Source organism: Bactrocera oleae, chromosome 3 (assembly GCF_042242935.1).
Source record: "Bactrocera oleae isolate idBacOlea1 chromosome 3, idBacOlea1, whole genome shotgun sequence".
In the NCBI taxonomy this organism is placed as follows: domain Eukaryota; kingdom Metazoa; phylum Arthropoda; class Insecta; order Diptera; family Tephritidae; genus Bactrocera; species Bactrocera oleae.
In genome coordinates this window covers 44,233,501-44,521,858 of record NC_091537.1, presented here as the reverse complement: position 1 = coordinate 44,521,858, position 288,358 = coordinate 44,233,501, and the positions used below count along the sequence as shown (strand labels likewise).

The 288,358-nt window shown below is 37.2% G+C and overlaps 3 protein-coding genes, 3 long non-coding RNA genes and 1 pseudogene across 10 annotated transcripts; 4 read left to right on the top strand and 3 right to left on the bottom strand.

Moving 5' to 3' along the window:
- Positions 1-3,023: 3,023 nt before the first annotated feature.
- Mcm10 (minichromosome maintenance 10 homolog) lies at positions 3,024-6,449 on the top strand. The gene is made up of 3 exons (XM_014245091.3): positions 3,024-4,153; positions 5,005-5,301; positions 5,374-6,449. Exons 1-3 carry the CDS (start codon positions 3,202-3,204, stop codon positions 6,018-6,020), a joined length of 1,896 nt encoding a protein of 631 aa, XP_014100566.3. The 5' UTR covers positions 3,024-3,201; the 3' UTR covers positions 6,021-6,449.
- A 60,159-nt stretch (positions 6,450-66,608) lies between these two features.
- Positions 66,609-67,778, bottom strand: LOC138856148 (uncharacterized). Of its 2 annotated transcripts, none has more exons than XR_011395208.1 (2): positions 67,333-67,778; positions 66,609-67,275 (listed from the first exon to the last, which is right to left on the bottom strand). It is a non-coding gene; the product is annotated as an uncharacterized lncRNA (long non-coding RNA). The 2 variants fall into 2 exon arrangements; XR_011395207.1 differs by having other exon boundaries at positions 67,337-67,778.
- Positions 67,779-79,345: 11,567 nt separating this feature from the next.
- LOC138856046 (uncharacterized) lies at positions 79,346-80,251 on the bottom strand. Its single transcript, XM_070106489.1, has one exon. The coding sequence runs from the start codon at positions 80,249-80,251 to the stop codon at positions 79,346-79,348; it is 906 nt and encodes a 301-aa protein (XP_069962590.1).
- Positions 80,252-82,570: 2,319 nt separating this feature from the next.
- On the top strand, positions 82,571-87,705 carry LOC138856147 (uncharacterized; annotated as a pseudogene).
- Positions 87,706-111,324: 23,619 nt separating this feature from the next.
- On the top strand, positions 111,325-154,727 carry LOC138856146 (uncharacterized). Of its 3 annotated transcripts, none has more exons than XR_011395205.1 (6): positions 111,325-114,548; positions 115,263-115,432; positions 115,495-116,642; positions 133,212-133,387; positions 133,444-134,591; positions 152,981-154,727. It is a non-coding gene; the product is annotated as an uncharacterized lncRNA (long non-coding RNA). The 3 variants fall into 3 exon arrangements; XR_011395206.1 differs by having other exon boundaries at positions 115,263-115,438; positions 133,212-133,381; XR_011395204.1 differs by having other exon boundaries at positions 115,263-115,438.
- A 6,462-nt stretch (positions 154,728-161,189) lies between these two features.
- Positions 161,190-241,420, bottom strand: cad (caudal type homeobox). 2 transcript variants are annotated; one of them, XM_070106570.1, is made up of 3 exons: positions 241,049-241,419; positions 240,415-240,985; positions 161,190-161,805 (listed from the first exon to the last, which is right to left on the bottom strand). In XM_070106570.1, the coding sequence occupies exons 2-3, from the start codon at positions 240,887-240,889 to the stop codon at positions 161,348-161,350; spliced, it is 933 nt and encodes a 310-aa protein (XP_069962671.1). In that variant the 5' UTR covers positions 240,890-240,985; positions 241,049-241,419; the 3' UTR covers positions 161,190-161,347. The 2 variants fall into 2 exon arrangements, with proteins under 2 accessions (XP_069962671.1, XP_014096562.1); XM_014241087.3 differs by having other exon boundaries at positions 240,415-241,420.
- Positions 241,421-285,382: 43,962 nt separating this feature from the next.
- LOC118682194 (uncharacterized) lies at positions 285,383-286,437 on the top strand. The gene is made up of 2 exons (XR_004977916.1): positions 285,383-285,440; positions 285,562-286,437. It is a non-coding gene; the product is annotated as an uncharacterized lncRNA (long non-coding RNA).
- The last annotated feature ends 1,921 nt before the right edge of the window (positions 286,438-288,358 follow it).

The following is a 288,358-nucleotide window of genomic DNA, read 5'->3' as shown; positions in this document are numbered from 1 at the left end:
CCATTTAATGCTGTACACTTATCTTCATTTCTAATTCCAACAACTTAAAACTTATTGCTCGCTATTCGAGTTTACAACTTATTGTTTATAGCTTAATTGCTCTTTACACGGCAACACACTAATTAGAATTGTGTTTGCTGCACAAACCGGCAGCGCTTATATAGTATTGTAAAAAATTAACAGAAGTTCGCTACTAGAACATTCTGGTAGCTACGAGTTCGCTTTCTAGTTGCTTCTGGCAGTTTATCGTCGATTCTGATTTGTTCTGGTATTCGTGTTTGATACGCTGCCCTCCACCTAAGTCTGATCGGCCCGATTAGACATATTTGCGGTACCAAACGCTGCAAGCCGTCCCCGATGAACCACCTTCATTGTATTCCTTGGACTCTATGCGATACACTACATCGTTGAGTCATTTAACAACCTCGTATGGTCCTTCCCAATTATACTTTAATGTGGGAAACAGCCCTTTCTTTCGTTGTGGGTTATATAAAAATACTCAATCGCCTTCAATTAAACCTTCAGAGTTCATTGCCTGTCGTGTTTCACTTTCATTTTATCGCTCATAATTTTGTTGCGCTGTCTCACCATAGTATGTATATCCCTCATATCATCTTCTAGGATGCTGTTGAATTCCTTAGTATTCCTTCCTCCGTTGGCGTTAATTCCAAATTTGAAATCAATCGGTAGTCGAAGATCATTACCAAAAATTACCTTTAGTGGTGTCTGGCCCATTGTTTCATGTACAACAGACCGATAAGCCACCAGGAACAAGGATATATGGGTATCCCAATCTTTTTGATACTTGTCCACAACTTTTCTCAAATATTCTTCCAAAGTTCGATTGAATCGTTCCACCATTTCATAGGACTGCGGATGTAGTGCATTTGTACGGGTTTTCCGGATACCCAGTTTCTGGCCCATCTCCTGAATTAGAGCTGATTCAAAATATCTCCCTTGGTCAGAATGTAATTCTATTGAAACACCATATTTCGATACCCAATTGTTGATGAATACATTCGCTACTGTTCCTGCCTCTTGGTTAGGAATTGCGCATACCTCTTACCATTTGCTAAAATAGTCCATATATAACAAAACATATTTGTTTCCTAATTTACTAATAGGAAATGGACCTGCTACATCCATGGTAATTCGCTCAAATGGTACACCTGAATTGTACTGCTTCATCTGCCCATAATTCCTGCACCTCGTCCCTTTAGCAGCAATGAAATCGATACAATTGGCGATCCACTCCGTAACTGATTGATGACAGCCAACCCAATTAAATATTTTCTTTAATTTCTCCAAGGTTTTAGTGATAGCTCGTTAAGAATTTTGGGAATTCTTACTTTTGGAATCATCATCAGAGCTCGGGAACTGTGCCCATTTTCGCTTTCCCATACACAATGAAAGCAGCCAGACACTAACTTTAAACTATTCGATTCGCCCCAATAAGCCTTTGCAATTGTGCTTTCTGCAACCATTTCTTCTCTTGGTGGACGTTTATTCATCTTCCCTCCACGTATTACACTTTTTAAATCTGAAAAGAAGCCATTTTAATTGTCTATGCAACCACTTTCTCATGATTATTAAAGATTTGTGATAGAGCGCCTCCAACTGCAAATCCACCAGCTTTCGCATCCAAAATAAACAGATCAATGCAAGAAATATTAGGGAGATTCGACTGTCCTACTGCAAGCGAGGCTTGGAGACGGAACCTTAATGGTATGGGCTGCATTCTGCTCCAATGGAAAGACACCTACCTACCATATGTGCTTTAATCCACTTAAGTTAATGCTAGAATGTACATATGTTGATCTTTTGGACATTGAGTTAATGGAATGTACTGACAATATTTATGGCGATAACAGGACATATCAGCAGGATAACTCTTCAATCCACATGGAACAGGTGACGAAGAATTTCTTTGATTCCGTATAACAATGGCCAGCATTAAATCCGAACCCTAAACCGATCGAGGATCTCTGGGGGATCCTCTCTGCTTGTGTTTTCGAAAACGCAGCTTTAGACAGTTGAGACGTTAACTTATATTAGCTATGCGTCAAGAATGGGCTAATATTGATGTAACTACGAAGTTTGTTCAAAAAGTATCGTGAGTTTTGTATGTCTTAAGAAAGTGTTTATTTATTCATGAATATACATTTTGTCCCCTTCAAAGTAATCACCCCTAGATATAATGCACTTACGCTATATCGGTGATTCAAAATTCGCGTCGCTTTTTGAACAAACCTCGTATTTGGTCAAAAACAACACAAAATTGAAGATACCCATGAAAGGACGCTGTTACGCTACGATTGTGGAGATAGAAACTGCATCGAAGGAGATGCTGAACAAGATTACAAAAAAGTACCGTTTCCACGACAGTCGTATCTAAGTAACCGGAACAAACCCGGATTTTTATCCGGCCAAGGATTGTCAACTCGGCACCATTCCTGGAAATTACTACAATAATGTTTTCTGCCCTACAACAACAACATCAGAAAAATTACTTTTTTAAGAGCTTTGAGGATTGAAAAAAAACGCTGGCTTTAGTGAATTCTATCTAGGGGTGATTACTTTGAAGGGAACAAATTAAATATTCAAGAATAAATAAACACTTTCGTAAAAAATACAAAATTTGCGATTGGATTTTTGTCAAACCTCGTATTATACAGTCATTAGTTAATTCAATGCCCAAACGGCTTCGTTTAGTTCTAAAAAATAATGGCAAAACTATTGACAATTAAAATAGAGATAATTTTTTTTGTATGTAACATGTAAATATGTATGGAAATATTCAAAATACATATATTAGAAATGTTTTGGAAGAGGGTGAATAAGAATAAAAATTGGGTAATCCAAAATATTTTTGTGCACGCCGTACATGCAGCATACAAGGATTTGAGTAAATACAGTGAGCCGCACCAAAGGAGAAACTACGAGCTTTGGCAACAAGAGTTTACGTGTGTGGATGCAGTTACAATAATGTTATCGAGACAACATCTATTGATTGTTGAGGAGCCTTGTTATTTCTTTCCATGGTATAAGGTTACGATGTTTCTCTCTTTTTGAAATGAATTGTTCTGCAGACAAGATGTTAAATTGAAAGCTGTTTAAATGACGGGTTCCAATCGTTATTTTTGACTAAAGTAGAAGTAAACGGATCTGGATTTATTAATATATATTTATTAATTTGTTAGCATGGCAAACTGTCTTGATAATGAAATATTAGTCAAAAGTGATGAGCTCTTAAAATTAGATGCTCTCTTATCAGAAGTTGATACGGAATTGAAAAGTGTTGAACCCCATTTTAATGTAAATAGCTCAAAAAGAATTAATGCCCACAATGTGGAGAACTTCTTGCTATGTAAATTCAATGAGTATAGTAGTGATGTATATAAGCCGTTAGCTGTGGATAATTATAGTTTTGGAAAAGATATAAATAAAGAAAAAGTATTCAAACGTACTGCTAAAAATTTAAGTGAGAAAGAAATTGTGGAAAATAAAAAAATCACTAATGGATGCAAGTATATGGAGACGTCGTTTAATTCCAATGAACATACATATATTGACCCCATTTTTGGTCTAAGAATATTGGGTCCTCAAATATCGAGTGCATTGTTATTGGAACGAATGGAGGGTCGAAAATTTGTTACATTCGATGAATTATCAAGGCAATTTGAAGTTAAAACCGCATCTGACTGGGTTATTGCTGCTGTTTTATTATCAAAGGAATTAAAGAGTAGTTCAAAAGATTCCAGTCGTTTTACAATTTGGAGGCTATCGGATCTTGAAGGAAATATAAAAACCATTTCAGTATTTCTGTTTCAAAATGCTCACAATGAATTGTGGCATACATCTCCAGGAACTTGTGTGGCTATTCTTAATCCAACTTTAATTGAAAAAAATTCATACAGACAAGACATTGCTAAACTTTCAATTGAAAATGCAAAAAAAGTATTGATTTTAGGTAAATCTAAAGATTTTGGTGTATGCAAAGGTAAAAAACTGAATGGACAAAAATGTACCAATTTTATTAATTTGCAAGAGAGTGATTTTTGCATATTCCATATTCAAAAGGAGTTCAAAAAAGTTGCTAGACCTTTTGCTGCAAAAAAAATTAAACTTGATAAATATCAAAAAGTTCAGACGGGTAAGTAATAAGATCAACAGTATTTAATAATGTAAATGGATAGTTTAGGTCCCTCAATGAAGGAGGACGCGATAATAATAATTTTTTATTAAATATTAATTTTAAATCGTATTATTTATTCAGGGATAAGTAGAATTCAGATTATTTAGTTGTAACGACCTGTTCAACGAGTTACATTTTCCTGTGAAAAATAAATATTGAAGAAATATAACGGTCACAATTTCTTTCATTTCGCGATCTGATGGTAGGGAGGAATAGAGGAGATCGTCGAACTCCTTTTGGCACTGGCGGACTTCGGCCACTCTTCGTCGGTCCTTCACCGGAGTGTCCATAGTTATATTGCGTGCTGAAAGGAGTTCGATGAGGGTTATTTTTTTTAAGTGTGCCAGAGGGCGCCAGCGCGGAAAGGATTTCGTCGCGAAAGAATTATGAACTACCCGGTGTTGGACCGACCAGGGTAATTTTTTTTTTAAGCGCGGCCGAAGGCCCCCAGTGTGGCGCAAAAGAAATTGTGGCCGTTACATATCTTCAGTATTTTTTTCCCAAGAAAATGAACTCGTAATTATAGCTAAGTGGTCTAATTTCTGAAGAATTTTGTCGCTACAATAAGATCAACAACTAAGTGACTTGAAAAATATGTGCAAAGTGCGATAAATATATTTATAAATATGTACCTAAATTATTGAAAAAATTTACTTTCCGCTCACGGTTTTGTAATATTCGCGTCAAAATAAGACGTTTTAAAAAAAAAAATCTTTTTTGAGGCGCCCTTAGTTAGGGGACCTAAACTATACATTTGCCACATTTACCTTTAATAATATACACTTATAGTGTCAATCTATTTTTACTAGCTTGTAGTAAAAGCACATCTGCACAGCTTAGTGCTAAAACATTAATACAGAAGGATAGATTAATATTGGATACATTAAACTACAACAAAACAGCTGAAAATATAGCTACGGATGAATATAACGTAAAATCTAATATATCGTCTGTAACTCAAAAATTTAATAACTATGGAATTGCTTCTAAAGTTGAACCAGATGTAAAACAGCGAAAAAAAGATTTGGAACGCGTCAAATCACTCTATTTGACAAAGAGTTCCTGTAATACATTTACTAAAAATCGAAGCAGAATAGAATTAAAAGGTATATAATTACATCATTTATATTATTATTACAAATAATAATTTTCAAAAATAAAATCATTAAAATAAATAGGTACAGACCCGCATCAAAAGGCCAAGGATACAGCTTTTGAAGTATTAAAAAAGTGTCCCATTGAAAAAGTTAATCCTAATTCAATACGTGGAACAATTGGGGGTAAGAAACGTGCTTTAGAGGTACTTAATGCAACCGAAAATCATAAACGCCAGAAGAGTGAAGAAATCCATGATTTACATATATCAGATATTTTTGAAACTGGCACAACTCATAGAGATTTGGTAAACGTTCGCCAAAAGCAAGAAGAAGACAAATATTTTATTAGGTTAGAAAAGAAAGAAGCAATGGAGGAAAAAATGCTAAAAACATTTACAATATCTTGCAAAGCTATTTTATGCAAAGATTGTAAATATACAGCGTTTTCTGCCGCTGACCGATGTAAAACTGAGAAGCACTCTTTAAAAATAATAGACGCCGTAAAACGATTTTTCCAATGCAAGGACTGTGGAAATCGTACAATTACTCTTTTCAAGCTTCCTAAATTTAGTTGTTCTAACTGCAAAAGCTCCAGGTGGGAACGTAGTGCAATGGTACGCGAACGAAATCTGAATGATTCAACAATACCACTCTCTATAAGAGGAGACGAAGAAAAATTTTTAGGGACCACAATTTCAAAAATGAATGTTAATCTCCTTATGCCATAATATAAGCACATCACTGGTGTTATTTGCATAATTAAAAATTAATGAACATGTCTCACTGATTTATAAATATATTTTTGTATGATTTTGGAACACACATTTAGTAAAAAAAAATGTTTAATTCCGAACTGGGACCAGAACTCTTTAAATATAAAGTGCTAAAATCTAAGTTATGCATATTTACAGCTATTAAACATAGACAACTGACCCGTTCCCACGACAGTCGGGTCTACGTAACCGGAACGGACCCGGGTTTATTCCGGCCAAGGACTCAACTCGGCAGAATTCTGCCGCTACAACAACAGCAACATAGACAACTGACACCAGTGACACAGTATACCACAAAGTGCAAAGAATATCTCTGGGTTAACATATTTGAAAAAACACTCGGGGTGTTGTGGAATCTTATAGCTGTCAGAATCAGAATTAAAACCGATAAAAAATTTTAGTAGATGGCAGGAATTTTGATATTAGCTGCTTTCGAAACGTAATTTTTCTCGATATCTTTGCACGCTGTTCTCTTGTCAAACAATTATATTGTAACATATTTCTCAATAAATCGGCTGTCTTGTATCTTTTGAGTTCGAACACTGGATTGTTAAAAAAGTCTCAATTTAATGGCTATACACTTATCTTTAATTCTAATCCATACAGTTTGGAATACCGTCCCAGTATTTCGGGGATTTGCAATCCTTTTGTTATTGTGTAAATTAAGAGAATTGAACAATAAGTTAAATATTTAATTAAAGCAATTTTTGCACTATATAATGTAAAATAAATGTGTAAACACAAATTAGTGAAGTGTTAGTAGATATAAAATTGAAAAATATAAGTGCAAAATTGATTTTAAATCGATAAATACGTACTTTAAATAGTTGAAATCAATTTTAAACGAAAATGTCTCAAAAACTATAAGTTTCCCGCAGCTATATCTATATATATTCTTGATCTAGAGGATCTCCTCTATCCGCCCATACCCATTTAATTCCCGAAACCCTGGGACGGTATCCTAAAGTTATCCCATCCGAATTTACGCTAGAACTGTGTTTTCTGCACAATCCAGTATATTCGTCACAATCAGGGGTGTTGTGGAATCCAAGACAGATTTGCGTAGTTGTCAGAATTGCAAACCATCCCTGATTTTAAATGGTGTCACAGAATCTGATTGGATTTGCGTCTTTTCGAACATATGCCAACCCAAAATTCGAATCAGCTATTTACTAATGTGAGAAATTGGCAAATGCATAAATTAGGAAGCGTTTTTTAAATTTGAAATGCTAAATGAAGTCTACTAAAGTTTACAATGAGTTCCGCTATTTTAGCTTTTACTTTATTTGAAAAAAAGCAACGAAAACAAGTAAGGAAGGGCTAAGTTCGGATGTAACCAAACTTTTTATACTCTTGCAAAGTCAAATGGTAACCTCGTTTTAGATTTCTTTGTGGATAATATCGGTCAACATAGAACAAGGCGGCAATTCTATGTAGACCGATTTTATCGGTAAAAAGTCAGCTATAGGCACTGGAGTCCACATATTCAGTACCTAGGGGCTCGAACAGTTTTGATTCGATTTAGATAATTTTTGGTCACAAGGTGGCATACTTTAAACGTATTATTCACGCAAAGTTTTACGCCGATATAATCATTGTTGCTTGATTTGCATACTGGAAAGTGAAAACATCAGATGGAATTTAAAATGCTGTTATATGGGATATAGGCGTGGTTGTAATCCGATTTCGCTCATGGTGCGTATAACGTCATCTCATACCATCCCAGAGATAAAAATTTAATGTCTTGGCTTGTTTAGTGCTTGATTTATCGCGCTTTTAGTACTTTTTAGCAGTACCCTTATATGGGAAGTGGGCGGGGTTGTCACGTGATTTCACCCATTTTCACACCGTCGATAGAGATGCTGAAAACATTTGTTCCCAGTGAATTTTTTTTATTATGGCTTCAGTGGTATAAGAGATATGCACATTAAACCTATTAGGGGCCGGACCACGCCCACTTTAAAAAAAAAATTCAAACTGCAAATGACCCTCCCTAATGTGATCCTGTATACCAAACAAGAGTCTTGTATCTTGTTGTGGAGCTTAGTAATGGCAATTTATTTGTTTTTGATTATTGGCGTTTTGTGGGCGTGGCAGTGGTCCGATTACGCCCATCTGTAATTCCAACCGTCTTACGGTATCAAGAAACATATGTACCAAGTTTCATAAAGATACCTCAATTTTTACTCAAGTTACAGCTTGCACAGACGGACGGATGGACAGACAGTCACCCGGATTTCAACTCGTCTCTTCATCCTGATCATTTATATATATATAACCCTATATCTAACTCGATTAGTTTTAGATGATACAAACAACCGTTAGGTGAACAAAATTATTATACTCTGTAGCAACAGGTTGCGAGAGTATAAAAAGTAAGCAAGGGCTAAGTTCGGATGCAACCGAACATTTTATACTCTCGCATTGTCAAATGGTATACTCGTTTGAGATTTCTTTATATATTTTAATAATTAGAGCAATCGTTCTTGTGTTTTGTTGTATACGCTTATAACTTATTTTATATAGAATGAATTACAACTGTATTGAGGAGTATGAAAATAAATCGTTTTTTGACAATAAATAACATTTTTTATTTATTTTATCGATATTATTATACATGTTTAGCTTAAAAATAATAAATATTAACAACTTTAAAAATTATATCATTATATTCATTTGTATATAATATTTACAATATAAAACATAAATTTTTGTAGAGATTCTTATACATATATCCAAATTATATTTCTTTTCACCTTATACTATTTAATTTCTATCATATATTTATACAATAATGTCTTATATAATAACAAATTATACATACCTTCTGCTCAAATATAAACGAGACTGGCTCAAACAACAAAAACGGTTAATTATTCTTCAATATTTATTTTATCCCCTTCAAAATAGTCACCATTAGAGGCGATACACATATGCCACCTTGTTTTCCAATCTTCCTAACACTTCTGCTAGGCCGCTTTAGGTATGGCTTTCAGTTCCTTCTTCGAATTCTCTTTTATGACTTCAATCGACTGAAAATGCTTTCCACGAAGCGGCAATTTGTGTTTAGGGAAAAGAAAAAAGTCACACGGTGCCATGTCGGGTGAATACGGTGCTTGCGGAACAATATTTACGTTGTTTTTGGTCAAATAATCGCGTACAAGACGAGACGTATGAGCTGGATTTTGGAACAAGTCGAGCAGACACACGTCTCATGCCCAAAACATCGTGAATATTGCTATGAGCGGATCCATTTGATATGTTGAGCTCACTAGCTATCTCTCTTTCAGTCACACGACGATTTTCCAACACAATTTTCTTTACTTTTTCGACGTTTTCTTCGTTTATTGACGATCATGGGGCAAGTTCTCCAGCGATGTACGGCCGTCCTTGAACGACTTATACCAATCAAAAATGCGTGCACGTGATAGGCAAGACTCCCCATATGCCTTCTGCAACATTTTCATTGCGTCCGTCGCACTTATTCCATTGGAATAACAAAATTTTAAACAAACACTTTTTTCTCAACGTTAATTTCCCTAGTAAAATTCGAAAAACACACTCGGGGTTGACTTGTTTATAGTGCCTTAAAAAAAAAAAATATGTGACAGATCGCGCTCAAATTTGACATGTAAACATATAACAGTCCTGCCAACCTAAGCAAAAAAAGTATGGCCATATGTCATGTCCTTGTCGAGTTATGGATAAAGCAGAGTTATGGTTGAGCAGAAGGTATAATTCAAATTTTCGTAATTAGGTTATTTACATATAATATTTTTCTTAAATAAAATAAAATAAAAATATATTTGAAAAAAAAAATGACAAACTATTGCAATAAGTCTGAAATTTTAGTTGGAAATAGAGACACAAACACTGTCATGATAGCTGTGTACTGTCTCAAAAGTAAATGCATTAACATGGGAAGGATCCATGTTTGAAAATGCCCAATAAATTCTTTACCGGCAGGTGTAGTTGAATATTCTACACCAAGCAGGGAACATACGTTTTTTTCTTGGACCAGATTTCCTATTGACTTCCCTGTAGATATTAAACATATGTTGAAATCTCCAACAATTAGCACATTTTGATTGCATAACTCAGAAGTAAGGACTTCCTGAAGTTCTACAATTAAATGTCTGACAGAGAAAGCTGAATTTCTGTATAGAACCAGAATATTAATAGCAAAACATTTCAACAAAACCGCTTCTAAAACTTTGCGGCCTGAATAAATTTTCTTTACAGCCTTTGGTTCTATAGAGCTAGCAATATTATGCTTTGCATATATTATAATGCCCCGTTTATTTCTGTTGGTTGTTTCCGTGCTATCTATCCTCAACTCGTTAATTGGAGTAAATCCTGGTACCTATATCAAAACTTTCGCACGGATAACTCCAAGTTTCTACAAAACATAAAATATCTGAAGATAGCATCAAACAGTCTATTTTTATATCATTAATGTAAGCATGAAGACTCTGAACATTATGGAATAAAATTTGATGGGTTGATGTTCGTTAATTCATAAAACTGAAACTTGTTGTCAGAGCTTTATTTGTGTTCAATTCTCTCAGTGCCTTAAATACAGGATCCGATTCATAAAATTTTGTTAGGAGGAATAAAATTTCCTATGATGAATAGACCTTCTGCAGTAGTAGCTCGACTTCAAGCGACATATATTGAAGCTCTATGCATTCCGGGTCGAGTGTGAACTCCAACTTTATTATATGTGGCACCCTGACTTTTATGAATAGTTATTCCCTCAGCCGGAACAACTGGAAACTGATTTCTTTCAATTGAAATTTGTTCATTTCTTTTATATTGAAAAGATTTTAAAACTTTTTCAATTGGTGTTGGTGGAGTTGTTGGAAAGGAACATTGGAAATCAATATGCATAAGTTGTCCAGTTGCCCCATTAACCAAGCCATCACACGTGTTTATATTCACTGTAATCATATATTTGGCGGAGGTTTTTAAGGTCAATTCATAGGGCAGTCCCTGCGTTACAGAAGTTTTGAAAAGTTTAACTCTCCAAAATATTCTCATTTTCACTTATACCAATTCCTTTAACTGAGTCTTTTGCAGTTGAAAGCATAGCTTCAGTTGGGATTCGACTGAGCTTATGGGTATTGAAATTATTTGTCTCTTCATTGGACCAAAAGAAATGTATGGCATCATCGGGAACTTCTTCGAAATTAACTACTCGAGTTTCAATGAGTGATATGTCCTCATTTGTCATAGTACCAGAAGCCATATGGCTTAATGTAATTGCAAAATCCTAATCCTCCCGTTGTCTCATTATATCTGTTAATTCAAAGTATTTAAATAACTCCCACAAAGGGGAACCAACTAAAGTGCTGTATGCATCATCATCTCCAATAGGTGAGAGTTGCTTCAAATCACCAAACACGATGATCGGTATACCACCGAAGGGGCTGTCTGTTTTGAAAATTTGTTTTAATCTCGCATCGACAGAGCTGATCATACGAGCACCTACCATCGATATTTCGTCAATTATGTATAATTGCTAAGTGGCCTTAACTCTCTATTCAACTGATTAACAGGTAAAGAGAATATTGAATGAAGGGTCATTCCACCTATTCCGAATGCTGCTTTACCCGTAGGTGCGCAAAAAAGAACTTTTAAGGAACTTGGATTGGATTCAGGTGTAGAATTGTAACGATGGTTAAGTGCTTGATATATTGCAGATATCAAACGACTCTTTCCTACACCAGCACCGCCGCCAATGAACTCATAAACGGGCGATTTGTTTTTAGCTGGTGCGTCAAATGTGTCAAATACGTTCTATGCTTAGTATTTAGACTTTGAACTAAAGAAAATAATTCCTCAACAGGAATTAAAGATGGTAGTTTAATAAGTCTAATATTGCAATCAGATTCAGTGCCATTATCTGTTGAATCTTCCAGCAAATTTATATTTGGGTTTATTTCTGGAAGTGCCAACACTCTGAACTCATTTTCCAGTATAGGTATTTCATGTTGAGCACCTTCTTCTAAGTCTATTTCATTATAAAGACTTTCTAGAACATTTTCAAGTTCTCTTTGCTCAAAAACATCACATTTTCTTTGATTTTCCTCAGAATACGATGTGTTATGCAAGTCTGCTCATTATCGTTTTCAATGAGATCTTGCTGTTCATTCCGCCATGGAGAGTAAAGCATTACCATTTCGCGGAAATACTCAACTCTGGCCAAATCTGGGTTAAACCTTCTATACCGAATAATACAAGGTTTGGTAGGTTTCTTAACAAAACCGCTACCGTCTTTAAGAGGCATGACAACCCCGCTTTCTGGTAAATTATCGTTTTCCCTCTCTTCTTCATGATCACTGTCTTGTGCTCTTCTACTTGATCTAACATATTTATACATAGATGCAAAATCAGCTAAGCAAAGCGTTTTTAACTGATCAGATCTTTGAACATAACGGTCTAAAATACCGGCTACGAATATTTCAGTCGAACCTGAAGGAAGGTTCTGCAGTTCCGCTCTAGGTTTCACCATTCGAACACGTTCCTCAGGTCGAGAGGTATTTATAAATATTTCGGCATTACTTGCTTCCGAAAGATGGAGCCCAATGCAGCAATATACTGCTTCTTGTGCAGATATTTCTGTGCCTGATAGAAATTTGTGACCTATATGTTTAAGTTTTTGCTTAACAGTGTAATTTTCAGCATTTACCTCTGCTTCATTTAAAAGCCTAGAAACTCCTCTGTTAGACTTGTTAATATAATTAATTATATATGAACAGAAAGCATATGCATCCAGTATATATTGGAGATCCATATTTGCTCTATGGAGTTCCAAAATCAGAAGATTCTTCTTGCATGTTCTCTTTGCATTTGATCACGAATGCGCTCTAAATTCCTATACTCAGGATTTATTGCGCGGAATTCTCTATGATACCTAGTGTTCCTACTTTGCTCCTCATAACGTACCTCGGGATTTTCTCGACGAGACCTACGACCTCAGTAATTCTTATTTGCCCTTCAGAGCGAATTTGTGGATCTTGCCGCCTTGTTCTATGTTGAACAGTATTTACAACTTGCTCAACAGATCGAACCTCGGGGTCTTCGTGCCGAGATCTATGACCTCGAGTATTTCTTATTTGCTCTTCAGAGCGGATTTGGGAATTTAGACGTCCTGCCCTATGTTGAACAGTATTTAACCTTTGTTCAAAAGACTGTACCTCGAGATTTTCCCGCCTGGTTCTATGTTAATTTGTTTGGACCGACGTACATCGGAATCTAATCTACGATTAGCGTGACTTACAGTATCTTGTGACTGCTCACTATCTCTATATAAAGAGTTTGAACTCTCATACGTCTTCTATTTTGAAGACGTCTTAGCAGAGAACGTAAATGAATAGAGAAGGAGCAAATGTTAGCTGTACTAAAATGTTAATTAAGATGACGGAACATGGAAAACCCGCAAGTTCGAAAATAAAATTTCACCATCCTCTCAGGCGACACAACGAATTACACCACTTTATGCACAGATGTTATTTGGTATGCGCATAAACAAAAATTTAAATATCACACCATACACAGAGGCATGTCAAGTGAGGGCTCATAATATTAGGTCAAGTAAAAAGTTTGTTCGGTTTTTAACTAAGAGATGGCGTTATTGTCCATTGTAGTAGTGTTACGTGTCGCATCATGTCATATTGTACGGCGCTGAAAACAAGTTTATTCGCGCTAAAAGTTTGTCTTTGACAGTTTTTCGATTGATTTACTCAGTTCGTTGTGAGCGCTCGTCAAAGATGGACACCAACAAAGAGAAAATTCGCTACTTTTTACAATTTTTCTTCAATCAAAGCGAAAAGCGGCTGAAAACATTAATTTAGTTTATGGGCCCGATACTGTAAACGAACGTGTAGCACAAAAGTGATTTGCTAGGTTCCGTTCCGGTAATTTCGATGTCAAAGATGCACCACGCGTCGGGAGGCCTTTCGTCGAAAATTGCGATAAAATCATGGAAATAGTGGAAACAGACCGTCACGTGAGCACTTATTTAATTGCTGAGGAACTAAAGATAAGCCAGAAAACCGTTTGGAATCATTTGCATAACCTTGGATTCAAAAAGAAGCTCGATGTTTGGGTGCCACACGAACTAACGCAAAAAACATGATGGACCGAATTTCCATCTGCAAATCGCTGCAGAATCGCAACAAAATCGACCCGTTTCTGAAGCGGATTGTGACTGGTGATGAAAAATGAGTCACTTACGACAACATCGAGCGCAAACGGTCGTGGTCAAAGCTCGGGGAAGCGACCTAGACGGTGGCCAAGACCGGATTGACGGCCAGGAAGATTTTGCTGTGTGTTTGGTGGGATTGGCAAGGAACACTGCCAACAACTGAACCGCTTGAAGGCAGTACTCATCCAGAAGAAGCCATCTTTGATCAGCAGAGGCCGAATTGTGTTCCATCAGGACAACGCCATGTCACACACGTCTTTGGTGACGCGCCAGAAGCTCCGGGAGCTCGGATGGGAGGTCCTAATGCCCACACCTTGTAGCCCGGACGTGGCACAAAGTGATTACCATCTTTTCCTGTCCATGGCGAACGCGCTTAATGGGGAGAAGTTAGCTTCAAGAGAGGCCTGTGAAAATTGGCTCTCCGAGTTTTTTGGCAATAGGGACGCAGTCTTCAGAGGGGTATAGGGAAGTTGGCATCTCGTTGGCAACAAGTTTACGAACAAAACGGCGCATATTTGACTTAAATCGGACAAATGTACACAAAGTTATAATTTTTTGAAAAATCAATAAAAAACCGAACGAACTTTTTACTTTACCTAATATATTAATATGTTGCTTAATGAGTATTGAAAAATACTGATGCCTTTATGACTTTTTTTCGGAATATAATAATAATAAACGTAAACGTTTTTAAAATAAATTCGATTAATAAAAACTATTTGAAATAATTATGTGGCAGTGCGCCCCTGACCCCTTCTTGCTGGCGATCGTTCAACTTGCTTCACGGAAAAAGCAAAAAGTGTGAACAAAAGTCATTGCTTGTGCGGGGCAAGAAGAAGCAAGCATCAGCGTACGTGTATTTAAGAATGTATGTGTGATTATCACATTTATGTAAATACGCATAATAAGGAAATATTCAAAAAACCTAAACATATGAACATATATTAATGAAATATTTTAATTATCTCAGGAAGTAAAATATGCCATTAAAGTAATTGAGTTGAGATATGCTTAGATTCCAATTAATACAATAAAATATTAAATAAAATTTCAGTTTCATGAGTTTTGGGATTCGAACGTATAAGCTCGTATTAAACCGTTCCCGCTTACGACCTCAGTCACCTCAAAAGTGGCAACGCGGCCGCCATCGTTTTATTGTTATCCTTTGCACAATAAGCAATTGCTCACGCAACGCACATACATAAGTTGGAAAAATTGCCTATTAAATGTTTATTTTATTATGAATTCTGGGGTTTTTACCGGTAATACAGATTTTTAATTAAGAACGCTTTTCATAATTATAAATTTGTCATATCATAAAAATTGAAAACATAAATCTAAATAGGTATGCGCAACGAATTTTCATTTAGGAATATTCGTTGTGTCTATTTATAGCATTTTTCGAAGTTATATTTTTCGATGTTCCCTCATTTGGAATTACAAATTAGTACTCAAAAAGATTTCATTTAAAATTTGCTCCTTTTCTATTCATTTACGTTCTCTGGTCTTAGTAATATAGATTTTCTACTTAATCTATATATATTTATTATAATCTTGCAACATGTTGCTACAGAGTATAATAGTTTTATTATGGTATTGTAACGGATTTCTCGATAAATCGTCTCACTCTTGACCTCGATCACTGGTTTGTTAAATTAAAGTCCCAATTTAATGCTATACATTTATCTTTATTTCCAATTCCAACAACTTAACACTTATTGCTCGCTATTCGAACTTACTATTTATTGTTTATAGCTTAATTGCTCTTTACACGGCAACACTCTAATTAGAACTGTCCCTGCTGCACAATCCGCCAGCCCTTATATAGTAAATTTTTAACACAAGTTCGCTTCTAGAACATTCTGGCAACTACGAATTCGCTGTCTAGTTGCTTCTGGCAGTCAATCTTTCTGATACTTGCCCACAACTTTACTCAAATGTTCTTTCAAAGTTCGATTGAATCGTTCTACCATGCCATCGGACTGCGGATGTAGTGCAGTTGTACGGGTTTTCCGGATACCCAGCTTCTGGCATATCTCCTGTATTAGAGCTGATTCAAAATTTCTTCCTTGGTCAGAATGTAATTCTATTGGAACACCGTATCTCGATACTCAATTGTTGATGAATACGTCCGCTACTGTTCCTGTTTCTTGGTTAGGAATTGCGTATACCTCTGGCCATTTGCTGAAATAGTCTATGACTACCAAAACATATTTGTTTCCTAATTTACTGATAGGAAATGGACCAGCTACATCAATGGCTACTCGCTCAAACGGCGCACCTGAATTGTACTGCTTCATCTGACCATGACTCCCGGACCGCGGCCCTTTAGCAGCAATGCACTCGACACAATTGGCGATCCACTCCGTAACTGATTGACGACAACCAACCCAATCAAATCTTTGTTTTAATTTCGCCAAGGTTTTACTGATACCCATGTGTCCTCCACTTGGGCTGTTGTGCAGCACGTTGAGAACTTCAGGAATTCTTACTTTTGGAACAATCAGAGCTCGTGAACTTTGCCCATCTTCGCTTTCCCATACGCGATGCAAGCAGCCAGACACTAACTTCAAACTATTCCATTGTGCCCCATAAGCCTTTGCGAATGGGCTTTCTGCAGCTATTTCTTCTCTCTTTGGACGTTTGTTCATTTCCAATCCAAGTATTACACTTTTCAAATCTGGATCCTCTTGCTGACATTTCCGTAGCTTCTCCGGATCCCAGTCTGATGTTATAGTCACTAATCGGACATATATAATGTCTTCTTTGGCCTCAGCTTTTCGTTTACGTCCAACTGGATTATTGGACTTGTTACAGTTGCGTGCAATATGGCCACTTTTTCCGCAGTTGAAGCTTTTAAGCACACATTTTTCTTATGCGCTTCCGTAGATTTTTCCAGTGCTTTCTGCATGTTGTCAATTTTTTCAAGTAATTGGTTCACCCAAGTGTGTTCCTCTATTTCTACTTTGTGAGCTTTAAATGTTTGATTGCAAAGTAGAGATGCAGTTTCCTGTGTCAGAGCATATGAAACTGTTTCTGCAAACGTTAATTTTGGACATGCTAATGCAGCGAAGCGTGTAGTGTTATCTCGTATTGACGAAAATCTGAATTTTCGTGTCCTCGATGTATTCCATGAATTTATTGAATTTTGCGCTACGAACTGCTCCTCCAAATGCGTTGACAATCGCATTTGAGACATACGTGTATCCTACTCTTTAAATTGTGTCAACATACTCTTCTTTCCCCATCTGCGATATTGCAGCACAAATCATGTTTATGTCCAGAATCTTTGACGAGCATTGAGCCTCTTCCTTTTCTTCTATATTTGTTGTTTCTTCCTCTAAATCCATGTGAAAGACATGTTCATGGCCTCTCTTAACCGTGATTGTAATTCAGTTTTTAATCCATTTGTCGCCAAACCTCATTGGTCCAGCTCCTTTTTCAGTTGTGGAATCTTCAGATCGTTAAACTTGGCCATTTTCAAATAATTATCTTCTTGGGAATTTATTTGACAATCCCACTTCTGACACCAATTGTAACGGATTTCTCGATAAATCGTCTAACTATAACTCACTCTTGAGCTCGATCACTGGATTGTTAAATTAAAGTCCCAATTTAATGCTATACACTTATCTTTATTTCCAATTCCAACAACTTAATACTTATTGCTCGCTATTCGAACATACAACTTATTGTTTATAGTTTAATTGCTCTTTACACGGCAACACTCTAATTAGAACTGTCTCTGCTGGACAATCCGGTAGCCCTTACATAGTAAATTTTTAACACAAGTTCGCTACTAGAACATTCTTGCAACTACGAATTCGCTGTCTAGTTGCTTCTGGCAGTTTATCGTCGACTCTGATTTGTTTTGGTATTCGTGTTCGCCACAGTATATTTTTGTATACACAGCTTACGCACTTTTATATACCTATATATTACTAAGATATTCACTAACATAATAATACAGATTATTAAGTTATATTTATATTTTAGAAACTAGAAGTTTATTTCACTGTATTGAAATTAATTGCTCGGAAAACCCCTCCGTAAATTGCTTTTGTCTAACGCATGAAGGCTAAATTAACAATAACTTACATATAATTATGGATGGTACACACATATGTAGAGCAGGTATATTTTCTTCTTTCTGTCTTAGTATCTAAACCTTTCATAAGCTGCCAACGGCGCTGGGTAAATCCCAAAAAGTACTTAAATGTAATTTTCTTGAGTTTACAGTTCACCTCATGACCTTCATTACCACATAAAAAGGATCTTTAGCCCCTTTTCATACCACACTACTAATATTTATCTCACGCGATTTTTTCTAGAAAGATATTTTTGTTCTATACAAGTCCAGCACTCTAAGAAACTTTTTTACATTGTTGTCTGGTATATTTTGTTATAGGTTTAACATGATGGCTGAGAAAATATACTTATCCACTGATTATCACCAAATATTAGAATAAATATTTGTATATAGAAATCTATATCTATCTCGATTAGTTTTAGGTGATGCAAACAACCGTTTGGTGAAGAAAACTATACTCTGTTGCAACATCTTGTGAAAGAATTCAACATTTATTATTCGATTATTTGGTATCTTATTAACTTATGTTATTGATTATATATTTACTATTTTAGATAGATACTATTTTGTCTCCGAAATGTTAACATTAACAAAAAGAAGCTATTTAACTCAAACTGTACACGAAAGCAGCGGTAAACCACATTATTTTTAAAAAAAACTGTCCATTTAATTTCATTGAATTATAAAATTAACGAAATAAATTATACCATAAGATTATACCATAAGTAGTACATGTATGCTGGGGAAATTCGTGAATCGATTTCACACATTTTCGGCATTAATCTGTTGTATATGTAATATTTTACGTTTATATAAAGCCAAACGGAAGTTTGAATTTTTTACATAAAGTATGTTGGAGCTAGGGTCAATATATACCCGATAATGGGTACTAGGGCGGAACCAAGAATGTTATACTCTTGTAATTCGCAAGAATCAAAGGCCAGGACATTCCTTCAGGTGTGGAAAAGTTGAGAAAGAATTAAACATCCACTATTAAATGAAATCGTGATTAAATTACAATCAATTTTGGTATCATCTTGACTTATATTAAAGGTCATAAACTTAGTCTCAGTTTCATTGCTATATTTAGTTTGCGTTAGCAAAAGTTATATTAGAAAAAAAACAAAAAACATCTTGAAGTGAGATATACATAGGTATGAATGTGATATTAACTCGACCAAAGTGGCTAAATATTTAAAATTATTTATTATAAGCTTGTGTGGAAAACGTCCACCAGAGAATCGGAATTCATTATATGAAGGTGTGGTTTAAAACAAGGTATATACTATTTTCGTTCTAATTCAGCGATAAACCACATAATTTTTAAGAAAACTTAACCGCTGAATTGAATTAAAATATCACATTTTGATCAACCGGAACGGTTTAAAGTCAAGAGGAAAGACGGAAATCATATATATATTGGGGGTAGAGAATGATATTAATTTTTACATTGCTCAGCTATACTCGAGCATAGAGAACATATTTTGAAGCAATTTTTTTATATAAAAAAAATTTTAATACTTACTGACCGACATACGAGAAGTATTATAAGTAGTATATGGAAGTAGAGGGTAGCATTAACCCGATTTTATCAATTTTCGCCAATAATACAAGTACATACTACTAAAATGCCTCAGACTAACAAAATGCTCCCACTGTTTCATTAAGGTACCTCACATACCATCACCAATCATATGGAGTAAAGTCAGACGAATGTTCGAAAATCCTGATATTAGTTACATGGGGGCCAATTAAAATAAAAAAATTTCACTCGATTTAATCCATTTTAGGCACTAAAATAACTTTTTATGAGTAAAACACGCTCTCTCATTTTTATTGAGATAACTCACATATTGGCTGATATATGCGGTATAAAGTCACCCGGAAGTTCAAAAATCTTTATATTAGGTATATGAGGACTATAGGAAGTATTGATTCGATTGAACCCATTTTTTGACTCAAACATACTATTATCGCGAGTTTTATTTATTTATTTTATCATATGAATTTCAATTAAATGTCTTACACATTGACCGATATTTTCGGTAAAAAGGCAACTATAGGCACTGGGGTCATTAAATTCAGTAGGGGACTTGAAAAGTTTTGATTCGATTTAGACAATTTTTGGTCACAAGGTGGCATACTTTAAACGCATTATTCACGCAAAGTTTTACCCCGATACAATCATTGTTGTTTGATTTGCATAGTGGAAAGTGAAAAAATCAGATGGAATTTAAAATGGTGTTATATGGGAAATAGGCGTGGGTGTAATCCGATTTCGCTCATTTTCGCACTATAGTATAGAAATATGAGAAGAATATTATGTACCGAATTTGGTTGAAATCGGTTAAGCAGATCCTAAGATATTGGTTTTCACCTAAATGTGGGCGGTGCCACGCACATTATCTAATTTCGAACACGGTTCTTATAAAGTCCGCTCATACGATCCCTGTGTTAAAATTTAATGACTCTGGCGTGTTTAGTGCTTGATTTATCGCGCCTTTAGTAGTTTTTAATAGTACCGTTATATGGGGAGTGGGCGGCGTTGTCACCCGATTGCAACTATTTTCACACCGTAGATAGAGTTGCTAAAAACATTTGTTTTCAGTGAATTTTGTTATTATAGCTTTAGCAATTTAGGAGATATTCACATTAAACCTATTAGGGGCCCACTTAAAAAAAAAATTTAACCGCAGATGCCCCTCCCTAATGCGATCCTGTGTGCCAAATACCAGCCTTGTATCTTATTTTGGAGCTTAGTTATGACAATTTATTTGTTTTTGATTATTGGCGTTTTGTGGGCGTGGCAGTGGTCCGAATACGTATCAAGAAACATGTGTACCAAGTTTCAAAAAGATATCTCAATTTTTACTCAAATTACAGTTTGCACAGACGGACAGACGGACGGACGGACAGACAGTTACCCGGATTTCAACTCGTCTCTTCATCCTGATCATTTATATATATAGGTATAACCCTATATCTAACTCAATTAGTTTTAGGTGATACAAACAACCGTTAGGTGATCAAAACTATTATACTCTGTAGCAACATGTTGCGAGAGTATAAAAATAAAAGGAATATATTAAAAGATAACAGTAATCCACTTGATGCAACAGGGGAGTCGCACGTGAAATTTGGCTTGCATTTATTTTTATGTTTGTATACATGCTTACTTTGCAGATTTATATCACAATATCGACTGAATAAAGACGCATTTGGGTGTTAAATTACGTTTGTTACTTGTTAATATATAAATATATATATTAATATATATACTATATAAATTATTTTCTTAACTTATATTTCAAATCTGTCAGCAAAAATACTCTGCTTTGTTTCTGATCAAAAAAAAACGATAAGATTGGTTTCCGTGACACCCAAAACCGATACAATTTCTGTTTCGAACGTGAAACCAATAATATCTGAGTTCGTGACACCTACTACATTTTTGTTTATCGGTTTCAATTTTGATTCCGACAACTATCAGATTCTACAACACCCCTGAATATCTAACAAACAGCAACAACAAAGTTATGAAGTAAAGAAAGTATGCGGACATCTCATATTCAAACTACCAAGTTTTGTTTTGCAGACTTTAGCCCATTGTGTTTTATCAAATGGCAAATTATTCTCAAAAATAAATATATATCTGTAAAGTTTTATGTATAGTTGTATCTATTTAAAGTTTGTTTAAATGTTTTAATTGCAAATCACACTTAAGTTTTCTTACGGTATTACTTGTTCTGTTCAAAGTCCGTTTTCCATCTGATCTCGTCGGTTGCTCGTTCGTTAGCGTCGCGTCCCTTTCATCCAGTCCGTAGCGTCCAGTCAGTGTTGTCGTATGTCAAAGATTCCAGTCCGAACGGTCGCATTCCTTCGTCCACATGGTCGTCCCACAACTCGGCCATTCCTGACTGCTTATTCGCTTGGAATAACGTTTCCACCTTTTCATAAACTCCGCAGCGGTCGATGTTACCTTAGGTCCCTCAATATTTCCCACTCTACTTCATATCGACCGTTTTTATATTTTTTTAAAACCTTGTATGATCCCAAGCATTTGGGTCGTAACTTCATCCCATTTCCCCTTCCAAATAGTTTTCGTCTAATTACAACCAAGTCATTTACGTTATATTCAATTTCCTTTTTACGTTTCTTATTGAATGACTTCCTATTTTCTTCTTGAATTTGCTGTACACATTATCACGCCTATCGTTTAACTCACTAACTACTTCATTTTCTAAAATTTCGTTTAATGCAAGGTCCTCTTTTACTCGCATGTCACAACCGATCAAAATCTTAAATGGGGCCTGTTTTGTACTTCGACTTGGAGAATTATTTATAAACTGCTGAATCTTCCCGACACACTTGTACCACTGTGAGGTATTCGGGTGAAATAACTTAGCAAGCATTGGAGTACTACCCTGTATATTCGTTCCACTTGTCCGTTTTCTCGTGGCACCCTCGTTGTAATAAGTAGATTTAGAATATTATTATCATCGCAATAACTTGTGAATGCTTTTGATCTCCTATCTGATATAATTCTACGTGGGTTGCCGAAAATATCGGCTTGCTTTGAAATTCTCTTAAAATTTTATAGCCACCTCCGCGCTTGTATCTTTTGATGGGTAAAGCCACACAAAATTTTGTAAATGCATCGATCACAACTAGGATATATTTGTACTGTTTCCCGGTCGTTGTCGATGGGCCTACATAATCTATGTGATATGTCCCTAAAGGATAATCTTCTTTCTCGATTGGCGACAAAAATCCTTCCAATTTACCACTCTTTGTGTTCATTATTAAACACTTGACCCTACTGCTTACTATATTTTTTACTTTTTCCTCGAACCCTTGAATGTAATAGTATTTTCCTACGCAATCACAAGTCTTTTTAATTGAAAAATTCCCTTGCTTATGTGCTATCAAGATGATCTCATTTTCCATCTGTTGTTGTACAAGATTAGTTCCCTTGTCGGATCATTGTACAAAATTTCACGAGCTGCCCAGGCCTTAAGACACATAGGGAGTGGACCACAAGTTACGTGACCCCATGCTGCCAACGCAATACTGCGACACCAGCCTTAACGGCTGTGCAATCTGCACCATGTTCGCGCGCTGCGCCGCCACTCCAGTCCAGTGGCCAAGAGAGGACCTCTACGGCCCTAAGGAGCTCTAGGCTGCATGACTTCCAGTCTGACCAACCCCCCCTCCAATCCGCGTGCGAGAACCACTCAGCAACTCCTGGTTGCTCTCACGGTCTGTTCCGTATGTCAGTCCGTAATACGCCGGAACGTCACATCAGTTAAGTGCAATTTGTAATATTTTACGTTTATATAAAGCCAAACGGAAGTTTGAATTTTTTACATAAAGTATGTTGGAGCTAGGGTCAATATATACCCGATAATGGGTACTAGGGCGGAACCAAGAATGTTATACTTTTGTAATTCGCAAGAATCAAAGGCCAGGAAATTCCTTCAGGTGTGGAAAAGTTGAGAAAGAATTAAACATCTATTATTAAATGAAATCGCGATTAAATTACAATCAAATTTGGTATCATCTTGACTTATATTAAAGGTCATAAACTTAGTCTCAGTTTCATTGCTATATTTAGTTTGCGTTAGCGAAAGTTATATTAGAAAAAAACAAAAACAATTTGAAGTGAGATATACATAGGTATGAATGTGATATTAACTCGACCAAAGTGGCTAAATATTTAAAATTATTTATTATAAGCTTGTGTGGAAAACGTCAACCAGAGAATCGGAATTCATTATATGAAGGTGTGGTTTAGATCAAGGTATATACTATTTTCGTTCTAATTCAGCGATAAACCACATAATTTTTAAGAAAACTTACCCGCTGAATTGAATTAAAATATCACATTTTGATCAACCGGAACGGTTTAAAGTCAAGAGGAAAGACGGAAATCATATATATATTGGGGATAGTGAATGATATTAATTTTTACATTGCTCAGCTATACTCGAGCATAGAGAACACATTTTGAAGCAATTTTTTTATATAAAAAAAATTTTAATACTCACTGACCGACATACGAGAAGTATTATAAGTAGTATATGGAAGTAGAGGGTAGCATTAACCCGATTTTATCAAATTTCGCCAATAATACAAGTACATACTACTAACATGCCTCAGACTAACAAAATGCTCCCACTGTTTCATTAAGGTACCTCACATACCATCACCAATCATATGGAGTAAAGTCTGACGAATGTTCGAAAATCCTGATATTAGTTACATGGCGGCCAGTTAAAATAAAAAAATTTCACTCGATTTAATCCATTTTAGGCACAAAAATAACTTTTTATGAGTAAACACGCTCTCTCATTTTTATTGAGATAACTCACATATTGGCCGATATATGCGGTATAAAGTCACCCGGAAGTTCAAAAATCTTTATATGAGGTATATGAGGACTATAGGAGGTATTGATTCGATTGAACCCATTTTTTGACTCAAACATACTATTATCGAGAGTTTTCTTTATTTATTTTATTATATGAATTTCAATTAAATGTCTTACACATTGACCGATATTTTCGGTAAAAAGGCAACTATAGGCGCTGGGGTCATTAAATTCAGTAGGGGACTTGAAAAGTTTTGATTCGATTTAGACAATTTTTGGTCACAAGGTGGCATACTTTAAACGCATTATTCACGCAAAGTTTTACCCCGATACAATCATTGTTGTTTGATTTGCATAGTGGAAAGTGAAAAAATCAGATGGAATTTAAAATGGTGTTATATGGGAAATAGGCGTGGGTGTAATCCGATTTCGCTCATTTTCGCACTATAGTATAGAAATATGAGAAGAATATTATGTACCGAATTTGGTTGAAATCGGTTAAGCAGATCCTAAGATATTGGTTTTCACCTAAATGTGGGCGGTGCCACGCACATTATCTAATTTCGAACACGGTTCTTATAAAGTCCGCTCATACGATCCCTGTGTTAAAATTTAATGACTCTGGCGTGTTTAGTGCTTGATTTATCGCGCCTTTAGTAGTTTTTAATAGTACCGTTATATGGGGAGTGGGCGGCGTTGTCACCCGATTTCAACTATTTTCACACCGTAGATAGAGGTGCTAAAAACATTTGTTTTCAGTGAATTTTGTTATTATAGCTTTAGCAATTTAGGAGATATTCACATTAAACCTATTAGGGGCCCACTTAAAAAAAAAATTTAACCGCAGATGCCCCTCCCTAATGCGATCCTGTGTGCCAAATACCAGCCTTGTATCTTATTTTGGAGCTTAGTTATGACAATTTATTTGTTTTTGATTATTGGCGTTTTGTGGGCGTGGCAGTGGTCCGAATACGTATCAAGAAACATGTGTACCAAGTTTCAAAAAGATATCTCAATTTTTACTCAAATTACAGTTTGCACAGACGGACAGACGGACGGACGGACAGACAGTTACCCGGATTTCAACTCGTCTCTTCATCCTGATCATTTATATATATAGGTATAACCCTATATCTAACTCAATTAGTTTTAGGTGATACAAACAACCGTTAGGTGATCAAAACTATTATACTCTGTAGCAACATGTTGCGAGAGTATAAAAATAAAAGGAATATATTAAAAGATAACAGTAATCCACTTGATGCAACAGGGGAGTCGCACGTGAAATTTGGCTTGCATTTATTTTTGTGTTTGTATACATGCTTACTTTGCAGATTTATATCACAATATCGACTGAATAAAGACGCATTTGGGTGTTAAATTACGTTTGTTACTTGTTAATATATAAATATATATATTAATATATATACTATATAAATTATTTTCTTAACTTATATTTCAAATCTGTCAGCAAAAATACTCTGCTTTGTTTCTGATCAAAAAAAAAACGATAAGATTGGTTTCCGTGACACCCAAAACCGATACAATTTCTGTTTCGAACGTGAAACCAATAATATCTGAGTTCGTGACACCTACTACATTTTTGTTTATCGGTTTCAATTTTGATTCCGACAACTATCAGATTCTACAACACCCCTGAATATCTAACAAACAGCAACAACAAAGTTATGAAGTAAAGAAAGTATGCGGACATCTCATATTCAAACTACCAAGTTTTGTTTTGCAGACTTTAGCCCATTGTGTTTTATCAAATGGCAAATTATTCTCAAAAATAAATATATATCTGTAAAGTTTTATGTATAGTTGTATCTATTTAAAGTTTGTTTAAATGTTTTAATTGCAAATCACACTTAAGTTTTCTTACGGTATTACTTGTTCTGTTCAAAGTCCGTTTTCCATCTGATCTCGTCGGTTGCTCGTTCGTTAGCGTCGCGTCCCTTTCATCCAGTCCGTAGCGTCCAGTCAGTGTTGTCGTATGTCAAAGATTCCAGTCCGCACGGTCGCATTCCTTCGTCCACATGGTCGTCCCACAACTCGGCCATTCCTGACTGCTTATTCGCTTGGAATAACGTTTCCACCTTTTCATAAACTCCGCAGCGGTCGATGTTACCTTAGGTCCTTCAATATTTCCCACTCTACTTCATATCGACCATTTTTATATTTTTTTAAAACCTTGTATGATCCCAAGCATTTGGGTCGTAACTTCATCCCATTTCCCCTTCCAAATAGTTTTCGTCTAATTACAACCAAGTCATTTACGTTATATTCAATTTCCTTTTTACGTTTCTTATTGAATGACTTCCTATTTTCTTCTTGAATTTGCTGTATGTTTTCTTTAGCTATTTCATGCACATTATCACGCCTATCGTTTAACTCACTAACTACTTCATTTTCTAAAATTTCGTTTAATGCAAGGTCCTCTTTTACTCGCATGTCACAACCGGTCAAAATCTTAAATGGGGCCTGTTTTGTACTTCGACTTGGAGAATTATTTATAAACTTCTTCCCGACACACTTGTACCACTGTGAGGTATTCGGGTGAGATAACTTAGCAAGCATTGGGGTACTACCCTGTATATCCGTTCCACTTGTCCGTTTTCTCGTGGCACCCTCGTTGTAATAAGTAGATTTAGAATATTATTATCATCGCAATAACTTGTGAATGCTTTTGATCTCCTATCTGATATAATTCTACGTGGGTTGCCGAAAATATCGGCTTGCTTTGAAATTCTCTTAAAATTTTATAGCCACCTCCGCGCTTGTATCTTTTGATGGGTAAAGCCACACAAAATTTTGTAAATGCATCGATCACAACTAGGATATATTTGTACTGTTTCCCGGTCGTTGTCGTTGGGCCTACATAATCTATGTGATATGTCCCTAAAGGATAATCTTCTTTCTCGATTGGCGACAAAAATCCTTCCAATTTACCACTCTTTGTGTTCATTATTAAACATTTGACCCTACTGCTTACTATATTTTTTACTTTTTCCTCGAACCCTTGAATGTAATAGTATTTTCCTACGCAATCACAAGTCTTTTTAATTGAAAAATTCCCTTGCTTATGTGCTATCAAGATGATCTCATTTTCCATCTGTTGTTGTACAAGATTAGTTCCCTTGTCGGATCGTTGTACAAAATTTCACGACCTGCCCAGGCCTTAAGACACATAGGGAGTGGACCACAAGTTACGTGGCCCCATGCTGCCAACGCAATACTGCGACAACAGCCTTAACGGCTGTGCAATCTGCACCATTTTCGCGCGCTGCGCCGCCACTCCAGTCCAGTGGCCAAGAGAGGACCTCTACGGCTCTAAGGAGCTCTAGGCTGCATGACTTCCAGTCTGACCAATCCCCCCTCCAATCCGCGTGCGAGAACCACTCAGCAACTCCTGGTTGCTCTTACGGTCTGTTCCGTATGTCAGTCCGTAATACGCCGGAACGTCACATCAGTTAAGTGCAATTCCTGCACTAACTGGTGTCACTTTCTATCGTGTTCCGGCCTGCGCACAACACGTTAGAGGAGTGCGTCATATGTTACCCAATGCTATAGGAGTCTGCCCACTCAATCTCATCAAGTGGCGTCGCCAAACAACACCACAGTGCGACAACCGCCTATGCGGATATTACAGCTGCAACAACCACCACCTGCACGTACCTCTCTCACCCCCAGGATCACAATCGGACACCCGCGACAAACGCGAATCCTACAATTCAACTGCAACGGACTCCAAAATAAGATCGAGGAGATAGTTGCGTATAAAAGACGGAAACGCTTATCGATAGCTGCGGTCCAAGAAACCAAGTAAAACAGCCGCTCAGATGTTAAATAAATTTATCATTGTAAGATATATCAAGGGATAGTTATAGATCCAATTTTTCCTATAATTTATCACAAATTTTTATTTATATTTTTTTTTTTAAATATATAGACTCCTTCAATAAATTATTTGTTGAATTTGCGATATGTTTATAGTATAAAATACGGTAGATACATTTTTTTCCTAAAATGTAGTTTAAAATTAGCTTACGCAACATTGTTACGCTATACTCAATACCAATAATGAAAACATATTTGAATATTTTTGAAACGAACGGACTACAAAGGTCATTTGTTTTTGATTATTGTTTTTAATATAATTATTATTCTTATATAAATGTATAACACTTATCCCCAATTTCGTTGAATAAGCACCCTGGAAGACGAAGGTAACTCATGTCACAAATCCAATTTACATTTACTGTCATTTCTAATTGAATAGGGAATCCTAAAGTTAGAAAGAGGAAAAAGCATATCGAAATAGTAACATGTTAAAATAGAAAAGGCGACTAAACCAATTTTCTAGAAGAAGAGTTAATAATAGAAGCCGGCAAAAGCGCAATTTTGTATAATTTTTTGTGTATAATTTTGGCGTTTCAACCATCGTAAATGGTTTCAACAGGCAAACCTTTTTTTTGGTAATTATTAAATAATTAATAATTCTTTTGGGGAAACTTGAGTATACCATCATACGATTTCAGGGTAAAAAGTGATATGGTTAGATAGAGGAGACTCTCCAGATAGAGAATATATAATATCTAATTATTGCCTCCGGAAACTTTAATATTTTAAGTTGAAAATTCGACTAATTTTATTTTGCCCTTGTTAATTTATAGTTAATTTTTCTTTTATTTTATGCACTTATTATACACTACATGGTTTCTACATATATATGTTATATCAATTATTTTCATATTTGCTCGGTGTTGGATCGGCCAGGGTTAATTTTTTGAATCGCGGCCGGTGGCCACTAATGCAGAAAGGAAATATAACCAAAAAAAAACCTCAAAACGAAGCGAGTAGAGTCAATAAAACAACCTTATAACCCCTAAAACCTTTATCGTTTATTAAAATGGAAAATTTAGCTGATAATAATTTGTAGAGGATACTTTTATATATTTTGACTCCTTTCATTCGTTTGGATATGGGAACACTTATCATTTGTCAACATGAAACCCATTTGTTATGCGCATTGGTGCAAAAATATATAAAAATATCTTTTATTCATATAATAACAAAAGGGTTGTATTATAACAAATATTCACTGTTACCTTATCCACATATTTTACAAAGGAACCAAAAGAAAGAAAGAGAACAGCTAATACCCCAATGGCAGGAAATCACTAACACATTATCAATTCCCAGGGTTTCGGGGATAAAGTAGGTATGGGCCGATAGAGGATCATCCAGATCAAGAATATATATAGATATAGCTGTGGGAAATTTTATGTATTGAAAGTACGTGTGAATTTACATTAAGACCAGAAAGTTTCAGGGGCCAAATCCGGTGAACACGGCGGTTGCTCGACAGTATTAAACGAGTTTTTGGTCTTAAAATCGTTCACAACTACAGCTCGGTCTTTTTGCAAAAAAGTCAGCTCTTTTAGAACAAGCCGAGCATTGACGCGTCTAATGCCCAAATAATCGGTCACAATAAAAAGAGCTGCTTCATGGCCGATGATAAGCTTATGTGCTAGCTCTTTAACACTCGCATGACGATTTTCGAGCACGATTTCCTTCACTTTTTGATGTTATCATCCTTAAAGGCTTTGTACCGGTCGTAGATTTGGAGTTTCGATAGAATAGATTTACCATAAGCCTTTTCTAACATTCACAATAATTCCGCATACAAAATTTTTTGCTCCTCATTCAATGCTTTATAAAAAGTGTTACAGTGATCGGATTTAGTTGCCATTGGGGTATTATCTGTTTTCTTTATTTCTTTTGATTCCTTTGTAAAATATGTGGATAAGGTAGCAGTGAATATTTGTTATAATACAACCCTTTTGTATATATTATATTATATTTTTATATATTTTTGCACCAATTTGCATAACAAATGGGTTTCATGTTGACAAATGATAAGTGTTCCCATATCCAAACGAATGAAAGGAGTCAAAATATATAAAAATATCCTCTACAAATTATCATCTAAATTTTCCTATGGGAAATAGACGTGGTTGTAATCCGATTTTGACCATTTTCGTAATATAACATAGAAATATGAAAAGAATATTATATACCGAATTTGGTTCAAATCGGTTAGGCAGATCCCAAGATATGGGTTTTCACCTAAAATTGGGCGATGCCACGCCCACTATCTAACTTTGAACGTGGTTCCTATAAAATCATCTAATACTATCCCAAAGATAAATATTAATGTCTCTGGCTTGTTTAGTGCTTGATTTATCGCGCTTTTAGTAGTTTTTAAAAGTAAAGTGTGGGGAGTGGGCGGGGTTGTCACCCGATTTCACCGATTTTCACACCGTCGATAGAGATGCTAAAAACATTTGTTCCCAGTGAATTTTGTTATTATAGCTTCAGTGGTATAGGAGATATACCCATTAAACTTATTAGGGGGCGGGACCACGCCCACATAAAAAAAATTTAAACTGTAGATGCCCCTCCCTTATGTGATCCTGTATACCTAATAAGAGACTTGTACCTTATTGTGGAGCTTAGTCATGGCAATTTATTTGTTTTTAAATAGTGGCGGTTTGTAGGCGTGGCAGTGATCCGATGACGTTCATCTGCACTACCAAACGTCTCACGGTACCAAGAAACATGTGTACAAAGTTTCATAAAGATATCTCAATTTTTACTGAAGTTACAGCTTGCACAGACGGACGGACGGACAGACAGTCACCCGGATTTCAACTCGTCTCTTCATCCTGGTTATTTATGTATATATAACCCTATATTTAATTCGAATAGTTTTAGGTGATACAAAGCTATTGTACTCTGTAGCCACAAGTTGCGAGAGTATAAAAATGTTGCAAAAGAATTTAGCATTCATTATTCAAAGAAGTGGTGAATAAGCTAGCTTTGACTTAATTTTATTGCCATATTTTAGTTCGCGTCAGTCAAAATTATATCAAGAACATCTTCAAATTAGATACATGCGATATCAACTCAACCGAAGAGGCTAAATTTAATATTGTATAAATATATTTAATGAGTCGATGTAGAAAACGTTAACCAGAGGACAGGAATTCATTTATTAGGGATATGCGGCTTAGACTAAAATCTAGTCTCTTCTGTCAAAGCGTCGAATTTCAGATCATACTATCATACTATATAACGGGTGTTTTTTTGAGGTATAGAACTTTAAGGTGGCATTACTGTTCAAGATGGCCGATTTAACAGCTGTCAAGTGATTTATTCTCAGGTTGGTTTGTCAATTCATCATGAATAGACTCTCGCCTGAACAATGCTTGCAATAGTGCAATTTTATTTTTTATGGTGCAATGATGGTTCTGTGCGGAATACGTTTCGCGCACTACATTCATTTTATGACTTCTGGTTGAAACAAACCAAAACTGCCGCATTTGGAGTGAAGCTAATGCTCAAGTGTATGTCGAAACACCGTTACATCCAGAAAAACTGATTGTTTGGTGCGCTTTATGAGCTGGTGGAATCAGTGGTCCGTACTTCTTCAAAAACGGCCAGAACGTTACAGTCAATGGTGAACGATATAGAGCCATAATTACTCACTTTTTCATTCCTGAATTGAACAACTATGATGTCCACGGCGCAACATGTCACACAGCTCGTGCCACAATCGATTTATTGAAAGACACGTTTGGTGACCGCCTAGTTTCACGTTTTGGACATGTGAATTGGCCTTCAAGATCTTGTGATTTAACACCGCTAGACTACTTTCTGTGGGGTTATGTAAAGTCATTGGTCTTTGCGCATAAGCCACAAACTTTTATCCATTTGGAAGACAATATTCGCTGTGTTATTGCTGATATACGGCCACAAATGTTGGAAAAAGTCATCGAAAATTGGACGTCCAGATTGGTTTGTTTGTCAGAAATGAACTAAAAGCTTTCTTTTACCTGATTTCAGCAACGAACATGTCATTCCCACTAAGCTGCAAAACTGTGCAGGAAAACTCTGGCTTGTCTCAGCCTACATGCCGCAGGACGACGAGGTGGAGCTACCTTCGGATCTCTGAGGAGGGCTCTGGTAGAGGCCAGATGAAGAAGAGACGGCGTGATAAGTGACTCGGATGTCAACTTCAGGTACTCCGTCGGGAGAAGCTCGGACACAAATGCAAGAAGAGAGCCACTTTTTGAATTTAAATGCAGTGAAAACCTTCCGTTTTGTAATAGAGGGAGCTTCCCCACTCTTTTGACTGCTACCAGAACGGAGGTCCTTCAAGTTACACTACCATCTATGGATATTATACCCTTAATTTCGGAATGGAAAGTTCTAGACGACCATTCCCTCTCTGATCACAGAGACGCTCGATTCAGTTTGGATGCTTTACGCCCAGAACGCAGAACCTATAAAACTTTCAGGAATACAAATTGGGACCTATATTGCAGGAAACTTCGATCAGCTCTTCCAACCGCACCCAACAGAGACTCGATCTTATCACCGTGTGTGGCTCGTCGAGGTCTTCGTGGCTTTGCGTGTAGGACTACTCTTGAGAGCTCCTGTTCTTCGAAAACTCAGAAAGGAAAAAGAAACATCTTTGATGGATATCGGAGCTAACAGAGATCAGATGTTCGAGCAGAAGACCTTTCAACAAACCCCGTAGAATTTACTCTGGAGACGATTGGGTGAAGAAAGCTAAGAGAGCCTGCGAAAGTGTACCTGTCATTAGTCCTCACGGCTTAGGCGTAATCTTGGGTAAAAGCTACTCCACTAGCTCATCTATGGAATGCTGATGGTAATTGGACCGTGAGCAGAGAGCAATCGTAGAAGCTACTCCTAGATGATCACTTTCCGTCGAATCACTTGGCTGAAGAAGTACCACTAGGGGAGTTTAGAGAGGACTTTTCAGCCTTCTTGGGCCTTTCGGTTGAACGTCACCTGGCTGAATTGAAACCCTTTAAGATTCCGGTCACTTATGGCATTATGCCGGCGCAACTGTAAACTGCCGGTAAACGGTTAAGCGCCCAGCATGCCTACAGCAAATTCAGATCGATCGATACCGCTACACGATGTAGTGTCATGGCAGAAGAGAGCTCTTATGCACAAGAAATTTTCTGTAGGCAGCTTTTTCGACGTCGAGGGGGCATTCAGCAATGTGCGTTCACAGGCAATGATCAAAGCCTTCGAAAAGTTTGAGGTGGAATCGAACCTCAGCGTTCTTCTCTGCGACAGAACAGTCATAGCGGTGTGTGGTAGTGCACAATGGTGGGATACTTTCCCCATTGCTCTTGGTGTAATGAACTACCTTAAGAACTCGAAAAACGAGTCTGTCGGGTGACAGCCTGCGTAACACGACGTTGCTTTTAGTTTCTTTCTTCTAAGTACCGTCTACGAGCTAACTCACGAGTACCTCAGCGTGGTATCCAAGTAGGCGATAGATGCGGCTTAGCTGTAAACCAAAATAAAAAAATAATGGTTTTATTTAGTGGAGGTACAAAATCCCAGACGTCCCTCTCCCCTATTGCCAAGGCTCGCGCCTTAACTTGTTGCTAAGGTAAAATACCTGGAGCTTATTCTTGATAGAAAGCTTCTTTCAGGGAGGTAAGCATTTAATCTAACAGCAGATATTGGCATTGAACTCGTTAACTCTGCGCTCAATGTTAGTCAAGGAACATAATGCTACTTCATCATCAGACTCGTTTGGGTGCCTTTGGCACAGTAGAATTACTGTAAACTAGCTTAGCCGACATGCTAGTCACCCGTACCCTGCTCACATGGGAATAGGTAAAAATCGGATCTCCATTGTCATCTTGCGCTCTGGCACTGGACCTATGCAACTTGCGTGCGCTTTGCAACCGTTGGTCGATGATCAGCTCCTGTGTGACTACCAGGTCCTGGCCTAGAGTAAAACGTAAGAAATCAACTAAACTGTTTGTCCTTAGCCAAGTTCATCTTGTATCAATCGTAGGAGTTCTAACTGGAGATTGTCGGCGGACGCAAATTGTCAAAGTTGTTTGGAAGAAGATGAGGTGGAAACATGCGGTCATTTTCACCTCCATTGTCCAGCTTTTACAAAACTGAGGCAGATATATCTCGGCAGTGATATCTCGGACGCTATGTTGGCTTATGAGGTCTTTATGACAAATTTTTATAGGAGTTCTAAGTGCGATAACGGACCGGAGTTAATAGCTGTCCATGTGGAATCCTCTTTTTACGATCGACCACTTAACTTAACATAACCAAACAAAAGAAATAATCCCCACCGAATTATTTCCATCAAATTTTATTATAGTTATAGTTCTTCACTTAATACCATGTTTCGATCAAAAATTTGAAGTAATTAGAATACGTAAAATATATATTCACCAATCTATACTGTCCTCACTGCTGTTGAAGATTGATGATTGTTTTTGACATTAAAATATTCACATCCTTTAATATTTATTAAAAGAAAACATTGTAAAGCCATATTGTGTTATAAAAGTGATGAATTAATGGAAATAATGAACGCATTTTTTTTACTTTAAGCGCATAGCAATCGGGCTAGTCAATATGGAGCAAATTCAACAAGATCTAAGGTTTGATAAAAGTATGTACATAAATATTGGTATTATATGCGTTACTAGCGACCCGGCCCATCTTCGTTCGGGTGCAATGCTGATTCTCAATACACTACTGAAAAACTGTGAACGTTATATATAAAAATATAGCAGCCCACTCCGGCTTCGCACGGGTATAAAATATATAGCCTATGTCACTCACTAAAAAAATTATTCAAATCGATCCAGTAAATTTGATTTATTCATTATTACCCGTAGCCCGCATGTGTTATATTTGGAGTAAAATAATTCCCCTTTCCCTATACCATAAAGATTTCATGCTTTTTTGTTTTTATTTGCTTTTTACATACTTGTATTATGTATACAACGCTCAAATCTAAGCCTGCAACGTTGAAGGTATGTCCCTGCGACTTATTAATAGTCATTGTAAAAGATGTCTTTGTGAGTATTGTGCACTCTATTAAAAAAGTTTTCAGTGATTTTACCAGCATACGAGTGCCATTGCAAAGTTTAGGTGGATTCATGTTTCTTAATAATTTAAAAGGACAACCTACTTTCAACACCATTTTGTGAAGAGGTATTCTAAGAGTTTAGAAATTCTGTAGGAAAATGAACTTCTTCTTCCAAATCGAGAACAGTATCGACTGAGTAGTATATTTTTGTCGGCGCATCAATCTTTGAAAGAATCAAGTTATTTACCTTATCTAATTGTTCGTTAGTTGGTGACAGAATTGCTCTATCTTTAAACTAAGATATTGTCCTATAACTTGTGTTATCAATGCCAGGATAGACATTGTTGACTAACTCTTGGATGTTGTCTATCAAAACACAAAGCTTTTCTAGGTTAATTCTTCCCTCACTTTGTGTTAACTCTCCATTGCCGACTTTTAGCACCATCTCTGTAAATAGCCTGTTCCCACGTGAAGATGATGAAACCCTCATATTAGTTTTAAGCTCTAATTTATTGACATGTCACCAAAGGTTTAGGGAAGCATTTATTTCGTCAGCACGTGTTCCTCGAGTCACAACTGGTAGGATTTGCAAAAATATATTGAGAACAGAATTGTACATCCACTCAAGGTGATTTTGTTGCGCAAATCGCGCATTGTCCTATCCGGTGCTTCCACAGACATCTTGTTTGACATGGTAGCTTCGTCCCAGACTATTAATGAGCAGTCGAGCATAAATTTTCCTGTATTGCTCTGTCTAGAAACACTACACATAACGTTATTGTCATCGGTGGCGATTTTCAGCGGGAGACGCAACAGCTAATGCAAGTTTTAAAGTAGGTCTTACTTTTTTTAAAGCAGATTGATTGTAAATGTTTTTCCTGTACCTCCTAGAGCATGAGGGAAAACCATTTCCCTTCACTTATATCAATTGTTGATATGATGCAGTAAATACTTTTTTCTGATTTTTTTTGATGATTTTGTATGATGTTTCTCTTGTGTATTCGACGCTGTTAGTTAAATCTGAGTTAGTAGTATAAGCTGGCATCGGTAGACCAAAATCCTTGATAGATTTACCCGAAAGTAATTGCACTACTTTGTTCAATTCAAATAATGCTTCGTCCAATATGTGTTGATCATATTGTACATCATCTAAGTTTAAATCTCGCCGTTGCCGATCAGAATATCACTGGCCATATTTTTTTGAAATTTAATTCATAGATTAGCAGAATCAGTTACTTGACAAAACGATACTATGGCGACAAATAAATATCTTAATGATGTAGCTGAACTACAAACAGCTGCTTCTGATAATGTGTTTCAACAGTCATAATCGTCTTCCAAGAGCCCCAGAGCTTTGCATCCTACTTGATAAGTACTGTAAAAAACACTTTTTACAGTTCTAAGGTGTGTGAAGGATATCGGTCCTTTCACAATATGCAGTAATATTCTCAGATAAAAGCATGCGCTGTTATTGGGATGAATCTCGTAGACTCTGCCAAGAGCAGCCGTTTTTTTTACTCCGGGGAAACCATCAATCGCAGTACCTTGTTTGTATAATGCTGTATTTGTTAAAAACGTTTCGAAAATTAGCCATTATTTGCCGTAAAAAGTAAATGTCAAAAAAAAATTATACTGTAAAATGTATACATATGTACATATTTATATCATTGCGGAGTTTCCTGTAGACCTTTTCAATGTGTACAACACTTATTATATTATTTACTGCTAAAAAGCTAGTCAAGAGTGTCTGTCCCCACTAGAAATAGCATCTGGCTACTTCAATATTAGGCTCGTTTGGGTGCCTGGTCACAGCGGAATCGCTGGAAACTGCAAGACCGGTGAGTTAGCCAGGGGGCACCCTTACCCCGCTCTTATCGGAATGGGATCGAGTTGGATCTCCAATAACCAGTTCCAGTTGCCAAAGTTGAATGAAGGGGGGTGAGGTGGAAACATCCGGACCCATTCTCCTCCATTGCCCGGCTTGCGCTAGGCTGAGACTGAAACATCTTGGCAATCACACTTTCGGTGGACCTGAATACTTAGCCGAAATGGACATTGGCCGTCGTAACAAGTTTGTTATAGGCACATAGCGTTTTGTCGAGTTGTAAGGGTCTTTTGATTCAGCTTATAGGGGTTTTTTAGATACCACAACGGACCGGCGTTTAAGCTGTCCAAGTTGGGATCATTCTTAAGATCGACCTCCTAACCTAACCTAGTACATTATTTTGATATATATCGTAGAGTACAGCTTGCGTTTGCAATGTAAGCGGAAAAAAATTATTTAAGACATCACATTGGAAACCGAAAAAATAACAGTATTTCTCGGCAATTTATTGGATGTTATTATACATATAAACCTTCCACTTCAATCACTCTATCTATTAAAAAATTCGTTGCGTAGTTTTAAATATAATATTTATTTAAGCATACATAGGAATATAGAGACAGAGAAAGCTACTTTGTTTTATACTATGTACTAGCGACTCGCCTCGGCTTTACACGTGTGCAATGCTGATACTAAATACACTACAGAAAAACTGTGAACGTTGTATATAAAACATAGCGGTTCGCTCTGGCTTCGCAGGGGTATAAAATATAAAGCCTATGTCACTCACTGAAAAAATGATTAAAATCGATCCCGTAGTTTTGATTTATTCATTACTGCCCGTGGCCCCCACGCGTTAAATTTTGAGTAAAACAATTCTACTTTCCCTATACCATAAAGATTTCCTGCTATCTTTGGAATATCTAAATTCATAAACTACATTTTTACTTATTTACTTTTTACATTTTTACCAATTTATTTTATTTTTTACAACAATTAATATATTACTGAATGTTGTTATATACAACGTTCCCAGCTTTCTTGTCATTTGACAATACAAAGAAGAGGTGGACATATGGAAAAATTCTTCCAAATTGAGAACAGTATCGACCGAGTAGTACATTTTCGTCAACGCATCAATCTTGGAAGGAATCAAGTTATTAACTTTATCTACTTCTTCGTTAGTTGGTTGACAGAATCGCTCTTTCTTTAGACCAAGATATTGTCTTATAACTTATGTTATCAATGTCAATATAGACATTGTTGACTAACTCTTAGATGTTGTCTATCAAAACATAAAGGTTTTGTATGTAATTACTTCGCTCTTTTTGTGTTAACTCGTCATTGCCAACTTTGAGCAGCATCCCTGAAAATAGCCTGTTCCCACGTGAAGATGATGAAACCCTCATATTAGTTTTAAGCTCTAATTTATTGACAATTAGCCAAAAGTTGGATCTTTTTAGGGAAGCATTTATTTCGTCAGCACGTGTTCCTCGAGTCACAACTGGTAGGATTTGATGGAAATATCCTGAAAAGAGAATTGTACATCCACACACAAGTGAATTTTTTGTTGCGTAAATCGCGCATTGTCCTATTCAGTGCTTCCGCAGATGTCCTGTTTGACATGGTAGCTTCATCCCAGACTATTAGTGAGCAGTCACGCATCAATTTTCCTGTATTGCTCTGTTTAGAAACACTACAGACGTTGTTATTATCATTGGTTGCGATTTTCAGCGGGAGCATGAATGTAGAGTGTACGGTTCGGCCTCCTTCCGAAAGCGTAGCGGTAATGCCGGATGACGCAACAGCTAACGCAATTTTTCCGGTAGATTTCACTTTAAAGCAGTTTGATTAAAAATGTTTTTCCTGTACCTCCTGGGGCATCAAGGTAAAGCAATTTCCCTTAATTGCATTGAATACCTTTTTCTGATCGATGTTTAATCGCGGCTCATCTTGAGCTATATTTTTAAAAGTCTCGGTTGATCGTTTCATGTTTCTCTTGTGTATTCGGCACTGTTAGTTAAATCTGAGTTAGTGGTATTAGCTGACATGGGCCCCATAGTCATGGCATCTTATGATTTTATGTGTAACTATCAAGGTCCACCTGTCAATGATGAAGGTGGTATAACCAACTGCCCATTGCCGTTGCGGTGTTCATTCGCCTGTAAAGGATCCTGAAGATGAAATTAATTTTCGGCTCTCAATTTAGTTTGATTATTGCAGATGTAGACCAATCTCTCAGATTAATTTTTCGCAAATTGATCTCCCAAGTATTCGTTTGTTAACATTCCATATCTAAACAAAGTGTTGAAATTGTGACGTCTTCTCATTATACTGTAGCAATAGTGGTTTATACATGACACTGTTATGCGCAGAGGTGTACCACCGATTTGGTCAACATGAGTAATATTAATGGCATAACCATTTTCTCCACGACATAGCACTAAAGGATATTGTAAGCTGTTATAAGATCTGTGTAACTCTAAAATGTTTTGCAAATTATCATCACGACTATGCAATACAATATCTCTTTTGTCAAATTGCTGTCAGCTATCACCACTACTACTAAAGTCAGGAGTATCTGCTGGAACACTCTCAATCGCAGTGTATCTGGATCTGCAATAAAATATATTTACTGAAATCCGTGATCATCGGGTCGAAGTGGTAGCAAGCTTCCAGCTAAGTGGTACACTTGCCCTTGAATTTTAAATGTAGGCATGAACCCACGCTCAACGACTTGCTTACTATTAAAAGAGGTCACTTGAAATCCGATATTGCGCATGAATTGTTTAGGTTTCTGATCATCACCCGTAAGAAGAGAAGGAAGTGGTTTATATGGAGGGAGAATTTCTTCTAATATAATTTTCCTTGTAAGCACCCCATGCCATTCGATTCGTCCTTAAATTTCAATGCCAAGCATTGTTCACACACTACTGACATAGTACCTATTGATACTATACGATCGTCCTTGTAAGAAATCGAAGGATCGTAGTTCATGGCAGAATTTTCTATATTTACCCATAAATTGGTAACTCGTGCTGCTCTCTGTATTTGATGTCTATCCCTATCACGAATGCGGCGAATCCCACGCTCTACTAAAGATTTCCTATTTCTCTCTCTTAACTCTCTTTCTTATCTATCCCGAAGCTGATTGAGTCGAGCCTCACGCTCTACTGACGATTCTCTGTCCCTCTGAATCGAATGCCTATCTCGATCCCGGCTGTGGCGAACCTCACGCTCTACTGAAGATTATCTCTCTCTCTCTCTCAGCTCTATCTCTATCCCGAACGTACTCTTCTGGCATTCACTGTACTACGACTAGTATTCGAAGGACGACGTCTTTCAGGCATTACTTTATAATTTCTGTACAAAATTTACTCAGTTCTATATGATTACCTATGCACAAATTGCCATATTATTGGTATGTGCCGCAGTAAAAAATATCTAAATACTTACCATTTAAAGAAAAAGATAAGTAATTTGTAATACTTCAAGTTACACTACGATTTTATTTTAATTAAAAATGCCTCAAAAATAATTTGCTATTCGTGCGACTAAAAACAAAAGATAATCAACAATCATCAATAATAAAGAGACCTATTATATTAAGTTCTTTTTCTGGGCTTACATACCTCATCTTAAATTAAGATTTTTGGAAATAATTTTCTCCATATTAAATTGATCTAACTCTTAATTTTAACCAATATCTTAATTAGGGTTTTATTTAATCTAATCTTATCTAAACTTATGTGCTTATAATTAATATAAGTGCGATTTAAAAATTAACCTTAGAATAGAATTTCATTTATATTTTAAACTACTATCATACAAATATTTATCGTTACGTACTTATAATTACCGATACGTTGTCGCACTAAAAAGTACGTTTTCATTAAGTACTGTTATTTTCCTCGCTAGAGCTGTGCGAACCGCGGCCTCCGACGCGTTATTTAAAGGCTCCCGCCAGCCGGGCCGGCCGATACCACCGCAAACGCTACGTCCCGCAATTTTTTAGTCTGTAATATCTTCGAAAATATTTATTTAAATCATATTTTGTAAGGGGCCGTATATATCTTTATAAAATCAACAACGTATTTAAGGTATTTCATTTGATAAGGATTAATGCTGTATTGATTAAAATCGCTTCGAAAATTGGCCGTTATTTGTCGTAAACAGTAAGTGACAAAAAAATATTATTGTGGGATATCCTGGAGAGATAGATATATACTATCGCGGAGTTTTCTCTAGACCTTTTCAATGTGTACAATACCTAGTACATTATTTTCATAAATCTCGTAGGGTTCAGCCTGCGTTTGCAATGTAAGCGGGAAAAAATGTTATTATTTATGACATCACATTAGAAACCTTTAACATAACAGTATTTGATGGACGTTATTATACATATAAACCTTCCTCTTCAATCACTCTATTAAAAAAAACCGCATCAAAATCCGTTACGTAGTTTTAAAGATTTAAGCATACATAGGGATATAGGGACAAAGAAAGCGAATTTATTTTATATTATGCATTGATTGATAATGTGGATTGTTTAATTAAAATACGTACATAATTCAAACTCGTGGGCAAATGTTTCGGAAAGTCGATTGCCAAGTGAATTCAGATACATTGCTTTTAATTTATTCGTTCGTTTAAATTTTTTTGCCTTTGTATGTAGTGTCTTAATTAACCCTGATAAATTTCCCGGGGATTTCGTGTAGATGAGATTCAAATCACCTCGCTGACGAGATTAACAATTTTCGTTTTTGTTTGGCAAAATCTTACCCAATCCTTGTGATTATTGGATGTGCCGGATAAAACATTATATTACTATGCCAATACCCACAAGGTTGCCAATGAACACAGGTGCCAAGTCTTATCGTGATAGCTTAATTTTAATAATAATAATAACCCAACGATTACCCGCCCAACCGACGCGGGGACGCAATTCGCATACTTGCGGAATTAGCCGAGTCAGAAAAGGCAAGTGAGTTTTTTAAGTGTTAAGATCTAAAACTGCTCAGCTACAGAAACAAAAATTTTCAACAGCTACGATTTATAGTTACGATATAATAAATTGTTACATTTTCATTTATTAAGAGAAAACAATAAAGTCTTTTTAATTTTGAAAAGTGAGTCAGATAAGTGAAATGCGCTGGAATGAGAATTAATATCATGACATATACGGCGGAATAGCTCGTTTAGTTCGAAATTTGATCTTCAGGATTTTAATCCTAAAGCTCTAAGCTGCCTCGACAAGCGAACCGTGATATTAAATCTAATTTCAGATTTATTCTAGAATCCTATCGGAAATGCCTTAAGGCGAAAAGTAAAAATTTATTATTCAACAGACTATATCTTGTCAGAATGGATTTGGTGGCTAGGCCATACAACAGAGCCATATTCCAATATAGCTCTAACCAAAGTTGTATAAAATGTTTTAGTAATATATGGATCCCTAAATTCTTTAGACCGACGTTTAATGAAACTGAAAACAGTTTTTGCTTTCAAGACCATGGTATCATCAACATAGTTAAAAACTTGCTCTAGACTACGGTGCTGCATTGCATAAGGAGAGGGGTGCAGAGATCTACGGGAAAAGCACATAGTCTTACATTTATTGAGATTTAATGGCAAATCATTTCTATCACATAATGCAATTAAATTGTTTAAGTCTGCTTGCAGCAGACACCTTTCCTAAGTTAAAGTGTATGATTTAAAAAGCTTTACGTCGTCCGTTTTTGAGAATAAATATATTTGGTACTATTTTTTAGGAAGCATGCGGCCATCATGTCTGCGCCGTAACTAAACGTCTAAAACTAAGCATTTACCAAATTTATTCGGAATCAAATTGGTTCAGACCCAACTCGGACATTTTTTAAAAACTCATTAAAACATGACCAATTGCAAATCGGTACAATATAGTCATCAAAAGCTTTCCACGGTAACAAAGCACACGGTAAATTAAAATCTCCTAAAATTAAATATTGAATCTGCATTATTTGCTATCGAAGTAGCGCTATTTATTAAAAAAGCATGCTGCATGTGTGTATACAGATAAGTCCGAATGAGGTGGTATATAAGATAGGGTTAAATAAATGAAGCAAACACTAACATAGACTCTAATACATTTAAATTCAACTGAGTCGGTTCCTGGAACAAGATCATCTTCTGATGGGATTAAAGAATGCGCGGCAAATAGAACACCTCCACCTATTCTGTTTAGTCGATCACATCTAAATATTTGAAATTCGCTGTATAAAATCTCATTATCAAAAATGTGAGGTTTTAACCATGTTTCTGTAAATCCAATTATAGATAGACGTAGTCTTCTGTACAGAAGAACTGAGTGTTACCTAATCGGAAAGACGTTTACGCGTAGGAGCAGGTTTGTAGGATTCGTGAGAATCATTCAGGCACTTAAAAGATTTGAAAAATTTTTCGTAGTGCCTGACTCTTCCGGTGAGGGTTTCAAGATCTCGACCGATTTCGTTAAAGTCATTGCGTATCTGCCTATAAACTTTAATTAGATCGATTTCAATAGATTTACAATTTAAACAAAACCAACGCAATCCATTACAGTCGAGAATAGAATCTAAGATTCTACCTGTCAGTCCAGCACATTTATTAGCCCCTCACAAAGCCAGCTTGAAACGTAGCGATCTGACTCGCAACACAGGTGTGAATAAAGAAGTAGATCTATTAGTAGTAGTATTTATCTTAATAAAGAGGGAAAATAAAATAAAATAAAACAAAATGCACCAAAAGTTGACTCGGCACCAAAAATTCGAAAATTTAAACTTTATGATAATGCACAAAACTTAAGAACAGTTATACTTATTCAATTAAATTACTAATAAAAATCAATTAGAATTAAGGACTTTGTAAAATAAAAGGCACAAAAGTTCACAGCCAAAAAATTACAGCTTGAAGTGTTGCCACCTATGATCCAAGTTAAAGCTTACATGGACGGACGGGTAAACAGACAGAACTGTGTAAAGTCAGTTCGAAAATGCTATATTGAGTATATTGGGACTCGTAGAAAATCCAGATTCCATCATCCTTTAAGTGTCGTATATCAAATATTTCACATTCACGTAATGATCTTAAGATATCTTACACATTGATGTATTTAGTACAAAATCAACTGGAAGTTTGAAATACTAATTGTAATACCCATATACCTAATCGGGGCTAGAGATAGTATTGACTACATATTGTCACCAGAAAAAGATAGCCAATTATTGGGAAAAAATTCCTTCTGAACTTCATTAAAAAAATATATATAAATAAAAAATATCGTCTCGGATAGCTTATTGGCCCTACACAATAGTTGTTAGACCAATCATGACATACAGCGTTTAGGTATGGTGACCAGTAATACAAAAGTGGCGGCGAAGTCAATATTGGCTTCCTCACGAAAGAGTGAGAAAGTGGACAGGAATGCAGGGATTAGCATCTACACGGATGGATCCAAACTAGATAATCGAGTGGGAGGTGGTTTCTTTTCCGCAACATTAGACACCAAAATCGCCTTCCGGTTACCAGACCATTACAGTGTTTGCCAGGCGGAGATCACAGCAATCAAAGAGAGCATTGTAATATTAACAAAAAGTGTGCTCACAACAAGGAGCATATATATATATATTATTATATAGCCAAGCAGCCTTGAAATCACTCAAGTCAAAGAATGTCTTGAGCTATTAGAAGATTTAACATCCTACTTCATGATAAATCTGCAGTGGGTTCCAGGGTATACTGATATTCCTGGTAACTGCAAAGCAGGTGAACTAGCCAGAACAGACACCACACTACTTGTACAATTAGCCTCTGAAAAAGAAGGAATTTGTATGCCTATGGCAAGTTGTAAACATTTAATTAGCAAACATGTTATAAATCTAGCTGAGTCTCGGTGGAGACAATCACTAACTTTCTCAACTAGTAGACAAACGTGGCAGGAATGGAGCATGAGCCGCACAAACCGTCGATTCAAATTCAAAGGGAATGACATAAGAACACGAATAGGAGTACTAACAGGTCACTGTCTAATTGGTAGACATCCCAGCAGGCTAGGCGTACCTTACAGTGACTATTTTAGAAGCAGTCAGGAGGTAGAAGAAGAGGAGACTGTAAAACTGTCGAGGGTTCCTTGACAACGTATCTCATATACATTTATTTATACTGATGAACTTCATCAGAAGCACAGGTTGGTTCAAAGAGGAGACAATAGAGTAAGGGAACATTAGTCCCGGTGGTATCACAATGGGCCTCCTATAAGCCTATAGGTGCGTCGTCAGACAGCCAAACCTTGCAAAGTTATCATTCGATCTTTAGAATTTTTTGGCCTGAAATGTCATATCTTAAATGCACTAAGTGTACAAATTTATATTCCGATATCTTTATTGCTACTTGATTTGTATGAATTTAAAATTTCGGATTTTCCACTACGCCCTGGGGCTCGCGTTCCCGAGCATTTCTGCCTGTGGAACGATCGACACGACACTCTGCACACTGAACTTTTTTATATTATATTACAAACATTTTTGAAACGATAACAATGTTGATAGCACTATAACTAGTTTTATAAACTAACGAGGAGTTTGATTTTAATATTATAACTTACAAAGATAACAAATAAATTTTTAATTCTTTGGTATTGGCTAGGGAGACATGAGTCTAAGAGGAACTTTCTCGCTTTCTCATTCACATGTTCATTAAGTCTTTGTAGTAAGCGACTGTAGTGTCTTATAAGTGATGTGTTGAGTGTGAGTAGTGTGTTGTGCGGTGTTGTTGACATTAGGGCGGAAAGCTGAATTCATTTAGCCAGTTCGTTAACTTTTAAGTTTTTAAACTTCTCGCAAGATTGTAATTTATGCCCTCTTGTTGCATGACGTATGTTTATTTTGTTCGGATTTGAACGATTGCGTTTTGTAAAAGCTTTATTTACTTTTAGGTCATGATGAATATCAGCAGTTCTGATGTCCCAACGAACCTTAACAATACCTCTTAACCCCATAGTTGCGCACAATATGATCATATCGGCTTAATAATTTGTTTGTATAAGAGTAATTGGCTATGTATGGCCAGGTTTGAGCTTCGCCCAATCGGCCCAATTCAACATCGAGCATAATGCCAAGATATTTGGCTGTATTGACATATGGTATACATACATCAACAAGCATTGATACGTTTATACGTAAAATCTTTATGAATCGAATTTCCACCGTTTAGTTATATTCTCCATTTCTTCGTCCAAGGGATTTCGATGCATAGTATTGAGTCTGAGCTGAGCACAATTTTACCTCCTCCAACGATTTCTATGAATTCTATGAATTTGTTCTATTGTTGAATGCTTGTTTCTGAAACAGAACTGGAATAGGTTTAAGCTTTTTCAGAATTAATTTTCCAAAAAATTTTGAGATTTGTGGAAGTAACGAAAGTAGTCTGAATGACGAGACTATAAAAAGTTCCTTTCCCGGTTTAGGAATCATGAAAACATCAATAACTTTCCAAACATTTAAAAAATGTGTCGGACGAATTTATGAATTTAAAAGATAGTTGAGCTTTAGTAAAATTATTATGTATGGTAACTGCTTTAATACTTCTGCCGTTACAAGTTCAAATCCTAGTACTTTCTCAACTTTAAGCCTTTTAATTTCATTTCACAAAAATTGAGATTGCGGGGATTATTGCATGATCTGGTTGACCATTACTGAGGAATTCCATTTCACTACTCTCATTTGGCCGAAATGTTTCAGCTGGGTGTGTAGCAAATGCATTTGCTTTATCATAATCACTTCTAGCCCATGTATCGCTGTTAATTTTTAATGGCGCAAAGTAGCATGTTTGATCCTTAAGATATTTCGTATTTTTCTAGAGCGAGTAATCATCTTTTTTGTCAGCTGATAGTTGAGATAAGGATTTGTGTATTGACTCATCCTCAATATGAGCGATTTCTCCACTTAATTCAGCTGTTGCTCTATTAGGGTTGATTTTGTGAAGTGCTGAGCGTGTTTTTTTGCCATTTCCGTCATAAATTTCTTTTTCTGGTTAGGAGGCTTTTTATTTCTTTAGGATAATTTGAACCAATAATTTTTCGCATTTTTTCGGAATATTACTCCAAGCAGCTTGTTGAATTTTTTTTTGTAAATTTGTCAACTTCTAGCTCTAGTTGCTCGAATGTTGTGATTTATGAAGAGTTTAGTTTAGTCTAAAGTACTTGTTTGAACGAAGTACAGTCCGTATTTATTTTATTGTACAGCTTAAAATTTTGTTAATGACTTAATGACTTAACACTAAGTGTTAAATGTATTGGGGAGTAATCAAATCTTAGATCTAGCCCCCTTTCTATTTCTATGAAATTTCAGAATACTTTCCTAGTAATGAAGATGTCTATTACAACGCGTATTTTGTTGCTTTTCTTTGACCGGTAGGTTGTATTTCCAGTCGATACAAACTCACATCCTGGAATAAATCTCGGCCTTTTGAAGTCGTTAGGCGCGATACCCTGCAGATTCGAATTTGTGGGTGTGCATGTTGAAAAGTTCTATATACTCATCAACGAGAATTTTGTGCCTCGGTGGACAGTATATTGCGAGAGCTGAGAGGCGTTGGTTCATTGACACTAAAATATGAATGACGAAGCCCCCACCAAAGTTATGTAATATCGTCTGATATTACCATCCCTAGCTGTGGTCTGATAAATAGCGTAACCTGGCTACCTTTGCTAACTCTGACTATCTGCTCTAGTCTCGATCGAGAAACCTTTCGACTTTAGTTTTGTCGACAACCGCAAAGCTAAATTGGTCAGCTTTACAGAACTTACCGATAACATCTTTACCGGACTACCCATTCCAACAGACGTAATCGTTTGCGAACTGCAATTCTGCAAGGTAATTGCAGCTACTACCACTCCCTTCGCTCTGGCCGAAAGAATCACGCATCTCCTCTCCAAATTCTCAGAAGGAGCAGCTGTCGAATCAAATGAACACAACACTTTAAGCCACGCCGATCTCTGTGATCCTGGTATAAGGGATTTCATTTAAGAGTACTTGAAGTCCTGTAACCACTAAATCGGTGTAAGTAATCTCTGGAGTACTGTCAAGGCTTTGTCCAATCTAAAGAGACATGACGATCGGGTTAAAATTCAATTCAATGGCCATGACTCTCTCTTAGATAAGGATAGAGGTATGCACCGCGACCTATGGTCTATTGTGCCCTCCCCTAGGTCACAACGACTCATAGTCCCAGCATATTGATGGAATCCAATATACTGCTAGGTGCTAATGAAGCGATGTGATCCTTGTTTGGAAACATGGATCTCAGGGCCTTAACTCTGCGCCTGCAGACTGCACAGCAGTCCATGTCTAGCAGATGTTCTGGGGTTTCCGACTCCATGTCACAGAACCGGCAGTTTGCAGAAGAGACTAAGCCCATGTTAAATAAATGCTTGTGGAGCCTGCAATGTCCGGTGTAGAACGCGACAAGTAGCCGGAATTTATTTCTCGGGAGATTGATTACGGTTTGAAACTCCTTCAGCAACCTGGCATGGCGCATACCCTAGAGATGTTGCCAATGTCTATCCCTGCCTGCTCCTTCCTCTTTACGGAGCAACACTTTAGTGGTGTGTGGACTAACCGCTATGCACGGTTCTGGTCCTACCACTTTTGGAGGCTGCAGAGCGGGCCAACTCGTCAGCCAGTTCATTTCCTGCTATACGCCTGTGAGCAGGCACCCAGATGAGGTGCATTCTATTGTGGCTTGATAGGCTGTTCAGCTCTTCTATGCTGAGGGTGCAAGCACCTTACATTACTTGTAAGTAGGAAATGAGGTAGTCTTATTGGCCTAAAGGATTTTGTCAACGAATAGTCTTTCCTTTATACCATGGGTATGAAGATCAGTTTTTCAGTGCGCCAAGGTTCTGGGATATATGCCAGCGCTAGGCTTTCCCCCATCAGCCGAACAAGGTGGGGCAGTAGCACTTGCTCCCCCTGTTGCAGAAACGCTGGAAGGATGCCATTCGCACCCGGGGACTTATATTTTTCAAAGCCGGCCAAAGCCCACTTGATGGAGTCTGTAGTGAAGAGCTGTTTTGCGACTGTCCAATCTAATCGAGATGGCTTTCGTTCGACCATAGGTCAAATCTGGTCTTCTTGAATTGCCTCCGGGAAGGGCGCAATTAGAAGAGCCATGGCTCTTTCCTCTGTGCTACACGTATAGGTCCCACCTTTGCCGTCTTGCCAACTGCCAGGTCCATGAGTTCCTCGCGAAGCTCTTTCGTGGAGGGTAGCTCCCCTCTTTGTTCGCCAGCCTTCTTCGTAGGGACTTTCACCGTGGTCTCCGTAGTTGCTGCCTGCTCCGACGTACTAGTGCCGGGTTGAATCGCAACCTCATCTACCAGCATCTTCTCTCCAGTTTCGCTTTCGGTGGCCGTCTTAGGTCTATATGGCCTCAGGACCACCGAGCTGAACCTGTAGTTTAGGCGGATGCTCGCCCTCCTGACGAATTTATAAGATTCGTCATCGATGCAGAGATTGAGCCTCCACCCTGCATCCTCGACCTTTCTGGTGACTACGCCAGGCCGATATACTAAGGAACTCGTTCTGGTATTTAATGAGCCCGAGAGCAAACTCATACGGCTTACCTACGCACATGCGGAGGAACACCGTCATGCTATGCATGGGCGATATGTCGTCTCACTTTTTTGAGGACGGGGCCTTTCCAGCCTGCCAGGTTGGGAGCGATTTCCCTCATCCAGCTAGCAGACCTCTCGTCCTTGCAGTTCACCTGCAGCATGGCTCCTTTGATGTAAACTCCATGGAAGGAGGCTGCATATCCAGACCCTCTGAATATGTCTTCCATGAGTAGGTCGTGAAGCACAGTAAGCTTCTCCGACCCCAGTTTCTCCGCCGGGTAGTTTAACAGCAGCACAGCCATACAAATGTCTTTAAGGGCATCCGCATATCTGCGCTGTCCTCCCTCCACTCGGGGAGGGTTCGGGGCGGAGTCGTTTCCTCCGGTCCCCTGTGCATTGCTGCCTTTCTGCCCCTTGGTGTTAGGCGGTTCTTGTACTCCGTTTACTACTGGTCGCAGTATTACCACCCTTCCGCATCTCTGAGGGGCTCTTCCCTCCTGGATGTGCCTCAGGTACCATTCAAGGCTGGCACCACTCATGCCTTTCCTCCTGGGATCATCCTGTCCGCCTGAACTGCCAGCTGGTGGTAGAGGGGGTAGTCTGCCTCCCCTCTTCCGTTTCCGTTTGCGAGCCCCCTCGTTAGATGCCCGTTGCGAGTCACCCAAGTCCGAGCAGGTGATCCTCGATGAGGTTCATCGTCCTCTGCGACAGGGTGTCCAAGAAGTTGAACTTCTGTTTAGCCCCTGAACCTCCCTTACCTGCACCGGGACTTGTTTTATTGGCCTTGTCCTTGCCCGTTCGCTGTTGTTGTTGCATTGTTGTGTTGTTGGTTGTGGTTGTTATTCATCTTGTTCTTACGACCGTGGGCTCGACGTGGCAAGCCGTCCGGTCAACGTTTAGTAGTAGTAGTTACCCATGACGCGATAAGGCCACCGTTACTTCCCAATGCGGTCCGGTGTTGGGACAACGCCACCCATAGCAGCCGAAGAGATCGAGTTACTCTGAGACACGCAAAGTCGGCCTTCGCCAATTTGCTACTTCCGTGATGCTTTCGGTCTGAGTACTATATCCCCTGAAGAGATATCTCTTGAAGTGCTGCAAGAGATTGCGCAGCCTAGTCTAACACATGGCGTTCAAACTATTCAAGTTCGCAGGACCGGATTGCAGCGCAGATAGGGTGCCTGTGTATTTTAGAGGACGAGGCCACGTCCACTTTTCTAGTCAACAGGTGATCCTCACGAATACGATGACAGGTTTGTATCTGAATTTGTTGGTTAGTTATGATACTTAATAAGTTTAAGTTTAATAACATTTTGTAGGCGTAGCATTGGTTCGTTTACGCCCATCTCCCATACCGCCCACTCCATTTCACCAAGGTATACGTGTACATTTATTTCATCACGATATCCCAATTTTTACTGAAGTTATCGCTTGCGCAAACAGACAGACAGTCACCCGAATTTTAACTCCTAATCATTTATACATATTATATATACCATACAGGTATATATACAATATAACTCTATATTAGGGTGGGTCAAAAAATCGAATATTTTTTTTCATTCGATACTCTGCAAAATAGGTTCCTAGACACCTCTAGTGGTTTCCGTTTTACAGTTTCCTATTTTTTTTCTTATTATCAGATAGAAAAATTTTAACCTCCCTTCCAAGTACTTGAAAAAATAATAAGTAAAGTAAAAAGCTCGTTCGGTTTTTTATTGATTTTTCAAAAGATGATAACTTTGTGTGCATTTGTCCGATTTAAGTCAAATATGTGCCGTTTTGTTGATAAACTTGTTGCCAAAGAGATGCCAACTTCATTATACCCCTCTCGTAGAAGGCTGCGTCCCTATTGGCAAACTCGGAGAGCCAATTTTCACAGGCCTCTTTTGAGGCTAACTTCTCACCATTAAGCGCGTTCGCCATGGACAGGAAAAGATGGTTATCACTTGGTGCCAGGTCCGGACTATAAGGTGGGCGCATTAGGACCTCCCATCCGAGCTCCCGGTGCTTCTGGCGCGTCACCAAAGACCTGTGTGACCTGGCGTTGTCCTGATGGAATACGATTGGGCCTCTGTTGATCAAAGATGGATGGCCCGTCTTGGCCACCGTCTGGGCCGCTTCCCCGAGCTTTGACCACGACCGTTTGCGCTCGATGTTGTTGTAAGTGACCCATTTTTCATCGCCAGTCACAATTCGCTTCAGAAACGGGTCGATTTTGTTGCGATTCAGCAGCGATTCGCAGATGGAAATTCGGTCCATCATGTTTTTTTGCGTTAGTTCGTGTGGCACCCATACACCGAGCTTCTTTTTGAATCCAAGGTTATGCAAATGGTTCCAACGGTTTTCTGGCTTATCGTTAGTTCCTCAGCAATTAAATAAGAGCTCACGTGACGGCCTGTTTCCACTATTTCCATGATTTTATCGCAATTTTCGACGACAGGCCTCCCGACGCGTGGTGCATCTTTGACATCGAAATTACCGGAACGGAACCTAGCAAATCACTTTTGTGTTACACGTTCGTTTACAGTATCGGGCCCATAAACTAAATTAATGTTTTCAGCCGCTTTGGCTGCTTTTTCGCTTTGATCGAAGAAAAATTGTAAAATATAGCGAATTTTCTCTTTGTTGGTGTCCATCTTTGACGAGCGCTCACAACGTACTGAGCGCGAATAAACACGTTTTCAGCGCCGTAAAGTATGACATGATGCGACACGTAACACTAATACTATGGACAATAACGCCATCTCTTAGATAAAAACCAAACGAACTTTTTACTTTACCTAATATCTCGTTTCATAGATTTTGCAGGAAATTGAATGCTCTATAAAAATGTGTCGTACGATTTTTTCGTAAACCTTAAAAGTAAAAGGTATTAGCAGTTAAAGTTTGATTATTTTAAGGCAAATATTTTTTCTAATTAGCTTTGTAACTCAATGAAACATAATGAAACACTCTGCAAAGTATTTGGAAACATAACGGTTTAAAAACAATGTCGTTCAACAGAATTTAAAGTAGCCATGCTTAGTGAAATTGAATTATTTTTATACGTTTGTCGTAGAATTACTCAACTTTTGTGCATTTACTCAACCTTTGAAGTTGGTTAATGTTGACAATACTATCATAAGAGTTGATAGTATTCGATAAATGAGAGCAGAAAACTCAATTGTCTGCGGAAGATGATAATCTCTCGTAAAGTATTGGCTCGATTTTACTAATTTTTGACACAAGCGCACATTATTATCGAGAAAAGGTTCTCTCAAGAATTCAATAGCATGTTTCGCCGATATTTTCATTTAAAGGTCACCCAGAGTTACTGGGGTCTATTGTACATATTCTATATTTGGAGGCTTGAACAATTGTGATCTGATTTTGACAATTTTTGGACGTGACATACCTTAAAGGTACTATTTGTGGAAGTTTTACTTCGATATCTTCAGTGGTGCTTGAAATTAATGTATGCTGTAAAGTAAAACAATCAGATGGAAGTTAAAGTTTTTATTTATGGGAAGTAGGCGTGGTTGCAGTCCGATTTCGTCCATTTTCTCACTGTAAAATAAGAATAACAGCTTAACGTTATGCACCATCAAATTTAATTGGTATGGAAGGTCGGCGATGCCACAAACAGAAACCCTTAAACACCATCAGGGCTTTGGAATTTAAGGTTTTTGACTTATTTATTTTTAACATATTCGTTATATAAGAATATACATACAAGTATATTTCAGCAAGTTTGCTTGATTCAGATTTAGGGCAGGACACGCTCACTTTTTTAAATGTTTAAACTACAGATGTCCCTTCATACTTTGATGGTTTATACTGACTTACAGTATGTCTGATGAGCGTTGCATTGGTGCATAGTCCAGAACTTCTTAAGATCCATTTGAGACTTAAACCCACATTTTTTAAAGTTAATTTTACATAATTCTCTCCATACACAATCTATAACTTGAATCTTAAAGACTATCACTTGAATATATGTATGTTTCGCATTCAAAGAAATCAAGGGTTTGCCGACATCTAGCTATTCTGGTTTCGCATGTGCAAAATCAAATAGCTGACAAATGTGGTGAATTTGTATATCAACTACACAGAAAAACTTAGAGTATTGCCAAATATCTTAATAGTGAAAATTTTTTGTATGAATTTTTGATTTCGTTTTAAGATCTTCACTTTAAGATTTTGATGATATTTTTATTAAAAAAATCTTAATTTTGAAGATAAATCTTCACTTCTGGCAATACTGATTATTGCTTGCACGGACGGACGGACAATCAGTCATCCGGAAAATTCTAATTGTCATTGTTGTCTAAGCATCTGATTAGATGTTCTACTTTTAGAAAAACCTATGTTCTATATTCGAATCAGCTATGCCATAGTTATTAAAATGGATATTAATTTCGATTTTTATTACGATGACAAAAATGTTGGGGCCAAAAATGATACGAAAAAGGCTTCATAATCACTCAAATCCATTGGAACTTCCTAATACCAAGTAAACCGAAGTTTTATTGACAATTAAATGGATTTTAAATAACAATTTTCGCTTAAATGAGGAATCTTTTTGTTTTTTACTAAATGAGATGAAGGAACATTACCACAAGCTCTCTAATTCCTTGCTGTCGGTAGTTATCATTTATATATACATATGTCAGTATAGATTAAATACAGTTTTTGAATGGTTTTATATGACATATCACCGCATTTGCAGTTCTCAACAATACTTCATCCTATACAACTAGCAGCAAGACAACGATATTTTTATCTGGAACATTAGCGAAGCAAAACAATCCCTACAAGACAGAGGTAACCTGCCAGCCAAAAGTGTTTAAAAACTAGAGAAATACTAGGTTTTCAAACGCCGTAGGCGGCATGACAACTCTCACCACTTTCTCCTTACACGTATCATACAAAACAAGAAAAAACGTTATCTTCGGTTGCTATAATACCCTTCACAAATGCAAAGGCTCCTTACAAGAACTTCATTCGATCATTCAATTTGTATGGCAGCTATATGATAAAGTGCTCTGCGGATTTCTGCGGAGAAAACATTGTTGCCTTTAACAACAACTCGTGCCTGATTTCGTGAAGATACCTCGTCAAATAAAAAAGTTTTCCATGCAAGCACTTTACTCCGATCGTCCAGTTAGTTGGCTGCCATCCATAAGCTATAGCCATTTGATCTATACAATTTCTTCGGAGATTGCATTTTTGCATTAAATAATAACCCATGCGAAATTTCGTGAAGATACCTCGCAAGCACTTGATTCTGATCGTTTAGTTTGTCTGGCAGTTATATGCTATAGTGATCCAATCTAAACAAATTCTTCGAAAATTACATTGTTGGCTTAAAAAAAAACTTATGCCAAATTTCGTGAAGATATATCTCCAATAAAAGAGTTTTTATACAAGCACTTGATTCCGATTGTTCAGTTTGTATGCCAGCTATGCTATAGTGGTCCGATATCGGCCGTTCCGACAAATGAATATCTTCTTAGTTAGAATAGGACAGGTGCAAAATTTTAGATCGATAGCTTAGACTAGTTTGTATGCGCTTGCTGATCATTTATGTATATATTTTATAGGCTCGCCGACGTTTCCTTCTGGGTGTGACAAACTTCTTGGCAAACTTAATATACCCAGTTGAGGGTATAAAAAAACACGAAAAGACTGTTCAATGTATGGATCAAAAGAAAATTTCAAAATATAAGGTTACAGAGTTCTCACTGGATATTTTTACTGTGAGGCTTACATCCATACAAAATCTTTTTGCCCTTATAGCGAAATGACGTATACCGAGCGGCCATATAGCGAGGTACGAGTATAATATCATAAATAACAAGCATTCATAGAATATCTCACTAAGCTACGGGATTTGGTAAGATTTTGCCAAACAAAAACGAAAATTGTTAATCTCGTCACCGAGGTGATTTGAATCTAATCTATACGAAATCCCCGGGAAATTTATCAGAGTTAATTAAAACACTACATACAAAGAGAAAAAAATGTAAACGAACGAATAAATTAAAAGCAACGTATCTGAATTCACTTGGCAATCGACTTTTCAAAACATTTGGCCACGAGTTTGAATTATGTACGTATTTTAATTAAACAAACCACATTATCAATCAATGCATAGTATAAAACAAATTCGCTTTCTTTGTCCCTGTATCCCTATGTAGCTTAAATCTTTAAAACTACGTAACGGATTTTGATACGGTTTTTGTTAATAGAGTGATTGAAGAGGAAGGTTTATATGTATAATAACGTCCATCAAATAGTGGGAAAATACTGTTATATTAAAGGTTTCTAATGTGATGTAAATAATAACATTTTTTCCCGCTTACTAAGTATTGTACACATTGAAAAGGTCTAGATAAAACTCTGCGATAGTATATATATATCTCTTCAGGATATCCCACAATAATATTTTTTTGTCACTTACTGTTTACGACAAATAATGGTTAATTTTCGAAGCGATTTTAATCAATACAGCATTAATTCTTATCAAATTAAATACCTTAAATACGTTGTTGATTTTATAAATATATATATGGCCCCTTACAAAATATGATTTAAATGAATATTTTCGAAGATATTACAGACTAAAAAATTGCGGGACGTAGCGTTTGCGGTGGTACCGGTAGGCCCGGCTGGCGGGAGCGTTCCTTTAAACAGCGCGTCGGTTTCCGCGGTTCTCGCAGCTCTCTAGCGAGGAAACTAACAGTACTTAATGAAAACGTGCTTTTTAGTGCGACAACGTATCAGTAATTATAAGTACGTAACAATAAATATTTGTATAATAGTAGTTTTAAAATATAAATGAAATTATATTCTAAGGTTAATTTTTAAATCGCACTTATATTAATTATAAGCACATAAGTTTAGATAAGATTAGGTTAAATAAAACCATAATTAAGATCTTGGTTAAAATTAAGAGTTAAATCAATTTAATATAGGGAAAATTATTTCCAAAAACCGTAATTTAAGGTGAGGTATGTAAGCCCAGAAAAAGAACTTAATATAATAGGTCTCTTTTGTTGTTGATGATTGTTGATTATCTTTTGTTTTTAGTCGCACGAATAGTAAATTATTTTTTAAGTATGTTTAATTAAAATGAAATCGTAGTTTAACTTGAAGTATTACAAATTACTTATCTTTTTCTCTAGATGGTAAGTATTTAGATATTTTTTATACCGCGCCACATATGTACAAAAAATATGGCAATTTGTGCTTAGGTAATCATATAGAGCTGAGTAAATTTTGTACATAAATTATAAAGTCATATCTGAAGACATCGTCGTTCGAACATAGGTTGTAGTACGGTGAATGCCAGAAGAGTACGTTCAGCAAGAGATGAAGAATCGTCAACTGAACGTGAGGCTCGTCTCAGTCAGGCACGGAATAGGGTGTGAGGTTCGCTGCAGCCGGTACTGAGATAAAGCGTGAGGCTCGACTCAGTCAGCTTCAAACGCGATCGTATAGTATCAATAGGTACTATGTCAGTAGTGTATGAACATTGCTTGGCATGGAAATTTAAGGATGAGTCGAATGGCATGGGGGGCTTACAAGGAGAAGTAAAATTAAAAGAAATTCTCCCTCCACCAGAAGCACTTCACTCTCTTCTTACGGGTGATAATCAGAAATCCAAACAATTCATGCGCAATATACGCCGTTATAATAACGCATTTAAGAGTAAGCAAGTCATTGAGCGTGGGTTCATGCTTACATTTAAAATTCAAGGGGAAGTGTACAACCTCGTGGGGAGCTTACTACCACTTCGACCCGATCATCACAAATTTCTGCAAATATACGAATCTTGTATTATATTGTAGATCCAGATACGCAAGCATCTACGCGGTGTTTTGATAGACAACATCCAAGAGTTAGTCAACAATGTCTGTCCTGACATTGATAACACAAGTTATAAGACAATATCTTGGTTTAAAGAAAGAGCGATTCTATCACCGACTAACGAACAAGTAGATAAGGTAAATAACTTGATTCTTTCAAAGATTGATGCGCCGACGGAAATATACTACTTGGTCGGTCCTGTTCTCGATTTGGAAGAAGCTGTTTATTTTGCTACAGAATTTCTAAACTCTTAGAATACCTCTTCACAAAATGGTGTTAAAAGTAGGTTGTCCTTTTAAATTTTTAAGAAACATGAATCCACCTAGACTTTGCAATGGCACTCGTTGGCTGGTAAAATCACTGAAAACTTTTTTAATAGAGTGCATAATACTCACAGGATGATCGGATTTACCCTTCCAATTTAAACGTTTACAGTTTCCGGTAAAGACATCTTTTACAATGACCATTAATAAGTCGCAGGGACAAACCTTCAACGTTGCAGGCTTAGATTTGAGCGTTGTATACATAATACAAGTATGTAAAAAGCAAATAAAAACAAAAAAGCATGAAATCTTCATGGTATAGGGAAAGGGGAATTATTTTACTCCAAATATAACACATGCGGGCTACGGGTAATAATGAATAAATCAAATTTACTGGATCGATTTGAATAATTTTTTTAGTGAGTGACATAGGCTATATATTTTATACCCGTGCGAAGCCGGAGTGGGCTGCTATATTTTTATATATAACGTTCACAGTTTTTCAGTAGTGTATTGAGAATCAGCAGTGCACCCGTACGAAAATGGCTCGGGCCGCTAGTAATGCATATAATACCAATATTTATGTACATACTTTTGTCAAACCTTAGACCTTGTTGAATTTGCTCCATATTGACTGGTCCGATTGCTTTGCGCTTAAAGTAAAAAAAATGCGTTCATTATTTCCATTAAATCATCACTTTTATAACACAATATGGCTTTACAATGTTTTCTTTTAATAAATATTAAAGGATGTGAATATTTTAATATCAAAAGCAGTTGTTTTAAAAATCTTCAACGGCAGTGAGGACAGTATAGATTGGTGAATATATTTTACGTATTCTAATCACTTAAAATTTTTGATCGAAACATGGTATTAAGTGAAGAACTATATCTATAATAAAATTTTATGGAAATAATTCGCTGGGGATGATTTCTTTTTTTGGTTATGTTAAGCGAATTCGATTCTCTTTCCTAGGTCGATTGTGAAAAGAGGATTTCACTTGGACAGCTATTAACTCCGGTCCGTTATGGCACTTAGAACTCCTATAAAAATTTGTCATAAAGACCTCATAAACCAACATAGCGTCCGAGATATCACTGCCGAGATATATCTGCCTCAGTCTTGTGAAAGCTGGACAATGGAGGGGAAAATGACCGCATGTTTCCACCTCATCTTCTTCCATACAGCTTTTAAAATTTGTGTCCGCCGACAATCTGCAGTTAGAACTCCTACGATTGATACAAGATGTACTTGGCTAAGGACAAACAGTTTAGTTGATTTCTTACGTTTTACGCTAGGCCAGAAGGATCTGGTAGTCGCACAGGCGCTGAAAATCGACCAACGCCTGCAAAGCGCACGCGAGGTGCATAGGTCCAGTGCAAGAGCGCACGATGACAATGGAGATCCGATTCGTACCTACTCCGATGTGAGCAGGGTACGGGTGACTAGCTTGTCGGCTAAGCTAGTGTACAGCAATTCTACTGTGCCAAAGGCACCCAAACGAGTCTGATGATGAAGTAGCATTATGTTAATCTAAGTGAGGACAGACCCTCCTTGACTAACATTGAGCGCAGAGTTAACGAGTTCAATGCCAATATCTGCTGTTAGATTAAATGCTTACCTCCCTAAAAGAAGCTTTCTATCAAGAATAAGCTCCAGGTATTTTACCTTAGCAACAGGTTAAGGCGCGAGCCTTGGAAATAGGGGAGAGGGACGTCTGGGATTTTGTACCTCAAAGTAAATAAAACCATTATATTTTTTACTTTGGTTTACAGCTAAGCCGCTTCTATCGCCTACTTGGATACCACGCTGAGGTACTCGTGAGTTAGCTCGTAGACGGTACTTAGAAGAAAGAAACTAAAAGCAACGTCGTGTTACGCAGGCTGTCACCCGACAGGCTCGTTCTTCGAGTTCCTTAAGTAGTTCATTATCACCAAGAGCAATGGGAAAAGTATCCCACCATTGTGCACTACCCCACACCGCTATGACCGTTCTGTCACAGAAAAGAACGCTGAGGTTCGATTCCACCTCAAACTTTTCGAAGGCTTTGATCATTGCCTGTGAACGCACATTGCTGAATGCCCCCTCGACGTCGAAAAAGCTGCCTACAGAAAATTTCTTGTGCATATGAGCTCTCTTCTGCCATGACACTACATCGAGTAGAGGTATTTATCGATTTGAATTTGCTGTAGGCATGCTGGGCGCTTAAACGTTTACCGGTAGTTTACAATTGCGCCGGAATAATGCCATAAGGGACAGGAATCTTGAAGGGTTTCAGTTCACCCGGGTGACGTTCAACCGAAAGGCCCAAGAAGGCTGAACAGTCCTCTCTAAACTCCCCCAGTGGTACTTCTTCAGCCGAGTGGTTCGACGTAAAGTGATCATCTAGGAGTAGCTTCAACGATTGCTCACTGCTCACGGTCCACTTACCATCAGCATTCCATAGATGAGCTAGTGGAGTTGCTTTTACCCAAGAATGCGCCTAAGCCGTGAGGACTAATGACAGGTACACTTTCGCAGGCTCTCTTAGCTTTCTTCACCCAATCGTCTCCAGAGTAAATTCTACGGGGTTTGTTGAAAGGTCTGCTGCTCGAACATCTGATCTCTGTTAGCTCCGATATCCATCAAAGATGTTTCTTTTTTCCTTTCTGAGTTTTCGAAGAACAGGAGCTCTCAAGAGTAGTCCTACACGCAAAGCCACGACGGTGGTAAGATCGAGTCTCTGTTGGGTGCGGTTGGAAGAGCTGATCGAAGTTTCTTGCAATATAGGTCCCAATTTGTATTCCTGAAAGTTTTATAGGTTCTGCGTTCTGGGCGTAAAGCATCCAAACTGAATAGAGCGTCTCTGTGATCAGAGGGGGAATGATCGTCTAGAACTTTCCATTCCGAAATTAAGGGAATAATATCCATAGAGGCTAGTGTAACTTGAAGGACCTCCGTTCTGGTAGCAGTCAAAGAAGTGGGGAAGCTCTATTACAAAAAGAAAGGTTTTCACTGTATTTAAATTCAAAAAGTGGCTCACTTCTTGCATTTGTGTCCGAGCTTCCCCCGACGGAGTACCTAAAGCTGACATCCGAGTCAATTATCACGCCGGCTCTTCTTCATCTGGCCTCTTCTAGAGCGCTCCTCAGAGATCCGAAGGTAGCTCCACCTCGTCGTCCTGCCGCATGTAGGCTGAGACAAGCCAGAGTTTTCCTGCATAGTTTTGCAGCTTAGTGGGAATGACATGTTCGTTGCTGAAATCAGGTAGAAGAAAGCTTTTAGTTCATTTCTGACCAACAAACAAGTACTGATTCTACCTGTATTACTGGCTGCACAGAGCTTGTGTCTCCTTGTCTTTAAATCAGAAATGCCGTTTTGCTCTTCTCTTTCGTCCCTACTGGAGGCAGCGTGTCATTAGATCTGGCTTTCGTGGGGAGTATTCTGAGGATCACTCTCTCGAAATCATAGCTTTTGGCCTCTTAGAGACACTGAGAGGAGCGAGAAACTCTTTGTTTAGGAGTTTCAGAGATTGCCGATGTGACTTTTCAGTCCTGTCCAGCCTTTTCACTTTCTGGTCTTGGGTGAGAACAGAAGGATTGCAATAACGCAACATCTCCTCGATTTCAACTGGGGTGGAGGGTTCGACTGGAAGCTAGACAAGAGCCCGAGACCGCATCGGGAGATCCGTTCATCGGCACATCTTCCATACTGATGTGTCAAGCGGAACTCTTGCACCTCGGCAGTGGCCAAGGATTTCCCCTGACCACCTTCATGAAAACAGCGGAAGTAGCAATCGCTACCCGCTTCTACTCCTCATCAGAAATGGTCCCATATTCCTTGCTGCGGTCGAAAACGCCAGGTTCTACTGAGCTGCAAGTTTAGCCAGTTCGTTAAACATTGGAGCCGCTCCAAACCGTGGCGTATTGCCGAAGGAGGATTCCTTTGGGCCCTGGTTGATTCCGCTTTTTCATCGTTCGAGCCACAAAACACCCTTTTGATCCATTCATGTGTGCTGGCATGCTGCTCAATTCATGTTTAGCCTGATTGCCACCGTATCACTCCAAAATCTTGGCCGCCAACCTGTTTAGCAGCAATCTATCTTCCGGTAAGGTAAGGCTATAAGATGCCAAGGTTATCTTAGTTACGAGGCCAAGGCGAGGGTGGACGCATGCAATGCATTCAGAGCCGACCACCCGAAATGAGAAGTCATCTCTATGTATACTTACCACACCAACTTAATGATATGCATAAAAGTAAATAGTAATAAGAATATAAGCATATTAATAGAAATTAGTCATTTGCTTAACTGTCTTCAAAGCATTAACTTGAAAAAACTGCTTTAAAAATTTTGGTGAATGCTTTTTAAAACAGAAGCGATAGGTAACCGTATATTCATTGACACCAAAATATCTAACTAATTATCTACTCAAACATGAGCAGACAGTTGCGGTACGTAAAAAGATTAGTTTTCGAAATCATTAAACAAGATAAATTTACAAGGGGGTGTTCTTGGTAGATACTCTAAGTACTTATAAACTAATTACTAATTTCTTATAAACATAAAATTGTGTAATATTCTGCTAATGTATCCGTAAATAAGTTACCTGAGGAGTGAAGTATTAATTTTATTGAAGAAAGCTAAATTTTTTATTTTACATAGTTTAGTCCTATTGTATTAGAACCAGACCGAGGATAAAATTTCTCTGAAAGCAGAGTAGAACTTGGGAGCATACTTTCCAAACCATGACGGCCAATCCTATAACACTGGAAATGTTGAAATAATTCATTTATCTATTTTGATAAACTGTTTTTGTTGTAAATATTTAAGTATACCTAGACTAGGAAATTATGAAGTCTGAAATTTCTTTAAGCAAACAATTTCGATAGAAACATTCAGAAAATATAAAATACAGAAAATCGCGCAAATTATAGGCTTTGTTAGTTCCGAAATATGTCAGTGCGAGCAAACGAACAATTCAATAAACTCTTCAACATAGTAGCCAACGTCAAAATCCTGAAATTCGCTCAGAAGGGCAATATAGGAATACTCAGTTACTTGGGTCCCGGCGGAAAAATATGTACCGTTACAGAGGAACACAACGTCGGCAGCTTAGTACGAGGGGCAAAAGGGAAGAAGTTTTGAAACAGAGACGTCGTCAGCAGAGTCAAATCCGCCTTCTTAGAGGCAATTTATTCAATCGACAAATTGAAAACGAAAGGCAGTTCCAACGCATGAGGTTAAGGAGAGAAAATAATGTAAAAAAAACTGATTAAACAGATCTCAGAAATGTTTATTTTCAAAATATAAAGAATGGTCCGGCCGAAATATGTACTTGCTGTGGCGGATTGAAGTTTTCATAGTACAATAAATAATAATAATTTCAAAACTATTGCTCAAGGTCATCCGAATGCTGCATCAGCCTCTTTTTTGATGCACAAGATAGATTTTTAGAAATACTATACTGGTTGGAGGATTTAAACCCAATTGAAGAACGGCTAATAATGCCTAGATTGTCCTTTAGGAAAATTCGTCCTTTGGGTGTCCTTGATATTTGTTAAAAGTTCCTGTTTTTAATATTCCCACTCCTGTTAATAATATTGGGACATCTCTACCGAGGTCCTTTGATGAGACTCATGTGATTCACTTAAGAAGGCATTTGGGCTTTAATATCGATTATGTGACTGATACAATACGTCCCGCAAAGAATATGGAAAGCTCGCATTTCTTAGTGAATATTCGTCTGTAATCTAAGCGCAAAATACAAATTAATGAGGATTTATGAATTTAATAATCAAGAAAAAGTTATTTTTGTTGCATCTGCCACGGAGGTCAGATCGGTACAATTTCGGAAAACGAAACAGATTTCCCATGATAATATCTCAGGTAATAATGTTTTCGTTCTTTCTAAAATATTCTTATTTTCACTTATACTCATTTATTTTAACTTAACTCTCTTTATACGGTACATATTTCTTATGATAATCTTTTAGGTAATAATATTTCCATGCGACCTGTACCTGCAGAGCTATTTCAAAGACAGAGAAGAGCGGACAAAAGTCTCTTTTGGACAATATTCCTGTAAAAAACTTGGAATATAACCGTTTAGTTATAGTGCCAGGTGAAGGACAAGGACTAATTAATATACCATAATTCAAAATAATAATTGAGAAGAATTGTCATTTGGAGCAATGACAGTTGTGCAGAAATAAAGGGTGTTTTTTTTTAGAGGTATAGAACTTTAAATTGCAATAAAACAACGATGACATGAATTTTATTTATCCAAAAGATAATATTGTGGCATTACATTTTAAATATGATTTCTGGCATATGACCGCCACGGCTCGCTCGGATGTAGTCCAATCTGTCTGTAGTCTTTCAATAAATCGATTATGGCACGAGCTGTGTGACATGTTGCGAGGTGGACATCATGGTGGTTCAATTCAGGAATAAAAAAGTTAGTAATCATGGCTCTATATCGATCACCACTGACTGTAACGTTGTGGCCATCAACGTTTTTGAAGATGTACGAACCACTGATTCCACCAGCTCATAAAGCGCACCAAACAATCAGTTTTTCTCGATGTGACGTTGTTTCGACATACACTTGAGGATTAGCTTCACTCCAAATGCGGCAGTTTTGTTTGTTGACGTTGCCATTCAACCAGAAGTGCACTTCATCATAAAATGAACGTAGTGCTCGATACGTATTCCGTACAGAACCATTATTTTCGAAATATAATTGCACTATTTGCAAGCATTGTTCAGGCGTGCGTCTATTCATGATGAATTGCCAAGCCATACTGAGAATAAATCACTTGACAGCTGTTAAATCGGTCGCCATCTTGAACAGTAATGCCAACTTAAAGTTCTATACCTCGAAAAAAACACCCTTTTATAGTATGATAGTACGTTCTGAAATTCGCCGCTTTGACAGGAGAGACTAGATTTTAGTCTAAACCTCATATCGCTAATAAATGAATTTCTGTCCTCTGGTTAACGTTTTCCACATCAACTCAATAAACATATTTATACAATATTAAATTTATCCTTTTCGGTTGAGTTGATATCACATGTATCTAATTTGAAGATGTTTTTGATATAATTTTGGCTGACGCGAACTAAAATATGGCAGTAAAATTAAGTCAAATGATGAAATGAATGCTAATTCTTTTGCAACATTTTTATACTCTCGCAACTTGTTGCTACAGAGTATAATAGTTTTGTTCACCTAACGGTTGTTTGTATCACCTAAAACTAATCGAGTAAGATATAGAGTTATATATATATAAATGATCAGGATGAAGAGACGAGTTGAAATCCGGGTGACTGTCTGCCCGTCCGTCTGTGCAAGCTGTAACTTGAGTAAAAATTGAGATATCTTTATGAAACTAAGGTTCAAAATTAGTTAGTGGGCCTGGCACTGCCCACTTTTAGGTGGAAACCCATATCTTGGGATCTGCTTAACCGATTTCAACCAAATTCGGTACATAATATTCTTCTCATATTTCTATGTTATAGTACGAAAGTGGGCAAAATCGGATTACAACCACGACTATTTTCCATATAACATCATTTTAAATTCCATCTGATTTTTCAAATCAAGCAACAATGATTATATCGGCGTAAAACTTTGCGTAAATAATACGTTTAAGGCATGCCACCATGCCATGTGACCAAAAATTATCTAAATTGAACCAAAACTTTTCAAGCTCCTAGGTACTGAATATGTGGACCCCAGTGCCTATAGTTGACTTATAAAATGTTCGGTTACATCCGAACTTAGCCTTTCCTTCCTTGTTTAATATAAAGTTTTGCCAGCACCTGAAGGAATTTTCCGCGCTTTAATTATTGCAAGTTGCAAGAATATAAGATTTTCAGTTACACCCTTTCTTACTTGTTTAGTAATATTTTTGTAGCTTGCAACTGGGTGTCGCATGAGTTTCAAAGCATTTTTATTAGTCGATTCCTTACCAACACGGTTATAAAAAATTGTTCTTATTTGTTAGATGTGTTTCCGATCGTAACATTATATCGAATTACATCGATATTTTTTTTCATTTAGAAATCTAATGATCTCCAATTTATGTTGGTTAACACCGTTGGCATTCCATATACAAATATTAAATTGCGCTTTGATTAAATCTTGAATCATATTTTGCATTGTATTGTGTCATATATTAGGTAAGATTTAAAATCATATTTTAAACACTTCCGCTTGGTTGATTTTGAGGCAATTGCATTTGACCGGTATTTCCTTTCACCGCCTTTGCAAAACGTCCATGGACTACATTATTCTTAACATAACCAGGCTGTGATTCCCCCGTATGTCCAAAAAATTAGGTGAATAGTTAAAAATTAGATTGCTTTTGATAGGTGATTAATTCGAACATTTATTTAAACGTTGTGATCATTTATAAAAGAATGTTTTCTCGCTTTTGTAGATTATCATGAAAAAAATGGCGTAGCTATTGCCACTTTAATTTTCAAAACATTGGAAAATCACAACATTCCTTTGGAAGATTGCTGTGAACAGGGCTACGATAATGGTAGTAATATGGGCGGTAAATATAAAAGAACGATAATTACATCCAGCTTAAAAATAAGCAAGCAGTTCTTTCCCCCTATGGTGCCCATACGCTGAATTTGACTGGAGTGACTCGGCTAAATGCTGCCCTGAAGCAATAACTTTTTTTGGTGCCGTTCAAAAATGTTTCAATATTTTCGATAGCATCACATATATTTTGAAATTCTGAAATCCAAAAGCCCCAATTCACTTCCCTCCCTTTCTAATACAAGGTGGTCTACCAGAATGGTGGCCGTCAAGTCATTTGCAAAAAATGTTCCCGAGTTGATAAACGTTTTGAACGAAGTTGAAAAACTCAACCTTACAGCAGAAACTCGTCGGGACGTTGATGGAATTTCGAAATAAATGAGCAAATTAGACTGCGTTTTGAAGGCATTCATATGGTTTAACATCCATCAGTCAGTCAATGAAAGAAACTTAGTTCTTCAAGAGATCAATGCCACCTGAAATTAGAAATAAAGAAAGCCTTCTTGTGGATTTAAAGCACGGAAATGACATACATACATGAAGAAGTGGATGGAAATTGCAGTAAAGAAGAAATTGAATTCAAAAGAAACACTCTCTATGTCATACTTGACAGCGTTGTCTCTGGAATAAAGAGAAGTTGCCCAATGAAACTATTCACCTCAGACACGTTTACGATCAAAATTTTGTAACCCGGTTTACTCCATAAAACTTATAGAATGACAACTTATTCAATGCTCGAATATTAGTAAGACTTTTCCAAAATATTTGCATCGCTTTGAGAATATTTTGCACTTCTGTGTTGTTGTTATTAAAGATATAGTATAAAAAATTTTGAGGCCTAAACTTTCCCGCGATAGTTACTTTTTACGATTTTTTTAAAATTTTAATTTTTTCATTTTGGCAAGTTTTTAAAAGTTTTTTTCAAACAAATTTTTTTCTCATACCTCTAAGTGTTCTCTGAAAACGCATCAGCTTTCTCTATTTAATATACAGTAGTTTCTGATATATTGAATAGATAAACTCATAAAATCGGAAAAACAAAGAAATTTTCAGTTTTGCATAGCACTTAGGAAAAATTTTTTCCTTTGGCGAAATTTCGTTTTATGATAAGACAAAACTTTGCACTATAATTGATTCGAATCGGTGGGGGTCCCGTCCAACTATTTTTAGCTACACTGTACTTAGATGTAGAATTAGCCAAGAAGTTGGATTTGCAAACTATTATGGACGCATTCACTGTTGCCAAAGCTCGAAAAGTTCATTTCTAAGTTTCAAATAATTGAAGATTGGAGTGTTTTAAACTGCATGTTCAAAATCTTATTCATGGTCAACATATTTCAAACGAATTATTTTTTCATTAATTAGATCGATAAATAAATGTTTGAATGAGATGTTTCTGTCATCTTTTTAAATGTCAAGTCTTGCTATCTCTAAATTCATACATTCTGGTATTATCTGAAATATTTTTTTGGACTGAAAATATAGTTGGGAACTGATTTATACATAATTGATTTTCAAAATCGTACAAAACAAATTTGTTCCACCCAACATCAACAAGAAAGCAAATTTAATACAGGTGTGATGAGAGCATAAACGTTGTATTTGACTTATTCTTCAAAAAAACTCATTGAAGTAGTAAGTGAGATGATATTAGAAACATTGCTGTAGAGGGGTGTCCCCACCTTTCCATCCCTGGTCCCGGTTTTTCTCTCGGCAGACCTGCTTGTTGGGTGGTTTTGTTTGTTGGAAAAATGTATCTGGCACAGAAACATCTGCGCAAGTGGCAGTCTATTGCTGCATTGGGCTCCATCTTTCGGAAGCAAGTAACGCCGAAATATTTATAAATACCTCTAATCCTACGGAACGTGTTCGAATGGTAAACCCTACAGCGGAACTTCGGAACCTTCTTTCAGGTTCCACTGAAATATTCGTAGCTGGTATTTCAGACCGTTATGTTCAGCGACCCAATCAGTTAGAATCTCTTTGCTTAGCTGATTTTACATCAATGTACAAATTTGTTAAATCCAGTAGAAGAGCTAAAACAGTGATTTTGAGGAAGAAGATAATTTACCAGAAAGTAGTGTTGTTATGTTTCAAACCAAACCTTACTTAAAACGATAACGAACGGACTTGCATAATACATTGTATTTTAATTGAGGAAAATCAAAATAAAAGGAATATGTCTTAGAAAGTCTTTATAATGAAACAGAATTATGACAAGGTGCGTAAGATGAACTGCCTATTGTGGAAAATGAATTCAGAATGTTAGCACTTCCGAAAAAAAACCCAAATATAAATATGCTGGACTTGCATGGTGAAAATTCAAGAAATAATGCGACTGAGTGCAATATGAGACTTATTAAACAACCCCTTTTAATTCCAGTAGGGAAATTATTTTCATTAGTTCAAAGTCTAAATATTAAATAAAGAATCCAGCTATTACATTTGATGCAACAGATAAAAGAAAGTGGCCGATTTTATGAGTTCGTTGGTGGCGGAGCATGTGTAGGACAGATTCGTTGGATCTCTACAATGTATCAAGCCCTTGACCATCGATTCAATTATACATCTGGATCCAATCCAAGCATTTTGAAAATTATATTTTGCGCATCTCCAGGTAAATCAGCATGCACATAGACTTACACTGCACTTAATATTTGCTTTACCTGTTAATCAATTGAAGCCACTTAGCAATGATATAATCAATTCAATGTTTTTTAGACATAATTGATAAAATACCGATGGTAGGTCCTCGTATGTTTAGCTTTGTTTATGCGAGATTGAAACAAGTTTTCACAATAGACAGACCTTTCGGTTGCATACCGATCATAGTGTTTGGTAATTTGAAGCAACACTCATCTGTTGGAGATAAGAGGATATTCTCTCCCAATCCCAATGTTGCATACAGCATGTTAGTTGGTTCCCCTTTGTGGGAGTTGTTAAAATACTTTGAATTAACAGAAATAATGAGACAACGGATGGATCAGGCCTTTGCAATTGCATTAAACCATATCTGGTACTATGACAAATGAGGACATATCACTCATTAAAATTCAAGGAGTTAATTTCAAGGAAGTTCCCGATGTTGTAATACATTTATTTTGGTCCAATGAAGAGACAAATAATTTCAATGCCCTTAAGCTCAATCGAACCCCAACTGTAGCTATCCTTTCAACTGTAAAAGGAATTGGTGTAATTGCAAATGAGAATATTTTGGAAAGAGTTAAACTTTTCAAAACTTCTAAAACGCAATGACTGCTCTATGAATTGACCCTAAATACAGTGAATTTAAACACGTGTGATGGCTTGGTTAATAGGGCAGCTAGACATCTTGTGTTTATTTAAATTGTTTTAAATTTATTTTTTCCAGCTACTCTGTGGGTTAAATTCTTGAAAACTTCTGTTAGTTTGTTAGCGCGATCAAAAAAGCTTCATCCTCTTACAAGTTATTTTACACCAATTACAAAAGTTCTAAGATATTTTCAATATAAAGACGACATTGATCTGTGGAACAATACCCTAATATGTGCAACTGACACCGCAGCCTGCAGTGACCTGAATAAAATCCCACAAGCTGCCTGAATATGTCTGCATCTGCTAATGGCGTAGACCTCAGTTTGAAATATGCTTGGAAAATTGAATAGTAGGCACTGACAGTTTGGTACGTGGTTCATACCAGCTCCAATCCCAACTGCCGTTTTCGAGCCGTCTGTATAGCATTGTTTTGTACTACTCCGAAGGTACTCCTTAAGAATGTTGTCTTCCCAATAACTTTTGCTGCCCAGTGAGACTTTGAATCCCTTTTCAAAGTAAATTCTCTTGGTAATGTCGTCTCTGAACTTCATCTTGCTATAAGGACAATAGCGTCCGCGTAGCCTTGGCAGTGGATACTATTTGAGGTTAGCAGATTCAGAAGCTCATCCACAACTAGGCTCCACAACAAAGATGACAGGTCTTCCCTCTGGGGGCATCGCTTTGTTGTTCCTAGTTGGATTTTGCCTGAGCCTATAATTGTTTCAACAGTTTTTGTTCTGATAGCCGCATTCACCCACCTTACGTTGGGTGGATTTACTTGTCCCCTTTACAGTGCTCGGGTTTTCCTTGTCGAGAAAGTAGTACCGCTTCCCCGTTTACAAAAGCATTCTCTACGTCAGTAACCAGACTGTACAGAGCAGTGTCCGCGGACCTACCAGCTCTGTACGCGTGCTGGTTTGGATGCAGTGGACTTCGCTCCATTCTCATTTCGTTTCTCCATTCCCTTTAGTGGGAAGGAAGTAAGACTAATCGGCCTGTATGATTTGGCCAGAGAGTAGTTCCTCCACAATTTTTTCGACAACCAAAGATTTCTGTTTTTCTGCTTGGGGGCAGTCAGAGGATACCTGCCATGGAAGGCATCCAGGATGATATCTTATAGAACCTATGTTCTTCAGAGTAATATCAAGTACTTCTTCTCTAACCACAATCAGGAAGGATTGCAGCCAACATTGCTTATTTCAAGGTTGCTCTCAAAAATGTATTCTAATAAAGACTCACCACGTGTGTTCGAGATGACAGCCGAAGCTTCCATTGCTCAATGCAGGATCACCTGGGATACAGCCATGTGGGTAGTGTTAGAGAGAGGAAGTCTCTTCCCAGCACTCTTCAGTGTGCATAGCTACCGCGGATAGTCCGTCTAAGAACTCTTGGATTGTGGGCAGGGCATCTTCGGTCCACGTCTTCTATGAGAGCAACGCTCCCTGAGCAGGCCGGCTGATCTGGCTAAGTGACCTCTTCCTCTAAGGTGATTTTGGCGCAATTTGCCCATTTAGTCTCTTTTTAGCTGGCGCGGATTTTTGTGTTGCTTAGTTCTTTTAATGGAGTCGTTATCGTCTCTGTACCTGTTCAATGTCAAAGCCCTTGCTCCTTTAGGTGATTTGCCCTCCCTCAGGTGACTGAGGTACCATTCGACACTGGCTCCGCTCATACCAGCTCTCATTGAGTGATCAAAACCTCCTTTATAATCGTCCGCCGACAACGGTCCTGGTCTTTTCCTTCTCCGGCTTAATTTTTTACCCTTAGCGACGGCTTTGGACACCAGCCGCTCCTTGTTCGGGTGGCGTCCCCATTGGCTGCGTTTGATGGTGTTAACTCGCCTGCATCCTTGATTTTGTTGTTTCCTTTTTCGTTGCCGTATCCGTTGTCAATTGTTCCTGTGATTGCTTTTTTCTTTTACTACTCATGTTACTTTTTTCTTTACGACCATGCCCCGTCAAGGTGCTTGCCAATCGCATAGGAAAGAGTGAATTACAATAAAGTGGATAAGCCTAGAATGGTACGAGTTCAAGTACGTCGATCAAAACAGCAGCAAGCACTTAAAAATGAAATTGATCCACCCCTCAGACGTAATTTTCAATGCAGTGTATCTGGAACGAGGAGTAGTCTCTTACGACCCGGAAATATATTAGAGTGCCGATAAATTTGTAATAATTGGGGAAATGTCAATCATTTGTTAAAATGGAAAAGCTTTAAAAAACTGCCGTAAATCTGCAGGATTATATATGCAGAATGCTGGGAGTATAATTGTCACAATTGGTGCCACCACCTACTCCATTACATTCATTCGTTTTTGGGATGAAAACCCTCGTCCATTTGATAGACTTCAACGACCCACTATGTTAGGTCGATTTGTCTTCGACGCTGTCAGCAGTTTCAGATAATAAAGTTGTTGTGCACTAATAATGGTATCTATAATGGTAACAGGTCGACAAATCAAGTTATATTCAGTGTATGGATTTGTATATCTAACCTTTAACAATGACTTTTACAGTTCATATTCGGAATCAGATTTTGTTAAAATAACTTTACTCGTAGTATATTTCAGAACCCACCCAACAGAACAACCAAGTGCCATTATAGTGTCATTATTTTACATGTTTTAAATCTAAATACGCGATAATCCGCCTATTACGTTTATATGTGATCAATTCCAAACTTTTATTTAATCTAGATCTATATGTAATTTTTCCAAAACTATCGAACCGATGGGACGAAATCAGTTTGTCTGGAAAAATAACAATAATAATAACATGTCCTTTTTAATATTATATATTCCTAACAACTCTCTCATATTTTATTATTTCAATACTAAAATTAATCAAAACGGCTCAGCTGCTCTGGAGTTTTAGCGAGACTAACGAACAGCAATTAATTTATATAGTTATATAAATATTTACCATAGATAACATACATATAGGTACATATATATTACGTATCATATTTTTTTTCCGCGCTAAAAGCTCTCGAACCGTTTATATTTGTGTGCTAAAAATGCTTGAAAACATAATTTCCAGATACTACAATCGTCCCCAAGCTGATGTCTCTTAAATCATTCGATACTGTTGTTGTTGACGTGTAAACTTTCCAATTGAAATATTTTTGAAAGCAACCTTTTTGAATGACAACTTTAAAGTGAAAATGGTCCTATAGCCAAGTATGCCATTTGAAAACATAATTTCCAGATACAACAATCGCTGCGAAGCATTCTCATGTCTTTTAAATCATTCGATACTATTGTAGCTGAAAAGGAACGTGTAAATTTTCCAATAGAAAAATTTTAAATCAACAATTTTGAATGAAAACTTTAAAGTGAAAGTGGTCCTGTTGCCAAGTATGCCAATGATATCATCTGAATCTGCTATTGTATTCAGAAGGCTACAGTTTCCCATTCGTTGCCATGTCTATAAATACATATGTCTCAAGACTAAACAATGTCCATTTCCTGTTTACATTTGAAAAGTTCATATTTTTCCCAGGCGTACCAGTATGAAGTGAGCGTTAAGATACAGATGTGTTGGTAAAGAATATTTGTTGCGATCAAACCTTAATATTTTTTCTGTTTGGTTGGCATGACATCTGTCAAATATATTGGTCAAGTTCGTTCAGTTTTTTATTGATTTTTCAAAAGATGATAACTTTGTGTACGTTTTGTTCGTAAACTTTTTGCCAATGAGATGCCAACTTCATTATACCCCTCTCGTAGAAGACTGCGTCCCTATTGGCAAAAAAATCGGAGGCCAATTTTCACAGGCCTCTCTTGAGGCCTACTTTTCACTATTAAGCGCGTTCGCCATGGACAGGAAAAGATGTTTATCACTTGGTGCCAGGTCCGGACTATAAGGTGGGTGCATTAGGACCTCCCATTCGAGCTCCCGGAGCTTCTGGCGCGTCACCAAAGACGTGTGTGGCCGGGCGTTGTCCTGATGGAACACAATTCAGCCTCTGTTGATCAAAGATGGAATTAATTTTTTCTGTCAATCAATCGAAAAACTGTCAAAGACAAACTTTTAGAGCGAATAAACACTTTTTCAGCGCCGTATAGTATGACAAGATGCGACACGTAATTCTAGTACTATGGACAATAACGCCCTCTCTTAGATTGTTCATGCGACTTCTAATCCCGCGACATTTTTACAGCTAAGCTCACAACCACCGTACAACATCATACCATACACAATGCAACATCATACACCACCTACAACACACCATATCACTCACCAACACAACCATATAGAATTAACCAACCACACTATACACCTACACTATACACCCACACTGCAACCACCGTTTTTTCTACCACCCGAATGATCAAAAGGGACCAGTCAGACCAGGATGGGCTCTCTTTTCGATTTCATCCGTGACCTATAAGGTTCTACATTAAAAACGTTCCCGCAGAGTGATTTTCGTCTCATAAAATAAAAGTGAAATTATAAATTGGAAGTGTATTATAAATTATCTAAAACCACAAATATAAGAAAGTGAACTTTTTATATTATAAAGTATTATCAAAAAATATATTATATAATACTAACATTTAAAAAATTATTAATAAAATTAAAGAGTTTTTCACTAAAAGTAGTGCAATAGTAAAAGTGAGTATAACACCGCACTCAAGGTGAAAAAATACGTGAAGTCAACAAATGGTCCTTCGAGCCGCATTGAAAGGCACCTAAAGAAAAAAAAAGGAAAAACGTAAAAATTAAAGTGAAAGGTATAAAACAAAGTTCAAAAACGAAAAGTACAAAAGTACTAATATATGTACATATATGCATACCTAAATACATACTAACAGTGGTTAAACAAAATTACTACAACGGGCGCGAAATCAATTGATATACAAAACTAACACAAAAAATCACCAAAAATTAAAAACGGGCGCGATTTAACCAAAACTAAGAGAAAAAATCAACAAAAAGCACGGGAATTAAATCCACCAAGAACGCAGAGAGGAGGACAGTAACGCACACGAAAAACGCCGGAGACAAGAACAAAATTAAAACAGAGAAAAACGAGAAGAAGCATACACATTCATAAGTACCTATTACTCCCAAAAACCCTTGGCGGAAAAAAAAGTGAGTCCATTCCAATTACATTTTAAAATAGAGGCATTTGATGCACATACCTATGTATGTTGATTTACAGTTTTATCGGTATTTCGTTAGAAATAAATAACCGAACAAAATAACTGAAAAAGAAAACAATATACGGTATCTCAGCTTATTTTGTGTCTCCAAACACACCGTTATATTCTTTAAAAAAAAAATTTTTTTGCAAAGTCAAGTATTCCAAGCAACAAGCAGGACCGCCTAGAGCAAAAACAAAAAATTAAACATATTACAGAAATACATACATACATATGTGCGTATACCTATAATTTAAATACAAAATTTTTTGGGCTTTAAAACTTTGCCTTTTGCTATTAATCGCAAGTAACATATTTTCTAACATGCCTACATAATCATATGGTACATACATAAATTAACTAATTCTAAAAGTTCCAAAAAAAATTACTGTTGTTCAAATACCTGCCTGCTTAATTCGTATCTCCAAACACACCACAAGACAAAATACAAAAACAATTTTATAAGTCAAGTTCATCGACTTGCAAACTTTCCAGCGATACCCCTTGGGCCCATAAAGCTACAAGCAGGATCGCTCAGAACATATAAGCAAAGGCAGAAAGAAAAAAAAAACAACAACAACATTATCGGCATTTATGTATGTACACATATTTTATTTTCTTTTGCTCTTCTCATTTCTCTTATATATTCTCTTAAAAAATATACATAAAAATTAATATATTTACAAGTATATATATATAAATATAGGCACTCAGCAAAACTTTACAAAAACGCGTTACATGTATGCATGTACATATATGTATATTTAATGGTTGCGTTGATAATGTTTGAAGCGGGTGGTCCTGCTGCTGGCACGTCTTGTCAGTTTGGCGTTCGTGAGAAGAAGGGAAGAATTGCAGGATGAAGGAGAATGGGGTTGCTTGTGACTTTAATATAAAATTGTAGTAAAGGGTTGCCGGTCGGTAGTGTTGTGCGTTTTGACGGTCGGCAACATAGTACAACATAGTTGTAGCCTGTCGGTAGTGTATGATGTTGCCACAGTATCCCCCTTCAGACTGGGCGATCGCTTATGATCATAAGTCCTGTGAAACGAAGGTTACTTTACGACGTTCTTGCCCAGTTGATATGGTTTGACGGGTCGGTGGCGGTAAATCCTCGTACGGGAGGTATGCTGGTTTTAATCGGTCTATGGAAATGTTTTCTGGTTTGCCTTTTATTGCGATTGTGTAATATTTTTCCGCGCGTGATAAAACTGTGTACGGTCCTTCGTAAGGTTTCGAAAGTGATGGACGAACTGAATCGTTTCTTACGAAGACATTTGGGCAAGTCGCAAGGTCGGGATGCACAAATACTTTCCTCTGTCCATGCCATGCTGTCTTCGATGGTCTGATTGTGTTCATTACGTCTCGGAGTTGGGTAACGAACTCTGTTTGGGTTTTGAGTCGGCTGTCGTGTGTGAAAAATTCTGAAGGAATTCGCAATGTCGTACCGTAAATTAGTTCGGCCGGTGATGCTCCTAAGTCTTGCTTGTAGACGGTTCGTAAGCCTAAGAGTATAGTAGGCAGGAAGTCGGTCCAACGTTCTGAGTTGATGCATAAAATGGATGATTTTAAGTTTCGATGCCATCTTTCTACTATTCCGTTTGCCTGTGGATGATACGATGTTGTCTTCAGATGCGTTATGCCGAGCGACCTTGCCAGCTCTGTAAATAGGGTGGATGTGAATTGACGACCGCGATCTGATGTAATGACGGCTGGAACTCCGAATCTTGCAATCCAATTAACGATTAAAGCTTTTGCGATGGTTGGCGCTGTCATGTCGGGTATGGGAATCGCCTCTGGCCATCTTGAGAAACGTTCAATGATTGTGAGACAGTAGCGGTTACCAGCGTGTAAAGGAAAGGGACCTACGACGTGTTAATATGATCGAATCGCGTGTCACCAGATTCGTAGCGTTTAAGAGGCGTAAATGTGTGTCGAGTTATTTTAGCTTTTTGGCATTGCTCGCATGCTCTTGCGAAAGCTACACTGTCTTTTTGGATTCCAGGCCAGACGAATCTGCTGGTTAGGAGTTTGGCTGTAGCACGTGTACCTGGATGGCATAGCCCATGAGTTGTTCGTAACACCTCAGAACGAAACTTCTTTGTAATGAATGGTCTAATGTTGCCAGTTGACGAGTCGCAGATTATTTGTTTGTCGCATCCGGGTATTGTGAATAATTTTAGCTGAAGAGATGAATTACTATTGTTTTGGCAAAGGAATTTGAGCTCTTGATCGACTTGCTGGTCTTCGGCAAGTTTGGAGTAGTCTATGCTGTTTGCGTGAATTTGTGCTATTCTTGAAAGCATGTCAGCTGTTACATTGGCTTTCCCCTCTACGTGGCGAATATCTGTGGTTATTTGAGAAATGTAATCAAGTTGGCGAGCTTGACGACTCGAGCATTTTTCAGGATTCTTCTGGAATGCATAGATTAGTGGTTTATGATCGCTATATATGTGAAAGGTTCGTCCTTCCAGCATGTATTTAAAATGGCGGACGGCCATAAACATCGCTGTGAGTTCTCTGTCATAAGTGCTGTAACGTTCCTGAGTTTTGTCGAATTTTTTGGAGAAGTATGCTAACGCTTCAAAGTTGCTTCCTGTTACCTGGTGCAGAACAGCTCCTGCGGCTGTATCCGAGGCGTCGACCCATAGTGACATCTCAGCGTCTTTTGAGGGATGTGCCAAAAGAGAGGCATTCGCAAGCTGGGTTTTACATTTTTCAAATGCTGCTGTCGTAATATCAGTCCATTGGAGCTGAGAGCGATCGTTCTTTTTGTTTCCAGGGCACATGGCTAACAGAGGTATTTGCGTTTCGATGGCGTGTGGAATGAATCGTCTGTAGAAGTTAATTGTGGCTAAGAATCGCTTGAGGCCATTGACGGTAGTTGGTTTTTCGAGATCTATAATAGCTTGTACGCGGTGCTTTAGTGGTCTTATTCCCTCTGCTGAGACAGTATGACCTAAAAAGATGATTTCCGTTTTTCCAAAGACAGACTAGCGTTGATCCTTAAATTGTGCTTCTGTAGACGTTCAAAAAGTCGGCGAAGGTGTAATAGATGTTCGTCTAGAGATGATGATGCTACACAGATATCGTCCATGTACGGGAATACAAAATCTAGTCCTAGGGACTAGTAGGACTGGTAGTAGGACTTCGTGTATAAGCCTTTGTAATGTCTGCGCTGCATTACGAAGACCAAAAGGCATATACAAAAATTCGAATAGGCCGAAAGGTGTGATGATGGCCGTTTTCGGTACGTCTTCTGGATTTACAGGAACTTGATGGAAGGCTTTTTGTAGATCGATCTTGGAAAAGATCGTCTTACCTCTTAGATTGCTAGTGAAATCCTGAAGATAGGGTATTGGATACCTGTCTGGGATTGTAACGGTGTTGAGTGCTCTGAAATCTCCACATGGCCGCCATGTACCGTCTGCTTTCTTTACCATGTGAAGAGGACTAGCCCAACTGCTGCTCGATGGACGGCAAATGCCCAGTTTTATTAGACTGTCAAATTCTGCCTTAGCCGCTGCCAGTTTATCTGGAGAAAGACGTCTTGGTCGTGCTGATAAGGGCGGACCGTGAGTTTCGATGTGATGGACCACCTCGGACATAGCTGTGCTTCCGAGTTGTGCCAACCGTGTTATGTTACCAAACTCTTTAAGTAAGCTCGTATATTCGCAGGACGTGTCAAATGTTTTTACTGATAAGGCTTCGCTACTGACAAGTTTTCCTATCGACGCTACTGATGTTAAGTTGTCGACTAATCGTTTCCTTTTTAAGTCGACCAGTAACCCATAGTGGCTTATAAAGTCGGCTCCTATAATTCCGCACGTAACGTCAGCGATCAAAAAATTCCAAAGGAATTCGCGTCTTAAGCCTAAATCGATTTTAAGGAGGACTTCGCCGTATACAGTGATCGGGGTACCGTTCGCTGCGTATAACTTTACCGTCGATGATTTCATGTTGTTTTGGACAATTTTAGGAATTATGGAGGCGTCTGCTCCGGTGTCTATCAAAAAATTATGTTTGGAGAGCCCGTCAAAAAGTTTCAGGCGGTGTGTGACTGCAGGACGTAAGTTACAGATGTGCGTTGCAGTCTTCGATGCAGATAGTCATTTGCTTTTCTCCAGGTTGTTGTATGAGCAGGGTTTCCTACATGTTCGAGCGTTGGCGCCGAACTTATGGTGATACCAACATAACTCATTCGTGTGCGTAGACTCCTGGTGCACATATCGTTGGTGTCTCTGCCGGCTTTGGCTGCGGCTCCTTGGTCGTCGCGATTTTATAACTTCCATCTGCTTCGTGAGCTGAGCGATCTCATTTCGGATTTCTCGTAATGTAATTGGCTCATCGCTGGCCTCCTTGGGGGCGCTTATTGCTGGTTGTTGATTACCTACTACGTTAATTTGTCGAAAATTCATAGAATCGGCGATGGCGTCTGCAATTGCGATTTTATCTGCAACGTCACCTTTTGATGCGATTACCGTAGCCTGAGCGTGGGGTGGTAGACGTGAGGCCCACAGATCGATAAGTACTGTTTCACAGAGCGCGGTGCCAGCCACTCGTCTCATGTCGTTGAAAAGTTGGCTTGGCTTTAAGTCACCCAGGGGCATATCCGAAAGAACACGTTGCACGCGACGTTGTTGGCTGTCTGCAAAATGTGCTATTAGTTTGGATTTAATGTACTCGTAGCGGTTAAGCGAAGGTGCTGAATCGATGACTGCCCTTAACTCCATTAGCTTGCTTGGAGGAACTTGTGCCATGACCAGGTTGTATTTCCTTGTGTCGTGTGTCACACCGGTAGCTGCGAACCAGAACTCCAATGACAAAAAATACGACTCGATGTTTGTTTCGTTTATATTGGGTGGGCTTATGCGTGGTACCATAGCTGCGTCCACGTGGAAATCAGGCTGATGCACCTCGATTGATGATCTAGGCAAAATGCTTTGCGGTTGCACTGCCTGTCGAACGTTCGGGGGTGACGATGTTTGCGCGTTATTTTCACCTTGTTGTGCCATTTTGATCACGTCGGGTCACCAGTTTTAATGGTCTTGTCAGTTTGGCGTTCGTGAGAAGAAGGGAAGAATTGCAGGATGAAGGAGAATGGGGTTGCTTGTGACTTTAATATAAAATTGTAGTAAAGGGTTGCCGGTCGGTAGTGTTGTGCGTTTTGACGGTCGGCAACATAGTACAACATAGTTGTAGCCTGTCGGTAGTGTATGATGTTGCCACATATATGTACACATGCCAGTATAACTAAAAAGTATACGGTCAAAACGGATTAGCATATATGTACAAACATATGAAAATTAAAATTAACATACATAGGTATGCAGATATATATACATTTGTTGTTAAGAACAATTTTATTTTCGCGTTCCTTTTAAACAAATGTATATAGATACATATAATAAAAACGAATATACATACATCCAAAATATACATATCATTCGCGAGTGAAACGAATACCCAGTAAGCAATTTCGGCAATTTTTAAGATAATAATAATACGGACATACATTTTAATAAAATCTAAATTGACTTGTCCGATATAAAACAAAAAAAAAAAATTATAACAGACTAATTTTACAATCAGTTTCAACAAAAAAAAAATTTTTTTTAACTACAGTTTTGGGCAGCAAACTAAAATTTTTTACTACAACCGTATTATAGCAAATATTTAATACAAAACTATTTTAATAGCTAGCTAATAGCTTTCAATTTAATTCAAAGAGTTATAAATGCAATCTGATAAATCAAAAGAGGTTAAACCACGAAAACCTCTATCATTAGAAATTCCAAAAATGGCTGATGATGATAAAGCACAAGGCACACCCGCAGAAGCTACACGCTCAAAGCAGGGTGCAAAACAAAAAAGAACCAAAGACAATTCACTATCAAAGTTCATAACTAAAAGTGACAGTTTTATTAGATAGTGCACACGGGTTTCGGCTTCGCCTATTAACGACAATACAGAATCAGTCCTAAATTTAAAAATTCAAAGCATAGATAATATTATATATGGGCACGCGTTCTGACAGCGTACGATACAATATTAGATACTGACGACGCTGAACTCCCAGAAAACATTAAAGCTTCGGCATCAGCCAAATATGAAAACTGCCTCGATCAGTACGAAACTACGAAGGCAATGATATTAGACCAAATAAATTTATTAAGGCCATGTAGAGCCACTACTCCTCCTCCGAGAGTAGTTACAAATCCAAAAGAAAACCTAGATACAGGTATATTTTTAAAAGTACCAGCTTGTGATACTGAAGTTTTTCATGGAGGTTATGATCAATGGCCGTCCTTCCGGGACATGTTTACTGCCGTGTATATCAACCATCCTAAACTTTCACAAGCACAAAAGCTGTACCATCTCAGGTACAAAACAAAAGGGGAAGCAGGCAGTATTGTCAAGCGTTCCGCTTTGAATGACGAAAATTTTAATCTGGCTTGGGATGCACTGGTCGAAAGATACGAAAACGAAAGAGTATTGGTAGATAACCAAATAACTCCTTTAATGAATTTACCAAAAATTCAACAAGAAACCAGCCAAGAATTTCAAAAACTATACTCGACAGTGACTAATTGCTTATCTGTGTTAGAAACACAAAATGTATCCACAGAATCGTGGGACCCTATCCTAGTAAATATTTGCGCAGCGACACTACCTGATGCTGCTTTGCTACGATGGGAGCAATCACTAGTAGCAAGAAAGAAATCGCCAAAATGGCATCAAATGAAAGAATTTTAAGCAACTCAGTACGAAATAGCTGAGCGAGTAGATAAAAAGGTAGTAAAAAATGACTCAAATAAAAACTTTTTAAACCCCAAGTCAGTAATAACACACAATATAATAGACACGTTAATAGAAGCCAAACATTCGTGTCAAATCAAACAAACCATTGGCAATCATTATGTGAAATCTGTAAAGGAGGACATAATATAAGATCTTGCGAGAAATTTAAAAAAATGTCCGTTTCAGATAGAAATAATCTTGTCCGAGAACATAAACTTTGCATCAACTGTCTGTCAAATTCTCACGGGACAAAAGACTGTGAAAGCAAATTCAGTCGTGTGTACTGTCAACGACGACATCACTCATTGCTTCACATAACCAATTTTACAAATATGAAGCAAAATCATATACATAAAACCACGGGCCTAGTCGCGACAACCAAATCAGGTAATCCCGAAATCCCGAATCCCGAAAATAAAGAGGAACACCCATGTTGCTCAAAAGCAGCAAAAGTTCAAGCGCGTCATTCAGAGAATGAAAGCAAAATTCTTTTACCCACAGCGGTCATTGCTATAGAACATAAAGGAGATTTATTCAAATTAAGAGCATTAGTAGATCAAGACTCTCAAAGATCCTTTATATCATCAAAAGCTCAGAATCGGCTAAAATTGCCAATCAAAAATTCTAGTTTTCAAATTTCGGGAATGGGCGGAAGAATTATACAAAATTCAAATAAAGTTTGCCCAATCACCATAGTCTCTCCAAACGCGGATATACGAATAGATGCACAAGCCATTGTTCTACCGCAGCTCACTAATTTGCTTCCAAGCTATGAAATAAATAAAAAACAGTGGGAAAAATGCTCACATCTCAAATTAGCAGATCCCAACTGCCATACCCCATCACAAATCGACATATTATTGGGCAGCGACTTAATACCTCAAATAATTCTTGAAGGCCAAGTCACAGAAAAAATTAACTCCTTCACAACTCAAGTTGAAAATATTTCAAACGAATATTTAAATAATCAACTCAAAAAATTCTGGGAAGTAGAAGAACTACCCCAAATCACAAAACCTTCAGAAGAAGACCTGGCAGGCGAACTTATTACCAGTCCACATAGTTTAAAAAAAACATTACATTTTCATTGTAAAAACAAAATTACTTATTTTTATAAATTACTAAAATAAATACACTATATCCAAGAATTAAACAATTACCCTAACATCTTCAGTGTTATACTCTATCTTAACGAACATGGTCGTTGTGTTGTGCGACTCCCATTCAAGCCCACCTTTCCAGAAACGATAGCTCTAGGCCACTCGAGAATATCAGCAGTCCAGCAATTCCTAAGCTTGGAAAAAAGCTTGATAAAGAAAACTGAGCTTAAATCAGCATATGATGACGTGATGGATGAATATCTTGACCTCAATCGTATGGAAGAAGCTGTACCATATGAAAAAATATCTAAAGGTAGATATTTATTTTTTTATCTTCCGCATCACGGGGTAATAAGACCAGATAAAACCACAACAAAAGTACGAGTTGTTTTTAATGCTTCAAAGTGTACGAGCTCAGGCAAATCACAATCATGTACTATACACAGGGCCAACATTACAACCTGATCTCATGCTGCTAATACTAAATTGGCGCATGTTTAAATATGTTTTCAATGGAGATGTAGAGAAATGTATAGGCAAATTTTAGTACATAACGATGACCAAGATTTCCAGCGGATAGTCTTCCGAAAATCAAGTAATAGTCCAATCAGCGACTACAAACTTAAAACAGTCACCTTTGGCATCAATTGTGCACCCTATTTAGCCATTAGGACATTACATGAAGTGGCAAAAACCTGTCAAACAAATTTGCCTTTAGCAACTTCTGCGCTACAAAAACAAACATACGTTGATGATATTCTATCAGGTAGCCACAGTCTCTCATTAGCTTGCGAATCACTATCTCAAGTGATCAAAGCACTAAATTCAGCCGGGTTCCCCCTAAAGAAAATTACTTCAAATCATCCGGAGATAATAAAAAACATAAAAGGGGAAGACTTATTAGATACTAACTTCCTTAAATTTGAAAAGGCCAGTACTACAAAAACTCTCGGGATTCAATGGAATGCGATAACAGATCAATTCTCATATACAATTGAGTCAATATCTGCAATATCCGCCATAACCAAACGTCAAATACTTTCCTCGGTGGCAAAACTTTTCGACCCCGCAGGATGGCTTTCGCCAATAATGATTCAAGCAAAAATCCTCATTCAAGAACTGTGGCAAGACGGCACTGAATGGGATGAGCAAGTAAAACCCATACGTTTAACAAAGTGGGTTCAATTTGCAAACAATCTACATACCATCTCGGAAATTCGAATTCCTCGATGGGTAAATTTCGCACCTGACTATAATGTAGAATTACATGGCTTCTGTGATGTCTCTGAAAAGGCCTATTGTGCAACAGTTTACGTACGCACTGAATATGATATCAAAATATCTTCACGTCTTTTGGTAGCCAAAGCCAAACTTACTCCCCTGAAGACACTAAGCCTGCCACGGCTCGAACTGAATGGTGCACTTCTGTTAGCAAAACTAGTCTCAATTGTCCAAACCCTCTGAAATTAACCAATCACAAAATGTACCTTTGGTCAGATTCAGAAATAGTTTTAGCATGGCTAGAAAAACCACCATATACCTGGAAGACTTATGTATCTAACCGTATATCTCAAATACTGGACTTAGTTGGCCCAGCACAATGGCAACATGTTGCAAGTGAAGATAATCCAGCGGATCTTGGGACAAGAGGCTGCAAACCACTTTATCTCACCAGCACTACACCCTGGTGGAGCGGTCCTACGTGGTTAACAGAATCACAAGAAGTCTGGCCAAAGTCTCCCGCTCGCAATATAATAGCTCCTGAAATTCGGAGAATTGAAACCTTTCATATCACTCCTGATGAAGATGATATATTATAGTACATCGATTTTCATCATTCCCAAAAGCACTAAGAGTAGTCGCTTACATGTTTAAATTTATCCAAAGACTCAAACAAAAAGTTAAAGGAATAACAAATGATCCTTCCGTACAACTAACGCATTCCGACCTGCAACATGCCAAGGTCAGCCTTATTACATATACACAAACTCGCTATTTCATTCGGGAGAAATCAAAGTTAGTCGAAAGACGACCCCTCGATAAGGGAAGTTCACTTCTCGTTTTAAATCCTTTTTTGGACACTAACGGATTAATCCGGGCACATGGAAGACTAGTGAATTCCAGCCTTAGTTATAACGAACGACATCCCATTATAATTCCCGAGAAATCCCGGTTTACTTATTTATTTTTAATATATCTTCACCAACTTACATTACATTACTTGATGCAACAAATGGTCCGACTAGAATTTTATATACCGCGCCTAAAGCCACAAATTAAAAGAACGATTTTTATGTGTAAACAATGCACATTGTACAAGCACAAAATACGCACGCAGATCATGGCAGCTTTGCCACCTGAACGCTGCAATTTTGCTCTTCCCTTTACCATTACTGGGGTCGATTTTGCTGGACCTTTCCAGATAAAGGCCTCTATGTTAAGGTCTTCCTCATTCAGAAAAGGGTATGTGGCTATCTTTGTATGTTCCACGACAAAGGCAGTACACATCGGGCTATGTTCGGATCTGTCTACTGCGGCTTTTCTCGCAGCATTTGCACGCTTTGTCGGACGACCCGGATTTCCATCAAAAATTATGAGCGACAATGGGAAAAACTTTATCGGAGCTCAAAGAGCCACAGAGAAAGAGTTTGTAAAACTTACTAAAGAAGTCTCCCCAGAAATTGTTAAAAAATATGCACCACCAGGAATCGATTGGCAGTTTATTCCCCCTTGTTCTCCCCACATGGGCGGACTCTGGGAATCAGCTGTAAAAAGCTTTAAGTCCCATTTAAAGAAAACGGCAGGTAATCATAAATTCAATTATGAGGAATTTACCACACTACTCGCTCGTATAGAAGCCGTACTAAATTCAAGACCCATCTCACCACTCTCGCAAGATCCCTCCGATATCACAGCTCTTACACCTGGACATTTCCTCAGAGGAGCTCCACTTCTCACCATACCTGAGGTAGAAGGAGACTCACTCAATTTAATAGACCGATGGGAAAAAATTAAGATACTTCATCATGAATTCAGCCATAGATGGAAGGAAGATTACCTTAAAGATCTCCATAAGAGACATCGATGGAAAACGATCCAGAAGGAACCAAATACGGGCGAATGCGTCATCATACATGATGAATGCCTTCCTCCAACAGAATGGTGACTAGGCCGCATTGAAAAGGTCCGGGGGACCTGGGACAAGTTGGTGGTCACATAAGAATAGTAGACATACGAACACAAAATACTAACTCGACCATTAGTAAAATTGTGTTTTCTTCCGAACACCGAAGAACCGATTACACAAACCCCGCCAAGACAAGCGCATAAATAAAATCAAAACCGACAATTAATTCGTTTAACTCAAAATACGACCGTTTTATAATCCGTACATGTAAATCTAACACTAACAAACGCGATTAAAAATTAACCAAAACATGTATAGTTACATATACATATGTATATATATATATATATCTATTTTTCAAACCAAGCAACAAATATCATAATTTAAAATTATGAGCCAAACCATATTTTAATATATTCCTATTCCAATAGAAATGGACGTAGAAGATATCTACAGCGCTCCCAAGACTGTGAGGTCCGTAATTGCTGCGCCTAGAGCATCTGGTCCACCCATCGCAGCACCAAGGATGCAAAGCGTCACGGCTCCACATAGCCAATCATCTGCAGCAGCAGTCAGTGATGCAAACGAGGAGCAGTTTGATGAGCATCTGCCTCCACGATGCAGTTTATGTCGTCGACCTCACGTCCTGAAGAGGTGCACTATCTTCAAGAGCATGAAGCCCGCTCAACGCAAACAGATCGCCAGAGCCCACGGACACTGTATGACTTGCTTGGCAGATAGTCACTCCACCTTTGACTGTATGACCGACGGATCGTGTCAATATTGCCAACGACCGCATCATACTTTGTTCCATCGATTCCCTCGACGAGCAAATCCGTCCACAACACAGACCAGTCACCGGCACAGACAACAAGGGAATCCCGTCCAGCGCCAAAGAGTACATCGCCCGAAGCCATCCAGAGGGGCACGCATATGCCACCTCCACCACCCTATGGTCATCGCAACCAGCGGCAAATGTCAACCGGATTGAACGCCGTAGTGAGCACTCTGCAACAGTTGCAAAGACTTCTAGGCAATTAATTCGCCTAGGGGGACCGGGATGTTCATGCGACTTCTAATCCCGCGACATTTTTACAATTAAGCTCACAACCACCGTACAACATCACACCATACAACATAACACAATGCAACATCATACACCACCTACAACACACCATATCGCTCACCAACATAACCATATACAATTAACCAACCACACTACACACCTACACTATACACCCACACTGCAACCACCGTTTTTCCAACACCCGAATGATCAAAAGGGACCAGTCAGACCGGGATGGGCTCTCTTTTCGATTTCATCCGTGACCTATAAGGTTCTACATTAACGTTCCCGCAGAGTGATTTTCGTCGCATAAAATAAAAGTGAAATTATAAATTGGAAGTGTATTATAAATTATTTAAAAAAATAAATATAAGAAAGTGAACTTTTTATATTATAAAGTATTATCAAAAAATATAGTATATAATACTAACGTTTAAAAAATTAATTAAAGAGTTTTTCACTAAAAGTAGTGCAATAGTAAAAGTGAGTATAACACCGCCCCAAGGTGAAAAAATAAGTGAAGTCAACATAGATAAAAACCTAATATAATATTTATAACCTTACAGTCATTGAACAAACAACATCATATTTTTTCTCAATGTCAAATTTTGTACCGGAAAGTGATGATTTGCGGAAAGCATTAAGTTTTTGTTTCAATTTGAAGGAAAGTGCTGCCGAGTCGCTTCGAATGCTTGTCGAGGCATATGGTGATCCTGCTCTATCAGTAGCAACATGCAAAAGATGGTTTCAACGGTCCAGATAGTATGATTTTGAAGTGAGAAATGAAGAACGCCGAAGACCACCAACAAATTGTGAAGACGTCGCACTGCAAGCAGAATTGGATGAAGATGATACTTTGCATCAAAAGCAAATGACAGCCTTGTTAAATGTTGCACAACCAACAATTTCAGACCGTTTAAAAGTTATGCGAAAAACCCAAAAGTGTGGAAAATGGGTGTCACATGAATTGAATGATTGACAAATGGAAAACCGAAAAAACACTTGTGAAATTTTGCTTTAGAGACACGAAAGAAAATCAGTTTTGTATCGAATTGTAACTGGCGATGAAAAATGGATTGATTTTAAGAATCTCAAACGGAGAAAATCATGGGTTTATCCGGACAGCCATTAACGTGGACGGCAGAAACAGATCGATTCGGTAAGAAGGCAATGCTCTGTGTTTGGTAGAATAAGAAGGGTGTAGGATATCATGAGCTTCTCAGACGTGGTGAAACTGTTAATACTAATCCCTACAGACAACAAAATACAATCAAAGGACGCATTGGATTAGCAGCACTTCGATTCCTACGCAGAAGTCGAAAATTGGGTGTATGATTGGTTTGCTTCAAAATACGAATATTTCTATTGTGATGGTATCCACGAATTGCTTGGAAGGTAGTCAAAATGTGTAAAAAGTAATGGTCAATACTTTGAATATATTTTTTTACTTCACTATTTAAAATTCTTATTTCATTTTCACATTTCATACCGGTACACCTGTTACATTGTAATCTCACGTGTAGGAAAACCATCGAATATATTTGCGCTACCTGGAGATAGATTAAGGAGTAAAGTTAACCGGATGTTTGAAAATCTTGATATCAGTTTAATGGGGGCTGGTGGAAGTTTTCACCCGATTTTATCCATTTAAGGCACAGAGATGCACCGTTAGGAAAATATACGTTCACTTATTTTAATTGAGATAACCAAAATATTGGCCGATATATAGAGTATAAAGTCAGCCGGAAGTTCGATAATATTTCTATTATTCAACCCATTTTTGACATACAGACATGTTATTACGAAGAAAGGATTCTCTCCTAATTTCACTATTATATCTCACACATTGACCGATTTTTCCGGTAGACATTAGCCATAGACACTGGAGTCCACAGTACCTGGAGGCTTCAATAGTTATGGTCCGATTTCGACAAATTTTAAACCTGTAATGGCACACCATAAAGGCAATTTTCCTGCAAAGTTTTATCTCAATATATTAACTGCTGCTTGATTTGTATACTGTAAAGTAAAATATTGGATACCATTTAAGGCTGTGTATGGGAGGTAGGCGTGGTTGTACAATAGTAATTTTCGCGAAATTGATCAAGTAGGTCTGGAGGTATGTGATTTCACTAAAAAAAGGGCGTTGCCACGTCCAGTGTCCAAATTTGATACTGGATCCTAAAAAGTCTCGGTTATACCATAAAATTTTATGCCTCTGGCCGATTTAGTTACAAATTTATTGCACTTTTAGTAGTTTTTAACAAAACCTCGGTTATACCATAAAATTTTATGCCTCTGGCCCATTTAGTTACAAATTTATTGCACTTTTAGTAGCTTTTAACAAAACCATTATATGAGGATTGGGTGGGTTATCATCCGGTTTCACCTATTTTGCACGGTGTCGATATGATTTGTCTTGTGCAAATTTGGGTTTTATAGCTTGAATGGTTTGGGAGATATATACATGAAATATTGTTTGTACCGAATTAATAATTACGATTCGTTGTACCAAATTACACCTGCAGCTTAGTTATAGTAGTTTATAGGTTTTCGGTTAATGGCGTTTCGTGGGCGTGGCATGGGTCCGATTACGCCCATCTACGAACTTTTTTTTTGCCAAGGAATACGTGTGCCAAGTTTCATTAGGATATCTTAATTTTTACCCAAGTTACAGCTTGCACAGACAGACGGACAGAATTTCAACTCGTCTCGTCATCCTGATAATTTATATATTATATATACCTATATCTCCATATCTATCTCAATTAGTTTAAGGTGATACAAACATTCGTTAGGTAAACAAAACTATTATACTCTTTAGCAACATGTTGCAAGAGTATAAAAATAGAGCATGGTCCACCTCATTCATTATATTAAATGTTATTATTCATCAACTAATAACTATGTAATTCACTTATTTGTTACAAACTTGAATATAAGACTAATAAAATATTGATTCGTGCTTAATACATATCTATAAAAACATATATCAACCATTTTAAAATTTACCGGCTATAAAGTTTTCCTCGTAAATTTGAAAATTATTGATATACTTTTTTGTAGATCTGTTTATGGCTTTCCAACGCACGGAAACGCAATGTATACGAACTTTTTTGCGCAAAACATGGAAACTCCTAGGTGCTCCCGAAAACTTTCAAGGATATCACTATGCCTTGGAACCCATTGCACGTTTATCGTGAAGTTCCACTAAGAAATCAAGACATTCTTTCATTATCTTTGACAACACCCTAGGAGACTTCAGTGATTTTAAAGCCGCTTGGCTCTCCGTATATATAAGCACACTTCTTGTCAGAACAACAAGACAACCAGTGGTGTGGTAACCGGAAGGTGATTTTTGTATCTTATTTGGCTGAAAAGATACCACCTTCAGCTCGATTTCCTAGTTTGGACCTATCCGTATAAATGCTTATCACTGCCTTCCTGTCCACCTCGCCCCTTTCCCACTCTTCTCTGGATGGGAAGGCAATATTGGGAACCGAATTTAGTTTCAATTCTATAGGATTTCGAGAATCCGTGGTCGTTGGTAGAAACGGGAACACATAAGTATCTTAGAATGCCCCTTACTACAGGCCAATTATTGAGAGGATTCCCTCAATCTAAGAGCTGACTTCTTTGCCAGTTGCTTCCAAAAAAAATCTGTTGACAGTAAATGTAAAATGACGATTAGTACCTGACTTGACGTTGTTCTAAGAGCTCCACTAGTGCATACACTGGCTGCTCTTTGTATGCTTTCCATATGCCTCACCGCGCATTTCTTTTCCATTATTGGCCACCATACCAATATAAAGTAGGGCATGATCTAACAACTACTGTGTAGAGCCAATGAGCTACCCAAGACGTTTGCCTCCATTCGGGGCCCACCATCCTGTTGCAGGTGTAAAGTGCTGTAGCCCTAGCGCGTAAGTTTGGTTTCCATGAAAGCTTCCTCTCTAAGTTTAGTCCTAAGTAGCTTGCTTTACCTTCAATTGTTAGTCTGATATCACTTTATACTGGCACCATAACTTATGGAGGATTGTGTTTCCAAGTAAACAACACTAGCTCCGTTTTACTAGCACTTAAATTTAATCCGCACGATACGGCCCAGCTACTTATATCATTTAAAATTGTTTGCATAAGGTTAGCGAGAGTGTTCGGCAATTTACCTCTAACCGACACCGCCACATCCCTAGCGTAGGCATCAACATGTACCCCTTTAACACGTCCCTTGTACATGTGTACATCTTTGGACAGATCTGTATATGGTTGAAGCTCCCAGCGTTGAAATTATTGACCTGCTCGTGAGCATCTGTTCAGTTAATTTTTTAAGAGGTTCACAGATGGCCAAACCTTTAAACGCTATTTCCATTAATTTTTCCAACGTTTTTAAGTATAATGAGACTTATTGGTCTAAAATCCTAATGAAAGAATATAGTTTAATTACAATTATTAATATGGTTTAATTGCAGTGCCCCATTAGGAAGGATTACTAACCAGCCTATTGTGTAGTTCTGCAACTGCTGTAATTGAGCCGGGACTAAACCGTCTGATCCCGGCGATTTGAAGGGGTTGAAACTTCTTTCGCCCAATACACATTATCGTCAGTATACCATACATTGCTTTCTGATACTATATCCATTGGAGTGTAATCTATCCCTATACCAATGTCTTGTGTATACTCCACGGCTTTTGAAGCTATCTGGGAAGTTGGTATCCATTAGTAGGCCTAAAGAGTCTTCACTTGATACCGTCCAACTGTTAGACGTTAGGAGATTGTAATAACTATCCCAATCTTTCTCGCCTTAAATAGTTTAGCAAACTAAACTGCTTCCTGCAGTCTTTCTGTAACTACGTGTTATTGGACAAGACACCTATAATTCTTGCCGGCAAGATTCCGTGAATAGTTCAACAATGATGTCTAGGTGCTCCTTGTTCTGGGCTAAATCATAAGGATACGTTGTTTTAGCTCTTGCCGAAAATGAGTGTTCTGCAAGAACTTTCCATTGGTCATACCAATTTAACAGTTGTTCTGACATAAGTGTGATATCAAGTATTTATTGTCAATTTCTTGTCATAAACGATGGCCTTCTGTTACACAACAGAAACTTAGTGCCTAGTAAGTAGTTAAAGAGACACTTACCTCTGTAAATGACGTCTATGCTGCCCCAGATTATATGGTGCGCGTTTTCAAGCATAGTCATGCACCTGAATGCTTCGTTGTTTCGTACCAACTCTTTTACTAGTTGAGAAGGTACTTGCTTCTCATCGTATGGCATATAGTCTGGCACCAACCGGTAACTACTTCCGCCCCTTTCCCAGCTTACTGCTGATGTGTCATGGTTGCTATAACGGTGTATCATAAAACTGTTATGGTTTTTCTTTGCCATGCTACATGCCCTGTTTTACCTTCCAAATTAGCCATACATAGCTTGTAGTTCGGTGTCCACAATACGCAAATACGCCTTCCATTAACCCATGGCTCCTGAATTAATACAAACTCAGTCTGTTCTATTGCCACGGTTAATTATAGCTACTGAAGCTCGTTTCCTGTGACGGGAATTAATTTGTAGCAGACACATTAATAAATGTATTATCTGCGCCTTCCTGAAAGTCACTTAATAGCTCTCTTTCAGTATAAAGGTTTGACAGTCTGTCTGCAAGATCAGACCCCGAAGAACACTCACCTTGATCTAAACTTTTAATATCACTCGAGGACTACATAGGATCTCCATCGATTTTGCCCATCTCGTTTTCCGATGCTAGTTGGTACGCAGCATCGGCATCCGACTTGTAAGTCGTGAGTCTTACCTTTGTAAATTCGTAGTGGAACTCCTCGCCATTTTTCGCCAGCGGTTCGATGGCATCCTTTGTTAGTAACAGCATAATCTGCATGGTTTTTTTTGGTCTCCACGTTAGATTCTTCTACGGGGTCCCCGAAGGAATTAACAAACTTCCACCCCTCCCTAGACAGACTCGGATCGCAGACTCTTATGAGCTGCATTATCTGCTCCGGCTGCGATGGTGTAGCCAGGATCCAGACCCTTGCTCTTGGTCTGGACGGGATGTATCTTATGTACCGTTACCAATTTAGCTCCGGGATATACCTTGGCTATAACAGTTTAGAGAGTACGACTGATCTCTCGTCGTCACAACGATGGTGGACCCGGATTATTTAGTAGCACATCCACGCCACGTTTGTCAGCGCAGCTTGCACCCATTTCAATTGGGCTCTGGATCTCCCTCCTCCAACACACCAACGATAATGCGATTTCGGGCCACATCAGCAAACAATTTTGCGGGTGTTACACCTTTTATTTTTAGTCTTTTGGCTGATGGCTTTGCCTCTTCAGGTGACCTCTGTGGCTTAGCTGCCATTACTGACGGTTGAAGTTTAAAGTTTGGTAAGATTGCTCTCGCTAGGTCAATATCGCCCTTTCCTCTGCTTAGCAGCCACGCTTTAGTTGCAGGGTTTGACCGGCTGCCTCCGGTACTGTTACATTCCTGGATCCAGCCTTAGCTTTTGCCCTTTAGTAGTGATTTCCTTTTCGTCAAGACCAAGCTTACCTCCTGTCTTCACGCTAGCTACTCTCGAGCTCGTAACGAACGCTGCACTCTTATGGGAACTACTAGGTTAGGTTAGGTTAGGTTAGAAGGTCGATCCCAAGAAGGATCCCACTTGGACAGCTTAAGACGCCGGTCCATTGTGATACCTACAAAACTCCTATAATCTGGATCAAAAGACCCTTATAAGTCGACGAAACGCTTTGTGCTTGCAATAAACTTTTTAAGGCGGCCAATATCCATTTCGGCTAAGTATTCAGGTCCGCCAAAAGTGTGATTGCCGAGAAATTTCAATCTCAGCCTAGTGAAAGCCGGACATTGGAGGAGAAAGTGCCGAAATGTTTTCACCTCGCCCTCCTCCATACAGCTTTGGCAACTAGCATCGGGTAGTACTCTAAGCCGTACCGCATGAGTGCCCATTGGACAGTGTCCAGTGAGAACTCCTACCATAGCGGCGAGATGCACTTTGCTCAGGGCGAGAAGTTCCCCCGACCTCCTGCGCTCCACTCTTGGCCAAAAGGATCTCGCGGTCGCACAGGAGTTGGTCATCGACCAGCGTCTGCTGAGTGCACGCGAGGTCCATTTATCCAAAGCTAGAACGCAAGACGTTAACGGAGATCCAACTCGATCCCATTCAGATGTGAGCGGGGCAAGGATGCCCCCCCTGGCTAGGTCATCGGCTTTGCAGTTACCAGCGATTCCGCTGTGACCAGGCACCCAAACGAGCCTGATGTTGAAATAGCCAGCTGCTATCTCAAGTGAGGACAGACACTCCTTGACTAGCTTTGCTTGCACGGTTCGCGCGCTCAAAGCTAGTATTGCCGCCCTACTATCGGAGTGGATGCTCACTTCTACAAACGAGGCTGCACTACGCAGCAGTACTTCTACCGCCACCTTGATAGCAGCCACTTCCACCTGAAAAATACTACAGTGGTCCGGTAGCCTGAAGCCAAGATTGACGGATAGCTCCTTGCAGAAAACCCCCCCTCCAACCCTCCCTACTAGCCTTGATCCATCCGTGAAAAAGCTCACCGCGCCTCTTCTCCAGCGGCTTCTTCCCATCCACATGTCCCTCGTTGGAATAAGAGCGGAGAAGAAGCCTCCTCGAGTGGCCTCAGTGACGCAGTGATCTAAAGTTTCAGGAATACAGCTGAAGGAGGAAAGAATGGGAAAATTTGAATTTTTATTTGGCTCATATTTGAAGGTTTGGTATGTCCGCTTGCCCATAGCCCTCGCTACGCAAGTAAGGCTATCTAATTACGGAGGGCGCCAGGTACCCCCGACCATAGTAGGACTCCCTATCTGTATGTTGTGCTATAGAGGAGCAACGGACTGTTGCCAGCCCGTCCCTGGTTACGTCGTGATACTATGGTATCTATTACCCGTCCGTAACCTTGGGGAGGGTTCAGCGGAGAATTTTTGCAAAAGCTAGACGCACGGGAAAATGTCAAATGAAATGGCAAATCTGTGGAAATCATCGGTATACGCTAGACATACGCTTCTTTGTATTTTCCCTTAATGAAATAAAAGTTTTGCTGGATTATTGACTACGTCATCCTGGTTTGTAGCTGTGTCAACAGACTTAATAATAAACAGCTCTTCACAATGAGATCATTGACATCTTTGTTTTTTGACGCCAATACTGCTCGTTCGCTCAGCTTAGTATAGTTATTATAACGGGTTTTCCAATAGGGATGATATGATTTCTAAGTATCGTTTCAGCCATTTTTAATATGGCATGAACTGTAATTTTTTTTCATTGTAATAAGTAATGTTTACAATTTCATCATGGAAAGATATACGAAAGAACAGCGTTTACAAGTCATTCAATTTTATTATCAAAATAATCGTTCTACAATTGCAACTTCGTGCGCTTGTGCCATTTTATGGTCGTTATAGTTCTGGTTAGTGGTCAATGGAGACGTTATAGATCGATGATAACCAAGTTTTTATGGCCGCAATTGGAAGAAGTGGATCTTGGCAACATCTGGTTCTAACAAGATGGGGCTACGTGCCACGCAATACGTGCAACAACCGAATTATTGCGAGAAAAGTTTGGACATTCGATAATTTCGATAAACCCGAGTCAAATAGGTCAACCAATTAATGATTCTCGTTATTGTAGCAGACTTTATACCGCATATGTCGGTCAGTGTGTGCTTTCTCTTCATAAAATTGCATGTAAAAATGTTTCCGAATATACTTGAGTAATGTCACAAGTTAACGCTGTCAGTCCAGACCTTCTCCTAGCACAAATTCTCCAAATGTAATGAATTCCGACTTTCGTGCTGACTTTACCTGTTTGTGTTGGTCAATTTATGTGATATTTCCTAAGTTTTACAAACATAATGTGGTTTAGTGCTGAATATGAATGAAATTGGTCTAGATCTTCGTCTAACCCATTTATCCCCATTTTAATCATTTTCGTTTCACTGCCTGATTTTTCAGTTTAGTTTTTGGGTTAATTTTCTATCACATATATAATATCTTGTAGTTGATTTTAATGAACCATATAGGAATAAGACTAAATAATATAAGTTAATACGATACCAAACATGAATCCTTTCACCCTTTCGTAGATTAATGAATGTTAAATTCTTCCGTAACATTTTCAATATAAAGTTTTGCCGATACCTGAGAGTATTTCCTCTGCTTTGATGATTGCGAGAGTATTAAACGTTCGGTTAAACCTGAACTCAGCCCTTCCTTATTTGTTTAATATAATGTAACCGATTTCTCGATAAATCGTCTACTTAGTACTCTCTCTTCGATCACTGGATTGTCAAATAAAAGTCCAAATTTAATGTCTGTACTATTTGTTTCTAATTCCAACAACTTAGTGTTTAACTACACATTACCCCAACTTACAACTGCATACTTACATCTCAGCTGCTCTTTACACGGCAGCACTCTAGCTAGAACTTTGTCTATTGCACAATCCGGCAGCTCCATATAGCAGATCGTTGCAAAAACTTTGCTACTAGAAAATTCTGGCAACTGCGATTTTTTCTGTGTTCATGTATATTTTGTTCTAGCACCTGGTTCGTCACACTGTCCACCTAAGTCTAACCATATTTGCGGTACCGAACGCATAGCAATTATTTCTCTCATCTCTTCTTCTAGGAAGCAGTTGATTTCTTTAGCCATCCTTCTCTTATTGGCGTTAATTTCATCCGGTTTTCGGATACCCAGTTTTAGACACATCTCCTGAATTACAACTGATTCAAAATTCCTATCTTAGTCAGAACGTAAATTCATTGGAACACCGACTCCCGTTACCCACTTACTGATGAATACGTCCGCTACTCATTCAGTCTGTTCATTAGGATTTGGGTATACTTCTGGAAATTCGCATATTAGGTATATGTGGACTAAGATAAGAGAAGTCTTGATAGGATCCAACCCAAGGGTATATTATTATCAAAGAAATATATTTTATATATATATAAAAAGATATTTTCGGTAAAAAGTCAGACATACGTACTGGGGTCCAAATCTTCGGTATGTGGAGGCTTGACCAGTTTTTGTCCAATTTGACAACGTTAAAACGCGAGATGGCATTGGTGCTTGATTTGTTTACTGGAAAGTGAAAGAATCATATGGAATTTAAAATTGTGCTATATCGAAAGCAGGTGTGGTTGTAGTCCGATTGCGCCCGTTTTCACAATATAACAAAGGATCGTCAGGATAAAGTAGGTACGTTTTGTTCTGAATTTGGTCGAGTAGGTCTAAATGTGATTTAACTTAAATGTGGGCGGTGCCACGCCCATTGTCCAATTTTGACACCGATTGCTTCTCTGTAGCAACATGTTGCAAGAGTATAAAAATAATTTACGATTTACGGACGATCTTATGCCGGGAAATGGAATTTTTAAGTCTAAAAACCGAAATCAAAAAGGTAGTGGCATAACAATTAGTAAGCAAAATTGTGAAACCTAAAAATGCATACATATTCATGGTTCAAACGATGATCGGATTCGAATCCTGGTCAAAGATTTGTATTGTTTTCGAATAATCGTATATTATTGCTTTTCTTTTATTTTTCTAGCATAATTGATCGCAAATATGAATATTACCTAATACTTTTGTGATTTTTGTGGAGCTGCCAGTTGATTGAATTTATTTCCTTTGATGGTGATGCTTGCGTTTACGAATTGAAACGTAATTTTTCAGAAATAAACGTGTGTTTCGTTATTTTCTTGTCTACTTGATGATAACAAAAAATTTGTAGAGTAAGTTCCAGTAATATGGAATACCTGTTTCCTTTTAAATCATAACAATAAAGTAATGTGGCCGCGACGAATGTATTTTTTTTGCAATATATGATACACTTATTTGAAAAATGTCAAAAATTGGAACTTTTAAAGTGGTGGGGGTAATGTGGTATACATGGTTCGTTACTAACACAATATCAATGTTTAAAAAAAAATACTTACAAATGTTTTAATTGAAAATAGAAACAATAAAATATGTGAACAAATTTATTAGCTTCCTTGGATTTGTCTGGATTAAAAAAAACCTTTGAGGCTCGCAAAAAACAGAATCATTTTATAAATAAATTCATATCATACATATAAATCCATACACTACATTAATATAAAAAAGCTGACGATTCTCCGCACTAAAATATTTTAGTTCAACCTAAAAAAGTAGCACTACTAAATCCACTTATGGCTATTTGGCCAGTTTGAACTCGCAAATATGGTTTTGTAAACAATCCGACTAAACCATAGAGCTTATTTGAGTGCTTGTTCTCGAGTAAAATGCCATACTTCGTTAGTATAATATACTTCAAGAGGGCCCATGAATGTTTTGTCCAATGGTTGCATTTTGGGTGAGAATGTGGTAGTAATGGCAAAACAACAACACCATTTTCACAAGCCAAATCAATTAGTTGTATATTTCGCGTTTGGCGATAATGTTCATTTAATATTAATAAAACCGGATATCTTTAGTATGCTTTGTGAATTCCAGAAAGTGTTTAAACCAGTTAGTAAAAATTGGTGTTTTTATCCATCCAAACAGATGGCACGACGATTTCGCTCCAGGTGATTAACCCTTCAGCTGTGATAAATTTGCCTTCTGACAAACAGAAGGCACTAAAAAAGAGACGCACAGGGAGAATTTGGGTAGATTAGATTCTAATCACCTCGGTAACGAGATAAACAAGTGTCAGTTTTGTATGTCGAATTCTTGCTGAATCCAGTAGATTAGTGAGATATCCTACTCAACAGCCTAAATTTTGTGATTAGGTGTAGGTCGTAACCGCATCTCAGGCAACGTACATAGCAAACCATCTGCCAAATAGATTGCCGTTGAGATTGGATAGAGGATTAATGTAATTTTGTGAAGATTAAATTTCATATATTAAGACTTAAATAATTGTTGCATACAGTTTATTTACAATTCAACAATTAAATTTGGGCAATGACATTTACATATGCTAACAATTATGATTCAAATATAACCAAACATATTTATACATATTGTAGCGAACACGAATACCAGAACAAATCAGAATCAATGATAAACTGCCAGAAGCAACCAGAATGTTGCCAGAATGTTCTAGTAGCGAACTTTTGTTAACGATTTACTATATAAGGGTTGCCGCATTGTGCAGCATACCCAGCTCTAATTAGAGTGTTGCCGTGTAAAGAGTAATTAAGATATAAGCAATAAGTTGTAAACTCGAATATCAAGTAATAAATGTTAAGTTGTTGGAATTAGAAATAAAGATAGGTGAATAGCCATTAAAGTGCGACTTTTATTTAACAATCCAGTGATCGAACTTAAGACTGAGTTACAAGGTAGACGATTTATCGAGAAATCCGTTACAATTCGTGGCAGAAGTGGGATGGTCAAATAAATTCCCAAGGAGATAATTATTTGAAAATGGCCAAGTTTAACGATCTGAAGATTCCACAACTGAAAAAGGAGCTGGAAAACCGTGGTTTAGCAACAAACGGAGTAAAGTCCCAGTATTTTCTTCCACGGCCTTAAGCTTCAATTCGGAATCTTCAAATAATTGAAACGCTGAAGATTAAGTAGTTGGATAGTTCGTTGTTTTAAAAGGATTTGCAGCGGATATATTATAGGCCATTCCAAACTGCGAAGCGAGTAGTTACAAAACGAGAACACAGGAAGCAGATCTTCCAAATCGAGTTGCGAAATCGCCGCCAGAAAGCCAATGGGTCTCTTTAAGAGTTTTCTACAGAGATTGAGAGGTTCGCTCACTCAGCTTATGCACACAAATCAATGGAATACGAGATAACACTACATGCTTCGCTGCGTTAGCATGTTCAAAACTGACGTTTGCGGAAACCGTTTCGTATGCTTTGACACAGGAAACTGCATCTCTGCTTAGCAATCAAGCATTTAAAGGTCATAAAGTAGAAATAGAAGAACACACTTGGGTGAATCAATTGGGTGAAAAAATTTACAACATGCCGAAAGCTTTAGAAAAATCTACAGTAGTGCGTAAGAAAAATAATGGTGTGATTAAACGTTCCAACTGTAGCAAAAGTGGCCACATTGCACGCAACTGGAACCAGTCCAATAATCCAGTTGGACGTAAACGCAAAGGTAGTAGTCAAGAAAATACTGATGCCATGACCCGCCGTCAATGTAATTTGGAATGCAGACATTGCTCGAAAGCTGAGGCCAAAGAAGACATTATAGATGCCCGATTAATGACTATAACATCAGACTGAGGTCCAAAAGAGCTACGGAAATGTCAGCAAGAAGATCCAGATTTGAAAAGTGTAAAACATGGATTGCAGATGAATAAACGTCCAACGAAAGAAGAAATAGCTGCAGAGAGCCCAGTCGCAAAGGCTTATTGGGCACAAGGAAATAGTTTGAAGTTAGTGTCTGGCTGTTTGCATCGCGTATGGGAAAGCGAAGATGGGCAAAGTTCCCGAGCTCTGATGATTGTTCCGAAAGTAAGAACTCCCGAAGTTCTCCATGAGCTGCACAACGGTCGAAGTGGAGGACACATGGGTATCACTAAAACCGTGGAGAAATTAAAACAAAGCTTTTATTGGGTTGGTTTTCGTCAATCAGTTACGGAGTCGATCGCCAATTGTGTCGAGTGCATTGCTGCTAAAGGGTCGAGGTCCAGGAGTCATGACCAGATGAAGCAGTACAATTTAGGTGCGGCGTTGGAGCGAGCTGCTATGGATGTAGCTGGTCCATTTTCTATCACTAAATTAGGAAAAAAATATGTTTTGGTAGTCATGAACTATTTCAGCAAATGGCCAGAGGTATACGCAATTCAAACCAAGAGGCAGGAACAGTAGCGGATGTATTCATCAACAATTGGGTATCGAGATATGGTGTTCCAATAGAATTACATTCTGACCAAGGGAGAAATTTTGAATCAGCTTTAATACAGGAGATATGTCAGAAACTGGGTATCCGGTAAACCCGTACAACTACATCCGTAGTCCGATGGCATGATGGAACGATTCAATCGAACTTTTAAAGAATATTTGAGAAAAGCTGAGGACAAGTATCAAAAAGATTGGGATACCCATATATCCTTGTTCCTGATGGCTTATCGGTCTGCTGTACTTGTAAAAACGGGACAGACTCCAGCAAGGGTAATTTTTGGTAATGATCTTCGACTACCGATATACATACTAATGTGAGACAGGGCACCAAAATTATGAGCGATAAAATGAAAATAAAATACGACAAGGCAATAAACTCTGAAGGTTTTATTGAAAGCGATCGGGTATTGTTATATAACCCACATTGAAAGAAAGGGTTATCTCCCAAATTACAGTGTAATTGGGAAGGACCATACCAGGTTATTAAACGACTCAACGATGTAGTGTATCGCATACAGACCATTGGAAGACCAATGAATAAATTGAAGGTGGTTCATCTGGAACGGCTTGCAGCGTTTGGTACCGCAAATATGTCTAATCGGGACCATCAGACTTAGGTGGAGACCAGAACAATTCAGAATCAACGTTAAACTGCCAGAAGCAACTAGACAGCGAATTCGTAGTTGCCAGAATGTTGTAGTAGCGAAATTTTGTTAAGGATTTACTATATAAGGGCTGCCACATTGTGCAGCATACACAGTTCTAATTAGAGTGTTGCCGTGTAAAGAGCAATTAAGATATAAGCAATATGTTGTAAACTTGAATATCGAGCAATAAGTGTTAACTTGGAATTAGAAATAAAGATAGGTGTATAGCCATTAAATGGCGACTTTTATTTAACAATCCAGTGATCGAACTCAAGAGTGAGTTACAAGGTAGACGATTTATCGAGAAATCCGTTACAATATGTATGTATTTAATTACTGTACTATATTTCAGTTTACGCAACAAACCATACAACATTGGCATTTCATCTTTTTTTTTCGAAGGTTCACGACTTCAATCTGGAGATAAGGTGAAATACCTAAGGCTTATCATTGATAGAAAGCTTTCTTGGAGGCCAAATATCGTGTTCGTGAGCGGCACTCATCGGAATCTCCGGGGCACTGCGGACCACACCAACGATAGCTCTTAATGCTATTTTAAACATAGCACCTGTGGACTTTGTCGGCACCCTTGCCTCGCTCACATTGGAATGGGAGTTGGAGCTCCATTAACGTTTTGCGTTCAAGCTCTATAACAATGGACCTCGCATGCACTCAGCAGACGCTGGTCGACGACCAACTCCTGTGCGACTGAAAGATCTTTCTGGCCGAGAGTGGATCGCAGGAGCTCGGGGGAACTTCTCGCCTTGAGCAAAGTTCATCTCGCCGCTATAGTAGGGGTTCTCCTTCGACACTGTCCAATGGAAAATCATGCGCTAGAACATAGAATACTACCCGATGACAATTGTCAAAGTTGTATGGAGGAGGGTGAGGTGAAAACATCCCGACACTTTTTCCTTCACTGTCCGGCTTTTGCTAGGTTGAGACTGAAACATCTTTAAGCTGTCCAAGTATGATCCTTCTAGGGATCGGCCTTAGGAGATTAGGACCTAACCACACCTAACATATATTATGAGTTCAAATAAGACATAAAGTGTAATAAGATAATCAGAAATAAACATTAAAACTGTAAATAATAACATAAATGATAAATAATAAGAAATACAGAAAATATGCATACATAGAGGTTGGTTAATTCTTTCTCAAGTTGGTACATCTGTCGTGAGAACACGTGCAAAGTTACAAGTTATTCTGTCAATTAATTCTTTGTTTACAAGCCATTTGAAGTTGACGTGTCAGAGTACTTTTTTAATATCGAAAAAATTTCATATCGCGCAGTAATTGGATTTTTTGTTTTGAAAGGTTTAAAAGCAAAGGAAATTTATGAATAATTGTTAGTAGTGTGTAAGGAGTCCTCACCTTCAAAACGCACCGTTGAATTTTGGGCTGGTGAATTTAAACGTGGTCTTACTAGGCTTGAAAATGAAGGACGTCCAATAACCGCAACGACAACAGAAATCATTGAGCAAGTTCATAATATTGTTGAAGATCCCAGTGTGACTAAACGTGAAATTACTAATGCCGAAGGCATCGCGGACGTGCGAGTACTTCATTTTGTGAATGGAGAACATGGATTACATATGAAAAAGCTGTTTCGAAAGTGAGTGCCACACTTCTAGTACTGATTAGTTTGTGAGTAAATGAGCTTACAATTTGTTTGCAATCAGTACTTAATGATTTCTCATATACAAGTACCTCATGCAAAATTTTCAAACTTCCAGTTGGCCTTATTCCATGGAAAATAGTCAATATGTAAGATATGTTAACAAAATAGTTTAATGCCGAAAATATTCTAATTTAACCCCACTGAAGGGTGCCGACTGATAATTGATACCACATATTCAGGACGTAAGCAGAGACGGGATAGCAACAGTTCGCCCCTGTTGTAGCAGTGAAGTATCTAGCTATGGCCAGACTTCCTACCTGTTTATTCGTTGCTCCTCAATAGAACAGCATTCTGATAGGGAGTCCTACTATGGTTGCGGGTAACTGAAGGCCTGGATTATGGTCTCATGCGACCCGTGCCGGATATCAAAATAGCTGGAGGCTCTTAAATAGCCCAGTCTCGAATGGAGCTTAAGGATACCTCGCGCCTTCTGTAATAAGATAGCCTGACTTGCGTCGCGGAGAATGGTCTATTTTTAAAATACATTTTTATTTAGTAGGTTATTATGCAGATTTTTTAAAAATTAATGCTTAGGACACCGAAAAGAGGGGTTGGATAGTTTAGGTACCATGCTTTGCAGTCCGCCATTTCCGTCCAAAGGGAATTCAGAAGGTATTTTGTCGGCACTCTCCCGCGTAGATGGACCATTATGAGGTTGGTAAACATGTTTGCCGAATCTGGAAGTATCGTAAGAAGACCGTACCATCGAAATCGGTATGTTGCTGTTCAATTGTCAATCGTGGCTATTGCATCGTCAATTCAGAAAATCCAAGAGTTTCGTCCGCAACTTGGAGTTAGCGGTCATTACGACGAATAATTCATTATGATTTAAAACTGTTTCCGTCTAAAGTTAAAAAACAAGCCAGCTAAACTTAGGTGGTAATATTTTTGCCGGAAAAATCCGGGAAATCCGTTTTTTTAGTCATCGATTTTTTTCATACATAATTCACTGAAAATCGCGACATATAATAGGTGAGGGTGCAACACAATTTTATTCAAGTAGATTGGAAATGATAAAAGAGAAAGCAGGTTCATTGGTATAGCAGTTAATTATGTAGTAAGTGTTTCCAGAATTGTTGAAGATGTCTTCGGTCTGACGCATTTCTCTTGTTTACTTATTTTTCGAAGAAGCTTTAGGTGCGATTTTAAGTGAGTGAAAAATTCCAAACAAGAAAATTTCAAATTATCTTTCACAAATAAACTTGATTTAACGGTGCTGACTTGTAGGCGAGTTTTGTGGCTTGTCTACATTCTGTTAATGGTGGAAAATATTCGTTCCACTGGTGCCGATGTGCCTGTACGATCTCTGAAAGCTCAACGAATGGTATGTTTTGCTTCAAAAGAAAAGTAAACATTGAACCCACTTATATACTGAGAAATATATGTGAATTGTTCGAACAGCTGATGTGAAGTAGTGTCTGTTGCTTTCAAAATAATATTTTATGTGAGGAAAATATAAGTTTTCTCAATGTTTTACAAGGCGAGCTTATTAGTGAGTAGAGGCCAACCAAATAGTTTTACATGAGCAATCTATTGAGGCCTTGCCTCAAGATATTCGTAGCAATCCCCTGATTTACATATTGAAGACAATTAAAAATTAAAAAACGAAAATTGATGTATTTACTTCGAAATTGTTTCGCATGTACTTCAAATTGCTTCAAGTCATAGTTTTCTTTCTTCAGGTTTTCCATTTCCGCTTTTTTCCGGAAAGTAATTGAGTTGTTTGGATGTTTGCAAATTGTTCATTAAATGTTGGAAGTATTTGTAAATTGCAACTGCTGGAATAGCATCGCCTTTAATTTTCTGTATTGTTTCTTCGAAAATCATGGTCTAAAATTAATGAGATAACAATTAAATAATTTCTCGATATTAAAAAAATTTCAGTTAATAAAAATAGGGTTTCAACTGTTCATGAACAAAAATGAACCAGAGCTTCGATAGTGGATTACTGAAAAAATTCCGGATACATCTGACTTTTTTGGAGGGTTAAGGAGGGTCATCAAAATACGTTTTCGAAAATAGGAACATTCGAATGATTGACCAATTGATCGTCTTCGTCTTCAGAAATCTCGCAGATTGACGTTAATGCTTCTGTGCGAATGGTGTGGATGTAAAAATCTGTGTAGATCTGAACACGAATGTTTCTATTTCAACATCAAGTGCATTACATCCGTTACGCATCGCATTATGCACGATATGAGCGCCACATATATTTTAATTTCTTAAGTTTTGCAAAAACTTTTCTTTCACTTCTTTCATCACAGTAAGCGAAAAGTTTATCAGTCAAATCAAAATTTTCCAAGACTCTTTTAATCAATGAAATATCATATTTAACATTTCACCTTTTTCTTCTGAAAGTTCAATTATTTTAACATTTACTTCAGATACTGGAAGAAAATATCGAATCACGACAGGAAACATCTTGATTGCTTTGCGATTGGAAGCGTCGGTCGACAAACATATAATATAAATCGTGATTTCTGGAAATCAAACTTGAGGCATTCCAAACACAAAACTTTTTCATTTGGAAACCCGTTCAAAATATTTTGGTTGCGCAGTCGTTTGATTTAACGGACGATAGCTGCTGTTTTAAAAAAAAAATTTTTTTAATTACAAACCTGAAACTTTGATTCTCAACAATTGTGTGGTACGCCCACGCGCTTTCTATCGCCCAAAGATTCAAATCTGGTTTCTCTCCGATGAAAAAATCTGATATGATTGAAGTTTGAAGAGAAGCAATTTTGTGCATTTTTGACTTCAAATGATTTTCAATATCATTGCCTCCGAAAAAGTTGCATTACAGTTGTCGCAACGAACGTTGGAATCGTCATAAGTGACTCTCAAAAAGGATATTTTTTCTTCGAATTATCGTTGAAAACACACTGTGAGAACTAAATATCTATACGGAATTTAGCCCACACAACGCATGAAAACGCACCTTGTTAAACAAATACAACATAGCACGGCTTGGCGGAAAGCAAGCAGGCCCATCAGCAGGTAGTCAGCACAGGACTGTAACAGCGATCACACGCATGACACAAGACTCAGCAGTGAGTCGATCCCCTGGTTAGTCTTGGTGTCTTAAGTTGTGAACGCCGTTCGTTAAGGGTGAGCTCGGTAGTGAGTTGATCCTCTGACCGACGCAATCCTTAACTTTCAGTCGCCAACACAGTCTCCTGTGGTTCGGGATTATTTTTAAACGACTATACACGAGCGCCGGCAGAAACACCAACATCCGAGCGTCAACGCATGCAGCAAGACATCGTCCTCTAAGTCTACATGCCAACTGGAATGGTGGACAACGAAACCCCAACCAAACCCCAACTACACCAAATAGCGACTACTAAAACCCGGAAGGACGAAGTGCAATAAAACACGTAAACTAAAGTGCAGGAGGATTAATAGAGTCGAGCCTAGATCGACCACCAACCAGAGAAACGAAGCGGCCCACATACGGGACTTCTTACCGGAGGAGCTTTAAAAATTCGAAACCATAAGTGGAGCGACTATGACCGACAACCGCCCCATCATGAAACGATATTTCCCACGAAATCCAGCGATGCAAGCTATTATTAACGACGAGATCGATGAGCTGCTATCGAAGGGATGTATCGAACCGTCTCACAGCCCACACAGCGCGCCGATTGTATTGGCCCGGAAGAAGAACGGTAAGTGGCGTTTATGCGTGGATTATTGGACACTCAACGCCCGATCAGTACCCGACGCATACCCCTTACCTAGGATACAACACATATTAGACAAGTTACGACAAGTAAGGTATATTAGTAGTCTGGATCTCAAGAACGGCTACTGGCAGATACCTTTAGAGCAAGGCAGCCGCACCTACACAGCCTTCACCGTACCTGGGCGTGGCCTATTCCAATGGCGCGTCATGCCATTCTGTTTACATTCGGCACCTGCCACGTTCCAGAGGGTACTCGACCAGGTCAAAGGCCCTGAGATGGAACCACACGCCTTCACCTACCTCGACGACATAATCGTGATAGGCTCTACATTCGAGGAACATATACAGAATCTACGAAAGGTAAATGAAAAATGCGAGTTTTTTAAGAAGGAACTTCGGTATTTAGGTCACGTGATCAGTGACAAAGGCATCCACACCGACCCCGAGAAAGTAGCAGCAATCCTGGAGCTGAAGCCGCCAACTAACGTAAATGAAATACGCCAATATCTTGGGATAACCTCCTGGTATCGCCGCTTTGTACCCGACTTCGCGACGATAAGCCAGCCGCTCACCGCTTTATTAAAGAAAGGGAGACACTGGAAATGGGGAGTTAAACAACAAGAAGCGTTTGAAAGCATCCTCGCGTCTGGATTTCAGCCAGACATTTACCTTGCAGACGGACGCTAGCAACATCGACCTTGGAAAATAAGACCCTACCGAGGGATATAGGTTCAAATTGGTAACGGATCATATCTCACAGAAGTGGCTGAATTCCATAGAAAGCCCCTCCGGTCGTTTAGAACGATGAGCTTTAGAATTACAGCAAAATACCTTCGACATCGAGTATCGCCAAGGGAAACTCAACCTAGTAGCGGACACACTGTCCCGGCGGTCACTAGAGACCATAAGACAAGCGACGACGGTGGCGCCACAATGCAACTGTTGGTGGAAGCGAGTAAGGGAAGTACGCGTAAACCCCGAGAAGTACGCGGACAACATGGAAAAGGATGGTCATCTCTATCGCCACATTGTGTCGATCCCAGGATGAAGAGGCTGTACCCAGGAAGCTATGTGTATCTAAACCCCTCCGCCTAAGAATACTGCAAGAGAACTACGATATACCTAGCGCCGGACATATGGGTATACCCCGGACAGTAACCCGCCAGGGATGTTCCGCGACATTAGCCCTTACATACGCCAGTGTGAGTCTCGCCAGAAATACAAGGAAGGACAGCAAAAACCAGCAGGAAAGATGCTTTCGCAGGTGGCCCAAGAACCGTTTGCCACAGTTTGCAGTGATTTCACCCCTTACCACGATCTACGCATGGTAATACTATGTTATTAGTATTCTTCGACCGTTTCAGCAAGTGGGTTGAATTGGTCCCTATGAGGCGCGCTACAGCAGAAGGACTTCATCAAGCGTTTAGAGAACGAATCCTCGCAAGATTTGGCGTCCCGAAAATTCTTATTTCGGGCAACAGCGTTCAATTTACTAGTACGCTATGGCAACACTACCTAAAGAAACTAGGAGTATGCCAGCATTCACCACAACTTCACCCCTCAAGAGAATTCGACGGAACCGGCATTCCTCGTACAAGGACGAGAGCCGCGACTGCCTAAGGCTCTCTTCGACGAGGTTAATATCGGCGCAGGTATGACACCCATAACGGCTGAAGAAAAGTCCAATAGGATGCAGGAAGCCTTCAAAATTGTTTGGTAAAATATGGAGAGGGCGACAACGGATCAAGCCCGTCATTATAACCTTAGACGCAGAAAATGGACCCCCGCGATCGGAGAATTAGTCCTCGCGAAAGAGCATCACCTCTCTAAAGCCACTGAGGGTTTCGCCGCAAAGTTAGCCCCGAAATACGATAGCTCTTATCAAATTCTCAGATATATCTCACCAGTAATCGTCCAACTTCGAAAAATTGACGGTGGAAAGAAGAAAACGGTGAACATCAGTGAATTGAAACCATACCACACAGCCGTAACAGTTTAAAACAAAAAAAATAAAAATAAAATAATAATAATACTTAAATGAGCAAATTTGGGGACCAATCGAGACGGTCACATTCATTGGACCCGCGAGCTCTCAGCAAGACACAACATACAGGCCGTTTCAGGAGCAAAGTAAACTGCGAATATGACCAATGACGCAGAAATAGTAGAGTCACCGACTTTGTCACAACCATCCGCGGAGGTACAGCTTCCACCTGAAGGCATAAAAATATCCATTGCCGACGCAAATGGAACAGGACTAAAGGTCGGGCGGACATCGTCACCACAGGACCTAAAACGTAAGTCATCGTAAGTTGCTTAGCACCGCCAGAGCGCGACAGAGTAGAATACGCTATCGTATAAAGCTATTCAACGGAAGCGCGGAAAGGCGGATGACGTTACTGCGGTAAGGAGTGAATGTCGTAATTCCGCGTGATAGTGACGCGCTAACGGGCCACGTAAACCGCTACTCTGTCATAGCGCTATCATCGGGTGACGCCACTACAACGCGGAAGACACCATTTTGTAAATGGAAATTGAATAAAGTATGATTTGTAAGAAGAGCCCCAAATTTACAAATTTATTGTAACGAACCCTGGACACGGCGAGTATACCTCAGCAAATCACAAGAAGCAGGGGCAGTAAAAAGCTTCGCTACAATACATATACCCACATAGCAACATATAACGAATAAAAAGAGATAGAAAGGACAATATTCTCAAGAAACAAAAAAAAAAAAAAAGAATTTCTTACCTATATGCCAAATCTCACATCATATACATATTTACATATTTTGCACATAACATATACCTAAATATTTAGCAACTCATAATTTTGAGCGCTTGCAAATATATATTCTTATTATTCTTAGCATATTTTACCTACAAAAAAACAAGAGAAGAGAGAGAAAGGTAAAGGAAATCAAAAATTTTAAACATATACAATATACGTACATTATCTTACTCTCATACATACGTACATACCTATTTACTTTATATACCGAGAGTGCACTTTTACGAATCGTAGTGCACATACGATTACTTTGTTTCTAATTACGTTTATGCGCTCTTTCTTAACTGAGAAACAACGTCCGCTCGCTTATATACGTACTTATACAAGTACGGGACATATTATTATACCCTACTAGGGTACCACTAAAAGTTAAAGAACTTCAAAAAGCGCATTAAAAAAACAACATTTTAAACGGTTCGGTAGAGAAAAAACGAATTCTTAACAAAAAAAAAATAATTATTTATATTTCTATAAATAAAGAAATAACAATAATAAAAAATTGTAAACAATATTTTATACATTGCTTCTATACAATTTAATTTTATATATTCCAATGTGAAAATTGGCACATACTCGGCAATACCGTTTGTTGTTTGGCAAACAAAAAACAAGCAGGATTGCGTACAAAAATACAATTCTATAATATTCTTTATATTCAAAGTTCATATAGGCACAAATCCGGCAATACCTCTTGTTTCTTGGCAACCAAAAAACAAGTAGGATTGCATACATATGTATAAAGTACATTGACCTCTTATGTGAACTCTCATTGACGCATAATAATTCGCTTATAGGTATACCCTGTAACGCATACGAACACAAAAAAGATATAACAAAATAGATATTACAATTTTTGAATATTTATTGAAATAAACAATACAATCGAGAAAAATAATAAATAAATACCGTTACAACAGAACACGCTATCTTATTTAATCGGATTAAAAAAAAAAAATAAATAAAATAAACCGTTTTACTTATTCTCTTAATTATATAAAAGAGATTACGCGTTACAATTACGAATTTCGCTTGAATTTAATCAGTTTACACTGAGAGAAACCATTTCAATAATTGAACTTTTTTAAATGAACGCAGATGCTAAAGATTCTAAATCTACACAGCTATTAAAAGTACCAAAAATGATTTCGGGCGAAAAAGTCCATGTACACCTGCAGAAGCTACACGCTCAAAGCAAGGTGCTACAAAACAAAAAAGGGGGAAAGACATTACAATAAATTCATTGCTGAGAGTGACAGTTTAGTAAGATACTGCATTTGATTTTCATCTTCTCCGATTTAAGATAATTCTGAATCGGCATAAGAAATCAAAAAGGAAAATCTCGACAATTTTTGGATATGTCTCCAAGCTTCATATGACGTCATAGTAGAATCTGACGAATCAGATCTACCAGAAAATTTCAAATCTTCGGCTTACGCAAAATACGAGAACTGCTTAGACCAATTCGAAGAAACTAAAGCAATGATTTCCGATCAGCTAAAGCTAATAAAAGCAATTGAATCTACTCCACATCAGCGAGTAGACCTGCCACAAGTACAAAGTCAAGAGGCAAGTTCAGGCATCCATCTCAAGGTGCCCGCATATGACACAGAAATATTTCTTGGTGGTTATGAACAATGGCCGTCCTTCCGGGACATGTTTACAGCCGTTTACATGAACCACCCAAATTATCAATGCACAAAAATTGTATCACCTCCGATACAAAACAGAAGGTCAAACAGGCGTGATAGTAAGACAGTTCGCACTAAATGACGATATTTTCAATTTGGCTGGGCTCTTAAATCTACAAGTAGATATAAAAATGAGATATTATTGGTCGATAAGCAAGTAACGATACTAATGAACTTGCCTAAGATTCGAAAGGAAACAAGTGAAGAGTTTATAAAACTGCAATCCACTGTTTCTAATTGCTTGTCGGTTCTATCGACACAAAATATTCCCACAGACAGCTGGGACCCAATACTGGTAAATATATGCACCGCCGCTTTACCAGAAAAATCGTTACTTTTGTGGGAGCAATCGCTCTCATCTCGAAAAAAATGCCCAACGTGGCAACAGATGAAAGACTTTTTAATAGCCCAATACGAAATCGCAGAAAAGGTAGATAAAAAAATGGTCTGAACGAAAACCGTTCAACACGACCTAAATAGAAGCTTCCACAGACCACAAGCCAGTAGCAACAACAATTTAAATAGAAATCAAACGTTCATATCCGAACAGTACAAACAAACGTCATGCGAACTATGTACAGGGGGGAAAAAGCTCAAATCTTGCTATTTCAAAAATTGAATACTATCGACCGAAACAATTTTGTAAAAACAAAGAGACGCATACACTTAAAGAGTGCGAAAGCAAATTTAATTGCGTTTATTGTCATAAACAACATCATTCTATGCTTCATTATAACAATTTTTCCAGCTCACAACCAAACAGCGCAAATATGAAAAGAGCCACGGGTTTAGTTGCAACAGCAAATCCAGATCAAAGGCATTAAAAACTCACACGCTACACAGCGAAAACCAAAGTACTACTACCCACAGAAGTCGACCCCATCGAACACCGAGGAGAACTGTTTAAACTTAGAGCCTTAATAGACCAAGGATCACAACGATCTTTCACAGCGTCTAGGGCACAAAATAGGCTACAACTGCCAACAAAACAAGCCAACTTTGAAATTACAGGAATGGGTGGAAGAGTAGTTCAAAACTCTAATAAAATCTGCCCCATTACCCTAATTCCCCCAAAGCGGATAAGAGAATTTAAGCAGAAGCTATAGTTTTACCGCAATTAAAAAATATGCAAATATGCTTTCAAGCTATCATATAAATAGCAAACATTGGGAAAAGGTTTCACACCTTAAATTAGCAAATCCCAACTGCAACACCCCTGCTCAAATAGACATGCTATTAGGCAGCGATCTCATACCTCAGACAAACACACTATTGGCACAACATACCATTTCGGTTGGAGCCTAAGTAGACTAGTTACAGAATCAGTTACCACCATGACCACTCAAGTTGAGGAAATCTCAAATGAATACCTCAATTCACAATTGAAAAAATTTAGAGACCATAAGACAAGCGACGACGGTGGCGCCACAATGCAACTGTTGGTGGAAGCGAGTAAGGGAAGTACGCATAAACCCCGAGAAGTACGCGGACAACATGGAAAAGGATGGTCATCTCTATCGCCACATTGTGTCGATCCCAGGATGAAGAGGCTGTACCCAGGAAGCTATGTGTATCTAAACCCCTCCGCCTAAGAATACTGCAAGAGAACTACGATATACCTAGCGCCGGACATATGGGTATACCCCGGACAGTAACCCGCCAGGGATGTTCCGCGACATTAGCCCTTACATACGCCAGTGTGAGTCTCGCCAGAAATACAAGGAAGGACAGCAAAAACCAGCAGGGAAGATGCTTTCGCAGGTGGCACAAAAACCGTTTGCCACAGTTTGCACTGACTTCATGGGGCCCTTACCGCGATCCACGCATGGTAATACTATGTTACTAGTCTTCTTCGACCGCTTCAGCAAGTGGGTAGAATTGGTCCCCATGAGGCGCGCTACAGCAGAAGGACTTCATCGTGCATTTAGAGAACGAATTCTCGCAAGATTTGGCGTCCCGAAAACTCTTATTTCGGGCAACAGCGTTCAATTTACTAGTACGCTATGGCAACACTACCTAAAGAAACTAGGAGTACGCCAGCAATTCACCGCACCTTAAGTACCTCAAGAGAATCCGACGGAACGAGTCTCTTCGGAAAACTAAACGAACTCTAGCACAACTCAGTAGAGCCTGATACCAGCGATTGGACGATTTTCTTCCAGAGATAGGAGTGTGAGAACTAAATATCCATACGGAATTTAGCCCACACAACGTATGAAAACGCACCCTGTTAAACAAATACAACATAGCAAGGGTATACAAGAAGAAGGAAAACGAAACATAGCAAGCGCTTATACACGATACGATAAAACTACGCCACGTAAACCACACAACAAGTATTGGGCTGCAATGGAAAAACAACGCCACTTCTAGCAACACACGCAGTCCTAAAGCAACATGTTGCGAAAGTGCGAACAAGCAACACACGGCTTGGCGGAAAGCAAGCAGGCCCATCCGCAGGCAATCAGCACAGGACTGTAACAGCGATCACACGCGTGACACTAGACTCAGCAGTGAGTCGATCCTCTGGCTAGTCTTAGTGTCTTAAGTTGTGAACGCCGTTCGTTAAGGGTGGGCTCGGTAGTGAGTTGATCCTCTGACCGACTCAACCCTTAACTTTCGGTCGCCAGCACGTTATTTTTAAACAGCTATACACGAGCGCCGGCAGAAACATCAACGTCCGAGCGGCAACGCATGCAGCAAGACAACATCATTTAAGCCTACACGAGCGCCGACAGAAACATCCGGGCATCGTCGTCGTAGCACACACGAGCGCCAATTCACGCAGAGATAGAATCGCCGTCCAAGCCATCAACACCACAGGACGCAAACGTAAGTCATCCTAAGTCGCTTAGCACCCCCAGAGCGCGGCAGAGTAGAATACGCTATCGTATAGTAGATATTCAAAGGGAGTGCGGAGAGGCGGTAAGGAGTGGATGCCTCGCAGTGAGTCGATCCTCTACCAGTCATTTCACTCTTAACCGTACGAAGGCTGGAAGTCACGCGTGAAATGGGTAGTGAGTCGATCTTCTGACCTGCTTCACGCTTAGCATCTCGGCCGCTTCCACTGCCCTCCGTAATTCTAAGTGATAGTGACGCGCTAACGGGCCACGCAAACCGCTACTCTGCCATAGCGCTATCTTCGGGTGACGCCACTACAACGCGGAAGACACCATTGTGTACAGTAAAGTAAAAGAGAAATGGTGGATGTATGGTAATTTTTTAATAAAATATGATTTGTAAAAGACCCCATCGTTTACAAATTTATTGTAACGAACCCTGTTTACGGCGAGTATACCTCAGCAAATCACAAGAAGCAGGGACAGCAAAAAAAATCTTCGTTTCGACATTTCATAAAGTAATATTTATTCGGATATATTTATGCTTCAAATACACAAGATTATCTTATGTTTCACTTTGATATTGAATGAAAGTAATGAGCTACAGAATTCAACAAAACTCGATACATTCAATGTAGAAATAGAACGGACAGGGATAGGTGGTATTTTTGTTCCGTTTATTGATAAATTTTTTTTTTTTTTTCAGTTTCTATGGCCAAGACGGCCGGGACGCTTAACTCGATATCCAGACTGTCCCGACAAAACCGGGACGAATGGTCAGCTAAGGCTAAACCCTCTTAATTTGCATATTCTGACTCACTGTGTGGTTTGCAGTTTCATCAAGGTGTCGGGCCATACTTCTTTTTATAAAATGGTGTAACAGTAACTGTCAATGTTTCATTCGTTATTTAAAGATGCTAAATAAGTTTTTTACACAGAACTGCGCCGAAGACGTATTCCTTTCAAAAGCGGTCGGTTATTGCGGAGATCCAACGAAAATTTTAAAACAAATTAATATCTAGAAACTCCACTTTCCGCTGGCACCCAAGGCCACCTGACCTGACTGCACCAGACTTTTTTTATGGGGTTATGTCAAGCAAGAGGTGCATAAAACAAATCCCAGAAAACTGACTGAGCTGAGGCAGTCCATTAAATCAATAATTGAGGCAATCCCGACTTCAACCTTTCACGCCCCAATAAAAACTGTCTGACTAAGCATGGAGGTCATTTGAAAAGTAACAAATTATGTAATATAAATTAAAATCAATTAGCTATACAATAAAAAAATAAATGCATTACCCATTGATCAAAAATAAAAATGGTATTACGGTTTGCTTTTGTAGCACGATTCGTGAGCCACCATGTAGAAGACCCAGCGAAGGCAAAGTATTCAGAGAAGCGACGCGCTGCCATTCCATTGATTGTGCGAAAGCTGTCTTGCTAAACTTTAAGTTGGAAGTGCCAGCAGTGGCAACTAAGAAATAAAGGTCATCTGAAGAGCCTGAGCCATCAGCCAAATGACTAAAGACTAAGAACGGGACGTTCGCAAAATCATTTGCTGATGTGGCCCGGAACCACATTATTATTGGTGTGCTGGATGATGGAGATCCCAAAGAAAAAATCCCTAGAGCCTAGAGAATGGAAATGAGGCGAGTGTGGCGTTGGAAGTGGTATTAAGCAATCTCGGTCCAACCGTCATGTACGGATGTCGGATGGAACTAGGGCCAAACTAAGCCGATAGTTGTTACGACGAGAGATCGGTCCAGCTACATAAGGCCGCAATAGTCAAGGTAGGCGAGGTCTACCTCGGAGCCAGGCTAGTAGCGGTAGACAAGAAGGATATACCATCACGACTAAACGCTAGGATATGGATCCCGGCTATAGTAATCAAGATATCACAGCAGTAACCTGGGAGACGAGCAGCAGCAAATACCGGCTGGCATACATGCCGTATAATGAAGTAGAGGTACCATCGCAGCTGTTGAGCTAGTACGAGACGGTGAAGCATCCAGGTGATTGACTTTACTTGGTTGCGACTCCAATGCACACCACACGTTATAGGATAGCATGGATATCAGCGAAAGAGGTGAGTTTGCTTTTTAACTACCTACTTGGTACTAGGCTGTTATGTAATATGCTAACATTTATAACGAGAAACCGGAGAAGTATTAGTATTAGATGTTACACTCATGTCGGAATAATTGAATTAACCCAATGGAGAGTTTTTTAACTGCACTCCTTTTCGCACTACCGCTGCATTGAATGCATAATTGAAGAGAATTGGCAGATGCACCTGCAGGAGCTAAAAAAGCGTGTTCCTATGATTCCGTCTTTTCAACAAAGAAACAAAGGGGTCCTAGACATCCTTGTTAAACAGCTCACAGATTCTTGTCAACTATCACTAGAGGTTGCTTGTCCAATTACACGTAGTAAGAGAATAATTAGTCCCCCTCGTTGTCTCCCGTACTTAAGAACTTACAGAAAGATTGCAGTAAGCAATTTAATTTAGCCAAATTATCCCAAGAAGAAGAGAAGGGGGATAACTATTACAACCTTTTAATAACATATAAAAACGAGGCACGGAAAGCAAATAGGAATTCTTGGAAATATTTTTGTAATGATATGAAGAATAACACAATGTTGGTGGATCTGGAAAAGAAAGGGGTACATGTTGTGGCCGACGGTGACGATGTGGCAGTTTCGGTAAGTGAAAAATTCCCGAAAACCCTCGCTATACTTATGCAGACAATATATTAATCGATAGGCCGTATCATGCGGACAGAACCTGAATGCTAGCAAGAAGGAGCTAGTACTCTTTACTAAAAACACAGTATTCTAGAAATCGTGCCGCCCTTAAGAAATGGTATTAGGCTAGCGATACAGCTACAGCACTTTACGCCTGCAAAAGGTTGGTGGGGATGAAGATTGAAGCCTCGGGTAGCCCACTGGCTCTACACAGCAGTTGTAAGACCGATTATGACTTATGGTATATTGGTGTGATGGCCAATAACGGAAAAGAAATACGCGGTAAAACGTATGGAAAGTATACAAACAGAGCTCAGTGGAGCTCTCCGAACAACGAATTGTAAGCAAGTGGCAACGGACTCAGCTATTAGACTGAGGTAATCCTCTCTACTATTCGCCAGTAGCAATTCGATGATTTATAGAAAGTTCCCGTTCCTTCCCATTACTAAATATTTTTGAAATCCAAGAGAGTTGAATTTAAAGGACGAGGTGGACAAGGTCGCAGGGATGAGCATCTATATGGATGGTTCAAACTAGATAACCGAGTGGGCGGCGGTGTCTTCTCTGCTAAACTAAATGCCAAAATCTCTTTCCGTCATCCAGACCACTGTAGTGTCTTCCAAGTCCACCAACAAGTCTAAATTAGTGAAATAATGCCTAGAGCTATAAGTGGATCTAACATCCGATTTCACGATAAACCTGCAATGGGCTCCAGGACATAGTGATATTCACGGGAACTGTGTAGCAGATGAACTAGCCAGAACAGGCACCACCCTAAAAATAGAGTCCGGAAAAAAAGGAATATATATTCCTCTGAGTATTTGTAGATATAGCAGATAGCGTAGATGTCAACGACAGAGGTGAGACTGTAGAGACCTACAATTGCCTACTAGATACTAAGCTACTATCGTGTAATAAGGGAAGAACGCCAAAGTTTATTACATGACACCGATAAGGAGTACTGGATATCACACTTGTGTCGGAAGTACTATTTGTAGGGTAACCCAAAGGAGAGTCCTCAAAGAACATTCCTTTTCAGATCACCAATATATTGAATGTATAATAGAGGGAAGGGCCGATAGAGGCAGTAACTTCTGGCAGGGGCACATGTAAGAGCTAGAAAAACGTATCCCTATGATCCCATTTCAGCCCAATAGTAAGGAGGATCTTGACTGGTGGTCTCCCAAACTTAAAAGGTTACAGAAAGAATGCAGAAAGCAGTTCAATTTCGCTAAGCAATCCCAAGGCGAGTCAGACTGGGATTAATATTACAACCTTAGGTCATACAAAAAGGAAGTTAGGAGAGCAAAAATTAGTTCTTGGGAATTTTTTTGTAATGATATCGAGAACACAGCGGAAGCGTTTCGACTTAGAAAAATTATGGCACAATCGGTGCATAGTATCGGTTATCTTCAGAAGCCAAACCGCAGTTGGACGGTACCCCGTGAAGAGTCACTTGGACTACTAATGGATGCCCACTTCCCAGGTAGCTCTGAAAGCCATACTGTAGAATATGCTCAAGACAGTGGAGCAGAAATAGATTCGTACGCTGGGCAATAAATAGCTTCAAGCCCGTCAAGTCGCCGGCACCAGACGGTCCGTTCCCAATTACAGCAGTCGCAGAATTACATAGTGGATTGGGTAGTTACCATTTTTAAGGGGGCGCTGCAATTAAACTATATCCCTTCGCTTTGAAGGGAAGTCAAGGTAACTTACATACCTAAGGCAGGCAAAAGCTCGCATACAAGTCCAAAAGACTTCAGACCAGTTAGCCTCTCCTCATTCATTTTAAAAACGTTGTAAAGGCTAATAGAACTGCATATTAGAAAGAAACTAAAACCAGAAAATTTGGTAGATTCGCGTATTCTAAAGTAAAATTCACAGAAACTGTGCTAAGCTCTGTCCAAAAGGGTACACCTCAAGGAGGCATGTTATCCCCACTTCTCTGGATCCTGACAATGAATAAGTTGCTGTTGTATCTAGAAATGAAGGGGGTACATGTTGTAGCCTACACTGTCGATGTGGCGGTTTCGGTTAGAGGTAAATTCCCAAATACTCTCGCAAACCTAATGCAAACGATTTTTGACGAAATAAATCGTTGGGCTGTATCGTGCGGACTAAACCTAAATGCTGGCAAGACAGAGCTAGTATTGTTCACCAGGAAACATAATACTCCAGTCGTGACGACGCCAGTATTAAATGGCAGCAGACAAAGTATTGTCCCTGGTAACTGTAAAGCAGATGAACTAGCCAGAACAGGTACCACTTTACAATTAACCCCTGAAAAAGAGGGAATTTTTATGCCTCTGGCAACTTGCAAACACTTAATCAGCGAACATGCTACAAATCTAGCTGAATCTCGCCTTGAAGACGTATCGAAAGTTGCTAATATAAAACTATTTGTACTGATGAGCTTCATCAGAAGCACAGGTTATTTCAGAGAGGAGGCGATAGAGTGAGGGAACGTTAGTCCCTGGTATCACAATGGGCCTCCTATAGGCCTAGGTGCGTCGTTAGACAGCCACTCTACCTACCTACCTATGACATTCAATATGTGTTAATAAAATATCGAAATTGATTGTAAGCCATCCACGATTTCGTTGAACAATGAATGCTACAATCCTTCGCAACAATTTTTAAATAAATTTTTGCCAACACCTGAATGTATTTCCCCGGTTTTGATCTTTGCAAGTTGCAAGTGTATAAAATGTACGGTTGCACCTGAATTTAGCCTTCCTTACTTGTTTCATTATAAAGTTCAGCCAACATCTGAAGGTATTTTCCCTGTTTTGATCCTCGCATATTGCGAGAGTGTAAAATGTTCAATTATACCCAAATTTAGCCTTTCCTGACTTACTTTTTTTAGTTTCTTTTTAAAGCAGACAAATTTTTCCGAAATTTTCAGTTTTATATATTACTAGCGACCTGCCTCGGCTTTGCACGTGTGCAATGCTGATACTAAAATACTACAGAAAAACTGTGAACGTTGTGTATAAAAACATAGCGGCCGCTCCGGCTTCGCAGGGGTATAAAATATAAAGCCTATGTCACTCACTTAACAAATGATTAAAATCGATCCCGAAGCCTGTGGCCCACTTTGTGTTAACATCACTTTGTGCTAGCATCCCTGGAAATAGCCTGTTCCCACGTGAAGATGACGAAACCCTCATATTATATACATGTAGCCAAAGGTTGGATCTTTTCAAGGAAGCATTTATTTCGTCAGCACGTGTTGCTCGAGTCACAACCGGTAGGATTTGACGGAAATCACCTGAGAACAGAATTGTAGATTCACCCATAGGTGAATTTTTTGTTGTGGAAACCGCGCATTATCCTATCCAGTGCTTCCACAGAAATCTTGTTTGACATGGTAGCTTCGCCCCAGACTATTAATGAGCAGTTACGCATCAATTTTCCTGTATTGCTCCATTTAGAAACACTACAGACGCTGTTATTATCATTGGTTGCGATTTTCAGCGGGAGCTTGAATGTAGAGTGTGCGGTTCGGCCTCCTTCCAAAAGCGTAGTGGCAATTCAGGTTGACGCAACAGCTAACGCAATTTTTCCGGTAGATTTCACTGTTTTTAAAAGCAGATTGATTAAAAAAGTTTTTCTTGTACCTCCGGGGTACCATCAAAGAAAAGAAATTTCCCTTCACTTTTCCGTTCTCCTTCGTTCGTTTTCTTACTTTCTTATACTTGATTTCATAACAAAATTTAGATAATTTTGAACGCCATCAGATTTGTTTTGAATTGAATTAGTTATGATTGAGCTGATTTGTGGTTCGTTTCTGTGAGGAACTTTCTTCCGAATGTATATAAAAAAAAGAAAAAAAAACTTGAACAGGGTGTATTAAGTTTGCCACGAAGTTTGTAAGACCTAGAAAGAAATGTCCGAGACCGTATAAAGTATATATATAAATGATCAGAGTGAGGAGTTTAGTCTAATTAGTCATGTCCGTCTATCTAGTCCCTGACAAGATGGTTTCTTGAAATTTGACATGCATTATTGTTCAAGATAATGCTACGATCAACATTACATTATATTATTGTTCATTTAGCATAAAGTTGCTGATCTGACATAAATTACAAGACAGCGCAATCTTCGAACATATTGTTCAAATCGAACTCGCATGTAGCTGACTGATCAAAATCAATATAAATATCATCATATATTGTTTCCATACTAAAAAAGATTAATTCGACTGAAAAGGTTTATGGTTATGCTGGGTAGAAAGAATTATAAGAAATGCATCTGTAAAGGATATTTGTTTAAATGAGCTAAGCCTCCCCCTATATACCCACGACCCGTTAAAAACTTGCGCGCCCTAATTTAACACATCACATCTAGAACCCTCAAGGCATTTCAGCCCACAAGACGACACCACCAATTTGAGAACACCACACACATTGGATCATCGTTTCTTCAATCGTTGATCCACGGGATTGAGCACTACATCACAACAGTTTGATAATAAACAATGCGAAGGTACAACCACCCACGAACCAAACTTTTTTGCCTGGAAAGGACGACCGGGAGTGGTAAGAAGGTAACCGTAGCCATGCAAATACAAATGGCCGACGGTACCACCAGCAAGATTTACGACGCCGTAAAGACCAACATCGAACACGGACAGTCATCGCTCCAAGTAGTATTACATGTTATGCCCGGTGCGATTGATGACGTCATAGTCGGATTATATACACTGGGGAGCATGGGAGTTAAGATATCCTGCGGAGATCACCAGGTAGTGCTGACAACGCCAGATGATCAGCATTCAGCGGCCTTCTACACCATGCCATCAGAAAAAGAAGACAATGCAACCCCTACTACACCAAATAGCCGACTACTAAAACCCAGTAGGACGAAGCGCAACAAAGGACGTAAGCTAAAGTGCAGGAGGATTAATAGAGTCGAGCCTAGATCGACCACCGACCAGAGAAATGAAGCGACCCGCATACGCGACTTTTTAGCGGCGGAGCTTCAAAAATTCGAAACCATGAGTGGAGGACGACAGTGGCGGAGCATAAAATTATAATGACCGACAACCGCCCCATAAAGCAACGATATTTTCCACGAAATCCAGTGATGCACACTGTTATCAACGATGAGATCGATGAGCTGCTATCGAAGGGATGCATCGAACCGTATCACATCCCACACAGCGCGCCGATTGTATTGGCCCGGAAGAAAAACGGTAAGTGGCGTTTATGCGTGGATTATCGGTAACTCAACGCCCGATTAGTACCCGACGCATACCCCTTACCTAGGATACAACACATATTAGACAAGTTACGACAAGTAAGGTATATTAGTAGTCGGGATCTCAAGAACAGCTACTGGCAGATACCTTTAGAGCAAGGCAGCCGCCCATACACAGCCTTCACCGTACCTGGGCGTGGCCTATTCCAATGGCGCGTCATGCCATTCGGCTTACATTCGGTACCTGCGACGTTCCAGAGGGTACTCGTCCAGGTCATAGGCCCTGAGATGGAATCACACGCCTTCGCCTACCTCGACGACATAATCTTGATAGCCTCTACATTCGAGGAACATATACAGAATCTACGAAAGTTACTGCAGAGACTACAACAGGCCAACCTTCGAATTAATCCTGAAAAATGCGAGTTTTTTAAGAAGGAACTTCGGTATTTAGGTCACGTGATCAGTGAAAAAGGCATCCACACCGACCCCGAGAAAGCAGCAGCAATCCAGGAGCAGAAGCCGCCAACTAACGTAAATGAAGTACGCCAATATCTTGGGATAATCTCCTGGTATCGCCGCTTTGTACCCGACTTCGCGACGATGAGCCAGCCGCTCCCAGCTTTATTAAAGAAAGGGAGACACTGGAAATGGGGAGCTAAACAACAAGAAGCGTTTGAAAGCATCAGCCAGACATTTACTGTGCAGACGGACGCTAGTAACATCGGCCTTGGTGCAGCACTGACATAGAAACTGGAAGGAGGTGAACGCGTAATAGCTTACGCTAGCCGCATATTAAATAAGGCGGAGAACAACTGTTCGGCAACCGAAAAGGAGTGCCTCACCATAGTTTGGGGAATCTGTAAAATGAGACCCTACCTAGAGGGATATACCAACTGGTGGTAGAAGCGAGTAGGGGAAGTACGCGCAAATCTCGAGAAGTTCGCGGACTACATGGAAAAGGATGGTCACCTCTATCGCCACATTCTATGTCGATCCCAATGAAGAGGCTGTACCTAAAACCCTTCCGCCTAAGAGTCCTGCAAGAGAACCACGATATACCCAGCGCCGAATAAATGGGTATACGCCGGACAGTAGCCCAAGTAGATAACCGATATTACTGGCCAGGGATGTTCCGCGACATTAGCCCTTACGTACGCCAGTGTAAGTCTTGCCAGAAATACAAGGAAGGACAGCAGAAACCAGCAGGGAAGATGCTTTCGCAGGTGGCACAAAAACCGTTTGCCACAGTTTGCACTGACTTCATGGGGCCCTTACCGCGATCCACGCATGGTAATACTATGTTACTAGTCTTCTTCGACCGCTTCAGTAAGTGGGTAGAATTAGTCCCCATGAGGCGCGCTACAGCAGAATGACTTCGTCGTGCATTTAAATAACGAGTTCTTGCAAGATTTGGCGTCCCGAAGATTCTTATTTCGGGCAACAGCGTTCAATTTACTAGTACGCTATGGCAACACTACCTAAAGAAACTAGGAGTACGCCAGCAATTCACCGCACCTTAAGTACCTCAAGAGAATCCGACGGAACGAGTCAATCGGAAAATTAAACGAACTCTAGCACAACTCAGTAGAGCCTGATACCAGCGATTGGACGATTTTCTTCCAGAGATAGGAGTGTGAGAACTAAATATCCATACGGAATTTAGCCCACACAACGTATGAAAACGCACCCTGTTAAACAAATACAACATAGCAAGGGTATACAAGAAGAAGGAAAACGAAACATAGCAAGCGCTTATACACGATACGATAAAACTACGCCACGTAAACCACACAACAAGTATTGGGCTGCAATGGAAAAACAACGCCACTTCTAGCAACACACGCAGTCCTAAAGCAACATGTTGCGAAAGTGCGAACAAGCAACACACGGCTTGGCGGAAAGCAAGCAGGCCCATCCGCAGGCAATCAGCACAGGACTGTAACAGCGATCACACGCGTGACACTAGACTCAGCAGTGAGTCGATCCTCTGGCTAGTCTTAGTGTCTTAAGTTGTGAACGCCGTTCGTTAAGGGTAGGCTCGGTAGTGAGTTGATCCTCTGACCGACGCAATCCTTAACTTTCGGTCGCCAACACAGTCTCCTGTGGTTCGGGATTATTTTTAAACGGCTATACACGAGCGCCGGCAGAAACACCAACATCCGAGCGTCAACGCATGCAGCAAGACATCGTCCTCTAAGTCTACATGCCAACTGGATTGGTGGACAACGCAACCCCAACTACACCAAATAGCGACTACTAAAACCCGGAAGGACGAAGTGCAATAAAACACGTAAACTAAAGTGCAGGAGGATTAATAGAGTCGAGCCTAGATCGACCACCAACCAGAGAAACGAAGCGGCCCACATACGGGACTTTTTACCGGAGGAGCTTTAAAAATTCGAAACCATAAGTGGAGCGACTATGACCGACAACCGCCCCATCATGAAACGATATTTCCCACGAAATCCAGCGATGCAAGCTATTATTAATGACGAGATCGATGAGCTGCTATCGAAGGGATGTATCGAACCGTCTCACAGCCCACACAGCGCGCCGATTGTATTGGCCCGGAAGAAGAACGGTAAGTGGCGTTTATGCGTGGATTATTGGACACTCAACGCCCGATCAGTACCCGACGCATACCCCTTACCTAGGATACAACACATATTAGACAAGTTACGACAAGTAAGGTATATTAGTAGTCTGGATCTCAAGAACGGCTACTGGCAGATACCTTTAGAGCCAGGCAGCCGCACCTACACAGCCTTTACCGTACCTGGGCGTGGCCTATTCCAATGGCGCGTCATGCCATTCTGTTTACATTCGGCACCTGCCACGTTCCAGAGGGTACTCGACCAGGTCAAAGGCCCTGAGATGGAACCACACGCCTTCACCTACCTCGACGACATAATCGTGATAGGCTCTACATTCGAGGAACATATACAGAATCTACGAAAGGTAAATGAAAAATGCGAGTTTTTTAAGAAGGAACTTCGGTATTTAGGTCACGTGATCAGTGACAAAGGCATCCACACCGACCCCGAGAAAGTAGCAGCAATCCTGGAGCTGAAGCCGCCAACTAACGTAAATGAAATACGCCAATATCTTGGGATAACCTCCTGGTATCGCCGCTTTGTACCCGACTTCGCGACGATAAGCCAGCCGCTCACCGCTTTATTAAAGAAAGGGAGACACTGGAAATGGGGAGTTAAACAACAAGAAGCGTTTGAAAGCATCCTCGCGTCTGGATTTCAGCCAGACATTTACCTTGCAGACGGACGCTAGCAACATCGACCTTGGAAAATAAGACCCTACCGAGGGATATAGGTTCAAATTGGTAACGGATCATATGTCACAGAAGTGGCTGAATTCCATAGAAAGCCCCTCCGGTCGTTTAGAACGATGAGCTTTAGAATTACAGCAAAATACCTTCGACATCGAGTATCGCCAAGGGAAACTCAACCTAGTAGCGGACACACTGTCCCGGCGGTCACTAGAGACCATAAGACAAGCGACGACGGTGGCGCCACAATGCAACAGTTGGTGGAAGCGAGTAAGGGAAGTACGCGTAAACCCCGAGAAGTACGCGGACAACATGGAAAAGGATGGTCATCTCTATCGCCACATTGTGTCGATCCCAGGATGAAGAGGCTGTACCCAGGAAGCTATGTGTATCTAAACCCCTCCGCCTAAGAATACTGCAAGAGAACTACGATATACCTAGCGCCGGACATATGGGTATACCCCGGACAGTAACCCGCCAGGGATGTTCCGCGACATTAGCCCTTACATACGCCAGTGTGAGTCTCGCCAGAAATACAAGGAAGGACAGCAAAAACCAGCAGGAAAGATGCTTTCGCAGGTGGCCCAAGAACCGTTTGCCACAGTTTTCAGTGATTTCACCCCTTACCACGATCTACGCATGGTAATACTATGTTATTAGTATTCTTCGACCGTTTCAGCAAGTGGGTTGAATTGGTCCCTATGAGGCGCGCTACAGCAGAAGGACTTCATCAAGCGTTTAGAGAACGAATCCTCGCAAGATTTGGCGTCCCGAAAATTCTTATTTCGGGCAACAGCGTTCAATTTACTAGTACGCTATGGCAACACTACCTAAAGAAACTAGGAGTATGCCAGCATTCACCGCAACTTACACCCCTCAAGAGAATTCGACGGAACCGGCATTCCTCGTACAAGGACGAGAGCCGCGACTGCCTAAGGCTCTCTTCGACGAGGTTAATATCGGCGCAGGTATGACACCCATAACGGCTGAAGAAAAGTCCAATAGGATGCAGGAAGCCTTCAAAATTGTTTGGTAAAATATGGAGAGGGCGACAACGGATCAAGCCCGTCATTATAACCTTAGACGCAGAAAATGGACCCCCGCGATCGGAGAATTAGTCCTCGCGAAAGAGCATCACCTCTCTAAAGCCACTGAGGGTTTCGCCGCAAAGTTAGCCCCGAAATACGATAGCTCTTATCAAATTCTCAGATATATCTCACCAGTAATCGTCCAACTTCGAAAAATTGACGGTGGAAAGAAGAAAACGGTGAACATCAGTGAATTGAAACCATACCACACAGCCGTAACAGTTTAAAACAAAAAAAATAAAAATAAAATAATAATAATACTTAAATGAGCAAATTTGGGGACCAATCGAGACGGTCACATTCATTGGACCCGCGAGCTCTCAGCAAGACACAACATACAGGCCGTTTCAGGAGCAAAGTAAACTGCGAATATGACCAATGACGCAGAAATAGTAGAGTCACCGACTTTGTCACAACCATGCGGGAGAAGCGTCGTGGTAGCACGTATCGGGCGGACATCGTCACCACAGGACCTAAAACGTAAGTCATCGTAAGTTGCTTAGCACCGCCAGAGCGCGACAGAGTAGAATACGCTATCGTATAAAGCTATTCAACGGAAGCGCGGAAAGGCGGATGACGTTACTGCGGTAAGGAGTGAATGTCTCGCAGTGAGTCGATCCTCTGGCAGGAATTTCACTCCTTAGCGTGCAAAGGCTGGAAGTCACGCGTGAAGTGGATAGTGAGTCGATCCTCTGACCTGCTCCACGTTTGGCATCGCGGCCGCGGCCACTGCCCTCCGTAATTCCGCGTGATAGTGACGCGCTAACGGGCCACGTAAACCGCTACTCTGTCATAGCGCTATCATCGGGTGACGCCACTACAACGCGGAAGACACCATTTTGTAATTGGAAATTGAATAAAGTATGATTTGTAAGAAGAGCCCCAAATTTACAAATTTATTGTAACGAACCCTGGACACGGCGAGTATACCTCAGCAAATCACAAGAAGCAGGGGCAGTAAAAAGCTTCGCTACAATACATATACCCACATAGCAACATATAACGAATAAAAAGAGATAGAAAGGACAATATTCTCAAGAAACAAAAAAAAAAATAAAAGAATTTCTTACCTATATGCCAAATCTCACATCATATACATATTTACATATTTTGCACATAACATATACCTAAATATTTAGCAACTCATAATTTTGAGCGCTTGCAAATATATATTCTTATTATTCTTAGCATATTTTACCTACAAAAAAACAAGAGAAGAGAGAGAAAGGTAAAGGAAATCAAAAATTTTAAACATATACAATATACGTACATTATCTTACTCTCATACATACGTACATACCTATTTACTTTATATACCGAGAGTGCACTTTTACGAATCGTAGTGCACATACGATTACTTTGTTTCTAATTACGTTTATGCGCTCTTTCTTAACTGAGAAACAACGTCCGCTCGCTTATATACGTACTTATACAAGTACGGGACATATTATTATACCCTACTAGGGTACCACTAAAAGTTAAAGAACTTCAAAAAGCGCATTAAAAAAACAACATTTTAAACGGTTCGGTAGAGAAAAAACGAATTCTTAACAAAAAAAAAATAATTATTTATATTTCTATAAATAAAGAAATAACAATAATAAAAAATTATAAACAATATTTTATACATTGCTTCTATACAATTTAATTTTATATATTCCAATGTGAAAATTGGCACATACTCGGCAATACCGTTTGTTGTTTGGCAAACAAAAAACAAGCAGGATTGCGTACAAAAATACAATTCTATAATATTCTTTATATTCAAAGTTCATATAGGCACAAATCCGGCAATACCTCTTGTTTCTTGGCAACCAAAAAACAAGTAGGATTGCATACATATGTATAAAGTACATTGACCTCTTATGTGAACTCTCATTGACGCATAATAATTCGCTTATAGGTATACCCTGTAACGCATACGAACACAAAAAAGATATAACAAAATAGATATTACAATTTTTGAATATTTATTGAAATAAACAATACAATCGAGAAAAATAATAAATAAATACCGTTACAACAGAACACGCTATCTTATTTAATCGGATTAAAAAAAAAAATAAATAAAATAAACCGTTTTACTTATTCTCTTAATTATATAAAAGAGATTACGCGTTACAATTACGAATTTCGCTTGAATTTAATCAGTTTACACTGAGAGAAACCATTTCAATAATTGAACTTTTTTAAATGAACGCAGATGCTAAAGATTCTAAATCTACACAGCTATTAAAAGTACCAAAAATGATTTCGGGCGAAAAAGTCCATGTACACCTGCAGAAGCTACACGCTCAAAGCAAGGTGCTACAAAACAAAAAAGGGGGAAAGACATTACAATAAATTCATTGCTGAGAGTGACAGTTTAGTAAGATACTGCATTTGATTTTCATCTTCTCCGATTTAAGATAATTCTGAATCGGCATAAGAAATCAAAAAGGAAAATCTCGACAATTTTTGGATATGTCTCCAAGCTTCATATGACGTCATAGTAGAATCTGACGAATCAGATCTACCAGAAAATTTCAAATCTTCGGCTTACGCAAAATACGAGAACTGCTTAGACCAATTCGAAGAAACTAAAGCAATGATTTCCGATCAGCTAAAGCTAATAAAAGCAATTGAATCTACTCCACATCAGCGAGTAGACCTGCCACAAGTACAAAGTCAAGAGGCAAGTTCAGGCATCCATCTCAAGGTGCCCGCATATGACACAGAAATATTTCTTGGTGGTTATGAACAATGGCCGTCCTTCCGGGACATGTTTACAGCCGTTTACATGAACCACCCAAATTATCAATGCACAAAAATTGTATCACCTCCGATACAAAACAGAAGGTCAAACAGGCGTGATAGTAAGACAGTTCGCACTAAATGACGATATTTTCAATTTGGCTGGGCTCTTAAATCTACAAGTAGATATAAAAATGAGATATTATTGGTCGATAAGCAAGTAACGATACTAATGAACTTGCCTAAGATTCGAAAGGAAACAAGTGAAGAGTTTATAAAACTGCAATCCACTGTTTCTAATTGCTTGTCGGTTCTATCGACACAAAATATTCCCACAGACAGCTGGGACCCAATACTGGTAAATATATGCACCGCCGCTTTACCAGAAAAATCGTTACTTTTGTGGGAGCAATCGCTCTCATCTCGAAAAAAATGCCCAACGTGGAAACAGATGAAAGACTTTTTAATAGCCCAATACGAAATCGCAGAAAAGGTAGATAAAAAAATGGTCTGAACGAAAACCGTTCAACACGACCTAAATAGAAGCTTCCACAGACCACAAGCCAGTAGCAACAACAATTTAAATAGATATCAAACGTTCATATCCGAACAGTACAAACAAACGTCATGCGAACTATGTACAGGGGGGAAAAAGCTCAAATCTTGCTATTCAAAAAATTGAATACTATCGACCGAAACAATTTTGTAAAAACAAAAAGACGCATACACTTAAAGAGTGCGAAAGCAAATTTAATTGCGTTTATTGTCATAAACAACATCATTCTATGCTTCATTATAACAATTTTTCCAGCTCACAACCAAACAGCGCAAATATGAAAAGAGCCACGGGTTTAGTTGCAACAGCAAATCCAGATCAAAGGCATTAAAAACTCACACGCTACACAGCGAAAACCAAAGTACTACTACCCACAGAAGTCGACCCCATCGAACACCGAGGAGAACTGTTTAAACTTAGAGCCTTAATAGACCAAGGATCACAACGATCTTTCACAGCGTGTAGGGCACAAAATAGGCTACAACTGCCAACAAAACAAGCCAACATTGAAATTACAGGAATGGGTGGAAGAGTAGTTCAAAACTCTAATAAAATCTGCCCCATTACCCTAATTCCCCCAAAGCGGATAATTTAAGCAGAAGCTATAGTTTTACCGCAATTAAAAAATATGCAAATATGCTTTCAAGCTATCATATAAATAGCAAACATTGGGAAAAGGTTTCACACCTTAAATTAGCAAATCCCAACTGCAACACCCCTGCTCAAATAGACATGCTATTAGGCAGCGATCTCATACCTCAGACAAACACACTATTGGCACAACATACCATTTCGGTTGGAACCTAAGTAGACTAGTTACAGAATCAGTTACCACCATGACCACTCAAGTTGAGGAAATCTCAAATGAATACCTCAATTCACAATTGAAAAAATTTAGAGACCATAAGACAAGCGACGACGGTGGCGCCACAATGCAACTGTTGGTGGAAGCGAGTAAGGGAAGTACGCGTAAACCCCGAGAAGTACGCGGACAACATGGAAAAGGATGGTCATCTCTATCGCCACATTGTGTCGATCCCAGGATGAAGAGGCTGTACCCAGGAAGCTATGTGTATCTAAACCCCTCCGCCTAAGAATACTGCAAGAGAACTACGATATACCTAGCGCCGGACATATGGGTATACCCCGGACAGTAACCCGCCAGGGATGTTCCGCGACATTAGCCCTTACATACGCCAGTGTGAGTCTCGCCAGAAATACAAGGAAAGACAGCAAAAACCAGCAGGGAAGATGCTTTCGCAGGTGGCATAAAAACCGTTTGCCACAGTTTGCACTGACTTCATGGGGCCCTTACCGCGATCCACGCATGGTAATACTATGTTACTAGTCTTCTTCGACCGCTTCAGCAAGTGGGTAGAATTGGTCCCCATGAGGCGCGCTACAGCAGAAGGACTTCATCGTGCATTTAGAGAACGTATTCTCGCAAGATTTGGCGTCCCGAAAACTCTTATTTCGGGCAACAGCGTTCAATTTACTAGTACGCTATGGCAACACTACCTAAAGAAACTAGGAGTACGCCAGCAATTCACCGCACCTTAAGTACCTCAAGAGAATCCGACGGAACGAGTCTCTTCGGAAAATTAAACGAACTCTAGCACAACTCAGTAGAGCCTGATACCAGCGATTGGACGATTTTCTTCCAGAGATAGGAGTGTGAGAACTAAATATCCATACGGAATTTAGCCCACACAACGTATGAAAACGCACCCTGTTAAAAAAATACAACATAGCAAGGGTATACAAGAAGAAGGAAAACGAAACATAGCAAGCGCTTATACACGATACGATAAAACTACGCCACGTAAACCACACAACAAGTATTGGGCTGCAATGGAAAAACAACGCCACTTCTAGCAACACACGCAGTCCTAAAGCAACATGTTGCGAAAGTGCGAACAAGCAACACACGGCTTGGCGGAAAGCAAGCAGGCCCATCCGCAGGCAATCAGCACAGGACTGTAACAGCGATCACACGCGTGACACTAGACTCAGCAGTGAGTCGATCCTCTGGCTAGTCTTAGTGTCTTAAGTTGTGAACGCCGTTCGTTAAGGGTGGGCTCGGTAGTGAGTTGATCCTCTGACCGACTCAACCCTTAACTTTCGGTCGCCAGCACGTTATTTTTAAACAGCTATACACGAGCGCCGGCAGAAACATCAACGTCCGAGCCGCAACGCATGCAGCAAGACAACATCATTTAAGCCTACACGAGCGCCGACAGAAACATCCGGGCATCGTCGTCGTAGCACACACGAGCGCCAATTCACGCAGAGATAGAATCGCCGTCCAAGCCATCAACACCACAGGACGCAAACGTAAGTCATCCTAAGTCGCTTAGCACCCCCAGAGCGCGGCAGAGTAGAATACGCTATCGTATAGTAGATATTCAAAGGGAGCGCGGAGAGGCGGTAAGGAGTGGATGCCTCGCAGTGAGTCGATCCTCTACCAGTCATTTCACTCTTAACCGTACGAAGGCTGGAAGTCACGCGTGAAATGGGTAGTGAGTCGATCCTCTGACCTGCTTCACGCTTAGCATCTCGGCCGCTTCCACTGCCCTCCGTAATTCTAAGTGATAGTGACGCGCTAACGGGCCACGCAAACCGCTACTCTGCCATAGCGCTATCTTCGGGTGACGCCACTACAACGCGGAAGACACCATTGTGTACAGTAAAGTAAAAGAGAAATGGTGGATGTATGGTAATTTTTTAATAAAATATGATTTGTAAAAGACCCCATCGTTTACAAATTTATTGTAACGAACCCTGTTTACGTCGAGTATACCTCAGCAAATCACAAGAAGCAGGGACAGCAAAAAAAAATCTTCGTTTCGACATTTCATAAAGTAATATTTATTCGGATATATTTATGCTTCAAATACACAAGATTATCTTATGTTTCACTTTGATATTGAATGAAAGTAATGAGCTACAGAATTCAACAAAACTCGATACATTCAATGTAGAAATAGAACGGACAGGGATAGGTGGTATTTTTGTTCCGTTTATTGATAAATTTTTTTTTTTTAGTTTCTATGGCCAAGACGGCCGGGACGCTTAACTCGATATCCAGACTGTCCCGACAAAACCGGGACGAATGGTCAGCTAAGGCTAAACCCTCTTAATTTGCATATTCTGACTCACTGTGTGGTTTGCAGTTTCATCAAGGTGTCGGGCCATACTTCTTTTTATAAAATGGTGTAACAGTAACTGTCAATGTTTCATTCGTTATTTAAAGATGCTAAATAAGTTTTTTACACAGAACTGCGCCGAAGACGTATTCCTTTCAAAAGCGGTCGGTTATTGCGGAGATCCAACGAAAATTTTAAAACAAATTAATATCTAGAAACTCCACTTTCCGCTGGCACCCAAGGCCACCTGACCTGACTGCACCAGACTTTTTTTATGGGGTTATGTCAAGCAAGAGGTGCATAAAACAAATCCCAGAAAACTGGCTGAGCTGAGGCAGTCCATTAAATCAATAATTGAGGCAATCCCGACTTCAACCTTTCACGCCCCAATAAAAACTGTCTGACTAAGCATGGAGGTCATTTGAAAAGTAACAAATTATGTAATATAAATTAAAATCAATTAGCTATACAATAAAAAAATAAATGCATTACCCATTGATCAAAAATAAAAATGGTATTACGGTTTGCTTTTGTAGCACGATTCGTGAGCCACCATGTAGAAGACCCAGCGAAGGCAAAGTATTCAGAGAAGCGACGCGCTGCCATTCCATTGATTGTGCGAAAGCTGTCTTGCTAAACTTTTAGTTGGAAGTGCCAGCAGTGGCAACTAAGAAATAAAGGTCATCTGAAGAGCCTGAGCCATCAGCCAAATGACTAAAGACTAAGAACGGGACGTTCGCAAAATCATTTGCTGATGTGGCCCGGAACCACATTATAATTGGTGTGCTGGATGATGGAGATCCCGAAGAAAAAATCCCTAGAGCCTAGAGAATGGAAATGAGGCGAGTGTGGCGTTGGAAGTGGTATTAAGCAATCTCGGTCCAACCGTCATGTACGGATGTCGGATGGAACTAGGGCCAAACTAAGCCGATAGTTGTTACGACGAGAGATCGGTCCAGCTACATAAGGCCGCAATAGTCAAGGTAGGCGAGGTCTACCTCGGAGCCAGGCTAGTAGCGGTAGACAAGAAGGATATACCATCACGACTAAACGCTAGGATATGGATCCCGGCTATAGTAATCAAGATATCACAGCAGTAACCTGGGAGACGAGCAGCAGCAAATACCGGCTGGCATACATGCCGTATAATGAAGTAGAGGTACCATCGCAGCTGTTGAGCTAGTACGAGACGGTGAAGCATCCAGGTGATTGACTTTACTTGGTTGCGACTCCAATGCACACCACACGTTATAGGATAGCATGGATATCAGCGAAAGAGGTGAGTTTGCTTTTTAACTACCTACTTGGTACTAGGCTGTTATGTAATATGCTAACATTTATAACGAGAAACCGGAGAAGTATTAGTATTAGATGTTACACTCATGTCGGAATAATTGAATTAACCCAATGGAGAGTTCTTTAACTGCACTCCTTTTCGCACTACCGCTGCATTGAATGCATAATTGAAGAGAATTGGCAGATGCACCTGCAGGAGCTAAAAAAGCGTGTTCCTATGATTCCGTCTTTTCAACAAAGAAACAAAGGGGTCCTAGACATCCTTGTTAAACAGCTCACAGATTCTTGTCAACTATCACTAGAGGTTGCTTGTCCAATTACACGTAGTAAGAGAATAATTAGTCCCCCTCGTTGTCTCCCGTACTTAAGAACTTACAGAAAGATTGCAGCAAGCAATTTAATTTAGCCAAATTATCCCAAGAAGAAGAGAAGGGGGATAACTATTACAACCTTTTAATAACATATAAAAACGAGGCACGGAAAGCAAATAGGAATTCTTGGAAATATTTTTGTAATGATATGAAGAATAACACAATGTTGGTGGATCTGGAAAAGAAAGGGGTACATGTTGTGGCCGACGGTGACGATGTGGCAGTTTCGGTAAGTGAAAAATTCCCGAAAACCCTCGCTATACTTATGCAGACAATATATTAATCGATAGGCCGTATCATGCGGACAGAACCTGAATGCTAGCAAGAAGGAGCTAGTACTCTTTACTAAAAACACAGTATTCTAGAAATCATGCCGCCCTTAAGAAATGGTATTAGGCTAGCGATACAGCTACAGCACTTTACGCCTGCAAAAGGTTGGTGGGGATGAAGATTGAAGCCTCGGGTAGCCCACTGGCTCTACACAGCAGTTGTAAGACCGATTATGACTTATGGTATATTGGTGTGATGGCCAATAACGGAAAAGAAATACGCTGTAAAACGTATGGAAAGTATACAAACAGAGCTCAGTGGAGCTCTCCGAACAACGAATTGTAAGCAAGTGGCAACGGACTCAGCTATTAGACTGAGGTAATCCTCTCTACTATTCGCCAGTAGCAATTCGATGATTTATAGAAAGTTCCCGTTCCTTCCCATTACTAAATATTTTTGAAATCAAAGAGAGTTGAATTTAAAGGACGAGGTGGACAAGGTCGCAGGGATGAGCATCTATATGGATGGTTCAAACTAGATAACCGAGTGGGCGGCGGTGTCTTCTCTGCTAAACTAAATGCCAAAATCTCTTTCCGTCATCCAGACCACTGTAGTGTCTTCCAAGTCCACCAACAAGTCTAAATTAGTGAAATAATGCCTAGAGCTATAAGTGGATCTAACATCCGATTTCACGATAAACCTGCAATGGGCTCCAGGACATAGTGATATTCACGGGAACTGTGTAGCAGATGAACTAGCCAGAACAGGCACCACCCTAAAAATAGAGTCCGGAAAAAAAGGAATATATATTCCTCTGAGTATTTGTAGATATAGCAGATAGCGTAGATGTCAACGACAGAGGTGAGACTGTAGAGACCTACAATTGCCTACTAGATACTAAGCTACTATCGTGTAATAAGGGAAGAACGCCAAAGTTTATTACATGACACCGATAAGGAGTACTGGATATCACACTTGTGTCGGAAGTACTATTTGTAGGGTAACCCAAAGGAGAGTCCTCAAAGAACATTCCTTTTCAGATCACCAATATATTGAATGTATAATAGAGGGAAGGGCCGATAGAGGCAGTAACTTCTGGCAGGGGCACATGTAAGAGCTAGAAAAACGTATCCCTATGATCCCATTTCAGCCCAATAGTAAGGAGGATCTTGACTGGTGGTCTCCCAAACTTAAAAGGTTACAGAAAGAATGCAGAAAGCAGTTCAATTTCGCTAAGCAATCCCAAGGCGAGTCAGACTGGGATTAATATTACAACCTTAGGTCATACAAAAAGGAAGTTAGGAGAGCAAAAATTAGTTCTTGGGAATTTTTTTGTAATGATATCGAGAACACAGCGGAAGCGTTTCGACTTAGAAAAATTATGGCACAATCGGTGCATAGTATCGGTTATCTTCAGAAGCCAAACCGCAGTTGGACGGTACCCCGTGAAGAGTCACTTGGACTACTAATGGATGCCCACTTCCCAGGTAGCTCTGAAAGCCATACTGTAGAATATGCTCAAGACAGTGGAGCAGAAATAGATTCGTACGCTGGGCAATAAATAGCTTCAAGCCCGTCAAGTTGCCGGCACCAGACGGTCCGTTCCCAATTACAGCAGTCGCAGAATTACATAGTGGATTGGGTAGTTACCATTTTTAAGGGGGCGCTGCAATTAAACTATATCCCTTCGCTTTGGAGGGAAGTCAAGGTAACTTACATACCTAAGGCAGGCTAAAGCTCGCATACAAGTCCAAAAGACTTCAGACCAGTTAGCCTCTCCTCATTCATTTTAAAAACGTTGTAAAGGCTAATAGAACTGCATATTAGAAAGAAACTAAAACCAGAAAATTTGGTAGATTCGCGTATTCTAAAGTAAAATTCACAGAAACTGTGCTAAGCTCTGTCCAAAAGGGTACACCTCAAGGAGGCATGTTATCCCCACTTCTCTGGATCCTGACAATAAATAAGTTGCTGTTGTATCTAGAAATGCAGGGGGTACATGTTGTAGCCTACACTGTCGATGTGGCGGTTTCGGTTAGAGGTAAATTCCCAAATACTCTCGCAAACCTAATGCAAACGATTTTTGACGAAATAAATCGTTGGGCTGTATCGTGCGGACTAAACCTAAATGCTGGCAAGACAGAGCTAGTATTGTTCACCAGGAAACATAATACTCCAGTCGTGACGACGCCAGTATTAAATGGCAGCAGACAAAGTATTGTCCCTGGTAACTGTAAAGCAGATGAACTAGCCAGAACAGGTACCACTTTACAATTAACCCCTGAAAAAGAGGGAATTTTTATGCCTCTGGCAACTTGCAAACACTTAATCAGCGAACATGCTACAAATCTAGCTGAATCTCGCCTTGAAGACGTATCGAAAGTTGCTAATATAAAACTATTTGTACTGATGAGCTTCATCAGAAGCACAGGTTATTTCAGAGAGGAGGCGATAGAGTGAGGGAACGTTAGTCCCTGGTATCACAATGGGCCTCCTATAGGCCTAGGTGCGTCGTTAGACAGCCACTCTACCTACCTACCTATGACATTCAATATGTGTTAATAAAATATCGAAATTGATTGTAAGCCATCCACGATTTCGTTGAACAATGAATGCTACAATCCTTCGCAACAATTTTTAAATAAATTTTTGCCAACACCTGAATGTATTTCCCCGGTTTTGATCTTTGCAAGTTGCAAGTGTATAAAATGTACGGTTGCACCTGAATTTAGCCTTCCTTACTTGTTTCATTATAAAGTTCAGCCAACATCTGAAGGTATTTTCCCTGTTTTGATCCTCGCATATTGCGAGAGTGTAAAATGTTCAATTATACCCAAATTTAGCCTTTCCTGACTTACTTTTTTTAGTTTCTTTTTAAAGCAGACAAATTTTTCCGAAATTTTCAGTTTTATATATTACTAGCGACCTGCCTCGGCTTTGCACGTGTGCAATGCTGATACTAAAATACTACAGAAAAACTGTGAACGTTGTGTATAAAAACATAGCGGCCGCTCCGGCTTCGCAGGGGTATAAAATATAAAGCCTATGTCACTCACTTAACAAATGATTAAAATCGATCCCGAAGCCTGTGGCCCACTTTGTGTTAACATCACTTTGTGCTAGCATCCCTGGAAATAGCCTGTTCCCACGTGAAGATGACGAAACCCTCATATTATATACATGTAGCCAAAGGTTGGATCTTTTCAGGGAAGCATTTATTTCGTCAGCACGTGTTGCTCGAGTCACAACCGGTAGGATTTGACGGAAATCACCTGAGAACAGAATTGTACATTCACCCATAGGTGAATTTTTTGTTGTGGAAACCGCGCATTATCCTATCCAGTGCTTCCACAGAAATCTTGTTTGACATGGTAGCTTCGCCCCAGACTATTAATGAGCAGTTACGCATCAATTTTCCTGTATTGCTCCATTTAGAAACACTACAGACGCTGTTATTATCATTGGTTGCGATTTTCAGCGGGAGCTTGAATGTAGAGTGTGCGGTTCGGCCTCCTTCCAAAAGCGTAGTGGCAATTCAGGTTGACGCAACAGCTAACGCAATTTTTCCGGTAGATTTCACTGTTTTTAAAAGCAGATTGATTAAAAAAGTTTTTCTTGTACCTCCGGGGTACCATCAAAGAAAAGAAATTTCCGTTCACTTTTCCGTTCTCCTTCGTTCGTTTTCTTACTTTCTTATACTTGATGTCATAACAAAATTTAGATAATTTTGAACGCCATCAGATTTGTTTTGAATTGAATTAGTTATGATTGAGCTGATTTGTGGTTCGTTTCTGTGAGGAACTTTCTTCCGAATGTATATAAAAAAAAGAAAAAAAAACTTGAACAGGGTGTATTAAGTTTGCCACGAAGTTTGTAAGACCTAGAAAGAAATGTCCGAGACCGTATAAAGTATATATATAAATGATCAGAGTGAGGAGTTTAGTCTAATTAGTCATGTCCGTCTATCTAGTCCCTGACAAGATGGTTTCTTGAAATTTGACATGCATTATTGTTCAAGATAATGCTACGATCAACATTACATTATATTATTGTTCATTTAGCATAAAGTTGCTGATCTGACATAAATTACAAGACAGCGCAATCTTCGAACATATTGTTCAAATCGAACTCGCATGTAGCTGACTGATCAAAATCAATATAAATATCATCATATATTGTTTCCATACTAAAAAAGATTAATTCGACTGAAAAGGTTTATGGTTATGCTGGGTAGAAAGAATTATAAGAAATGCATCTGTAAAGGATATTTGTTTAAATGAGCTAAGCCTCCCCCTATATACCCACGACCCGTTAAAAACTTGCGCGCCCTAATTTAACACATCACATCTAGAACCCTCAAGGCATTTCAGCCCACAAGACGACACCACCAATTTGAGAACACCACACACATTGGATCATCGTTTCTTCAATCGTTGATCCACGGGATTGAGCACTACATCACAACAGTTTGATAATAAACAATGCGAAGGTACAACCACCCACGAACCAAACTTTTTTGCCTGGAAACACATGCGCGAGATGTGGGCAGGAAGGACACTACGCTAGAAGGTGCCGTAATCCCAGAAAGATATTTGCTCGGAGTGTGGTCGAGCGAGTGTGCTAACCACAGAATGTTGCGGCCGACGACAGGGAAACGGCCGAGGGTTTCGCCAGGAAAAGGCCCGGCAGACCCACAGAACTCAGCGCCGACCCACCAGTAATTATGCGTCAGGAACGCGGCCGCTTATACGCCTTAATCAAACTTGGCGGAGAACCGGCGGAAGCCGTCATCGACACTGGTGCCTCAAAAAGTTTCGTATCGTCACGATGTGCAGAACGTATGTACACGACCGGGAGTGGTAAGAAGGTAACCGTAGCCATGCAAATACAAATGGCCGACGGTACCACCAGCAAGATTTACGACGCCGTAAAGACCAACATCGAACACGGACAGTCATCGCTCCAAGTAGTATTACATGTTATGCCCGGTGCGATTGATGACGTCATAGTCGGATTATATACACTGGGGAGCATGGGAGTTAAGATATCCTGCGGAGATCACCAGGTAGTGCTGACAACGCCAGATGATCAGCATTCAGCGGCCTTCTACACCATGCCATCAGAAAAAGAAGACAATGCAACCCCTACTACACCAAATAGCCGACTACTAAAACCCAGTAGGACGAAGCGCAACAAAGGACGTAAGCTAAAGTGCAGGAGGATTAATAGAGTCGAGCCTAGATCGACCACCGACCAGAGAAATGAAGCGGCCCGCATACGCGACTTTTTAGCGGCGGAGCTTCAAAAATTCGAAACCATGAGTGGAGGACGATAGTGGCGGAGCATAAAATTATAATGACCGACAACCGCCCCATAAAGCAACGATATTTTCCACGAAATACAGTGATGCACACTGTTATCAACGATGAGATCGATGAGCTGCTATCGAAGGGATGCATCGAACCGTCTCACATCCCACACAGCGCGCCGATTGTATTGGCCCGGAAGAAAAACGGTAAGTGGCGTTTATGCGTGGATTATCGGCAACTCAACGCCCGATTAGTACCCGACGCATACCCCTTACCTAGGATACAACACATATTAGACAAGTTACGACAAGTAAGGTATATTAGTAGTCTGGATCTCAAGAACAGCTACTGGCAGATACCTTTAGAGCAAGGCAGCCGCCCATACACAGCCTTCACCGTACCTGGGCGTGGCCTATTCCAATGGCGCGTCATGCCATTCGGCTTACATTCGGTACCTGCGACGTTCCAGAGGGTACTCGTCCAGGTCATAGGCCCTGAGATGGAATCACACGCCTTCACCTACCTCGACGACATAATCTTGATAGGCTCTACATTCGAGGAACATATACAGAATCTACGAAAGTTACTGCAGAGACTACAACAGGCCAACCTTCGAATTAATCCTGAAAAATGCGAGTTTTTTAAGAAGGAACTTCGGTATTTAGGTCACGTGATCAGTGAAAAAGGCATCCACACCGACCCCGAGAAAGCAGCAGCAATCCAGGAGCAGAAGCCGCCAACTAACGTAAATGAAGTACGCCAATATCTTGGGATAATCTCCTGGTATCGCCGCTTTGTACCCGACTTCGCGACGATGAGCCAGCCGCTCCCAGCTTTATTAAAGAAAGGGAGACACTGGAAATGGGGAGCTAAACAACAAGAAGCGTTTGAAAGCATCAGCCAGACATTTACTGTGCAGACGGACGCTAGTAACATCGGCCTTGGTGCAGCGCTGACATAGAAACTGGAAGGAGGTGAACGCGTAATAGCTTACGCTAGCCGCATATTAAATAAGGCGGAGAACAACTGTTCGGCAACCGAAAAGGAGTGCCTCACCATAGTTTGGGGAATCTGTAAAATGAGACCCTACCTAGAGGGATATACCAACTGGTGGTAGAAGCGAGTAGGGGAAGTACGCGCAAACCTCGAGAAGTTCGCGGACTACATGGAAAAGGATGGTCACCTCTATCGCCACATTCTATGTCGATCCCAATGAAGAGGCTGTACCTAAAACCCTTCCGCCTAAGAGTCCTGCAAGAGAACCACGATATACCCAGCGCCGAATAAATGGGTATACGCCGGACAGTAGCCCAAGTAGATAACCGATATTACTGGCCAGGGATGTTCCGCGACATTAGCCCTTACGTACGCCAGTGTAAGTCTTGCCAGAAATACAAGGAAGGACAGCAGAAACCAGCAGGGAAGATGCTTTCGCAGGTGGCACAAAAACCGTTTGCCACAGTTTGCACTGACTTCATGGGGCCCTTACCGCGATCCACGCATGGTAATACTATGTTACTAGTCTTCTTCGACCGCTTCAGTAAGTGGGTAGAATTAGTCCCCATGAAGCGCGCTACAGCAGAATGACTTCGTCGTGCATTTAAATAACGAGTTCTTGCAAGATTTGGCGTCCCGAAGATTCTTATTTCGTGCAACAGCGTTCAATTTACTAGTACGCTATGGCAACACTACCTAAAGAAACTAGGAGTACGCCAGCAATTCACCGCACCTTAAGTACCTCAAGAGAATCCGACGGAACGAGTCAATCGGAAAATTAAACGAACTCTAGCACAACTCAGTAGAGCCTGATACCAGCGATTGGACGATTTTCTTCCAGAGATAGGAGTGTGAGAACTAAATATCCATACGGAATTTAGCCCACACAACGTATGAAAACGCACCCTGTTAAACAAATACAACATAGCAAGGGTATACAAGAAGAAGGAAAACGAAACATAGCAAGCGCTTATACACGATACGATAAAACTACGCCACGTAAACCACTCAACAAGTATTGGGCTACAATGGAAAAACAACGCCACTTCTAGCAACACACGCAGTCCTAAAGCAACATGTTGCGAAAGTGCGAACAAGCAACACACGGCTTGGCGGAAAGCAAGCAGGCCCATCCGCAGGCAATCAGCACAGGACTGTAACAGCGATCACACGCGTGACACTAGACTCAGCAGTGAGTCGATCCTCTGGCTAGTCTTAGTGTCTTATGTTGTGAACGCCGTTCGTTAAGGGTGGGCTCGGTAGTGAGTTGATCCTCTGACCGACGCAATCCTTAACTTTCGGTCGCCAACACAGTCTCCTGTGGTTCGGGATTATTTTTAAACGGCTATACACGAGCGCCGGCAGAAACACCAACATCCGAGCGTCAACGCATGCAGCAAGACATCGTCCTCTAGGTCTACATGCCAACTGGATTGGTGGACAACGCAACCCCAACTACACCAAATAGCGACTACTAAAACCCGGAAGGTCGAAGTGCAATAAAACACATAAACTAAAGTGCAGGAGGATTAATAGAGTCGAGCCTAGATCGACCACCAACCAGAGAAACGAAGCGGCCCACATACGGGACTTCTTACCGGAGGAGCTTTAAAAATTCGAAACCATAAGTGGAGCGACTATGACCGACAACCGCCCCATCATGAAACGATATTTCCCACGAAATCCAGCGATGCAAGCTATTATTAACGACGAGATCGATGAGCTGCTATCGAAGGGATGTATCGAACCGTCTCACAGCCCACACAGCGCGCCGATTGTATTGGCCCGGAAGAAGAACGGTAAGTGGCGTTTATGCGTGGATTATTGGACACTCAACGCCCGATCAGTACCCGACGCATACCCCTTACCTAGGATACAACACATATTAGACAAGTTACGACAAGTAAGGTATATTAGTAGTCTGGATCTCAAGAACGGCTACTGGCAGATACCTTTAGAGCAAGGCAGCCGCACCTACACAGCCTTTACCGTACCTGGGCGTGGCCTATTCCAATGGCGCGTCATGCCATTCTGTTTACATTCGGCACCTGCCACGTTCCAGAGGGTACTCGACCAGGTCAAAGGCCCTGAGATGGAACCACACGCCTTCACCTACCTCGACGACATAATCGTGATAGGCTCTACATTCGAGGAACATATACAGAATCTACGAAAGGTAAATGAAAAATGCGAGTTTTTTAAGAAGGAACTTCGGTATTTAGGTCACGTGATCAGTGACAAAGGCATCCACACCGACCCCGAGAAAGTAGCAGCAATCCTGGAGCTGAAGCCGCCAACTAACGTAAATGAAATACGCCAATATCTTGGGATAACCTCCTGGTATCGCCGCTTTGTACCCGACTTCGCGACGATAAGCCAGCCGCTCACCGCTTTATTAAAGAAAGGGAGACACTGGAAATGGGGAGTTAAACAACAAGAAGCGTTTGAAAGCATCCTCGCGTCTGGATTTCAGCCAGACATTTACCTTGCAGACGGACGCTAGCAACATCGACCTTGGAAAATAAGACCCTACCGAGGGATATAGGTTCAAATTGGTAACGGATCATATGTCACAGAAGTGGCTGAATTCCATAGAAAGCCCCTCCGGTCGTTTAGAACGATGAGCTTTAGAATTACAGCAAAATACCTTCGACATCGAGTATCGCCAAGGGAAACTCAACCTAGTAGCGGACACACTGTCCCGGCGGTCACTAGAGACCATAAGACAAGCGACGACGGTGGCGCCACAATGCAACTGTTGGTGGAAGCGAGTAAGGGAAGTACGCGGACAACATGGAAAAGGATGGTCATCTCTATCGCCACATTGTGTCGATCCCAGGATGAAGAGGCTGTACCCAGGAAGCTATGTGTACCTAAACCCCTCCGCCTAAGAATACTGCAAGAGAACTACGATATACCTAGCGCCGGACATATGGGTATACCCCGGACAGTAACCCGCCAGGGATGTTCCGCGACATTAGCCCTTACATACGCCAGTGTGCGTCTCGCCAGAAATACAAGGAAGGACAGCAAAAACCAGCAGGAAAGATGCTTTCGCAGGTGGCCCAAGAACCGTTTGCCACAGTTTGCAGTGATTTCACCCCTTACCACGATCTACGCATGGTAATACTATGTTATTAGTATTCTTCGACCGTTTCAGCAAGTGGGTTGAATTGGTCCCTATGAGGCGCGCTACAGCAGAAGGACTTCATCAAGCATTTAGAGAACGAATCCTCGCAAGATTTGGCGTCCCGAAAATTCTTATTTCGGGCAACAGCGTTCAATTTACTAGTACGCTATGGCAACACTACCTAAAGAAACTAGGAGTATGCCAGCATTCACCGCAACTTACACCCCTCAAGAGAATTCGACGGAACCGGCATTCCTCGTACAAGGACGAGAGCCGCGACTGCCTAAGGCTCTCTTCGACGAGGTTAATATCGGCGCAGGTATGACACCCATAACGGCTGAAGAAAAGTCCAATAGGATGCAGGAAGCCTTCAAAATTGTTTGGTAAAATATGGAGAGGGCGACAACGGATCAAGCCCGTCATTATAACCTTAGACGCAGAAAATGGACCCCCGCGATCGGAGAATTAGTCCTCGCGAAAGAGCATCACCTCTCTAAAGCCACTGAGGGTTTCGCCGCAAAGTTAGCCCCGAAATACGATAGCTCTTATCAAATTCTCAGATATATCTCACCAGTAATCGTCCAACTTCGAAAAATTGACGGTGGAAAGAAGAAAACGGTGAACATCAGTGAATTGAAACCATACCACACAGCCGTAACAGTTTAAAACAAAAAAAATAAAAATAAAATAATAATAATACTTAAATGAGCAAATTTGGGGACCAATCGAGACGGTCACATTCATTGGACCCGCGAGCTCTCAGCAAGACACAACATACAGGCCGTTTCAGGAGCAAAGTAAACTGCGAATATGACCAATGACGCAGAAATAGTAGAGTCACCGACTTTGTCACAACCATCCGCGGAGGTACAGCTTCCACCTGAAGGCATAAAAATATCCATTGCCGACGCAAATGGAACAGGACTAAAGGCCTTCTCACAGATCGCTGAAATAATCAGAAGGAGCCTCACGTACCTCACGATCGGCACAGGTGCAAGTAGCGAGGCCTACACGGGTAGCAGCAGGACCGCTATCGAAGCCTACACGAGCTGCGGGAGAAGCGTCGTGGTAGCACGTATCGGGCGGACATCGTCACCACAGGACCTAAAACGTAAGTCATCGTAAGTTGCTTAGCACCGCCAGAGCGCGACAGAGTAGAATACGCTATCGTATAAAGCTATTCAACGGAAGCGCGGAAAGGCGGATGACGTTACTGCGGTAAGGAGTGAATGTCTCGCAGTGAGTCGATCCTCTGGCAGGAATTTCACTCCTTAGCGTGCAAAGGCTGGAAGTCACGCGTGAAGTGGATAGTGAGTCGATCCTCTGACCTGCTCCACGTTTGGCATCGCGGCCGCGGCCACTGCCCTCCGTAATTCCGCGTGATAGTGACGCGCTAACGGGCCACGTAAACCGCTACTCTGTCATAGCGCTATCATCGGGTGACGCCACTACAACGCGGAAGACACCATTTTGTAATTGGAAATTGAATAAAGTATGATTTGTAAGAAGAGCCCCAAATTTACAAATTTATTGTAACGAACCCTGGACACGGCGAGTATACCTCAGCAAATCACAAGAAGCAGGGGCAGTAAAAAGCTTCGCTACAATACATATACCCACATAGCAACATATAACGAATAAAAAGAGATAGAAAGGACAATATTCTCAAGAAACAAAAAAAAAAAAATAAAAGAATTTCTTACCTATATGCCAAATCTCACATCATATACATATTTACATATTTTGCACATAACATATACCTAAATATTTAGCAACTCATAATTTTGAGCGCTTGCAAATATATATACTTATTATTCTTAACATATTTTACCTACAAAAAAACAAGAGAAGAGAGAGAAAGGTAAAGGAAATCAAAAATTTTAAACATATACAATATACGTACATTATCTTACTCTCATACATACGTACATACCTATTTACTTTATATACCGAGAGTGCACTTTTACGAATCGTAGTGCACATACGATTACTTTGTTTCTAATTACGTTTTTGCGCTCTTTCTTAACTGAGAAACAACGTCCGCTCGCTTATATACGTACTTATACAAGTACGGGACATATTATTATACCCTACTAGGGTACCACTAAAAGTTAAAGAACTTCAAAAAGCGCATTAAAAAAACCACATTTTAAACGGTTCGGAAGAGAAAAAACGAATTCTTAACAAAAAAAAAAATAATTATTTATATTTCTATAAATAAAGAAATAACAATAATAAAAAATTGTAAACAATATTTTATACATTGCTTCTATACAATTTAATTTTATATATTCCAATGTGAAAATTGGCACATACTCGGCAATACCGTTTGTTGTTTGGCAAACAAAAAACAAGCAGGATTGCGTACAAAAATACAATTCTATAATATTCTTTATATTCAAAGTTCATATAGGCACAAATCCGGCAATACCTCTTGTTTCACACACAAAAAAGATATAACAAAATAGATATTACAATTTTTGAATATTTATTGAAATAAACAATACAATCGAGAAAAATAATAAATAAATACCGTTACAACAGAACACGCTATCTTATTTAATCGGATTAAAAAAAATAAATAAATAAAATAAACCGTTTTACTTATTCTCTTAATTATATAAAAGAGATTACGCGTTACAATTACGAATTTCGCTTGAATTTAATCAGTTTACACTGAGAGAAACCATTTCAATAATTGAACTTTTTTAAATGAACGCAGATGCTAAAGATTCTAAATCTACACAGCTATTAAAAGTACCAAAAATGATTTCGGGCGAAAAAGTCCATGTACACCTGCAGAAGCTACACGCTCAAAGCAAGGTGCTACAAAACAAAAAAGGGGGAAAGACATTACAATAAATTCATTGCTGAGAGTGACAGTTTAGTAAGATACTGCATTTGATTTTCATCTTCTCCGATTTAAGATAATTCTGAATCGGCATAAGAAATCAAAAAGGAAAATCTCGACAATTTTTGGATATGTCTCCAGCTTCATATGACGTCATAGTAGAATCTGACGAATCAGATCTACCAGAAAATTTCAAATCTTCGGCTTACGCAAAATACGAGAACTGCTTAGACCAATTCGAAGAAACTAAAGCAATGATTTCCGATCAGCTAAAGCTAATAAAAGCAATTGAATCTACTCCACATCAGCGAGTAGACCTGCCACAAGTACAAAGTCAAGAGGCAAGTTCAGGCATCCATCTCAAGGTGCCCGCATATGACACAGAAATATTTCTTGGTGGTTATGAACAATGGCCGTCCTTCCGGGACATGTTTACAGCCGTTTACATGAACCACCCAAATTATCAATGCACAAAAATTGTATCACCTCCGATACAAAACAGAAGGTCAAACAGGCGTGATAGTAAGACAGTTCGCACTAAATGTCGATATTTTCAATTTGGCTGGGCTCTTAAATCTACAAGTAGATATAAAAATGAGATATTATTGGTCGATAAGCAAGTAACGATACTAATGAACTTGCCTAAGATTCGAAAGGAAACAAGTGAAGAGTTTATAAAACTGCAATCCACTGTTTCTAATTGCTTGTCGGTTCTATCGACACAAAATATTCCCACAGACAGCTGGGACCCAATACTGGTAAATATATGCACCGCCGCTTTACCAGAAAAATCGTTACTTTTGTGGGAGCAATCGCTCTCATCTCGAAAAAAATGCCCAACGTGGCAACAGATGAAAGACTTTTTAATAGCCCAATACGAAATCGCAGAAAAGGTAGATAAAAAAATGGTCTGAACGAAAACCGTTCAACACGACCTAAATAGAAGCTTCCACAGACCACAAGCCAGTAGCAACAACAATTTAAATAGAAATCAAACGTTCATATCCGAACAGTACAAACAAACGTCATGCGAACTATGTACAGGGGGGAAAAAGCTCAAATCTTGCTATTCAAAAAATTGAATACTATCGACCGAAACAATTTTGTAAAAACAAAAAGACGCATACACTTAAAGAGTGCGAAAGCAAATTTAATTGCGTTTATTGTCATAAACAACATCATTCTATGCTTCATTATTTATTATATTATACAATTTTTCCAGCTCACAACCAAACAGCGCAAATATGAAAAGAGCCACGGGTTTAGTTGCAACAGCAAATCCAGATCAAAGGCATTAAAAACTCACACGCTACACAGCGAAAACCAAAGTACTACTACCCACAGAAGTCGACCCCATCGAACACCGAGGAGAACTGTTTAAACTTAGAGCCTTAATAGACCAAGGATCACAACGATCTTTCACAGCGTCTAGGGCACAAAATAGGCTACAACTGCCAACAAAACAAGCCAACTTTGAAATTACAGGAATGGGTGGAAGAGTAGTTCAAAACTCTAATAAAATCTGCCCCATTACCCTAATTCCCCCAAAGCGGATAAGAGAATTTAAGCAGAAGCTATAGTTTTACCGCAATTAAAAAATATGCAAATATGCTTTCAAGCTATCATATAAATAGCAAACATTGGGAAAAGGTTTCACACCTTAAATTAGCAAATCCCAACTGCAACACCCCTGCTCAAATAGACATGCTATTAGGCAGCGATCTCATACCTCAGACAAACACACTATTGGCACAACATACCATTTCGGTTGGAACCTAAGTAGACTAGTTACAGAATCAGTTACCACCATGACCACTCAAGTTGAGGAAATCTCAAATGAATACCTCAATTCACAATTGAAGAAATTTTGGGAGTTACAAGAACTTTCCCCCATTTCAATTACAAAACCAGAAGATAAGTATTGTGAAGACTTTTACAAAGCCACAACTACTAGATCAGATAATGGTCGGTACGTCGTACGACTATCACTAAAACAACAATTTCCTAACACACACACCTTAGGTCACTCCATAGTGGAAAGAGAAAGAATCAGATGTAATTTAAAATGGTGTTATATGGAAAGTAGGCGTGGTTGTAATCCGATTTCGCCCATTTTAACATAGAGATATGAAAAGAATGTCATGTACCAAATTTGGTTGAAATCGGTTAAGCAGATCCCAAGATATGGGTTTTCACCTAAAAGTGGGCGGTGCCACGGCCACTGTCTAATTTTGAACGCAGTTCCTATAAAGTCATCTCTAACCATCCCAGAGATAAAATTTAATGTCTCTGGCGTGTTTAGTGCTGGATTTATCGCGCTTTTAGTAGTTTTTAACAGTACCGTTATATGGTGAGTGGGCGGAGTTGCCACCCGCTTTCAACTATTTTCACACTGTAGGTAGAAGTTCTAAAAAAATTTGCTTCCAGTGAGTTTTGTTATTATAGCTTTAGCGGTTTAGAAGATATGCACATTAAACCTGTTAGGGGCGGGACCACGCCCACTTTAACTGCAGATGCCCCTTCCTATTGTGATCCTGTATACCAAATAAGAGTCTTGTATCTTGTTGTGGAGCTTAGTGATGGCAATTTATTTGTTTTTGAATAATGGCGGTTTGTGGGCGTGGCAGTGGTCCGATTACGTCCATCTGCAATACCAACCGTCTCACGGTACCAAGAAACATGTCTACCAAGTTTCATAAATATATCTCAATTTTTACTCAAGTTAGAGCTTGCACGGGCGTACGGACGGACGGACGGACAGACAGTCCCCGGATTTCAACTCGTCTCTTCATCCTGATCGTTTATAACCCTATATCTAACTCGATTAGTTTTAGGTGATACAAACAACCGTTATGTGAACAAAACTATTATACTCTGTAGCAACAGGTTGCGAGAGTATAAAAAGGTGAACTTAAGCTAGAATACGATGGTTTGTTAGAAAAATACCTCCATTTAGACCACATGGATGAAGTAAGCCCATGCGAAAAAATCATAAATGGCAAATATTAGTCGATTTACTAGCGTCATCATGCAGTAGTAAAGCCAGACAAAAAAACAACTAAAGTAAAAATTGTTTTTAATGCATCAAGATCCACCAGCTCGGGGAATTCCCTAAATGATATCCTATTTACGGGACCCACGCTTCAACCAGATTTAATGCTACTCATTTTAAATTGGCGTTTATTCAAATACGTATTTAACGGAGACGTCGAAAAAATGTATAGACAAATAGATTTTCAGCAAATTATTTTCCGAAAATCCCCCAATAGTCCCCTACGCGACTATAAATTAAAAACAGTTACTTTTGGCGTCAACTGTGCTTTTTTCTAATCTAACCATTCGAACACTGCACGAATTGGCAGAAAACACCAAGTCAGAATTTTCTCTGACAACCCAGGTGTTAAAAACACAAACGTATGTAGACGATATCTTGTGTGGAAGACACCAGTTTGACCAGTTTTCATACACGACAGAGTCAATATCTGCATTATCCGCCACACATTGTGGCAAAACTTTTCGACCCCGCAGGATGGCTTTCGCCAATTATGATACAAGCCAAAATCCTAATACAAGAATTATGGTTAGATGCAACCGACTGTGACGAAAAAGTAAAACCCCTTCGTTTAGAAAAGTGGTCCCTGTTTGCGAGCACTCTAAATGATATCTCACAGATACAAATCCCACGATGGGTAAATTATGCCCCAGAGCTCAAAATCAACCTACACAGCTTCTGTGACGATTCTGAAAAGGCATATTGCGCAACTATGTATATATGTTCGCACACAAAGCGACACTGTAGCAAAAGCATGCGCAATATAATTGCCCCAGAAAGTCGAAAAATCGACTCCTTTCATGCAACATTGCAGGATAATGATATCCTTAGCGATGTTCCTCGTACCCCCGAGCCCTCGGGGTAATTGCTTACATGCTCAAGTTCATAGAGCGACTCAAAATTAAACTTAAGGGAGTAACTTCATTATACTCCCAATGCGATACAGTGACGCACCTTGACTTACAAAAAGCAAAGGTCACTCTTATCGCATCTACGCTACGATAAAAGGAGCTCACTCTTAGTCCTAAATCCATTCATGGACAGGAAAGGTGTACTTCGTGCGAATGGTCGGCTTGCCAAGTCAAGCCTGACGTATAACGAACGTCAACCCATAGTTATCCCAGAGAAGTCGCAATTTGCCACCTTATATCTTAACTATGTCCATGTGCCATTGCTACAAGCAAAACATCGCCTCATGCAAAAAATAATCGGTCAAGAGTTTTATATTCCAAGACTTAAGCCCAAAATAAATAAATGCATTTTTATGTGCAAGATCTGCACTATGTATAAGCAGAAGATGCGAATGCTGATTATGGCAGCACTACCAGTGGACGCTGTAACTTCGCTCTGCCTTTCACTATTACAGGTGTCGACTTTGCTGGGCCTTTTCAGATAAAGGCATCCATGTTCTTTGTCTATTTTACAAAAGCAGTGCACCTCGAGCTATGTACGAATCTGACAAAGGAGGCTGTTCTCGCGGCATTTGCTCGCTTCAAAACTCATGAGCGACAATGACAAAACATTTATAGGAGCTTAGCGAACACAGAAAAACAGTTCGTGAATTTATTTTTCAAACAAGTCTCACCTGAAATTGTACAAGAGTTCGCTCCACAAGGTATTAACTGGCAGTTTATCCCTCCAAGCGCTCCTCATATGGGTGGTTTATGGGAATCAGCTGTAAAAAGCTTAAAATCCCACTTTAAAGAAGTAGCTGGAAACTACAAATTTAATTATAAAAAATTTACAACATTATTTATTCGCATTGAAGCCGTTCTCAATTCACGGCCACTAAGGCCACTCTCGCAAGATTCCTCATATCTCACAGCCTTAACTCCAGGGCACTTCTAAAATAGATGGAAAAGAATTAAAATTCTCCATCATGATTTCAGCCGCCGATGGAAGGCGGAGTATATAAAGGACCTCATAAAAGGTACCGCTGGAAAACTCCCGAAAAATCGCCAAAGCTTGGAGATTTTTCTTAATTAATGGCGATTGTCTTCCCCCTACAGAATGGCGACTTGGTTGCATAGAGAAGCTACATCATGGTTCCGGCGGTCATATACGAGTAGTTGACCTCCGTACTCCAAACGGAACGCTAACTAGACCGCTCGTTAAACTATGCTTCCTGCCAATCTCAAATAATAGCGAAAACGCATGTAGTAAACCATCCGTTCAATAATACCTACAAGCGAAAATCAAAATATTCGTCTAAATAACCGAAAACAGAAATAAAAAACCGCAAATATAATATGACAAATTACAATCATATATACTAATAAAATAATGGGTACACTAATATGATCACCAAACCAAATAAAGTTGGTTACATATAGGAAGATATCCATACTCTATACCACTGAATCGTAACTAAACACGCCCTTTTCTCCATACAGGTAGATATGGATACAGAAATGCATTCCACCCCAACGCCAACAATGCGATCGGCCATCAGTGTGCCTCGCCCTGGGGTTATGCCAACCGCGGCCCCCCGAACACCAGCCGCAACCGCACCGTCAACCTTCGAGCAACCGCAGCCTTTCCGTCTCCACCAGATCCGTCCATGGCGTCAACAAAACACAACACCGACTAGGCGTAGGCCGCACTATCGTCGCACGACCGGACTCAGCAACGTTGTGGCAACGTTGCAACAGCTACAGCGACTGCTAGGCTGAACATTCGCCTAGGGGGGCCGGGATGGCTAAATGAGTTAAGCTTCCCGCCCCGAAAAACTCAACACACCACTCACAAGACAACACTGACACACACCCCACACCTGGAAACATCAGAACACCCATACACCACACAACACATACAAATGCATTTCACTACTGGAAGCAGCCGCATACACACACACACAGTAGGATCTCTACACAACACACAGTACAAAACATCTATCTTCCGACAGCCCCTTCTCTCAGCGACTGTCGAGTAAAAAACACCGAACTTTCTTTTGGCGCGCGAGTAACCTCATTTTCTTGGCTCGCTTTTATCATCGATAATTTTTATATACTTTTATTACCTCTCCACTGGTATGCGACCAGGGAGTGATTGCCTGAAGATAATCCTTTTATAATTATTCATAAATCAACAAATTTTGTGAACATTTTTGATACGGAAAACATACAATTCTAATTTAATTTGCATACGCGGAGTTAAAGTGGCACGTAAGTGGTGGTGTTATCATTGCTTATTAGACCGCTTATACAGCGATCCTAGTCATTCGCAAAAACACTCGTTTATCGTTTACGGGCTGATCGCCACGTTACCTCTTTCGTTTATACCACGTCGTTCAACATCGCTCCGGACTTTTTTACTGCGGGTTCCATTCGGACAGTTACTCGATCCTCCTTTATTAAATAATTTATAATTACCTGTTTAATAAAATAATACCTGTTTTTTTTTAATAAAATCTTTCGCACGAAATAAATGGCATTTTCATTTAACTAATTAAAGCGATTCTAAGTGACGTAAGTGAAGTGAATATCCCAGTAGGGTATACTCCCCAATAAATTGTGTACGAAAATATTCAGGCGATGAACTACCACTTTTGACGAGAAGCCTGAAGGATGAACTTTCTTCAAGTTAATTCCCAACATGCAAAGGCTCCATCCGCAAATATAGAACGGGAAGTTTCTGGATTGAGGACGAAAAGCCATAAGCTGTTGGCGTGCAGTGACGTAGGTAGAACGAGAACTTTTTTGGTAGTACGAAATGAGTTGAAAGTCCCTATCAAAACAAAGGGCGAAGCTGGAAGGTTTTGGCTGATTTCGGCCGACAGGTTGCCTAAAGACAATGGGAAACAACCTCACAAGCTATTAAGACAGACCCTGAAGGAACCGCTGCAGAGATGAACCATTATCATTTTTGGTTCCTGCGCTAACTGGAGCCACACAATCTGGGGTAGCGCGGTTTTAAGTCCCCTAAGTCTGATGGCATTATACCAGCGCAATTACAACGGTCTGTCAAGCTTTCATGCAACTTGCTTTCATTCATCTATGCGAATTGCATTTGATGCAGCTTGGATGCAAGTTGGGGATGATTTCATTTCTTAGGCCAGAAGAAGCTCGTAAGTCGAGGCTAAGGATTTCAAATCTCTCTAACCTCATTCCCATTGAAATTCATATAATATAAAGCAGGGATGAAGGGATGCCCAACTTTATGATAAAAAATTATTATACGTTGGCCTTTTAATATATCTAAATATTTTTTACGATTTTATGATACATTAAACAACTGACTTCTGATTTTGCAATACGTAATAAAGTTATTTAAACTTTATAGCTCTCAATTAATAAATGTTTTGTAGTTATTTGAAATTGAAAATTTAAATTATGATACATCAAATCACAAAAGATTTCATCAAATACATTAAAATTTTGCGTTTTCTTTAATATATATTGTTTTACATTTTTAATTAGTGATCTTGATCGGCGCCAACAAATCCCTTTATTTCAATCTGGCTGTTCCAATTGCAAAACGTCAAAGTTAAGGAGGGGGTTTACGCCCTCACTTCCTATGACATGAGAGTTATACATCTCTTTATCTCTGATAGAAAGACTAATTGATCTGCACATAAGGAGTACTAATGAAATAAATCAATTTAAAAGGGCACAACAGACCTATAGCACAGTCAGATCAGTACACACTGCCTTGCACACCGTTGTTCCTTGGCTAGGAGGGTCAATTTATAGTGGAACTCTCATCGATATCGAGGTGGGAATGTTACTAGAGGGGAGTTCTCTATCCACTTTAAGTAGCTGTCTGCCGGGTGATTCCATATGCACACGACGTAGCTTTCACGGCTGAGGGAAAATTTCTAAAATGCTGACTCAGGAGCACCTCAGCATCGTAAGCAACAAAGCTTCTGGAAGAGACTTGGGAAAATCTTAGACAGGAAGCTCAAAAGGATATTGGTAAAAGAGACCTCATCTCACCAGAAGTAGTTCTTACGCTCTATGTCAACCTATACAAGTATTTTATGAAATTTTTAAGTGGTGGAAGGCGGTGCACTATGCACCACAACTATGGCACACAATTTTTTAATGAACATAGCACCCGTGAACATAGCTGGAAGGTGTATGGCCCCGAAATAGGCGCCCAGACTTAAGGGATCTAGGCACTTAGATGACTTCGAGTCTGGGCCTCTAGAATGCCCGCACACTTATATCTCCTTTTAAAATACTTGGATTACCAGATCGCCAAGCTCAGCCTTAGTATGATTTTCTTTTCTGACATACCTTCGAGATTTGAGGGAGGTATGGGATGGTAGGAGTCGCAGGGAGAATTGGTGGAGTAGTGTCGGAAAGTATCTATCAACACCAAATTTAAGCATTTTAACCATTGTTGCGCCTTCCAAGCGGAGAAGTAGTTACCATAAAGGTAGCAGCAGGTCTACTGCTCCAGAGCGCAGCTTCCTTCAGAGCGATGATTATCTACGTATTCTGATAGATTTTCATTTTATTTTTCGTCACACTCTATATCTAGAGCAGCTATATCTAGCGGCAACGTTACAATTTTGTAAAGTATTAACACGGTGACACTTCGGCAGACAGCTACGCTACGAACGCAAATATGATTTTGCATTTTACTAAAAACTGCTCATTAGTATTGTGTATACTGGATTGTGATTGTTGCGCGCATGAGATAAAGTACTGGTGAAGAATATGTTGTGTTGATATGAAAGCAGAGAAGATCCTTTCGGTCGCAAGCTCAATGCGAGTCGTAAAACTTCGAGGCATTCAATATAAGTATTTTGTTTCTATTTTATCCTCATCACTTGAGTGAAATGTTCTTCCAGCGAACCATTTTTTGTGCGTGGGAAATCGGAAGCAGTCGCTAGAGACAAAATCTAGCATACCGCTAGTTCACACTTATCAATTGTCTTGCGTTAATGATAGTTATATAGAGTATAATAGTTTTGTTCACCTAATGGTTGTTTGTATCACCTAAACCTAATCGAAATAGATATAAGGTTATATACATATATACAAATGATCACGATCTGGTTTATATATATTTTTTTAGTTGATTTAAATTTTTTGCAGCAGCTGATGAGTGTCAAACTCATAGAAAACTGTGTGTGTCACTAAGTTGGTACATGGTTTCATGATCTTTCATTGCAGTACACATTTTGTACGGAGATCATAGTATGACTACTTTGACATTCCTATGTTTTAGAGCGAAGATGGGCGAAATCGGACTACAACCACGCTTACTTCCCAAATAACCAAATTTTAATTCCATCTGATTCTTTCACTTTCCAGTATACAAATCTAGCATCAATATATGTATCGCGATAAAACTTTGCCCGAATAGTGCGGTTAAATTCGGCCACCTTATGATCAAAAATTGTCAAAATCTTAGTGAAAACGAGAGAGCGTGTTTTACCAATAACAAAGTATTTTTGTGCCTAAAATGGATAAAATCGGATGAAAACTTGCCTTATCCCCCAAGCATATTATTAGTATGTGGCATGTTAATAGTATGCGATATTGTCAAACCTAGATAAAATCTGGTCAATACATTCCTTAGACCTCATTTACTTAATAAACAATTTTCAAACATCCGGTTGGCCTTATATCATACATACGAATTACCCCCACAGAACAAAAATTAACTTATGCAATATGAAGACCTAACACTTTAAGTGATTAGATTACATTGAATCTATTCACTAATCTAGACTGTCCTAACATCATTTATTATTTATTGAAAGAAAACATTGTACTGTTGTATTTTGTTATAAAAGTCGTATTTTTTAATATATTTTCCATTTAATGGAAATATTGGACGCATATTGAATTGGGAGGTCGACTGCCCGGTGAATTCAGTTGCTTTGCTTTTAATTTATTTGTTTGTGTACATTTTTTTACACTTTGTAGTGTCTAATATTATGTTTCGACCGACACGTAATTACGAGATTTAGGCTGTTGAGTAGATTATTTCACTAATCTGCTAGATTTATCAATACTTCGCTATACCAAAATGACACTTGTTAATCTCGTCACCAAGGAGCTTGAAGCTAATCTACTCGAAACCCCCTATGCGACTCTGATTTAGCGCCATCTATTTATCAGTAGGGAAATTTAACACAACCTTAATCTCGTGAATAAATGTCGGTCGGAACATGGTATTCCGACCGCTCTATGCTGGCAGTTTCGGCAGTACAAGGGGAAATCTTTTTTTTTGACGCACAAGGTGGAAGTGGAAAAACATTCTTCATTTCGATATATCTTGCTGAGATACGATCAAAAATGGCATCATCTAGCATTGCAGCCTCTTTATTAGATGGTGAGCATTTACATAAGCTGCTATTAAACATTCAAAATATAATAATCCAGATTCATTGTGCAACATAAAAAACAATCGTCCATGGCCACAGTGCTGAAACCAACTGTTACTTCTTTCAGGTTATTTCAAACACGCTCAACGTACGCCGCTGAGATCAATGCTTGCTTAAAATTATCGTGACTGTGGCGTAATATTGAAAAGGTACAACTGACAGTGAACATGCGCGTTCATATGCTTCGAGATTCATCTATCGAAATTTTCTGAAAACAACTATTAGATATTGGGAATAGAAAAGTTTGTGAACATGAAAATATTGGATGCAAAAATTTACCGACGACCATCAACTCACGAAATACTCTCATCGACAATATATTATATTTCCCATTGAACACTCAAAATATAAAAATCTTGAATGGTTGGCAGAAAGAGCGATTTTGGCAGCAAAAAATGGATTAAATTCAATGATACAACAGTTGTTGCCAAGGAATTGGTGTCATCCAAACCAAAAATAACGTATATGGAAAAACAACGTTTACTGGGTCAGTGAGTATATTTATAAAACTGCGTTAAAATACAATATGTTTTCAAGTATACCTGAGCAATGTCCAAATTAATGCTTCTTTTTCTCTGCCCCAATATAGTATATATAATAATTTCTGACTTTAAACCGTACAAGTTGGTCAAAATATGTGATATTTTAATGAAATTAAATGTATAAGTTTCCTTAAAGTTATGTGGTTTACCACGGAATTGATCTAGACCGTGGTCTAAACCTCATATCCCTAATATAAAGAATTTCGATCCTCTGGTTGACGTTTTCCACACCAACTTAATATATTAGTTGAATTTAGCCTCTTCGGTTGAGTTTATATCACATATTTATCATTTAAGGATGATTTTAATATAATTTTTGTTCATTAATAAAACTGAGTACATGACGCTTATTATAAATTAATAAGATACAAAATTTGATTGTTTTCCATTCACGACTTCGTCGAATAATGAATATTGAATTCTTTCGCAACATATTTTAATATAAAGTTTTGCCAAAACCTAGAAATATTTTACCGGCGTTGATCCCGGCAAGTTACAAGTGTATAAAATGTTCGGTTAAACTCGAATTTAGCACCTTCCTATTGTTATATTAGGAATCAAGACAATACACGAAATTCAATTGTTTTCCGTAAATGAAAAAACAGAAAAGAGCGTTACTTTGGGACCAATAATTTTGAAACGGGTTAGTACTCTAAGAAAATAATCTCTTGGACAAGGCAAAGACTTTTTAGCCTATTTACACGTAAATTATTATGTACATACAAGTATGTACTCTATCATACATGCACCAAATGGATGTTTAGATAATTCACTGATGTATTGCTTCCATTTGCTCCACCAAGTTGCAGTATACCCAAGACACGGTATAAATTCAAACGAAAGTACGAAAATCATTATATTATGTATAAAGTGACTAGTGATAGTATATAAGATTTCATCAATTTTTAATAGCGTCTTATGTTCAGTATCCTCGTGATAATGCCTCGCCACTCCCCCATTTTTAGAAAAGACGTATCAAACCTTGTAGGCATCTGCGCAAAGTTTTATTTAGATATCGTAACAGACGCATGAATAAAAAAATGTTTGTACTAACCTTTAATTGGTTTAGATATGAAATTTCCACGTCCTTTATCAAATTTCTATACCGATTCGCATGCAAACCTGCCGCATTATCTTTTTGACTCAATCATATCATCAATCTTTCTTTTGTGTGTAGACATGGCCAATATTCCATATAATCCTTTTTCATACTATTTTAAGAAATGCCGGAAGAAAATATTTTCCCTAGCTTGGGAAATATTTCCCATTTTTGATTCTGGCAAATAGCGAAAGTTCAAACGTTCGGATACCTCCAAAAAAGATAAGACAATCTTTTTGTGGCCCGTGGACTAATTTGATTTGCTTCTAGCAAAGTGCGAAAGTTCCATAAGTTCGAATACCTCCAAAAGAGATAGGACAATCTTTTTGTGATTCGTGGCCTAATTTGACTTCGTAAAATATTATACAAGTATAACATCGACAAAGATATCGTCGCTAAAGAATTGTCTCTTTATTGAAATATTTTTCAAATTGCATTGACCTTCTGTTTAATTTATTTATCAAAGAAGAAACAAACTCGAATAATTTTTCTAAATTTCGTTTTGTATAGGAAATTAAACTTCGTGTCGTAGTTGTAATATTTTATCAGATAATATTGAATTGTGTTAATTCCAATCACGTCTTATCTCCGGGGAGTATTTTCTATACTTTAATATACGTGGGTTGATTTTTATATTTCGGGATTAGAGAACCAAAACAAATATTGATAATAGGAAATCGCTTTATTGTTTTTCTAGGTATTCTCCATTAAAATATATACACTTTTGCATGCGCTTGAACCAATTGTCGAAGCACTTTTGCCACTCTGATTGAGGTATCTCCAAAACATGCGTTCTGATCGCATCAATCGCCTCTTCAGGTGTCGAAAAACGTTGACTTCTTAGTTTATTTTTTACGTACGGATTTCTTACTAGCAAAAAAATTATAGTGTACCACTCAGAATTTACTGTTCTGCATGGTATGGGTGTCCAATGGCATGTCCAATTTTTCCAAAAAAAAACAGGCAACTATTTGTTTAGAAGTGCTTCGTGCGTGAACAACGTTTGTTGGATTCGGCTCAACTAGAAACACCCATAAGATCGACTGCTGTTTACTTTTGGGGCTCATATGCGTAAAGTCCACGCTATCGTATTTTTTAATATTTCTCTCGACCAATCGCCACAAGTCATTTTTTGAACGATTGACAAATTGTGTGGGATTCAACGTCAACAAACCTTTTTGCAGTATTTAATGTATGTTGGTCCCAATAATTCATATAGTTGTCTCAATCTCACGATAGGTGACATGACGATTTTGCAAAATCAGCATCATTAGTTTCCGGAACAATAATTGATTTTGGATGACCTTCAATAAATTTGTCTTGAAGTGATCTACGAATTCGAATGATCATCATCGATAAACACTGGTATTTAATGGAAGTTCATCTCCAGAAGTTTAATTAAGTTCGTCCAAAGTTAATCCACGTCAAAAGTTATAAAACATAGTCGTGCGAAAATGTTCGCGAACTAATTCCATTTTTTGGGGGAGATGATATATTAAGTTACTGTAAACAACACAAAAAGCGCTCGTATGTCAAAATGTTTTTTCTGTTTCGAAATGTAAAGGGCAATCTACCTATAATATGGGAAATAATGGTTAAGATAATAAGAGTAAGAGCTCTTTAAGTGTATTTCGTGTTTTCTTTTATATTTAGATCTTTATTTTTAAAACTGTTTTCGGTGGTTTCATACCGTAAAACTATTACAAAAATTTTATTGCATGTTTTGTTATATTGTGATATTATATGTTGACTATTTTAAAATGTGATTGCAGTATTGTCAAAGTGGCATTGATGTTGCTACAGCTGCTGACAAAGATGCATGTTGTGAATGCAATGGATGTGAAGGTGGGACCCCTGCTGCAAATGGATGGTGATGACTTATGCGGTGCAAGCCAATGTTTGGCATATTTATAGTCGTCATTGAATGTAAAGTGTGGTGGAGGTGAAGGCCTGGTTCTATTTTCGGCTTTGGGACAATTGAATTCGGGTGGTCACATTGAGAAGCTGTACCAGCCAGTATGGAAGTATCGGCACTTTTTTTATTTTGTTTTCGTTCTTTAGCCCTTCTATTTTGAAACCAAATCTTCACTTGCCTTTCGGATAAAGAAAGAATTTGAGCCAACTCAGTTTTACGTCGTATAGTTATGTATCGTGATGTACAATATTCCTTTTCAAGCTCTAATCGCTGAAAATCGTTATATACCACTCGATATTTATCCTTCGTGCGAGTTTTACCTGAAATAAAAAAGAGATCGTTCAAAACTGAATTAAAATACATAACAGGTTTGTTTCTGAATGGTTAGTAGCTGCTAGTTATCAGCAAGAAGAAGAATGCGAAAATTCACAAGATAGTCTCAAAAAGAGTCATATTACAAAAAAGCAAAGAAACTGAAAACTAGCAGAAATTGGTTAGGTAACATCTCAATGTTATTCTCAATAGTTACATCATATAAACACTTCAAAATTAACTAAGCACTCTAAGCCGCAAATTAAGATATAAATCTGTAATTTAGCACAACGAACCACAATAATGAGGGGCATCTGTGATTTGAAGCCATTCAAGCTACATCACCCAAATTCGCACAGTACAAATTATTTCGAACCTTCTTGCGACAGCGTGAAAGTAAGTGAAATAGGATGATAACCACACTCACTCCCCATATAACGGTTTTGTTAAAAATCACTAAAAGTACTATTAATCAACATCTAAATGCCTCATAGACACTAAATTTTAAATCCATGATGGCACAAGAGGAGCACGTGCCAAAATTAGACGATGGGCATGGCACCGCCCACATTTAATTGAAATCACAAATCTCCGGAACACACAGAACTATTTTGACATGCCCATTTTACAGAAAATACAGAAAATGGGCGAAATCGGACTGCAACCACGTCTACTTCCCATATAACAAAATTTTGAATTACTTATGATTCTTTCACTTTTCAGAGTATAAATCACGAATATTACAAATTGGACCTAAACTATTCAAGCCCAGGATTCCGGAAATGTGGACCCCACAGCCTATCGTTGACTTTTTGTCGAAAAAATCAATCAATGTGTGAGATATATAATTGAAATTCCGTGAGAAACTTTTCCTGATAAAAGTATGTCACAATTTTAAGCCTCATTCACTTAGCACAAATGATTTGGAACACTAACTTTTGTAAACTGTCCCATTGCATCTGAAGTGCTTGTCCATAATTCTACCTATAAGTATATTTTAATCTTATTAGAAACATCAAAAATTCTTATTGAGTCCTCTATGTTTCGTATGAATATATACGAAATTTGAACTTTGTTATCTACATTTGGTATGTAATCAATTGTAAGATAAATGTGAGACCACCATACCAACATGCAAATAAAATATGCAACACACAACGCACAGAGCGACACCAAAATATGAGCGACAAAAGAGTCCCCATGTGAACGCCGACTAACAAAACTACTTATGCACACATCGTTGCCTCTCGCGTTCGATTTGTTTACACTTTCTTCATCGTCTTTTCTCTCGTACCCATAGGGAAACTGTAGTAGTTTTAAATTTCCCCTTATTTTCGCTAAGCTTCCTGTTGCTCTCCACATCGTGGCTACTCTCGTTGTCGTCGTTTTCAGCATCGTTGTTCTCGTCGTATTCGTCATCACATCTACCAGCTTCGTCGTTGCTTCGTTCAGTTACCAAGTGGTTGCACCGTAGGATTTTGAGAATGTGCAGCTTTATGTCAGCTAAATTGTAGTCAAATTCTAGCATGTTGCAAATTGTTACAAGGTCGCTCTCTTTCACATTCGAAGTCACCTTCTGCTTTCTGTTTGTAATCAAGACTGCTTTTGTCGTAGGTGAATACACAAAATTGTCGGAGTCGTTGACGATTATTTCTGTCGCCTTCTGCTATTGCGCAGGCTGTACTACATAAAATCATTCAGATATGCCATTGTGCATATGTACATGAGCATGCATGTACTTGCACAACTACACTATCCCCTAATTGCCTTTAAAAATTGCACAATTTTTGGTTATATTATCCGTGGTATCAATTAACTGATATTGGTTTTATTGAACAATTCGTTTGATTACAAGAATACCGCTTTATTGGACAACATAACCAATTAAAAAAAATCATATGTGTACTTTGAGGACTGATGGATACTTTGGACAATCATCTTCTTTCTTTTGCTTCTCAACATCAGCAAGTTTTTTGTGCAATTAACGGGGGGGAAATTAAAGGTATGTTTTTGAAAAAGTATTTTTAACCAATTACGCGGGAAAACGCGAAAAAAATTAACCAGGTCCAATTAAGCGGGCTATACTGTATTATAAATTTTAGATACGATACACTTTAACACCTTAACATTTTTTAAGAGAAAGGGAAAAGGATGCGTTAAACGCTTAACACGCAGTGGTTAGGGTGTATGTGAAGCATCACATATATGTCTACCTACTAGCACAATTATCAAGCGCGTTCAATCAACCGCTTGCAGTGCAGAAGAGCAACAAATTCGTAATCGAAACTAAAATTTTCGTTCCGCCATTCTATTTATATCTTTTTGCTGTGTAATTCTCAACTCCTTTAAACAAGTTGTAGTAAAAGAGGCGTTTTGTATGCTGAACAAAGCATACACCGCATCGAGGCTGATTATTCTTAATGCGAATAACTCGTCGGTGGAGTTTTTGGTACCTGGGAATGTCGTTCGGGCTATCCCGACTTATAAATATCGGTTTTCTGATGTGATTCTTTGTGTCGTGATATGATTTCTTTGTGTCGTTTCGGCCATTTTTATTATGTCATGATCTGTAATTATTCATTAAAGTTTACAATTTCATCATAGAAAGATATACACAAGAACAACATTTACAAATGACTAAATTTTATTATCAAAATAATCGTTCCCCAATTGCAACTTTTCGTGTGCTTATGCCATTTTATGGTCGTTACGGAGTGGTGCGATAAATATACAAAACTGTCGATTCTGCTTTGAAGAAAATCCACAAATTCATGTACAACCATTTCATTCACCTCAATCGACAGTTTGGTATGGTTTTTGGTTGGAATGAAGCTGAAGCATTACTGTCTTGCTTACCAAATTTTTATGGCCGCAATTGAAGAAGTTGATCTTGACAACATCTGGTTCCTACGAGACGGGGCTACGGGCCACACAGAACGTGCAACAACCGAATTATTGCGAGAAAAGTTTGGAGATCCGATAATTTTAAGAAATTCTGACATTGAATGGCCTCCAAGAAGTTCTGATTTGGCACCATTAGACTACCTTTTATGGGGTTACTTAAAGTCATTGGTCTTTAACAATAATCCAGAGGCTCTTCAAGTTTTAGAAGTCAATATTGAACATGGTATTCATAACATACGACTTGATTTTATGGAAAAAGTACTCGAAAATTGGGTTCATCGAATTCGTTCCTGCAAAGTGTTATATTCAGAACTTATTTGTATCGATTGTACTTCACATTAAATCAAAAGTATTTGAATTTCCCTAAAAATTAGAGTATTTTTATTATTGGAAAACCCTGTACAACTTGTGTGGTTTTGGAAGAAGATGGCGGATTTGTTCAACTAAAGAATTTAGTGCAGTATACCAAATTTATTGATTTTTATATTAAAGTAAATAATATTATATTACAAAAAAAACCTAAAAGTATTTATTAACAAACGCAAAATTCATATTCATACACCTTTAATTGAAACATACATATGCCATAAATTAAAATTAGTATTTAGTGGAATATCCTATTTTAACACAAAAGTATGACTTTAGGGCAGCAGCAGTTGCCGAAGTCGGTAAATTAAAACCATTTATAGTTTTGACGACGACAACGGGCAGCTGTAGTGTTGCCACTAATATATGAAATGTAACATTATTCAAAACTCTAGCAAATCTAATGTTATTTTACCAACAGAAGCATAAATAGCACTGGTAATGTAATAACAATTAATAATTTAAAACAAATTAATCGACATGTTTACTTATTTTTTGCACAAAAAATTTCACTTTAAACAAAATATTTAAATTTCAGTGACGTGAAAGGTTATAGTACAACAACGAAATTGTGTACATCAGCTGTTTGATATGTCGCTGCCGTCTTTAAAATGTTCAAGAAGCTGGCTTCAAGACGACATTTGACGACCAAGAAAATTTCGCTGTCGTGTCGTGCCAGTGTCTTTGTGTGCTACAATAATTTGTGATAACAATAATTTTAAACCAATTTCATAGGGAAATATGAAGTAGCGATCCCTAGTACTTGCACTGGTTTTAGAGGATCAAGAGGGACGACGTCTCAATATTATTAATATATAATTACAGAGCACGAAAGCGAGCAGAGATGGAAAAAGGATTATCGAATACGGTGACTAGTAACCTGTCTACAAGTTCTGAGCCTTCTACAAATGTAGATTCCTGTAAGAGTAATCCAATTTGCACATTAGATAAAAAATGATTCGACTTTATTAACTCGAAAAATGGCATTTCGATAATAGTATTTAATTGTCAATTTCTTCGCGCACACGTCAATGATTTTACCGATCGAGTTTTCCAAAATATGAATATTTTAATGTTATCAGAAACATTTATGAGCGATGAAGAACCTCCTGTACAAATTTTGAATTTTGATATTACGTTTTTACTCCTCATTTGCGAATAAAAAACTCCTTACTCAAGTGTGTCTGATTTCACGGTATCGACATCAGCGAGAATTGAGGACTTACATATGTTCAGACGATAACAATAGTAAGAAATAATTTCTAATATATATGTATCTATCACCAAATGCTCCAATGAGAGATATTAAATTATTCATCGGAAAAGCTTTGTTGCCATTATCGAATTTAGGTTCACAAGCTCTAAACAATGTTCTTGGAGAACGCGTAGAATATTGTGAACAGCTGATAATTCTTGCGGGTGATTTTAATGAAAATTTTTCATTGACAGAAGCTGCGCCATTACTACAATTCCTTAAAGATAAATTCTCTTTAGAAATGATTAATGGTACGAATAATCCAACGACAAAAGGAGGGACCCCTATTAATGCAGTTTTTGACAGAAAATTTAATAAAATAGAAATTAAACATTACATGTCTTATTTTAGCTTTCATCATTCCACTTGTAAATATTATTAATATGAATACAGCTCCTGCTGAAAGTGAGAATTAAATTGAAAAAATTTGTTAGTGGAAAAAAAAATTGTATACCATATATTGTATAACTTATATTATATATATAAATAAGCCCCATATCTTCATATACAAATTTTCGAACTTATGGTTATTTTTATACCGCATAAATCGGTCAATAACTATCTTTCAATAAAATTGTGCATAAAATGGATAAAATCAAGTGAGTACTTTCGCTAGCCACCATATACCTAATTTTGGGTTTTGAAACATTTTTATATAATATATTTAATGTTATTCTATACGTAAAATAATCACAAGAGAACATTGCAAATGTTTTCTTGAAAAAAGTGAGTTTAGTTTGTTTTTTTAAATTCTTTGAAGTATATTTTAATTATCTGCAATCATTTAGAAGACATTACTAAACACGTAAGGAAGAACTATTACCGAACATTATATACTCTCGCAATTTGCAAGGATTAAAAGCGGAGAAATACCTTCAGCTGTTGGCAAAACCTTATATTAAACAAGTAAGGGAAGGCTAAGTTCTGGCATAACCGAACATTTTATTCTCTCGTAATTGAAAAAAACTAACGGGAAAAAACTTTCAGGTGTTTCAAAACTTTATATTAGACACGTAAGGAATAGCTAAGCTCGGGTGTTATCGAACATTTTATACTCTCGTAAAGTAAAGTGATAAATGAGATTTCCGTATATATGTATGAATATTTAATAAGAGTAGAAAGTGCATCATCCGTTATTTACTCATTGAAATTAATTGGATCAATTTGTGTACTCAAATTGAAGCAATTCGTCAGTCAAATTATGAGAAATTTCAATTGAGCTGTGTTGTATACGCTTATAATTTATTGTATATAAAACGCATAATAACTACATATGTATGTTGAGGAATATGAAAAAAATAATCGTTTTTGAAAAGGAATACAAAATTTTATTTCTTACTTTACTATGACTACACACGAGCAACTTAAAAATAATATACATATATTATTAATTATAATATCAAAAATATAATTTATATGTAATATAATATTTACAATTCATTGAACTATGTCTTCATCTTCATGTCATATCTTTTTTAATATTGTTGAACATGTTGCGGTAAGAACATAATTTTAAACTTTTATGTATGTGAACTAATTTAAACATTTATATATTATTGAAATATTTAATATCAAAGATCGGATTGGGTAGCTCTTCGTACAATTTTCCAATATAATTTAGGGAAATGAATGATCAAGCATTTTTAATACCTTCAACTAATTTCTGTTTAGTGGAATCATCCAGCCAGACTCGAAAACTTTATGAGCGAACCATCCCTACACATTTTTAATTACATTGAAGTCAGGTGAATAAGGCGCCCACTGCATTAAATCTCAGACTTTAACCCTCGGACAGTGAGAATCGTATCGTGCGAAATTCCAAAAAAAAAAATTTTTATGAAAAATAGCAGTTGCCAGTATGCTTTTATACGCGTTTACATTTATAATAGTATTCAAAAATGAGAAGATTGTTCCCCACACCATTACACCGCTCTCACGATATGTAGTCGTTCCAACGAATGTTCCTCCCTCCGAAGATCATGGAAATGATAATTGTGTCCATCGGCCCTTCCAAATTAATTTTGGTTTCATCTGAAAAGATAACACAGCGCCAATTATGTAATACTTTTAGGCTATGCGCTCCGTTGCAAAATGAACCCGCGTTTCTTTTCGGGGAACCTTATGTTGTGGTTTTTTATGTAATGTTAATAGTTTCAAATATGGAGAATTCTTTAGCACTCTTTGAACAATAGATAAGTTCATTTTAGCACCAGTATATGGACGGATCGTGGCGGTCGATTCATGAGAGTTAGATGTTTTATTTTTTTTTTTAAAATTGGTCTATTGTTCACATTGGAAATCACTTTACTGTTATCGCCCTTATTGTATCTTTTTGACTTGTGCCCAGTTTTTTTGATCTCTTCAACCGATACCGATTTTTCTTTAGCCATATTAAATAAAACAGAGCGCTTAAACAGTACGAAAAAATTGGTCTCACTACGTATTCAAACTCCGAAGATAAAGGCAAATCAAACTGTATATGCTAACCTGACGACGCTATATTAGGGAACGCTTTTCTACTAAACAGAAGAAAACACAAGAAAAAACGTAAACTTCGGTTGCACTGAAACTATATAGAACTTGATTCCGATAGTTCAGTTTGTATGGATAGCTGCTGGATAGATGATATACTGATCCGATCAGAACAGTTTCTTCGGAAATTCCAATATTGCTTTGCAAAACTTTAACTTCGGTTGCAACGAAGCTATAGTACCTTTCACAAATACAAAGGTTCCTTACAAGAACTTGATTCCGATTGTTCAATTTCTATGGTAGCTATATGAATACATTGTTGCCTTAAACAATAACTCGTGCCTAATTTCGTCAAATATACAAGTTTTCCATGCAGGCAGCTATATGCTATAGTAATCTGATCTGAGCAATTTCTTCGGAGAATACATTACACCTTAAACAATAAATCATGCCTATTTGGATGTAGTGAAAATACCTTCAACTGAAAGAGTTTTCCGTACAAGAACTTGCTTCCGATCCTTCAGTTTGTATGGCAGCTATATGCTATAGTGATCTGATCTGAATAATTTCTTCGGAGATTACAATGTTGCCTTAGACAATAATCCATGCCGAATTTTGTGAAGATATCTCGTCTAGTGAAAAAGTTTCCAATACAAGCACTTTACTCCGATCGTTTAGTTAATATGGCATCTATATGCTGTGAGGAAAGTACAGGTGCAAAATTTCAAAACGATAGCTTCAACACTGAGGGACTAGTTCGTATATGTACAGACAGACGGACGCACGGACAGACGGATATGGCTAAATCACCTCAGCTTATCATGCTGATTATTTATGTATATATTATATTTTATAGGGTCTCCGTCTTTGTGGCAAACTTTATACACTCTGTTCAGGGTATAAAAAAATCATAAGCCAACGCATTAGGTTGATGAAGCCTGATATTAAAATTTAAACAATGTTTTTTTTTGGCTGAACAAGTTTTCTTTGTAACTTCTTTGGTCCTATTGAGCCAGCAATACTATGCTTTTCATAGGTTTTAGGTGTTACAAACAACCGTTAGGCAAACAAAAAAATAACACTCTTCAGCAACATGTTGCGAGAGTATGAAAATCTGTTATTAACATAAATGCTTATATAACTGAAATTTTCAGAAAGCAGAAATTCAGATGTATGAAATTGAATGTTGCAATATGCCACTTCTGTTATTCTTGTTTACAATGGAAATAAGTGAACTTCGTGTTTTGATAAAACATTAATTCTCGATGGGGAATTATACCGTTGCAAAGAAATGGCTTGATGAGTGTTAGTAATGGTAATTCGACGTAAATGTACCACTATAAATGATCAACCCGTTCAGAAAAGACATGAGAGGCAGTAACGCTAAATATAGATTATGTCATGTATAGGTGTAGTAAAAATCCATTATTTTTTCAATAAATGGCGTTATTTATCGCGTTTTATAAGCCCGATCGGGCTCCGCTAGAAAACGTTAGAAAGACGACATTTCGTACTAAAAAAACTTTTCCGACAGTTTTGTGATTGATGGATTCAGCTTTGTTTGAGCGCGCGTCTAAGATGAACACTAGCAAAGAGAAAATACACTATATTTTACAGTTTTTCTTTGATAAGGGCGAAAACGCAAGCCAGGTGGCTGAAAATGTGAATAGCGTTTATGGTCCTGATACTGTAACAGCTAATTATGCGCAATTTTAGTTTCGTCGATTCCGTTCCGGTAATTTCGATGTCAAAGACGCACCACGCATCGGAAGGCCAATTGTCGAAAATGTCGATAAAATCATGAACATTTTCGAGTCCGACCGTAATGTATGCACTGTTTCGATTGCCAAGGGCTAAAGATTGCACAAAAAATCCTTTTGAACCATTTGAATAAGACTGGATACGAAAAGAAACCAGTTCGATGTATGGGTGCCACACCAGCCAACGCAAAAATATCTCTTGGACCGAATTTCCATCTGCGAATCACTGCTGAATCTCAACAAAATTGACCCATTTCTGAAGAGGTTTGTGACTGGCGATTAAAGGAAAATCACTTACGACAACGTCAAGCGAAAATCATCGTGGTCGAAACGCGAAGAGCCGTCGGAAACGGTGGCCAAGCTAGGATCGACGGCGAGGAAGGTTTTGCTGTGTGTTTGGTGGGATTGACAGGAAAGTATATACCGCAAAACTTTTAACTCGGAACTGTACTGTCAACAATTAGACCGTCTGAGCAATAGGAGAGAAATTGTGTTCAATCAGGACAACGCCAGACCACACACATCGATAGTGACTCGCCAGAAGCTCCGGGAGCTTCGTTGGGAGTTCTTATGCATTCACCTTATATTCCGGGCCGGCACTAAGTGATTACCTCTCTGTTCTGATTCTGATTCTGTCCATGGCGAACAATTTTGCTGGTGAAGAATTCGCATCAAGAGAGGCTTGGAATAATCGATTGTCTCAGCTTTTTGCCAATAGGAACGAAGGCTTCTATGAGAGCGGCATAATGATATTACCCTTAAAATGGGAAAAAGTTATCGAACAAAACGGCGCATATTTGACCTAAATCGGATCATTCTAACTATAGCAATTAAAGCTTTCAATTTCATGCAAAAATAATGGATTTATTTTTACTACACCAATATATACATATTATGTGCATAGTACATATGTAAATAAAACACCAATGAAGATACATACGGGAATAAAACTTTGCAGAAATCCTGTCGTTTTAAGCACCCAGGTTCATACTCCATCCATATTCCGTAATATGTAAGATATATTATTGATATTAAAAGATAATCACTTTCTGATGATTATGTTCCCTTGTGACAAAAATCGGGTCAATACTTCCCTATAAAAACTTTCGGCTGGCTTTATTCCATATATATTGTCAATATGTAATATAACTTAGAAAACTTTAGTGAACATATAATATTGATATACTATCGTTTAATACTAAAAATGTGTAAATTTTAGTCGTATACTCAATATATATATGTATATATAATATAGCCTTTTGATTGAATTTATATCACATATGTACATACGAGTACATATATCGCTTTGGAATTAGTCAGGTAGATTTTGATATAAATATCTCGGACACGGAGCAACATATAGTAATGAAACTAATACCATGTCCGGCCGACACTTAATCACAAGATTTAGGCTGCTGTATAGATTTTTTCGCTAACCTACTGGATTTAGCAAGATTAAAAAAAAAAATGACACTTGTTGATCTCGTCACCTAGGTTGAGCGCCCTCTGTTTGGCAGTAGAGAAATTTATCACATCTGATTTAGACACTACAAGAGAAGAAATGGAAACAAACAAATTAATTAGAAGTAATACAATCGACTACCCAAAATATTTGACCACATGTTCTGCATTATGTACGCAATTAAATAAAACGAACCACATTATAATACATATACTACTAACTTGCTCATGACAAATCCGTTTGGTACCTCTTCTGCCAGTGTGAAAATGGGTAAATCCGATGATACACCCAATCCATATATAATTTAACAGTTATAAATAAAGTCGTCAGAAGTAGTAGCCGATATCAAAATTGGACAACGGGCATGTTACCGCCCACCTTTAGAAGAAAATGAATATCTAAAGATCGACTCGACATGGTGTATGATATTATTCTGGCAATCCTATTTTACGGTGTGAAAATCGGCGAAGACAGATGACATTCACGTTTACTTCTCATAAAACACAATTCTTAATCCATCTGACTCCTTCACTTAACACTATACGAATCACGCACAAATGAATATATCGGGATAACACTTTGCACAAATAGTGCCTTTTAAGTATGCCTTCTCAAGTCTAAAAATTGTCAAAATCGGACCATAACTTTTCAAGTCTCCAGATACCAAATATATGGACCGCAGTGCTTATGGTTGCCCGTTTACCGAAAGTAGCGTTCTGTCTGGGAGATACTTATGTTATTGAAATTCGGAAATAATATTTTTCTGATAGTAATGTACCCTTGCATTACAAATGGATAAAATTGGATTAATACTACTCCTAGCTATTATATGCTTAATATAATATAATTGCTTCAATATATATATGTAAAATATTTAATAAAATTAGGTGAACGTATAACACTTGATATTCTCTAGTTTAATGCCTAAAATGTGTGAAATCTGTCCATGAATAACCCCAGCTCCCATATAGGTACTAATATAATAATTTGCTTTATACTTCATGAAAAGCCTTCTGCGAAAAGCATCTAAGCTGTTGAAAAGGTTTTTACCATTAACATTAGCAAGACTGAAATGGTGATTATTCAAACTTCACGTCATCGGTTGAGTTAAGCTGCTGCAGCGGACCTATTGATAAAAGGTGGAGTTAATCACCAAAAGGAGTTCCTTCGCTCTATGAAACCATAACAGAGCTATGTTCTATGAAATTTTTGAATGGAGGAAGGCGCAGGACTACGCTCTCGATGAAATTTGTGAGTGTTCAATGAGAGGCACTCAAGACTCACAACTATGGGACTCAATGCCTTGCTACACATAGCACCCGCGGCCAAACATCGAAAGTACCCAGTTACAGCAAGTTACCGCATTTATTATAAGATAGCAGTAGATTTATTCCTCCGGAGTGCAGTTACCTTCAGACATTAATCTTGAGATCGGTGACCGTGAGGCAAGTAAAGGGATGTCTAAACTTATTGTATTTGGATTCAAGTTTATGATTAGACTGGTTTGGGTGCTTGACAAAGTGAAATTTCAGGAAACTGTAAAACTGCTAAGCTTGCTAGGTCAGGTCCCTCACTCTTATTATGTACATAATGGGAACGGGTAACAGCTCCGCTCGCTTCTTGTGGTTAACTACTGGATGGTAGTGCCTCAGGTGAACTCCACAAGTACTGATTATCTACTGCAGTCCCAAAACTCTTCTGGCAAAAGTTTAATCGTAATAAGAAGGTCTAGAGATTACTTCGCGCTGGCAAACTTTGCCTATCAATAGTTGTAAGAGCTTTAACTGGTCCCTGTCCGTTTGAATAATTTTGAAAATTTTATCGGATGCCAGTTTCCCGCAAGCCGAGGCCACTCTACCTTTTTAATTTTAATTTTAAATGTTTCCCTTTTTCTGTAATTCCTTGCGCCGAATTTTGGTAGCGTGATTTATGACTTAAAAACATTGTAATTTTTTGCATGCATAATTTGTGTTCGTGGCAGTATCCGATTTCGACCATCTGCAATACAAACCTTCTTATAGTATCAAAAAATACGTGTACTAAATTTCCTCACGACATCTGAAGTTATATAATATTTTTATGTACACCTCATATCTATGTATAGTGATATGGTTTGATATTGTGGTCTTATATGTAGTTTTCCATTAAATTGTTTCCATTAAATATTCAATTTTGATTTGTGAAATTTTTATTACAAAATACATGATATTTTAAATATTTCTAATGTACTATTTTGACTGTGACGAACAAGACAGACAATAACTCAAAGATCGAATTTCAGCGGATTTTTAGTACATTCGCTTATGTGCCAAATGGTAGAAAAATTAAAATTCTGACAGATGAAAATGAAATTTTGAAATTTAACATGGTGATTCCGAATGGCAGAATTTTACCTTGCTCCGGAGCTACATACATATATGTATTCACAAAGAAACGAAAGAACCACCGAATGGGAAACAAGTAATTTATATAATAGGTTATTAACTGTTTATTCCATTCAATATAGAAATGATTTATACTTTTTAAGAAGTAATTAAAAATATAATTTTTGCATTTTATTAACCGTTCTAAATGTATATCTTTTTTTTGTAGAAAAGTTGCAGAAACATTTCAATTGGTAAATGTAATTTTAAAATAAGCATTTCATTAAAAAAATTTTAAAATTTACAGTTTGAATTTTCGCTTCTCCAAAAAGATGAAAGTTGCACACATTTGGTAAACGTGTTGGCATATACATACATATGTATCCTTAAAAGATATATTTCTCGAATGAATATAAACAGTATTCTCAAAAGGTTTGTTTAAAACTGAATATTAAGATATGTGCAAGTATGTACACTAGGGTGTCCGTTATTTCCCAAGTTGATTGTTTTTGTGCAAACGCCCCCGAAATTATAGTTTTAGCCCCAAAAATAAGGATGCAATGTAAACAAGCTCTTTATTTTTAATTTAGACGGTGCCTAAGTTAATTTTCTTTTCTCATGTATATAACATGCGATTTCTTAATATTTTGCATTGAGAAATTAATTTCACAGCTTTAAAAAGTTATATATTAATACCAAATTTATTGCTCTATAAAAAGGTTTTAAAAATTGTTTTCATAAAATATTTCGTTTAAAAGTTATACTCAATTAAAATTATGCATCAAATGACTTAGCATTCATGCAAGTGCCTTATAAATTCTATGTTACTCATACGACATGATGTACTATATGAATATAATACATTTGATGCATAAGTAATTCAACTTCGACGCAAGTGTTTTTTTTTTTAATGCCATAAAAAGTTTTTGTAGAGCGTTTAATTTTCTATAAAACTAATTCGATCCTGCAGCAATGTATTAACTGGCTTCGGAAAGAAAAAAATTATTGCAAAAAGTACGAAAACCACCTGTTATTTAAATGAGGAATGAATCGACTTTGCGGCACGAGTTATTATCAATATTAAGGTTAAATGGATTTCATAATTTTTTTTAAGGCATTTACTAAAAATTTTAAAGGCGGACAGACAGTTGAAAATTATAAACCGAAGTCCTCCGCCATATCTCTAATTGTCAAGCGTTAAATACCCAAATTAAAGATATTGCCAAAAGTACATTTGTTTTAAAACTTCTAAATAACGAACGAAAAGAAATATTAGTCGGCATAAGAAATCCGGTGAAAAAATATGGAAACGAAAAAAATTATCAGTTGAAATTTCAAACGTTTTAAAAAAGAGTCGAACGCCGATATTTACCATTGCAGGCTGAAAAAATTTTGGTTCTACCGAAGTTTAGTCGTTCAGTGGTCATTCGCGAAAGCTTTCTCGTAGAAACGTCACTTTGAATCTCAAAGAAATTAATAAATATTCAATAGATACTGCCTTAAAATTAGTTGAACACATAGAAAAAAAATCTTTGAAGAAAAACTAAGGCTCAGCTGGCACCGAAGAATTTAGTACCAACCGACTTTTGACAAGTTTGCGTTTTTTATCAGTAACTTTGTTGTTTTATGTTAAATAATGGACTTTTTTTAGCCTATTGTGATTAGAATATCAAAACTTAATAAAAAAAAATTCATATTTATTTTGCTATAATTTACCAGCGTTTACAATTGAAGTATCGGTTTTTCAAGGTTACATTTACAATCGCGGTGAAAAAACCACAACTTTTAATGGACTGTTTAACAAGGAGAAATCTGAGGCAAGTACAGTGAGAAATCTAAATAATTTAATTAGTTTTAATATATGTAAGAAAAATAAAACAATAAGTATTAGAGAAAAACCCACTTTTTTTACACATATTTTAACCGATAGAAAAATGTAAATTGGCTAAAACTTGACTTATAAAAAACGGATCCAGCATGAAAGTTAGTTTATACATTAATTTCTGCGCCTTTTTTTCACCATCTCACAGTAATTTATCAATAACTTCATCAAAAATGAAGCTATTTTTGTACGGATATTTCTGTATTTTAGTTAAATATATGTATCTTAAATAAAAAATTTTGTAAGCGTAAAATTATATATATTTTTTCTCTACTTTATATTTGGTCAGTTAATCCCGATTCTAAGACCTATCTTAACCAATTTTTATAAGTTTGACCCTTTTTGATAGTTAAGATATATGTATATCTATACATATTTACAAAATTTTGGTATGAATCTAACAACTATACTATATAAAAAAAGGCATATAAAATTAAAATTTCAAGCGCATATGCAAATTTGAATTGAATTCGTTTTCCAGAGCACTCGTTTCACTCGAAATTCATTTTGAAAAAAAGTGGAAATTAAATAATCAAAGTAATATAAAACACCGAATGTCGGTTTAAAAGTGGATTTGCCTTTTTAGAAGTGGAAACTGAACCTTTTGACATCATCGTAATGATTGGGTTCGAGAACCAAAAGGGTATGAACCAAGTTTTTCATCGTGTTTTTTCGCAATTTTTTTCGAATGTGGTTTAAGCAAAATTTTCGAAGATCTTTACTCCTACCCTAGAGAGCTTCTTCTGACAGTATACCCTTTGGAAAGGTTACATGTTCTAAAATGTCGGTGTCGTATATTAAATACAAGTTCATCGCATAGAATTTCTTTTACGATGTTCGAAACTTTTTTGTTCTTTTTTTCCTGTGAATCTGTAAAATTATGTGTGCGTAGTCCAGTATAATCTCATCCAGCCATTCATTGTTTGCTTCAAAACTCTGACGCTGATTTTTTTCCATTTCAACGTCAAATTTTTGATAAACTTTTTTATTTTCACAAATATGTTAGTATTCACTGATATCATCTTTTTATCAAAATTTCTGATGTACATACATATGTATGTATGTATGTCACTACTGCCAAAAATTGTCCGTATGCCACGCAGAAATACGCACTCTCTTCGATTCTAACATTGAAGCAATAGAAACTAATTTATGTATGCGCAAAACAAATAAATTTAAAAAAAAACATTTATACCGAACCCGGCCGAACTTCAAAAGTTCAGCTCTACGATAGATTAGTCTATTAGTAAACATATTTCCGATTTCCCTTAGGGAGAGGACACATCCTTGAGTGGAAGTTTGTTTTTGCACTCTTTTTTGGGCATTTATTCAAAACCCCTTACTTTTTACAAATTTTAATTATGTATTGCACTGTTGCTTTCTTCGTAAACATGGTTTTAATACAAATTTTGCCTTTATTACGTAGGTTTTTTCAACAATAAAGCCCATCCCTAAAGTGGTGAAAAAACTAGTGAAATTGTACGTTTTTAAATCTTCAAAACTAGTGAAATATAATTAAACCATCTATTTAAACATTTAATTTTTATACTCGTATAAAACTTAATTCAACGACAACAAACTTTGAAAATTTTATTTATTTTTTACACAAAAAAGTCTTCGACTCTCATCGGCTTTTTGACAATTTTCAAACTTTTTATATTCTCTCTCATAACATGTTGTGCAGAGTATAATAGTTTCGTTCCCCTAACGGTTGGTTGTATCCTCTAAAGCTAATCGAGATATGATGACGGCACGAGTTGAATTCAGAGTGACTGTCTGTTTATCGGTATGTCCGTCTGTCCGTCCGTGCAAGCGATAACTTGGGTAAACATTAAGATAATTTTATTGAACTTCGTACACGGGTTTCTTAGCATCTAAGAAAATCTATAAAGTGCCATAACTAAGCACTAAATTAAGACACAAAACTGTAATTTGGTATAGGGGTCACAGTAGTGAGGGACACAGGTACGCTAAATATTTTATTGCCTATTTCTCATTTAACCAATTTTTAAATACCATCTGATTCTTTCACTTTATAGTATACAAATCAAACATCAATGAAGTTCTCAGAATAAAACTTTGCACAAATAATGGCCTCAAACTGTTTTACCTTTCTCCCAAAAATTGTCGAAATCGGGCTATAGCTTTTCAAAGACTCAGACAACAAATATATAGACCCCAGTTTATATAGCTGCTAGTATTGAAATTCGGTCAGAATATATTTATGATATCAGAATTAACTTGTGCCAAAATTGATAAAATCGTGTCAATTCCTTAGCTCCCAAACACATAATAAAATATTCGAACTTGAGGTTGACTTCATGGTATACCGCATCTATCGGCCAATATGTGAGGAACCTTAATAAAATTCAGAAGGAGTCTCTTTCATATACCTAATATATGGATTTTCAAACCTAAGTATGCTGAACTTTATACCAGGAAGGTATATTGGTCAATCTAAGAGGTGTCTTATTGAAATTCAGATAGCATCTTTTTCTTATAATAATATGTGGTAATACCAAAGCTGGATAAAATCGGGTGAAAATATGCCTAGCCCCCGTATACTTAAGTATACTATATCCACGAATTACAATAGCGCTTATACATTAGTCCGGAATAAAATTGGGATTTCCCATGCTTTGGTTAGGTTCCTCATATACTAATTGAGTTTATATGGCATATATTTGAAGAATAAGGTTGACCAAATATTTCGATAAAGCAGAATGTAGTAATGAAACTAAGTAAGTACATAAGTTATAAAGATACCAAAGCGATAACTTGAGTAAAAATTGAGGAATCGTAATGAAACTGTGTACACGTTTTCTATGGCATAAAAGAAAGGACGAGTTCGTACATGAGCGTAATGGGAAAACTGCCACGTCCAAAAATCGTCATTAATATAAAACTTATTCGTTCAAGTAAAATTTGAGTTTTTTTACGTTACGGTTAACAATTTGCTGTGGTTTCTCGGGTTCTGAGATTTTCCAATAACCAATTACCAAAACATTGGCCACTAAAAATGTTCTTCCAGGTGCAGATGCTTCTACAGGAAGAATGCATGTTTTTCTAGGAAGCGATTTCCAATAAATACCGATCCCCGCATTATTTATTTTGAAAAATTGGATAAATTTGGGTTCAATTAATCTATAGACAACTTAATCAATTAAAAAAATGCAAATGTGCACTTTAAGTTCTTATTTAGTTTTTAGGATTTATATTAAAATATCGTTTTCAACTTACAACGGAAACAAAAAAAATAAAAACAAGCCAATGTACTTAAATATTTAAAAATCATTGTTACAAAAAAAACAAATTAAGGACCATAACAATTCATATTATTGTATTAATGTAGCATTTGCGTTCACATACATATGTATTTAGAGATCGTTGTTTCCATTTTTTAAATGTTTATACTCTTGAAACATGTTGCTACAGAGTACATACATATACTAGTTTTGTTCACCTAACGGTTGTTTGTATCACCCGAAACTAATCAAATTAGATATAGGGTAACAAATGATCAGTATGAAGAGACGAGTTGAAATTCAAGTGACTGTCTGTCCATCCATCCGTCTGTGCAAGCTGTAACTGGAGCCAAAATTAATGTTTCTTGCCACCATAAGACGGTTGGTACTGCAGATGGAATCGGACCGCTGCCACGCCCACAAAACGTCAATAATCGACCAATAAATTGCCATAAATAAGCTCCACAATAATATACGAGACTTTTATTTGGTATGGCGAATCCCATTAGAGAGGAGCATTTGCAGTTAATATTTTTTTTTAATTCGCCGTGGTCCCGCCCTATTTCTACAATCCCTAAAGTTATAATAACCAAATTAACTCAGGAAAAAAAGTTTTGACACCGCTATCGACAGTGCGAAATCGGGTGATAACCCCGCACACTCCCCATATAACGATCAAAACTACTAAAAATGGGAATAAAGCAGTCAAAACGTTAAATATTACACACATCCGATTAAGCTAATACAAATATTTGACAAGGGGCGTGCCACCACCCACCTTTAGGGAAAAACCCATATCTCGGGATCTGCTCTGCATGTAACACTTTGTAGTATGCAAATCAAGTAAAAAAGAATGTGTCGTGATAAAACTTTGCACGAATAATGCCTTTAAATTATACCATCTTATGACCAAAAATTGTTCAAATCGAATCAAAATTGTTCAAGCCCTTAGGTACCGAATGTGTGGACCCAGTGTCTATCGTTGACTTTTTATCGAATATCGAAATTCAAAGACGATCCTTCTCTGATAATAGTATGTCTGTATGTCAAAAAGGAGTTAATTCGAGTCAATACTTCCCTTAGCCCCCATATACCGCCTACAAGTATATCGGCCAATATATGACTTATCTCAATAAAAATTATATCGTATTGTAATCATAACGTGTATCTTTATGTCTAAAATGAATAAAATTGGGAGAAAACTTGATCTAGCCCCCATATAACTAACAAGTTTTATATAACTAATATATATAAAATTGCTTCAAAACATGTTCTCAAGTAAAGCAATGTGATAATTAATGCTATCCCGTCTATTTCTCTATCGCCAATATACTCCATATAATGATTTCCGTCTTTCTACCTATCCTTTAACCGTTTAGGTTCATTAAAATGTGTGTTTTAGTGAAATTAAGTGCACAAGTTTTCTTAAAAAGTATGTGGCTCAGCGCTGAATTACAATGGAACTGGCCTTTACCGTGGTATAAACGTCATATTCAAAATACAATGAATAAGTTAAGAATATACAAAATTTAATTGTAATTTATTCACGATTTCATCGAATAATGGATGTTTAATTCTTTCGCAACATTTTTTAATGAAATATTTTACCACCACCTGAAGTAAGTTCCCGGGCTGTGATTCTTGCAAGTTGCAACATTATAAAATGTTCGGTTAGACCCGACCTTAGCCCTTCCTCAATTTTTTATTTGGGAAGACTGTAATTTTTTTTGTGTGTTGTTCAATCTATTTGAAATAACGTGCTGTTCCGTATACCTTAGTTCACACAAAAACTTGTTTTCTGAATAAAAATATGTTGAAGTAAGTTTTCTTATAAGTATTTAAAAACTTCGAAAACTGATGGAGGACTGATGATCATCTTCTTTCTTTTGCTCATATACATCATCCAAAATATCTTCACAGATGAAACATATGTTTATACTATTGCAACATGTTGCTACATAGTGTAATAGTTTTGTTCACCTAACGGTTGTCTGAATCACCGAAAACTAATCGAGTTAAATATAGGGGTATACATATATAAATGATCAGGATGAAGAGACGTATTGAAATCAGGATGATTGTCTGTCCATCCGTCCGTCTGTGTAAGTTGTAACTTGTGCAAAAATTGAATTATTTATTATGTTTTTGGCACCATAAGAAAGTTGGTATTGTAGATGGGCGTTATTGGACTATTACGACGTCTACAAAATGCTATTAATCGAAAACTAACTAAGCTCAAAAATATGATATAACGCTTTTATTTGGTATAACAAATACTCATACTAGTTAGGAGCATTTGCAGTTTAAACAATTTCGAAAAAGTGGGCGTGGCCCCGCCTCTTAAAGTTTTAATGTGCATATCTCTTTACATAAATGCATCACCGGCATACAATTTTACATACGAGATGATACTAGAAGGCTTTATAGGCGCCGCGGTCAAAATTGGAGGATGGGTGTGACACCTATATCTCGAGACCGGATCAACCGATTTCAACAAATTCAGTAGGTAACATAACACTGATAGTGCTAAGTTACAAATCGGACTACAACCACGCCTACTTTCTATACTACAATTCCATATGATTCTTTCACTTTCCAGTATACAAATGAATAAGCAATGTACATGACAGGATGAAACTTTGCACGAATAGTGCCTTTGAAGTGGACCATCTCTAGACCAAAAATTGTCCAAATCGAACTAAAACTATCTAAGCCCCTAGGTACCGAATATGTGAACCCCAGTTCCTATTGTGTACTTTTTATCGAAAATATTGGTCAATCTCTGTGATATAACCTAGAAATTTGGAGAGAATCTTTTCGTGTTAATAGTATGCCTGTATGTCGAAAATATATTGAATCGGACTAGGGAGAGTTCTCATATACCTTACAGACAAATTTTCGAGTTTCCGGCTGAATTTTTACCGCGGTTTCATCTGCATTGAAAATTGCTTATGGGGATATATTATTATATTTAATTCGTTCTCTAGCTTGTTTATAAATGGCTCCACACTATCTACATTAGATGATGGCTTTCATTTCTCATTCTTTAAGAAGACGTATTCCGACGCGTCACCCAACCATCACTGGCAAAAAAAAATTTCTCGCAGAACTTAGAATGAAACTTTTTGGCCACTGACTTTAAAACGGCATCACTAATATGAATAGAGCTTCGACGTTGAGTCATAAATCATTTGTAGAGGGCCTGTTCCATTCTAGGAAATTCGTTTTTTGAAAGTCTTCCTCTATTTTTAATTACTTTTTTTTTGCAGCACAAACCGACGACTTTTAAGCTCCATATTTTGCGGATATGGCCTTTAGTGAAAGTCCCTTGGGGGAATCATCCAAAATCTTTACTTTGTTTTCGAATGATAAACACTTTCTATTTGACATTGCACTTACTAAACCAAACGAAGTAGAACAAACCGAACTAGAAAAGTATTTTGAACCGACTGAATAAGATTTAAGTCAAAGTCAATGGAAATTTGAAAACAAAATTAATTTATATTTCCTGCAGATGTTGTATGACTTAAAACCTTTGTTTTTGCAAAGAATGCGAAATTGCAGATAAAAAAAAATTACCTTCTGTTACTCCGCAGATATAAACCCTTCATAAATACATTATTGCCTTAAATAATAATCCATGCCAAATTTCGTAAAAAAATATTACGTCTAAAAAAAGGTTTCCCATTCAAGTACTTGATTCCGATTGTTCCGTTTGTATGGCAGCTATATGCTATATTGGTCCGATGTCGGCCATTCCAACAAATGAGCAGCTTCTTAGTGAAGAAAGGACAGGTGCAAAATTTTAGATCGATAGCTTAAAAACTGAAGGACTAGTTCGTATATAAGTAAACAGACAGACGAACAGACGGACGAACGAACAGACGGACGGATGAACGGACGGACAGACAGACGGACATGGCTAAATCAACTAAGCTCACCATGCTGATCATTTATGTATATATTTTATAGAGTCTCTGACGTGCCCTTCTAGGTGTTACAAACTTCGTGGCAAACTTAATATACCCGTTCGCAATATTGAATAATTAAAATTCTCTCCGTACGTAATACAGATACATCAATAAAATAATAATAAGATGTTCGTTAAAACAAAAATTCCTTATTTCGAAAGTTCGTTATACTGTTTGAGCACTGTATTTAGTTATTTTTGAAGTGAATACTTCTTTGGCCGCATCAGAGTGATTTTTCAAAGCCGCGTCACTACACTTTTTAAAATTTCCACCTCGCATTTGTTTTGCTGTGAGCAGCTACGTGTGTGTGTGTAGCCATAAACACATACAAGTACATCACTTCGGAGTCTTTCGGGTCTCAAAAGCTGAACACATAAACGGCGACAGGCAGCATCTGTTAAATATTAACATACACACGTCCTTATGGGCACATATATTTAGACACCACCAGGACTTCACGGCGACAGGCTTGATGTTGTCGCTGTCGCTAAATTAAAACCACTTCTAATTTTGCCGACGACAATAGGCACCTGTAGTGTTGTCACTAATAAGTATGTGAAAAGTAAAACTATGCAAAGCTCTAACAAGTCTAACCTTATCTTAACAGAAGCATAAAATAGCTCTGATATATCCATTGTAATAACAATTGATAATTTAAAACAAATGAATCGACTTATTTACTTACAAAAAATTTAACTTTGAACAAAATATTAAAATTTCAATGAAGTGAAAGGTTTTAGTATGGCAACAACAGCTGTTTGATAAATCGTTGCCGTCTTCAAAATGTTCAAGACGCTGGTTACAAGACGACATTTGCCGACAAGAAAATTTCACTGTCGTTCAGTCGTCTTTGTGTTCTAAGCATTATGGTTTAATTAATGACCGACATACCGCCCTAAATTATTAGCTTACAATGAAAAAGTTTTAGTGAAATGAATATAATAATATTACGGGAAAATATTTTTTAATAAATATTATTATCTATAAGCAACATAATTGCGTTTTAAGTGAATGATTAAAAGGAATTAAAACTAGTATCGAAGAATTATATATAACTAGAACATGTATCATGGTCGGAGAGCTGCAACAACAATCACATATTTACAAGAGAAATTTAGAAGACTTTCGTTGAATTGTTTGGAAACTGTTTATAAACAAATGCTTGATTTTATTCGCCAAAGGAAAGGGTTATCAATATACACCCTTAATTGCCCAAGTCTTCGAGCTCATTCTCTGGATCTCACAGAAGCAGTGGTACGAAAATCAAACCTTGTGCTGTTAACTGAAACTTAGTTAGACATTGACATATTCATTAGACGTTAGCATAACAAACTTCACTTGTGTCGTCAAATATAAATGACCGATCATTCCAGCACATGAATGTGATACATTAAACTTGAATACTCCCCATTTTCTTATGAGTGCAATAAATTCCACTGCACATACAGTGAGTTTGACTGAAATTGGCGATGTCAGCTTGAGTAAATGTAAATTATCAAACGGAAAAGAAATTGTCACCACAGCCATCTACAAATCGCCTAACCAAAAAAACTTGAGGACATCACATACCATTGATGGTGGTGTTTTTAATGGAAACTTTGCGGAGGATGCGTCCTTGCCACTTTTTTAGTTTTAGATATGAATAATGACCGGCAAGTTTCCACGACTAAATCAGGAACAACGATTGATCTTCTATTCTCCAGAAATATGCACTATTTAGAATCACGAACATATGCTTCAGTTACTATAAGGTCATAATATCCGCTTTACCTATATATACGTCTATACCTGCTCCGACTGAAGATAATGTACAAATTGAAGATATAACTTAAATATTTAATTTGTATAACACAACTTATTATTTCGATTACCCCTGTAATAGGTATGAGTTATATTGTCTCTCTCTCCGTCTCTTTCCCTCACTCTCACTCTCAATAAATAAGTAAAGAAGTATTGTACTTCTATCACGTGTACTGTGCTGCACACAACTTTTTTCTTTTAAGCTACATTACAATTATTAAAACATATATAGAGGAGTGTACTAACTTATTATAAATATTTTTTAGTATTAATGTATTAAATATTAAGGAAAGGCTAGGTTCGGGTGTACCGAACATTTCATACTCTTGCAACTTGCAAGGATCAAGGCCAGTAAAATACCGGCAGGCTCTGGGGTCCTCATTTCTTGCATCTGGAGACTTGAATAGTTATGGTCCGATTTTGACAAATTTAGACCTGAGAAAGCATACTTTAAAGGCAATATTTGTGGACATTTTTATCCCGATATATTAAATGCATTTAATGATCGATTAATTGAACTTTTAATAGTTTTTAACAAAATCATTGGGGTCTGGGCCTGGTTTTCAACCTATTTCACCTAATTTAACGCCGTCGCAAGTGGTGTCGAAATGATTTGTACTGTGGAGGGGTTTTGGGGTGATATAGCTTGAATGGTTAGAGAGATAAACCTATTAGAGGGCGGTGCTAAGCTTTCACCGTGGTGCTTTCAAACCACAGGAGCCACTTGTTATTGCGATTCGTTGTACCAAATATTATGTATCTTAATTTGCGGCTTAAATCTGGCAATTTATAGGTTTTCGGTTAATGGGATTTGTGGGCTTCCCGTTTTTTGCCAAGGAACTCGTGTACCAAGTTTTATCACGATATCTTATGATTTACTTAAGTTACAGTTTGCACAGACAGCAATATGGATTTCAACTCATCTTGTCATCCTAATCACTTATATGTATACATGTAAACCTATATCTATCTCTATTAGTTTTAGGTGATACAAACAACATTAGCTGAACAAAAGTATTATACTCTGTAGCAACATATTGCTACTACCAATAATTTCAATAGCTCTGTTTTGACAGATCACGCGAGAGTCGTGCCAAGCTGTCATATTACTTTTGTTTGGCAATTGATCATGGAAAGACTTACGGCGGAACAACGTTTACACATCGTTCAACTTTATTACGAATATTCACGTTCTGTCAACAACATGTTTCGCGCGCTTCACGCACTTATGGTCAACATAATCGGCCTACTGAGCATATTATTCGCAACACCATTACACATTTTGGGACCCAGAAAAAACAACGGTTTGGTGTGGTCTGTGGTCCGGTGGAATCATAGCTCCATATTTCTTCTAAAATAGCAGATTTTTTTGTGATCCGAAATAAGTGGTAATTTATTTATTGTTACAAAAGATTCTAACTTTAACACTTATTTAAATAATGATAAATACAGCCGTATAGAACTGATTTCGAAGGAAATGATGGCAGTTGACGGTTAGAGGATCGAGCGAATTCTAGCGCACTTGACCGATTTCGTATTGATGTGTTAATAAAACGAAACGAAAGTGTTTACGCGGCGCAGTGTGCTAACGAATGTAGATTTAGCGATGATCCCGTCCTTTTTGTTAGGTGTCTTCGTGCATGTGGTTTTCAGAGACAGAGTGTGGTGGTGTCGTTGTGTGGGGTGAAATTCCTTGAGTGTTCACAGGTGTGGTGTGTTTCATTAGGGTGTGTCAGTTTTTCCCGAGTAGAGTGGTGCACTTGGAGGAGGGAGTTTAAACTCATTTAAACACCATGAATCAATGGATTTATTGAGTGAACACTTCGGTGAGCAGATAATTTCACGTTTTGGGCCAGTCGATTGGCCACCAAGATCGTGTAATATCACACCGTTAGATTTGTGGTATGTATTTATATGTATATGTAAAGTCTAAAGTCTATACGGAGAGTCCCACTTTGATTCAAACGTTCAAGCCAGTTACCAGTCGAAATTCTCAAACGAGTCATCGAAAATTTAACTCAACGGTTGGGCCATCTGAGGTGTAGTGTAAAGAGATAATCTTCAAAAAACTAATAGCAAAGGATGTTGTCTCGAATGATAATAAAAATTTTTTTTAAAATTTGAGTTTTCTGTGTTGTGTTTTTTTTAAGTAGAGAACCTCGAAATGGATTACCCTTTACTAAATGTTCATTTGACGGCCAGTTCTTCTCGATGGTGTGATTCATCATTTATTTCTTGATACTTTGGAAGTCTTTTAATAGGCTTATGGCCTTTCCTCGCCTTGTTTGACAAATTATACTTTAACAACGATGCGAAGAAAGGTAGTCAGAATGCGCGCCTGGCTTACATGTTTCTCTCTAATAAAATTGGCGACTCTTGCTTAACAAAGCGTAAAAATATGAGAGGCGACAGAATTTCTTGTGGAAGTTCGAGTTGATAAATGCAATAATCTCGCCGTTACGTTTTATTATTTCGCTGTGACGACTAAATGCAAATTGTATTTGCTTTCCATTAGCTTGTTATTTATTTTATTCTAAGTTTTTCCTTTTGGCACTAATGACACGTTTTTCTATTTGAACTCATTCAATAAGGACAAGAAATGGGATAACAAATTTTGTTCTTTTTAGGAAATTTGAAATACATACATTACCGCTGATCTAGTGTTATCTCAAAAATCGACATAGCTTTGTTGAGGCAGCTTATATCAATTCCAGTTATTTCTCCAGGTTCGCCGAACATATGATTGTTGAAATATTTCAACCTCGAATTTGCGTTGATGTTTCCACCTATTGGGAAATGGCCAGTCCTACGATTACGGCAAGATGAACCTTACTGAGAGCAAGTAGTTGAGTTTCACACTAGGACAGAAAGAATTCGCAGTCGCACAGGAGTTAGTTGTTAGTAGTTCAGAGGACCAGCGGTAAAACGTTAGAGGACAACAAAGACGCAACTCGATGTAATCGGAACAAGGGCGTTATGACCAGGCACCCAAAAGGGTCTGATAGTAAAGTACACTGATGCTATTGATAGTGAGGTCAGACACTCCTCGGTATGTGAGCAGAGAAAAACTATCAAGATTAAACTCTGCGACGCAATGATCAAAGATTGTGCTATGCAGTCGAAGAAGGAGAGAATTTCGAAATGTTCCAGTATGGACTCTTTCATATACCCAGTTTCCCTGAATCTTACATCGACCATCGGAGGAGTGCAATTAAAATCTGCCGATGCTAACATTAACCCTAGTATGATCAAACTGATTTTGGTGGAATATATGCTCCTATACAATTAAGTAACTTAGACCAATTTTTTTTTCGTATTGATTTATGGTTAAACAAGAAAAAACTTAACTTTGGTTGCACAAATAAAAATCCTTCATACAAAACTTGATTTTGATCGACCGGTTTGTAGGCCAGCTGTAAGCTATAGTAGTCTGATCCGAACAATTTGTTCAGATATTGTAGCATTGGGTTGGATAATAATCCATGTAAAATTTCGTAAAGGTATTTTTTTAAATAAAAAAAGTTTTCCTTATAGGAACTTTATTCTGATTGTTCAGTTTGTATGGCAGCTATATGCTATAGTCATCCGATCTAAAAAATTTAATCAGATATTGTAGTAATGCTTATGCTTTATGCTATAGTGGTTCGGCGGTTTCGACAAAAGCACAGCTTCTTGGGGAAATAAGGACGTATGAAAAATTTCAGAGAGATATCTCAAAAACTGATCAACTAGTTCGCATATATACAGACAGACAGACGATCGGACATGGCTAAATCAACTTTGCAGGTCACGCTGATTGTTCATACCAAATGAACACATCTCCAAACTCCTATTAATACGAAAAAGGCGCGAAAGCAGATCGCCCTAGCAGTATAACAACAACAACAGCAGCACCACAAAATATATTTAAATTTATATTTATATTTAAGTCTATACTTAGAAATAACATATAAATTGAATTATACATATAACCCTTAACAAACACACACATAAATATTGTACAATTAACCCACACAAATTGTTTATAACATTTATATCCTATACACTCAAATACATTAAAGTTAAATTTTGTTGAATTTTAATTAACATTTTATTTTATTTGGTACACAAACTCAACGTCGAGTACCTCGACATTTTGGTCCTTCAAACCGGTTTAGTGCCCGATAAAATAGAACCCACCCAATTAACCACCGTTTGGATCATCAAACGTCATACATATTCGCCTACCCAATTAACCACCGGATTCTCAGGTTCTATATATTCACCCACCCAATCAACCAAACAAAGCAGTAAGGAATACATACGTGGAAAAAACTGTAAGTACATAGACCCAAATATTTAAAAAATATTGGTGTATGCATTAATTCGTGCGGTTTTCTAAGAGAGGGCTCTACTAGTTTTATTTCGCGTCGTATTCATCTGTGGCTATATTCATTTCAAAGGTACTGCCATTTCGCGTCGTTTTCAGTAGATATAAATTGTTTGAGCGTGAACAACAATTTGTTTCACTCATTTGAAAATGTCGAAATTCGTACCAGATAAAGTGTTTATGCGGGGAGTTCTTCTTCATTATTTTAACATGAAGAAAAGTGCTGCCGAAGGCCATCGTATTTTACTGGACGTTTATGGTGACCATGCTTTAGCCGAACGAACGTGCCAAAAGTGGTTTGCAAGGTTTAAAAGTGGCAATTTCGACTTAGACGACGGTTGATGTTGAGTTGATCAAGCAACCGTTTCCAGACGATTAAAATCATTAGGATTCATCCAGAAGCTTGGAAATTGGGTGCCTTATGAATTAAAGCCAAGAGACGTCGAACGTCGATTCTGCATGTTGGAAATGTTGCTTCAACGCCACCAAAAGAAGTCGTTTTTGCATCGGATTGTCACTGGCGATGAAAAATGGATTCATTATGATAACCCAAAGCGCAAGAAATCGTATGTGAAGCCCGGCCAACCATCAACATCCACGGCAAAGCCGAATATCCATGCTGCTAAGGTTATGCTATGTATTTGGTGGGACCACAAGGGTGTGTTCTATTATGAGCTATTGAAATCGGGTCAGACGATCAATGGGGACCTCTACCGAAAACAATTGATTCGTTTGAAAAAGGCCATCGCGGAAAAACGACCAGAATATGCGACCAGACACGAATCAATAATTTTTCATCATGACAACGCTCGGCCAGTTAAAAACTATTTGGAAAACTGTGGGTGGGAAGTTCTACCTCACCCGCCTTATAGCCCAGACATAGCACCTTCCGATTACCACTTGTTCAGATCAATGCAGAATGCCCTCACCGGAGTACGCTTCTCTTCAGAACAGGGTATCAGAAATTGGATTGATTCTTTCTTGACTTCCAAGCCGGAGAAGTTCTTTTGGGATGGGATCCACAAACTGCCAGAAAGATGGGCAAACATCATAGCTTCCGATGGGCAATACTTTGAACATTAAATGTATAACAATTTTTTCGCAATAAAGTCTTAATTTTCGTAAAAAATCGCACGAATTAATGCATACACCAATATATCAGTGCAATACGGAAGAAAAGGGCAAAGTGAAAACAAATATATACAACAAAATAAATTTTGTGCTTAACACGTCGCGGAACACAGGATCTTCAATTCATCTACCCCCTCGTAACACGGACATTTCTATGGCGACTTCGTAACCTGGCCCTCCTTCAGAGACATGTTTACGGCTATATATGTAAACAATCATAAAATCAGTAACGTGGAGAGACTGTTTCACATAATTCAAAAAACCCGAGGAGAAGCAAGAGCAATAGTTAAAAACGCGCCATTAACAGATGATGGTTTCTTGATGGCATGGAGGGACCTGGTATCGCAATACGAAAACAAGCGAGTTCAAGTCAACGCGCAATCAAAAATTTTGTTCAATATACCCCAAGCAAACCAAGAAAGTGGAAACGGGATTAAACACCTTCAGAGAACCGTCGACAATTTACTTAAAAATTTTCATAATGTATACATAGACACCACTAGTGGGACCCAATCTTAATCTTCTTGTGTGGATTGAAACTACCCAAAACTTTACTTCATCAATTTAAGGACACCCTAGAAGACAACTCCGAAATACCATCATGGAAAACTTTCGACGCATTTCTCACCCATTGATACAGATCTTTGGAAGCAGTAGGAAATCTAGCTGACTTACCCAATCCGACAGTGGGACCTATGGAAAAGGAAAATATAGGAGATTTAATACCTTTCACGCGAACGTCTCTGGAACTTGAACATTGAGTTTTTCACACGCTAGTGAAAACCCTGTAAGATCGCAAAAAACCCGAAGACATTGAGAGTTGTAAATTATGTAGAACCCAACATTCCTTTCTAGAATGCGAAAAGTTTTTACGAATAAATGTCGAGACCCGAATAAACGTAATAAAAAATAATGGTTACTGTTTTATTTGCCTTGCATTATCGCATGGTTTCAATAGCAAATACTCATGCAGAATATGTAGAAAGAAACATAACAGTCTTTTTCATAGAGATGCCCCATACCCATCCCATACAATGCAATTATATACAGCTCGAGCAATAATAGACTCTGGGTCAGAAGCTACGTTCGTTTCCGTCAGAAAATTGGACATATCCACATTCAAGAAAAACGCACAAGTGACTGGATTCAACAACACAGTCTTGGCAACAGCTACATACTTGCGAACTCACAATTCGTTCACTAACAAAAAGGGAGTTTAAGATAACAACCCACGCGTTTATCTTAAAAACTTTAACCGATAACTTACCCACTCACTAACTTGATAGAATCATTTCCAATAAAGAATTCAGTTTGAGCTTAGCTGACATTCATGATGCTTCTATAAACCCAGACCTGTCAACATCCTTATCGGAAGTGATCTGTACCCACAAATAATTCTCAGTGGCGTACAGAAAAATGTACTAGGGTCATTGCTAGCCCAAGAACCAGAATTCGGTTGGATCCTTTCCGGACCTACACCAGAAAAATCTCACCCTAAATATTGTCCTTTTTCAATAAGACGACCCCATACAAGTTGCTCACACAATCTTGGGAAGTCGAAGAAGTTCCGAAAAAACCTCTACCCTCAACTTCGGATATACTGTGTGAGCAAAATTATCAAATAACAACCCGTAGACACTCAACTGGGCGCCACGTGGTAACGTTACTCTTTAAAACCCCAAAAAAAATAGACGTGGACAACTCAAGACATATAGCTTTAGCTCAGTTTCTAAGAAATGTACAATCCCTATCTAGAAAACGCGAAATAAAACGGAATACGACAAGGCCATCAACGAGTACCTGGAACTCGGTCATATGACCAAAATAGAATATGACCCCGCAGAGAATACGAAAACATACTATCTACCACATCACGCAGTCATCAAAACCGATCGCTTAACGACCCAACTGCTAGTAGTATTCAACGCATAATGCCCCACTTCAAATAGAAACAGTCTCACCGATGTACTACACACTGGACCTATTCTGCAAGCATACCTGGTAATGGTAATTCTAGTGGCAAACACATTCCGCTTCAAAAAATCTTATTTAGGAAATCGCTGTTACGTTTGGTATTAACTGTGCCCCATATTTAGCTATCCGTACCCTCCTTAAATTGGCGGATGATGTACAAAGAACCCACCCACAAGCAGCAGAGATACTTCGAAACGGAATGTACGTCGATGATGTACAATACTTGCAGGAGCACATGACGTATCAACTCGAAGATGGCGAAGACGAACTCACTTCATCTTTGGAGTCCGCAAGATTTTCTCTACGCAAATGACCCAAAAGTTTTATCTGAAATCTCACAAGAACACCTGTTGGATACCAACTTACTCAGTTTACTGGAATCCAATAGCACAAAAATACTGGGGATCAGATGGAATGCAAAATAGATGCATTCTTTTTTCTCATCAACCCTATTCACTATAAGATATCGTTTACTAAAAGAGAAATATTATCGATTATAGCAAAATTGTTCGACACAGCCAAATTGATAATGTAACAGATATGGCTCGATAAATCCGATTGGGATGAGAGTCTAAAACCCTTAACTCTGCATCGCTGGAAAACCTTCATAAAGGATTACGAAACACTAAATCTTATTGAAATTCCTCGGTGGATCCACTATTCGACATCCGCGATTATCAATTTTCATATATTTTCTGACGCATCAGAAAAAGCTTACGCAGCAAACCTATACATCAGTGTTTCTACAAACACAAACACCTGGTCAACTCTTTTTATATCCAAGAGTCGTGTGTTCCCAATAAAAAGTATATCATTACCAAGGCTAGAACTTTGTGGAGCGGTTCTTCTGGCGATTCTAGTGGATGCGACCCTACCCCAATCAAACATTACTCAGTACAGCACTCTCCTTTGGACGGATTCTACAATTGTTCTTTCTTGGCTAAGCAAATCCCCATGCTCATGGACAACCCTTGTATCCCATCAAGTTGTCACAATTGCAGAAAAGGTTGGAACCGAAAATTGGCGTCACATCGAAAGCCAGGACAATCTGGCAGATCTGGGTAGTCGCGGAAGCACACCTCTGGAAATGGTTAACAATGATCTCTGCCTCGGTGGCACGGACCCCAATGGCTAAAACTCGAGCCGAAACATTGGCCAATGATCCGAAAACCAATAGATACAACACGGGAACTGCGGCCAATCAAGACTTTTGTCAACACAACACAAGAGGATATACTGGATAGATTTTCATCACTACCCAAAGTCATTAAAGTCATATCATATTTATTCAGATTCTGCTCGAATGCGTCACCTTACAGATCACAACAGACATACACAACGTTGGAAATAACTCCAGACGATTTCAAAACTACCCGCACGAAGTTAATTATTTTAACCCAAAGAAAGTATTTCCAGGAGGAGGGAGAACCTTTAACCCAAAAACCAGCGTACACAGAATGAGTACAATTCTGAACCTAAACCCATTAATCGCTCCCAAAGGAATAATGCGAAGTAATGGTCGATTGAGCAACTAAGCCGCATTATCATATAACGAGCGTCATCCGATTATACTCACCCAATTTACTCAGCCAATTACCCTACATTGTGGCAACCAGCTAGTTTTATGACTCATGTGCACGGAATTTTAGATACCGAAGCTTAAGCTCAAGTCCATCATCCATCTGTGCAAAACTTGCATCTTACACAAGAAGAGGGAAACTACTCAAATCATGGCAGCTTTTCCAGCGGAACGTACCACCCTAATCCGCCCATTCGCAGCAACAGGAATCGACTTCACCGATCCCTATGACATACAAAATTACACCGGCAGAGCTAAAAAGGCTATGTATGCGTATTTCTTTGTTTTGTAAGCAATACACCTGGAGGCAGCAAGCGATCTCACCAGCCAAGGCACGGATGTTCCGCCGATCTCCATTCGGACAATAGTACTAATTTCGGGGGAGCGTCTAAACTCTTAATCAAAAATCAACGAGAACTCATAAAATCACTAAAAACACAAGTAACAATAAGTGAAACACACCAAAACATCAACTGGCACAGCACCAACTGGGAAGCAGGTGTGAAAAGTTTAAAGAGCCACTTAAAAAAGGTGTCCCAGATACAAAAATTCACTTTCGAAGACCTTTCTTACCCGAATCGAAAGCTGCTTGAATTATCGCTCTTTACACCCACTAAGTAAAGGCTCAGGAATATAGAACCCTTAACTCTAGGCCATTTCTTAATAGGTACCCCTTTACTAACCCCAGCAGAACCTAACTTAGAAGATGCACAGCTAAGTATCGCACATAGATGGCAAAAGTTAAAGGAGTATCTTTCAACAACACTTTTTGCAAACGATGGAAATAAGAATATCTAAAAGAACTCCACAAACGGTATAGGTTGAAATACCCTCAACGCAATATAAAGGTCAATGATATGGTAGTTATACGCCAAAAAATGCTACCCTCAAATGAATGGAAACTCGGTCGCATCGAAAAAAGCTATCTCGGTGCAGACAATAAGACCAGAGTAGTTGACATACGTACCTCTCAAGGAACAGTTACCCGCCTAATAACCAAAATAGTCACCTTACCAAATAACTAATCTCATTTCTTTATAGTGACATGGCTTCTCAAAATAGCACCAAATCAATCTGCAGCCGACAGAGCAGCCTAGCCTTCACCGTGCGATCACTCAGCGTGACCCGAAGCATCGACATAGGGTCACTAACTGATCCCGACTGGCATGTCGAAGTCAACTACCTTATGACGCAGAAATTACCGACCCGACCCTACAATCGTGATATAAGTGGCAAAATCGTTAAGAGATTCGACCACGTAGTCCTAGCCGACCCTATGTTCCACAAAGATGATAAAATCATGTTGGACCTGGGAGCAGACATCTACCTAAAGATAATAAAACCCGGATTATTCCACCCAGACAACAGCCCCGTGATCGCACAAAACACTGCACTCGGTTGGACTCTATCCGGTGCTTGTGCGATTTAAACCCTAAATATACACTAAGCCCTTTGCAAAGCAATATTTATTAACCCAAAGCGAAATATATCTAATAACTTTTTATTGGCAGACCCTGCAAGGCTGCCGGGATGTTCATACTAGATGAACACATCCCTGCATTGTTCTCCAAACTCGTACAAATACAACGTAGAGGTTAATGCAAAAGGCTCAACAGCACCAACATAGCTCGTCAGTCTAATAAGAACGAATCAACAGACAGCAATATAGCAACCCACATCAGGTTACATTTAAATTTATATATATTGTATATTTAAGTCTATACTTACAAATAACATATAAATATATTTTACTTATAACCCCTAACAAACACATACATAAATATTGTACAATTACCCCACACAAATTGTCTATAACATTTATTCCCTATACCGGTAAGCTCAACGTCGAGTACCCGAGTACCCCGACACTGATCATATAGTAAATATTTTATAGGGAATTCGACGTTTCCTTCTGGGTGTTAAAAACTTCGTGGCAAAACTGTAGACAAAATGTGTTATTGTGTTAAAATTTAAGGGAAAAGTGGTTAGTCGAGGCTGGCAGTGGCATCTTAAGGGGGTAAAACCGGAATTTTAGGTTTTTTTTCGGAATCAATAAAAACCAACAAGAAATTTTTGTACCATAAAATTTTTTATATGTTTTTATTGATATTTAAAGAGTACAAATCAATTATAATATTGTATTTAAAAATAAAGAAAATTTAAAAAATTCCAAGCCGGCAAAGTGGGGCTGATAAAAAAATGACGTGGCCTGGTGTGCAAGATATCAGGGCTCCCAGTAACCCAAAATGGAAATAATTGAGTGATCCTTAAAGAGGTTATAGCATTACGAGAGGATTTTGAAAAGTTTTTCACAAAATGGCGGCTGTTTGAAAAATCGTCTTTCGTTATTTACCTGGCTTTTTGCCGTTCGGAAGTTTTTTAATATTTAAAAAAAAAATATTTCCCAAAAATCCTTTCGTAGTGCGATAGTATAATGCATAAAAAAGCTCTGTATAAAATTTCAAGTAAATCGATTGAGTCGAACACATATTTACTTTTAGTTTTAACAGGAGACTTTAATGCGTGGAGCACTCTATGAGGCTCTTCGTCATAGAATACGAAAGGAAAAAATAAATATAAGCTCTTATCAAGTAAGTAATAATGTTTTAAACTATTAATGGAGTCTGTCAGGCTATATTATACGTTTGTATAGATTGTTTTAATGTAAAGAGACCATCTGAATGTTCACAGCAACGACGTAGTATAAAAGTACTACAATATATTATATGTGAATGATCCATCTTTTGAAGAAGAATTTCAAAATTTATTTTTAGGTTCAGATAAATCAGAACATATTGAACAGTTTTTTATCTCTGAAACGGAGCTGAAGGAAAACTCCATTTGTATGTATTAATTTGTATAATTTGAATGATGATTGATTAAATACTTTTAGAACTAAGTTTGTATGTCACGATAGGTCTGAATTGAAAGACTTAGACATATTTGAACTCAAAGTTTTTTCTTGGTTATTTTATTTAGCTGTATAAAAGCCAAATAGTGAAAAATCAAGATTCTTGTTTGGTCTGGATGTAAAATATTGAGATGTGCTATGACGACTGTCAATAAATTTCCCATACGTTAGTCGGTTGTCTAAATATTGTTTTTTCATAATCAGAAGTGGGTATTATGTTCTTTCTCTTGGTTATAATTAAAGAAAAAACTTTATTTTGGGATATGGGTTCCCAAAATTACAAAAAAAATTAAAAAGTCTAAAAAGCGCCAAAACAGGTTTTTATATTTTTATCTAATACTTTTTAATCTCAAATCTTTACTTTTATACCGAAATAGTTATGAACTTAACCGATATGAAAAAATCCCTTGTCAACACAGGAACCTGTGAGGGACATAGTTCGGTGAAAATGACGACCACAGTTAAAAGTGGATATGTATATTTTTTTAAATAAAACCAATACATATGGCATAGATTAAACAAAAGTTTTGAATCAATAACATATATCCATAATAGGCGGAATGTAAAATAATGAATTAAAATAAAGCATATAGCTGCCATATTAACTGAACGATAGGAATCAAGTGTTTGTATGAAAACCTCTTTCATTTGATGGTATCTTTACGACATTTAGTATGGATTATTACTTGAAGCAATAATGCAATCTCCAAAGAAATTGTATAAGTCGAAAGACTATAGCATATAGTTGTCATATTAACTGAACGATCGGAATAAGGTGCTTGCATTGAAAACTATCTTCACGAAATTCAGCACGAGGTATTATTTAAGGCAACAATGTATTCTTTGTTCAAAATTGTTCAGATCAGATCACTATATCATATAGCTGCCATTAAAATTGAACGCTCGGAATCAAGTTCTTGTAAGGAACCTTTGTATTTGTTAAGGGCAATGTTATAGCATCGGTGCAACCGAAGTACACGTTTTTTCTTGTTTTTAATATTTACATTCGAATGGTATGCCCGAATTGAATAATTCAAAAAGTTATATAAATCATTGAATCAGTCTTGAATATGAAGTAATTAATTTTGAAAGGTATTAGTACTAAAGTACAAATAAAGAGTTTTTACAGATGCGGCATATTAATTATTAGTTTTTTAATAAATAAACATTTATTGTGACGTAACTATAACAGTTAGTCATATGCTAACGCAAAATTTTTTGTAGATAAATCTATAATAAAAGTATGTTCTGCAAAGTCGTAATGCATTATTTTGTTCGATGTTTTCCGGAGAGTGTGAAGCTTTCCAACGGAGAAAGAATTTTTCAAATTCGCCAAGTAGTTTCGAATCCTATTCAATTCAAAGAAACAAATAATCAAATCTAACCCCTTAATAATATTAGTACATATATGTAGATATAACAGTAAATTTTTAAGATATCTTATCAAAATTTATATTATGTAAAATAAGAAGGTTGTCTTTTATGTTTCGGGATTAGAGAACAAAAACAAATATTCATCATCGAAAATCGCTTTATTGTTTTTCCAAATATTCTCCATTAAAATCTATAGACTTATGTTAACCTCTTAGTTTATTTTTTACGTATAGGAATAAAAAGTAAAGTCATCATTTAGTGCTAGATCTGGACTATACGACGGATGACTTATCAAACCGATATTTCAAGTGCTTAAAAATGCAATTGTTTTATTTGATGTGTGAGAGCTCGAGTGCTATTCACTTTCGGGCTAATATGCGTAATTCCACGATCTATCAATTGTCACGATGTCATAGGTGTTTCGAAGCGCATCCATTGAATTTTTTTAACATTTCTCTCGACCAATTGACACGAGCCTTTTTTTGAACGATTGTCAAATTGTGTGGGATCCAACATGAACAAATTTTTTACAGTCAAATGTTCATGCAATATTAAATTTATGCTTGCCCCACTAATGCATATAGATGTCGCAATGTCACGATAGACCACATGACGTTCTTGCAATATCAGTTTGTGCGCAGCATCAATTGTTTCTAGAACAACACGAAATTCGTCTTTAAGTGATCTACGACCCCGATTGAATTCACCTTATCAGCGATAAACATTGGTCCTTGATGGAGCTTCATGTTGAAAAAGTGAATTTAGGTCATTAATGCACTGTTGCTGCGGTAATCCAACTCGAAAGTTGCAAAAAAGATCGTGTGAAAATGTTCGCGATTTAATTGCATTTTTTGAAAGAGATAAATACTTTAGATTTCTGCTAACAAATAATGCTGGTATGTCAAAACGTTCTGAGTATGTATAACATCAACAATGTCAAACTTTACGATAAAGTTGTGATTTGCCAGATTGGAACACCAGGATTGAAAAATCCCGAAATATAAAAGACATAAAAGGCCTACGTATTTGGTTAACTAAAATTTAGAATATGTGCATAATATGAAATCGATCAACAATTTTCTCTAGCTCTTATATACTATATATACATTTATTGATTTTTGTTAATCTAACAGATTTGTGTCCAATGTGTCGGTCAGTGTGGGAAAGATCTTCTCAAAATTGTGTAAAAACTTTTTTCGAGTATATTTAGATAATAACAAATGGTAAGGCCACCAGTACAGATCATTCCCTAGACCCAATATACGCGACTCATGATATCAGTCCATTTTGCCTTTCCAAGTGTTTTTAAACCGTTAAGGTTGGTCCAAATGTGTGATATGTTATTGAAATTATGTAAACAATTTTTCTTTAAAATAATATGGTGTAGCCCTGAATACGAATAAAAATGGTATAGAGCTTGGTCTAATATACTGACTTTGATCTTCTAATTGATGTTTTCCTGATATAACTGATATATTAAATTTAACCACTTCGGTTGAGCTTATATCATTATCTCTGAGCTATTTAACTTGATTTTAATATAAAATTGTGTACATCAGCTGTTTGATAAATCGTTGCCGTCTTCAAAATGTTCAAGACGCTGGTTACAAGACGACATTTGCCGACAAGAAAATTTCACTGTCGTTCAGTCGTCTTTGTGTTCAAAGCATTATGGTTTAATTAATGACCGACATACCGCCCTAAATTATTAGCTTACAATGAAAAAGTTTTAGTGAAATGAATATAATAATATTACGGGAAAATATTTTTTAATAAATATTATTATCTATAAACAACATAATTGCGTTTTAAGTGAATGATTAAAAGGAATTAAAACTAGTATCGAAGAATTATATATAACTAGAACATGTATCATGGTCGGAGAGCTGCAACAACAATCACATATTTACAAGAGAAATTTAGAAGACTTTCGTTGAATTGTTTGGAAACTGTTTATAAACAAATGCTTGATTTTATTCGCCAAAGGAAAGGGTTATCAATATACACCCTTAATTGCCCAAGTCTTCGAGCTCATTCTCTGGATCTCACAGAAGCAGTGGTACGAAAATCAAACCTTGTGCTGTTAACTGAAACTTAGTTAGACATTGACATATTCATTAGACGTTAGCATAACAAACTTCACTTGTGTCGTCAAATATAAATGACCGATCATTCGAGCAGGAGCTGTTGCGATCTATTATAATGAATGTGATACATTAAACTTGAATACTCCCCATTTTCTTATGAGTGCAATAAATTCCACTGCACATACAGTGAGTTTGACTGAAATTGGCGATGTCAGCTTGAGTAAATGTAAATTATCAAACGGAAAAGAAATTGTCACCACAGCCATCTACAAATCGCCTAACCAAAAAAACTTGAGGACATCACATACCATTGATGGTGGTGTTTTTAATGGAAACTTTGCGGAGGATGCGTCCTTGCCACTTTTTTAGTTTTAGATATGAATAATGACCGGCAAGTTTCCACGACTAAATCAGGAACAACGATTGATCTTCTATTCTCCAGAAATATGCACTATTTAGAATCACGAACATATGCTTCAGTTACTATAAGGTCATAATATCCGCTTTACCTATATATACGTCTATACCTGCTCCGACTGAAGATAATGTACAAATTGAAGATATAACTTAAATATTTATTTGTATAACACAACTTATTATTTCGATTACCCCTGTAAAAGGTATGAGTTATATTGTCTCTCTCTCCGTCTCTTTCTCTTTCCCTCACTCTCACTCTCAATAAATAAGTAAAGAAGTATTGTACTTCTATCACGTGTACTGTGCTGCACACAACTTTTTTCTTTTAAGCTACATTACAATTATTAAAACATATATAGAGGAGTGTACTAACTTATTATAAATATTTTTTAGTATTAATGTATTAAATATTAAGGAAAGGCTAGGTTCGGGTGTACCGAACATTTCATACTCTTGCAACTTGCAAGGATCAAGGCCAGTAAAATACCGGCAGGCTCTGGGGTCCTCATTTCTTGCATCTGGAGACTTGAATAGTTATGGTCCGATTTTGACAAATTTAGACCTGAGAAAGCATACTTTAAAGGCAATATTTGTGGACATTTTTATCCCGATATATTAAATGCATTTAATGATCGATTAATTGAACTTTTAATAGTTTTTAACAAAATCATTGGGGTCTGGGCCTGGTTATCAACCTATTTCACCTAATTTAACGCCGTCGCAAGTGGTGTCGAAATGATTTGTACTGTGGAGGGGTTTTGGGGTGATATAGCTTGAATGGTTAGAGAAATAAACCTATTAGAGGGCGGTGCTAAGCTTTCACCGTGGTGCTTTCAAACCACAGGAGCCACTTGTTATTGCGATTCGTTGTACCAAATATTATTTATCTTAATTTGCGGCTTAAATCTGGCAATTTATAGGTTTTCGGTTAATGGGATTTGTGGGCTTCCCGTTTTTTGCCAAGGAACTCGTGTACCAAGTTTTATCACGATATCTTATGATTTACTTAAGTTACAGTTTGCACAGACAGCAATATGGATTTCAACTCATCTTGTCATCCTAATCACATGTAAACCTATATCTATCTCTATTAGTTTTAGGTGATACAAACAACATTAGCTGAACAAAAGTATTATACTCTCTAGCAACATATTGCTACTACCAATAATTTCAATAGCTCTGTTTTGACAGATCACGCGAGAGTCGTGCCAAGCTGTCATATTACTTTTGTTTGGCAATTGATCATGGAAAGACTTACGGCGGAACAACGTTTACACATCGTTCAACTTTATTACGAATATTCACGTTCTGTCAACAACATGTTTCGCGCGCTTCACGCACTTATGGTCAACATAATCGGCCTACTGAGCATATTATTCGCAACACCATTACACATTTTGGGACCCAGAAAAAACAACGGTTTGGTGTGGTCTGTGGTCCGGTGGAATCATAGCTCCATATTTCTACTAAAATAGCAGATTTCTTTCTGATCCGAAATAAGTGGTAATTTATTTATTGTTACAAAAGATTCTAACTTTAACACTTATTTAAATAATGATAAATATAGCCGTATAGAACTGATTTCGAAGGAAATGATGGCAGTTGACGGTTAGAGGATCGAGCGAATTCTAGCGCACTTGACCGATTTCGTATTGATGTGTTAATAAAACGAAACGAAAGTGTTGTTTACGCGGCGCAGTGTGCTAACGAATGTAGATTTAGCGATGATCCCGTCCTTTTTGTTAGGTGTCTTCGTGCATGTGGTTTTCAGAGACAGAGTGTGGTGGTGTCGTTGTGTGGGGTGAAATTCCTTGAGTGTTCACAGGTGTGGTGTGTTTCATTAGGGTGTGTCAGTTTTTCCCGAGTAGAGTGGTGCACTTGGAGGAGGGAGTTTAAACTCATTTAAACACCATGAATCAATGGATTTATTGAGTGAACACTTCGGTGAGCAGATAATTTCACGTTTTGGGCCAGTCGATTGGCCACCAAGATCGTGTAATATCACACCGTTAGATTTGTGGTATGTATTTATATGTATATGTAAAGTCTAAAGTCTATACGGAGAGTCCCACTTTGATTCAAACGTTCAAGCCAGTTACCAGTCGAAATTCTCAAACGAGTCATCGAAAATTTAACTCAACGGTTGGGCCATCTGAGGCGTAGTGTAAAGAGATAATCTTCAAAAAACTAATAGCAAAGGATGTTGTCTCGAATGATAATAAAATTTTTTTTTAAAATTTGAGTTTTCTGTGTTGTGTTTTTTTTAAGTAGAGAACCTCGAAATGGATTACCCTTTACTAAATGTTCATTTGACGGCCAGTTCTTCTCGATGGTGTGATTCATCATTTATTTCTTGATACTTTGGAAGTCTTTCAATAGGCTTATGGCCTTTCCTCGCCTTGCTTGACAAATTATACTTTAACAACGATGCGAAGAAAGGTAGTCAGAATGCGCGCCTGGCTTACATGTTTCTCTCTAATAAAATTGGCGACTCTTGCTTAACAAAGCGTAAAAATATGAGAGGCGACAGAATTTCTTGTGGAAGTTCGAGTTGATAAATGCAATAATCTCGCCGTTACGTTTTATTATTTCGCTGTGACGACTAAATGCAAATTGTATTTGCTTTCCATTAGCTTGTTATTTATTTTATTCTAAGTTTTTCCTTTTGGCACTAATAACACGTTTTTCTATTTGAACTCATTCAATAAGGACAAGAAATGGGATAACAAATTTTGTTCTTTTTAGGAAATTTGAAATACATACATTACCGCTGATCTAGTGTTATCTCAAAAATCGACATAGCTTTGTTGAGGCAGCTTATATCAATTCCAGTTATTTCTCCAGGTTCGCCGAACATATGATTGTTGAAATATTTCAACCTCGAATTTGCGTTGATGTTTCCACCTATTGGGAAATGGCCAGTCCTACGATTACGGCAAGATGAACCTTACTGAGAGCAAGTAGTTGAGTTTCACACTAGGACAGAAAGAATTCGCAGTCGCACAGGAGTTAGTTGTTAGTAGTTCAGAGGACCAGCGGTAAAACGTTAGAGGACAACAAAGACGCAACTCGATGTAATCGGAACAAGGGCGTTATGACCAGGAACCCAAAAGGGTCTGATAGTAAAGTACACTGATGCTATTGATAGTGAGGTCAGACACTCCTCGGTATGTGAGCAGAGAAAAACTATCAAGATTAAACTCTGCGACGCAATGATCAAAGATTGTGCTATGCAGTCGAAGAAGGAGAGAATTTCGAAATGTTCCAGTATGGACCCTTTCATATACCCAGTTTCCCTGAATCTTACATCGACCATCGGAGGAGTGCAATTAAAATCTGCCGATGCTAACATTAACCCTAGTATGATCAAACTGATTTTGGTGGAATATATGCTCCTATACAATTAAGTAACTTAGACCAATTTTTTTTTCGTATTGATTTATGGTTAAACAAGAAAAAACTTAACTTTGGTTGCACAAATAAAAATCCTTCATACAAAACTTGATTTTGATCGACCGGTTTGTAGGCCAGCTGTAAGCTATAGTAGTCTGATCCGAACAATTTGTTCAGATATTGTAGCATTGGGTTGGATAATAATCCATGTAAAATTTCGTAAAGGTATTTTTTTAAATAAAAAAAGTTTTCCTTATAGGAACTTTATTCTGATTGTTCAGTTTGTATGGCAGCTATATGCTATAGTCATCCGATCTAAAAAATTTAATCAGATATTGTAGTAATGCTTATGCTTTATGCTATAGTGGTTCGGCGGTTTCGACAAAAGCACAGCTTCTTGGGGAAATAAGGACGTATGAAAAATTTCAGAGAGATATCTCAAAAACTGATCAACTAGTTCGCATATATACAGACAGACAGACGATCGGACATGGCTAAATCAACTTTGCAGGTCACGCTGATTGTTCATACCAAATGAACACATCTCCAAACTCCTATTAATACGAAAAAGGCGCGAAAGCAGATCGCCCTAGCAGTATAACAACAACAACAGCAGCACCACAAAAATATATTTAAATTTGTATTTATATTTAAGTCTATACTTAGAAATAACATATAAATTGAATTATACATATAACCCTTAACAAACACACACATAAATATTGTACAATTAACCCACACAAATTGTTTATAACATTTATATCCTATACACTCAAATACATTAAAGTTAAATTTTGTTGAATTTTAATTAACATTTTATTTTATTTGGTACACAAACTCAACGTCGAGTACCTCGACATTTTGGTCCTTCAAACCGGTTTAGTGCCCGATAAAATAGAACCCACCCAATTAACCACCGTTTGGATCATCAAACGTCATACATATTCGCCTACCCAATTAACCACCGGATTCTCAGGTTCTATATATTCACCCACCCAATCAACCAAACAAAGCAGTAAGGAATACATACGTGGAAAAAACTGTAAGTACATAGACCCAAATATTTAAAAAATATTGGTGTATGCATTAATTCGTGCGGTTTTCTAAGAGAGGGCTCTACTAGTTTTATTTCGCGTCGTATTCATCTGTGGCTATATTCATTTCAAAGGTACTGCCATTTCGCGTCGTTTTCAGTAGATATAAATTGTTTGAGCGTGAACAACAATTTGTTTCACTCATTTGAAAATGTCGAAATTCGTACCAGATAAAGTGTTTATGCGGGGAGTTCTTCTTCATTATTTTAACATGAAGAAAAGTGCTGCCGAACGCCATCGTATTTTACTGGACGTTTATGGTGACCATGATTTAGCCGAACGAACGTGCCAAAAGTGGTTTGCAAGGTTTAAAAGTGGCAATTTCGACTTAGACGACGGAGAACGACCCGGACAGCCAAACAAACTTCAAGACGAAGAATTGGAGACATTGCTCAACGCAGATGCATGCCAGACGCAAGAAGAACTTGCAAAAGTATTAGGAGTTGATCAAGCAACCGTTTCCAGACGATTAAAATCATTAGGATTCATCCAGAAGCTTGGAAATTGGGTGCCTTATGAATTAAAGCCAAGAGACGTCGAACGTCGATTCTGCATGTTGGAAATGTTGCTTCAACGCCACCAAAAGAAGTCGTTTTTGCATCGGATTGTCACTGGCGATGAAAAATGGATTCATTATGATAACCCAAAGCGCAAGAAATCGTATGTGAAGCCCGGCCAACCATCAACATCCACGGCAAAGCCGAATATCCATGCTGCTAAGGTTATGCTATGTATTTGGTGGGACCACAAGGGTGTGCTCTATTATGAGCTATTGAAATCGGGTCAGACGATCAATGGGGACCTCTACCGAAAACAATTGATTCGTTTGAAAAAGGCCATCGCGGAAAAACGACCAGAATATGCGACCAGACACGAATCAATAATTTTTCATCATGACAACGCTCGGCCAGTTAAAAACTATTTGGAAAACTGTGGGTGGGAAGTTCTACCTCATCCGCCTTATAGCCCAGACATAGCACCTTCCGATTACCACTTGTTCAGATCAATGCAGAATGCCCTCACCGGAGTACGCTTCTCTTCAGAACAGGGTATCAGAAATTGGATTGAATCTTTCTTGACTTCCAAGCCGGAGAAGTTCTTTTGGGATGGGATCCACAAACTGCCAGAAAGATGGGCAAACATCATAGCTTCCGATGGGCAATACTTTGAACATTAAATGTATAACAATTTTTTCGCAATAAAGTCTTAATTTTCGTAAAAAATCGCACGAATTAATGCATACACCAATATATCAGTGCAATATGGAAGAAAAGGGCAAAGTGAAAACAAATATATACAACAAAATAAACTTTGTGCTTAACACGTCGCGGGACACAGGATCTTCAATTCATCTACCCCCTCGTAACACGGACATTTTTATGGCGACGTCGTAACCTGGCCCTCCTTCAGAGACATGTTTACGGCTATATATGTAAACAATCATAAAATTAGTAACGTGGAGAGACTGTTTCACATAATTCAAAAAACCCGAGGAGAAGCAAGAGCAATAGTTAAAAACGCGCCATTAACAGATGATGGTTTCTTGATGGCATGGAGGGACCTGGTATCGCAATACGAAAACAAGCGAGTTCAAGTCAACGCGCAATCAAAAATTTTGTTCAATATACCCCAAGCAAACCAAGAAAGTGGAAACGGGATTAAACACCTTCAGAGAACCGTCAACAATTTACTTAAAAGTTTTCATAATGTATACATAGACACCACTAGTGGGACCCAATCTTAATCTTCTTGTGTGGATTGAAACTACCCAAAACTTTACTTCATCAATTTAAGGACACCCTAGAAGACAACTCCGAAATACCATCATGGAAAACTTTCGACGCATTTCTCACCCATTGATACAGATCTTTGGAAGCAGTAGGAAATCTAGCTGACTTACCCAATCCGACAGTGAGACCTATGGAAAAGGAAAATATAGGAGATTTAATACCTTTCACGCGAACGTCTCTGGAACTTGAACATTGAGTTTTTCACACGCTAGTGAAAACCCTGTAAGATCTCAAAAAACCCGAAGACATTGAGAGTTGTAAATTATGTAGAACCCAACATTCCTTTCTAGAATGCGAAAAGTTTTTACGAATAAATGTCAAGACCCGAATAAACGTAATAAAAAATAATGGTTACTGTTTTATTTGCCTTGCATTATCGCATGGTTTCAATAGCAAATACTCATGCAGAATATGTAGAAAGAAACATAACAGTCTTTTTCATAGAGATGCCCCATACCCATCCCATACAATGCAATTATATACAGCTCGAGCAATAATAGACTCTGGGTCAGAAGCTACGTTCGTTTCCGTCAGAAAATTGGACATATCCACATTCAAGAAAAACGCACAAGTGACTGGATTCAACAACACAGTCTTGGCAACAGCTACATACTTGCGAACTCACAATTCGTTCACTAACAAAAAGGGAGTTTAAGATAACAACCCACGCGTTTATCTTAAAAACTTTAACCGATAACTTACCCACTCACTAACTTGATAGAATCATTTCTAATAAAGAATTCAGTTTGAGCTTAGCTGACATTCATGATGCTTCTATAAACCCAGACCTGTCAACATCCTTATCGGAAGTGATCTGTACCCACAAATAATTCTCAGTGGCGTACAGAAAAATGTACTAGGGTCATTGCTAGCCCAAGAACCAGAATTCGGTTGGATCCTTTCCGGACCTACACCAGAAAAATCTCACCCTCAATATTGTCCTTTTTCAATAAGACGACCCCATACAAGTTGCTCACACAATCTTGGGAAGTCGAAGAAGTTCCGAAAAAACCTCTACCCTCAACTTCGGATATACTGTGTGAGCAAAATTATCAAATAACAACCCGTAGACACTCAACTGGGCGCCACGTGGTAACGTTACTCTTTAAAACCCCAAAAAAAAATAGACGTGGACAACTCAAGACATATAGCTTTAGCTCAGTTTCTAAGAAATGTACAATCCCTATCTAGAAAACGCGAAATAAAACGGAATACGACAAGGCCATCAACGAGTACCTGGAACTCGGTCATATGACCAAAATAGAATATGACCCCGCAGAGAATACGAAAACATACTATCTACCACATCACGCAGTCATCAAAACCGATCGCTTAACGACCCAACTGCTAGTAGTATTCAACGCATAATGCCCCACTTCAAATAGAAACAGTCTCACCGATGTACTACACACTGGACCTATTCTGCAAGCATACCTGGTAATGGTAATTCTAGTGGCAAACACATTCCGCTTCAAAAAATCTTATTTAGGAAATCGCTGTTACGTTTGGTATTAACTGTGCCCCATATTTAGCTATCCGTACCCTCCTTAAATTGGCGGATGATGTACAAAGAACCCACCCACAAGCAGCAGAGATACTTCGAAACGGAATGTACGTCGATGATGTACAATACTTGCAGGAGCACATGACGTATCAACTCGAAGATGGCGAAGACGAACTCACTTCATCTTTGGAGTCCGCAAGATTTTCTCTACGCAAATGACCCAAAAGTTTTATCTGAAATCTCACAAGAACACCTGTTGGATACCAACTTACTCAGTTTACTGGAATCCAATAGCACAAAAATACTGGGGATCAGATGGAATGCAAAATAGATGCATTCTTTTTTCTCATCAACCCTATTCACTATAAGATATCGTTTACTAAAAGAGAAATATTATCGATTATAGCAAAATTGTTCGACACAGCCAAATTGATAATGTAACAGATATGGCTCGATAAATCCGATTGGGATGAGAGTCTAAAACCCTTAACTCTGCATCGCTGGAAAACCTTCATAAAGGATTACGAAACACTAAATCTTATTGAAATTCCTCGGTGGATCCACTATTCGACATCCGCGATTATCAATTTTCATATATTTTCTGACGCATCAGAAAAAGCTTACGCAGCAAACCTATACATCAGTGTTTCTACAAACACAAACACCTGGTCAACTCTTTTTATATCCAAGAGTCGTGTGTTCCCAATAAAAAGTATATCATTACCAAGGCTAGAACTTTGTGGAGCGGTTCTTCTGGCGATTCTAGTGGATGCGACCCTACCCCAATCAAACATTACTCAGTACAGCACTCTCCTTTGGACGGATTCTACAATTGTTCTTTCTTGGCTAAGCAAATCCCCATGCTCATGGACAACCCTTGTATCCCATCAAGTTGTCACAATTGCAGAAAAGGTTGGAACCGAAAATTGGCGTCACATCGAAAGCCAGGACAATCTGGCAGATCTGGGTAGTCGCGGAAGCACACCTCTGGAAATGGTTAACAATGATCTCTGCCTCGGTGGCACGGACCCCAATGGCTAAAACTCGAGCCGAAACATTGGCCAATGATCCGAAAACCAATAGATACAACACGGGAACTGCGGCCAATCAAGACTTTTGTCAACACAACACAAGAGGATATACTGGATAGATTTTCATCACTACCCAAAGTCATTAAAGTCATATCATATTTATTCAGATTCTGCTCGAATGCGTCACCTTACAGATCACAACAGACATACACAACGTTGGAAATAACTCCAGACGATTTCAAAACTACCCGCACGAAGTTAATTATTTTAACCCAAAGAAAGTATTTCCAGGAGGAGGGAGAACCTTTAACCCAAAAACCAGCGTACACAGAATGAGTACAATTCTGAACCTAAACCCATTAATCGCTCCCAAAGGAATAATGCGAAGTAATGGTCGATTGAGCAACTAAGCCGCATTATCATATAACGAGCGTCATCCGATTATACTCACCCAATTTACTCAGCCAATTACCCTACATTGTGGCAACCAGCTAGTTTTATGACTCATGTGCACGGAATTTTAGATACCGAAGCTTAAGCTCAAGTCCATCATCCATCTGTGCAAAACTTGCATCTTACACAAGAAGAGAGAAACTACTCAAATCATGGCAGCTTTTCCAGCGGAACGTACCACCCTAATCCGCCCATTCGCAGCAACAGGAATCGACTTCACCGATCCCTATGACATACAAAATTACACCGGCAGAGCTAAAAAGGCTATGTATGCGTATTTCTTTGTTTTGCAAGCAATACACCTGGAGGCAGCAAGCGATCTCACCAGCCAAGGCACGGATGTCCCGCCGATCTCCATTCGGACAATAGTACTAATTTCGGGGGAGCGTCTAAACTCTTAATCAAAAATCAACGAGAACTCATAAAATCACTAAAAACACAAGTAACAATAAGTGAAACACACCAAAACATCAACTGGCACAGCACCAACTGGGAAGCAGGTGTGAAAAGTTTAAAGAGCCACTTAAAAAAGGTGTCCCAGATACAAAAATTCACTTTCGAAGACCTTTCTTACCCGAATCGAAAGCTGCTTGAATTATCGCTCTTTACACCCACTAAGTAAAGGCTCAGGAATATAGAACCCTTAACTCCAGGCCATTTCTTAATAGGTACCCCTTTACTAACCCCAGCAGAACCTAACATAGAAGATGCACAGCTAAGTATCGCACATAGATGGCAAAAGTTAAAGGAGTATCTTTCAACAACACTTTTGCAAACGATGGAAATAAGAATATCTAAAAGAACTCCACAAACGGTATAGGTTGAAATACCCTCAACGCAATATAAAGGTCAATGATATGGTAGTTATACGCCAAAAAATGCTACCCTCAAATGAATGGAAACTCGGTCGCATCGATAAAAGCTATCTCGGTGCAGACAATAAGACCAGAGTAGTTGACATACGTACCTCTCAAGGAACAGTTACCCGCCTAATAACCAAAATAGTCACCTTACCAAATAACTAATCTCATTTCTTTAAAGTGACATGGCTTCTCAAAATAGCACCAAATCAATCTGCAGCCGACAGAGCAGCCTAGCCTTCACCGTGCGATCACTCAGCGTGACCCGAAGCATCGACATAGGGTCACTAACTGATCCCGACTGGCATGTCGAAGTCAACTACCTTATGACGCAGAAATTACCGACCCGACCCTACAATCGTGATATAAGTGGCAAAATCGTTAAGAGATTCGACCACGTAGTCCTAGCCGACCCTATGTTCCACAAAGATGATAAAATCATGTTGGAACTGGGAGCAGACATCTACCTAAAGATAATAAAACCCGGATTATTCCACCCAGACAACAGCCCCGTGATCGCACAAAACACTGCACTCGGTTGGACTCTATCCGGTGCTTGTGCGATTTAAACCCTAAATATACACTAAGCCCTTTGCAAAGCAATATTTATTAACCCAAAGCGAAATATATCTAATAACTTTTTATTGGCAGACCCTGCAAGGCTGCCGGGATGTTCATACTAAATGAACACATCCCTGCATTGTTCTCCAAACTCGTACAAATACAACGTAGAGGTTAATGCAAAAGGCTCAACAGCACCAACATAGCTCGTCAGTCTAATAAGAACGAATCAACAGACAGCAATATAGCAACCCACATCAGGTTACATTTAAATTTATATATATTGTATATTTAAGTCTATACTTACAAATAACATATAAATATATTTTACTTATAACCCCTAACAAACACATACATAAATATTGTACAATTACCCCACACAAATTGTCTATAACATTTATTCCCTATACCGGTAAGCTCAACGTCGAGTACCCGAGTACCCCGACACTGATCATATAGTAAATATTTTATAGGGAATTCGACGTTTCCTTCTGGGTGTTAAAAACTTCGTGGCAAAACTGTAGACAAAATGTGTTATTGTGTTAAAATTTAAGGGAAAAGTGGTTAGTCGAGGCTGGCAGTGGCATCTTAAGGGGGTAAAACCGGAATTTTAGGTTTTTTTTCGGAATCAATAAAAACCAACAAGAAATTTTTGTACCATAAAATTTTTTATATGTTTTTATTGATATTTAAAGAGTACAAATCAATTATAATATTGTATTTAAAAATAAAGAAAATTTAAAAAATTCCAAGCCGGCAAAGTGGGGCTGATAAAAAAATGACGTGGCCTGGTGTGCAAGATATCAGGGCTCCCAGTAACCCAAAATGGAAATAATTGAGTGATCCTTAAAGAGGTTATAGCATTACGAGAGGATTTTGAAAAGTTTTTCACAAAATGGCGGCTGTTTGAAAAATATGTTTCGTTATTTACCTGGCTTTTTGCCGTTCGGAAGTTTTTTAATATTTAAAAAAAAAATATTTCCCAAAAATCCTTTCGTAGTGCGATAGTATAATGCATAAAAAAGCTCTGTATAAAATTTCAAGTAAATCGATTGAGTCGAACACATATTTACTTTTAGTTTTAACAGGAGACTTTAATGCGTGGAGCACTCTATGAGGCTCTTCGTCATAGAATACGAAAGGAAAAAATAAATATAAGCTCTTATCAAGTAAGTAATAGTGTTTTAAACTATTAATGGAGTCTGTCAGGCTATATTATACGTTTGTATAGATTGTTTTAATGTAAAGAGACCATCTGAATGTTCACAGCAACGACGTAGTATAAAAGTACTACAATATATTATATGTGAATGATCCATCTTTTGAAGAAGAATTTCAAAATTTATTTTTAGGTTCAGATAAATCAGAACATATTGAACAGTTTTTTATCTCTGAAACGGAGCTGAAGGAAAACTCCATTTGTATGTATTAATTTGTATAATTTGAATGATGATTGATTAAATACTTTTAGAACTAAGTTTGTATGTCACGATAGGTCTGAATTGAAAGACTTAGACATATTTGAACTCAAAGTTTTTTCTTGGTTATTTTATTTAGCTGTATAAAAGCCAAATAGTGAAAAATCAAGATTCTTGTTTGGTCTGGATGTAAAATATTGAGATGTGCTATGACGACTGTCAATAAATTTCCCATACGTTAGTCGGTTGTCTAAATATTGTTTTTTCATAATCAGAAGTGGGTATTATGTTCTTTCTCTTGGTTATAATTAAAGAAAAAACTTTATTTTGGGATATGGGTTCCCAAAATTACAAAAAAAAATTAAAAAGTCTAAAAAGCGCCAAAACAGGTTTTTATATTTTTATCTAATACTTTTTAATCTCAAATCTTTACTTTTATACCGAAATAGTTATGAACTTAACCGATATGAAAAAATCCCTTGTCAACACAGGAACCTGTGAGGGACATAGTTCGGTGAAAATGACGACCACAGTTAAAAGTGGATATGTATATTTTTTTAAATAAAACCAATACATATGGCATAGATTAAACAAAAGTTTTGAATCAATAACATATATCCATAATAGGCGGAATGTAAAATAATGAATTAAAATAAAGCATATAGCTGCCATATTAACTGAACGATAGGAATCAAGTGTTTGTATGAAAACCTCTTTCATTTGAAGGTATCTTTACGACATTTAGTATGGATTATTACTTGAAGCAATAATGCAATCTCCAAAGAAATTGTATAAGTCGAAAGACTATAGCATATAGTTGTCATATTAACTGAACGATCGGAATAAGGTGCTTGCATTGAAAACTATCTTCACGAAATTCGGCACGAGGTATTATTTAAGGCAACAATGTATTCTTTGTTCAAAATTGTTCAGATCAGGTCACTATATCATATAGCTGCCATTAAAATTGAACGCTCGGAATCAAGTTCTTGTAAGGAACCTTTGTATTTGTTAAGGGCAATGTTATAGCATCGGTGCAACCGAAGTACACGTTTTTTCTTGTTTTTAATATTTACATTCGAATGGTATGCCCGAATTGAATAATTCAAAAAGTTATATAAATCATTGAATCAGTCTTGAATATGAAGTAATTAATTTTGAAAGGTATTAGTACTAAAGTACAAATAAAGAGTTTTTACAGATGCGGCATATTAATTATTAGTTTTTTAATAAATAAACATTTATTGTGACGTAACTATAACAGTTAGTCATATGCTAACGCAAAATTTTTTGTAGATAAATCTATAATAAAAGTATGTTCTGCAAAGTCGTAATGCATTATTTTGTTCGATGTTTTCCGGAGAGTGTGAAGCTTTCCAACGGAGAAAGAATTTTTCAAATTCGCCAAGTAGTTTCGAATCCTATTCAATTCAAAGAAACAAATAATCAAATCTAACCCCTTAATAATATTAGTACATATATGTAGATATAACAGTAAATTTTTAAGATATCTTATCAAAATTTATATTATGTAAAACAAGAAGGTTGCCTTTTATGTTTCGGGATTAGAGAACAAAAACAAATATTCATCATCGAAAATCGCTTTATTGTTTTTCCAAATATTCTCCATTAAAATCTATAGACTTATGTTAACCTCTTAGTTTATTTTTTACGTATAGGAATAAAAAGTAAAGTCATCATTTAGTGCTAGATCTGGACTATACGACGGATGACTTATCAAACCGATATTTCGAGTGCTCAAAAATGCAATTGTTTTATTTGATGTGTGAGAGCTCGAGTGCTATTCACTTTCGGGCTAATATGCGTAATTCCACGATCTATCAATTGTCACGATGTCATAGGTGTTTCGAAGCGCATCCATTGAATTTTTTTAACATTTCTCTCGACCAATTGACACGAGCCTTTTTTTGAACGATTGTCAAATTGTGTGGGATCCAACATGAACAAATTTTTTACAGTCAAATATTCATGCAATATTAAATTTATGCTTGCCCCACTAATGCATATAGATGTCGCAATGTCACGATAGATCACATGACGTTCTTGCAATATCAGTTTGTGCGCAGCATCAATTGTTTCTAGAACAACACGAAATTCGTCTTTAAGTGATCTACGACCCCGATTGAATTCACCTTATCAGCGATAAACATTGGTCCTTGATGGAGCTTCATGTTGAAAAAGTGAATTTAGGTCATTAATGCACTGTTGCTGCGGTAATCCAACTCGAAAGTTGCAAAAAAGATCGTGTGAAAATGTTCGCGATTTAATTGCATTTTTTGAAAGAGATAAATACTTTAGATTTCTGCTAACAAATAATGCTGGTATGTCAAAACGTTCTGAGTATGTATAACATCAACAATGTCAAACTTTACGATAAAGTTGTGATTTGCCAGATTGGAACACCAGGATTGAAAAATCCCGAAATATAAAAGACATAAAAGGCCTACGTATTTGGTTAACTAAAATTTAGAATATGTGCATAATATGAAATCGATCAACAATTTTCTCTAGCTCTTATATACTATATATACATTTATTGATTTTTGTTAATCTAACAGATTTGTGTCCAATGTGTCGGTCAGTGTGGGAAAGATCTTCTCAAAATTGTGTAAAAACTTTTTTCGAGTATATTTAGATAATAACAAATGGTAAGGCCACCAGTACAGATCATTCCCTAGACCCAATATACGCGACTCATGATATCAGTCCATTTTGCCTTTCCAAGTGTTTTTAAACCGTTAAGGTTGGTCCAAATGTGTGATATGTTATTGAAATTATGTAAACAATTTTTCTTTAAAATAATATGGTGTAGCCCTGAATACGAATAAAAATGGTATAGAGCTTGGTCTAATATATTGACTTTGATCTTCTAGTTGATGTTTTCCTGATATAACTGATATATTAAATTTAACCACTTCGGTTGAGCTTATATCATTATCTCTGAGCTATTTAACTTGATTTTAATATACATATATAAATATTTCAGGCAAGCAAAATACTCAAATGGTATTGAAACTAAGTCAATGTATGAAGAATAACACAAGTTAATAGAATAGAAAATTAAATTAAATTTAAAGTTTATTTAAGACCTATGAAGTGCTATGACTAAGTTCCAAATTATGACCCAAGCATAAATTGGGAACAGGAGATCGTGGTAGTGAGGAAAATCTGTGGGACAGACATATTATTATCAGAAAAGGATTATCTCCGAACCTTAGTTATATATCTCACACATTGACCGGTATTTTCTGTAAAAAGTCGGCCATAGGAACTTGGGTCCACTTCGGTATCTGGGGGTTTGAACAGTTATGGTCCTATTTTGACTTAGTTTAAATATGGAAGACACTATTTGTGGAAATTTTATCCCGATATATTTATTGGTTCTTGATTTGTATACTGTGAAGGAAGCAGATGTGATTTAAAAATGTGTTTTATGGGAAATATATGTGGTTGTAGTCCGATTTTCGACATTTTCCACGTGTAACGTAGGATTGTCATGGTATGATGTTATGAGATGCTGAATTTGGTTGAAATTGGTGGAGTAGGTTCGGAGCTATGTGATATAACCTGAAGTTGGGCGGTGCCACGCCAATCGTCCAATTTTGACACCAGCTTCTATGCGATACAATAATACGTGCAGATCCCAAAAATGGATAAAATCAAGTCAATTCTACTCATATCCCCCATATCCCCCATATAACTTATAACAATTTCAAACTTCCGGTTCGCTTTATACCAAATATATCAGTTAATGTGTAAACTTTTTTCCTAAAATAGCGTGAAAACATGTTTTCGAGTATACTTGAGTAATGAAAACAGTTAATACAATCAGTTCATCCCTCTCTATGCCACCAATGTACCTGATACAGTGATTTGCAACCTCGGCCTAAATCCCATATCGCTTATATAATGATTTCCGATTCTCTGGTTGATCTCTTCCTTATATACCCCTTATTTTATTGACTAGATGAAATTTCGAAATATTTGCCTAATAAGATACCTAGTAATTTACTAATATATTGTTCGGCCTTTTAATTTTATAATTTTTCAAATATATACCATGTAACAGGAGTTTTATTTTTGAATCAAAAGTTAATAATGTGTTGAACTATGTGATATTTTTATAAAAACTATTGTATAAGTTGTGTATGCATGTTTCTTTAATTCCACCGAATTTTTATACCCTGAGCAATGTATAATAAGTTTGCCACGAAGTCTGTAACACCCAGAAGGAAACATTGGAGACCCTATAAAAGATATACATAAGTAATCAGCATGATGAGCTGAGTTGATTTAGACATGTCCGTCTGCCCGTCCGTCCGTCTGTCTGTACATATACGAAATTTTGCACCTGTACTTTCCTCACTAAGATCATTTGTTGGAACGATAACATACCACTATAGCATATAGATGCCATATAAACTGAACAATCAGAATCAAGTACTTGTACGGGAAACTTTTTTATTTGACGTAATATCGAAATCTGGCATGAGTTCTTTCTACTTCAACAATGTAATCTTCGAAGAAATTGTTCAGATCAGATCACTAGAGCAAATAGGTGCCATATTAACTAAACGATCGGAGTAAGGTGCTTGCAAGGAAAACTCTTACATTAGACGAGATATCTTCACAAACTTAGGCATGGATTATTGTTTAAGGCTCCGAAGAAATTGTTCAGATCAGATCACTATAGCATATAGCTGCCATACAAACTGAACGATCCGAAACAAGTGCTTGTAGGGAAAACTATTTCTGTTGAAGAGGTATCTACATTACATCCAAATAGGCATAATTTATTGTTTAAGGCGTAATGTATTATCCGAAGAAAGATTAGATCACTATAGCGTATAGCTGCCATAGAAATTGAAAAATCGGAATCAAATTATGTAAGGAACCTTTATATTTGTGAAGGGTATTATAGCTTCGGTGCAACCGAAGTCATCGTTTTTTCTTGTTTTTATTAACTTTTAGCTACTTTACTTTTTATTGATTTTCTCCTCTTTATATGAACAGTCACTGGTAAGTATATACAAGTGTACAAGTATATATAAATGTTCAGCATGATGAGCTAAGTTGATTTAGCAATGTCTGTCAATCGATGTTAAAGTTAGCACATGACCGTTTCTCACCAAGCAGCTGCTCATTTGTTGGAATGGACGATATCGGACCACTATAGCATATAGCTGCCATACAAACTAAACAATCGGAATCAAGTTCTTGTATAATAGCATCCGAAGAAATTGTTTGGATCGGATTTTTTAACGTTTTTACTTGTTCAACTTTTACCTGTAAATAATACAAGATTCATCATAGGAACATAGCGGTCAATAAGTGAGTTATCTTAGTGAAATTAAGAGAGCGTTTTTTTCTGGTATTGGTGTGTCGTTATACCAAAAATTGATAAAACCAGCTCAAGCTGACCCTAGTAATATGTCCTGATGCCAAAAATGTTTAAAACGAGTGGTCCACAAATTACAGGAGCTCCGATATACATAGTACATACTTCATTGTAATAATTCTCATAATTCCACCAGACTTTTGCAAATATGTTTATCCACTTGATATCGGAGTTTTTTTTTTTATTTAGTAACTGTAAGTAAAAGTGTTGAGTATAAACTTTTAAGTTGCAAATATTGATTGATATGTTGCAACCTTTGATTTTTGGCATCAAATGTGAGCTATATCATTCATACCAAATATAGTCTACCCCATTTATTATAATAATAACACATGTTTAAGTTATACCGAGTAATCTTATATGTTCCAGTACTTTCTCGTTAGAATTTGTTTTCTTACCATATTCCAATATTTGTTTAAATAATAATTCTGTGTAAATCGACTTTAAATAGGAAAATAAAATTGTGGAATTTTTCCTGATAACAACGGAAGTTCCAGATTTACCCGGAAGCACTGCACAAACCAGGTAAAAGCTAGGAATTGGAGAAAAAAACAAAATCATCGAAATAGACACTTCTTAACTAAAAATATTTATATAAGTTATAATAAGAAATATTATAATTTATATCTTTCGCTTGTTTTGCAGAATTTTTCTAGAAGTGATCTTTAAATGCGCTTGAACTTTTGTTCTTTCGACGTTCAGCAATATGTATATGACATCATTAAGGTCTTCAGACATAAATCTCAGGTGAATGTAAGCAATTATCCTGGAATATGAACATAAATATGTAGTACCTGATGACGTGCATGATATACTACATATCAAAAATTATTTTTTATAGGCTACATTATATTGCCAAAAAGTAGTTTTCTTTCGTACCAAGTAAAGTTTGTGAATAAATGTTTTATTTTTTGAATTATGGAAAGTTTAAAAGTAATAAACGTGACAGATAAATAAGTTATAAACTTTAAACAGATAAATAAATTTAATTAAATTAGTCTATTTGAAAATTTCTGCGCGAAAAAATGTTGATAATATCGTCAGAATTAATTTCTTGGACTAGTTGGGCTTCGATAGATACTAATGCCGGAGCATTAAGTCTACCTTGGCCCATGCTTGGGCGTAAATAAGTGTTTAGCCTTTTTAGAGTGGAGAAAGATCTTTCTCCTGAACAATTTGTCGTCCGAATACTTAAAAAATACGGAAAGAAATGTCCACATTTGGATAAACATTTCGAAGAGTTCATGAATGCAATACATTACATATTCTTTGTGCATAGCGTACATCTTCCGTATTTGCTAAGGAATCTTTAAGTTGACAATGTAAATGAATACATTCATTGCCTTACGTCTCTTCTAAATGGTCAGGATACTTACTGACAAGTTCAATAGCAAGATTTTTCAATTTGTTTGTACCTATCTCAGATAAATCATCAAAAACACAAGAAATTTTCGTAAAGCTTTATATATATACACTCTTACGCCCGGCCAAATGTACACTCAAAGTACCTTTAACAGGGTAATAAACATTTGTGCGAAAAATTTCTTGTCCAGAAAAAGATGTTCTTTCATTTACCCGTGACTCATCTGGCAGAATTTTTCTTGTTTTTTTTTTCTTGCAACGTATCTTCGGTGATCTACAGATATTGCTTTGGCTTTTTGATTGAAACGATCTAAAATTACATTCCAAACGGTTACTAGGATTACCGTAGCTTCAGATCGCGTAGTCGGTTTCTCATCTCTGCTTTCGTCAATAAATTTCAGTACATCAATTATTGCAAACCACTCTTTTTCTTATGCGTAACATGCATCATATCGAGCAGACCAACAAGTTTGAGGAAGAATCTCTACTCTTAAATTTGTACGCTGTACCAAAATCTCCCAACGATGTGTAGATATAGTAAAGAAATCATATGGTCCTTGCAAAGCAGAAAAGAAGTCGACTGCTTCTCTTACCGATTCAACTGCACATGATCCTACCAAATTTACAGAAGGGGCGGCACAAGAAACGTAATCTGCTAAAAGCTTATTTATAAGCTAGATTGGCCCCGACAGTTCATTATGTCCAAACCGTTTATTTATATTTATATTAAGCACATAAATGTAACTATATCCTAAGTCGATTACTTTAATATTATAATATTAAAATTAAAATAATATCAGCTCACATATTATATTTTAATTTAAAAAATTTCGAAATTCTTGCTCTTGGAATTTCAGAAATTAATAAATTTGTAGATTTAATTAAAGACTATTGCAAATTTGAGGAATATCAAATGATTTTTTTTAATTTTAGATACAAATTTAATTTTTTTACCAATTATTTCGATGACTCAAAAAATTCAACATCGAGAAGGACGGGATTTATTTTTCATGAAAAATTATTTTTATAAACAAAAAATGTTCCGACACTTTTGAATTAATATCAAAATGATATTTAAAACATACATTTATACGGTATTTTTATTTCACAAAAAAACAAATTGAGAAGTTATTCAGATTTAGTAATTTCAAAACGCTTCATACACGTGTATTATTAATCTCACTAAAGGGACAGAAAGTAAAAAACATTACTCGATAAGGACTATAATTGATCTATTAAAAAATTAACATCTTACCTATACAGATTGGGAAGTATATTAATGAGTTAAATTATAATGTATTCTACAGAAATTTTTTTATAAAAACTAATCTGAACCAATTTTTGAAATTGATTGACTTTAATTTTTTCGCCTTTAAATTCAGGTATTTCAAAACTTTTGTCGCCCATCAAATTATGCCGCCCCAATCCCCGAATCTATGAACAGATAAGCATCCATAAACATGGATGTACTTAACACTCCTTTAAATAAATGTTTCCTTTCCTTCATCGCACACGTCTCAAGGGAATGAACAAAAGTTGACTCATCTGTAAATACAGGGTGGCTCACGAATCGTGCTACAAAAACAAACCGTAATTACTTTTTTTCTGTGTGGGTAATCGACTTACAAATTTTTTAATTGGCAGGTTTTTATATAAATTTTTTCAAAATGAATGTTGGGGATATCGAAAAGATGGTTTATATAGTGCAGCGGTACCATGCTTTGTAGTCCGTCATTTCCGTCCAAAGGGAACTCAGACGGGATTTTGGCGGTAAGAGTAGAGGGATCATTATGACGTTGGTAAACATGTTTGCATAAACTGGAAGTATTGTAAGAAGACCGTACCATCGAGATCCGTATTTTCGTGTCCAAAAAACAATCGCGGCTGTTGCGTGGTCAATTCAGGCAAATCGAAGAGTTTCGACTCGCAACTTATCGGCGCAAGTTGGAGTTAGCAGATGATCATTACAACGGATAATTCATGATGACTTAAACCTGTTTTCGTACAAAGTTTAAATGACAGGCCGGTTAAACCTTATAGATTTGCCTATTCGCCTGGAATTTTGAAATTAGTGAAACGGCCGAAGAAGACAATAACTTGATAAATTGTCTGTTTATGTCTGATGAGGCCTAATTTGATCTTAACGGAAATATATACAAGCAAAATTGACGAGATGGAACTTCACCCAGAAGGAGTCACTGTGTGGTCCGCAGTTTCATCAAGGGCAATACTTCTTTTTTATAAAATGGTGTAACACTAACTGTCAATGGGCACCGTTATTTAACGATGTTGAACGAATTTGAATTTTTTTATGGGGTGTACAAAACAAAACCCAGAAATCTGACTGCACTGAAGCAGTCCATTAAAACGACAGTTGAGGCAATCCCGACTTCAACCCTTCAGGCCGCAATGAAAAAGTTTCTAATTAGGTGTCGGATATGCGTGGCTGAGTTGGAAGGTCATTCACGATTCATATTTTTAAAATTAAATAATTATATAAGATTAAATAAAATTTTCTATACAATTAAAAAAAAAAATGTAATGCAATGATTATAAAAAGTTATTACGGTTTGTTTAGGTAGCACCATTCTTGAGCCACCCTGTATTACATCGCTCCAATCCAATCTTTTTTCAATGTGTGATGCCAGCTCTCAGAACACTGTCCCATATTGTATTTAGAGATATATCTGATCCCTTTTTAAAAAAAAATATTTTAGCTTCTTTAAGACTGAGAAAGAACAGGAGCTTTGTCCTCTCTTTTAGATGTTACGTGATTGCTCCCTCTTCCTCGTTTGTCATTTTCGTTACCAGATTCTCTAGAATGGTCAGACCACATCTTCACATGTGTACATTTTCATTTCCAGTTTAGGCCCATTTGGGACCTTCAGAGTGCTTTGTTAGAAAGGCTGCTAAACGTTTCTTATACTGAGCACTCATTTTTCTAATTTCACGGCACGACGTGACACATTATGAAGTTCGAAAAAAACTGGCCGAATTTTACGCGCATTTGAACATGTGTTAATTTGCAAAAATTTAAAACAGTTTTCCGCGAATCGATCGTACAAAGGAAAAACGTTATTTTTTGAACGCACTGTAAAAATTGATATCGCTTATCAGTTTTTTATTATTATTTTGAATCCGTCATGTAAATCAACAAACGACAGAATCTGACAAATATGAAATAGCGTTCATAATCCTAAATTCGTGAGTAAATACAATTTTATTTAGATAACAAATACAACTAAAATATGTGTACTCAAAAATTTAGAGCAACGAACAACGTTAACAAGATAGCAGTAATCAACATCACTGAAAATTTTGTTATCAAATTGGTTTGAAGAAACATAGGTACATAAGTTTGCATCAAATGTTATACATATATATGAAGGGTAGTTTTGTAAATGTAGACATTTTTATTTGCTGTATGTATATGCCTATATACATTTCCCTATCACATATTATTTGTTTTAATGTTTAAATTACAATATTACATCATACACGAATGTATATGATTCGTAAATATTTTTATCTTCACCTGCACAGTTTTCTTTAAAAAATTAGAATCACATATCTAAAAAAATTGAAACTGGTATAAGTGGTTCTCATTTAATTCCTAAGGTAAAGTTCGATGGGTATTGTACATTCAAGGTAAGCTGGTATTCGTTCTCACTTAAAATCTTTATATTGTATAAAGAAGGTTGTACTATAAAATATTAGACATGAACATGAATGTTCCCAAAGTATATTTTTATTTGCTTCTTTTACACTACTCACAAGCTTGGCTTACTGAATATAAGCCAATTTTATAACGTAAAATGACTTATTATTATTATTTGATCTTATTAAGTTCTGACGATTGGTCTATAACCTTAACATCGAACATAAATAGCTACTCTATTTCCTCTTAAGCACACTGCCCTACTGTAATATTGTGGCTTCTCTCGCGACAAGGTTGTTTATGAGAGCTAAAAGAAATGACGCCGAGATTGAATTGGAAGCGATAGCTTTAGTAAAATTTGGTATTCGTGTTCTTTGGCACTCAGAGAAGGTTGACATTGTAGATGGGAAGACAGATTTGCGTAGTTGTCAGAATTGCAAACCGATTTTGATTTTTAATGGTGTTACAAAATCAGATTGGATTTTCGTATTTTTTAACATACGCAAAACCAATATTCGAATCAGCTGTTTACAGCTGTGACAGAACTTGCAAATGAATAGATTTGGAAGTGTTTGATAAATTTAAAATACTGAATAAGTCTACTAAAGTTTACAATGAGTTCCGTTTTTTTCGCTTTTATTTTACTGTAAGAAAAGGCAACAAAAATATTAAATGGAATATATTAAAAGATCACAGTAATCCACTTGATGCACCAGGGCAATCGCATGTAAAATTTGGTTTGCATATACTTGTATGCTTGTATACAGGCTTACTTTACAGATTTATATCACATTATCGACTGAATAAAGACGCAGTTGGGTGTTAATTTACGTTATGAAAATCCTCTTAAAATATCTGGATTTTTTCATAAATTGATAACTACGACATTTTGTTGTTTTCTCCTATAGATATAAAGATAAATTAAATCGTAACAATAATTTAAAATAATTTGTTAACTTACATTTTAAATCTGTCAGCGACTATCTTCTGCTTTGTTTCTGATAACAAAACCGATAAAATTGATTTCCGTGACACCTAAAACCGATTCAATTTCTGTTTCGATCGACATACCAATAATATCTAAATTCATGACGCCTACAAGTACTACATTTTTTTATCGGTTTCAATTCTGATTCCGACAACTTTTAAATTAAAACAACACGCCTGAATATATGCATATAAAGTCATATGAGTATGTAATAGTTTGTAAAAAAAGTAAGGCACGTGTCATTTAATCTTTTAAAACTGAGCGTGATTCCTTCATTTAATGCACATATACCACCAACTTTTAACAAACATAATGAGAATATTACCTTTTAAACTTTAATGATATAAGCAGAAATATGGTGAAATCAGGTATTAACATCTTACCCTCCACAAAACTACTACAGGTGCAAAAGCGGGCAAAGGAATAACGTCCGGCTTATATGTTTGTCCGTTCGAAAATATAAAATTGCAAAATTTGCCTATACCATTGTCACCACTTAAATTTATGTTACAGTTTGGACTACTCCTACTACTGATATAGCACAATCATCAGATTATTTTACTTTACTGTGCATAAATCAGGAAAACAAACCATTTTACAAATTGTAGACATTAAATTGAATATATTCGAAAACATATTCGAATTGGGTTGTTAAAATCACGTCTTTAATCTTAACTTAATAATTAGTAAGAGTAATGATAATAATATATTAGGCGTCGTTCATGTTTATGTAACGCATATTTTCGTATTACGCTTAATTTTAATGTAAGCATTATGACGATACGTATTTGGTAATACAAAAGAAATATTATATAATATCGCGTTGGCTTACTTTGGCCAATGATATTAACGAATGTTTAAACATTCGTTCTTATACGTAATAAGTAAAATGGCAAATTGATAAACCAACACAAATATATTCCGAATAACTGCTAGATATTTGGAATGGTACTGCAACCAAATAGGCAATGCAAGTTTTAAATTGCTTTTCACGTAAATATTTGATTAACCGGGAGTATTTTCCCGGGAATAAAAATTAATTACTTGGATCATAACTTGCGCAGTAATCGGGCTACATTAGCGCCCACAAATGTAGATGTTGAGGGAATAAATAATACAATAATAATTTCCAGATACAACAGTTATTACCAGGCGATGTGAGGTATTTTAAATCAATCACTACTGTTGTTGATAAAAGTGAAAACGTAAATTTTCCAATTGTATTTCTAAATTCTTTAGATATACCCGATATATAATATAATATATGCCATCACATAATCTTCGGTTGAAAATTTATTCAAGTATTATTCTTCAGCGTAATTTAAATCCACCTCAATTACCAAAAATGACCCAGGAAATGTTACTGAAACAACCATTTTGACTTATATTGAATCCAGCATAGTTGATCACAAATAATACCTATATGAATATTGATGAGGTCTGCGCTTTTGTCACATTACCAATATTTTTTACATAATAATTTTACTTTATACAATACCATATATATTGAGCAATTTGCGAAATACTTTAATGGAATTGAGTTGAAGTGTACATCAAGAACCGATTAAGTAGGTTATTTGTAATTTTGGAATTTAAATATTTCCGACCATCTCCTATTTTTAAACTGTTTTTGTTGTAAAATTTCATTTTCAATTAAGTAACTTAAGTCTTTCGGGCCTATTGGGGAACATACGTCCCGACAGAACTCTTCTCACAATAAATAGAGACTACGCATTGTATTTATTTTAAATCCATCCAGTCTGGTATTTCGAGATTCAGATGACGGCTTAAAATAATTTTTGCGCAGAAAAAGTACACCTAAACCTTTCAGTTCTCCTCTGAAAGTGACAGTACTTGCATAGCTGGCTAGTTATTTGTGAATATTTGGGGTGTTTCAGCACATTCTCGATAATGGCACTTATGTGTCCTGTTAGGTTTATTTGTTGGTATTAATATGTCACGGTTAGTGTTTGTTGATGGGACACATACATTTGTCCCATCCCGGCCAGGTCCTCCTGAAGGAAATTGGGATTTAATTTTGTGATTTTTATGTTTATATTGTATATCGTACAGATAAAAATAGTCACCAAAGCCGATATTACCCAGCTGATTATTTTCCGGTTCGAAAGAGTTAACAAACTGATGTGGCAGAATTGATTCACTACGTTAAAAAGGTAAAATAAGAAAATACTAACAAACGAACTAGCAAGTCTACGAATATCAAGAATTCACAACGACCAGAACTTTATTATTTTATAAAAGCTGAAAGTGTTTCTGTGAATATCCTATATACAGGGGAGAACGACCAGCGACTATTGGGTTTAGGTTGTGCTTACTTGAGCAAATAACAGATGGTAAAGATGTATAAAATAGTAGTAGACACCTCTACACTTTAATAAACTATAATTATATTACATTTTATATTACTTAGAGACTTATAAAAAATTATTTCAATAGCCGAATTTATTGGTTTTTGCATGATGCCAGATTACATTGAAAGTCCAATATAGGTGCGAGTTTACTCGATTGCGTTATTTGAAGCTATACAAAAAAAATAATTTCATTACGTTCATAGCCATGGGAAATAGAGTAACGTATGTTATTTTATATTATAAAATACAAAAAATTAAAAATTATTACAAGTAACAAAATAAGATCTAAATTTCTATTTGATGAAAATTTAGTCTTTGTACTCTAAGTTCACATAAACGCATTTGGGAAAATACATTGTAGTCCGTTAACACATTACTCTGCATTCCTCATCAAAGTGTTAAATTTGTAATGAGGGTGTAAAACGTTTAACCAAGTTGTATCGGTACATACCGTAAAAAAGAAAACCGGTTTATTCTCAGTGGGAATTGCTGAAAGGAATTTGTTTCTTAAAGTAAAAAGAAATCACATTTGTATATCAGAAAAACTAATAAAATCGTTTTTATGAACAGTTGTGCTCAAGGGCACTTTAAGGATGTTGAGAAATGATTAGATTAGATTACGTTGAACCTGTTGGAAAGTAAATGTATACAAGTGTATATATACATATGTTTGTATTAGGGCGGAGGTTACAAGAACACGTAAGGAAGGGCCAGGATCAAAGCCGGGGAAATACCATACCTTCAGCTTTTGGAAAAATTGTATTTTAACAAGTAAGGAAGGGCTAAGTTCGGATGTAACCGAACATTTTATACTCTCGCAAAGTCAAATGGTATACTCTTTTGAGATTTCTTTGTGGATCTTGCCGCCTTGTTCTATGTTGACCGATATTTTCGGTAAAAAGTCAGCTATAGGCACCGGGGTCCACATATTCAGTACCTAGGGCTTGAACAGTTTTGATTCGATTTAGACAATTTTTGCTCACAAGGTGGCATACTTTAAACGCATTATTCACGCAAAGTTTTACCCCGATACAATCATTGTTGCTTGATTTGCATACTGGAAAGTAAAAGAATCAAATATAATTTAAAATGGTGTTATATGGGAAATAGGCGTGGTTGTAATCCGATTTCGCCCATTTTCGCACTATAACATAGAATAATAAAAAAAACGTTACGCACCGAATTTGGTTGAAATCGGTTAAGCAGATCTCAAGATATGGGTTTTCACCTAAAAGTGGGCTGTGCCACGCCCACTGTCTAATTTTGAACGCGGTTCCTATAAAGTCATCTTATACCATCTCAGAGATAAAATTTAATGTCTCTGGCGTGTTTAGTGCTTGATTTATCGCGCTTTTAGTAGTTTTTAACAGTACCGTTATATGGGGAGTGGGCGGAGTTGCCACCCGATTTCAACTATTTTCACACTGTCAATAGAAGTGCTAAAAACATTTGCTTCCAGTGAATTTTGTTATTATAGCATTAGCGGTTTAGGAGATATGCACATTAAACCTATTAGAGGCGGGACCACGCCCACTTTTAAAAAAAAGTCATCTGCAATACCAACCGTCTCACGGTACCATGAAACATGTCTACCAAGTTTCATAAAGATATCTCAATTTTTACTCAAGTTAGAGCTTGCACGGACGGAGGGACGGACAGACGGACGGACGGACAGACGGACGGACGGACAGACAGTCACCCGGATTTCAACTCGTCTCTTCATCCTGATCATTTATATATATATAACCCTATATCTAACTCGATTAATTTTAGGTGATACAAACAACAAAGGTGAACAAAACTATTATACTCTGTAGCAACAGGTTGCGAGAGTATAAAAATGTTCCGAAAGAATTCAACATTCATTGTTCATCGAAATGGTAAATGGTAAATGGATAACAAACAAATATGTACCTTAATAACTTATATGTGGGTCATAGACTAAATTAATTTTACAACTATATTTTACTTCCCGTCAACGATAATTATATTAAAATCATCATAAAATAAAGCATATTTGAAAGGAGTGAGGTCACAAGATGTTATAAAAATTCGGATGTTAGTTTTATGGGGTCTAGGGTTAGATATGGATTTTCATCTAAAAGGGGGCGGTGCCATACTCATTGTTTAAATTTGACAGTGGCTTCTATAAGGCCCGTTTGTACCGTCCCGGTTGTAAAATTTTATGTCTTTGGCGCATTTATTTATATATTTATTGCACCTCTAGTAGTTTTAAACAAAACCGTTATGTGGGGAGTGGACGGAGTTAAAATACAAATTTACTCATTTTCACAATGTGAGTAGGGATGCCAAAAATAATTTCTCTCAGCGAATTTGGTTCTTATAGCTTAAATAGTTTAGGAGACATGTACATTAAACTTATTAGAGGGCGGAGCGATGCCCACTCTTTGAAATTTTTTTCAACCATAGATGCCCCTATCTAATGAAATTCGTTGTACTTAATAACAGCCCCGTATATTATTGTGGATCTTAGTTATGGGACTTTCTAAAATTTCGATTAATGGCGTGTTGTGGACGTGGCAGTGGACCGATTTTGCCAATCTGCAATACCAACTCTCCTTGGGCTCCAAGAAATAAGTGTACGAAGTTTCATCAAGATATCTTTAATTTTTACAGACGAACGGTCGGAATTCAACTTGCCTCGTTAACCTGATAATTTATATACCTATATGGTAAAGTTATCTATCCATTGAGGTCCACATGTTCAGTATCTGTTCAGTTGGATTTTGAATATTTTTGGACGTGTGATGGCTTACCGTCGATGTGCTATTTGTTGAAAGCTTAATTCCCATCACTTTATTGGTTTTGGATTTATATTCCGTAAAATTAAAGGTTCATATGGGAATTAAAAATCGTACATATTGAATGCAGACGTGGTTGTTGTCCGATTTCGACCGTTTTTACAATTTATTATACCAGTGGTGAAATAATGTCAAGTACCAAATTTAGATAAAATCTATCAGTTCTTGAGACATAGACCCAGACTATAAAAACGTTAACCAAACGAGCAGGAGATAGTGCTATAAGTAGCAACAGTAGAATGCAACCACAAATTACTCAGAGCAAGATGAGATATTTCTGTTTAAATTTTGTGTTTTTAATAACACACTTTTGCAATATAATACTACTGGAGGTAATTAACAACAATAGCTGATGTCGGTGCTCCACCAAGTATAACATGAACGATTTAAAAATTACCCATATGCATAAGTATATAAAAGTTTGTCCTTGTAATATGTTTCTTATTGTCGCCTCCCGAAATTGCAATATTCAAATACAATTGCATTTACAATTACAGTGTTATGTAAATACTGCAAACATTTAACAAGGAACTCAACACTAACATTTATCAGGTGATGTTAATATTATATATATTATACTAAAGCCAAGAACGGAGAGACAGACGGACATGGCTAAAATGTCTCAGCTCGTCGCGCCAATCATTTATATATATGTTTATAATTTATAGGGTCTCCGAGTTTTCCTTCTGGGTGTTACAAACTTCGTGGCAAACTTAATATACCCAAATAGGAGTATAATAAAAATGCTTTTTTCACAATATTTTTAGGAAACTGCAGTGTAAAAGACTTTATTTTTTACGCATAATTAAATTTTGTGAATTATTAATAATTCTAGATACACTGCGCGTTACCAGGTTAAAACACCTTCGTCAGCCTAATATAACTGCTTCTGATTTTTGCTACTTTATTGTTTTCTGATTTTTCATCATTGTATCAACAGTCGCTGATAAAAAAAATGTGATAGGAATGTTCCGTTATATGTTATTTGCTATTTTCAGTTCTTTTTAGTCGAAAAATGTGTAATTTGTGTATGTCAATACGTATTGACAATGAATTTTATATATGGCTTACGTGCTGTATTGTCTTTAATATGGGTAAAGATAAATCGCTATCGGTTTAAGAGAAAGCAATTATCAAAAATAAATATTAGTGAAATTAAAGAGACAAGTTTCGTTGAAAATTATATGGTTTACCCCTGAATATGAATAAAATTGGTCTGGACGTTGGTCTTAACTTCATATCCCTAATATAAAGAATTTCGATCATCTGGTTAACGTTTTCTACATCAATTCAAAATATTAAATTTAGCCTCCTCTGATGAGTTCATATCATATAAATCTCAATTGAAGATGATTTGATATAATATTCGTTGTCGCGAAGTAAAATATAGTATAGAAACTAAGTAAGTCTGTGACCTTTATTATAAATTAATAAAATACCAAATTTGATTTTAACCCAATTTGGTAGAATAATGAATGTTCAATTCTTTCGAAGTATTATTTATTAAAAAGAAAGTATTTCCCCGGCTTCTTACCAGTTGCAAGATTATAGAATGTTCGAATGCACCTGAACTTAGCCCTTCTCTACTTCAACAAGAGGATCGAAATTTATTATATTAGGGATATGAGGCTTAAACTAAGGTCTAGCCCAACTCCATTCATATTTAGCGTAAAACCATTAATATAAACAATTTTATAGTTTTTGAGAAAACTTGTCCATTTAATTTCATCAAAATATTATATATTTTGACCCACCGGCTTAAAGCCAGCTTTAGGTACATTGGAGGCAGGGAAAGGGATGGGGTGATTGCATTAATTTTGACATTGCTCAGGTATACTTGAAAACACATTTTCAAGTAATTTTATAAATATATGACTCATGTAGGACAAGTTCTGCATAAGGCTTGTTAAAATAACGAATATCAATTTATGTAGTACACGGGAGTTGGGGTAATTCGTAAGCCGAATTCACATCTTTTCGGAATTAAACTAGTTTATCAAATATTACACGCTCAGTTAATTTTATAGGACAGTAAAATGGAGCTTAATGGGATACTATAAAGCTACGTGGAATAATAATTAAGAATCAAAGGACCTGCACCTTTTTTATTTCTTTTCAAGAAGCGCACGTCCCGTATCATCTCTCCAAACAGCTCCAGATTACACAAAAGCTTTATTCTCAAACGTACATAAATGTATTACAAGTAAACACGGCGTCGGCAAAACTATCTCTTTCATTGCTGTAGAATTTAACTTAGGTGCAATATATAATATTAAGAGAGTATAAAATAATTAATAAAAAATTCATCGACACTAACACAAAAGTAGCACAGTCCGCTAATCTCAAAATGCTATAATGTATACAGGCAATTATCAAACATCATAAATAAAGATAGGATTACAGGGTGAAGAAAAGCTTTTAGAAATTCAATAGCAATAACCTCCATCTTATTTAACAAATAATTAGGAAATATTCCTGAGGCTCCTAAGTTTGTTAAAAATTTCTTTGTCTTTAAGGATAGAAACAGTATTAAAAGCAAATACAGAAAGTACTAATACTATTAATATTATTATATATTATTTTATAATATTATGCAATAATATATTGTAATAATTTATTAAATAAACTGTACTTGTATTAAATAAATCTTTAAGTAAATAAAAAACTTTGTAGTAAACGAAAGTTGTATTAGTTTAAAGTAGCAAAACGCTAATATTTTATAACTTAAAACTCTAAATATCTTTTAAGGTATGCGCTATATCGTATACACTCCGATTCTACCAAGGCGTAAAAAAAATAAAATTTTAAATCGAGGAATATGTTCAAAAAAAGCATCGCACGAAGTCAGTATGGAATTTCCTTAAATAAAGGGAATTTCCTAGCATGTAGCAGGCCCTTCATAAATACTTTATGACTCTTTGGAAAACACACATTCTTCCTGAAAAATCATCTGCACCAGGAAGAAAAATCACTAAAGAAAGATTAATATTTTTAGTGTGTGCCAATGCTTCGGGAAATAAGAAATTAGCACTATTAGTAAGATGTTCTGCATTTCCCTACTCATTCAGACAATACGACAAATGAGATTAAACACGAAGAATGTATATATTTGAAAAGATGGCTTTATTATAGGTAAAAAAAATTCGATGAAAAGAATTGTTCGGTTTTATGAATTAGGTATTCAACATAAAATTCGTTAGATTGGACAACCACTGTAATTTGGGGATCGCAGTTGTAAGAAGAAGGTGCAGACTGAAAATTATTAATAAGTAGGCATGGCTCCGCCCCTAAAATAATGTCCATATCTCACAAGCCATTATAGCTATTTCAACCAAATTTGCTACGAACAAATATTTTTGGCACCTCCTTTGACCATGCCCACTCCCCATATAGCGGTTATGTTGAAAACTACTTAATGTGCGATAACTCACTACCCACCTCCAGAGAAATCCCATATCTCAGGCTGTACCGAACCAATTTCAACAAAATTCGGTATATAATATTTTATTGAGATAGCTATCTTACTGTATGGACCACCACGTCTACTATCCATATAAAAAAGTTTTAAATTCCTTCTATTTCCATAATTTCACGGTATACATGAATAAATGATCAGATTCAGTAAGACGAATCAAAGTAAACACTTGAGAAAAATTTAGATACGTTCATGAAACTTAGTTGATATGTTCCTATGGTAGTACAAGTCCACCGTCTAATAGGTTTAACTCAACAAAACTTACTGAGAACGAGTTCTCCTAACATTTCTTCAAACTTCTTGAAAATAGATAAAATCAAATGATAACCACCACCTCTCTTCATATAATGTTTATGTTGAAAACTACTAATAATGCGATAACTCACTAAATAAATACGACATTAAATTTTACACTTAAGATGGTACGGAAGGTTTTCATATATAAGGAACTACTTGACTTTTTTATTTTATATGTTACTTTTCGAAAAAAGGTGAAATTGGGCTACTTCTTATGTGTCATAGATTTAAATTCCATACGTTTCTTGCACTTTACAGTATATAAATCTAGAGCCAATGAGGCTATCGCAATTAAAATTGTACACAAAATGTTCTTAAGACGTGCATTTTTCATCCTAAATTAGTTGAAACCGGACCGTAACTTTTTAAGCCCCAAGATATCGAATATGCGGACCTCAATGCCTTTGGCTGACTTTTTACTGAAAATATAGGACAATCTGTAAGTTATATTCAAACTTCCTATTGACTTTATATCGCATTTACTGGTCAGTATATAATATACTGTAAAAAACAGTGCGTCCTTGTGCTTAAAATGGATAAAATCGGGACGATAAAAATCCTACCCGACATATGCTTAATATATGAATTTCGAAATTCCGTGTGAATGTTGTAGCGTTTATATCGGTGAATAAGTAAGATGTCTTAACAATATAAAATGTACGGATAATATTGGATATGCTACAGCAAATTCTGAAAATTTATGAAAATGGGCTACAAATAAACTCTAGTTCTATATGCTACATATAATGATTTTCGTTATGAAACTAAATGAGTTTACGACATACAATAAACCGAAATTAATTAGACGCCAAATTTGATTGTAAAACATTCGATTCTTCGGATAGTGCTTGTTGAATTCTTACGCAACCTTTTTAATATACAAACAAATTTTACAACGCCTGACACATTTGAGCTGTGCGAAATGCGAGAGTTTAACATGTTTGGTTGCACCGGAACTTAGCCCTTCCTTACTTGTTTGTTTCTTATTATAATTTACCAAGTGAACCGGTATGACATGAAATACTTTGTGAAAATGAAATACTAATTTTGAAGGAGAAAGTACAAAAAAAAATGTATTCAAATAGACCATTGCTTTTTACTCATTATGACCACCTTTCTGGCAATTTGTGAATACCATACCAATAGAAATATTCGTCTTTTGAAGCCAACCAATCGGACACCCAATTTTCGACTTTTGCGTAGAAATCAAAGTGCTGCTCAGCCAATGCGTGTCCCATCGATGAAAACAAATATTAATCGGAAGGAGCCAAGTGCGGGTGGGGTAACAGTTCCATCCAAGTACTTTGATTGTATCCTGAACCGGTTTTGCTTTGTGTGCAGGTGCATTGTCCTGTAAAAATATTACTTTGCCGTGTTTTCTGGTTTGGGTTGTTTTTCGATCAATTTATCATATGTTGTCTGTAGCGGTTAGTATTAACATTTTTAGCAGGTTTTAGAAGCTCATGATTAGGGATGGGCATAGCCACAACCAAGAGACTCTCACAAAATGAAATTGGGTTAGTGCGTTTACTGTATGTCAGAGCGCGTCAACGGATCTATGCTAGACTGAATATGTGCACGTGCAAATTAATGTATCAAAATTAATATTATTTTAGGTTGAGTGGCGATTATATTACATTTGGACAATTGTCCCATTGTCATTTTACGCTCTTTGTTTGTGCGTGTTAGTGAAAATCCGTGTGTATACGTATACGATCGCTTACGCTCTTTTAGTACATGCTAAGATTTTGTACACCCCTGCTCCTGATATACCACACCCATATGATCCCACCAAACACAGAGCATTTCCTTCTTACCGAATCGATCTGTTTGTGCAGTCGATGTTGATGGCATGGTTATCAATGGTTGATGGTTGTCCCGGATTGACCCATGATTTTCTCCGTTAAGGATTTAAAAAAAAAATAATGGTTTTTCATTGCTAGTGACAATTCGATTCTTTCGTGTCTTTAAAACAAAATTTCATAAGGGTTTTTTCGGTTTTCCCCTTGTCTGTCATTCAACTCATGTGCAACCCAGTTTCCTCACTTTTGGATATTTTCCATAGCTTTCAAACGGGGAGCACATGGGTAATGTGTTTGAGTCATTGTCAAGGAGTGTTTACTTTATAATGTACCGAAACAGTTCTATTCGTCATCCCAATTACCGGAACTTAAACCGACAGAACATTTATGGGATGAATTAAATTCCGGCATATTAAAAAAACCGAAATAAACAAGAACTAAACGATGATTTGGTGTATGAGTGCAACCAAATAACGGCTAAAACAACACAAAAACTTTATATTTTTCATAAACAATCGGTTAAAATATATCCACTTTTTCTAAATAGTGAAACCGCGGTTGTAACGGTTTGGTAGGAAATCACCTAAAAAGGCGTAACACCTCCTCACCCCTGTGAAAATGGGGGTTAAAACGGATTCAAAAGTGTACCGGCAGGATATTTTAGAAATCGAGATTTTGGAATCTTGCAGCAACATTCTGCCCGAGCACACAGTGCAAAACCACCCAGTAGTAGCTTAAAAGCAATATTCTTGTTCAGATGATTGGCTGTCTGGAACTACTGCCTATCCGGTAGCAGAGTGCACGAGTGATTTCAACGTTTTCAAAGTGGTCGTGAGGACATAAATGACAATGAACATGTGGGCCAACCAAAATCCGTGATCACCGAAAATTCCATCGAAACTGTTCGTGAATTAATAAAAAATCAGCCGAAATCATCATTGAAATTCATGGAAATAGAATTAAACATCTCGATTTATCGCATTTTGATCGAACATTTGGGCTTACAAAAGGTGTGTGCACGGTTTGTTCCGCACAAATTGACTGACGACCAAAAATTGCTCAGAATTCAACATTCGAAGGACATCATTAAAGAGGCAAAAAAAGACCCGAACTTCCTTTACAAGATTGTGACTGGTGACGAAACGTGGTGTTTTCAATATGATCCCGAAACGAAACACCAGAGTGCTGAATGAAAAAGAAAAGAATTTGTCTACTTTGGAGTTTTGAAGCGTGTGGTGTTCGGCCTGAATATCGCGAAGATGGAAGTTGGCGTTTGTTGTACGATCATGCGCCGTCTCATCGATCGACGCTTGTGGCCGATTATTTAACCAAAAATCACATTTAACAATCAACCACTCCCCGTACTCACCTGATATGGCACCGTGCGACTTCTACCTTTTCGGAAAAATGCATTTGCCGATGAAAGGAAATCATTATGCAGACGTGGAGGCCATTTAAAAGGCTTGCACCGGCATACTAGCGGCCATACCGGGCGACGAGCTAAAACACTCGTTCGACACGCTTTTGGACCGTGCAAAAAGCTGTATTAAAGCAGAAGCAGACTATTTTGAATACAATTAATTGATTTTGCCGATAAAACAATTTGTTCTGTCTTTTTTTTAAAGTCCTCTTTACCTTGTAGAAACTTACTACTTTTAACATAAATATCAATCTAACTTACAGAAATCACATATTCATCATTTAACTGATGTATAAGATCAACCAAAAAGGCGAAATGTAATATACTTGTATATACCCAATTTATTAGGTATACCTATGAGAAATAGTAATAGAGTCTGAAATTATTACATTAAGTATATGGGACTACGCCAAGGTATGCACCAATTTTATTCAAATTCAGCGCTAAACCACATTATGGTTAAGAAAAAATGTGCACTTAAGTTCATTTAAATATCACACATATTGATCAAAATAAACCGTATAAAGTCAAAGTATAAGTATATTGGGGCCAAAGAAAGATCTAAGCTAATTGCAATAAATTTTTACTTAAACTCAAATGTGCTCGATATGGTTCCACATAATTTTGTTTAAGATAACTCACATTTTTTTCGATATATTAATAACGGCTCGATTGCATCTATTTTCACCACCAAACTATTGTATATCTATTATACATTGACTTAATTTTACTCAGGTATATTACTTATTGACCGAAACATGCGCTAATAAGCCAACCGGAAGTTCATTCTCTGTAGCTAAATACACTTTTTATTTTAATTTAATATTACTTAATATTTTAGCATTTCTAACGGCATTTTGTGGGCGTGGCAATGATCCAGAAGAACAAACAGACGTCCGGAATTCAACACGGCTTGTCTAACTATTACAATTAGTACATCATTTGGCGATAGTATAAAAATAGATAAAAAATTACATTTGTATACCAAAAGGTCATAGTCGGTTATAACCTTCCTTATAACTCTTCTTACATTTTCAGAAAAAATAACATTTTATAAGTGTAGTGTTTAGTACAAAATAAATTAAAGTCAAAAGGAATTAATTTATTAGTAATATCAAATTTACTTCATATTCAACCTTTAAATATTTTTTAACCAGCGGTAGGTAAGCGCCATACAAAATCTATGGGTATGGGGGAATTTTTATAAATATATGACCAGGTTGACGTGACGAGATAAATTCCGAGTAACTGTCTGTCCCTATGTCCGTTAATCCGTGTGAGCAATAACTTAGGTAAATCCAGATAAAACTTGTCATTCTCAGAAGTTTGCACGTCTACAAAATGTCGTTTGGCGAAAAATTATAAAAGACTATAACTTATTAAGGCTAATTTTAATCTTCACGTTAATACAATGAAGTCAAAGCTAAAGATGTCATTAGAACAAAAGCTTAAGCAACCAGTAAGACATCAAATCTAGTCGCTCAAAAATATTCCCGATTCAGTTAGAATTGTAAAACCCTTATATACTATGAACAAACGTGCAAGTTATTTCAGTTATACATTTTATTCCATCTTTCAGAAGCCATGTCTAAATGACGTGTTATCCGGTAACATCGCGACATCGATAATGTTGTTGGGTACTGATTACATGTAACTTAACTCTCTCACATACAAAATCCATAGCGACTATTTTGTAAACTGTGCAAAGACTGGTTCTCAATGCTTAAGTCAATATAATTTTTTTTATAGATTTTAAAGACTTTGAAAATCAAATAATTTGTAATTGTTCATTGAAAACATTAGGAAAGGACAACGGGGTTGCTTAAATATTTTTTGCGAGGAAATAATCATTTCTGCATCAAAAAACAAAAGCGTAACAGAACTTCCCAGCACCTGTTAGCATGAGGTTGCACAAAAATTGCTAATTTATATGCACAACATATGTATGTATATAGTTTACTCGATTCGCTACTCTTCAATGATAGGCGTATTTAAGACAGATGCTTTTCCTTTATATTTACCAAGTCAAAAAATATTGTATATATTCCAACTCTATAAAATATAATTTAATAAAGGTAAAAGTTAGGTTAGGATCCCCAAGATGGAGAGGAACGACTTGGACTGTTAAATTCATTCATTAGTGAAGTCAGCAAAAAACTTCTGTAATTTGATATTAAGCATCGACAAAGCACCCTGAGCACCCATTACAAAGCTGCTCAGGCGTTTAATTTATATTCCTGCCATCTTCTGTCTAAAGGTGTGTGATCCGATGGGTTTTAGCCTCGATCATCTCCACTTGAGGTATCTGCACCTCATCTTGACGAGCACAGTGGCTGCGGTCCGGAGCAGTAGATGAAATACTACCTTGATTGCAGCAACCTCACCTTGAAAAACGTTACAATATTCAGGAAGCCTGAAACTAGTATGGATGAATAGCTTCTGACAGTAGACTCCTCCACAAACCTTCCGCCCAAACCCTCCTTACCCCTCCAACGGCTTCTTTCTATCCATATCTCCCTAACAGGTATGAGAACAGGGAAAAAACCACCGACACTATGATCTAAATGATCCGGTACGAAATCTGGTGATATGTGCAGAACGGCATTAAGTGCCATAGTTGGTATGGTCGTTAGTGTCGTAGAGCCCAAGGACTTATTTGAGTGAGAAACCTCACTTGCCTTGTTTTATTTCCTCAATATTAGGTTTCCACGAAAGATTCTTATCTAAGGAGAAACCTTATACGCTGGCTGGAGGCGAATATCTCCCATTAACGGCAGTAGTGTCTCCGGGATTTTATATTTTCTAGTGTATAAAACTCGTTTGGTTTTACTTGTGTAAATGGCAAGACCACATCCATACGTCAAATTTGATTTTTGAATTTACATTTAGTTGACCATGAGATGCAAGTAGAACAAACTTAAATAAAATAAACAAAACAAATAATAATACCAAACTTATAATTCAGAAAATTCATTATAGTATTCAGTATTTTGAGTGATTGAAATTATAGTAAACATTTTGAATATTAAAGGAATTATGCACTAACAGACTCGCTAATTTACTTATTGGATTATAACAGATACGAATTATAGGTCGAATGAATTGAATTCAGATACTTAATTAAAGAAGGAAGCGAAGGAAATTCGTGGTTGTAGTTCGACTTTGCCCATTTTCCAACGGCAAAAGGTTGGACATAATGTGGCTTGGTCCCAATACAATCATTTTCGCAGTAATATCTTAATTTTTACTTGGGTTATCGCTTGCAAAGAAGGACGGACAGACGGACAGTAACCCGGAATTCAGCTCGTCTCGTCATGCTGATCATTTACACATATGTATCGTATATATCACTCGATTAGTTTTTGTTGACATAAACAACCCAACAAAACTTTAATACTCTGTAGCAACATGTTGTGAGAGATGAGAAATAATATACCTTTGCTCCGGCAACAACAGCTAAATGTAATCGATAAGCGAGATAAATAAATTCGTAACAAATGAATTTTATAATAAATTCATTAGAATATTGATAGGAGATTTTAAATGAAAAGTAGTTTTATGTGTAAAAATACTCACCAGGAGCCGGTTGAGTGGGATACGAAGGTTTTTTCATCCATTCGTAATATTGTGTCTTTACAGGAGATGTGTGGTTATTATAGGTGGAATTTACTACACCAGTCACGGTATTATTTGAAGGATTTTGAACTGAAGTCGTCGATAAGGAAACTTCGGGACTGGGGGCATTACTTCCCGATGTTACCAAAGACGGAGATGGTACCCCGTCAATGATATGAAGATCATTACGCCTAGATTCATTTATTCCAGCAAGCTCAACTGTAGATGGTCCACTAGAATTAGTGCTTCGACAAGAACTTGCACTGTTGCCTATGACAGTGCCATTATTTGATTCATTGATAAGTTGTTGCGCATTTGTACTTTGTAATAAGTTGTCAGTTGTCGATAATGGAGAATGCCAATCTGTGTTAGAACTACCAGTTGGATGAAACATATGATGTGTATTATAGTATACTTGATTATGTGATGATTCCATTTCGTTCAGTAGTTGATGATTTGCTGACGTAGGATAATTTGCTGTCCACTGCCATGGTTGTGCAGGCGAATAATTCAAAGTAGTGGGATTATGTTTCTGAGGATAAGTCATTGGATTGTAGTATGAAACCATTTTGCAACTTGTTTTGCAAAAAATTACTTTCAAATATTTACACAATAAGCTGCATATAGTTTAAATAAATATTTTATATTAATATATTTTTCCCCGCTTTTATATTGTATTTATTACAACTACGTGTGTATGTTTAGGCAACTTTTAAATCCATGTATGGAACATTATTTATACACTAGCTCTTACAACCAGAACTTGTTAGAAGTATGCTTTTTTCAATCACCATTCAAGGGAGAGCACTTTCATATAAATAAAACACAAGGTACATAGTAAGTTGTAAATATATTATATAAAGATCAGTTAATAATTAATTAATTTGTTTAATTTATATTAAAAAATGTAAAGAGCACTAAAAACGTGGATACGCCAAGTTCTTTGAAGCTTAAACAAAATTAACTGTTTATTATAATAAAAGGTAGTCCATATATTCCGTTGACTGCTTTAAAACTACAGGTGCCATTTTTAATTCCACTAACATCTACCATCCATTTAAATACCACCAATCAGATGAAAGACAATTTGGATATACAGAAATTAAAACACTTACAGTGCTCCTTTTCCACCTACCAACCAAAACCTTCACTTTAACTTGGGAACTGTTATTATTTCAAGTATTGCTACCCTTGTCGTTCGCGTTAGTCAAAACTCGATTGGCTGTTGTAAACCACACCCATCTGCGATTACTTTTGCTATTGGAGAGAATTTAAGGTTATAAATAACATATTATGTGTTGTGAGCACAAGGTAAATACAATAGTTTGCGATCAATTCCTAAATAGGCGTTACATAATTGTGAAAACGAACAAATTGTTTCGCCAATTGATATCAATTATTAAATATTTACCACACAAATAGATAGGTAATGTGTATATGTATCTAGGGGATATTAAAAATAAACGAAGAGAAAGAAAAAGTTTGAAACATAGCAATTTGCTTTTTGATATATTTTTAATTTCCTACAAAGTTTATGTTAAAATAATTTCAATTCTTAAAGTATCTATATCTAGCCAAAATAGTACTTTCGCCCCTTGGTATATATATCCACTTGATAAAAACTTCGAATATTTTATTTGAATAAAACTCAATAATATATAATATTAATAAATAATAATAAAACCATTAATAATAAATACACATAGTCGTATCAAATTTATGTATGATGTAAATGGAATTGTCTGAATTCTACTTCGATTTTCTCCCACTCTCTCATTGAGTATCTTCAGTAATATATGTAGTTGTATGCTTGTATAAATGTAGTTGTATGCTTACACACCATCAGGGCCGGCCCGAGACAATTTACCGATCTAGGTAAACGCGAAATTTTCCGCCCCTTCTAAGCCTATCTCGCCTTAAGAACAAAATTTATAACTTTTGAAAATTATTCAGATTATTTTATTAAAGTAGTAGTAAAGTAGTAGTACAATAAAAAGATTAATTATTATAATAATATTTTCGTGCCTTTAATTTGGAAAAATCAGACAAAACTGTTTTATTATTAAGAGTTTGTGCCACTTTATTTTCAATTGATAATGTTGCCAAGTCGGTCAGTCTTTTTAGACACATTGTAGAAAGGACGTAGGTTTTGTTAAGCTTCAATTTAGTTTATTATTTCCAGTTGCTACCTACACAGGAAGTGTAAACAACACCAGTATTGCCGGAAAAACATTTAAAACGATATATATTAATTCGCTTGACAAAATATAATTTAAAACATCCAGTAGACTAGTTTTATTATCTTTTATTTTTATATTGTACAAAAAATTATTTTCTTTCACGAAATTTGGTGTAAACTTTCCTTCTTATGTTGCAAACCCACTGTACGCCCTACTGAAAACCCTAATTTTCAATAAAGACTTCTGACGTCAAAATATCAGATTTTTTAAAAAGTCAGTAGGCTTTATGTTCGTTAAAATATCTACTTTTGGATTGTATAAAAATATATACTTGTACATACATAACTATCAAAATTTTTCACAGAAAACGCAAAATAAAACCATTAAACAGCTAAATAACGATTCACATTTTTTTTATTTAATCTGTCTATTATATTATTTCATAGTAGTAGCTAGTTAGTGGGGTCATTTTTTGAATTTTCTGTGAAAATTTGCCATAGCAATGTACAGAGGTTTTATACCATCAGAAAGTAGAAAATTCAACGAACATAAAGCCTACTGACATTTAAAAAAAATCTGATAATATGACGTGAGAATTTTTGATTAACAAGTAAGGAAGGGCTAAGTTCGGATGTAGCCGAACATTTTATAATCTAGCAAAGTTAATTGTATACTCGTTTGAGATTTCTTTATAAATTTTAATAATTAGAAGTAGGAACTGTTGCCTCAGTGAAATTAATTCAAGCAATTTTGATAATTGAATTTATATAGAATGCATTACAACTGTATTGAGGAGTATGAGAAGAAATCGTTTTTAGACAATAAAAAAAAGTTTTTTATTTATTATACCGATATTATTATACATGTTTTGCTTAAAAATAATAAATTTTAACTACTTTGAAAATTTTGTTATTATATTAATTTGTATATAATACTTACAATATAAAACATACATTTTTATAGAGATTCTTATAATATGGATACATATATCCATATTATATTTCTTTTCTCCTTATACTATTTAACTTCTATCATATATTTATACAATAATATCTTATATAATAACAAGTTATACAAATAATTTAAGTTTTCTTAATTAAATTATTTACATATTTTTCTTAAAATTGTCTTAAAAAATATTTTTAAAAAAAATATGTGGAAATATTGCACTAACTCTGAAAACTTTAGTTCATTAACATCGGAAGAATCCATGTTTGAAAATACCCAATCAATTTGTGTATCGGCAGGCGTAGTTTAATATTCTACACCAAGCAGGGAACTACAGTTTTTTTCTTGGAGCAGATTTCTTATTTTAGTCTCTGTAGACATTAAACAAATGTTAAAATCTCCAACAATCAGCACATTTTGATTGCATAACTCATTATGATTGCTCTATCCTCACCTCGATAATTGGAGTAAATCCTGATATATCAAAACTTTCGCAAGGATAACTCCAAGTTTCTACAAAACAAAAATTTTAAATATCTGAAAATAGCATCAAAAAGTCGCTTTTTTATATCATTAATGTGAGCGTGAGGATTCTGAACATTATGGAATAAAATTTGAAATTCGGGAATTTCGGGAAATCATAAAATTGAAAACTTTATTTGTGTTCAATTCCCTCAGTTCCCTAAATACAGGATCCGATTCAGAAAGTTTGTTAGGAGAAATTAAACTTCTTATGATGAATAGACCTTCTGCAGAAGAAGCTCGACTACAAGCGACATATATTGAAGCTCTAGGCATTTGGGGTCGAGTATGAACTACAACTGTATTAAATGTGGCACCCTGACTTTTATGAATATTGTAGTTATTTCCTCAGCCGGAACCACTGGAAACTGATTTCTTTCAATTGGATTTTTTTCATTTCTTTTATATTGAAAAGATTTTAGAACTTTTTCAATTGGTGTCCAAGAACTTTCTAGAGGATGAGGTTTTTTTGATCGTACTATCAAACCAACAGAAGGTTCCAAAAATTTAATCCACAGAATTGTTGGAAAAGAACAATGGAAATCAATTTCCATAAGTTATCCAGCTATTAACCAAGCCATCACACGTGTTTATATTCACTGTAATCATATATTTAGCGGAGGTTTTTAGAGTCAATTCATAGGGCAGTCCCTGCCTTTCAGAAGTTTTGAAAAGTTTAACTCTTTCCAAACTATTCTCATTTTCACTTACACCAATTCCTTTAACTGAGTCTTTTTCAGTTGAAAGGATAGCTTCAGTTGGGATTCGAATGAGCTTAAGGGCATTGAAATTATTTGTCTTTTCATTGAACCAAAATAAATGCATGGCAACATCGGGAACTTCCTCGAGCTTAACTACTTGAGTTTCAGTGAGTGATATGTCCTCCTTTATCATAGTATCAGCATAGCAAAGCAATTGCAAAGGCCTGACCCTCCCGTTGTCTCATTATTTCTGTTAATTCAAAGCATTTAAATAATTCCCACAAAAGGGAACCAACTAAAGTGTTGTATGCATCTTTGGGATTAGGTGAGAATATCCACCTTTCTCCAACAGATGAGAGTTGCTTCAAATCACCAAACACTATGATCGGTATACTAAAGAAGGGGCTGTCTGTTTTGAAAATTTGTTTCAATCTCGCATCAACAGAGCTAAACATACGAGCACCTACCACCTATATTTCATTAATTATGATTAATATTAAATCAATAAGTCTGGAATACAATAAATTAACTGTGTCATTGCTAAGTGGCCTCAACTCTCTGTTCAACTGATTAACAGGTAAAGAAAATATTGAATTCCACCTATTTCGAATGATGCTTCGCCCGTAAGTGCACAAAAAAGAACTTTTAAAGAACTTGCATTGGATCCAGGTGTAGAATTATAACGATGGTTAAGAACTTGATATATTGCAGATATCAAAGAGAGTAGAGCGTGAGGTTCGCCACAGCCGGGATCGAGATAGGCATACGATTCAGAGAGACAGGGCATCGTCAGTAGAGCGTGAGGCTTGACTCAGACACCTTCCTGATAGATATAGAGTTAAGAGAGAGAAATAGGGAATCTGCAGTAGAGCGTAGGATTTGCCGCATCCGAGATAGGGATAGACATCGAATACAGAGAGCAGCACGAGTTACCGATTCATGGGGAAATAAATAAAATTAATATACTGATATATGCGATATAAAGTCACCCAGAATTTCGAAAATCTTTATAGTTATTAGGTACATGGGGGCTAAGAAAAATATTGACCCGATTCAACCCATTTTTGGCATACAGACATACTATTGTCAAAAACGGATCCTCTCTGAGTTTCAAATACATGTCTTACGCATTGACTGATATTTTCGGTAGAAAGTCAACTATAGGCCCTGGGGTCCACATATTTGGTACCTAAGGGCTTAAACAGTTTCGGTTCGATTTGGACAATTTTTAGTCAGAAGGTGGCACCCATTAGAGGGACTATTCGTGAAAAGTTTTATCCCGATATATGACGTGCTTATTTTGTATACTGGAATGTGAAAGAATCAGATGGAATTTAAAATTTTGTTATATGGGATATGATCCGATTTCCTCCACTTTCGTATTGAACATAGGAATAAAATCGAAATGTTATGGAATGAATTTGGTTGAAATCAGTCGAGCAGGTCTCTAGACATATTATTTCACCTAAAAGTGGGCGGTGCAACGTCCACTATCCAATTTTGATACCGGCTCTTATAAAGCCCTCTTGTGCCATCCTGGGTATAAAAATTAATATCATTTATATAATTCAGTTTTAGGCTTAGTTTTAGTTAATAGAAATAATTTTTAGTCCAGTTTTATTTCTATACCCTTACAACATGTTGCAACAGATTATAGGTATAGTAAAGAAGTAGTAGCTTTATTCACCAAACGTTTGTCTGTAACACGTAAAACTATTCGAGATAGATATAGAGTTATATATGTAAAGGGTCTACCAACAAGAACGACGTCATGTTAAAACGAAATATAACACTAAAATTTGGTCATAATTGGTTCCGCTTTCCTGTTATGTAGATAATTTTATGCCGTTTATGATTTGAACAAAATGTCGGCCAAATTGTCACCGCGGCTTCATTTTCTACCCGTTTACGCCAATTTTGGATAATCCGGTGCAGCGTTTCGGTATGCTATGGTGAGCTCAATATTGAGCTCCCCGAGCGTTGCTAGTTGATTAGCGTAAACTTTTGATTTAACATACCTCCAGAGAAAAAAATCTAGGGATAATTTTTCGAAATTAACGAGTCACCGAATTTTGCTCGCAATGTGTCCATATTTAGACGTGAAACATGAGGCCGCGTACCGTCTTGCTGGAAATAGAGATCGCCCGCGTCGATTTCATCAAAGTCCGGGAAAAACAAGTCGTTCAACATTGTGTTATAACGCTCGCTATTGATGGTAACGACATTTCCTTCCTCATTTCGAAAGAAATAAATATATGTATAGGGAGTACAGTCAGCTGGACGTTGCACGTGAGTGTTAGTTATATGGGAGCTAAGGCAAGTTTTTGGCTAATGTTATTGGTTTTAGGAACAAATATACACTGTTATTAGAAAAACACGCTTACTCAATTTCATTAAAATAACTAGCACATTGACCGATATATGTGGTATAAGGTAAACTGGAAGTTCGAAAATTTTTTTATTTGGTATATGGGGGCTAATGCTTCCCGATCCGATTCAATCCATTTTTGACACAAGGGTATATTATTATCAAAATAACATTTTCGTCGCAGTTCAATTATATTATATATATCACAGACTGACCGATATTTTCGGCAAATAGTTAGCTATAGGTTCTGGGGCCCACATTTCTGGTATTGTGGGACTTGAATAGTTAAGGTCCGAGTTTGACAATTTTTATAAATTAATTTGTATACTGGAAAGGAAAATTAAATTTAAAGTTGTGTTCGAAGTAGGCGTGGTTACTGTCCGCTTTCACCCGTTTTCGCATTTTAACATCGGCATATAGTTTAATGCCGAATATATCGGCCTTGGTCTAAACCTCATATCGCTGACGCGCAATATAGCAATAAGACTAAGTTAGTATTGTTATAACGGCAGAATCCTTCCGAGTTAATAGTCCTTGGTCGTCAAACGTCGTGGGAACGGTACGTGTGGACTGCCGCGGTAAAGCTATTGCATAGCATTTTTTTATCAACTTATGCAATTATAATTATTTATTTATTTTTTATGCAGTATTTTTTTTCTTCCTTGATATTAATTCAAGTTACAGTTTTTAAGCGTGGTGATCGATAAGAAAACATTTTTTTTTCTTTCATTGAATAAATGTGAAGTTAATATTATTTAAAATATTTTTATTATCTTACAATACATGTAGGTTATTCAGGAATTTTTATCATTGAAACTATAGGTTTATGGTAACTGAAATAAAGAAGATAAGTTGGAGGATTGATTTCATTTAAATATCTTGAAAATACCGCGTCAATGGTGGTCCCATATTTTGTTGTGGATTCTTGTGGATCATTATTAATTTTCATTTAAATTCAATTTTTCCGATAGAAAAGTTGTCAAATGCTTTGATATTATCAGCGAAGTTCATGTTGAAATCGCCAGCCAAGCTAAGTGGAAATTTATTACCATTGATAATCCGATTGAAATATCTAATTTCAATTGTATTGTTCAAGTCAACCGAGATACTGTTCCAAAAGGTGGGGTAGCTATTTTCCAAAATAATAATAATGTTACTAATATTATGACTCCGAATATTGAATAATTTATTTTATATTAATTAAATTTTTATTAAATTCTATATTTTTGTTTTCCATTAAAAAAATGGTATCTTAAATATTTTTATTTTTGAATCACCCAGCTTTTCAATTGATTTGTTCCGCTAGAGATACACGAAAATACGCCTACAAGTTTGCAAACTTTGCAATTATACTTTGTGATCGTGTTAGGTTTATTTCCGTTACGAAATTTCTGATTCGGTCACTGCTCTCAAAGCCCGCGTTAAAAGCTATGCAATAGCTTATTAATAATGTTACTAATATTGAATAATTTATTTTTATTAAATTCTATATTTTCATTTGCCATTAATAAAATTGCATCTTAAATATTATTTCTTTTTGAATCACTCTGCTGTCTTTTCAACTGATTTGTTCCGCTTGAGATATGCAAAATACGCCTAAAAGTATGCCAATATTTTGCGGATACTTTGTGATCGTGTTAGGTCCCCTCACTCAATGCCCGCTATGCAATAGCTTAAAAAAACTAAGGCTAAGTTTATGGCCTTTAATATAAGTCAAGATGACACCAAATTTGATTGTAATATATACACGATTCCATCGAATAATGGATGCTTACATTTTTCGGAACATTTTTTAATATAAAGTTTGGCACCTGACGGAATTTCCCAGGCTGTGATTCTTGCAAGTTGCAAGAGTATAAATGTTCGGTTACACCCGAATCATCAAAATACATCAAAATTAGTATTTTCTACGTAGTTTTTTCTACATTTACAAGATGTTTGCGTTTGGCAAATAATTAATAGGGAGCACAAAATTTGTGTTACGGTATATATTGTTTGTTCTTTCATCTTATGGTTTGACATTAAAAATGCCCCAAGTTGCACAAGATTTGCAAAAGTTTGCTTCAACTGATCACATCTTTCAACGATTGAAGACAATGCAATATCAATAATGGCCAACTAGAGATTAATTTTAAAATTTTCTTTGGCATTGCGAATTGGCTCATCTTCCCCTTCTTTATTGACTTGTCTTTTTTGTTTTCTCAAGCGAGTTTTGATGCTGATTCTGATTCGAATGTACATACAAACACTTATATATGTGATTGTATAGCAACAAACAACGTGCAACAACAACCACTGGTGCTACTATTGGTCGTTCACTAACCCTGCAAGAACAGTGACAGCTATTTGAAAAATAACTGAAACATTTTTCTTAAGGGCCTTGAGCAAAATCTGATGTAAACAATCGTATGTTTGTGAGTGCACATCTCTCTTTAACGCATAGGTATTCGGAAATGATTTACTATATATCTGTGCTGCTCACTTTCATGTTTTTCGTTAGGACAATCATGACCATAAATTCATCATAGCTGAAAATTGTCAGTTTAAGTTCGATGTATGTACGCTTTTGTATGAGTATGTTTACATAAAAAGTTTTCGACGCAAAGCTGAGCGAAGTGTTAGACAACTTTCATCTTTTTACGCTTTGCCAAGCAACAGTCGGTATTTTTATTAGAGAATAACACTGAAAGCAAAGCGTTAATTGTGGCATACCCTTTTTTTCTTCGCTTCGTTGGTACAGTATGAACTGTCACGCAATGCGAGGAAAGTTGTAACATTTGTGAATGGTAACTGAAAATTGTCTGCCATGACTCAAATCGATCACAAATGAAAAAAAAAACTTCGCGTGCAGCAGAGAGTGAGATAAAGAAAAAGAGAGAGAGTTGAATTGTACATATTACAGCGATAATCGAAATAATATTGTGGTATACAAATTTAATATTTAATTTATTTCTTCAACTTGTACATTATCTTCAGTCGGAGCAGGTATAGGTATAGCCGATGTTATGGATTTATGGGTAATGAAGTATGAAACATATGTTCCTGATTCTAAATATAATATATATGTTGTCAATAGGTAAAATTATTTATTAAAAAATTACCAAAATATTATCCCGCAGAATTGTTCTATTAATTTCTTATCTAACAGGAATGACGTCACAAGATTGGCGTAATCTTGTATTCCATCATTCTTGGTTCGATGACGTATGCTGTTGTCGTAACCTTGTGTACTCTAAATGCTTCAGTTAGTGATCGACGCAAAACCTTAGTCCGTATCAGCTGATATGACCTAATTAATGAGAGCGCAATGTAAAATAAACATTGACTACCGCTTCTACCGTCCGTAACGTGAGATGTTTGGAAACATTGGGTTTTTACCGTAGAAACGAGTCCGCTGATTTTTCTCTTACAGCGCAGCATTGCCAATCTCCATATTTTGTGGTATTTAAAAAAATAAACTTTGTTAGATTTTAGTTTTAATCTTTTACATTAAAAAAAATTATAACTGAAAAGTTTAATACATGCGAACCATCTCCATATATAAATTAAGCAATGGCAACAGTGTTCAAATGACAACAAAAGAGAACAACTGATTTCACCGTTGTCAGTACTGGCAAAACTTTTGATAAATTTCGTTTGATGCGGACGGTAAGTACAGAATGGCACCGTCAGTCACTAATTCAACCATAATTCTTTGAACACAAAGACGACTGCAGGACAGCGAAATTGTCTTGTCGACAAATGTCGTCTTAAAGCCAGCTTCTTGAACATTTTGAAGACGGCAGCGACATATCAAAGAGCTGATGTACACAATTTCGTTGTTGCCGTACTAAAACCTTTCATTCCATTGAAATTTATATATTTTCTTCAAAGTGAAATTTTTTCTACAAAAAATAAGTAAGTCGATTTATTTGTTTTCAATTATCAATTGTTATTACAAATGATATATCAGAGATATTTTTTCTGTTGGTAAGATAAGGTTAGACTTGTTAGAGCTTTGAATAATCTTACTTTCCACATATTAGTGGCAACCCTACAGCTGCCCATTGTTGTCGGGAAAACTACTATGTTGCTGTTGTCTAAATAACTGTGTCTATAAGAACGTATATATGATAATATTTGACAGATGCTGCCTGTCACCGTATCGTCGGCTATGTGTTCAGCGTTTGACACGTGCCAATGTGTAGCTAGAAGCCTGAGAAATGCATCCGGCAAGCATACGCATCCAAATGTATGTATGTCGGAAAGTGAGCGCAAACCAACAACAAAAGCATTGCTCACAGCAAAAAAAAGCGAGATGGAAATTTGAAAAATAGTCGTGACGCGACCTTGATAAATCACTCTGATGCGGCCAAAGAAGTATTCATAATTGTGGTTCTTTAATACCTCTAAACTTTTAATTCATATATAGATATAAATATGTAAAACAATGCACATAAAATTTAAAGAAATAATTACAACGTGGCCTCCCTAGGCAAATTTTCGGCCTAGCAGTCGCTGTAATTGTAGCGGAGTAAGAAAAAACTTTAGAATACCGTCCCAGTATTTTGGGGATAAAATGGGTTTGGGCGAATGAAGGATGTTCTCCAGATTGAGCATATATAACTGCGGGAAACTTATAGTTTTCGAGATATTAGCGTTGAAATTTCAACTATTTAAATTACGTATTTTTTCCACTAACACTTTTCGTTGTACACATCTATTTCACATTCAATAGAGCAAAAATAGCTTTTATTCAATATTTAACATAAGATGTCGATAAGGTAAATTTGGCTAATTGTTATTCTGTGAATAAATAGAATTAAACAAAAAGTTACAGTTAAGTTGAATTAAATCTATTTTTGCACTATACAAGGTGCGTTCCAAGTAAACGCTTCAAAACTCCAAGGTAGAATACCGCATTAACGTTTTGGCCGGGTGAAACAAATTCTTTGTGGATAATACCCTTGAAATCATAAAAAAAATCAGCATTGTCTTCACTTTTGACTTCTCCAGGTGCGGTTTTTTGGGTTTCGGCTCATTTCTCATTTATGTCCTCACGACCACTTTGAAAACGTTGAAACCAGTTATCAATTAAAACGTTTCGGTAAAAGTTTTAAAACAAAATTTAATGTTGGCTCTTTGTTCGAAGCTCATTTTCGCACCGATGACAAAAACATACTGACACTTAAAACTCAATAACTTCACTTCCAATATATGAAATCTCATGAAATTTTTACTGAAAGTCGATAAAGGACAGCAGATTCTAACGCACTAGTCGACATATAGTTGGCGCCACTAGAGTTTACTTTGTTACTTTTTTACTCTTTACTTTGGAACGCCCCTTATATATGGTAATGTGAAATAAATGTATGCAAACGAATTTGTGAAATGTTAGTGGATATAAAAGGGAAAAATATAAATCTAAAATTCATTATAAATCGAAATCGAAAAAATACGAACTTTATTGACTTGATATTTTCAACTTTAAACTCGAAAACTATAAGTTTCCGCAGCTATATCTAAATGTTGTATATTCTTGACCTGGAGAGAATCCAGGGCGAGGCGTATTGATGGCCGGATGACTATTTGGTGATGAATCTGTGGTAATATATTCACATGTACTCGTCTCTGTAGAATTTGGTTCAAAATGTATTTGATTTATTTTGATGTTTTTATGACTTATTATTATAAGATTTATTAATATGCCTTCCATGCATGTGGTGGTTTTTCCAACCAGGCTAGTACGATTTCGGAATCTGATTTCTCAATGTTCGAATGGGTCTGCACCATCGGTACTAATTTAGAGAGTAGTAGTGGGCTACAAGACTCAAGTCGTGGTAGTATGGAAGAGCTAGCTTTGCCTTTGTCGCAGCGCCGCTTTGTGTGCGCATATATCTAGTGACTTGTCTTTTCAGAAGAAGCGCAGTTCCGTTAAGAGCGATTTTGTACGCTGGAATAATTTATAAAATTGAGATAATCTAATGACACTTAGTACCTGTGTTCCTTGGAACTCAATGGATGTTGTTATTGTAGATGCCATAGCTAGGCAGCAAATTAAGACACAAAATTGTAATTTAATTCAAGGCGAGGTATCGCTCTCAATTAGGTATACTCGTAATATACATATTTCTCAAACCGTTATAGCTAAATCAACCAAATTTGGTCAAGACAGTATGAAAATGGGTGAAATCAGATTTTAATCCCGCACAATCTCCATACATCGGTTATGTTGAAAACTACTACTATCTATGGAACTACAATTAATTGAGACCAATTTTGTCTCAATCACTGCGGCAGCATAGCAAAACATCATATTCGACGCAAAAATGTAGCAGTATCAGTATCAGCAGAGTATCTGCAGAAAACAGCAGGACGCAATATTGGAGTAATTTGCTCTCTTGAACATCCCCTACATTACCTCCTGAAAATGGGCGAAATCGCACTATAACCACGTCTACTTCCCAAATACACTTTTAAATTCTGAGTACATAAAATAAAATAAAGAGGATATCAAATTTGATTCTTGTTCATTCAAGAACTCGTCAAATAATGAATGCTGAGTTCTTTCGCAACATATTTTAGTATAAAGTTCTTCAACAGCTAAAAGTATTTTCCAGAACCTTTAAGAATCGCGAGAGTATAAAAAGTTTGGTTCCATCTGAACCTTGCCCTTTTACCCTTTCGAGTTTTCGTTTTTTTTATATTCGTTCCTGTTTATGTTGTTTATAAGGCACATTCGCGTGAGGCATCCTGAGTAACGTCAAATGACCTGCGACCTTCCCAGCCTTGTTAAACTCCTACGGACATTGGATCTGTGGTAATGTGATGATGTAATGTCAAGACGGACATGGAAGTCGACCTCGTCAATTTGGACGTAGTGAGTGGTGAAAGTGGATCGATGAATCTGTCTTCAATCTAGAGCAGCTGCTCGAGGAGGACGGTGGCGGTATTGATGGTAGTGCGGAACTCGCAATTCTAGAGAGGACCTTGAGGTATGAAGGTCTTTGAAGTTAATCTCCATCACGATAGGGCGGCCTCCTATAATATCTTACCTTTTTTAACACAATTCTGAAAATAATCGGTAAAACTCTGAAGTAAATTCAAAGAGAATATTTTTCTGATAATAGTATGCCATTGAGTTCAATCAGGCTAAAATCAGGTTAATATTTACATTAGCCCACATATACCTAATATACAAATTTTAGAACTTCCGGCTTACTGTATACGATATATACCGGTCAATATAAGACTTCTTTAGGAAATTTATTGCATCTCTCTCTAACTACATTGCAACCTTGTGCCTAAAATTAATAAAACCGGTCAATGCTACCCTTAGCACCCATATACCTAATATAAGAATATCAAATGTCCGATTGAATTTATAGCATACAGTAATGTAAATCAGTAATGTTTTTTACCCATTTTGACTTACCATCTGACTTTAAACCGTTTATGTTGGTCAAAATATGTTATATTTTAATGAAAGTAAGTGGATATATTTCTTTAATATAAATAGTAGTAGTACATAATATTCCAAATATAGGTATGAAACTAATTTGAGGACTTAAAAGGTTGAAAGTGTCAACATTATGGAGGAGGAAGCTTTCTTAAGCGCCCCGGGGGATGTCAAAGGTGCTATGTCGGCGATAAGGACTAGGCCGAGAGTAAAACTCAGTAAAGAGGGGTTGAAAGCAAAAGCAACCCATAAAGCGACAGTAAAAGTCCAGAAATGGCTTTGTTGCTGTAGGCTTGGGCTACAGTAAAAATAAAGGAAGACCGAGCATACTATGAGTCGCGGGTGCGATTTACATCCACGGATCTAGGAAAGAATTGCAGCCAAAGGCAGCGGTCTGCTGGAAGTGAAACAGCGGGACCGGCTAAACGACCGAGATAATAGGAAGACGCTGTAAAGCCAATTGTAAGGCTCGATCAGGAGAATCCCTCCACATCCAGGGCGATAGGGACTCCCAGCGAGATAGCCAAGAGGTATTTAATCGTGGCACTCATTGACAGAACCAACCCCTCTGGATAAATTACCCGAGCTAGCCTAAGCCAACGTTCGATGGTGCAGGCTGGCTTATAGGGGTAAAGATCCAAAAATACACTGTCCAAAAAGTAGTGAATCTTAGTTGCATTCCGTCAATTCCTAAGGCGGTAAGAGGTTGTTCTACGGCTCCTCTCTGAAAGTCAGCAACTCCGGCAAGAAGGATGGTACCCAAAACTACATCCTCCAAATAAACAATCCGACCGACAATATGTTCAAGGGGAGGTTCGGGAAGATGGTGTGGGGCATAGGTAGCGTGTACATTCACCTCAAGAAGCGCCACCCGGTCGACATCAACGAAAACACGCTAGAGGAGCGAGAGGTGGAGAAGAATATAGGAGAGATCCTGGGAGACATACTGAAGCTCCAAAACTCAGGTAGGGAAGGGCCGAAGATTCAACCCGACCCCGAAAAGAAACCGGCACTTAACAGTGAAGGTTCTTCAAATAAACCTACATAAGAGAAAGGTCGCCTCTGCTGAACCCCTTCTCAATTTTGAGATGATCAGCTACGATGCGGCTTTAGTTCAGAAACCATGGATAGTATCAGCAAACATGATATCTGGACTAAAGTCGCCAATATACTTAACATTCTTCCATATTACAACAAACAAGGTGAGAACATCCATACTGGTAAAGAAAAGTATGCATTCATATATTGATCCAAATTTTTCTTCAGATGACCTGACTGTAGGATGGCAAGGCTGAGACGCTACCCCTTACATCCTGTTACATACCATACGATAGTGAAACGTCGACAGTAGAACTCCGGAGGTTAATGGATGTGGCGGATAAAGCTAAAAGACCTCAAGTTATAGGCGCAAACAACAATGCAAGCCACACAGTATGGTGTAGCAGGGATATCCATGAAAGGGGTGAGTCTTTACTAAACTTTATAATGATAAGTATTCTATCTACAGCCAACCGGGAGGAGGAACCAACATATGTTGGCCCTACCTCGGAAAATATACTTGATTATGGCAACAATGCGAATTAGCCAAATAATCACTGTCAAAGATTGAGAGGTGCTTCGAAACCCTCGTTTTTTTACCATAGGGATGTAAGATTTCAAGTAGAATTCTCAGACCTCAACAAAAGTGTAACTCTCATGAACACTAACTGCGATCTATACAGGAAGATAGTAATGGAGGATTTAATTAGACTCGAGAAATGTTACTCAATCTCTGAATTAGACGACCGGCCAGTAACACTCACTAATATTATCCAAAAGACGATGCAATACGTCAATACGTGCCTCCCCGTACATGCAAAGCAGGGATCGATGCCAAACTTTTCAAACTGGCAAAAAAAGCCGATGAAGAACACTGCTGGAGGAAATATAAAGATGTACTTAAGAAGTTCATAAATTAAATTCGAAAAAAAAATTACTATTCAACCGCTTCGAACTGTTAAAATCCCCTAGTAGTAAATTTTTCAGCCATTATGCAGAATGAATCAACAGCGCCGATACATTATCTAATCACAATATACGAATAATGTTTAAAGCTTAACTATGTACCTATTCGTCAGAGAGAGACAAGGGCCATATTCATACCGAAGGCGTGCAAAGGAGTCCCCTTTTACTTGAGAGAATATACACCAATTAGTCTAACCTTCTTTTTATATTAAAGAAAAGCTTCGAAAGCACAGCAACGCTCTAAGGATCGTGAACCAATGGGCGACCAACCTAGAGATTAATGTCGATAAGACGGATATGGTACTCTTTACAAGGAGGAACAAAATTCCGACATGGAAACCCCCGACGTTTGAGTTGAGTTAACAATTAAGGAGCATAACATGTATCTCGTAGTAATTTTGGATAACAAACTGATGTGAAAACTCCAAGTGAAGGAGTGAGTGATAAATGCCAATTATGCCCTATATGCATGTAAAAAGATGTAGTCCCTAGCATGAGGCCTATCACCTGACGTCAACCTCTCACTCAACCTACCACCAGTTGGCATAGCAATGGAAAGCTATGTAGCAAAATCAGCTGCAAGATTAGCGGCGTTAGGTAAATTCTCCACAAGAACCTTCTGGCATAGCTCAATAAGCAGGGGCAAGCGACTCACTAGCGTAACTTACAACATCTATACAAACATATCAAAAATGACTGATGGAGTGGGAGCCGGAATCTATTGCTCGGAGCTGGATTTCAGGCCTTCAAGCTTACGGAATGCTGCAGTATCTTTCAGGCGTAAGTCTTTGCGATCACGAAAGCGGCTGAGGTAGATAACAATGTAGAAAACAATATAAAAAGGATAAATATATACGTTAGAGAATTTTCTTAGAAGCATGGAAGCAGAAGATGTAGGCTACCGGAAAGCGGCTGCATACGTAGTGGGTTCCAGGAAACGAAATAGCTGATGAGATTGCCAAAATTCCCAACCTTCTGGCTACCGAACAACTACAGGAATTACGGAAGTCACTAAAAACGATGTACAATGAAATTTCCGAAAGAAGGTGGAATGCCGGAGAGCCACGGGACCAACAGGACTGCCGTCCTATTGTCAGGTTACAACCGACTGACATCACATGCAAGCCAAATGAGAATAAGTAACGACGATACATTCATAAAAAGCCGAAAAGTAGGCATGAGAGAGACGAATATTTTCCGGATGAATCGGATCTCTTTGCGTAGACGTATATCGAGTTGCGAATGTTGAGCCTATTGGTTCACGGCTGAAAGCGAATAGAGACCCCGTTCGAGACAGGTGGATCCTTTTGATAGATTTGGTGATTAGTATGCGTGGGCTGTATCGATGGTGTGTTGTGTTGCATGCTGTGTTTTTTGTGCTGCGCGAGTTGTGTGCGATGCGTAGTGTAATAAAGTATACATGATGATGTGTGATGGGTTAAGCAAGTGATGTCCGGAGGTCATATGTCATGTGACATCCCGGTTCTCTTACTCACTACGCAACGGGGTTGGAGTGGCGATGTTGACGAGGATGCTCGTAACGTTGCTGAGGGGGGCGAGAGCGTGTTGTTTGGGTTGGTCTGGTGCAATGAACTCTTTGTCGCTGGCCGACTATTCTGCAACGGATGCTAAAGTGATTTGCCATCGGATTAGATCGCCTTCAAACCGGCGAAATAGCGTGTGATACGAAATTTGACAGTATGGACACGATCCGTCTGATATGCATTCGGACGTGGCGTGATCGTCTGCAAAGCGAGTCATAGAATTACCGTGAGCTATTACAACCTGCTGGCGTTGTGCGGGCTTCATGCTCTTGAAAAGTGTACTCCTCTTCAGGGCGTGGGGATGATGGCAAAGGCTGCAGCTTGAAGGACCCTGATCCTCAAATGGTTTCTTTTCCCTTGTCTCCCTGGCTGCCACTGCGGATGGCAGTCCTATAACATTTTGGATCCTTAGATCGCTGACGGGTGCTGCTGATGCTCTAGGGGGAGTAATCACGAACCTCACAGTGTTAGGCGAACTGTGGCTTTCTTTTACGTCCATTTCTATAAAAAAGGAAATTATGTTAAACTTGGTTTGGCTCATAATTTGAATAATGTTATTTGTAGGGCTTAATATGATATTTATAAGTCGATAAATATATCACAAGTACATATATGTATATATTGCGACGAGCACGGATGATAGACAAAATCGAATCGACGATAAATTGCCAGAATCAACTAACTAATCAACTCGGATAATGAGTAGTATAAGTGTTAAGTTGTTGGAATTAGAAATAAAGATAAGTGTATGGCCACTAAATTGGGACTTTAATTTAACAGCCCTGTGATCGAACTCAAGAGTGAATTACACGGTAGACGATTTATTGAGATATCCGTAACAAGATATTGCGTATTGTTTTACATCGCGTTTGTGCGGCTTACATTTGCATATATGAACTAAAACCTATTGCCTAATTGACTCGTAAAATACGAAATTACGAGTGAATTAGCGGAATAAATGTTTAATTAATTTTACTATTGAGTTCGGAGAAATCTGACAATCCGATCCTCGATGGAGCTTTCCGTTGAAGGAATGGATTCGTCCAGTGTGATGTCGGCTGATAACATATTCTAAATCGTTTTCCACCGATGTCTCTTATGGCGATCTTTGAGGTAATCTTCCTTCCATCTATGGCTGAATTCATGATGAGTAATCTTGATTTTTCCCATCGGTAATTAAAGTTAGTTAGTCCCTTTCAGCCCCAGGTACGGCGAGAAGTGAAACTCCTCTGAGGGAATGTCTAGGCGTAAGAGCTACGTAATTGGAATGATCTTTCGAGAGTGGGGAGATAGATCGTGAATTTAATACGACTTCTATACGAGCGAGTAGTTTGGTAACCTCCTCATAATTCAATATTATAATTACCCGTCGTTTTCTTTAAATGCGACTTAAAGCTTTTTACTTCTGATTTCCAGTGGCCGCCCATGTGGGGAGAACATGGCGTATAAACGGCCAATTGATCCCTTGGGGCGTATATTTCCTAAACATTTCTGGGGAAACTTTTTAATGAAATTGACATAATTTTACTCTGTGCTCTTCGACAAAGTTTTTCCCATTGTCGCTCATAATTTTTTGATGGAAATCCGGTGGAAATACCGCGAGAAAAGCCACAATATTCAGATCCGATCATAGCTCGAGGTTTACTTTGTCATAAAGCATACAAAGACAGCCATTTAACCTTTTCTGAATGAAGAAGACCTTAACATAGAAGCCTTTACCTGAAAAAGTCCGCCGTGGCAGGCTTAGTGTCTTCAAGGTGACGCTATTTTGTTATCGTACTGTGTGCGTACGAAATCGGTACGCAATAGGTCTTTTCAGTGGCATCAAAAAAGCCATGTACAACTTGTAATTCTACATTAGGGTTAGGATGATTTTTGTTTAACTTTTCTTTATTTGCCTTTTTGAAGTCTAACCATAAATAATATATTCAAATTTTAAATTAAACAAGCTCAAGATTGTGGTTCAGCTTTTTTACCACTACGTTTCTTTTTAAAAGACTGGTAGATCTCTTCTTTTCAAGCGGGTTTGATTACATGCTTATCGCAAGGCATTAGCTAATGGATTTGGATGCTCTCGGAGTTTAAGTTCGCATTTCATTTTGCTGTTCTCTACATCTTTCTTTACCATATGAATATCATGATCTTTGTAAATATTTTCATTTCGAATGTACCATGGGGAACCCGTTAACGCTCTAACTATTTTTGACTGGGACCTCTGCATTATGTCAATGTTAGTTGCACAGGTCATACCCCAAAGTTGAATACCATTCATCTAAATCGGCTTTATCACCGCATTGTATAGCAGAACTTTATGGTCAAGGCTAAGTTTAGAATTGTTATTTAAAAGTCACTTTAAATTTGCTGCTCTTATTTTCATGCTTGTTATTTTGCTGGATATATGTTCTCTCCATATGAGCCTTCTGCCAAAGTGGACTTTGAATAGATAATATCCGCAATCCTACTTGTTTTTGTTTGCCAAAAAACAAGGGAAATTGGGACTATTTTTGGAAAGTCTTTAAAACTTTAATTTTAATTTAAAAATTTTTAAATTGCACTGGTCGTATCTATGACACTTCAAGCCTTTTTTTTTGCAATTTTTTTCAACCAGGTTACCAGGATTTCCTCCGTTGATAATACGGTTCTTTGAGTTTCTGTGCATTCTTGTCTCCAGTGATCTATTGAATCTTTACCTGTATCACACAACCAACATGCTTTTACTTTGTCGTCAGCCCATTTTTTATTTCCGCCTTCTAACGTTTCACATCTTGCTTTTGCAATTAACGCGTAATCTTCATTAATTTTTAAGTATTCTGGGACTTCGCCTGAGTATAAGTATCTTTGGTTGTATTTCAGCTTTTCGATTTTCTTCTACTGCAGCTGCCTTTCTATGCGTATAGTAGTGTAATAAAGTATACATGATGATGTGTGATGGGTTAAGCAAGTGATGTCCGGAGGTCATATGTCATGTGACATCCCGGCCCTCTTACTCACTACGCAACGGGGTTGGAGTGGCGATGTTGACGAGGATGCTCGTAACGTGGCTGAGGGGGGCGAGAGCGTGTTGTTTGGGTTGGTCTGGTGCAATGAACTCTTTGTCGCTGTCCGACTATTCTGCAACGGATGCTAAAGTGATTTGCCATCGGATTAGATCGCCTTCAAACCGGCGAAACAGCGTGTGATACGAAATTTGACAGTATGGACACGATCCGTCTGATATGCATTCGGACGTGGCGTGATCGTCTGCAAAGCGAGTCATACAATTACCGTGAGCTATTACAACCTGCTGGCGTTGTGCGGGCTTCATGCTCTTGAAAAGTGTACTCCTCTTCAGGGCGTGGGGATGATGGCAAAGGCTGCAGCTTGAAGGACCCTGATCCTCAAATGGTTTCTTTTCCCTTGTCTCCCTGGCTGCCACTGCGGATGGCAGTCCTATAACATTTTGGATCCTTAGATCGCTGACGGGTGCTGCTGATGCTCTAGGGGGAGTAATCACGAACCTCACAGTGTTAGGCGAACTGTGGCTTTCTTTTACGTCCATTTCTATAAAAAAGGAAATTATGTTAAACTTGGTTTGGCTCATAATTTGAATAATGTTATTTGTAGGGCTTAATATGATATTTATAAGTCGATAAATATATCACAAGTACATATATGTATATATTGCGACGAGCACGGATGATAGACAAAATCGAATCGACGATAAATTGCCAGAATCAACTAACTAATCAACTCGGATAATGAGTAGTATAAGTGTTAAGTTGTTGGAATTAGAAATAAAGATAAGTGTATGGCCACTAAATTGGGACTTTAATTTAACAGCCCTGTGATCGAACTCAAGAGTGAATTACACGGTAGACGATTTATTGAGATATCCGTAACAAGATATTGCGTATTGTTTTACATCGCGTTTGTGCGGCTTACATTTGCATATATGAACTAAAACCTATTGCCTAATTGACTCGTAAAATACGAAATTACGAGTGAATTAGCGGAATAAATGTTTAATTAATTTTACTATTGACTTCGGAGAAATCTGACAATCCGATCCTCGATGGAGCTTTCCGTTGAAGGAATGGATTCGTCCAGTGTGATGTCGGCTGATAACATATTCTAAATCGTTTTCCACCGATGTCTCTTATGGCGATCTTTGAGGTAATCTTCCTTCCATCTATGGCTGAATTCATGATGAGTAATCTTGATTTTTCCCATCGGTAATTAAAGTTAGTTAGTCCCTTTCAGCCCCAGGTACGGCGAGAAGTGAAACTCCTCTGAGGAAATGTCTAGGCGTAAGAGCTACGTAATTGGAATGATCTTTCGAGAGTGGGGAGATAGATCGTGAATTTAATACGACTTCTATACGAGCGAGTAGTTTGGTAACCTCCTCATAATTCAATATTATAATTACCCGTCGTTTTCTTTAAATGCGACTTAAAGCTTTTTACTTCTGATTTCCAGTGGCCGCCCATGTGGGGAGAACATGGCGTATAAACGGCCAATTGATCCCTTGGGGCGTATATTTCCTAAACATTTCTGGGGAAACTTTTTAATGAAATTGACATAATTTTACTCTGTGCTCTTCGACAAAGTTTTTCCCATTGTCGCTCATAATTTTTTGATGGAAATCCGGTGGAAATACCGCGAGAAAAGCCACAATATTCAGATCCGATCATAGCTCGAGGTTTACTTTGTCATAAAGCATACAAACACAGCCATATAACCTTTTCTGAATGAAGAAGACCTTAACATAGAAGCCTTTACCTGAAAAAGTCCGCCGTGGCAGGCTTAGTGTCTTCAAGGTGACGCTATTTTGTTATCGTACTGTGTGCGTACGAAATCGGTACGCAATAGGTCTTTTCAGTGGCATCAAAAAAGCCATGTACAACTTGTAATTCTACATTAGGGTTAGGATGATTTTTGTTTAACTTTTCTTTATTTGCCTTTTTGAAGTCTAACCATAAATAATATATTCAAATTTTAAATTAAACAAGCTCAAGATTGTGGTTCAGCTTTTTTACCACTACGTTTCTTTTTAAAAGACTGGTAGATCTCTTCTTTTCAAGCGGGTTTGATTACATGCTTATCGCAAGGCATTAGCTAATGGATTTGGATGCTCTCGGAGTTTAAGTTCGCATTTCATTTTGCTGTTCTCTACATCTTTCTTTACCATATGAATATCATGATCTTTGTAAATATTTTCATTTCGAATGTACCATGGGGAACCCGTTAACGCTCTAACTATTTTTGACTGGGACCTCTGCATTATGTCAATGTTAGTTGCACAGGTCATACCCCAAAGTTGAATACCATTCATCTAAATCGGCTTTATCACCGCATTGTATAGCAGAACTTTATGGTCAAGGCTAAGTTTAGAATTGTTATTTAAAAGTCACTTTAAATTTGCTGCTCTTATTTTCATGCTTGTTATTTTGCTGGATATATGTTCTCTCCATATGAGCCTTCTGTCCAAGTGAATGCTAAGATAGGTTACATCATTGGCCTGTGGTATAATATTATATAAAGATGTTATTCATTTTAATTGGCTGACATATTTTTTGTCTTAGTGAGAATGTAATATCCTTACACTTTTGTTGATTTACATTTATTCGACGGTTAGTAAGCCATTCTTTGACCAAAGCTAAAAGCTCCTCTAGTACTCTCGACGCTTTGATGGAACATTTATTACGGCATACTAGGGCTGTGTCATCCGTAAAAGTCTCCTCTATTTATGATATATTATATAACATATAGTTGGACCTAGCACACTCCCTTGAGGTATTCCAACCCTTTTCGATCTCGGATCTGATTTGAAATAAGCCACTTAACCAGTAAATTTCCTATTTTTTAAATAAGACTCCATTGTTTTATACAATTCGAAAAGGATTACTTTCATGCCACAACCTATCGAATACTCTCTGTGCTTGAATGCTTTTCTCATTCCGTTTGTTATTCTATTTAATAATTCTACAGTGCCATATTTTGCACGAAAGCCGAATTGAAGGGTTGAAATTATTGTATATTATGTTCATGGTGGAAAGGAGAAATCTTTGATACTAACACGTTTTCAAATATTTTGAAAGGGCAGTGTAGGAGACTTATTTTGTAAGAAGACGGCTGTCTTAAGTCGTTTTCGGGTTTATCTGTCTTGAGGACTTTTCGAATGTCCCTTATAGGCATGTTGGAATCTACCGGCGGCTTAATGTGTTTTTCCACTTTTCAAAGAGGGTTCTGTTTCTTTGTTGAAGTTAGGTTCTGTTATTTCATATAAATTTCAGTGTTGTATTCTTCCGCACACTTAAACGCTTTTCTTAATTTACGTACAGCAGACTGAGTGAAAGGAGAGCGATTTACTTGCCATTCACATCTAGCTCACCTTTTTGAAGTTACTAGCTTTTCTATTTCAACATTTGTAATTCTTCTGAAATTAGGCGGCTTGCTACTTTTGTTTGGTGTTGCTAAGACAGCTGCTGTTGCTTGTAACTGGTCTGTAGCATGAGATTATAAGGCATGGTGTCTTAATCGATTTCTAACCCACACTGCTGTTCCACAATGTGCCTTTCTATCAGTGTGATTTGTAACATATATATATACAAATATTTCTTTCACTAATTTTTTAGTTAAAAAGATATGCAACATTTGGTTTTGAGCTGTGATTAAATCTTGGATCATATTTTGCATTGTAGACATATAATATTTTGTTTCATACATTGAGTAAGGTTTAAAATCATGCTTTTTACCCTTCCACTTGGTTGGTTTTGAGGCAATTATATTTGCCTAGTGTTGCCTTTTACGACATTTGCGTAACTTGCTAAGACCACATTATCCGTAACAATGCCAGATTTTGAACTCTGATCAGCGATTTCAATAATTTTGTTGCGCGGAATATTTGGCATTTACGAAGTGGGGATTCCCTGTTGCAGCTAAACCCGTGGCTCTTTTCATATTTGCGCTGTTTGGGGATGACCTGGAAAATGTGCTGTAATGAAGCATGGAATGATGTCGTTTATGACAACAAATGCAATCAATGTGCGGTCCATATGCCTACCAGTATAGGATCCCACCTGTATGTGGGAATATTCTGTGTAGATAAAGCCGCCAAACAATTTGAAACAGTGGATTGAAGTTTGATAAATTCTTCACTTGTTTCCTTTAGAATTTTTGGAAATTCATTAATATCGATCATTTATCAACGGTGGTTTATGATAACGGCTGTAAACATGTCCCGGAAGTGGCAGCTCTACTCTCGTGGTGGAGTAGGTGCAATTGCTTTAATTAGTCTTAACTGATCAGAAATCATTGCTTAAGTTTCTTCAAACTGGTCTAAGCAGTTTTAGTATTTGGCGTAAGCCGAGGATTTGAAATTTACTGGTACATCTGAGTCGTCAGATTCTTCTATTGGGTCATAGTCATATGCAGCTTGGAGACGTGTCCAGAAGTTGTCAAGATTGCTTTTTTTGATTTCTAATACCGATTCAGAATTGTCCTGAATCGACGAAGATGAAAATCTAGTGCAGTATCTTATTAAACTGTCACTTCCCGCAATGCGTTTGGTGTATAAAATGTTTTACCCCTTTTTTGTTTCGCACCTTGCATTCAGCGCCTGCTTGCTTGCTGCAAGGGGTATTTCGGGACATATGCCAAAGTGGACTTTGAATAGATAATATCCGCAATCCTACTTGTTTTTGTTTGCCAAAAAACAAGGGAAATTGGGACTATTTTTGGAAAGTCTTTAAAACTTTAATTTTAATTTAAAAATTTTTAAATTGCACTGGTCGTATCTATGACACTTCAAGCCTTTTTTTTTGCAATTTTTTTCAACCAGGTTACCAGGATTTCCTCCGTTGATAATACGGTTCTTTGAGTTTCTGTGCATTCTTGTCTCCAGTGATCTATTGAATCTTTACCTGTATCACACAACCAACATGCTTTTACCTTGTCGTCAGCCCATTTTTTATTTCCGCCTTCTAACGTTTCACATCTTGCTTTTGCAATTAACGCGTAATCTTCATTAATTTTTAAGTATTCTGGGACTTCGCCTGAGTATAAGTATCTTTGGTTGTATTTCAGCTTTTCGATTTTCTTCTACTGCAGCTGCCTTTCTATGCGTATAGTAGTGTAATAAAGTATACATGATGATGTGTGATGGGTTAAGCAAGTGATGTCCGGAGGTCATATGTCATGTGACATCCCGGCCCTCTTACTCACTACGCAACGGGGTTGGAGTGGCGATGTTGACGAGGATGCTCGTAACGTGGCTGAGGGGGGCGAGAGCGTGTTGTTTGGGTTGGTCTGGTGCAATGAACTCTTTGTCGCTGTCCGACTATTCTGCAACGGATGCTAAAGTGATTTGCCATCGGATTAGATCGCCTTCAAACCGGCGAAACAGCGTGTGATACGAAATTTGACAGTATGGACACGATCCGTCTGATATGCATTCGGACGTGGCGTGATCGTCTGCAAAGCGAGTCATACAATTACCGTGAGCTATTACAACCTGCTGGCGTTGTGCGGGCTTCATGCTCTTGAAAAGTGTACTCCTCTTCAGGGCGTGGGGATGATGGCAAAGGCTGCAGCATGAAGGACCCTGATCCTCAAATGGTTTCTTTTCCCTTGTCTCCCTGGCTGCCACTGCGGATGGCAGTCCTATAACATTTTGGATCCTTAGATCGCTGACGGGTGCTGCTGATGCTCTAGGGGGAGTAATCACGAACCTCACAGTGTTAGGCGAACTGTGGCTTTCTTTTACGTCCATTTCTATGAAAAAAGGAAATTATGTTAAACTTGGTTTGGCTCATAATTTGAATAATGTTATTTGTAGGGCTTAATATGATATTTATAAGTCGATAAATATATCACAAGTACATATATGTATATATTGCGACGAGCACGGATGATAGACAAAATCGAATCGACGATAAATTGCCAGAATCAACTAAGCTCGGATAATGAGTAGTATAAGTGTTAAGTTGTTGGAATTAGAAATAAAGATAAGTGTATGGCCACTAAATTGGGACTTTAATTTAACAGCCCTGTGATCGAACTCAAGAGTGAATTACACGGTAGACGATTTATTGAGATATCCGTAACAAGATATTGCGTATTGTTTTACATCGCGTTTGTGCGGCTTACATTTGCATATATGAACTAAAACCTATTGCCTAATTGACTCGTAAAATACGAAATTACGAGTGAATTAGCGGAATAAATGTTTAATTAATTTTACTATTGACTTCGGAGAAATCTGACAATCCGATCCTCGATGGAGCTTTCCGTTGAAGGAATGGATTCGTCCAGTGTGATGTCGGCTGATAACATATTCTAAATCGTTTTCCACCGATGTCTCTTATGGCGATCTTTGAGGTAATCTTCCTTCCATCTATGGCTGAATTCATGATGAGTAATCTTGATTTTTCCCATCGGTAATTAAAGTTAGTTAGTCCCTTTCAGCCACAGGTACGGCGAGAAGTGAAACTCCTCTGAGGAAATGTCTAGGCGTAAGAGCTACGTAATTGGAATGATCTTTCGAGAGTGGGGAGATAGATCGTGAATTTAATACGACTTCTATACGAGCGAGTAGTTTGGTAACCTCCTCATAATTCAATATTATAATTACCCGTCGTTTTCTTTCAATGCGACTTAAAGCTTTTTACTTCTGATTTCCAGTGGCCGCCCATGTGGGGAGAACATGGCGTATAAACGGCCAATTGATCCCTTGGGGCGTATATTTCCTAAACATTTCTGGGGAAACTTTTTAATGAAATTGACATAATTTTACTCTGTGCTCTTCGACAAAGTTTTTCCCATTGTCGCTCATAATTTTTTGATGGAAATCCGGTGGAAATACCGCGAGAAAAGCCACAATATTCAGATCCGATCATAGCTCGAGGTTTACTTTGTCATAAAGCATACAAAGACAACCATTTAACCTTTTCTGAATGAAGAAGACCTTAACATAGAAGCCTTTACCTGAAAAAGTCCGCTGTGGCAGGCTTAGTGTCTTCAAGGTGACGCTATTTTGTTATCGTACTGTGTGCGTACGAAATCGGTACGCAATAGGTCTTTTCAGTGGCATCAAAAAAGCCATGTACAACTTGTAATTCTACATTAGGGTTAGGATGATTTTTGTTTGACTTTTCTTTATTTGCCTTTTTGAAGTCTAACCATAAATAATATATTCAAATTTTAAATTAAACAAGCTCAAGATTGTGGTTCAGCTTTTTTACCACTACGTTTCTTTTTAAAAGACTGGTAGATCTCTTCTTTTCAAGCGGGTTTGATTACATGCTTATCGCAAGGCATTAGCTAATGGATTTGGATGCTCTCGGAGTTTAAGTTCGCATTTCATTTTGCTGTTCTCTACATCTTCCTTTACCATATGAATATCATGATCTTTGTAAATATTTTCATTTCGAATGTACCATGGGGAACCCGTTAACGCTCTAACTATTTTTGACTGGGACCTCTGCATTATGTCAATGTTAGTTGCACAGGTCATACCCCAAAGTTGAATACCATTCATCTAAATCGGCTTTATCACCGCATTGTATAGCAGAACTTTATGGTCAAGGCTAAGTTTAGAATTGTTATTTAAAAGTCACTTTAAATTTGCTGCTCTTATTTTCATGCTTGTTATTTTGCTGGATATATGTTCTCTCCATATGAGCCTTCTGTCCAAGTGAATGCTAAGATAGGTTACATCATTGGCCTGTGGTATAATATTATATAAAGATGTTATTCATTTTAATTGGCTGACATATTTTTTGTCTTAGTGAGAATGTAATATCCTTACACTTTTGTTGATTTACATTTATTCGACGGTTAGTAAGCCATTCTTTGACCAAAGCTAAAAGCTCCTCTAGTACTCTCGACGCTTTGATGGAACATTTATTACGGCATACTAGGGCTGTGTCATCCGTAAAAGTCTCCTCTATTTATGATATATTATATAACATATAGTTGGACCTAGCACACTCCCTTGAGGTATTCCAACCCTTTTCGATCTCGGATCTGATTTGAAATAAGCCACTTAACCAGTAAATTTCCTATTTTTAAATAAGACTCCATTGTTTTATACAATTCGAAAAGGAATAATGTTTTAATTTTATATAAAAGACTTTCATGCCACAACCTATCGAATACTCTCTGTGCTTGAATGCTTTTCTCATTCCGTTTGTTATTCTATTTAATAATTCTACAGTGCCATATTTTGCACGAAAGCCGAATTGAAGGGTTGAAATTATTGTATATTATGTTCATGGTGGAAAGGAGAAATCTTTGATACTAACACGTTTTCAAATATTTTGAAAGGGCAGGGTAGGAGACTTATTTTGTAAGAAGACGGCTGTCTTAAGTCGTTTTCGGGTTTATCTGTCTTGAGGACTTTTCGAATGTCCCTAATAGGCATGTTGGAATCTACCGGCGGCTTAATGTGTTTTTCCACTTTTCAAAGAGGGTTCTGTTTCTTTGTTGAAGTTAGGTTCTGTTATTTCATATAAATTTCAGTGTTGTATTCTTCCGCACACTTAAACGCTTTTCTTAATTTACGTACAGCAGACTGAGTGAAAGGAGAGCGATTTACTTGCCATTCACATCTAGCTCACCTTTTTGAAGTTACTAGCTTTTCTATTTCAACATTTGTAATTCTTCTGAAATTAGGCGGCTTGCTACTTTTGTTTGGTGTTGCTAAGACAGCTGCTGTTGCTTGTAACTGGTCTGTAGCATGAGATTATAAGGCATGGTGTCTTAATCGATTTCTAACCCACACTGCTGTTCCACAATGTGCCTTTCTATCAGTGTGATTTGTAACATATATATATACAAATATTTCTTTCACTAATTTTTTAGTTAAAAAGATATGCAACATTTGGTTTTGAGCTTTGATTAAATCTTGGATCATATTTTGCATTGTAGACATATAATATTTTGTTTCATACATTGATGCTTTTTACACTTCCACTTGGTTGGTTTTGAGGCAATTATATTTGCCCAGTGTTGCCTTTTACGACATTTGCGTAACTTGCTAAGACCACATTATCCGTAACAATGCCAGATTTTGAACTCTGATCAGCGATTTGGAATATTTGGCATTTACGAAGTGGGGATTCCCTGTTGCAGCTAAACCCGTGGCTCTTTTCATATTTGCGCTGTTTGGGGATGACCTGGAAAATGTGCTGTAATGAAGCATGGAATGATGTCGTTTATGACAACAAATGCAATCAATGTGCGGTCCATATGCCTACCAGTATAGGGTCCCACCTGTATGTGGGAATATTCTGTGTAGATAAAACCGCCAAACAATTTGAAACAGTGGATTGAAGTTTGATAAATTCTTCACTTGTTTCCTTTAGAATTTTTGGAAATTCATTAATATCGATCTTTTATCAACTGTGGTTTATGATAACGGCTGTAAACATGTCCCGGAAGTGGCAGCTCTACTCTCGTGGTGGAGTAGGTGCAATTGCTTTAATTAGTCTTAACTGATCAGAAATCATTGCTTAAGTTTCTTCAAACTGGTCTAAGCAGTTTTAGTATTTGGCGTAAGCCGAGGATTTGAAATTTACTGGTACATCTGAGTCGTCAGATTCTTCTATTGGGTCATAGTCATATGCAGCTTGGAGACGTGTCCAGAAGTTGTCAAGATTGCTTTTTTTGATTTCTAATACCGATTCAGAATTGTCCTGAATCGACGAAGATGAAAATCTAGTGCAGTATCTTATTAAAGTGTGACTTTCCGCAATGCGTTTGGGGTATAAAATGTTTTACCCCTTTTTTGTTTCGCACCTTGCATTCAGCGCCTGCTTGCTTGCTGCAAGGGGTATTTCGGGACATATGCCAAAGTGGACTTTGAATAGATAATATCCGCAATCCTACTTGTTTTTGTTTGCCAAAAAACCAGGGAAATTGGGACTATTTTTGGAAAGTCTTTAAAACTTTAATTTTAATTTAAAAATTTTTAAATTGCACTGGTCGTATCTATGACACTTCAAGCCTTTTTTTTTGCAATTTTTTTCAACCAGGTTACCAGTATTTCCTCCGTTGATAATACGGTTCTTTGAGTTTCTGTGCATTCTTGTCTCCAGTGATCTATTGAATCTTTACCTGTATCACACAACCAACATGCTTTTACTTTGTCGTCAGCCCATTTTTTATTTCCGCCTTCTAACGTTCCACATCTTGCTTTTGCAATTAACGCGTAATCTTCATTAATTTTTAAGTATTCTGGGACTTCGCCTGAGTATAAGTATCTTTGGTTGTATTTCAGCTTTTCGATTTTCTTCTACTGCAGCTGCCTTTCTACAGCCATACCTCGCGTTTTGACTTCATCTCCAACTGACCTGCCAGCGTATCTTATTGCATCAACTTCTTCTTGACTGAGTCCACTGTTCTTCTTTAGTTCTGGCTCACCTTACCTCCTCTTCCACCGCATCTTTCCATCAGGCACCCTTTGACCAGGTTTTCTTTTTCCATAATTTTGCTTTCGTAATTAACTGCCAGTTTTGCGAATCTTAGTCTTAGCTTTTCTCGTTTAGGCTCTTCCAGCAAAATGCAGTCCGGTGTACATTTTTCTAATCCAAGTTCCCACTTAAGTTATTTCTTCTGAATATTTTCCATATATTCAACATCTTCCCACCCCCATATTTCGGACCCATGCTTCATTTGGGATACCATCTTCACCAGTAGCTTTTTTCCTCTTAAGTTTTTTTATTTGCTTTGTTATTTCTTCATCTGTTAAATCATCTTCCTTTTCTTCGTCTTTGTCTTCTTCTCTATTCCAGTCGCCTACCGTATTTGCTTGTTCTTCATTCAGCACGAGTATAAAATGTTTACACCATTTTTCCATGAAGAGAGTCTTTGCTAATTTCTGACCTAGGCTTCCTATATTTATTGATGTACTGCCACACCTTCTTTTTAGTATTTGTGTTTTTTATTTCTGCAATCTCGATTTCTTTCGTTTTACTTTCTTTTTCAAAGCATAGTTTTCGAAACTCCTTTCTTTCTTTCAAGTAATCTTCTTTTGTTGCTTGGCCGTGCCTCTATTTTATTAACTTAGTTTTGACCTTTCTTTTTTTACTTTGGCATTCTTTATCCCACCATTTTTTCGGCTGAATTTCACCTATCTTTCTTTTTCATGTTTTCTTACACATATTTTTGTTGATTACTTTTTTCAATTCTTCCTAGTTTCTATGAGCATCTTCACTGAATACATTATTTATAGTAGCAAGTTGGAATTTCGTTTTACTGTCATCATCCCACACAATTTTTTCTCCAGATTCTGTTGATTCTTTCTTGTTTTTGTGGGCTAGTTTACTCTTCAATTTACACATTATGGACATGTGGTCTGATTCAACTCTATCCAACACTCTAAATTATTTTACCTGTACTAAGTCTGCAACACCTATTATTACGTAGCCAATCACAGACTGTCCTGATTCGGCAAGAAATGTTAAACTTCCGTCTTCATTATCATGTGTGTTTTCATTCAGCACACACCACCCTTCTTCTTCTATAATACTAATTAGTAGCTCACCTTCTGCGTTCCACTTGTTGTATTTTGATTGTCTTCGTAACCATCCCTTACTTTCTACCCATGTTTCAGTTAAACCGATTACATCATATTGTCTAAGAAAACTCCAAAAATCCGCATTTTTTTTAACTAAACCTGCAAATTCCAAAACACCACTTTGAGCTCATCGCCTCCTGTTTTATTGGCCCTGTCTATTAAAAAACCCCCTTTTCTATATTAATTTTTAATTGTTGCCACGAGAGCCATTTTCCGTCGACGCACATTTTTCTATATCCTACTTTAACAGTATGATTGTTTTTTCTTATTTCTTTCGCTTCTTGAGCTATTATCCACTGCACTTTTCTTTCTCCACGCGTGAGATCGTTTTCTATGAAAATCTTCGTATTTACTAGCACTTTTTTATTTTTCATGATTTCCTCTTTGGTTTCCCAATTTTTCAGTTTCACAATCACCACCTTTTTATCTTTGCCTTGAGCCACATGTGCATCTACCTTCACTCTTCTATAAACCTTACAGTCGTTTGCTTCGGATCATCATCTGTGTCTATAGTCCAGTCATTATAGTAAGTTCACCTCGTAATCAGATACCCAGCTGTAAGTCTGTAAATACTTGTATATTGACACCCTAAAAGTTGTCTCAAAACCTAGTATACGCAACTATTAAATTACAAGGTCAAAGGTCACAAAAATCGGGTTTTTGCGCTTTTTTTGTAAATATCTCATTTCCTATGGGTTTTTTGCTATTGGTATTTATTATCAATATTGTAGAATACAAAATTCTCTACAAATTTTCTTTAAACATTTTTTTCATACGGTGAACCGTTTTCGAGATAGGGGGCTTAGAGCGCGCGGTCACAGCATCACTTCAGGTCAACCGGTGCCTCCGATCAAAAACGCGCCATATATAGTTGATGAACTATCGATAAATCAATGATTATAAATATTTGTCAATTTTTATTAACTATTATATTATATTTTATCATTTTTCCTAACCTATCCACTTTTTATTCAGTATTAATTTATTTAACAACACTTAGCTGCCCATGAAATTGCAGAATTGTTAATGAAAATATAGGAATTATATTTGAATTTAAACCTTATTAATATTAATAACTTCTTACATGATAAAAAAAAATATATTAAAAAATATCATTCAATACATTTATTTTTATTAAAAGTAAAAAAATGGAATAAAGGGTACAAAAACTACAATTTATAATTTTAATCATCTTCTTCCTCTTCATCGTCGTCTTCCGGCTGCTGGTAAATTTCAAACTGGTCTTCATTATCGTCTTCAACGACATTTGTTTCAAGTTCTTCCATGATTTCGGGGTCAAATGTTCCAGCTTCGTTAATGTCGCTCTGATATGGTAGAGCATTGAGACAAGCTTGCCCATTACATTGGCCACAAGCTAAAGAGCATTGCAAGCCCGCTTTCCTGCATCCGCATCGCGAACCACAACCACTCTTGCAGTTGCAGAAAATTGTATTTAGCAAATGTTCTGGAGCAGGTGGTAAAATTGGCATGATAGGCTCCAGAAAATCGTTTCGCATTGCCCAAACCCATACCTGGGGTTCCAAATCATGCCCTAACCAAGTTTGAACTTGATAATATACACGTTCGAAATGTTGATGAGCAGCTGCACTTGTTGGTGGAATATTTGAAAGCTACGCAGGTTTATTAAGTTTTGTAGACTTGACGTAATGCATATAACGAAGATGATCCAGACTTTACACAGATTTCGGAGCATTATAGACTGCCAATAACGTTTGAGATCCACTCTCTAATAATCTCTGGGCCGAACAATTTTCTTCCTCAAATGCTGCAGCTAGTTCATCCAAATTGGTCAGTTTCTCAAAAACTTTTAAAAATGTTTTTTTTTCCTTTTTAAAAAGCGCAGAAGTTGTGTCACATCCACTTAATGCGTGCAGAAATAAAATATGTGTTTTGGAATGAGGATAATTATCAAAACTTTTAGTCGAGTATATCTCCGTTTTTACATTGCCTTTCCCAACTTTTTTAAAGAAAATTTCTTGTTCGTAAGACAGTGTACGCCCAATTAAAATGATGAGTAAATCAATATCTTGTCCTATTATTTACAAATTTACAGATTTTAAAGAAGATGCACTTAATTATTTTCTAATTAAAATGTCATTAGTGTTAATGGGAATATAATTATAGTAAGATTTAAGTTTTTCCCTTCATTATTTTTTAATTTTAGGAAACGGTGATCAGTATTATTGAATAGATAAAGATTTAAGGCATGAAGAAAATGATAAAATATAATATAATAGTTAATAAAAATTGACAAATATTTATAATCATTGATTTATCGATAGTTCATCAACTATATATGGCGCGTTTTTGATCGGAGGCACCGGTTGACCTGAAGTGATGCTGTGACCGCGCGCTCTAAGCCCCCTATCTCGAAAACGGTTCACCGTATAAAAAAAATGTTTAAACAAAATTTGTAGAGAATTTTGTATTCTACAATATTGATAATAAATACCAATAGCAAAAAACCCATAGGAAATGAGATATTTACAAAAAAAGCGCAAAAAACCGATTTTTGTGGCCTTTGACCTTGAAATTTAATAGTTGCGTATACCCTACCATATGTAGGTTTTGAGACAACTTTTAGGGTGTCAATATACAAGTATTTACAGACTTACAGCTGGGTATCTGAATTCCGAGATTCTTACCTAATTTAAGCTTAAATGACTGGACTACTATTAAACCTTTAATGACGATGTTGTTTTTCTTCTCAATCTTCAGCTGTTTTTGCTTTAGCTGCTCCATTTTCTCAATTTCGGCGATAATTCTTGCCTGCTGCTGCTGAATTTTCTCTTTTTCCTCTTTCAATTGATTGTTTTCGTCCTCCGATAGAGTTTGTGGTATACCTTCTGTCAATTTTTTAATTTTATTTTCCATCAGGTCAGTGTGTTCCCACAAAAGGTTTTTTCTGCCTCCCACTTTTTCTCTTTGTCCTCAATGTGTTTCTTCAGCTCATCAATTTCTTTTTTAAACTCCGTTTTAATTTCTTCTTTATTTTTAGCCATGTTGTCATTTATTTTCAATAGTTCTCCCATGATTATATTGAGCGATTTTTCAATACCTGTGGCATTATTTTTGTTAGTTCCAGCCTGACACGTACTTCTAGTGTTTATTGTGTACATGTCGATTTTCGTTGTTTGTTTAATGCCTGTGGCGTTTAGTTTTGAGTTTCCCGCTGTGCGGCTGGGGTTTTTGTGACTTCTGGATTACCCATAGCTGTTATGTATCTGTTTTACCTATATTGTTCAGCTGTGGTTTACCGCTTAAAAAACCTAACCTTTTGTGTGTTAAGTTTTTTTCTTTTTCACTTTAAGTCTTAGGTTTTATGCTTTGTTGGCATTCTTGAATTATCAGAAAAAGCCCTACTAATTTCAGATTATGTAGACTGTAAAACTTTAATTTATAAGGACTCTTTTACTATTAAATTAGTGTAAGTAAATGCATGTACATATGTAATTTATTTTATTGCATATTTATACACATGTACAAGTAAATTCTGTTTTGCCTTTTATGCTTTAAGTTTGACTTTACCTTTGCTTACATATGTATATAACACAATGCTGCGTACTGCTTTATTAAGCGTAAAGGGTATTGTCGGTATTTAAATTTTTTTGTATATTTATTTTTGCTAAGTTGTGTGCATGTACGGTCGGCCAATTATTATATATTATAGATGTATATATTAGGTAAAGTAAAAAGTTCGTTCGGTTTTTTATTGATATTTGTCACACACATTTGTCCGATTTAAGTCAAATATGCGCCGTTTTGGTCGTAAACTTGTTGCCAACGAGATGCCAACTTCATTATATCCCTCTCGTAGAAGGCTGCGTCCCTATTGGCAAAAAACTCGAAGAGCCAATTTTCACAGGCCTCTCTTGAGGCCAACTTCTCACCATTAAGTGCGTTCGCCAAGGACAGGAAGAGATGGTAATCACTTGGTGCCAGGTCCGGACTATAAGGCGGGTGCATTAGGACCTCCCATCCGAGCTCCCTGAGCTTCTGGCGCGTCACCAAAGACGTGTGTGGCCTGGCGTTGTCCTGATGGAACACAATTCAGCCTCTGTTGATCAAAGATGGAATTAATTTTTTCAGCCGCTTTGGCTGCTTTTTGGCCTTGATCGAAGAAAAATTGTAAAATATAGCGAATTTTATCTTTGCTGGTGTCCATGTTTGACGAACGCTCACAACATACTGAGTCAATCAATCGAAAAACTGTCAAAGACAAACTTTTTGCCCGAATAAACACGTTTTCAGCGCCGTATAGTATGACATGATGCGGCACGTAACACTAGTACTATGGACAATAACGCCATCTTGTAGGTAAAAACTGAACGAACCTTTTTACTTGACCTAATATATATAGGTATATATCTATGGACAAACATATATATTACATATAATATTATATTACAATAAACTGTTCTTCGTAATTTAAACCGGTAAGTTAAACTAAATGCTAACTGTTACTGAAATATTATGGTAAACAATTTTTTGTTTTTTATTACGGTTTTTTTTTCAAAAACATAAACTGTAATTTGCGACAAACATATGTATGTCCATAAATAAGATAAGAAAACGAAGGGAAGAGTCAAATTTATATGAGTACGTGTACACGTGTTTTTCGCCAATTCCTGCCTTCTATTGTCTTCTGTCAGCTGGTTGCGTTTGGATCTTGTGTGTGCTTGTTGCTGTTTATTACATTTGTTTTAAATCCGTTCCCGTCTGTTTTATTTGTGTGTATAGTTTTCTATTTGTTCTTAGGATCGCGCCACTTTTTCTTTTTATCTTTGTAAGTCCAATCTTTTATTTTATTCGTGCACCCACTTTGCTTCTTGTTTTATTTTATATCTACCATTAGCTGGCCATTCGTACCAGTTAGGTCGGGACAGTGCCGGATTCCGAGTTATGAGTTCCGGCCGTCCCGGACTTCGAAATTAAAAACAAGAAATTTTCTTAATAAACGGAACAAAAATACAACAACGATTGATTTCATTGTACATTCGGTTTGATTGTATTGAATTCTGTAGTAGATTTTAGCACGAACGTCAGCGTTGTTCACTGACAACTCATTACTTTCATTCAACATTCAAAGTGTAAATATGATAATTTTGTGAATTTGAAGCATAAAAATATACGAACAAATATTACTTTGTGATATGTGGAAACGGAAGTGTGTTTTTAACGATAATTTGAAGAAAAAATATATTTTTTGAATATGTAATGCAACTATTCAGTTGCTGCTGTTGGAGGCAATGATATTGAAAATCATTTGAAGACAAAGATGCACATAATGGCAGCAAATGCTTCTCTTCAAATTTCAATCATATCAGATTTACAGTCAAGTCAAGTCTGACTTACAGAAAGCTTGACTCATTTGTTTGTCGACCGAAGCTTCCAATTGAAAGCAATCAAGATGTTTCCTGTCGTCATTCGTTATTTTCTTCCATTAGCTGGAGTGAATGTTAAAATAATTGAACATTCCCAAAAAAAGGTGAAACAAAGGACATGATTTTTTCTGAAAAAGAAGAAATTAAAATCGAATATACAAGGTGCGTTCAAAGTAAACAATGAAAAAGTAACAAAGTAAACTCTAGTGGCGCCATATACTTGTATATGTCGACTACTGCGTTAGAATCTGCTATCCTTTATCGACTTCCAGTAAAAAAAAACATGACATCTTATCTATTGGAAGTGCAGTTATTGCGTTTTATGTGTCAGTATGTTTTTGTCATCGGTGCGAAAATGAGCTTCGAACAAAGAGCCAACATTAAATTTTGTTTTAAAATTGGTAAAACTTTTACCGAAACGTTTCAATTGATGAAACAAGTTTATGGCGATGATTGCCTATCCCGTAGCAGAGTGCACGAGTGGTTTCAACGTTTTAAAAGTGGTCGTGAGAATATAAATGAGAAATGAGCAGAAACCCAAAAAATCGCGCCTGAAGAAGTCAAAAGTGAAGACAATGCTGATTTGTTTTTATAATTCCAACGGTATTTTCCACAAAGAATTTGTTCCACCCGGCCAAAACGTTAATGCGGTATTCTACCTTGGAGTTTTGAAGCGTTTGGTACGCCGTATTCGACGTGTTCGGCCCGAATATCGCGAAGATGAAAGTTGGCGTTTGTTGCACGATAATCCGCCGTCTCATCGATCGACGCTTGTGGCCGATTATTTCAAAATCACATTTTAACAATCAACGACTCCCCGTATTCACCTGATATGGCACCGTGCGACTTCTACCTTTTCGGAAAAATACATTTGAAGATGAAAGGAAAGCGTTATGCAGACGTGGGGGCACACTCGTTCGACTTGCTTTTGGACCGTGCAAAAAGCTGTATTAAAGCAGAAGGAGACTATCTTGAACAAAATTAATTGATTTTGCCGATCAAACCATTTGTTCTGTCTTTTTTTTAAAGTCCTGTTTACTCTGAAACGAACCTTGTAGTTGGTGTAGGTTGTGGCGCGCATATCGTGCAAAATGCAATTCGCAACACATGTAATGCACTTGATGTTGAAATATTGAGCATTGTTGTTCAGATCTACAGACATTTTTACATCCACACCATTGGCACAGAAGTATTAAAGTCAATCAGCGAGATTTCTGAAGACGAATCCACTGGTTAGTTAATGCAAAACTCTATTCATTCGCTTGAGAGAAGTTTTGGGTAAAATCATTCGAATGTTCCAACCTTTGAAAACGTATTTCGACAACCTTCCTTCACCCCTCAAAAAAGCCAGATGTATTCGCAAATTCTCGCACTATCGAAACTCTGATTCTTTTTTGTTTATGAACAGGTGAAAATCTCTTTTTATTAACTGAAATTTTTCCAAAATAAAAATTATTTAATTATTATTTTATAAATTTGCCGTGATTTTCAAAAAAACAAAAAAGAAAATTGAAGGCGACAATATCAGGAGTTGCAATTTACAAATACTTGTACACAATTACCTTTCGGAAAAAAACGAAAATGGAGCACCTGAAGATAGAAAACTATGACTTGAACCAATTTGAAATAGAGGCGAAAAAATTTCGAAGTAAATATTTCATTTTACAACGTCAATTTTCATTTTCTCATTTTAATTGCATTCAATATGTATCAGGTGATTGCTACGAATACTTGAGGCATAGACTCAACAGTTTGCTCAAGTAAAACTATTTGGTAGGGTACTTCTCACTGATAAACTCGACTGGGTAAAAATTGAGAAAACATTTATTTTCCTCACAGAAAATAATATTTTGAAAGCATTAGATACTACTTCACATATGCTGTTCGAACAATTTACTTATATTTCTCAGTATATAGGTGACAAACGAATTCATGAATGGAGCAAAAAAGAAACGTCCGTTGACAAAAGTTGGGTTCAATGTTTTACTTTTCTGTTGAAGCTAAACATACCATTCGTTGAGCTTTCAGAGATCGTACCATGAACATCGGCACCAGTGGAACGCATATTTTCTACCATTAACAGAATGTGGGCATACCAAAAAACTTACCTACAAGTACCGTGAAATCGATTTTATTTGTGAAGATTGATTAAAAATTTTCTTGTTTGGAATATTTCATTCACTTAAAATCGCACCCCGAGCTTCTTCAAAAAATCAGTTAACAAGAAAAATACGTCAGACCAGACGTCTTCAACAATTCCGGAAACTCTGCCCACTTCATCAACTGATATACAAAAGACAGAACCAAACAGTGATTAAATCTTTTTATCATTTTTAATATTACTTTTCTTTCTCTCTTATCATTTCAATTCTTAATACCCTGAACAGGGTGCATTAAGTTTTCCACCAAGTTTGTACCACCCAGAAGGAAACTTTGCGAAATTAATTTGAAATAATTTTTAATATCTTTTTAATTTTTACTGAGTATATGTGTGCCTCACACCAGAGAACGTATATCATAGAGAAGGTTCAATTGCGGACCAGCGTGTGAATTGTCAAAACCTAACAAGATTTTAATAGTGGATTTCACCACATCTGGCTCGGAAGGAGAAATTTTAACAGTGGCGCGTAAACAGAGCTGAGCATTGTCTGAAAATTATGTTCAGAGACTTGCTTTGATATTACAGCTGCATGTTAGCCTTTTGGCTTATATTTTTATACGTTTATATGCAATCATATTTATTCATATGAATATCATTTTGCGAATTTTTATGAATGCATGCAAAACTGATAAGATCTTTTAAATTATGAAACTTCGAAATAATATTTATAGTCAATTTGGGCATTTAATAATTTTATATAGTTTTTACCTAAAATACATTCCTAATAAATATTTAATATTATAATAATAGAGATTAAATTTATTACAATATATGTATGTATGTACATCTTTTATCATATTAATCTTATATAGTCATATGTATGTACGTATGTATTTGAATGTACGCATTCAGAAAGTCAAATCATGATTTTATCACTTATCAATACACTATATGTGCGCGCATTGATTTATATATACACGCATATATCTACATAAAATTGCCGAACAAATAATGCATACACAAACCAACCGACATATGTGTGTGCGTACACATGTAAATATGTCACCCGCAAAAACTACAAACATTGTTCTACAAAAATAACAATCGTCACAAGTCAATATGTCAGCCAAATAGGCGAAGCCCAAATTTATAGTAAATAACACAACAACAACATTTTCATTCATGAACGCAGGCGTACTTTTAACAAGCAACCTCGCTTCATTCATAAAAACAGATACCCTCACATCCCCCCGAGCATGCTTTTGCCAAAAGCGTCTTTTCACGACGATGGCAAAAGCTAAAAATCATAAATTGAACAAATTTCTGATATTCCCTCTAGAAGGGAAAAGTGACAACCCCTCAAATATGAGTATTAAAATATTTTACAATAAAAGTGACAACATAGTATATTTGTCGATTTACAATTCAAGAAACCTTTTAAAGAAAATATTCAATATTCCTCTGATTTATGCATACAGTAAACCTCGGTTAAGTATCAATACTCCAATCCCTCTTATCTGCCTGTGTCATGCTGCATCTCAGGTTTTTTTTTTTAATTTTTTAAGGAAAACGGTTATATTTTTTTATTAAATACATAGATTTTATTTTTTTGGTACCACTCCTTAAGTACCACAATCGCTTATGTACCACAAAGCACAAAAAATCTGCATCTTTGGTTTTGGCACTTAACCGGGATTGACTGTATTTGTCAAAGAATGTGCGTATGTAAATATTCGAATTTTTTGTACACACATCTGTCCGTATATATGCACATGACTTGTTGACTTTGTTTCCATTTACGCATGCCACGTTGTATATGAATAAGGGTTGATTTTGTACTTGCCATATGCGATGTATGTTTGTAAGAGTGTGTATGGTTCTGATTTCCCATGAAACAATGAGTGTACATATTTACATAGATACGTTGCGTATAGACAAATTAACAATTATAATGGGTACTTTCATATTTGTTTACATGCACACATAATTATACATATATATATGTATAAGAATATTTGCGACCGCTTGGTCTTTTCTTATGGGTTTATGTCAAGCAAGAGGAGTACAAAATCAAACCCAGAAATTTGACTGAACTGAAGCAGTCCTTTAAATACATATTTAATGCAATCCCGACTTCAACCTTTCAGCCCGCATTAATTTGCTAATTAGGTGTCGCATATGCGTGGCTAAGCATGGAGGAATAATTAATTGTATAAAATAAAATTAAAATTTTCTATACAATACAACAAAAATTGATAAAAAAGAAACTTAATACGGTTAATTTTTATAGCACGATTCGTGAGCCGCCCTGTATATGCAGAATATCTTAAAATTATATGCAAAGTCGTTTGCGCATTGTAAATATACGAATCTGTAAGCGTACATTTCTTAACATTGAATTTAGCATTATTTTTCTCATTTAACATTCAAAATGCTCAATTCTGTTATTTTGCGCTCCGCAGGGGTAAAATTCTGGTGAAATCCGCTTATAATTTGTTTGAGGTGAGATCCTCTTAACTTGGCGAATAACCCTCCGTCAAGAGGAACATTTTGACAATCGGCACACCATGAACCTTCTCTATGATATACGTTCTCTGCTAGCACGAGCAAAAATCCTTTTATCGACAAACAAATCTGTGAATAAATTATTTGTTATACCTGTGACGGACATGTAGTAACAAGATCATAATACTAATATTATAATATTTTGTTTACTACGTTGATGACACTATGCATTTCAAGAAAAGTGTGTAGAAATATCTTATTTTCCATTTTATATCATACTTTTTGAACTCATTTTGACAGAATATTTTGAAGAAGCTTTTACAAACCTTTTTTAGCTGTGTTTTTTTTACAAGGTCTGTTCAAACAATAACGGGAACTTTCGTTTTTTGAAAAAAAATTTAATATCTATTCAATTGTCTATATGAGTGTTGTCGCCTTCAAAATTTTTCCCAGCGCTTCTTCCAATCGGCGAAACTCTTCTCAAACTCTATTTTTGCGATGCGCTTTTAATGCCATCTATGCTTATAAAGAGCCTTTAAGGTTCTCTTTATTTTTGCAAATAGCCATACTTGGCGATTATGGAGGTTGGAGCATCGTTATAATGTTTTTTTTTGTCCAAGAACTCACGAACAAATTCTTAATTCATATATTAATAATTTCATAAAAACATGTCTGACCTCAGCGGTTGCTACAGACAAAATAAGCAATGAATACATCTGAAAATTGTATCCTACTTCAGGGGTTTGTATAAGAACATAAAATAAAAAAGAAATTAAAAATTATGACGACTCATTATATTAGGGATTTGAAGTATCTTTACCAATTCCAATCATATTCAGTGCTAAACCTCATAATTTTTAGCAAAACTTGCCCACTTAACTTCATCAAAATATCGCACACTTTGACCAACCTAATCGGTCTAGTTGGTCAGTCAGACATCATTATATGGGGCAGAGAAAGCTGATTGCATTAACTTTTAAAAAAAACAAACACTATAAGTGTGTGGGGGATGTAATTATAATTGAAAGAGGAATGAAAATTAAATATAAATTAATTTTAAATTATTGATGGCTACCTATATGCACATCGAAAATAGTACATATTTCTACTACTAATTAGTTCAATTAAAAATAAACAAAGATTAGTCTCTCAACACAATGGAGTGCACAATACAAGGAAACTTTAGCGAATACAAAGAAACTAGATGGTGTGCTCACGCGAGAACATGCCACATAAAGTTGTCCGTTGGAAAAGCATGGTGCACCCAAATCTAAGCCACAAACAAACAACGTTTGGCCTTCTGAGTTATTCATCGCCATTGCAAATGTCAATCTAATTGGAATTTTCGCCTCGAAACTTGCCATTCAAAATGGTAGCATCGTTAACGTTTTTCTTTTATTTTTTTACAACTGATCTTGTGCCATTGCAAAGCAGTGGTCCCTGGTAACAACTGTTTTATGTTTGAATTTAATTCATTGACGTCCACATTTTTGCTGCCAAAATCAATCTTTCTGCCAGCCAACCTTATATTTCGTGTATACATCGAGAAGTATATTGTCCATGAGAGTATTTTGTGAGTCGATGATAGTGCAGAAATCCGTCGGTAAATTTATGCATCCAGTGTTTTTACGTACAGCTGTTATACATTGGCAATAGCTAATAATTGTTTTGTGAAAGTTTCGGCAGATGAATCTTGAAGCATGTAAACGTGCATGTTCACTGCAAGTAGTAGTGGAAGAATTCACGATTTACATATATCTGTGTTGATTAAATCAGATTCACTTTGATTTGGTGAACTCATACTAAATTAACTGATTGGTAAATTCGGTACGACAGTGCAATGATCCTTAATAGCTCAAATCATATGTAATATCAATGCTTCATTGTACATTGCAACACGGAATGATATCGTTAGAGCGTCGCATCTTGTGCGAGGTCGATACAATATATCATCAGTTGTCGAATTTTTGAGATCTGGCCGGGAAACATGTCGTCGATACTATAGCAAATAGTAGACGAATTGATATTTCTGTACAGTATCATGCTGCTTCAGCAAGCATACTGTCCCACCCAAGAATGATAGGATACAAGATTACAACCGTCATGTTGTGAGGTAATTCTTTTATGTTAAAAAGAAGAAACATAGAACGGCATGTAAATTGTAAACAAAACACTTTATTAGTTTATATTGAAAAAATTTTACTGAAATAAATAATATAATATTACGAGAAAATATTTTGGTCATTTTTAAATAAATACTTTTATCTATTGACAACATAATTGCAATTAAGTGAATGATTGCGATTGCGATGTATCCAGCAGTAATTTCATTTATTATACACAAACATATACAAATATTAATAATAGTTCAGATGTATTTAAATGAAATTATAGTGAAAAGATTCTGAAAGTAAAATTTTTATAATTATTAAAGTAATTTCTTCTATAAAAAATTAACAATTTTTTGCAACTTTAACCGAAGAAAAACTGAAAAAACGTTTTTAATGGTTTATTTGCATAATAGTTATTGCTACTTGCAACTTTCATTTTTCAAAATCAATATATTATATACTTTTAAATTTTAATAAATACAACCTTCGCAATCCGAATTCCTTTTATCCATTTACTTTTTGGCAATTATGTTGTCAATAGATAAATTTATTTATTTGAAAATAAGCCAAATATTTTCTAGCAACTTTATTCTATTCGTTTCAGTAAGTTTTCACTATAAACTAATCTATTAAATCTATTTCACAAATTAACAAAACTGTTTACGTTTTTGCATACAATTTACATGCTGTTCTATGCTTCTTTTTCTCAATTAAAATTAAAAAGAATTACGTCGGCTTTGGCCGTTTTGATTCGCTATGAGAATGAAATTAACTTGACTTAATGAGAATAAAATAAGGCAACTTAGCCTCCAGATGTCTCTCAGTAAAATTATTATCGAAGTTCATAAATCGTCAACCAGTAACAACTTTATGTTTAAATGTGGTAATCAAATAGCAATTGTGTTTCCAATTTTTATGCACACATTTTCAGTACATCTTGAACTATACTTCTCAATCGAACTTACCGAACGTAATCAATATATCCTCGCAAGTTGTTATAATCAAACACCTGGAAATATTTTCAACAAAATGTTGTTTATAAAATGTTATTTTTGATTTTAACATTAGTTTGAAAGAATTGTGAATCCACTACAATCAATCAAAAACACGGAAAGGTTATATACTCATCGGAACATATGGAACGATGTCCTCATTTTATAGTACCAAACTTATATTTTATTCAAAGGAAAAATGCAAACAACAAATGGACATTATTTGGTCTTGAGACTAATGTATTTGTAGAGATGGCGATGGCTAAACGAATGGAAAACTGTAGCGTTCTGAATAGAATCGTAGATTCAGATGGTGTCATTGGCAAACTTGGCAACAGGATCATTTTCACTTCAATGTTTTCAATTAATAAATATTGCTTTAAGAATATTTCCGGTGATCTTTGTGATCAAAAAAGTGTACCGTTGAATAAACGAGTATCCTCAACCGAAGATTATTTGGTGGATTTTACACGTTCATTTTCTAGACATCAGAATGCCTGATACCAACTGTTGTATCTGGAAATTATGTTCTCAAACATTTTTAGCTGCGAATAAAGACGGTTAAGGATTTTAAGAGTTTATCACGGACAAGAAATGTTTAAGACACAGTTTATTCGTTTTACTTATGGTGTTTTTTTGTCTCGATATAATTAATTTCTATACAGTAAAGTTTGCTATATAATGAACAAATTTTAAAGCTGGAAATTCAAGCCTCAAAAGGCTTTGTCTCCATATGGTGAATTTTTTCAAACACGCATCGAAGTAGCACTTCAATTGAGAAAAGTTATTGATTATTAACAAAGTTAAATAAAAGAAGAGAACAAAAAAAGATATTGCTAATCATTTTGGAAGTCTGCCTAGCACTTTATCAAATATTTTAAAAAATAAAAAAGTGATTTAAAATAAGGAAGGAAGGGCTAAGTTCGGATGTAACCGAACATTTTATACTCTCCCAAAGTCAAATGGTATACTCGTTTGAGATTTCTTTGTGGATTGACTGATATTTTCGGTAGAAGGTCAACTATAGGCACGGGGGTCCACATATCTAGTACTTAGGGGCTTGAACAGTTTTGGTTCGATTTAGACAATTTTTGGTCACAAGGTGGCATACTTTAAATGTATTATTCACGCAAAGTTTTACCCCGATATAATCATTGTTGCTTGATATGCATAGTGGAAAGGGAAAGAATCATATGGAATTGAAAATGGTGTTATATGGGAAATAGGCGTGGTTGTAGTCCGATTTCGCCCATTTTCGCACTATAACATAGTGCGTCCCGTTATGCACCAAATTTGGTTAAAATCGATTAAACAGATCCCAAGATATGGGTTTTCTCCTAAAAGTGGGCGGTGACACGCCCACTGACTAATTTTCAACGCGGTTCCTATAAAGTCATCTCATACCATCCCAGAGATAAAATTTATTGTCTCTGGGGTGTTTAGTGCTTGATTTATCGCGCTTTTAGTAGTTTTTAACAGTACCGTTATATGGGGAGTGGGCGGAGTTGCCACCAGATTTCAACTATTTTCACACTGTAGGTAGAAGTTCTAAAAACATTTGCTTCCAGTGAATTTTGTTATTATAGCATTAGCGGTTTAGGAGATATGCACATTAAACCTATTAGGGGCGGGACCACGCCCACTTAAAAAAAAATTTAACTGCAGATGCTTTCCCTAATGTGATCCTGTATACCAAATAACAGTCTTGTATCTTATTGCGGAGCTTAGTTATGGCAGTTTATTTGTTTTTGATTAATGGCGTTTTGTGGGCGTGGCAGTGGTCCGATTACGCCCATCTGCAATACCAACCGTCTCACGGTACCAAGAAACATGTCTACCAAGTTTCATAAAGGTATCTCAATTTTTACTCAAGTTAGGTAAGAATCTTCCTTTATCTGGATTATTATTAAAGCAAAAGGCCAAAGATTTTCCTGAAGCAGTGCACACCATGAATTTGAGACAAGTTCAGGTTGGTTAGACAAGTTCAAGAGATGGCATTGTATTATTAAAAAAAACGTTATGTGCGGAAAGTGCTGATGCTAACATCCAAAATCGTGAAGAATGAGTAATGAACGTGTTACCGGGATTAATTGAGAATTGCAACGCAACGACATCTTTCATGCCGATGGGACTGTTATTCAAAAATATGAAATGCTTTGGTGGACAACAATGCTGATTTGTTTTTATGATTCCAAGGGTATTGTCCACAAAGAATTGGTTCCACCCGACCAAAACGTTAATGCGGTATTCTACCTTGGAGTTTTGAAGCGTTTGGTACGCCGTATTCGACGTGTTCGGCCCGAATATCGCGAAGATGGAAGTTGGCGTTTGTTGCACGAAAATGCGCCGTCTCATCGATCGACGCTTGTGGCCGATTGTTTGACCAAAAATCGCATTTTAACAATCAACCACTCCCCGTATTTACCTGATATGGCACCGTGCGATTTCTACCTTTTCGGAAAAATGCATTTGCCGATGAAAGGAAACCGTTATGCAGACGTGGAGGCTATTCAAAAGGCTTGCATCGGC

Bases quoted from the DNA above. Each gene is read 5' to 3' on its own strand.
- LOC138856046 (XM_070106489.1), bottom strand. From the start codon at position 80,251: ATGGCACAACAAGGTGAAAATAACGCGCAAACATCGTCACCCCCGAAC.
- cad (XM_014241087.3), bottom strand. From the start codon at position 241,021: ATGGTTTCATACTACAATCCAATGACTTATCCTCAGAAACATAATCCC. The intron at 161,806-240,414 runs GTGAGTATTTTT...TTTTTATTTCAG, and splicing joins TCCCACTCAACCGGCTCCTG to GTAAAACTCGCACGAAGGAT.
- Mcm10 (XM_014245091.3), top strand. From the start codon at position 3,202: ATGGCAAACTGTCTTGATAATGAAATATTAGTCAAAAGTGATGAGCTC. The intron at 4,154-5,004 runs GTAAGTAATAAG...TATTTTTACTAG, and splicing joins ATATCAAAAAGTTCAGACGG to CTTGTAGTAAAAGCACATCT. The intron at 5,302-5,373 runs GTATATAATTAC...TAAAATAAATAG, and splicing joins AAGCAGAATAGAATTAAAAG to GTACAGACCCGCATCAAAAG.